At 40.0% G+C, this 225,088-nt stretch overlaps 1 protein-coding gene across 7 annotated transcripts; it reads right to left on the reverse strand.

Annotated features, from left to right (window-relative positions):
* Positions 1-4,781: 4,781 nt before the first annotated feature.
* Positions 4,782-220,487, reverse strand: LOC136875107 (zinc finger protein ZFP2). 7 transcript variants are annotated; one of them, XR_011018341.1, is made up of 6 exons: positions 169,933-169,988; positions 157,631-157,740; positions 130,763-130,845; positions 54,235-54,363; positions 47,188-47,270; positions 4,782-4,919 (listed from the first exon to the last, which is right to left on the reverse strand). XR_011018341.1 is itself a non-coding variant. In XM_068227991.1 (4 exons), exons 2-4 carry the CDS (start codon positions 157,694-157,696, stop codon positions 89,069-89,071), a joined length of 636 nt encoding a protein of 211 aa, XP_068084092.1. In that variant the 5' UTR covers positions 157,697-157,740; positions 220,475-220,487; the 3' UTR covers positions 88,246-89,068. The 7 variants fall into 7 exon arrangements, 4 of the variants coding, with proteins under 4 accessions (XP_068084092.1, XP_068084090.1, XP_068084091.1 ...); XR_011018340.1 differs by lacking the exon at positions 4,782-4,919 and having other exon boundaries at positions 46,760-47,270; XM_068227991.1 differs by lacking the exons at positions 4,782-4,919; positions 47,188-47,270; positions 54,235-54,363; positions 169,933-169,988 and adding exons at positions 88,246-89,555; positions 220,475-220,487.
* Positions 220,488-225,088: the final 4,601 nt, after the last annotated feature.

The following is a 225,088-nucleotide window of genomic DNA, read 5'->3' on the forward strand; positions in this document are numbered from 1 at the left end:
ATTCCAGAGACCGGGTATAAGGATTAGGCAGACATTAGAAGATGTAATTCGAAAGAAGACCTGTCCTCTACTGGGCAGAGAGACACTGTCGACTTAAATATGATGAAGTGGGATTGGTATCGTTACGAGATCCACGGACGTGTTTAATAACAGTGGCCTTACAATAATTTGGACAAATTATCATTATTATTATTATTATTATTATTATTATTATTATTAATAATAATAATAATAATAATAATATTGCGTGTTCCAAAAGCGCTCGCGCTCTCATACTTGTTTACCTTTGCTACGCAATAATAGACATTGGACTCTTAATGAGAGATTGTGTTACTTAATTTTCTTGTCATTGACTTTAGGCAACGTCAAATTCAATTGTTGTTGCGCTCTCTGACGGCGTAAGGCGAAGCTTCGATTCCGACTTGATCTCTCCTTGTTGGTTTATTTTAACTTGAGTGGGTAGTCTCGCCTGCTCTGAGGTAGTGTTCGGTCGCCCCATATACAAACTTTCGGGCTTGTCGTAGGGAAAGGGTGATGAACTCTCAGTGGTGGTGTCGATTCGTCCACCGAGGTGGAGCTATTTTCAGGAGACGTGGCGCTCCAATCGTTCGAACTGAATGCCGTGCTCAGTTATAGCAACCGACCTTCATCCAGGTGTGGTCCGGGAACGGAATGTCGATGTTCATGTGTCGACGTTCTTCTTCGACACACCAGCCAAGTGTTCAGGCTTGTTTTCCGTTATTCTCTCTACGGTCATTGTACGGTGTTCCCCGCTGCACTGAGCGATGGAGGTAAGTATCCAATGCCTTTCCGCTTATGAAAACGCTTATATTTATCGAGTAGTCTCACACTGCGCGACTTATTTCAATGATCCACCTCCCGTCCAGCTCTTCTCAGGAGACACGGCGGCGCGACGCTCCCTTTCATCGAACGCAATGTCGCCTTCAGTTTTAGCAACAGCAACTCAGACAGACGTAGTCCAGGGCTGAAGTACACCGGAACGCAAAGTGCGTTGAAAACGTCATGGGAGACGCAGCCACGCTTATAGTGTGGGGAACAGCGGGCTCGGCAGGAGACTCGTTCCTCGCAGAAGGAAAGAGCCGACCTCCATCTCGAAATGTTTCTGAGGTGATCCTTCCGCAGTTTCGCCTGTGGAAACTTTTGAAAGACATTTATTTCCGTTAAGTAATTAAGTTTGCCCCAGACACATGGGAACTGCACCGCACAACTGTCCGAATAACTCCATGCATCGATGATCGGTGTGTACAAAGGGCAAAGGTGTAATCAACGGGAGCTTATAACTCGCGCTTCCTGGGAATTCCACTTTCACGGGGACAAATTGCAAACCCAAATCCCTAGCACGGAGGTCCATCCCTGTCCTCCACTACTTGACCCCCATCTTAAGGAAGACTGAACAACAAAAAGAGAAAAGTATACTGGAGGTTATTGTATATCTTCTCCTCTGATGGTGACTTCAAGAAGTAAACATGTAAACTTTTTTATTAATGTGTACATTATTGCTTGTGTTTTTATAGGGTGTAATATTTATATTTGAATTGTGTGTTCCACAGACCGGAAAGCTTTCATGTTGCATTTATGTGCAGGTTGTCTTGTGTCCCAACTCCTTTAACACTGTGATTTCAGCATTATTCCTTCCTCGATATTATCCGAATCTGGGTCACAATTATTAATATTAAGCAACACCAAAATTGGACGAAAGTAGGAAGAAGGAAATGTCTCTAGGCTAAAATGATACCATATGAATAGACTTTTCACAAATACATCATATAATTATTCTCCATCACAGTCACAAATGTAAGGTTGCAACAAAATAATTAATATCTTCAATTTGCAAGGATTCATGCTTCCGTACAGAGACTTCGCAATGTGTGAAACAATTATGATCAGTATCGAATGAAGATTTTTTAATGAAATTGGCGACACACCAATTCCAGCACGTTTTTTGTTTCGTGTGGTGAATGAAACAAGGCAAGTAAATCTACATTCACAGTTGCAATGGGAACTGCGGAAGATGAGGAAGAAATAGAGAGTTTGAGGGAGAAAATTAGACTTGTAACAGAGGACAGGAATGAAGTACAGTATTTCTCAATCAATGTACAGGACTCGGTAGGTAGGCAAGAGGGAGGGGAAGGAAGGGCGGAATTTGTCGAAGGGAAGTGGATTATGTTTTACTTTGAAGGAAAACGAGGGCGTGGGCCTAGGAGAGGTATCAGTGAGGAATCAGTAAGAGTCATTGAAGGTAGATCAACAAATGGGAGACGGACATCAGGGAGGTGTTAAAAAGGTGGGGTGGGAGAAGAGGAAAGGCACCGGTAGGAAAGGGAAACGTAGAGTAGTAGATAGGAAGAGCGAGGTGGAACAGGGATAGGGACAGAAGTGTGGGGAACTATGTTCTACAGGCATTAGGGAAGTAAAAGGTGACGAGGAAAAGTGGCATTCAAATGAGGAGGGTGGGGTTGAGGAACTGGTCATCAGTGACTGAATTTGCAGGCATGAGGGGAAAGTGCCAGGAGGAAAGGGAGCCAGAGTAGAGAGTTATCCAGGAAATAGGTTTAGTCATATATTGAGAAAAACAGAAGGGGGCACGAGGGTAAGGAGAAGGTGGTAATCTTCCACGTTGATACCAATAATGTAAGGCAAGCAGGAATAGGTACCGACATAGTTGGAGATGTGTGAGATCTAGTTACTTAAGGAAGCTGAATTTGTTATCATTGGGATAATCTGTAGTAGGAGGGATACTGACTAGAGCGTAATTGGGGATTTAAATGAGACTACGGAATGGGTATGTGGGAAATTACATGCGAAATTTGTGTACCCTAATGGCTAGATAGGAGATAGAGATATACGCTCACATGGCCTTCACTTGAACCGCAATTGTACTTAGTACTTTGTTTAGAAGCGTTAATGGGAGATACATTCAGGGAAACTGGGTGGACCAGGGAGCAGTGATAAGGGTACAGGGATCGGGACGTCAAGTAGGGATGACATAGATATGTTAATATTGAACTGAAGAGTTATTGTAACGAATGGAATAGACTTGAGCAATTTAGTATAATATACTTATCATAAGTTATATCATGGATGCAGACATTGTCTCACGTTACTGGCGTGCTTATCGTAGGTAGGATAGAGATGGTATAAGGGAGAGTATTCATTCTAGTGAGAGAAGAATTTGTAAGCTACTAAAATGCTTAAGGTTACAAACATGACATTCTAAGTGTAAGGCAGATCTCTAAAGGTAATAGGCAACTTGATGTTTTTGGAGTGTACATGCGTACAAAGAATGACCTAGACGCTGATTCGAAACTATTTGATAAGATAATCTGCTAAGTGGGAAACGATATGGAAGGGAACGTGATTGTCGCAGATGTTCTCAATTGGGAAGGTGATGTGAACGACAGGAAGCATGACCAACAAATGGCAAATAGGTGATTATGGGAAGGGGAGCTGGTTCAGAACGTGATGGAACCAACTAGAGGGAGACTCTTCTAGATGTGGAGCTGGAAACCCAGGTGAGGTCTGTAGGGAAACCGAAGTAATAGATGGTATTAATATGAAATGCCGTATGGCCTCCCGAGAGGTCTGGTGTAGGTCGTTTGATTTGACTCACGTGGGCGACCTGCGCGTCGTGATGAGAATTAAATGGTGATGATGACCGCACACACACCCAGCCTCCGTGTCAGGGAAATTAACCGATTATGGTGAGAATTACCGAAACTGCCGGGAATTTAACCCGGCTCCCCTGTGACCAAAGGCCAGCACGCTAACCATTTATCCACAGAGCCGGACGGTGGTATTGGTGGTCACGAAGCTGATCTTCTCGTTGTTAATAATAAAAGTGACAGAAACGACGGTCATAAAAGTAGGACTATTAGGCAGTACAATGTGGCTGATAAGACAGGTATGAGGGAGTTTGATCAGCTTGAAACGGTAAATAACAATATAAAATGTCTGTGAGATGGGTTTAAAGCAATTATCGAGGAATCTGAAAACAGCTATATACTTTAAAGGTGGTAAGGAATGGTAAAGACACGCTACAGTATAAAAGAGAAGTAAAGAGACTAAGGAGAAGGTGCAGGTTATAAAATGTGGAGGTAGACTTGGTTGTGGAGTAAGGAAAAATTGAATGAATTTATTTCAAAAGTGCATCGAGCACAGAAGTGAGCTAAGGATAACATTAACAGAATGTGTACGTGTTTAGATGTTGTAGTAAGCATGCAAAGGAGAGCCTAGATAGACAACAGATAGGGTATCTGCCATCTGGGCAACTGTCCTAAATGCAGATCAGTGGTGATTGTTTGATCGATTGATTGTAATGCAAGCAAAAGGTAAACGGAATTGTACATAATCTTAAAACATAGTGACAAAGATTCTGACGCTATTCTCAGTGAAATAAAGAACACAATATCAAGATTTGCTGGACATTTTGAACGTAACTGCCTATAGAGCAGTAGCGCATCTGTACATTTTTGCATTCACACTTCAGTTTTCCAGGAGTCGACTGCTGAAAGCCAAAATAACTTAGTCATGTAAAATGTTGGTAGAAATGAATGTAAAACATTGCCGTATGACGTAGAACATGTGATGCTGGATTATTGCCGAGTACTCAAATTCAAAAAGGTCACACTTGTGGCTATACTTAACGGGTAGAATGACATACCTCCATGTCGAAGTGATGAAGTTTAATGCGGGTGAAGGAATAGGTAAAATATAATTCAAATTAAGAAATAAAACAGAATATCAGTTAAAATTGTTTTAATGGCACAAAGTCAATCATAGTAAAATATTGTTATTTTTATCACTCATATGGTAATCTAATATAAGTTTACAATTATTTTGATCATCGAATACATCTCAATGCTTCATACTTCCGGTTCTGGTCTCTTTGTCAAGCCCAACTGAAAATACAAAAATAATGATTTATATTCAACCAGCTTATTCTATAATTACACGAACTACAACTTATTTAAACACAGGCTGATGGCCTAATGAACACCATAAAATATCATCACACAATGGCAACACTTTGTAACATATTACATTTAATTACAGATAAAACATGACAAGAAAGTTGTTAAAACATCCAAGCCAGACTGAATCCTGGTAGAAAGTAGGCTTACACATGTTTATTTACCAACTGAAAGGAACACGGAAGCAGATGGCAAAGTCCTACTTCCACTAAAACACAAGCTATCTAATGAAAGACTTCGTTATTACTTGTGGATGCACTAATGGCATTAACTAACAACAACCACAAAGCACAGGACAAATCCCATATGAAATACATCAAAGATTCACACGAATATCACGAGTATCAGTATCATCCATATTAGTACTCTAAATTATTAGTCATTCACTGTCACATTAGTGATTCATTACTGTGATTATATTCACATCAGAAAATTTATCATCATCATCATAAGTTACTTGTGGCTAATTATCATGATTATTATGATAATTATTTATTAAATTTAGGCACAATAATTCATTATTATTATTATTATTAGCATTATGCTGAGGAATCAGAATAATTTAGACTTACTATTAGCGTTGGTTAGGTACCATCCTGCGATAAGCTGACCTAGTTGTGAACGTGGGTATTTCAGCATAACTCAACTCGGGAATTGTGGAGGTCTGAACCGACATTCCGCAGGCTAGAGAGAACACTACCATAAAGATCAATAACACTACTAGTTACATGGAAATATAGCACAATACACGAGCATGGTGAGTAGTCTCGGATAACTTTCACGAAAACATTCAACAGATAGAAACAACAGACTGAGAACTGTGTATCTCACTGAACAGGCATAAGCCATTCCAAGATCTCCAAACACAGTACAACAAGATTTCCAAAGAAATATTAAAAACTACATATGAAAAAGTCAATTGTCAAAATTCTTCTTCAAAGTAATGTAGTATATTTGACACTAAATTAATCAGGGTCAAAAACATTTCCACCCTAGCCACAGATTAATTTAAATTACTGTCAGTAATGACAACTGATGTACCTGGGGTAAAACCTGCAGCACCTGGACAACATGCAGGGACTTATACCTTACATGGAAGTACTGGTCCTCATCACTGGTACCTATAAACCTCATTAGAGTGCCTGCATTGCTTCACCTCATATGTTACATTATTCATTAATTATCATTACTAACTTCAGCAGGGTTCACTACATCATCGCAGATTCATCTTACTAGCCTCACATCAAGGACTCATTAACATCACTGCATAGTCATATCACTAGCCTCACACCAAGGACACACTAACATCTTTACTAACCTCACACCAAGGACTCACTAACGTCATTATCTTATACAGTTCAGTTTATGATGAGTAGACACCGGATTTGTAAGCCAATGCCGATAAACAAAGCACCAAAAGCGACAAGGAAGAGCATTTGAAGACGAAAGTCGACCAATGGTTGAGTTTAATAATGCATGTATATATATTTGTGATTAGTGCGTACAATTCAAATTTCGTAGATATTGTGCATGATTTCGAATTTTACTAAACATATTATAAAATGTTCTGCAAGCAATTCTCAAAAAGGTTAAGTAATTATTGCGTGAATTGAAACAGTTGAAAGGCCACAGGTATCTATCGAGACACACTTCGAAATCATAGCGGGATCAGTCAAGAAGCTAGAAATACGTAGATTGCGTCTAGGAGAACGTGAAATGTGAACTGATCGGTTTCCGAGGAAACATCGGATAATGAGGATCTAACAGAATGTAGTACTCTCCTGTCACATCCGTAGATGGAGACAGATCATTCGCCACTAAAGGTAGTTTTAACAGACAAACGCCACAGAATTGAAACAGAAAATGGAAAAGATCGTTGTATTTCACAGCAAAGCAAAGCAGAAAATGAGGACACGGATATAATCATGCAAATTATGCATCCGTTATCATATGTTAATAATTCTTGTAATAAAGAGCGTACAAAAACCATATCGCCCTTTTTCCTAATAAATGCACCGATGATGTAAACGTGACTTTTTAACATAAAAACGAGAGCGACTTCCACAGGTTTAAATTGACGTTGTAAATGAAATTTTTTCCTCTTAACAAGCAGACTATCTGATCTGCAGCTGTGGCGTAATACATATCCCAAGCGAAGAATTATAATCCGTACTTCATAAATGTTATTGCTATTAGTTGAAACGGAATGGAATGAAACTTGTATTCACCTGAAACAACTTTAAATGGTAAATAAAAACAATTTTAAAATACAATATATTTACATAGTACGTCCAGTTTTGATACAAGCCACTTAAAGCTCATACAAAGCATAATTTCCATCTCCAAGTCAAACAGGAAGCTAAGTTCTTGAGCCTTCACCGAAATTATGGCTATTTTTATGTACCTTATTTGCTATCGTACCTTGTATGTCTGTAGAGCATTCATCATGAAAGTAGGTTGGTTATTTAAAATTACTTGCGAATTTTCAAATCTTTGAGTCTTACAAACTGCCAGAGATTTTTATTTGATCAGTTCTATGCGTACGAATATCTTTAAACAGCGAGCGGGAACGTCTTGCTCAGGAGTATGGCTACTATCCTGTATGCGCCAGTAGATGTCTGGTTAGATCGCCCTTATGACTAAATGCCTTACCACACGTATTGCAAGAAAACGGTTTGTCGCCTATATGCCTTCTCATATGTTGGATTAGATTTGCTTTATCGCTACTGGCCTTGCCACATATATTGCAACAATATGGCTTCTCGCCTGTATGCATCAGCAAATGTTTGGTGAGAATACTTTTCTGGCTATAGGCCTTGCCACAGATATTGCAACAGTACGGTTCCTCGCCAGTATGACTACGCAAATGTATGGATATACCGTCTTTACGACTAAAGGCCTTGTCACAGACATTGCAGCAGTACGGCTTATCACCTGTATGTGTTCGAATGTGTTTGTTTAAATTGGCGCCATCGGTATACGTCTTGCCACAGATATTGCAACAGTACGGATTCGCGCCAGCATGTGTCCGCAAATGTTGGGTTAGATTTCCTCTCTGACTAAAGTATTTTGCACAGATACTGCATCAGTATGGCTTCGAGCCTACATGTATCGGCAAATGTTGAGTTAGACTGCTTTTATGGCCAAACATCTTGCGACAAACATTGCAGCAATACGGCCTCGCCCCTGCATGTGTCCCTGATTGCTGGGTTAGGTTTCCTTTCTGGCTAAAGGGCTTACTGCAGATATTGCAACAAAATGGCATTTCCCTTGTGTGGGTTCGCTGATGTTTGGTTAAATTAGCTTTAACGCGACAGGTCTTGCAACAGATATTGCACTTCTCTCCTGTATGGAAACGCAAGTGTTCCTTCATACAATCACTACGGCTAAAAGCCTTGCCACAGATATTACAACAATACCGCTTATCGCCTGTATGTGTCTGCAAGTGTTTGGTTAGATCGGCCTTCTCGCTACAGGTCTTGTCACAGATATTGCAACTGTACGGACTCTCTCTCCTGTATGTGTCCGTAGGTGTTTTGTTAGATCGACCTTCTCGCTACAGGTCTGGTCACAGATATTGCACCTGTACGGCCTCTCTCCTGTATGTGTCCGCAGGTGTTTTGTTAGACATGCTGTCTGGCTGAAGGACTTACCACATATATTGCATAAGGAGGGCTTCTCACCTGTATGTGTCCGCATGTGGATGATCAATCCTAACGAACTTCTTAACACTTTCTGGCATGAAGAGCACTGTAATTTCCTCTCACCCGTGTGATCCAGCATGTGCTGTCTCAAGGTGCTTCTCTTTGGAAAACATTTCTGGCAAATTTTGCAAACATGGAGCGCCTGGGCCATGTGGATCATGACGTGCTCAGAGAGGCAGCTTCCGCTACTGAACACTTTACCGCAGTGATCGCAGATGAAGTTACGATCCTCTATGTGTTTTTTGAGATCTCGTCCGCCATCCGGAGGTGAAGGATCTGCGTAGCTGCCCTCTGGGCATGATCTACAGTGAGAAATTTAAACCATGCGACCAACAGTTCAACAATCAACCCCTTTAGAAGTCTCAAACAGCGGAATCCCTACAAAACAGTATACTCACTAATATACCATGAGGAGAGTTCGTTACTAACGACCGTCACATCCCTCAGAGTGAACATCATCTCAAGTAAAATTCAGAATACAGTCGTGAATTTCAAAAGCTGTTGAATGCATCGAGAAAATGCTGCGTCTTTTTTCTCGAAGGTCTAACATAACAATATCATGCGCAATAATCTTCAGACAATTTAGTAATATACGAGCTCATCGACTCGCTCATTTAAAGAATGAACCAGAAGTAGTCTAACCGAAAGGAGAAGTATAAGCTCTTATGTCCAGCAAACATTTATCTACTGAAATCCGTAAGGGACTACGCTCCTAAATAAGGGACGACATGTGCTTTGGAGATTTGACCTTGTTCAACCACACTGTGGTTTATGGCACGTCTGTATTTAATTTTTGTAAAAGCGCTTGTTGTCCTTCGAGAGAATCCCAGTGTTGTACATAAAAATATCGTTCAGAATATTGTTTGGCGACAGTAAGATCTGCTCAACCATGGCAAGACACAAACATTCTATAACACTCTCAGCTGGACCGGGAGACAAGTTGACTATCACTACGCAAAGAAGTACGAGGAGTCAGAACGTGCAGCGGAAGTGAGAGTACTCATTTTCTATGAATCTAATGCTGTATGCCAGAGCAAGAAAATTTATGTACTTGTTAATGAAGGAAGATTTACGAATTGTTGTACGTTATTTTGATTAAAATTATTAGTATTATTAGTAGAATTTTTCTTCATGTCGCATCGACATAGACAGGTCTTATGGCGAAAATGCGTTAGGAAAGGCCTAGGAGTGAGAAGGAATCGGCCGTGACTTTAAATAATGCACAGCCCAAGCATTAGCCTGGATGTGATAATAGGAAACCACGTAGAATCGTCTTCAAGGCCGCCTACAGTGGAGCTCGAACCCACTAACTCGAATGCAAGCTCACAGCTGCGCACACATAACCGCATGAACGACTCGTCCGGTGTTCCGTTTTATTGGCAAGTTGTAATGAGATTTACTGTAAAAGGTATTCGTGCGGAAAGAAAATTGACGTACGTTACCGTTACCCACGCATGTAACATTGGACAATTAGTGACCGATAAAAGAACTACGATATAAGGAAGATAATACAAGGAATGGTGGCTTTGATGAAAGTGAGTTTAAACGATTCAAAAGTTTCCGACCTGAAGTGCGAGCAGCAAGAATGTAATGAGAATATTTTTGGAACCAAGGTCTGTTATGGTCACGATTTCGGGCAGTAATAGAAACAGAAGGTAAGGATATATACAGAGAACTTTTTGAAATAGCAGGTGATGCTAACATACTTGCACCAATGTTGGAAGTTGGCAGAAAGTTCTACAAAGAAAAGCCGAAATTTTTAGTTTATTGGAGATAAAGCTAGCGAAATATTCTCAAAAACAGCTGAAAATATAGATAGGTAGAATCTAAGGTAATTGAAATTGTAGAGCTTAAAAAAAATTTGCTATAGAGGACCGTTTTGCATTACTGAAGAAGAAGTCCATAGGATTGAACAGACCTACCGCTGAATTCAGAACAAAATCCGAGAATGTTGCAGGGACGGTGCGTGAGAAACCAGTATCCTTTGTTTTCGAAACACCATGGTCTACGCATCGAAGGGAATTTGATGCCGCAGCTGCCGCCAATGGGTGGATTAGAGAAGAAAAATGCACTGCCTCGGTTATTGCGCAGCGAGGTGATGCGTTAGATATACTCCAAGCGATTGCAGAGAGTGAGCAAACTGAGTTCAATTCTCTGGCGGCCCGATTAGAGATCAGGTACCCTCAACATATTTACCAGTTAACTTCGTAGCAGACACGAGACGCGTGGCTAGACACTACAAGATTGTGAGGCAGATATCGCGCGTCTCTTGTATGGCTTGTACTTCAGCTACAAACGATTACATAGAACAGCTATATGCAGAGTCACGTGTGATGGGTATATCCGGCGCTGAATTCCAACGAGCCCTTCGTCTGGCGCAATTAAAGAGGTTAGATGATGCGCTGGCTCGTGCATTATAATCTGAAGCTGCTACACCGACCTCTACATCCAATGAGGGTGGCCAACCTCGAAATCGGGAGATTCAATTTGTAGTTGTGATGGGCTTGGACAGGTCAGTAACCGCTGCCATAATGTCTCAAATTTCCGGGAGTGTCCATGGAAAGGTGGTACATATCATTTCACTCGTGCGTCAGTTAGATAATATTTCTCTCGACGGATAAGTGAACGGTTTGCCCCGTACTTTGCTTCTGGACACCGGGGCCCCACCAATGTTGTCAAGGACAACTGAAACCTAAGAAAAGTTTACTGAAAAGCACAACCGAAGACCCAGTGAACACGTACGGCGGGAAATAATCCAACATCGGCCTGAGGAGCAAGTTGATAGAACATCGGGTAATACTGGATGATATCAAAGCAAATGTTATTCTTGGAACGGATGTAATGATTAAATCTGAGCTCACTTTGGATCTGAAACCAGGATGTTCGAAATTCGCAAACAAAGAAGTCATTCGTCATGGATGAAGCAGTCCAACCATTCAAATAGTTTTATGTACAGACGAGGTACTCCATCCCAGAAGCGATAATGTGTTCGTTGTTCAAATGGATAACATAGACCGAGAAGTGACGGGAATTGTGGAGCCCGTTGCGGAAGAGGAGGTCTGCCCAGGAGTACTGGGGGGAACAGGTGTTGTAATTGTTAAGGGGCCTACTCCAATCAGAATTATGAACGTAAATGATGTTTCCAGGATCATGGAACAGAGGCACTCAGGTTACATGTAGTAATCGGGTATAATCCATTGTTCGTGGGGAGACCAAGAAAGATACCGAGAAAGTCCATCACCTTTCAAAATTAACTGGGACCTCGGACATATTAAGTTGACGCAGGATCAAAGTGCCAAATTCGAGGAAATGTTGTCCAAATATCAAGATGTCTTCGAAATCGAGAACTGTCCGTACGGCAGGAGGAGTGTCGTGAGATATAAAATGAACACCTGAAATATACAACCGAATAGACCGTCGACGACGCGCGCCACTATCAACAAGAGAGGAGGCTGAGATAAGTTTTGTGACATTATTAGCAGGATGTCACTGAACCGTCTAATAGTCCCTGGACCTCACCGGTGGTTTTAGTGAAGAAAAGGGACGGATCGACGAGATTTTATGTGGATTAGCGATAGCTGAACACCTAGACGGTGAGATACATCCATTACCCATGATAGATGACATTCTACACATATTTTTCTGATCTCAGGTGTTCTCCACTCTGGATTTGAAAAGTGGATATTGGCAAGAAGAAATGGAGGCCTATGGGACTTTGGCAGTTCACGGTTATGAAATTTGGAGTGTGCAATGCACCAGCTACGTTTGGAAGACTGACGGAAACAATACTCCGAAGTCTGACGTAGAAAACCTGCCTCGTTAACTTCGATGACGTCCTAGTAATATGTAAGATTTTCGATGATCACCTAGCGAACAAGGAGGAAGCCTTTAAGCGACTGCAGGGAGCCAACCTGAAGCTGAATACAAGAAAATTCCAGCTCTTCCGAAAAAAGTTATGTTATTTGGGACATGCCGTTTCCAAAAATGGTGTAGCCGCAGATCCAGGAATATAGTGCAGTAAAAGAATGGCCTGTGAGCAGAGATGTACATGAAATCCAGAGTTACTTAGGACTATGCTCCTACTACCGATGTTGCGTGATGGATTTGCCGTCAAAGCTAAACAGATGAACAGGACGACTGGAAGACACATTTCTAAAGTTGTGGCCGACAACCTACGTGACAGCGATGAACATGTGCCATTATTTTCAATGGCATGTCGATCTTCGGTCCGTCAGGCGACAGGACAGACTCAGGCCTGTGTTCTTTTCGGCGAGGAGCTGCGTTTTCCCTGCGATGTGAAGTTCGGCAGTAGACCCAGCGAGCACCAGATGACTACGTGAGGTGTTGGAGAGAAGGATGGGTCAGATCCCCGCCCTCGATCGAAGAAACACGAAAGTTGCTAGTGGTCGAATGAAACATGATTACGAAGAGCGGAGTGAAGAAGGCTGATCCGAAGCCTAGGATTTGGTGTGGCTCTTTAATCCACGGAGGCGGGGAGGTCTGCCAATTAAACCCCAGCGTTCGGTGGAGCAAATTTCTTGACTAACGGGTAATCGAAGAATGGTTGCGACCTGATCAGGGACGGAACTGTCTTAAGGAGGGGGCAGTCGTCAAGGAGTAGTAATAACTCTGTCAGCTGGGCTAGGAGACAAGTGACGAACGCTAAGCGAAAAAGAATGCGCAGCGGAAGTGAGAATAACCCTCGTGAATGCCATGCTGTATGCCGGGCCAAGGAAATTTATGTACTCGTGAATGAAAGAGAATTTGGAGTTCTATGTTATTTTGATTAAAATTATTAGGAACAGCGTGTATGTGTGTGTACAGTTCACTTTGTAGTTTGGTAATAAGATTTATGAGATATGGTGCCATAGAGATTCATACGGAAAGGAATGTGACGTACGTTACCGGTTTCCATGAATGTAACAATAAGTATTGTTCATTGTTATCATAACAGTGTAGCATTCTATTATGTCACAATTTGGTCATATCTAGTTACATAGCTTACATGTGCAATCAAACAGAGTCGCTTTATATGTAGAACAGTAGGATTATACATAGAAGTTCATACTCACTACCATGTATTACATCATCCCGTCTTAATAGCTTTATTCAACAGAGGCCGTATGCAACATGGAAACCACTCATGTTCTTCCCTGCCTCCCCAGAAAGTCTATTCTTCTTATTAAATGCTCTCGACTGCACCTTATACCCTCTCTTATTAAACTTCCCAAGTATGTGAAAGCATCCCCTGTTCTATTATTTCCTACCCTAACTTAATTGTAGTATACACTTTTTTGTGCTTTTCACCATACCTTTTGTCATTTTCTTATTAATTCTCATTCCAAATTCTTCACAGACAGCATTTAGATCTGTTAGCATCGCCATCTTAGCTCATTCTCTCTCGGCCAGTAGGACCATACCATTAGCAAGTCGAATACATTGTATTCTGCTACCACCAGATTTCTCTCTTTTCCATTCATACATTTCTGGATAATCTCTCCAAATAGACGTTACAGAGTATGCGGAGAGACAACAGCCTTGTCTTACTCCCCTTCCAATTGTGGTTTCCTCTGTCATCTCATTCACTATTTGCACCCTTATCTTCTGCTGAAGATACACATTCTTAATCAGCCTTCTCTCCTTCCAGTCGACTTCGTTCCTGCTTAGAACGCCCATTTAAGTTTTCCACTGTACTCTATCAAAAGCTTTTTCCAGATCAATGAATATTGAATATATTTCTCTTCCTCTTTCAATGTATCTCCCATCTAATGTTCTTAATATTACAATTACAACTCTTGTTTCATTACCTCTCATGAAGCCATACTGTTCCTCAGAGATATAGTTGTCTAGCCTTCGATGAAGTCATCTGCTCAATACCCTCAGTAATACTGTGGCTGCATGTGTGATCAGACTGATGGTTCTAAAACCTTCGCATTTCTTTGAATTCTTTTCTTTTTCAGTCAGTACCATTACTACTGAAAGAAAATCATCTGGCCATTCGCTGCTTTCATGTATTTTGTTACAGATACATGATAGCTCTTTAACTGGTTTATTTCTAAGACTCTACCGGTAATCCATCAATCCCACTTGCTTTGCGATTCTTCATTTTTTCAGAGCTTTTTCTACCTCCCCATCCAAAATGCTGTATCATTTTTCATCTTCTATTACCCGTGTCTCATCTTCTGTTTCTATATCATTTGTTCTTTGATCATACTCATATAGGCATTCTACATATTCCTTCCATCTTTCCCTTAATTCTACATGTTCATACAACAATGTGACATTTTTTCTTTCTATTTCCATACTGGTCCTGCTTTTCCTCCCTGATGATATCTTGAAGAAGCTGTAAGACAACAAGCAGATGACGGCCCTTTCCCTAGCCTTGACGCTTTCATTTCACCTCCAGATAATGCTGCCCAAGACGTTACCATGGCGACAAAGAATATGGCTTAGGTTGTAGTGTTTTATTAAAAATTAATCAAGACCCATTCAAAGGGTACTTTGGTGTACTATGCTCATTAAGTTGTGGCGACCACTCTTCAATAAGAGATTTTCTGAATTTACACATGTTCCAGTCTATTTATATCCTAACCAAACTTGCCCTGTCAGCGGGTAGAAATTGTGAGCCAAATTTGAACTGATTCTGACTTCATTCGTCAATCAAATGAGAACTCTGGCTAAGAAGACAGACGAGACAAATAAGGCTGTAGCAGAAAATGCACAAAATAAAATAAGGCAAGCACTAGACTTCACCGAGAACATGGATGACCTCTTACCGGACTGGGAAAACAATTTAGGTCTAATTAATAGTGATAGTCCCAGTCTTGCAAAGGAGTGCTTGATTAAATATCTAAGAGAATATATAATATGCAATGTATCCAAGTTCACAAAATGTCATAAATGTGTCAGCCTGCTTCACGGTAAGCCTTCAGGAGAAATACTTGCCGCAGCCCTCAAATTTATTAGGGACTACAGAAATAAATACAGTACTGACAGCACTTTCCTTACCCATCCTTCAAGGGCAGTTAGTAATGTGTTCGTGCAAGTTGAAAGTGTAGTGAAACAAGAACTCTCCTGTGTAAATAATATTCTACGAGTGTTCGGACAGTTTGCACAGTGTCACTATTAATTCGAAAAAAATTAGGATGTTGCGATCACCACGTTGGGGATATTATCCCTAAATTTGTGTTATATGAAGTGTCCATTTTATTTTGTAACAAAACAGATGAAAAAGGAGCTGATATATTCTAAGACCACAAAGTCTACCCGGAAGCTAAACTATCTGACAACTGACTTCCGAAACGGTAAGCAAAAGCATAATATTTTGCATGCAATAATTGTCTTTTATTCGTATGCCGACTTGTAAGCTCAAGCTTACTTACTGCTGGAAGAGCGGCCTAGCGGATGAACCGATGAACTAGGGGAGAGATCACGCTTCGCTATGCTACAGCTAAAAGGGGCCTGAAAATTAAAGCTCAAACCAAAATTCGAGACAACATGACATTGAAAGACACCGCAGTGGACACTGCTGCTATCTAAAGGAAGGAAAGAAGTTCCTTTTATTTCGAAAAATCAAAGGACCAAGTGATTATCCTTTAGTGTATACCTGCCAACTTTCAAATACAGAAATCAAGAAGATCCTAAACTGGAAATGTTTTAACAACACGCCCATGCGTCGCAAAGTATTGAGACATAGTGAAAAAGGACGGCAAGGGGGAGACTACAAATAATACTAATACAGTATAAATACATGTTATGATCAGCCCTGAAATTAAATACTTACACAAAGTTACATCTTGATGAGTGCTCGTCTGTTTTCACTTAACACTAGGAACAGAACACAGTACACAAGCAGTGTTTTCTGCATTTTAAACTTGCGGGTCACAATACGAATCTCGCCTCCAAAATTAGACTAAACATGTACACTTATATGGTTCGTGGTGTGGGTTACTGCAGCCACGTCCTAGTTCGTGAACCATGGGCAATGGCTGAGTGGCCTAGTAAGTGATCCTGAGAGTCGACATCTCACAACATTAGTTAAGGTCAAGAGTGTTAGCACGACCAGGGATAAATAAGCAAAAAAAGGAAATACTTACAGTTATCCCAACCAAAAGGCCGTCGCTGATTGAGGAAGCACTGGACACAAGAGGCCAAGCGAATCAACTTAAAATAAGCTTAACTAATTGACTGAAATAATAATTCCTTGATCCATTTAAGAAAACTTTAATAATACCCAAACATTTATAATTTACCGACCTCAAAATTAATTTTTCTTTTTTTTAAAGATTCAATAATACGGTAAACACTGAATTCTATTCTGATCAATTAAAAGAATAACCCAGTAGAAAGTAAAATCCTTACATCAATGATTATTGAATGAAACAGAAGACCTCTTTAGAATAATAAATGAACGAGGTTCAATTGGATATTAAATAATTAAATCCACCATTACAGAATGGATAATGAAAACCTATCTAATAGACTATCTCGGTTTTCGAAGGTTGCGTGAAAACAGTAAGGACCAACCAAACACACTATATTACAAATCGAAGAAATAATTCACGAACCTGCAATAAAATACATAAGTAGGATTAAATAATCCAAAATTCCCCAGAGACGATAACTAAAATCGAAGGAGTAAGTCAAAAACAGCAGAAATGATCCAATGCACGCAACTATTCCCAATACAGAAGAACGTCAAGACCACAATAATAAGCAGACACTCAAATGTCAGATTCAACACAGCAACGCCCCCATTGCGTTTGCATTCTATTACACAGCTGTGTTACACAGGACAACCGCCATGATTAAAATGAGAACACGATGTACCGAGTAAGTCATTAGATCAGCTTTCATTTAAAGCACAAGTTTTCTTTTAAACAGCCCGAAATGGTTTGAAAATATTTTTAATAATAAATATTTGATTATGTTTTAAAACAAGAAAAGAAATAAAACCAGGCTTTTAAGGTTATACAATTAATTCGTACACCATCTTGTCGGAGCTCCTTGAACATAATTATTCGTTTCGTGCACGAAACCTAATATAACTGAATGCAGAAGCAAAAATTAACATATAATTATCATCTTAAATTAAATTGAAACCTCAAATATTTTCACATTACAAGTTAACGACAATGACCTGTTTTCGACTCTAAATTTTTTTTAACCCACAAATAATCCGAACATCACCTTTAGAAATTCTCACATATCGTAGACTTAAGTGCTCAGCGTCTTAGCACCATAAAAACAGGATTAGTTCCTCAGTTAAAACAGTCATGACATCCAATGAAGCTACTTACGAGGTCGGTGTTTACGAGAAATTAAATCGTTTTCAAAAAACAAACCACATCTTTGGCACTTATGCCAGATGGAGAATCCATCACCCGGGATCAAATATCCACACCATCTTCCCTTCTTGTAAGATAATTTGTATCTTTAAGGCACAACCAGCAGAGATTAGCTCAACGCGTCTTCCAGTTTAAAAAGGCAAGAAGTAGAACAACTGCACACGCTGATTGTTAGAGCACGGTTCACGGCCAAGCAAGCTTATCTTCTTGGCGCCCAGATAGCAGCACCAACTACTCACTTCGAATTGTTAGTACTAAATCCACCACTAGATGGCTCACCATCAGCAATTTAATGAAAAGCCCATACAGTTACGATATTCAACACTCGGAGATGCAGACAAATGATGTGAAGGCATGAATGTAATAGAGACAACATAGTACCATGACGAGTAGTTATCCAAACTCCATTACAGCCTCCCCCCCGAAACCATCAACCTGGGGTGGCGTATAACAAGCAGTCATAGTTGGAAACCATCTGTTGTCTCAAGAATATGTGTAATAAAGGTTCCATCTTCGATAATTTAACATAAACACCTCTCAATGTGAACAGAGATATACTTGGGTGATATATAACAGTGATCAGACCACTCGCAGTTGTTTGGTGTTCAATTAAGTCCATGTTTTCACGCGCAATATCATCAGCACGCCAATTTTCCTTGAAATGTTCAGATAATACTAAGATTACTAAGGTAATCGGAGTTTGCTTAATCACAATAAATTTTCAGACACATAACCTACACAAGAAAACAGGTCTTACAATGTTTAAAACATAGCATAATTCTCATTCGAACATAATTCAAGGCTTCAATTATAGGGAATGACAAGACTTCAAGAGTGATAACCATATTACCACATAAATACCCCAAAAGGAAAACACAAGAAGAAGAAAAAGAAGAAGAAGAAAAGGACCAAAATAAATAGGAAAACATAAGCCTCTACAAGAAGTAAGTCAGTGCAACAAACATTAGATAATTCTTTAAGTAACTTATCACACTAATCACTTTATCATCAGTTTCCTCCAATGCGATCAGAATACCACAGCAAAAGCCGAAACCTGAATATCAGATCATTCACGATAATTATCACATCAAGTCTAAGTGTAGCAAATAAATCAATATATCAATTAAGCTAAAATTTTAACAGACATACCTGTGAAATCAAAACCCCCCAATCAATAGATGATAACCTTTTTTAAAACATCTCAAATCATTTCTTGGCTTAAAATAATATTCCATTCACACAGCTTCAACTTCCATAGGCCTACTACACATATACTCATTCCAAGCAGAAGGTGAAAACAAGAAACAATAATAAATAGAAGGATACTGAATAACACGTTTAGAACAGGAAACCAAGCAAGAGTAGAAGATATGAATGTTTAGAGCCAAGGTAAAAGGTTAATTACAGTTGGAGACATATGTATAATTCAGATGTAGGGTACGCGTAAGGTGGGTCATCAACAACCGAACTATCAGTAATTACCAGGCAATCAACACACAATATCAACACTTACACCGGGATAGAAAATGATCAGGAGAAACACGGGAGACAACACTATTCTGAAATCACATACTCCTTCTACAAGCCCCCATATGCAGGTAGAGGATCGATGACTGCAATACCGACTGTACGAGGAGAATAATCCCATACTCATTCTTCTTCATGACAGAACGATAACTTACAATACCAACGACATCATTCAGATGAAACTCCCATAATAAAATGCCTTAGCGAGGCATGTTAATTAAAATGAACGTTTAAGTCTACAAGCATAAGCGAGATGACCACAGGTGAACAAGATATGGCAGAGAATATAAGAAGTTGAACCACAAGTCAGGTGACAGACCCGAAATAACCACATAGTTAAGAATTTTTCCCAAATGAGTTGTAGATACATAAAATGAGTTTTCACCAAATCCACCTTGACACCAAGAGTAAAAAAAATAAAAAGGCAATGTACAACCTCCTCAAGGTGTCCATACTACAACAACCCACCTAATAAGTAACTCAAATAACAACAATACATCACCACTCAAATGACCACCAGTGCCGATGTGTCAGCCACGAAGGTAAAGGACATACAAATCCTCGACAGCATCTCACAAATCACAGAGTGCCCACCCAATATCATTACAACAACCACAATAACACCATCATGACTTCAGAGGAACACAGTCACCTCTCAACGAAACCATAATGCCACCCCAACATAATTCCCAAAATCAAACCCATAATTCAAAACTTCACCGATACACAAGGATCAGAAACCATACCATAAGGTCAAAAGAAGGTACCCTCCTTTGGTCATGAATCCTTTAACTATCTCAACATCACTTCACCATAACGGACGGAAGAAGTAAAACTCTAAGTACATTACATGAATCTACAACTCTAATTAAACAATATACATATAAACAAGTCGCAATTTCCCCCGAAACACCTTAGGAAATGATGATAACAGCGATGAATAGGCAGGGTACCAGATCACCTTACAACGAGAAGTCCACACAGATATACAATACTTCAACAGGATGAAATCACTTTCCTTATACTTCCCCTGTTCAAGATGGCATAAACACCTAAACAGTAGACTATACCACAATTTCAAAACACTAGAACATAATTGACAGACCAGAACATAAAATAATTTTTCAACTAACACAGGTTCAACTTTCCTCCACAACTACATCACCTAGTTGAATAAGAAGAAGGACAAGCAATTAATCCATAATTAATAATTATGTTTCAAGTAACCTAGAACTAGATATCAAACAAGTAAAATCCAAGATAGACATGGTAAACAATTCATAGCGAGGCAAAATAGGCACGATGAGTTGAAGACCACTAGTACTATTAGATGAAGAGAGCTCAATAAGTTTGTCATCACAACAGATCAACAATAAATGCCAAGGTATGAAACATGACATCAAACAGGATAGAATTAGGGATATGAGAAACTCAGGAGGGAACACAATCTGGAATCAGGTAACCAGCCTACTTCACAGAATCACACATTCAATTCATCCCACCATGGAACATCCAACCAATTTAAAAAAAGGCAAATTAAATCCTTCGATTAGAAGAACCAACAGGGAAATAACGAGCAAGGACCCATACTACATATACCACAGTTGTCCTTTGCAGAACCTCGGCGTTACCCGGTCTATAAATAGGTGATGTCAAGATCACACTGTCGCTCCACAGCAAAACAGGTACCTCCCCCAATATTCCCCAGGGGACGAGGTAAATAAAATATAAGTAGCGGAATAGAAGTCGAGTCGATGGAAATGCCCAAGAGTCCTTGAAGAAAACAGTTACACCGCAAATGGCCCCCATAAACCATCATTAGTAGGATTCCAGTACCGGCTAGAGGATTCGTTATTTAGTCCCATACTTAAGTATCAAATCCAATAACACGGCAAGATGACAACAACCATGTCAAGAGACATAATAATAACCACTGAGAGAAAATGCCATTGAGTGGCAGGTAAACATAAAATGGGCTTTACAGAAAAGGTTAAACACAAGAGGACGTGGGATCAACAGGCAATGAATGAAAAGAGGAAGGAAGGAACCAGATCACATGAATCAGATACATAATTACCACGAGGGTGCACAATAACAACAATGCAAGGGACAGTCAGGCATGAGAAACATCAATCACCAAATAAGATTTACCCAGGATGAAAACAAACAGAAATTAAGAAAGGCCAGGTAGATTAATCAATACTCAACCAAGGAGATCACGATTAGAGAAACTTGAAGTGGCCCAGACACCTGATGAATACCTCACAACCAAGGTAAGAGGGCTTCGACACACCAGAATAGCAGAACACATGCCAGCAATAATTAAGACAGGGAAAACCAGTAAAAACACTACGGTTTAGGTACGAGACCAACAAGTCATCCCAATCAGATATTGATCCACATGATGGTAACTGCCCAATAAACAGTTGACATAAGGAGTAAACCAAATCATTAACCAGGTTAGTAACGATAGAGTCATACAAGGTAGATGGCATTCATATCCAATTCCACACGAGGGCGAAAACATATCACTAATTGATTGTGACATAACCCAGACCTAATCACACAAGAGTGGGTGCATATAACGGCACACATCAAGCTCATTAGAAGTGGGTATAAAAAACCAAATTTAAGAAATAACAATAATAAGTCAGATAAGGTTAATTAATTTCAAAACAAGAACACACCAAAGCATAAAACCACATCACTGATTAAATAAATTTTCAAGAAAACATGATGTGCACACCCGATCATCAAATATCAACAATCAAGGTACAGTTACCGACATGAAAATAACAGTGGTTAGTAAAATATAATAAGGCCATAAGCATGCCATTTCTTGGAAACAGAAGAAAGAACAATATGAGTGGAAACATTGTTAGAGCGCAATCAAACACAGGGAGGGGGATACCTAATGTGCCGGGACTCATCTCCATGTTTTACATCCTCGGCATATGTACAGGCTTCCTCAAGTTCAGCAAAATTACTTGGGCACTTAGTCAAAGATAAAAAGGACCGATATTGAGGAGTAATGCCTTTGATTATACAAGCTACCATCTCTTCTTCCTGTACCACGATTTTAAAAACCTCGCAATAAAATTTCAAATCCAAGACATAGGCCAATAGATTTTCATGCAAGAACTGCGTCCTATAACAATGTTTCGGAACCAGACTTTGTAACGCAAGGGACGGAATAAACCTTGCCAAGATTAACTCGTGAAATTCATTTACACTTAAATTACTGCAAATAGCCTTAGAAATTTCTCTTTTAAGTACACCTTGACAGTTGGGAAATAACACTCTAAAAATCCCCAGAGCATCCATGCAATACACATTAGCCGACTCAGATAATTCTACTAGAAACCGCAGGAATCTGATGGTTTCGTCAATGGAATCTACAGAAAAGGTCATTATATTTTTGAAAAGATCCTTAATAGAATTAGGAGCCGAACATGACCTAATCAACAAATTCTCAACCGCAGGACTAAGTCCGCAGCAATGAGATGAGGACGGATTAGTGACGGTCTGAGGAGTAATTAACTCATTAGTGGCACCAAGGTTGTTACCTTCATTAGTTTCAATCTCATCACTTAATGATAACTGACCAACCTTCTTCATGTTAATCATAAAATCGAGTTCAACCGAAACATTAATTACTGAAGTCAACAACGAAGTGCATTGAGGCATCAATTCACCTTCAGGTCCAAGAGAAATCAAATCTTGCACCCTGTTAATAAAGTGATTGGTACGAGCTTTTAATCTTCTCAATTGATAATCTGATGGACTACACTCTTTTAACTGTTTTATAAACACTAATAATTCGTTAATAGAACTGGACATTGCATGCACTGACTTACCCAAGTCGATGCTCATGTTACCTGGATCTACAGGGGAATCAAGGGAGGCCAGAAGCAAGGTAACATCGCCTTCCATAGAACCAGTGGACATCAAACCCCGAATATCGAGCTCGTACAATAGCTCACCCTTCCTCAACATTCTTGGCAAAAACACAGCACGTGCACTCATATTGATATGAAACAGAAAACACCAAGGTTAGCACTCAATATAAGCCTGTCTTTCCCTTCACAAGTTTAATTAACTAGTCTCAATTGACTTATTATTTCAGCCAAGGTGATATCAATGGCCTGACGAAATAGCCAACAGTCACAAGAAACAAGAAAGAAAAATATGCTTTCATAAGATATCAGAACGTAGCTGTACAGAAAACCACGCAATCTGATACCAAACACAAATAATGAGAATAACAGAACGTAGTTGCTATGGCAACCACGCTCTGCGCTACCAAACACACTCTCACAACATAAGGTAAGGTCAAGAGTGTTAGCACGACCACGGATAAATAAGCAAAAAAGGAAATACTTACAGTTATCCCAACCAAAAGGCCGTCGCTGATTGAGGAAGCACTGGACACAAGAGGCCAAGCGAATCAACTTAAAATAAGCTTAACTAATTGACTGAAATAATAATTCCTTGATCCATTTAAGAAAACTTTAATAATACCCAAACATTTATAATTTACCGACCTCAAAATTAATTTTTCTTTTTTTTAAAGATTCAATAATACGGTAAACACTGAATTCTATTCTGATCAATTAAAAGAATAACCCAGTAGAAAGTAAAATCCTTACATCAATGATTATTGAATGAAACAGAAGACCTCTTTAGAATAATAAATGAACGAGGTTCAATTGGATATTAAATAATTAAATCCACCATTACAGAATGGATAATGAAAACCTATCTAATAGACTATCTCGGTTTTCGAAGGTTGCGTGAAAACAGTAAGGACCAACCAAACACACTATATCACAAATCGAAGAAATAATTCACGAACCTGCAATAAAATACATAAGTAGGATTAAATAATCCAAAATTCCCCAGAGACGATAACTAAAATCGAAGGAGTAAGTCAAAAACAGCAGAAATGATCCAATGCACGCAACTATTCCCAATACAGAAGAACGTCAAGACCACAATAATAAGCAGACACTCAAATGTCAGATTCAACACAGCAACGCCCCCATTGCGTTTGCATTCTATTACACAGCTGTGTTACACAGGACAACCGCCATGATTAAAATGAGAACACGATGTACCGAGTAAGTCATTAGATCAGCTTTCATTTAAAGCACAAGTTTTCTTTTAAACAGCCCGAAATGGTTTGAAAATATTTTTAATAATAAATATTTGATTATGTTTTAAAACAAGAAAAGAAATAAAACCAGGCTTTTAAGGTTATACAATTAATTCGTACACCATCTTGTCGGAGCTCCTTGAACATAATTATTCGTTTCGTGCACGAAACCTAATATAACTGAATGCAGAAGCAAAAATTAACATATAATTATCATCTTAAATTAAATTGAAACCTCAAATATTTTCACATTACAAGTTAACGACAATGACCTGTTTTCGACTCTAAATTTTTTTTAACCCACAAATAATCCGAACATCACCTTTAGAAATTCTCACATATCGTAGACTTAAGTGCTCAGCGTCTTAGCACCATAAAAACAGGATTAGTTCCTCAGTTAAAACAGTCATGACATCCAATGAAGCTACTTACGAGGTCGGTGTTTACGAGAAATTAAATCGTTTTCAAAAAACAAACCACATCTTCGCCACTTATGCCAGATGGAGAATCCATCAGCCGGGATCAAATATCCACACCATCTTCCCTTCTTGTAAGATAATTTGTATCTTTAAGGCACAACCAGCAGAGATTAGCTCAACGCGTCTTCCAGTTTAAAAAGGCAAGAAGTAGAACAACTGCACACGCTGATTGTTAGAGCACGGTTCACGGCCAAGCAAGCTTATCTTCTTGGCGCCCAGATAGCAGCACAACTACTCACTTCGAATTGTTAGTACTAAATCCACCACTAGATGGCTCACCATCAGCAATTTAATGAAAAGCCCATACAGTTACGATATTCAACACTCGGAGATGCAGACAAATGATGTGAAGGCATGAATGTAATAGAGACAACATAGTACCATGACGAGTAGTTATCCAAACTCCATTACAGACATAGCAGTTGCTACGGAATGGGAGTGGGCATCTCGGACATATTCTGAGTCCTGGCCCTCCTTGTGCTCAGGCTGCTAGGAATATACAATTCACCGGTAGTGCCTAACCTGCTACAGGAGAGGTGCTCGTTTGGACTATGTTTAAGTAAGGTATCATTCTGCTTCATGAATTTATCGAGCTCAGAACACTTTAAGCAAGCCTCGGACCTATGGGAGTAACGGAATCCCACTCCCATTTGACAGGCGAGGGACTCCTTGAAAACAAATTGGCGAATGAAATGGAATTCGATGGGGAGCTATCAATATTAATGGGGCTTATGGAAAAAAGAAAGTAGAACTGGCTGAATCAGTAAAGAGGACACACAAGGATGTGCTATTAGTAAGTGATATTCGGATAAGGGCAGATAACGAGGAAGAGATAGGAGATTATAAAGTGTACTTGACGGGTGTTAAAAATGGGATGGGCAGTGTGTGGAGTAGAACTGTTTACCAGGAATACTATTTCACATAACATAGTTTCTCTTAGGCACGTAAACGAGCGAATGATGTGAGTAACATCTTGCAGAAACTTTAAAGTCAGCTGGCTTGGGGGAAGAATACATAACCAAGTGATAAATGGTGAACAGACACAAATTAGATATTGATAACATTGTACTACACCCTTCCGGGCTTCGAATGGATGACCCACGCATAAGAATGCCTCCACGTAACGGGGTAAACACCTACGAATGAGATGGATTGAAGAACGGGTCGAATTGCTTCACGAGCTTCGACCCGCTTCCCTTCCTACTCTCTGTGCCGGCCCGGCAGCCTGAGCACTTGGGGGAGTGGTACGTTCGAAAGAAAGAAACAAATACTTAAGATGGAGCCTTATGTCTATAATATGAAAGTAGGATCTCTGGGTTCAAATGCCTAGTGGATACTGCTGAGCACTGCTACAAATGACAAGAATCATAAAATAGGGGTTACGAATACGAATTTATTCAAATATGACATATTAAGAAATTGACACAGCTCTATACAATGACTCTCCACATATGGGAGGAAAAGAAAATAATGATCCCTTTAAAATATGAGTCGCCCATGGGCGTCGTCTGCATAACGGTATGATTGAGGTTTTGCGATTTGCTATCATTCATCTTTCCTCATTAGTTCAGACCGTTCATGAAATTTTTATATTATTCTGTCGATCACACCGTGAGATGATCTGATGTCCCTATTCACAAATTACTTGTTGTTCTTAGCACGAACATAACCGGGGCCTACGCTACATAATGATCATATTAAAAGAAACATCTGCATGATACACAAACAAACACACATACCATTTAGCTAAACCCCGGACTCCTCATCTATCACCAAGACCACACAACGTGCACATAGGTTCTGTTTGAACTCAAAAATATATGCACATAATTACGAAACATACACTGATATATGGATATATACACTTCATACACAAAGGAGAGCCATTCCTAGAAAGAAATAGCATGGTTATCAATGTCTCCGGCCCAAGGCGCACGCCTGGAGCAGCTCGCTCAAGGGCGCCATCATAATCCGGAGTCGAACTGGCCGACTCCCGACCGAGAGGTACTGTGGGTTTCTGTAGATCCCTAGAATAGCTATAGTCTCATATCACCGGATACCTGGGGGAGATCCCTACTCATTTATTAAATACCTTTAAAAAAATCACCGTGATATTATCATTATACAAGTATTCTTAGCTAAGCCATTTAAACCAAACAGAAGAGCGCGAGGTTGACCCAGGGTTCCAAGTCTTAACACAATGGTATAAAGGGATTCCTCTGTCACGAGGGCGAGAGCCAGACATTCACAAAAAAAGGAAGGGCGGCCATTCACTTCGCACGGCCATTTCTCATTCATTGGCCACGCCAGATTCTTCTCTCCCTCACACGTCTACCCTCTCATCTCGGGGACACATATCCATGGCCCACTTCATTTGTTTATTCATATTATCGTGGAATTCCCCTGAAATACTCTTTTATTCTCTCCCTTCTCATGATTAACGCTGAACGTCGACTGGGGGCACGATCACTTCTAACTCATCTCATCGTAAATTCCTCGGGCATTCGGCCCTCTCACTACGTCTCATATCGCGTATCTTTTTCCCTTGGGCATAGGGCTCTCATGACCCCTTCAGTCCACCTCTTCACACTCCTCGCTCCTACCACAGGAAATATACCTATATTTAAATCTTCTGACCAAAGATTAGGGACTCCTGCCTCTGGGCCTCACCCCGGCTATAGATTAAAAAAAACACTCCAAACCATTCTGGCTAATTAATAAAAAATCACGGGAGACTTGCACATGGTTCCTCACACCTACTTAAATAACACAACATATACCTCTCTCGGTCGGGATTTCTTCTTTCTTGCTGTACATGCACTGATTATATGTGTAAGCTAGGCATGCATTGACTGACTGACCCATGAGTTTCCCAGGCATATACGACAGCCACGTGGGACAGTAACTACCAACATTTTGACATGGTTTTCCCTGCTCGCCAGCACTATTGTTCCAACCACCCCTAAGGGAAACTCAAATATTCTCCTAACCTTGTTCCCATATTTGCTAGGACATTCTACATATTACTAGAAATATAACCCTCACGATAAGCTAATCATTAAGAAAAAAATGAGTCGTCCGGGAATTTAGCTCCCCTGAATTTACTTCAACTATCTAAAGATCAATAAAATTTCCATATAGGACATGCATTATCTTACAACATTTTGATATTTACAAAGAAAGCTAATCCTATCCCCCGGTTATGTGACATGCTTAGAAATTAGATTTGGACATCACTCATCTGTTTGGTGGCCGTTGTTTCTCCTTCCACGGGAGACCCATGGTGGAGCTTTAGTGCCTCATGGCTCCGCGGTTGGCGGCGGGCGTGCAGTCCTTCATCCCTGGTCCATACAAGTCCGACATCCTGGGGAACTCGTTCACAGCTGAAATCTTACAGTAATCCAAATGGGTGACACTTTACACTCGTCACACGGCCTCTATTTCCAGAGTTTACACCATGAATAAGACGGTCTTTCAAATCACGGCGGGCGCGTTCACAGCAGGGATCGGGTGGCTCACGAAACTCGAGCCCCCTGATTCAGAGTAACACTTTGGGTGATACCAAATTATGAATTTCACTGACTCATTAAGGCCGGCACTGTCTCAGCCGTATTCTGCTACTTGTTTGTAAATTATGCTCGCGGATTAACTAGTTTGACACGCAGCACAGAGACAATTCACCTAGGCTCGTTTGGCCTCCCGTTACACTTCACAAAGGCTTTGTACTACACAGCACTTTCAGTAAGCGGTCAAGGGTTTCGGACTGTAAACTGGAGCACCGCGGGACACAGTGTCCGTCTCAACGACCCGCAAAGAACAACCGTCTCTGCGATGGCCTGCCCGGCCTATATTATCTTGCCCGCCGGAAGCCTGGGGGCGTAAACGTTCACGGTTCATTAAGAACAAGAGCTCCTTTCATACCAAGAATTGAAGACATTTAAATAGTGCATCTTGCAGCCCTCTGTCTCCTCTTTCATTTGAGCAAGGCGTGCTGGACCTACGATCGGCAGTTTTTATGTAATTTGCTTCCCGCCTTTGATTAATTCATAGCGTCCTTTGGGGGGTGGAGTCATCTTTTGAGCGCGACTCTTAGCTTGGGTGACGCCGTTGTATTCACATGTGTTAGCGATATATTACATCTGGACAGCTGGTGACCTCATTTCTTCCCTTGAATAAGTTATTACATATTTTTAGTCTGGGAAACGCAGAAAATTCCGCTCTATTCAATGGCGTGTCTCACATAATTTTCCTATGTCTGGATCAAAATATCATTCCATTTTTTACGCGCCAAAATCCGACGTTGGCACCCGTGACACGTGCATAAAAAACCGGAAGTTCCTTATGTTAGTTTGGAACTCTGGGAAGCTAAGCCACACCTCGGGGCGTATCTGACTACTCCAGCATCGCGTCCCCTTCTATCTCTCTCTGCAAGTTGAGAGGGTATTTCCGTGGGGGCTTGGCTCTTGCTCTGTCTTCCCTTTGTTTTGCAAGCGCTCTTTCGCGGGTTCCGTTCTGGCCGGACGCCGCTCGATCCCCATCGCCCATACTATCACCAATGACGCGAACTTTAGGAGTAATTTTAATGGAGTAGAAAGGCACATATCATTCCCATGAGCTGTACAAGGACACTGTACGGTTTCAGTACCCATGATATCCCTTCAGGTCGGGGAAGAAAACAATAAGATAAATAATTGTAGGATTCCTGAACCTCTCATAGGGAGACAGCAGATTCATAGATAGCTCTTGTGAATTACTACGGACGATATTATTTTTGGTTATCGGTAAGGGCGGAGTGTAGTTGCCGGAGATAAGCTTGCCTCTCACGGTCAGTCACACCTGTGAAACATCCGGATAGGAAGTAGTTGGGAGGTCTCCGCAAACTGTATTAGTTGAGTTCTCGACACGAAGCGGGCGGTTTAACTGTTGTATACGTGTACATAGTACAGTTTATTGTCAAATGTTATGTATAAAAAAATTCTTAATGTGTGTTGCTTGAAGACAAGTACAGAATCTGTGCATTTATAAGGTAGTGTTTAAGCGAAGAATGTGTCCCGCAATTATGACAGGCTAAATCCCAGGTGGATGGCATAAAATGAAGCCAATATAACGCCATGCCAACGATGAAATTAGAGGTCTGTCTAATTTAAATATCATATTTTACAGTTAGAAATGTAAATGCTTGTACCATTAAATTAATTAATTAATAAATCATAACATAGCGTTGTACATGTGGCGTGTGCAAAGTTAAGTGTTGCCCGACGATGATGTTTCCTTGTTATTCTAGTGTGGAGGCGCGCGAGATTGTAAAATGTGCTAATTTATTTTAAAAATTAAAAGTGAAGTTAAATATTTCAAATGAAAATCAATTAAATAAGCTTCGGGCCGGTAAACTTTACAGTAATGAGTGTGATAAAGTAAACTATCAAAATATAATAATAATACATGTCTTTTCACGAGAGTTTAATCCTGATGTAAACATGGTATGTCCGCGCCTCCGCCAAGAAAGAGTTGTGATTCGCTGAGCGTGTAGTACCGACCTCCACCCCGTCAACGTCTCGTGTTCGGACGTACAGGGCTGAGCATCACATACGACAACAGGTGCGAAGATCTGAACTTCTGAATAAACGATTAAACCTGGATTCTGTTCACTTAGTTTATTGAACTCATTCACAATGCTCTGCCAATGGTCACTTCTGAATGGTTTTCCTCTTTTGTGCTCCTCTTGCTCCATTTCTCCCACTATGAATACTGACACTGAAGCTGCTGAAGGATACAACACCTTATCTCCACACTGCACAGCTTGGGACTTTCCCTCACTTCCTGCATTACACCACGCCTTGTGCCTTCATTTCTCGTTATTTAATCATTATTTTATTAAAAGAGAACCATATAAATACCGGTATATATGAAAACCATTTGATTACGTACTCTTCCAAACTCTCTAAATGTAATAAACTAAAATAAAATAAAATTAATGCGACGTACTAATTTCCTTCGAGCTCACATACAGTCGAGTGTTGCTTCTCCATGTGCTCGTGCATAGGCAAGGATTAAACTCTCGTGAAAAGCTGTATAATAATAAACATGTCAGGATAATAAAGTATGTGTCCAGCAGTAACGTCCAGCGCCATTTGTGGTTTATATCGAAATCCAGTGAAGAAAATCACAAGTCGGCATTTCTGGGAAACTTAAATTTTGTGACACCGTGTATTTGTGGTACAGAAAATCACCGTGTGCTATTTTGCTCTTGAGGTCAGGAAAAATTTCCAGAAGTTAATAGTGAGATCATTATAAAGTTGTGTGATCATATGATCTCATGTATTTAAAAAAGTTTCAAGCAAGAAGGAAATGGATTGTAATGGAAATGAAATATTATGAGAATAGTTAGGAAGATGTTAAAGGCAGAGTAAGCCAATATTTTATGAGTGATGTAGAATAAACAGGATGCAGAGGATAAAAGGTCTTGTATTTCGACGGAAAGGAATTTTTGTGACATGTTGTATAGATTGAGGTGCAATATTTCTGAGACAGGTTGTATAAGAGGAACGATGTCCCGTAGCAATTCGCAACGATAGATGAATACAAAGGTTGTCAAATCCAAGTGAGCGCGTTGTAACGCCTATTTTAAGTAGAAGTTGACGTTCTCCCATGATTACTATTTCATGTAAGACCGTAGGTAACGACAATTAAGTTTAAGTGACGGTTCTACTAGATACCTATGAAGTGCATTTTGCGATAGCCGACATCACGAACAAACTACATTCCGACAAACGGTCAAGATAATAGTTGATTATTGTAAATTGAATTATATTCTGTATCTTTATGAGACGAAAATATCACTGACTGAAAACATTGCGGGTGTGAAAAACAAATTTTATTAGAATGACAGTTTAGCTTGCGTAGATCAATGGGTCGTTACTTCACTCGGCAATTCACGGTGGTACTAGTTGGGAGTGTTGACAATGCAGGTCAGTCGGAGCCTCACACTCGATCTTGCCGATAATATACAGATGGTGGTGATTACTGTTTTCAGTGATATTACGTAATATCAGACGAGAGTCAATTTTATTTTTATTTAGAAAACTTCACTGCATGTATTGGGATTGTGTTGAAAAAGAGATTAAACTCTTTCGACATGTAGTTTAATTTCGATTTCACGCTTTATTGTACGAAATAGACACAGTAATATTTCCAAGTATGAGTTCATTTTTGTAGCGATTTTTACTTCATCTATTAGAGTTTCAACGAGGATCAGACATGAATATGCGGACGTTGTGTTAAAAGTTTCGATTTCGCCTGGCAGTATGAATGATGTGTAAATACCATAACGTTGACTGAACGACAGATTTAGTATGCCGCGTGTATTATATAGCTTATGGATGAGTAGACACTGTAACGTTGGCTCAAAGGCAGGATTAGGTCACCGTCTCTACATAGTCATGTCATAGGTTAGGCATTTTTGCGAATCGGTTTCAACGATGTTCGTGTTTGCAGTAGTGAAAGATATTACCAGGTTTCGGAATTATTCTTACTAGCCAGGAGGTGTTCCCATCAGTAGCGGCATGAATCTAAGGGATGTCCCACGTGAAAACCGGGCTAATGGAGACTGCTTAGCCGCGTATGTTCAAGTTCGATGAACTATCGTTTTCTATTTGCTTGTCTTTAAGATTTATTGCTCGGGTGTCCGGTATATTATGATAGTGCGTGTGTTGACACTTAGTTCATTTGTGCGCGATTTACACTACGAATGCGATTTCGATTCGTCAGCTGTTAGTTTATTTTATTTTCATTTTTCGTTATTCACGTTATGTGTGTGAGACGTTGATCTACCGATCACTTGTACTTTGATTTAATGGGACACTTGTAGGTAGACAGGTGCGTAACTTCAGTCGTAGTTATAGAAAATTGGAGATATTTTGTTTTATATTGTGGGCTTGTATTTAATTAATTTAATGACATAACTGTTTCATAACCTGAAAGCTGGTTTAGTAGGAACTTTTCCTTAACTTCAGTGTTTGGCATTTCTTCTGAATGCAAAATGAATTTATGCTTTCCCTATTCCACAGTTTTGTTCCTTCAGAACGATGTAACGTAAGGTCCATCGGATCAAGTGTTGTTGGTTCCTTCTGATTATCTGTTTGGGGTGATACATATCCAGCATCGGAATTCCTCTGTAACTTACACGACATGACAATACAAGGTGGAATTTCATTTTATTTTTGATTGTGACAATTGCCGTCAACTTGCAATGAACAACATGCTTTCAAGTAATATTTCACAACCTATCCAAAGCAACTAATAGTCAACTTGGTTCGATTAAGGATCCATTCGGAGGGGGAGGTGTTCCAATATCCGACAAGAGAGTGGACTGGTGGATATCTTTAATTAAATGTAAAACTGGAATTCTACTTGTTGAAGGTCAGATTTTCCAAGGATCGCGTGGATTAACTCTCAGTTATCGTTTGGATCAATGGTGCCCGATGTTCAGGTCTTATTCTCGTTTTCTGGTTTTTGTGGTGCACGAATTTTACACTACGTTTACATTTCTTGAAAGACAATAATGAACAATTTCAATAAAACTTTACAACTCATCTTATACATTGTGACTGCGATAAAACATGTTGTGAAAATTTTTCTTCACTTTTCTTGCCCTTTTAAATAAATAATCGTGATTTACATTTAATAAATATATATGCAAGCATAGTTTTGCTCCTCACTTGAAGTAGCTATGCTCTCCTCTGAACCCTATCGTCTGGTCAATGAAGCAGCGGCCAACGATAGAACGGTAAGTTCACGGGTTCAGTATCTCATTGATTAGTATACCAGACACAGTATTCACTGGCATATAGGAAGGGAGGGTGCGATAAGAGTTTGAGAGGAAATAGGATGAAAACCAATGTGGTTTCAACCACACAGGGGCTACCAGGATCAGATTTTCAGTATGCGCCAGGTCACCGAAGAATCTACGAGAGGAATAGACAGTTGTGTTTATGTTCTGTAGATCTAGTGAAAGCTTATTACAGAGTGATGTATCGTACCCCTACCTACGGCCCAGTAAATCTGCATATTATAAGGCAATATAATTTATATTCAGTTTCATTAATTGCCTCAATGGTCCAGTAATTTGAGGGGAGCGCTAAGAGGAAAGTGGACGTGATTTGAGTGCAGCCGCCCAAGCATAAGGAGGATATCGGCTGTGTAGTTTCGATGTCGTTGGTGAACGTGAAGTTCAAACCTTTGAACCAGGCTAGTTAAACAGGTGATGTGACAGAGAGCTTCGACAGCAGTGACGTAGAAGAGAGACTACCAAAGTTGCGCACGGAAATAGCAGAGGCCCAGGACCGACAGACTGTCATTTGTTCTACTCTCTTTGTTAACAGGAGCAATAGTTCATGCCTATCTGACCAGATGCTGCATGGTGGTAATTCAGGATTTTGATATAATATCACCTCGATATCATGCGGAATTCAAACGAAGCTGCGGTTGAAGAGGCAACGGTGATACTACAAAGAAGATTCAAACGAACCTAACGGAATCCATGAGCCAGGATAAAGAGTAGAGAGCCGCGAACCTCACCCCGAGTCTGCTGCAGTTACTTGCCATTGTTGGTTGAAGTTGATCAGTACCTTCCATTGTGTGCCGCGCGAACGGTCTTCATGCTTTCAAGATGAACATAGATATGATCCATTCACGCAGAAATTAGACTGTGATTCGTTAATAGTGACATTAATTAATAGATTGTTAGAAGCTCATCCGAGAAACAATGATAGGTGGAGACATAAGGGAAGCCGTGTTAATGGAATTCAAGTGCGGTTCGCGCATAAATTATTGTCTTAATAGACTAAATTATAATCGAATGTCTCTAATTAATGTGAGTACTACGAGAGATGTGAGACCGCGTATAACAATCTCGTAATGATCAGTGCATAATAGGCAGATTATATCACTGTGTTCGTGTACCTGTTTATCTATGTTCAAGACAAAAGAACTTCCTGTATTAGCGCAAGACCGTCCTGGGGATTGAAGACCAGACGTCTCCAGCAATATGATGGGCTAGGCGAAGCAGGAGTCCCGGCCATCGAGCCGGAAGCGATGAAGCACAAGTTGGTTGAGTTTGATGTACATTTTCTTGCCTGCTAAATAAGATCGTTGGGATTGAGCCCTAACTTATATTAAGTTAATTCATAAATATGCATGTTAGTTTGCTCTACATTCATGCCTTACGCATATATGATTTTTCTTCATCAATTCATTAGTACTTGGGGCTGACAATCCATTTCTATATATTATGCTTAGCTTTGTTTATTACTGGTTAAAGGGAACGGTAGTTTAGTCAGTTATCGTGTCTGTTTACAATATTCCTATGGCAACGCGTTCTGGTGCAAGATTATACCGAAGTCATGATCATTTTAATGTGTGCAGGGTATGAAGCCAGAACAGGAGGCAGTTAAGGATAGGAAGGGTTGTGTTGCATGTCTTTACAGCTGGTACTTGGAGCAGAGTGTATTGAACTATTTACCACCGTTGCAGCAAGATCTTCTATACTATTAAGCGAGGAACCGAACCGTAGCTAGGGATATGAGATGTGATTGGTAGGGACATATTTCGATGGCCAGGATGCGTCATGTTATGTTAGCACTGCCGATGAGATACAGATATTGAGTTGCGAGGCAACGAGGTGAAAAGCCATGATGTGGCCAAGTTATGAACCGGCATACTGTTGTTGTGAAAGCCGAAAGCGCTGTGTTGGCCGCGAGTGCTAATGAGAAAACATGAAATAAGGAGCTGGTATTAGCGAAAAGGATACTTTCCGAGGAAAATGTCTTTAATGTAATTTGCTTCTGCCTGTGACCAGCAAGTCGAGGTTATTCAGCAGCCATGAAAGTCGGATTGTACGGCAATAAAGTGCAAAGTGCGGCCGGGCAGATCCCAAAGCAGAGGGAAGGTTCCGACAGCTGATCACTCACACCTTCGTCATTCATTTGCGCCCGCCAGCTGAGACTTTGTTGTGGTTACTACAGAGACACGCCGAGGGGGTGTGTGTGCGCACAGTCGGATATCCTGGAGGACGACTGAGGAACGTGCCAATTCTTATTTAAGTGTATATTCACATGTATTCCCTTTCAGATATCTGTGATATTGAAGTGTATGTTTGTTTTTGTGATGTTATCGTATTGTGCATTCAGCGTTGAGTTAACTTATGGGAGACAGTACGGGCTGTTTTGCCGGGGTGGAAGTTCTCATTTCACATTTCCACACGGGCCGTCCGTATTTAGCTTCTGTGTTTTTGTGGGTTAGTGCCGTCAGTCCCAAGACTGCATTATGTTTACCGATGTATTCGGGTTTCATTCATGTAAATATTTGGGCGTTACAATGCGAGTGGTGTCTTGTTTACGTGCGTTTTCTTTATATAACTTCCTTAAGGCTTTACGCCACTTGCGGATCGAATTCAACTAATATAAATCTGAACAGGCATATGAGTCAGCTGATTCACCACTTGTAAGGACTGTCACTTTGAGTCACATCGAAGGGTCATGCTTTGTGATGCCGTGTTATATTTGTGCAAATCCTTGTAAAGTTTGTACGTTGACGTAATTTTCTCATGCATTTTCATAATTAAAGTTTTTGTGTGATCTTTAACCCAAGCTTCTCATTTAAATAACATGTATGTCGTAGACCTGTCTTCTTTGGTGTGTATATTTACTTTGGATATAATTTTGAACTCATTTTATCTTTTGCCGGACAAACCAGAAGGTACTCCGTTGAGCTAGGCCTTAGGTACATGGACAGGATCGGGTACAGTACCAAGGGAAGAGATGTTCACTATACTAGGGGTCTATGGGATTAAGTGTTGATTATTGAAATCAATCAAAGGCTTTTATGTTGACAACTGGCTGCAGTGAGAATTTAAGGTAGAATGAGTTCTTGGTTCAGGGTACGCACAGTGGTTACACAAGGCTGTAATCTTTCACCTTTGTTGTTCATAGTTTCCATGGATCATCTACTGAAAGGTATAAAATGGCAGGGAGAGATTCAATTAGGTGGAATATAGTAAGCAGTCTGGCCTATGCAGACGACTTGGTCTTAACAGCAGATTGTGCCTAAAGCCTGCAGTCTAATATCTTGGAAATTGAAAATAGGTGCAATGAGTATGGTATGAAAATTAGCCCTTTGAGGACTAAATTGATGTCAGTAGCTAAGAAATTCTACAGAATTTAATGCCAGCCTTGCAAACTGCAGACTGAATGCTGAAAGGCCTATAATGATTTACAAAATTCTCTCAAGTTCACAGTATGCAGGCTATTATTCATCACAAGTTGGAGAGGACAGATGGAGATGAGTTGCTTTCTTTGCTTTCTTAAGAAATTCTGGAAGAAAACTACTTGAGTAACATGTAACAGTATTTCCGGTTTTCAAAACAGAAATCAAATCCACAATATCAATTGACGTTGAGTACCTAAATTGAGTTTGGTTCTTTTTCAAAAGGCTGATCACACGTTCACACTCAGCATTGCTGTGCAATAGTCAGAAGCCTGGATATCCTATCACACTTAGGAACACCGAAAGTTCATCAAGCATGCACAATAGATGTCATCTATCAGATTCTCACTCTCAAGAGTAGAACAGTCATCAATCTGAAGAGCTACAAGTTGGTTCCAAAGCACATTCACTGCATTCTCAACAGACTCACTCTCCTTCCTCGGCAGCAATGATGGAAATCTTTCTATAAAGAATTGTACAGAAGAAAACTGGGCATCTTCAATTTCTGAAACATCTGCACCCTTTGCATGTTTCAGTATTTCATCATTGAGAGGGAACTTGTTAACAATATACTCACATGCCGTGCAGAAGTGGCCCCTGGTAGATGAAAAGAATGTTGATCTACCTCTATCCATTAAGTTCCTTCAACAAGACCATTCTCTCAACACCAATGACTAGCTCATCACTGTCTCTCTGTTTTTCTACAGAATGGTATGGGACTTTTAATAAAAGGGAGTTTTTGATCAATTTGGTTACAGATTTTTCATTAGTTCTAGTAGTTTATGAATGTGAGGAGAGGCACTCTAAAGTGCAGAATTGAAATTCTCCAATCTTAGAATGCCAGCATAGAGGAAGGCACAGTATGCCTTATATAGGCCTGGTGACAGAACCATAAAATAATTTTTTCATGATTTTGAATAATGTCCTTGCTCTTTAGCAAGGAGCCTCACATTTTGAGACACATGCAAATTTTTGGGAGCGACCAATACTGACGACCCAATAGTTTTCTTCTTTTCATGGTCTTTGGAACTACTAGGCTCAGCTTATGGGATCGTAAATTATTTTAAGCTAGTAGTTCATGCACACTGAGTATTAACAAGCACCTAATCTTGAAGGAAACCAAGTGGTGGATCGCGTTGCTCTAAGAGCCTTTGCAGACACTTTCCTAATGATAGCCATCTTGTTTCAGTCTCTTCTACGTTTCCTTGCTGTGAAGCTCTTGGAATTTCTTAAGGTGTTCCTTCCTCTTACTACTCTTTTCTAAATACTGTAATAGAAGATGTCGACTATGAACTTTAAGAGGCAAACTGCTTGCAACTTTCTTGCAGCCAAGTTAATCAAATGGCATAAGCAACCCAGTACGAAGACAGATGACTGTGCTACCCTTAAAACTATGCAATTTTGATTTGGTGTTTTGTAACACACTAACTGTAAAATAACCAAATTACAAATATTACATCCCCTTCAATCACCCACCAAAGGCTGAGACAGACAACACTGAAGTAACTACCCTTTCCTGCTTTGCCACAAAACAGGTGATGACAATAGAGCAAAGTTATTGTTCCTATCTTAAGCTAAGGGAAATGGATCACGTTGCATGTAACCACCGAGTTCACTTCTTGAATCTTTTGAAATGTGTGTGGATTTTGCACGACCACAGCCATATTTTTCTGCAATTTCTGAACCCGGAGACATTTTCCCAAACAGAGAACCAGCATGATCAGCAGCAGCCAATGGGATATTATGATCAATTAAAAATGAAATGAACAAACATTCTGCTCTTCCTTTATCAAGGTCGGCTCCAAAAGAGGTAAAAAATGAATTAATTTTCTGACTGTCACCTTAAATTTTTTATGAAGATGTGATTAACAGATTTAATGTGATATACGAATTATGTTCTTCCCCTTTAAGACACCTTTAATTCACAGAGGTACTCCTGAAGCCTGTGGTAATGTGATGGGGTGGGCCCAAGTAAAATAAACGATGGTTGCATATTGACGGGGTGGAAGGAGTAACTTTGTTTTGGCATCACTGGTATATGTGTTTAATTGGCTGTACAGTTGAAGGTGTGCCATAAAATCAACTCTGTCCAAAATCTGTATCCATGTATACAGGTGAAAAGTTATATGTTGCCTAATGCCGACAGTATGCAGTAGAGGGTTAAGGGTAGAATCGCTTACAACAAGCAGATGGTAAAAGTCGATCACAAAGGCAAAAATAAATTGTAACATGCAGTGGCGATTGTCAATTGACTCAGCTTTTATATGGCACTGTGGGATGCATGACTTCCTCAGAAGCAAAGTAGTTGTTGCACATTTAGGAGAAGATGTGTGGACAAATATCATTCTAGATTCGAAATGCTAGACCACTTGATCATCACAGAAGATACTGCCACCACAAGACAAAAAGGGGCAAAAAATACTACGGTGGTTTTTATGCCATATGTTTGGTGGCATATCACACCAACGACAATGTGAAATACTTCGCGGCAATTCTTTTTACATAATTAGGTTAGCTCAGTACATTGTGCCTGTCCACAAGTGGAAGCTAACTTCAGCACTAAGCGGTTAGCTCAGTACATTGTGCCTGTCCACAAGTGGAAGCTAACTTTGGCACTAAGCGGTTAGCTCAGTACATTGTGCCTGTCCACAAGTGGAAGCTAACTTCAGCACTAGTTGATTAGCTCAGTACATTGTGCCTGTCCACAAGTGGAAGCTAACTTTGGCACTAAGCGGTTAGCTCAGTACATTGTGCCTGTCCACAAGTGGAAGCTAACTTCAGCACTAGGTGGTTAGCTCAGTACATTGTGCCTGTCCACATGTGGAAGCTAACTTCAGCACCAAGTGGTCAGCTCAGTACATTGTGCCTGTCCACAAGTGGAAGCTAACATTGGCACTAAGCGGTTAGCTCAGTACATTGTGCCTGTCCACAAGTGGAAGCTAACATTGGCACTAAGCGGTTAGCTCAGTACATTGTGCCTGTCCACATGTGGAAGCTAACTTCAGCACCAAGTGGTCAGCTCAGTACATTGTGCCTGTCCACATGTGGAAGCTAACATTGGCACTAAGTGGTTAGCTCAGTACATTGTGCCTGTCCACAAGTGGAAGCTAACTTCAGCACTAGGTGATTAGCTCAGTACATTGTGCCTGTCCACAAGTGGAAGCTAACTTCAGCACTAAGTGGTTAGCTCAGTATATTGTGCCTGTCCACAAGTGGAAGCTAACTTCAGCACTAGGTGATTAGCTCAGTACATTGCGCCTGTCCACAAGTAGAAGCTAACTTTGGCACTAAGCGGGTAGCTCAGTACATTGTGCCTGTCCACAAGTGGAAGCTAACTTCAGGACTACGCAGTTAGCTCAGTACATTGTGCCTGTCCACAAGTGGAAGCTAACTTTGGCACTAAGTGGTCAGCTCAGTACATTGTGCCTGTCCACAAGGGGAACCTAACTTCAGGACTAAGCAGTTAGCTCAGTACATTGTGCCTGTCCACAAGTGGAAGCTAACTTCAGCACTAGTTGATTAGCTCAGTACATTGTGCCTGTCCACAAGTGGAAGCTAACTTCAGCACTAGGTGATTAGCTCAGTACATTGTGCCTGTCCACAAGTAGAAGCTAACTTTGGCACTAAGCGGGTAGCTCAGTACATTGTGCCTGTCCACAAGTGGAAGCTAACTTCAGGACTAAGCAGTTAGCTCAGTACATTGTGCCTGTCCACAAGTGGAAGCTAACTTTGGCACTAAGTGGTCAGCTCAGTACATTGTGCCTGTCCACAAGGGGAACCTGACTTCAGCACTAGGTGGTTAGCTCAGTACATTGTGCCTGTCCACAAGTGGAAGCTAACTTCAGCACTAGTTGATTAGCTCAGTACATTGTGCCTGTCCACAAGTGGAAGCTAACTTCGGTACTAGGTGATTAGCTCAGTACATTGTGCCTGTCCACAAGTGGAAGCTAACTTCAGCACTAGGTGATTAGCTCAGTACATTGTGCCTGTCCACAAGTGGAAGCTAACTTCAGCACTAGGTGATTAGCTCAGTACATTGTGCCTGTCCACAAGTGGAAGCTAACTTCAGCACTAAGCGGTTAGCTCAGTACATTGTGCCTGTCCACAAGTGGAAGCTAACTTCAGCACTAGGTGGTTAGCTCAGTACATTGTGCCTGTCCACAAGTGGAAGCTAACTTCAGCACTAACTAGTTACACCTTTGACCTTGAACGCTCGGAACTGCATGGGACCATGTTTGAATAACAAGCAATCATAAACAAAACAGTGATATGCTTCATTTCCATGCAAAACTCCGCACTTGTCTGCTAGCGGTACCAGACGGTGGCATAGTGTAGCTGCACTAACAAGTGCTCGAGTTGCCTGAGTGGTATAGCTGCAGTACATATTTGTCTCTTGGAGTGTTCGCAGGTGAGTTACTGTGTAAACTGTGTTCTGTGAGGGATATCATGAAGAAAATTAATCGTACGCACATTGTTCAAATATTGGGGATGAAGTTGCTACATGCTGAATATGGAAACGACATCGGGGCCGAGGATATGGAGTTCGCGGATATATAACATAATCATTCAGAAATATAATGGCGATGACACAGAAATACACAACGTTACACTGGATAGATATACGGATTATGAGGGACAGGAGGCACCTGAACCTGAAGATGGCTCTTCAAGCAGTACACGACAGTCATCTCCAGAGCAACAGGGACAGTCATGTCAAAGTGGGTACGAACCCTCTCTACCCAAAAAGACGTAGTACAGTGTATTAAAAGATATTGATGACAGCGTATGAGAGAACATCTATGAGGACTATTACAATCGTGGCTTCAATTCCTATAGCAAACTGATGAAGCGCTATAAGTGCATCAGAAGTAAATCAAATTGCACATTAATTCTGAATTATATGCTTAGGAACCGGGGAGCAGGTGCTCGTTTCAAAGGAAACAGACTGTCGCAATTACTAACTATAAAAGGGTATGTAATATAACAATTTGGTGGTGCAAGGAGGTATGGATCTACAGTTCACTATTGGCAGCTGCAGATGTGGACACTATTTTGGGCTAAAATGGTTGGCTTGGTCAATTTCCAAGCTTCCATTTCCTTTATCGACCATCTCAAGGCGGAATATGGCATTTCACCCAGGCATATCACCACATTTGTCACACGTAAGGACATAGAAGACGATAATATTATACGTCAGAAGGCACAACAGTTTGTGGAAGAAGTGAACATGTTTATAACAGAGGAGGTGTGGAGAAAGGTAATGTTTGGAACACTGACCAGAGTCACTTCCAGTCTACAGCATCAACACTGTCCTACAGAGGAGAGAAAACTACAGGTACATAGCTCTACCCACAATTGATGTGGCTTTATCAGTGGCAGGCAGACTAGCAAACAAGTTGTACATCTGTTTTCAAGAGACACGAGGCACTTCCGCTACAAATATTTTAAAGAGACTTGCAACAACCAGTCCACGAAACATTCATGTGGAGGCAAGCAAAAGCGGAAAAATGACTAAAGAACAGATGAAACATTTTCTAACTTCATTCCTTGGCCTATTGTTGTGTGATCCCTGGGCAGGCCATACCTATCGTACCCTTCTAGATGCAAGTTTTCCAAACAAAGATGTTGCGCTGAAGATGTTACTTCTTTCAGCAATATAAACTCCTGATATTGTAAGACTACAAGGTGAATGTACATGATCATCGTGAAACTTCACACTGCGATATACAAACATCATCAGTGTGGCTTTTGATATCGGACTGCGTGAATGCGAAAGTGATTTGGAATGTGATAATGTGGCTTTAGTACATTGTTCTCTCCCACTTTGTTTTAACCACTTCATCGAAATCCCGCTTCTGCACTTTGAGGACTAATATAAGCACTGTCAGGTGTGTGGTACTGCTGTATGTGTGTGTTTTGCGCTATTAAAAGTACTTTAAGCACAGAGTTTTTGGCGCTGCTGATTGAAAATGTAATGATACACTGACGATATTAAATTATATATAATTTCCTTCCTATGGTATTGATATCTTGTTACGGTACCTTGTTTCTCTCTATTTAAATTTTACTTGAGGTAGATTTCATGGAAATGACACACACCACTGTTTTGTTTATGATTGCTTGTTTTGCTAAACATGGTTTCATGTGGTTCCGAATGTTCGAGGTCAAGGCGGTCTCTTGTAAGTGGTCAGTTCAGGGCCATATGTCTCTCTCCACAACTGGAAGGTAACCTGAGTACTAAATATTAGCTCAGTGCCACGTGTCTTTTCACAAGTCAGTAATTAAGAAATGTATTAATTTTCATAACATGCTCTTATGTAACTTGGTGCCAAATCAAAATGGAAAATATTTTAGACATTTTGAAAGAAGTCATTTAAGTTGCTCCATGATATTTGTAGACTGCTTAAATAAGAGACAGGACAATACAGCAACAAATGTGAGATGTCAAAAAAGCTGTAGGTACTGTAAGAGCCTGTCGACTTGATCCTTCAGAAGCATCTAAGTCTTATGATATTCAACGGACTAAGCTACTTTGACAATGAACTCTCCTCTGCCTTCTATATCAAGAAAAATGATTACATGCAAAAGTCTTGTTGCTTTCCTGGCTCGAGAGTGCCCCTCCACAATACATTATAGGAAGAAGAAAGAAAAATTAAACCCCATCCGAAAATAGAAATATGCAGCGTGGAACAATGATTTATATAAGCAATGTTTATATTGGTGGTCATAACACAAGATAGCTTACTGTGTCCTGTTACACAAGAATTACAAAGAAACAGGAGAATTTTAATCAGGAAGAGTTGATATATTAGAGCCTTCTCCAGTTGTGTGCAGGGCTCTTCTATGACTAATGAGAGAATACTTAATACTATACCATAATTGTAATGCATATGTAGGTGGATTAAAACTTTGTCAATTAAATTATATGTCCTCTTAATTCAATACAGAACCAATAAAAAAATTCATAACCTTGAATGAGAGAAATAAAAGCTGGTACTGGACAGTCCTGAGGACTGAAGAGAATATGCCTTACCATTACTTGTGAATGTACAGTAGAAACAAGTCAATGCACCACACAAGAGATGAGAAGACGCAAAGAAACACAAATAAACCTTGAAAAATTTACCATTTCCATCATGAATGTGGTTTGAAGTCAAACCTTAGGCCATGAATAGCCATAGCAGAACCTGCCGGTACAAGGCCACGGCTGAGAGTACAAGTCTGAGCTTATACAATCAGATCCCAGGGAGCGCAGGAGTGACAATCAAAGACCATTTTATGCAGTAACCAGCAAAGGTGTGACAGCAAAAATGCAAGTAGCAAATAGCCCAATGGCACACCCACAGTTAAGAGGACACTACTGTGTTAAAAGTTTGATAACAGGATATATAGTGGCTCTACTCTGTTACATCACTCTTATAATAACAATTCTGAAATAAAATTATATCATCACATTATGAATTACGAACATTTATGAGATAGTACATTTACTTATGTGAAGAATTGTGGCAATTTTTAGGCCACCTTAACAAATTTAAAACTTTTCTTGTAGCTGCTCATTTGATTACTTAATACTAATTATATAATCATTATAATAATAGTGTAAATGTGTTTGCAATCAACACAGTACAAGCACTTGACTGACAATGAGCACTAAAATGAAAAGTAGGAAATGGCAACAATCTACCAGTAACGTAATAACACTGGAACAAACTTCAAATCAACATTTTACTTCAAAACTATGATATCTAAGATGTGGATCTACTGCACTGAATGTATCATTTCTACAGAGGACACTAGGAAAGTATTGCAATACGCAAAAATGGTTGGCTGGACACCCCTGTTGTGGTGAGGGATGAAGAGGGGTGAAAACCGACAGCAAGGCGCAACCTTCACACCAGATGTTACCCAGCAGTCAGACTGAAAGCATGTTAAGATGTCAGTGTGGTCTAAAGGTGAATATCGCGCAATTATCTGCTACAACTTTGCTCGTGGATTAACTGTTGACCAGTGCCTGGAGGAAATGACTCCTGTGATGGGGAAAGACTGTCCACATCGGACAACAATTTTCCGCTGGTACAAAGAGTTCCAGAGGGGAAAATTTGGGTTGAAGACGATCCTCTTTCTGAGCGACCGTCTGAATCAGTGACTGAGGTAAACATTGAAGCTGTGAGGAAAATGTTGCAGCAAGTGAGGCGGTTGACATATCAGCAGCTAGAAGAGACCCTCCACATGCCGTCACCAGCTATTCATTCAATTCTACATGACCATCTCCATGTTAGAAAGGTTTGTTCCCTTTAGGTGCCCCATCCACTATCAGAAGAACAAAGGGCACATCCAGTGAAATGATGCCGAAAAATGCTAAAACAGTTTGAGAATGGGACTTTGCGTAACGTTATTAGCATTGTTACAAGTGATGAAACTTGGCTTTATTATTACAATGTCCCAACAAAATCCCAGAACAAGGTGTGGCTGTTTGAAGATGACGGTACTACTGTGACTGTGCGAAAGTCAAGGTCAGTGAAGAAAAGGATGATTGCAGTATTCTTCACTAAACAGGGCATCCTGACTCGGGTTGTGCTAGAAACACAAAGGACAGTTACCGCGAAGTGGTACAGTGAGACTTCTCTGCCTCAGGTCATAGAAGCTCTCAAGCAGCTCTGTCCAAAGTCACCGCTCAACACTTGGATCTTCCATCACGAAAATGCTCCAGCACACGTGCTAATGCAACGATGGATTTTCTTGACAGATCAGGGTTGATCACCCTCAACACAGTCCTGATCTTGTCCCATATGACTTCGCAGATTTCCCAGAAGTGAAGATGAAGCTGAAAGGGCGGCGTCTTGCATCCGACGAAGAGCTTCTGGCAGCATGGGATCAAGAGCGTGAAAATGTAACGGAAGAAAAGTGGCAGAGTTGGTTCAGTGACTGGTTACTACGTATGGAGGAGTGTATTGAGTGTGGTGGAAATTATTCTGAAAAAGTCTAAAGCGTTCACTCACACTGCAAAACTTTCCCAGTGCCCTTTGTACAACCCTTCTGCTTTGGCATCCACAAATGGAGGAATACATAATAGAACTGGACAGAACATAAGAAATGAAATCTAACCAAATAAATAGTTTTAAAAAGACAATATTCTTTGTGTTATTATATTAGTGAATGGAGCCATCAAAATGCTTATTAATAGAGCTAAATTATGTAACGTGAAATAAATATATATATTGTTTCCAATGTCCATAAAAATTAAACAATTTTTAATTTGTAAATTTTGTTTATAATCTATAAACATGGCTTCCTCTGTGTGACACTGTTGGTACACAAGTACAAAATTTCTGAGAATATCTCGAGGTAATAGTTGCAGATGACAGTTCAGATGACAAAAATATGATGAAAAAATGATGCAGTGACAGTGAAAGAAAGAATACATTTTTCATTATTGTTCAAATGTATTATAAACAAATACACTTCAGAAATATCTAGATCTACCGGATATATATTCTATAAAATTACATCGAGGAACATTAATATGATCTTCAAGTTCCTGAATATTTTAGATTATTTAACCAATATATTTGTAATATATTAGAGTACAAACGTAACCTTGTAAAGAAAGGATTAAACTGATGACAATGGCAGTTTATGGAGATAAAATATTCACAACTGAACACAACAATGAACAGGTACAAATTATTCCATTTTGAGTAGGGTTTGTGGTGTACGAACTTTGTTTCTTCTTTGATGTAAGGCACGAGCTGGCCAACAGTGTGTTGTTCTATGAATATTTCCTCCTTTGTGTCTTCAGAGGGCTGCAAGTACAAAATAAGAGAAGTAGAATAAAGAAGTGAGGAAAAATATCAACAAGAAACAGCAGAGAAAATAATTTTCATGTAGGCACATTAAGAGTGTAAGTGATTTACCTCCTGATGTAAAAATATAAGAATGGAAAGGAACAGACCAGTGATAAGAGAGATAAGAACATGAAAAGAAACACATGATAGTATAGCACTAGATGACGTAGTAATAGACTAGCAGAAACATGAAAGGACGAAGACTGTCTCCAAAGTCCTTACCCGATACCATTCCTTGCTTCCTTTTCTCTTACATTTGAGTCTTATTTCTACACTGACTAGCTAAATGTTTTATCCTCTTACATTCATATTCTCCTGTTCCCATCATTCTACACGACATGACTTGTTGCTTCATTCTTCCTTTCCATTTTCCTATATACGTTCATTCCCAAAACACCTCACTGTAATATGAAATAATCTCACATTACTCTAATTTTTGTCAGATATCACCCACAAGAACTGGAGCTGATTTCTGTGCATTATTTCTAATTCTCTAATCAAGTAATCCTACTGTAATTGTGGCCTTGCAGAAGATATAAATGCCCTCTCCTTTACAACTGCTAAATAAACTCACATAATCATTACAGGATCAAATAAAGCTTCAACTACTCTAATGCTCTTAATTCTATTTTCTAGAAATATAGCCACCCCTTTAATCACTATTTTATACACCTGAACTGCACTTATTTTTGTCAGTATTCTCCGATGATCTGCCCCATCAAAAGCCCTAGGTAGGTTAATTGTGATACAGTCCATTTGACCTTCTGAATCTAAAATATCTGTTCTATCTTGCTTGAATCCTATAAGTTGAAGTACAGCAGAATAACATTTCCTAAACCTGAACTACCTTCTTTCCAATCAGTTAGTAATTTTGTAAACGTGTATAATATAATCATAAAGAATGATTTCCAATAGTGTTGGCTACTGAATGCATGATTCGAAGCAGTGTATCGATTCACTGAAGTGTTCGAGTGAATCGATTCACAGGAACGGCCAGCTCACGGCACACGATTCAGCTTACTCCCAGTGGACAGTGCCGAGTGGCGCACTCACTGTGTGTTGATGGGGAGCCGAGCTTCCGCTGCAGCGAGACAGTGAATCATGGCGCATCGAAAGAATCGTGAACGAGCGCGGCTCAGTGAGACACAAGATACACACGGCTCCTTATCGGCTCACTGCAGCGAGACATACAGTGACCCATGCTACACTGAAAGAATCGTATGCTATAATGAACTCTCGAGCTCAGCTCATTTGAAAATAATACCCACTTGCATTCACTGTCCTCTTCTTACAGGGAGGTTTAAATAATAGATGGATTTATTTGCAGTGTTAAAAAGTTAGTCACAACATAATTCTGAAGTAGCTAGTAAGTAGGTGGGCTAATAGGTTATACTATTTATTAGTTTAATGAATCTTAGTATTATAACTTAGTTGACATTTGACAATTAAACTCGACTCTAGCCTGCCCTATGACTATGAGTCATGCTCATGACCACTCAAAAGTACCTGTTTTATATTGGGAAGAACGGCTCAGTATTCTCTCAGTTCATATGTCACATCGTTGCACAAGACTTCAATCATATGTGGACAGGCGCAATAACAGTATGTTGAATCAGAAAACCAGCGGGCTACTGGACATCCCGGGTAGCCTATACAAAATATGGGCTACTGTACATCTCAGGTAGACTATACAAAACATGACGATTAAAAAAAATTCTCAGCTGATAGAAAAATACATATTTAAAAAATGACCGAGCGAGTTGTCGTGCGGTTAATATCGCGTGGCTATGCGCTTGCATTCGGAGGATGGTGGGTTCAAATCCCACTGTCGGCAGCCGTTAAGATGGTTTTCCGTAGTTTCCCCATTTTCACACCAGAAAATGCTGGGACTGTACCTTAATTCAGGCCATGGCTGCTAAATTCCTAATCCTAACATTTCCCACCCTGCATCGCCGGAAACCTTCGATATTAGAGTAACTAGCATTTTTTCTAAGAAAGGTTCATGTTTGTGGGTTACTGTAGTCACGTCCTAGTTCGTGAACCATGGGCAACGGCTGAGTGGCCTAGTAAGTGGTCCTGAGAGTCGGGATACCAGTTGCTATGGAATGGGAGTGGGCATCTCGGACATATTCTGAATCCTGGCCCTCCTTGTGCTCAGGCGGCTAGGACTATATAATTCACCGGTGGTCCATAACCCGTTAGAGGAGAGATCCTCACTTGGACTATGTGCAAGTAGGGCAGCATCCTGCTTCATGAATTTACCGAGCTCAGAACACTTTAAGCAAGCCTCGGACCTATGGGAGTAATGGAGTCCCACTCCCATTTGACAGGCGAGGGACTCCTTGGAAACAACTTGGCGAACGAAATGGAATTCGATGGGGAGCTATCAATATTAATGGGGCTTATGGAAGCAAGAAGGTAGAACTGGCTGAGTCAGCAAAGAGGATGCATCTGGATGTGCTAGGAGTAAGTGATATTCGGGTAAGGGGAGATAATGAGGAAGAGATAGGAGATTATAAAGTGTAGTTGACTGGTGTTAGAAAGGGAAGGGCAGAGTCTGGGGTAGGGCTCTTTATCAGGAATACCATTGCACGCAACATAGTCTCTGTTAGGCATGTAAATGAGCGAATGATGTGGGTAGACTTGTCAGTGGGAGGAATTAGGACAAGAATTGTGTCCGTGTATTCACCATGTGAGGGTGCAGATGAGGAAGAAGTTGACAAGTTTTATGAAGCCTTGAGTGACATCGTGGTCAGGGTCAACAGCAAGGATAGAATAGTGCTAATGGGCGATTTCAATGCGAGAGTTGGGAATAGAACTGAAGGATACGAAAGGGTGATTGGTAAATGTGGGGAAGATATGGAAGCTAATGGGAATGGGAAGCGTTTGCCGGACTTCTGCGCTAGTATGGGTTTAGCGGTTACGAATACATTCTTCAAGCATAAGGCTATTCACCGCTACACATGGGAGGCTAGGGGTACCAGATCCATAATAGACTATATCTTAACAGACTTTGAATTCAGGAAATCTGTTAGGAATGTACGAGTTTTTCGCGATTTTTTCGATGATACAGACCACTATCTGATCTGTAGTGAAGTAAGTATCTCTAGGCCTAGGGTAGAGAAAGTGAAATCGGTCTGCAAACGAATAAGGGTAGAAAGTCTCCAGGACGAGGAAATTAGACAGAAGTACATGGATATGATTAGTGAGAAGTTTCGAACAATAGACAGTAAGCAGCTTCAGGATATAGAAAGTGAATGGGTGGCATACAGGGATGCTGTAATAGAAACAGCAAGGGAATGCCTAGGAACAACTGTATGTAAAGATGGGAAAAGGCAAACATCTTGGTGGAATGATGAAGTGAGAGCAGCTCGTAAACGTAAAAAGAAGGCTTATCAGAAATGGCTCCAAACAAGGGCCAAGGCAGACAGGGATTGGTACGTAGATGAAAGAAACAGAGTGAAACAAATAGTTGTTGAATCCAAAAAGAAGTCCTGGGAAGATTTTGGTATTAACCTGGAAAGGCTAGGTCAAGCAGCAGGGAAACCTTTCTGGACAGTAATAAAGAATCTTAGGAAGGGAGGGAAAAAGGAAATGAACAGTGTTTTGAGTAATTCAGGTGAACTCATAATAGATCCCAGGGAATCACTGGAGAGGTGGAGGGAATATTTTGAACATCTTCTCAATGTAAAAGGAAATAATCATGGTGGTGTTGCAAACAGCCCAGCTCATGGGGAGGAGGAAAAGGATGTTGGTGAAATTATGCTTGAGGAAGTGGAGAGGATAGTAAAAAAACTCCATTGTCATAAGGCTGCAGGAATAGATGAAATTAGACCTGAAATTGTGAAGTACAGTGGGAAGGCAGGGATGAAATGGCTTCATAGAGTAGTAAAATTAGTGTGGAGTGTTGGTAAGGTACCTTCAGATTGGACAAAAGCAGTAATTGCACCTATCTATAAGCAAGGGAACAGGAAGGATTGCAACAACTATCGAGGTATCTCATTGATTAGTATACCAGGCAAAGTATTCACTGGCATCCTGGAAGGGAGAGTGCGATCAGTCGTTGAGAGGAAGTTGGATGAAAACCAGTGTGGTTTCAGACCACAGAGAGGCTGTCAGGATCAGATTTTCAGTATGCGCCAGGTAATTGAAAAATGCTACGAGAGGAATAGGCAGTTGTGTTTATGTTTCGTAGATCTAGAGAAAGCATATGACAGGGTACTGAGGGAAAAGATGTTCGCCATACTGGGGGACTATGGAATTAAAGGTAGATTATTAAAATCAATCAAAGGCATTTATGTTGACAATTAGGCTTCAGTGAGAATTGATGGTAGAATGAGTTCTTGGTTCAGGGTACTTACAGTAGTTAGACATGGCTGTAATCATTCACCTTTGCTATTTGTAGTTTACATGGATCATCTGCTGAAAGGTATAAAATGGCAGGGAGGGAGTCAGTTAGGTGGAAATGTAGTAAGCAGTTTGGCCTATGCTGACGACTTGGTCTTAATGGCAGACTGTGCCGAAAGCCTGCAGTCTAATATCTTGGAACTTGAAAATAAGTGCAATGAGTATGGTATGAAAATTAGCCTCTCGAAGACTAAATTGATGTCAGTAGGTAAGAAATTCAACAGAATCGAATGTCAGATTGGTGATACAAAGCTAGAAGAGGTCGATAATTTCAGGTATTTAGGTTGTGTGTTCTCCCAGGATGGTAATATAGTAAGTGAGATTGAATCAAGGTGTAGTAAAATTAATGCAGTGAGCTCGCAGTTGTGATCAGCAGTATTCTGTAAGAAGGAAGTGAGCTCCCGGACGAAACTATCTTTACATCGATCTGTTTTCAGACCAACTTTGCTTTATGGGAGCGAAAGCTGGGTAGACTCAGGATATCTTATTCATAAGTTAGAAGTAACAGACATGAAAGTAGCGAGAATGATTGCTGGTACAAAGAGGTGGGAACAGTGGCAGGAGGGTACTCGGAATGAGGAGATAAAGGCTAATTTAGGAATGAACTCGATGGATGAAGCTGTACGCATAAACCGGCTTCGGTGGTGGGGTCATGTGAGGCGAATGGAGGAGGATAGGTTACTGAGGAGAATAATGGACTCTGTTATGGACGGTAAGAGAAGTAGAGGGAGACCAAGACGACGGTGGTTAGACTCGGTTTCTAACGATTTAAAGATAAGAGGTATAGAACTAAATGAGGCCACAACACTAGTTGCAAATCGAGGATTGTGGCGATGTTTAGTAAATTCTCAGAGGCTTGCAGACTGAACGCTGAAAGGCATAACAGTCTATAATGATAATGTATGTAATGTATGTATGTAAGGAGTTCATAGTATGAGGACCAGATGGCAGCTGCGAGCACTAAATGCTGTTGCTGCTCTCCTACCAGTACATACTACACAGATGCAGTAGGAGCAGTGACCAATGAGCCGTGAATCGGACCACTGTATCGATTCAGTAACGTAAACGGAATCAAATAAATCGATTAAGTAAAATGATTACATAAAATCAGCTTCATGGTCCGTATCGCACTTCAATAGATTCACAATGAAGTATTTATTTATTTTCCACCTAGTCGATACAATGATTGCCTAAGGCAATTTTTATTGGTCAAAAGTGGTACATGTTTCGTATATTAACAACATCTTCAGCCACATAACAATGTTTAGATGAAAAATATAAAATAGACAAAGTAATGCTTTAGAGGAAGTGTCCTTGAAATTAACATAAGATTGACAAGATTGACAAGATCTTGTCAATCTTATGTTAATTTCAAGGACACTTCCTCTAAAGCATTACTTTGTCTATTTTATATTTTTCATCTAAACATTGTTATGTGGCTGAAGATGTTGTTAATATACGAAACATGTACCACTTTTGACCAATAAAAATTGCCTTAGGCAATCATTGTATCGACTAGGTGGAAAATAAATAAATACTTCATTGTGAATCTAAGTAAAATGAATCGAATGTCCATCACTAATTTCCAAGAGCTTGCATGCAACAAAAGTATTTTTTTGCTAGATGTTTTACGTTGCACCAAAACAGTAGACAGTCAATCAATGGGTACTTATTACATGAAAGACCCTGAGGTCTGGATCTTGAGACACTGCCTATCATGACTTTGGCACTAGCTGGACATAACAAAGGCTCCTCCACCATCAAACACAAACATTCCTTCAGCCTTTTACCACTATCAAAAATAAACTGCATTGCTGTGAAAATGAAAACATACAAACTGTTTTCCAGTCAGTGACCAGCTCAGGGATGGAATGAATGAAGCCCCCATCTTGTGGCGCGGATAGGAATTATGCCCACGTTCAAACCTTGTCGCACTCCTCTGGGGCAATGATTAACAAATGACAGATGAAATGATATTGGAGAGTGTTGCTGGAATGAAAGATAACAGGAAAAACCGGAGTACTCAGAGATTAACGTGTCCTGCCTCCGCTTTGTCCAGCACAAATCTCATATGGAGTGAGAGGGATTTGAACAGGGGCACTCAGCAGTGAGAGGCCGACACACTGCTGCCTAAGCCACAGGCACATAGAATGCCCTGCTGTTTCCCTAGTAAATGCTAGAGGGTAAATGGCCACTTTGTGGCCCTAATCTGGGGGCTTATGCCACAAGAATCCTTTTGCTTACCCATAAACAATGATTTATTTTACTAGCCAGGCGCACATATGCACATCAATACTGCTGTTTGTAGTTCCTAAGTGTTGAGTAGTGTGCTGTCACGTATTTCCAGATAAAGAACCATAACAGAGACATACCATGCCTAAATGCTCATGCTGCAAGTGGTGACTGCTGGTGTTAGTATTGAGTAAGCACATAGTAAATTTTGCCCTTGACAAATACATTCATCTACTAGGGGTTAAATTCTGATCTCTATAAAGCTATCTGCAATGAGACTTACAAGTGAAGCATTTCCTGTTACTTCAAGCCAAGCTGGTTCCTCTTTGATCTTTATTTCCAGGTCCATTTCACACTGCAAGAGAAATAGTTAGAAGGTACTGGGATTGTTGATTACTTCCAATGACCTTATCTGAAAAACAAGCCAGGAAAATTTAGTATTATTATTTTGCTGTCATTATTATCTAGATTATTTGTCAACAGACTAAGCAACAAGCCTGTAATTTCACATGACTGTCAATATCATGATCACTTCCATACAATATCTAATTTAACATGACTGACGATATCGTGATTATAGCCAACAACCCCAGTTTTACATGACAGCTGATATAGCAGTCATAGTTTTACACAGAAATAAAACCACAGCAAGATGAGTTTTAGAATTAAAAATTCAAGGTAACTGACTGAAACTCACTGAACAATTCCCAGTGCCTTGAGATTTGTTCTATCAAACTTTTCCTTCTTAGGATCAAATTCTCTCAAACTGTTCTCCTCTAAACATGCTGATTAACTAACACTTTATATGATGCATGTTCTATCCACGTGATCTTCAACAACTTCTGATAACACCACATTTCAAAGACTTCAACTCTATTTTCCTCAGCAACAGTTATTATCCATGTTTCAGATCCATACAGTGCCATACTCCATGATTTTCAATCTGCTAAATCAAAGGAACATAAACGAAAAAAGATTGGAGCCCAGGCGGGATTTAGTGATGACATTAATAGATACTGAGAAGGCAAATGGCAGTGTACTACGCCAACTGGTCTTGGATACATTAAAAAAAATGAAGGCAGGCAGAGTAGACCAAATATTCAAAAGCCATACATGAAAACTGAGCAGTAGTATGACAACTATGATAGGATAAACGAACTGGTTCAATGTAGAACTAGAACTTCAACAAGCACGTGTATTATCCCCACTACTCTTCATTACAGTCACGGATGAAATACACAAGAGAACACAACAAGAAATGGGAAGTAGAAAGACAAAGGCCTTAGTCTTTGCAGATGACATTGTAACATGGGGAGAAGATGAAATGGAAGTACAAGAACAAGTCATTGTATTGAATCAGGAGGCAGAGGAATATGCAATAAAATAAGTGCGGAAAAGTGCATGATAGTAGTGATAAGAGGATATAGAGAAGGTAGAGAGAATAATGAAGTACACTGATTGACAGAGCAAATGCAACACCAAGAAGGAGTGGTCAGAACTTTATGCCAATTGCAGGGTAGACTGACGTCACTGAAGTATGCTCATGATGTGAAATGCGCCGAAGTGCTGCGCACGTAGCGAACGATAAATGGGACACGGCGTTGGCGAATGGCCCACTTCGTACCGTGATTTCTCAGCCGACAGTCATTGTAGAAAGTGTTGTCGTGTGCCACAGGACACGTGTACAGCTAAGAATGCCAGGCCGCCGTCAACGGAGGCATTTCCAGCAGACAGACGACTTTACGAGGAGTATGGTGATCGGGCTTAGAAGGGCAGGTTGGTCGCTTCATCAAATCGCAGCCGATACCCATAGGGATGTGTCCACGGTGCAGCGCCTGTGGCGAAGATGGTTGGCGCAGGGACATGTGGCACGTGCGAGGGGTCCAGGCGCAGCCCGAGTGACAGCACGCGAGGATCAGCGCATCTGCCGCCAAGCGGTGGCAGCCCCGCACGCCACGTCAACCGCCATTCTTCAGCATGTGCAAGACACCCTGGCTGTTTCAATATCGACCAGAACAATTTCCCGTCGATTGGTTGAAGGAGGCCTGCACTCCCGGCGTCCGCTCAGAAGACTACCATTGACTCCACAGCATAGACGTGCACGCATGGCATGGTGCCGGGCTAGAGCGACTTGGATGAGGGAATGGCGGAACGTCGTGTTCTCCGATGAGTCACGCTTCTGTTCTGTCAGTGATAGTCACCGCAGACAAGTGTGGCGTCGGCGTGGAGAAAGGTCAAATCCGGCAGTAACTGGGGAGCGCCCTACCGCTAGACAACACGGCATCATGGTTTGGGGCGCTATTGCGTATGATTCCATGTCACCTCTACTGCGTATTCAAGGCACGTTAAATGCCCACCGCTACGTGCAGCATGTGCTGCGGCCGGTGGCACTCCCGTACCTTCAGGGGCTGCCCAATGCTCTGTTTCAGCAGGATAATGCCCGCCCACACACTGCTCGCATCTCCCAACAGGCTCTACGAGGTGTACAGATGCTTCCGTGGCCAGCGTACTCTCCGGATCTCTCACCAATCGAACACGTGTGGGATCTCATTGGACGCCGTTTGCAAACTCTGCCCCAGCCTTGTACAGACGACCAACTGTGGCAAATGGTTGACAGAGAATGGAGAACCATCCCTCAGGACACCATCTGCACTCTTATTGACTCTGTACCTCGACGTGTTTCTGCGTGCATCGCCGCTCGCGGTGGTCCTACATCCTACTGAGTCGATGCCGTGCGCATTGTGTAACCTGCATATCGGTTTGAAATAAACATCAATTATTCGTCCGTGCTGTCTCTGTTTTTTCCCCGACATTCATCCCTTTCGAACCACTCGTCCTTGGTGTTGCATTGTCACTGTCAGTGTACATGGAAGACCAATAGAAGTTCAAATCAAATCAAAATCTCTTTATTTGCAAATGAGGTGCCTACCTCGGTGGCAAATGGTACACTAAAATACATTATTGTCAAGCACTAAATATTAAATTAACAAGAGAACAAAATTTTCCTATAATACAATATTTTATAATTTATGCTAACAATTTTTTCTATTAAAAACACAGCTCATCCTTAGTAAATTTATATTGTTTAAAAAATTCTACTAATAATATCTACTGTACTACTTAGAAATATAGTCAACTGATATACAGTATGTGGAATTATTTCAAATGATATTGTACAACTGTTGTAAGATTAAAATTTACATTGCATTTATTTACTTTTTTTTTCCTTTACCCATTCTGGAACCTATGTAGCATAACGACCTGCTGCATCTTAACCAGAGCCCTTTTACCACCACATTTCAGAGTTCCTGAAGTGCCTTCACAGCTACCGTAGCGGTCCCAGGGCCCTCGAAGTCCCCACTGTACTTCACCCCTACAGGCAGTCCCCTACTTTGGCTGAAAAACTCCTTAGACCAGGGGATGGAATTAATTTATTCACACACATTTTTTATTTACATTAACCTGCACTGGTCGAATGCCCTCTAACATTTCAGTTATTTTCTCTGTTGCTGTTTATTCTCTGTTTGAATATCTGTACAGATTTTGGAAAAGGATCAACTGTTCCACTCCTTCATACCCATCCCAGTGAATGAAAATTTACCCCAATCGCTTTGGCTAAAATTCCTTCTAATTTTATATTTGTGGTCAGTCCTGCCGATATAATTATTTTCCAACTGAAGCCTCTCACAGATATCTTCCCATGCTTCTTCTCCTGTATAGGCTCTATATAATCCTGTAAGTCTAGTTTTCTCCCTTCTCTTACTTAAAGTTTCCCACCCTAGTTCCTTTAACATTTCTGATACACTACTCTTTCTCCTGAAATCCCCTGTGACAAATCTTGCTGCTTTCCTCTGCACACTATCTGTTTCTTTTATTAGGTATTCTTGGTGAGGATCCCAAACATTGTTTGCATATTCCAATAATGGACGAACCATACTTAAGTAACTTTTCTCTTTTAATTCTTTGTTGCATCCTTTAAGTAGCCTCATTATGACATGTAACGATCTGTATGCTTTCCCAACAATGTCATCCACATGACCCTTCCAGTGCAAATTACTTTCAAATCTTACACCTAAGTATTTGCACTTCTCATCTTTTGGGATAACTACCCCATCCAAAGTATATTCAAATTCAGTTTTAAAACTCCTGTTTGTAAATGTTACAACAGTTGATTTGCCTCCATTAACCTTCATATTATTTTCTTCAACCCATTGTTGGATACTCTCAAGTTCCCTTTGTAATTCTGAACAATCCTCAATGTTGTTTATTTCCCTATAAACAGTTATGTCATCTGCATACAACCTTATTTTTGATGTTATATTATTCCTTAAATCATTTACGTATATTAAGAAAAGTAACGGACCGATTATACTACCCTGTGCAATTCCCTTCTAAACTTTTTCTTCCTGCGATACGTTATTTCCTACTTTGACTTTCTGAACCCTTGAATTTAGAAATGTTTTCACCCAACGTGTAACCCTTACGTCCAGTCCTATTCCCTCCAATTTCTTTAATAATATTCCATGTTCCACCTTATCAAAGGCTTTGGAAAGATCTATGGCTATGCAATCTAATTGGCCTCCTGAATCCAATTGATCTGATATGTCCTGCTGAAATCCCACCAGTTTTGCCTCACAAGAAAATTTATTTCCAAATCCATACTGGCTCCTCATGAACCAATTTTTATCATCACATATCCCTCTGATGTACTTTGATATTAAACTCTCCAGTATTTTACAAACTATACTGGTCAGGCTGATTGGTCAGTAGTTCTCTTGTTTCCTTTTATCACCCTTTCCTTTATAAATTGGTATTATTGTAGATTCCTTCCATTCCTTTGATATTACACTATTATTTATAACATAGTCAAAGAGAGATTTTAAATAAGGCACTATGTACCACCCCATTGTCTTTAACACCTCCCCAGTAATTTGATCACTTCCTGCTGCTTTTCCTTGCTGAAGCAGTTGGATTTCTCTGAAAATATCTTCATTTGTGAATGAGAAGCTTCTTGTTTCCCTCTGTGTCTCTCCCTCTGTATCTTCTGTTTCAGTTTCCAATTCCTGATAGTCATCTACTGAATATCTGAATTCCCTACTAAAGAGGTTTGCTTTCTCAGTATCTGTTAAATAGTGTTCACCCCCTTCTCCCACCATTGTAGGAATTTGGATTCCATTTACTTTTTGATTCCTGATATATGAATACAATATTTTCCATTTCCCTTTGTAGTCATTACGCCCTTGAAGAATGCCATTCATATAATTCTCTTTTGCTTCCTTTTTCACTCTATTCAGTTCCCTCATTAGCTATTTTCTAGTTTCTCTACTCTCCCTACCTTCTTTGATTTTCCTGTTTACTATTCTACATTTTCTTTTTAATTTTATTTCCCTTGCATAATAAACAGGGTCTGAGGTCATTTTACCCTTCTTAACAGGTACAAATTTCTTCTCTCCTTCCCAAATGATTCCTTTGAATTTAGCCCAAAGTGTATCCACGTTACTCCCTTCACTTATCCAACAACTGAATTGTGATTTAAGGTAAGTCCCAAATTAAATCAACTTTAGTTTTTCTTTACAATTTCTTGTCTTGTGTGACCCTCTTATTGCCTTTTTGGTACCAGTCCTACATCCATTATTACAGCCTTATGGTCACCTATTCCTTCAATTACCTCAGTTTTATCAACAATTTCCCATGGTTTAACCAAGAATACATCTAGTAAGTTATTGAGACGAGTTGGTTCTTGTACTACTTGTGTAAATCCTCCCTCCCAAATTAACTTATTTGCCAGTTTCTGTTCATGGGCTTCACTTGCAGCTCCCTTCCATTCAACTTCAGGCAAGTTTAGATCTCCCCCAATTATTACCACATCATTATTATTGTTTTTATGAGTATATCTATTATTTTCTCAAATATTTCCACGTCCCTTTCCTCTCTTCCAGGCCTGTATGTTCCTATAATTCCCATCTCCTTCATATTATCACAAATTAATTTTATCCCTAATATTTCATCCCTTTCATCGGTAAACCATTCATGTGAACAATAAGTTTCCTTCACCAGAATAAACACCCCCCCCTCCCTTTTTATCTCCTCGATCTCTACGATAGACTGTGTACCCTTCTGGAAATACTTCTCTGTTACCCACCCCGTCTCTCAACCACGATTCCACTCCTATCACCACATCAGTCTCATCAGATAAGGTTAATGGAGGCAAATCAACTGTTACAACATTTACAAACAGGAGTTTTCAAACTGAATTTGAATATACTTTGGATGGGGTAGTTATCCCAAAAGACGGCAAGTGCAAATACTTAGGTGTAAAATTTCAAAGTAATTTGCACTGGAAGGGTCATGTGGGTGACACTGTTGGGAAAGCATACAGATCATTACATGTTGTGGAAAGATTCAAGTATTTGTTGAGTATACTTGCACAAGATGAGAAAATAATATATAATAATAATAGTTATTTGCTTTACATCCCAATAAACACATTTTTAATGGATTTCGGAGAAGCCAAGGTGCCGGAATTTAGTTCAACAGGAATTCTTATGTGCCAGTAAATCTACCCACATGAGATTGAAGTATATTTGCACCTTGAAATAACTACAGACTGAGCCATGTTTGAACTTGTCAATTTGGGGTCAGAAGGCGAACGCTTCAACCATCTGAGCCACTAAGCCTGGTGATGATGGGAAAATAAACAGAGAAATTGGAAAGAGAACTGAACAAGTTTTATCAATGTGTGAGATTTATAGTGTGGAACTGGAATGTCCCAAAGAAATACATGAAAATTCTCTACCCAATGTGTTACACTCCAATTTTGATATATGCAACAGCACATGGACGGCAACGAAACATGGTGGAAGCAGAATCCAAGCAGCCAAGGTAAAATTCCTTAGAGGAATAACTGGGAAGACATGAAGGGATAAAAGCAAAACATAGAAATTTGGGACAGAATTGCAATTCCTAAACTGCAGGACAACGTAGAGGCCTGAAATGGTATTGACACATGATGAGAATGGAAGAGGATAGAGTTCCAAAGAGAGTATTTTGAGAGAAAATAATAGGAGAAAGACAACAGGGAATGCCCAGAAAGAGGTGGATTGTTACAGTGAAGGAGAGTACAGAGAAAAGAGAAGTAACAGTAGAAGAAATGTTGGAGGAAGGAAGGGAGTGGTGGACAGATAGAAAACTGAGAAGATCTTTAACAATTCAACCCACAAGACTGGAAACGGAAACGGAGGAAGAAGAATCTGTTCAACGGAAGACAAAAATTTATACAACACTGGTATTAGCTCACTTCATTGAACAATGCTACCAACCTTTCTTTATTTGTCTGTGCATGTCACGTCTAATGACAGAACCGAGAGGTGCTTGGCACAGCGCCCCTTGAATGGGGTTCCGTATCAAACAACTGGTTTAAAAGTTTAGCAGTTTTCATTGTTTCCTTGGTGGTGCCCCACCCAATTCATTTCATTCAATAGCAGTAAATAAAAGTATACAAACTACACTGACAATGAACACCACCATTCCCCACATGTGTAATATGGGCTTCATTCCTGTGGCCAATTGCGTTAATTGCCAGCGAACAGATTCCTGTATAAACATATATCTATTCAGGAAACTATGATCAAATGCATTTTGTATATTGGGGGCTGATTACCTTCGATGTTGAGCCCCTTAAAACAACAAGCATCATCATCATCATCATCATCATCATCACCACTTCCTAAGTGTGCTACATTTACTCGTTCTGGTCATCAATAGTTATTTCATTAATATATTACTGGTTTTACTTGCCCTAGCATTTGCTTAATGAGAAAATGGGAAACCTTGGAAAACGATCTTCACGGCTACCAGTGGTGGCATTTCAACCATGCCAACTCATCCCAACTCGCCCCTAACCACGCAGCCAACTCCCTCGGTCCTGAAGAAGTGCCTCAATATGCCGATAAATATCAGGAAATATCTAACGAAAGAGAGGCAGGCTACTGTTGAGACAAAATGTGACGAATAAATAATGGACGAAGCTGCTGTGGTATAATGATATGACACATAACAACACTGATTTGGCAAGAATTCTACACATTCAGATAATCTTACAGATATCCTAAACGGAACAACTCGCAAGATTCCGAGCCCTCCTACCATCTTCCGCAGCCAACAGTGTAAAAAACACTACAACATTCAAAACGTCACTTTTAGATCGCACACAAAGGTAAATAATACATCAACACAATAAATACCTACAATTATACTCTAAATCTTATTATAAGTTCACCATCCTTAATTCCTCAGGTGCGTAGCACTTCAAAAATATTACCTACACATTAAGTTCAGATAACCGATTCAGTTAAACCAAGATACATACACTGTTAAAAAACAAGGGGATAAGACTTGCTGGAGATTGTGATGCAAAGGCTATGATTGTTCAAAAAGAAAGCTACTTATATAGGTACAACATCAATCAATCACTAATGATCTGCATTTAGGGCAGTTACCCAGGTGGCAGATTCCCTATCTGTTGTTTTCCTAGCCTTTTCTTAAATGATTGCAAAGAAATTCGAAATTTATTGAACATCTCCCTTGGTAAGTTATTCCAATCCCTAACTCCCCTTCCTATAAACGAATATTTGCCCCAATTTGTCCTTTTGAATTCCAAATTTATTTTCGTGTTGTGAACTTTCCTACTTTTAAAGACACCATCCAGACTTATTGGTCCACTGATGTCCTCCCACGCCATCTCTCCACTGACAGCTCAGAACATACCACTTAGTAGAGCAACTCGTCTCCTTTCTCCCAAGTCTTCCCAGCCCAAACTTTGCAACATTTTTGTAACGCTACTCTTTTGTCGGAAATCACCCAGAACAAATCGAGCTGCTTTTCTTTGGATTTTTTCCAGTTCTTGAATCAGGTAATCCTGGTGAGGGTCCCATACACTGGAACCATACTCTAGTTGGGGTCTTAGCAGAGACTTATATGCCCTCTCCTTTACATCCTTACTACAACCCCTAAACACCCTCATAACCATGTGCAGAGATCTGTACCCTTTATTTACAATTCCATTTATGTGATTACCCCAATGAAGATCTTTCGTTATATTAATGCCTAGGTAATTACAATGATCCAAAAAGGGAACTTTCACCCCATCAACACAGTAAATAAAACTGAGAGGACTTTTCCCATTTGGGAAACTCACAACCTGAATTTTATCCCCGTTTATCATAATACCATTGTCTACTGTCCATCTCACAACATTATCGAGGTCATTTTGCAGTTGCTCACATTCTTGTAACTTATTTATTACTCTGTACAGAATAGCATCATCTGCGAAAAGCCTTATCTATGATTCAAAAATTAAATCACTAATTAATTAAATTATTAATGCTTAAGTATAAATAACCTTTAAAGTAGAGGTAGCTCGAAACATGTAGAAATCTGAAACTCAAAAAGATCAGTATTTCATTACTACAGTTCTCAATTGAGATCTATAAGTTTGGCAAAAGTAAATGATTGAGACTTGAACATTGCCAACAATATGTTAGAGCTTGTGCACACAGCGTAAAATGGTAGAAAATCACAATTTCTCAATGAAGAAAGTCTTAGAGAAGTAACACAATTAATGGAATAAGCTGTAAGGTATTACTGGCTTATAACAACAGACCTGTCACTTCGAAACCAAACCACATATTGCGATGTAGCTTAATAGTAGTAAATTATAACCTCGTATCACTTAAAACAAACCCTTGAAGAACAAATTTGGCATCTATCAGGCAGAACAAGCTGGGTCTATAAACTGACAACTCCAGAGTATACGGGCACTTGTTCTTGATCGATATTGGACTTCGCATAAATAGCCTCCGTCCAGCCACTGAACCTCTTTGATGTCAACAATGTTTAAATTAAAGGCCTTACGGAATAAATTATTCAAGTAGGGAAAGGACATAACCACTGAAGTCGGGTCTAGCAGACTGTCTAGATAGTACAACATTAACGCAGGATCACAATGCCAGTGTGATTCATCACGGCATTTAGCTACCAATAAGACAGGCCCGTATCACATACAAAGGAGGGTGTTGGTCATATTAGTTAAATTATACCGTAAGTTTGCTTTCCTGAAGGAAATGGGCTAGTAGTGGTGAGGACGGAGCGAGTAGAACTGTAGAGTAACTCGGTTCTTCAGGTTTACATGACGTCACAGCGGAGCACCGATTCAACTCGAATACACCGTATAGCGCTGCGCAACACCACTGTGTTGTTGTTCGGACTCCGGACTGAGACGTCTGTTCTATTTGTGTTTCCTTATAATATATATATATATATATATATTTGTTTAAAGTTGTTGCGCTATATTGTCTACTGATATATGTAATAGAAATAAGCAATACTGCCATGACAGTCCTCCCAAGCATGGCAGTATTTTACTAGCAATCCAAGTAGAAAATCCGCTACTTGTAAAATTTGCAATCAAATCTATTGTACATGTGGAGGAACGTCAAATTTATGGACTCACATAAAGCGGGCGCATCGTAAGGACATGGTACAAATACAGTTGCACATCGTGAAAGTAATTCCATTCTTACGTTTGGATGAGACAGTCCAGGAAAAAAAATAAGTTTCATAGGAGTTTGGCTACTTTTGTATGCGAAGACATGCAGTCACTGAGAGTTATAATAGGATCCTTTCCAACAGAACAAAAGAGAACTAGGCCACCATAGCTCAATTGGTAGAGCTACCAACGCAACGTCGAGAGGTTGTGGGTTCGGATCCCACTGGTCTCCGGTTGGCCTTTTTTTTCTGTACTTAACATCTCTTCAACACGTACTAAATGTACGTAACACGACCTAATAGGTTGAAAGTCGATTTCGATTACAATGCGGTCGTGAGATTGCAATATTCATTTACCCTTAAGTGAACTTGCTTACCTTAGCGTACCGGCTACATCTGTGCCCGCATAGGAGGTGTTTTCATGTGCTGGACAAATTCTTTCAGGAAACTCTGATATTTCTGAATGGAAATTCCTCCTATATAACACCTGTTCCATGTAATACAGAACACTAATGGTACTTCCCATACTGTCTGTGCACAATGTGTTGTGTCTTGATTTTAATGCTTGTTACAAGATGAAGAATTGGGTTCATTTGTATACTTTACTTACTTCCATTACTGATGTTACCTTAACAAATTTTTCTTTTAACTCCTTACCACATAGTTATAAATGAAATGTTTGACATTATATGAGTTTAGGCACATTTCAAAGCACTAGATTTCGTTTCGTCAATGATCACATTATGGAATACGGTACGTTTATCCATATGCATTAATATTTATTGTATGTATTTATTCATTTGTATGTTTATTTCTTTATTTATGTCTACTTGATATGCCTCATATTAAGCACAGAGTTGTAATTAACTATTTGTTACGTTACCTGTTAAATTTATATTACATTATAACAATTGTGCAAATAACCAATAATAAATAGTACGGAGCATTGTACCACTGATAATAATTGATAATCTTCTTTATGAATTTAAACTGTAGCTTAGAAGGTCAATATAAAGTTTAAATTTACCGCTATAAAGTTGTACTTGGTTTAACCGAGTAATGACGTCAAAATACTTGCTCCGAACCGAAACGCTCCGTCCCCACTACTATGGACTAGTGACTGCCAGTTGAACTGCAGGGCTGTATATAGACCTCGTGCGCATGGATGTTGCTGCGCTCTGGCGGCAAGTGTGACTAGCTCTCGTCAGGGAAGTGAAACAACGCAATTATCAGGCTGCGTTTGTTGAGATACGAAATCAAGTTCGAGATGGAAGAAAGTTCTACAAAGAGTAGAACAAATTGTTCTGTGGTTGGATGTAGCCCATTGAACTATAGGTAATACTGGAATGCTGACTGTAGTGGTAGCTCTCGCAGAAAACTGCTTCCTGTTCCTTGGCTAGTCACGCCCCCTCGTGTACGGCAAAGTTGACTAGATACAGAGCCTGGAAGTTAGCGGTAACTGATATGTTGTGTTTGATGGACTCTTCTGGTAATATCTGACCGTACGTCAAATTTGTGATACAATCAAGATGCCTATTTCTTGTGTAGCATACGGTTGCGGTAACAGGTAGCAGAAGAAACCAGTTGTGAACTCACAAAAGTTTCATTTCCAGAGGTAAGCAGTCTCAGCACTATCTCACTGCAAAGCAATAAATATGGTATTTTAAAACGATAATTACTATTTTCTTCCGGTTTGGCCCTTGTCATTAAGAATTCTATGTTTATGGAGATATGACCATATGACCATACACAAATGACATTTATAATTAAACATGAACACCTTGCTTACACAACACTGTATTGAAAAGTGTCTCGTGATACACTGACGTAAAGCAACCTCTACAAAGCAATAACACAGTTTCTATATAAATGCTGTGGTCGACATGCGCGCATTCTACTGGGATATAACAGTCTCCCACGCTTATTTTGAAGAAGAGAATTTGGTGATCATTTAAGTAATATAGTCCTTAAGGTACTGCGGCGGACGGCGTGCCCTATCTGGTCGGCAGGTTAGGTTTGGGGGTGGAGGTCCGTTTTCTTCTGCTTCAAGTCTTCGATTTTGCATGTCTTCTTCTGCCTCGAGTCCCTGATTACTCCCAGGGATTGGCTCATTCATCCAGTCAGTGAAGATGAAAGGTTGTTTATATTCAGGATGTTGTTCTTGTTGACTTGAGTCTAATTGCTGATCAGCGATTGTACCTGTCTTCTTCGGAACCTCCGTTCTAACTATTTGGTCAATATGTCTTGAGGCTGTAACCATCGTCTAGCTGAATCTGGTAATGTAAACGACCGAACTTTCCAATGACTACTCCATACTTCCATGACATTTTATTCCCTTCATAGAATTTCACTTGGACTCTGTCTCCCACGCTTAGATTGCGATGTCCATGAGTCTCCTCTCGATTGCCTTCCTTTTTGATTGGGCGAATAACGTCTAGTTTGATCCGTAATGGTCTGTTCAGGTACAGTTCAGCTGGTGATTTTCCACATTCTAGAGGGGTGGCACGATATTTCAGAAGGATCTCTTGCACTTTTCTGGATATAGACAAGGGCTCATTCGACATGGCTTTTAGTCGACGTTTTAGCGTCTGGATGTTTCGTTCAGCCATTCCATTAGTTGCAGGATGTCCAGGAGCTGTGAATTTTTGGTATATACCATGTTCCCTACAGAACGATTTGAACAGGTCACTTACAAATATTGTAGCGTTATCAGAGACTATCGCTATTGGGAATCCATGAAATGAAAATATTTCTCTTAATAGCTCAATTGTCTTCACAGATGTCGGAGCTTCTCGAATTACTTTGATTTCTGCCCACCTGGATTTTGCATCAACAATTAGAAGGAAGTAGAAACCTTGAAATGGACCTGCATAATCCATGTGGACGCGGCTCCAGTTGTCTGTAGGGACGTCCCAATGGTGAACCGGTGCTTTCGCTGGAGAGGATCGAATGTCAGCGCAGGCCTGACAAGATTTTACCATTTTCTCGATATCCTTATCAATATTCTTCCAGTAGCAACAACGCCTTGCTAATTGTTTCATTTTCGTAATTCCTATGTGTGTGCTATGTAATTCCTTCAGGACTAATGGCTGGAGTTTGGATGGAATGACGACTCTTTGACCCTTGAATAAGATTCCATCATCTAGCGTGAATTCATTGTCTACGGATTCAGATGACATGAGCTCTGCTTTGATTTTTGATAACAATTCATCGTTTTCTGTTGAAATTCGAATACTGTCAGGATTTAATTCCGTGGTTGCTATTTCTGCGATGGTTGAATAACAGAGTTTATGAACTTCGTCATTGACCACTATATCCTTTGAAATGTGTGATTGAATGATCGCTGCTCTTGACAAGCAGTCAATGTTGGTAAGTTCTGAACCTTTTTTATATACAACTTCATAGTCAAATCCCGAAAGAAATGAAGCATATCTTAATAATCTAGCAGAAGTCATAGCTGGTAATCTTGAATTCTGATGGAAGATTCTGGTAAGTGGGCTATTGTCTGTTATCAACTTAAACTTGCGTCCAAATAGATACATATAAAATAGTTGACAGCGAACATAATTGCTAGAGCTTCACGATCCAGCTGGTTGTAGTTACGTTCGGCTGAAGACAAGGACCTTGAAGCAAATGCGATAGGCTTTTCAACATCATCAACAATGTGTGACAGGACTGCAGCAATACCTGTTGGACTGGCGTCACAAGCTAGAACCAGTGGTAGATCTGCGTTATAAGGTATCAGCACTCGATCACTTGCGATCTCGTCCTTTAGTCTGGCAAATGCTGATTCACAAGAACTAGTCCAATGAAACTTCTTATTCTTGCGGAGAAGTTGCCTCAAGGGGTAGGTCATAGTTGAAGTATTTGGAATGAATCTTGAATAATATGTTATCATTCCAATAAATCTTCGAACATCATCTGTATTGACCGGACGAGGCATTTCAAGTATTGCTTTGACCTTGGCTGGTGACTTCATGATTTTATTATATTCAATGACATGACCCAGATATTCGATGCTGGTTTCAAAGAAAGCACACTTCCTTTGATTTAGATGTAAGTCGAATTCTTTGAGCCTTTGAAGGCAGGCAAATAGGTTTTGTTGACATTCTGTTTTTGTAAAACCATGAATAATAATGTCATCAAAATATGAATGAGTTTTTGATAGTCCAGATAAAACTTGATCTATGATTCTATTAAATTCGGACGGAGCTGTTTTTATACCAAAGGAAAGACGATGCATGCGATATGTGCCTCGATGTGTTGATATGGTTTGGATCTTGCTGCTCTCATCATCAACTTGGAGATGAAGATATCCTTTATATATGTCCAGACGGCAAAAGTACCTCGAGTTCTTCAAGCTATTTAGGATGTCATCCACTTTCCGAATTGGGTAGTTTGCTGCTACTAATTTATCATTAATTCCTATCTTGTAATCAACGCAAAGTCGAACTCCGCCATCGGACTTTGGAATCACTACTAGTGGCGAACCCCAATCACTGTAATTGATTTTTGAGATTATCCCACCTGCTTCTAAATCGTCTAATTCTTTTTCTACTTTCTCCCATGAAGCATATGGAACATCACGTTCTTTATGAAAGACTGGCTTGGCATTCTTTCGGAGCTGAAGAGACACTTTCAAATTTGGCACACACCCTATCTTTTCTTCGAAAATTTCTGGAAATCTCTTGATTATCTCAGTAATACTACCGACTGACTGTATATCGATATGACTAGTATTTGATTCTGCTTCACGGTCAATTTCTTGAAGATTAATACCAAGGTGGCGGATCCAGACACGCCCCAGAAGCGGTTCGAAGTCGTCCGGTACTACATATAACTCTTCAGATGAAGTTCTATTCTGATAAGAAACAGTAACATTAACTTTGCCATCAGGTAAAAACACATTATTAGTATAAGAACGAAATGCAACATCTGCTTTCTGGAGTTGTACACGTAAGTCAAGCGCTTAGAAACTAGAACGTGAGAGCAAGGTAAAACCGGCTCCAGAATCTACTTCAAATCTCTGGGGTATTCCTTCTATTAGAACTGTAGCATACAATTTATTCGCATGTGGATATTCGTGATATTGAAAAATATCTATTATATGGCTAACACCGAATGTTTGAGTAATATCTTCTTCCTGAAGAAAATGAGAGTCGATTTTGGAATTCCTTCTTGTTGCTAACAAAGTACGGATACACACTTTCTTAATGTGGCCGAATTTCCCACATGAACTGCATTTCAGATTGTGAAAATCAGTCCTACAGTCCTCGCTAGATGATTGTCTCTACCACAACGTAAACACATATTTTGAATTCCCAATTCCTTGTAGTCGATTTTTGATCTGGCCTTGTTTATCGGTGTTGCTTGGCTTTGATCATCATGAGACACGTCCTGCCTTGATTTGTGATTGATTTTTTGAACAGAATCATTATAAGTACCCTTGTAAACAGCTGATGGTGATAGTTCCTTGCTGTCTAACTTACATGCTTCAAGAGCGATAGCTTGGTGTAATTGTTCACGAATTGAACTGACATAAATTACCCTAATGAACTGTGCTCTTAGAAATACATCTGCAATGCTTACCTTACATTCACATGTAGAATTGAAGTCGCAGTCAATTGTAGCACGCCTTAATGTAGCAACATAGTCAGCAATAGGTTGATTTTCAAGCTGGTAAGTGGATAAAAACCTATGTTGGGCTACCAGAACATTCTTCTTAGGACAAAGATGTTTTTCTATGGTTTCAATTAAATTGTCGTAATCGAAATCACTAGGTATTTTTGGTGCCACGAATGCAGATAATGTGTAGACTCGTAGATCCAATCGAATTAAGCAGCATCTGAGCGGCGTATTTCTTGTTGGTGAACACATTTTTCAGTCGTAGATAGTTTTTGAAACGTTGCCGGTAATTTCGAAAGTTCTCTGCTTGTGGGTTGAAACATTCGAAGGGTGGAATTAGAAATGTATTGGAATTCATAATAGGTTGAGTAGATTGAACTGGTGCTTGAGTTCTCAGTTGATCTAAGAGTGGCTGTTAATTGGCATGCATTGCTGCCAAAAATTGCTTAAACTGGTCTGCATCCATGGAGAAATGTTTGAGATATGTCTCCCACAAAAATAATTGAATGTTAGGTATATGACATTTACGTAGTTGAGGTTATATAGGTAACACGTATACGTATTCCCGTTCAGTCACTAATCGCAGAACATATTTGTATTCAGACACAATATTATCATTTTCCTCTGACGTTTTGAAAGTTTTCCTCGTCGCCAATTGTTATGACCATACACGAATGACATTTATAATTAAACATGAACACCTTGCTTACACAACACTGTATTGAAAAGTGTCTCGTGATACACTGACGTAAAGCAACCTCTACAAAGCAATAACACAGTGTCTATATAAATGCTGTGGTCGACATGCGCGCATTCTACTGGGATATAACACCTCACATGATATTTGTCATACTAAATGTGGTACGTTACGTTTTATAGATTATAGTCAGAACGATATTGTTTCAGAATTTATAACTTCAATTGCAGATTTCCGTGGAAACGTCCGGAAATATTTTAGAAGTGGGTTATAGCTGTGAGAAGGAAATACTGGACCCGAACAAAATGGGACATGTTTGATACATTTACAACTTCTTTGAAATCATTTCAAAAAAAGTCTAAGGAAACAAGTGATAGGGAATCTGCCACATGTGTTGGTGCCCTAAATGCAGATCAATGGTGATTGATTATTTAGTAACGTGTGTATATTTTGTTTATTAAGTGTATGTTCCAATGTGAAGTTGTATATACGTATATATACACACGCATACGTATGCTGCCCCTGTCCTGATAATAAATATGGTTCTAAACCTGATTACAATGTATTTTCAATTGACCCACATTCGCAGATATTTCCCGTCTAAATTCAATAAGCTATAATTTTTTATGCATATGTTTCGTTTGCATGGAGTCTATTTTATTGCCTTTCTAGTGTAGGTATCGTTCTCGAAAGCCAAGAATAACGGCCGAGAGGATTCGTCGTGCTGACCCCACGAGACCTCCTAATCTGCAGGCCTTAGGGCTGAGCAGTGGTTGCTTCGTAGGCCCGGGCCCTTCGAGGCTGCTGCGCCAGGGTTTTGTCCTTTTTAGTGTAGGTATGCGCATTTACTTTCTTGTTATCTCTTGAAGAAAAAATGTTTGATTATAATCAGGCCTAGAATATATTTTCATTTTATCCAATATTCCAAGGCATTTTCAGTTTCAAATTGCTATCAATCCTCTGATATATATATATATATATATATATATATATATATATATATATATATTTCACCGTAAATCAGGTGAAATTTGCAAGAGACATTCCGCCTAAGTGTTTAAAATTCGCTAAGATACTTGTGTCTCGTCGCATGTACGTATACATCAGTCATGCCCCCTTGCCGTACAGCTAGTGGTCCCGGAAGCCGCAGTTCGCTCCCGTACAGTCAGCGTTCCAGTATTACCTACAGTTCAATGATGTAGCCATTCCTATAGACTAGAAAGTGTCCGCCTAGAACGAAGTTCTTCGCATTCCCAAAGAATAAGCAACACATTTGGTAACTCGTTTAGACAAATTGTTCATCTCATAGGTGTCTTAGTGAACTTCTGTCCTCCGATCATTAAAGCAGATGACTAGTATCTTTTAGGTATGGCCTAAACTTAAACACACCGAGCTTGATAGCTGCAGTCGCTTAATTGCGGCCAGTATACAATAATCGGGAGATCGTGGGTTCGAGCCCCACTCTCGGCAGCCCTGAAGATGGTTTTCCGTGGTTTCCCATTTTCACACCAGGCAAATGCCGAGGCTGCACCTTAATTAAGGCCACGGTCGCTTCCTTCCACTTCCTAGGCCTTTCCTATCCCATCGTCGCCGTAAGACATATCTGTGTCGGTGCGACGTAAAGTAAATAGCAAAAAACAACTTTAACATGATTATATAATTACTAAATTGTACATGATTAGGCTACATCAATTTAGTTCACTGTTTTTATTTTTTTTTTACTTCTAACTCGAGTAGAAATTATATCATGTTTGATATATCTGAATAGTGGTAAATTCTATGCATGAGTATGGTAACAATGTAACACTTTGTATAACGCTTGAAAATTAGCGGAAGGTAATGTTTGAAATAAAACCTCCCTGTCGGAGAATAATATCTGAAAGGAATTCTTCATTTCTGGAGATACCCACTTTCACACTTTTCGTTGGAGAATATACAAAAAAGTCACAGGAGTTGTGGTTCAAAATATATAATGGTGCCTGTACCTGGGTGTAATATATGTGAGTTTCCTTTAACTTGATACCAGCATCAATGTCAATATACAAATATGGAACATTACACATGTTCTCATCAATCATGGGCTTTACCCAGCACTATCCCATCCGGGCTACTAGGGTTGCTCTTCTTTTATTAACAAACCCAGCTGTGACACGCAACATTGGGACGATAAAGAGAACCCCTGAAGTGCCCTCTGCTCATTATCTCTACCATATTGCACTGCAAGACTGTTTATGTCCTTAGAAATAAGGAGCTGAGTTGCCAGTTTTTTTAAACCTCCACTCTTCAGAGTCATGATCTTGTGTATACTCTGGCTGGCAGATATGTGTAATTTTCTTTGATCAAACCAAGCAGGATTTTTAGACTGAGCCCTAGTCTCAATCGCAACAGCAAACGTCTACGATTTTGTGACTTTTACGTTGTCATAATAAAGATTCAGGAGGTCACTTGGTAACGTGCACTCATAATAATTGTTTGGCACTATAGATATCTTGCCACTTGGCAAGTAATTTATTCCATAGCATCTAAACAGTTTATTGACATTTTGAAGGTCTAATTCCTGAAGACACTGAAGTAAAAGTCTTGTTTCGCTCCGTTCTACAGCATCATCAACAATGAAATTGGAGATAATTAAGGATTCACGTTCACATGCGGCCTTCAAGATTCTTATAAAAGCACAGTCTATAATTTTAATTTTCTCATATAGTTCAGTTTCGCTGAATGTTTCAAATCCTTTACTTTCCAATACGCTACAAACTGGTCGCTTACTTAATCTGTCCTGGAACATTTCTCCTAATTGTTCACCCTTAGAATATTCCACGGCAACATTCTTAGGTTTTTCCCATTATTGCAGAAAGAAAAAATCTTCGAAGAATCTCTTTCTGTTTTAATATAAACGCAAAGCGCAGCTATGTGCTTACAGCATTTGGAATGGCCTGCTTTTTATTCACAATCGGCTGTTCCTGTTCAGTCCTGTTGCAGTCGATCTGTTAAATATTAAAACAAGACTAGCATTATTAATGAAAAAATAATTTATAACGGCGATGGACACGGAAAATATGTACCGTATCATAAAGTTATGTTTGAAATTAATAGTCTATTTATACATGTGATTTATGGTGCAAAAATAATAAGGCGGTTGACTAATGCTTGTTTCTCTCAAACAGAAGCTGGATATATCTTCTCCCAATTGTTCTTTCACCTGGAATATGTGATTACTGAAATATGACTTATCCCAATGAATATTTGAAAGCCCACACAAATCTCAACTTTAAATAGCTTCCTTCACTGTCACACTTGACTCTCCCGCACAAGCCACCACACACATTCGTCACATGAATGTTCTGTGCGAGTAGCCGCTAGGAGCGCCAGCTGGTAAAATATCGCCATGCGCACGAGGTCTATAGGCAAACAGCAATCAATCAATCAATCAATCAATCAATCAATCAATCAATCAATCAATCAATCAATCAATCAATCAATCAATCAATAATGATCTGCATTTAGGACAGTCGCCCAAGTGGCCGATTCCCTACCTATCTGTTTTCCTAGCCGTTTCTCAAATGTATTCTTGGATATTTATTGAACATCTCCCTTGGTAAGTTATTCCAATCCCTAACTCCCCATCCTATAAACGAATATTTTCCCCAATTGCTCCTCTTGAATTCCAACTTCTTCATATCGTGGTCTATCGTACTTAAAACTGCTAATGAGGGGACTGAATAGAGTGAAAAAGGAAGCAAAAAGAATTATATGAATGGCATAATTTAAGAGGGTAATGACCACAAAGGGAAATGGAAAAAACTGTATTCATATATCAGGAATCAAAAAGGAAAAAGGAATCCAAATTCCTACAATGGTGGGAGAAGGGGGTGAACACTATTTAACAGATACTGAGAAAGCAAACCTCTTTAGTAGGGAATTCAGAGATTCAGTAGATGATTGTCAGGAGTTGGAAAATGAAACAGAAGATACAGAGGGAGAGACACACAGAGGGAAACAAGAAGCTTCTCATTCACAAATGAAGATATTTTCAGAGAAATCCAACTGCTTCATCAAGGAAAAGCAGCAGGAAGTGATCAAATTACTGGGGAGGTGATACAGACAATGGGGTGGTACATAGTGCCTTATTTAAAATTTCTCTTTGACTATGTCATAAATAATAGTGTTGTACCAAAGGAATGGAAGGAATCTATAATAATACCAATTTATAAAGGAAAGGGTGATAAAAGGAGACCAGAGAACTACAGACCAATCAGCCTGATCAGTATAGTTTGTAAAATACTGGAGAGTTTAATATCAAAGTATATCAGAGGGATTTGTGATGATAAAAATTGGTTCATGAGGAGCCAGTATGGATTTAGAAAGAAATTTTCTTGTGAGGCAAAACTGGTGGGATTTCAGCAGGACATACCAGATCAATTGGATTCAGGAGGCCAATTAGATTGCATAGCCATAGATCTTTCCAAACCGGGCGAGTTAGCCGTGCGCGTAGAGGCGCGCGGCTGTGAGCTTGCATCCGGGAGATAGTGGGTTCGAATCCCACTATCGGCAGTCGTGAAGATGGTTTTCCGTGGTTTCCCATTTTCACACCAGGCAAATGCTGGGGCTGTACCTTAATTAAGGCCACGGCAGCTTCCTTCCAACTCCTAGGCCTTTCCTATCCCATCGTCGCCATAAGACCTATCTGTGTCGGTGCGACGTAAAGCCCCTAGCAAAAAAAAAGATCTTTCCAAATCCTTTGATAGAGTGGAACATGGAATATTATTAAAGAAATAGGAGGGAATAGGATTGGACGTAAGGGTTACACGTTGGGTAAAAACATTTCTAAATTCAAAGATTCAGAAAGACAAAGTAGGAATTAACGTATCGCAGGAGGAGAAAGTTTGGAAGGGAATTGCACAGGGTAGCATAATCGGTCCGTTACTTATCTTAATATACGTAAATGATTTAGGGAACAATATAACATCAAAAATAAGATTGTATGCAGATGACATAATTGTTTATAGGGAAATAAATACCATTGAGGATTGTTCAGAATTACAATGGGACCTTGAGAGTATCCAACAATGGGTTGAAGAGAATAACATGAAGGTTAATGGAGGCAAATCAACTGTTACAACATTTACAAACAGGAGTTTTAAAACTGAATTTGAATATACTTTGAATGGGGTAGTTATCCCAAAAGATGAGAAGTGCAAATACTTAGGTGTAAGATTTGAAAGTAATTTGCACTGGAAGGGTCATGTGGATGACATTGTTGGGAAAGCATACAGATCGTTACATGTCATAATGAGGCTACTTAAAGGATGCAACAAAGAATTAAAAGAGAAAAGTTACTTAAGTATGGTTCGTCCATTATTGGAATATGCAAACAGTGTTTGGGATCCTCACCAAGAATACCTAATAAAAGAAACAGATAGTGTGCAGAGGAAAGCAGCAAGATTTGTCACAGGGGATTTCAGGAGAAAGAGTAGTGTATCAGAAATGTTAAAGGAACTAGGGTGGGAAACTTTAAGTAAGAGAAGGGAGAAAACTAGACTTACAGGATTATATAGAGCCTATACAGGAGAAGAAGCATGGGAAGATATCTGTGAGAGGCTTCAGTTGGAAAATAATTATATCGGCAGGACTGACCACAAATATAAAATTAGAAGGAATTTTAGCCGAAGCCATTGGGGTAAATTTTCATTCACTGGGAAGGGTATGAAGGAGTGGAACAGTTGATCCTTTTCCAAAATCTGTACAGATATTCAAACAGAGAATAAACAGCAACAGAGAAAATAACTGAAATGTTAGAGGGCATTCGACCAGTGCAGGTTAATGTAAATAAAAAATGTGTGTGAATAAATTAATTCCATCCCCTGGTCTAAGGAGTTTTTCAGCCAAAGTAGGGGACTGCCTGTAGGGGTGAAGTACAGTGGGGACTTCGAGGGCCCTGGGACCGCTACGGTAGCTGTGAAGGCACTTCAGGAACTCTGAAATGTGGTGGTAAAAGGGCTCTGGTTAAGACGCAGCAGGTCGTTATGCTACTTAGGTTCCAGAATGGGTAAAGGAAAAAAGTAAATAAATGCAATGTAAATTTTAATCTTATACCAGTTGTACAGTATCATTTGAAGTAATTCCACATACTGTATATCAGTTGACTATATTTGTAAGAAGTACAGGAGATATTATAAGTAGAATATTGTAAACAATGTAAATTTATTAATGATGAGCTGTGTGTTTAATAGAAAAAATTGTTAGCGTAAATTATATAATATTGTATTATAGGGAAATTTTATTATCTTGTTAATTTAATATTTAGTGCTTGACAATAATGTAATTTAGTGTACCATTTGTCACCGAGGTAGACACCTCGTTTGCAAATAAAGAGATTTTAATTTTTGATTTTGAAAACCCTCACGGAGTCGCTCACTCACTTAAACCTAAGTAGGAGCGCGGGGTGTTGACAACATCCCAACTATCATTTCACAGTACTACCTACATAAAGAAATGTTTTCCAAAAATGTATTTTAATATGTCTAATATAGATTTACAAACGAAACTAGCACATGAAAATCATAAAATGCGCAATATTCATCTACAAATATCCAAATATACCGGTACGAAAATATTGAAATTATTACTCAATTTCTGCATTTCAGTACAAAACAAATTAATACAACAATATTTTTAATTACACTCAAAGTTTCTGTTATCAGATTGAAGTAAAGGTATGTAAGAATACATTCAACATAGTACAAAGTCAGAAACTTAGTCTTATCACTTTGTGGTTCACATGAAACTTGGTACCGATAACATATTTCATACACATTCCTCATACATTTCAGATACATCACTCTTCAACAGCGATCACAGTACGATTTAGTCTTTACATCTTTGTTTCTAGGGCATACTGTGCACCGTGATTGTTTCGGAGCTCGTTCTCGGACTTTTGTCGTCTTACTGGGGTCACCAGCACCAGTTAGTTTTGCCGCTTTTTCACGAAGGGATTCACTAATTCCCTTCCAAGTTCATGCAAGAACATTCGGCGTACAAGTTTCTTCCCAGGGTTGTTTGAAGAAAATATGATCTGAACGTTAATTCCAGCAATGTCAAGAATACTGCTAATGGCCAGCGTCGACTGTCTCCACTCCTGTTTTAGTCATATTGTACATTGTTGCAATTGCATCATCAAAATGCATTGATGAAAGGAGAACTACGCTGAGACATAAGAGACAATAGTCATGTCTTCCCGGAATCCAAACTGGCTACGGTCCTTCGCACACGTGAACTCCCTCTTATTTTTAAGAAGAGTACCAACTAGAGTCAGTTTCTTTTCACGAACTTCTCTTGCAAGACGAATGCTGCAAAACCAATATCAGTTGTTATGCCACGCCCAGTCCCTTCAATAGGTCGAACTAATCTCTTTACAACTTCTGTCGGTGAGTTATTTACTACGTTTGGCTCATCCGCATGTTTGCCAACGTAAATTTCCATTGACTGAGTGTACCACGTCTTAGCATCGGACAGTGTCATAATTTTCATACCATATTTAGCTGGTTTGCTTCGGATGTCCACTCGACAACTACATCTACCTCTAAAAGGAACAAGTTGCTCGTCAACAGTTGCATATTCCAAAAGTGTGTAATTATTCTCGCAGTTGGAGAGAAGAAGTTCAAAAATCTCCCTAACTGGGGCTAATTTATCAAGTTCCCTTCTCTGATGTCATCAAACCGAACAGCACGCAATCTGATGATTGTTGCATGAAATATATCTTCTCCGAAAGCAGTCTCATCCCATAAGTCTTTGATGTTCAGGGCGATAAACACCTGCCAGTATAAGAATACCACTTTATTTCGGATTCATCGGTATGCTTTGCATCGCGATCTCTCGAATAATGTCCGGCTATATTGTATATCTAAATGTTTGTGCAATTAGTAAAAGTTCTGATCATTACATCATCCTAGAAGAGCGAAAAACACTCGAGCATTGACTTAGCACTTTCAGCACCGACCTTGACACCAGGAAGATGTAACTTAATACTATGTTTTGTTGACGCGTCCTAACGTTCCTGGGAGTGGATCTTTCTTCCACTCAGTCTGCTTATCTTTACCCAAGTAATGATTTCCTCCTTCGTGCTAACCTGAATCATTATCACTCTGTCTGTCATTATCTACTTCACTATCAACATCTCTATCATTGTCCTGGATAAGTTTCTCACAATTGTCGCTTTCTGGACCTGGCTCATCGAAATCTTCTTCACAACTTTCATCTTCTTCTAGAAGTTCGCGTATTCTAGCCTCCTGTCGTTCATAGCTACACATTTTCACAGAAAATAAGACTTTCACCACTCAAGGGAGAACTGTGGCTCGGGCTAACTCATGGCTTGTGAGGGCACTGACATCACTGAATGAGCTGAGTAAATCAGTGGACCTTTTTCAATGACCCCCGTCTAAAATCAGAAATGCCCTAATGACCTCACGAATGTAAGGCCCTATCTGTAAGACATGTAAATATGTAAATGTTACTAGATGTAGTTTAATAATGTCAATTATTTAAGGAGACTGAGTTTTAATTTATTTAAGGTTTTGTAAATATGCATATAGAATGGTCTCTAGATTTAGTTTGAATTTGGTTTTTATTTTAGGAAATTAGTGTTATTTACTTAAGGTGTATTTGCTGTATATTATCTTTCATTGAATCATCTTTAATTAGGGAAATAACCTGTTGATGATAAATAAATCTATTCTATTCTATTAAACCGAGTGCTGAGCAGAAAATGTTACGATAGTAGTCGCTCAGGGATGTGACGACAGCAAACGTGTGAAGAAAGAGCGCAAAAGCCTGTCACTGTGATTCTAATTATAAGCACTCGCTCAACACTTCGAGATCAAGATCACATAGAGAGGTATAAGAGATTACAGCAAGCTAAATGAACTCGATTGCAATATTTAGCCTAAAAAATGAACATGGGTTGTTGTCAACAACCCGCGCGACTCTTTGAGGGTTAAAGACACCACAACAACTTATTCGTCTACTAATGTCATTCCATGCCATCCCTCCTTTGACAGCTCGGAACATACCACTTAGTTGAGAAGCTCTTCTTCCTTCTCCCTAGTCTTCCCAGCCCAAATTTCGCAATATTTTTGTAACGCTACTCTTTTGTCGTAAATCACCGAGTTCAAATCTAGCTGCTTTTCTTTGGATTATATTTTCCACTTTTTGAAGCAAGTAGGCCTACCGGTATTCCTGCGGGTGAAGCTGATTCCTGCTCGTCGTGCCCCTGCATAGGTAATCGGAAATTGAATTTCCGTTACCTAACTGAACGTCAGCATTCCAGAAACAATACAATTCATACAAGATGAGTAAGATGATTTCCAACAATCGGGAAGGACTCGTATCATAGATAATCATTACAATTAATTCTGTAAACATAAAAGGATTATCAATGTGTAAAGAAAAGCTATTACACAACCTTTGTTACACCCACAAATGTGATTTATTATGTGTTCAGGAAACACATAGGGACATTCATCAACGGCGCCCTAAGATCCGAGGAATGAAATTAGTGGCTGAGAGACCTCACGGCCAGTATGGTGGTGCCATCTTTGCCAAACCCGATCTTAAGATTCTTAAGACTTCCATCACAGAAAACAACGTTGAAATAATTACTGTAGAAGATAGTAACCTTGTAATTTCCTCTGTCTACAAGCCTCCCAATGAGGTATTCTCATTTAATCCTCCTGGTAATTTCAGCAGTCGGAAACCATCTGTTATTGTTTGTGATTTCAATAGTCATAGCATTGTTTGGGGCTATTCTCAAGATGATTCAAATGGAGATGCCGTACTAGAGTGGGCAGAATTGCATCGACTATCCTTAATCCATGATAATAAACTTCCTCCATCTTTTAATAGTGGTAGATGGCAACGTGGATACAACCCTGATCTTATTTTTGTGAGCGAGAAATTAGCTAATCAAAGCGTAAATTCAATTTGTACACCGATTCCTAGCACACAACACCGCCCAATTATGTGTCAGTTGGTACCAGCAATCCGCCCACACACCGTGCACTTCAGGCGAAGTTACAACTTCAAATTTCAAGAAGGCAGACTAGCAGAGGTTTACCACAATGCTTGATGAGCGGATTACAACAATTAAGCCCGTTCCAGAGGCATAAGAAGAGTTCTTGGAAGTCGTCCAGTATTGCTCCAGAAAAGCTATTCGTAGAGGATGTAGGACCAGTTACATTCAATGTCTTACCTGGAAACATCCACTTTGCTGAAAGAATATCAAGTCCTTTTCACAAAAGATCCTTTCAGTGACGAAACTATCCATAGCGGATAGCGTGTTACTTCCTCCATTTCAGAATCCAGACGTAACCAATGGATTAAATTAATAGAAGAGCTGGATATGGGAAGAAACAGTTACAACGCGTGGAGGTTACTTAGGCACCTCAGTAATGAAACAACTGAGACCTTAGTACATAGCAACGTTTCAGCAAATCAAATAAAGCTGGGAGAGGATCAAAACAAAAGGAAGGAAAGCTGACTAATCAGGAAAACAGCATTCTCTCTAACCGGTTTGCTATGGAAGATCTACATAGAGCGCTGAATAAATGCAAAAATGGTAAGACGGCAGGCCTTGAGATGATATTTGTATTGAGCAACTCAAAATATTTGGTCCTGTCAGTAAGCAATGGCTCTTGGACTTATTCAACAACTGCATCAAATATTGCAAAATTCCTAAACTATGGAGAATATCAAGAGTCATAGCAATACTCAAACCTGGCAAGAACGCAGGTGATCCGAAGAACTACCGACCAATCTCTTTGTTGTGCCATTTATACAAAATCTTAGAAAGAATGATTCTGGACAGACCATCTGAAGTGATAGACCCATTACTCATACCAGAACAAGCCGGCTTTCGACCAGGGAAAAGTTGCATCTCACACAATATATAGAAGACGGTATGAAAACAACAAAGTCACTGGAGTAGTTTTTGTTGACTTGACATCAGCCTACCATACAGTTAATCACCATATACTGCTTCGTAAAGTGCACCCAAATAATTGAGTGCTTTCTACAGAACAGAAGGTTTTGTTGAATTCGAAGGCCAGAGGAGTAGATGGAAGAACTTAAAGAATGGCCTTCCACAAGGGAGTGTGCTAGCACTTATACATTTCAACATCTACAACAATGATCAGCCTCGCCCACAAGGGACAAATAGTTTTATTTATGCAGACGATGTCGCTCTGGCAGCTCAAGAGGAAACGTTTGAACTAGTTGAAGAGAATCTCTCCCATGCTCTACAAATTCTAAGTGGTTATTACCAAGAGAACCAACTAAAACCAAACCCATCAAAAACACAAGTCTGTGCCTTCCACCTAAAAAATCGACAGACAGCGAGAAAATTGCAAGTGATTTGGGAAGTAAAATATTAGAACACTGCTTCACTCCCAAATATCTTGGAGTAACTCTTGACCGAGCACTAACCTATAGAACACACTGTCTGAATACCAAAAGGAAGGTATTTGCAAGGAACAACATTATCCGGAAATTATCGGGTTCAACCTGGGAACGCATCCTCACCTTTTAAGAACATCAGCAATAGCCCTCTGTTATTCAGCAACAGAATACGCCTGCCCTGTCTGGTGTAGATCTAGTCATGCTAATCAAGTGGATGTCGCCTTAAATGAAACCTGCAGACTCATTACAGGATGTTTGAGATCTACAACACTTGATAATGTTTATTGTCTAGCAGGTATCCCACCTCCAGATATTCGCCGTGAGTATGCACCCAGACTGGAGAAATCTAAAGCACTGAACCTGACGACCCATACTTTATATGGGTACCATCCAGCAACCCAACGGCTCAAATCAAGGAAAAGCGTTTTCCATACAACTGAAAGCCTCACTGAATCGCCATCGAAGTTCAGAATGAATTCATGGCGTTCCGGATCCAGCCACTTTGCAGGATGGATTACGCCTTCCGAAAGACTTCCTCCAATTCACGAGGATAGCTGGTCAACAGGTTGCATTCAGGAGTTGGGGTTTTGTTTGTGACTCCACTCCATGTGAATGTGGTGAAGAACAGACAATGAGCCACCTTCTTGCTTGTAACTTGCGTCCAACTACTTGCTCTCTCCAGAATGTGATCGACGCTACCACGGAAGCTTATAAATTAGCCGCTTACTGGTCACACCACATTTAATTAATTTTGAACTTATGTAGAGCTTAAATCACATCATTACCTGCCATCATCAGAAATGATTAATGATTATCGTACCAGATTTGTTATTGTCCTGTATAATTGTAAGTATAATGTATGTTTCTGACACGATTAAATAAATAAACCGGTATTCCTGGTGATGGTCCCATACACTAGAACCATACTCTAGTTAAGGTCTTGCCAGAGTCTTACATGTCCTCTCCTTTACATCCTTACTACAACCCCTAAACACTCTCATAACCATCTACAGAGATTTGTAGCCTTCATTTACAATCCCATTCATGTGATTATCCCAATGAAGATGTTAACACCTAGATACTTACAGTGATCCACAAGAGGAACTTTTACCACATCAACACAGTAATTAAAACTGAGAGGACTTTTCCTATTTGTGAAACTCACAACCTGACTTTTAACCCCGTTTATCATCATACAATTGCCTGCGGTCCATCTTACAACATTATTGAGGTCATTTTGCACTTTCTCACAATCTAGTAATATATTTATTACTCTATACAGAATAACATAATCTGACAAAAGCCTTCTCTTTCTGATTCCACATATTTACTCACACCATTTATATCTATAAGAAAAAATAAAGATCCAAATGTCCAATAACACTGCCTTCAGGAATTCCCCTCTTAATTATTACAGTCAGATAAAGCTTCGCCTAGTCTAATAGGGAACATGCATGATCCAGGGTTTTAATTAAAATTATGCTAACCTGATTCAAAATTTCATGCAGAATTCAAAAATGTGATCAGAATGTACAAATAATAACTCCAAACATGATAAAAATCTAAATTAAAGTACGAAAATGTCACATGACGCAAGTACGCGATCTCATTGGTCTGACGTCATCGTACAGGTTGACTGAATTAGCAGACGAAATAATACATAGTGTGCTGTGAGGAGCAGGATACACTTTGCGTATTTCTACTTTATGTTAGTGTCTGGTATGGTTAAATTCGAGGTCATACATTGAATAATAATCTCAGTGGTATATTTTAGACTTAAAATGAATCCTGCGCAGACAGTGAGGTAGAAAACTTATAAATGGTGTATAGTTCCGATGTGTAATAGCACATCACATACCATCCCAAACAAATTGTTTATAAATGTTCCAAAGACGCTAAAACTAGGGAGAAATGGATCTTGGCGAGCCGGAGAAATGCTGGTGAACTCTCGTTACTGCCTGAGGCAATGAGCGGCCGAGTGAAGCCAACTTCACTGGCGTGGGGACGCAGGCAGTCTGAGTTGTGCCGCCATGAAGAGAAGCTGTGTTCTCCTGATCGGCGCTATGGCGTGGTTCTGCAGAATGGACCCTGGATGAGACTAACTTACTACGGCCGTTGGAGCTCCTTACGCTGTGATGTTGAGCTCCGTTTTTATTGTGTACGCTACAAGTTCTCTTAAATGAATGGATCTTCGTGTGAAAGGTAGTATCCTGTGCGCCGGTTGCCTTGTTCGCGATTGGACCAAAAACTGTAAGTCTTTCCACTAATTTTACTCATGCATGAAAATCCACGTGAAGAAACGAAAACGAATTGTTTAAGTTACGCACGTTAAAAATTTCCTACATCTGCGAAGATGATTTCTGTTTCGGATAAGGGCAGTGCGTCCATTACGTTACCACGGGTTCGATTAATGAAGCTACATTTTTGCGTGTGAACTATTCTTCAAAATTTAATTTTAGGTTTTATTTTAAATTTTGACCTGAAAATGTAATATTCTCTCTGAAAAGCAAGGAGGGCCTCGCAAGGTCGTTTTCAAACTTTAGTTTTTTCTCGTATGTTCGTTCCAGTTTTAATTTATTCTTTCCTGTTTGTTCATTTTGCCGTTTTGTTTTGTGCCCGGCAAGTGCTATTCGGCTTTGGGCGGACGCGTTGCTTTTGTTGATTGGTATCCCCTAGCAACGTTGTTGTGAGGGAATGGTATTGTAGCTAAGCTTCGGGGTTTGATTTGGCCCGTGCCTCTTATTTCTGCTTTCCATGGTGTGGATGCTTATTTATTTCCGTGTGTATTAATTGATCTGAATTTTTTTTTTATTTTCTTCGTGCGCGAATCATGTTTATTTTTTAAAGGCGATTTGTTTTCTCGTTTACTTGTGAAGAACATATCCTTGCGGCAGCCCCTTGGTGAGAAACGGGTCTTAATTCTGTGTGATTTTAGGTAATTTTAATGTGATTTCGCCTACTGGAACTAGGGGTATCTAATTTTAATCTAAGAAAACGTTTGATTTAATTAACTTCAAGGTAGGTGACCAGTTACAACTAAGAGTTGTAATTTTTGTGAGATCTTATATTCTATTTCTTTCGCATAGAAGTCAACCACTTTGAATTGTTTTGCTCTCAATCTACATTTTATCTCCGTTAAACCAACTTAAATTGATTCACATTTTGGAGTTTTCAAAACCACTAGGAGCCATTCAACATTTTATTGCAGTTTTAACTAATTTAATTTGATCTACATTGTTCTTAAAACTAACTTTTAACTTTGAATTAAAGTTTTGATGCCTAGAAACTGTTGATTTTCATTTCATTGTATCAATGGAGCACTGTCACCGTTTTTTCTTGATTTTGACCACAGCCTTAAGCTAATTTCCCCCGCTTCCGGTGGTAAGTGTGTTTTTCTCCCATTTGCTGCTTACTGTATTGTGTTGCATTTGTTTGTTTTAACCTTTCTATCTTTTGTCCCTCTCTGGTGTTCGCTTTAACTCCCTTGTGGGACGAACGTGCTACCAACCTTCTCACCGGTTTGACAAATAACCCTACTCTAAGGTAAGAGCCTCCTGAAGCCGCAGTGGTCTCTACGGGCCTGGAACCTTCTGCGGAGCGTGGCCCCATTCAAGAAGGATCCCGAGATTATTGGAGCTTCCCAAACACCTTCATTGTCGGCTGGGTGAACCTGCGATATTCAATGCTGGTCACTGGCCGCTACTTGTTGGTTTCTTTTCCTCCACTTAATAATATGCTAAACTTCAGCGGGTAGTCTCACCTGCTCTGAAGTCGTTTATATTTTGAATGTTCGGTCGCCCCATACACACACTTTCGAGCTTTCTGTAGGGAAAGGGCGGCGAACTGGCGTCAGAAACGCTGCGAGGACTGTCCCACTCTCAGTGGTGGTGTCGACTCGCCAGGATCCACCGAAGTTGAGCTCATTTCAGGAGACGCGGTTTCCCGTCGTTCTAACGCAATGCCGTGATCAGTGTTAGCAACCGACCCTCAGCTAGGCGTGGTCCACGAACGGAATATGCGTTCGAAATATTGATGTTCATGTATCATGCAGTTCTTCATCGACCCACGAGCCGAGCGATCCATCGTTCAGGCTTGTTTTCTGTTATTCTCTCTCCGGTGAGTGGAAAACTCTTTGTACGGATTTTCTCGTCACATAGCAAAGAACTGTTTCGAACATTGGCGTTATGCTCAACGTGTCACCTCATATATTTCCCGATGCAGGTAAGTATCCAATGCCTCTGGGGTTAATAAAAAGCTTATATTTATCGAGTAGTGACACCTTGGGTGATTTATTTCAATGATCCATCGCCACACGCACATTCGAGCTTCCAAGGCAACAGCTCTTCTCAGGAGACGCGGTGACTCCCATCCATCGAACGCAGTGTGTCCTCAATCGGGAAGGTGATGCGAACGACAGGAAGCATGACCAACAAATGGGAAGGGCGGCTGGTTCAGAAAGTGATGGAAGCAACTAGAGGGAAGACTATTCTAGATGTGGAGCTGAAATACCAGATGAGGTCTATAGAGAAACCGAAGTAATAGACGGTATTAGTTTGACTCCCATAGGCGACCTGCGCGTCGTGATGAGAATGAAATTGTGATTATGCCGGCACATATACCCAGTCTCTGTGCAGGGGAATTAACCAATTATTGTTACAATTACCCATCCTGCCGGGAATCTAATCTGGAACTCTGTGACCAAAGACCAGCACGCTAACCATTTATCCACTGAGCCGGACGGTGTTATTAGTGATCACGGAGCTGATCTTCTCGTTGTTAAAAATAAAAGTGACAGAAAGGACGGTCGAAAAATTAGGACTATTAGGCAGTACCATATGGCCGATAAGGCAGGCGTGAGGGAGTTTATGAAAATAAAGTATTATCAGCCGAATGCAGTGAATAAACATGTAAGCAGTCTGTGAGATGGGTTTAAAACTGGCAAGGAATATGAAAACAGCTACACAATTTAAAAGGGGTAAGGAATGCTAATGATCTGCTATAATATAACAGAGAAGTAAAGAGATTAAGAAGAAGGTGCAGGTGGAGTTAGACATGGTTGTGGAGTAAAGAAAAATTGAAGGAATTTATTAGAAAATTGAAACTAGTGAAGAATTCAGCTAAAGATAACATGATGTCAAGCATAACTGACAGTCATAAAAAATTAAGTGAAAAACAGTACACTATATGATATATGCATGAATTTTAAATAAAGGGTGCAGATCTCTGCACATGGGGGTATTTAGGGTTTGTAGCAATGATGAAAAGGAGAGACTAGGTAAAGAACGGATAGGGTATCTTCCACATGTGCGAATGCCATAAATGCAGATCAGTGGTTACTATTTGACTGATTGATTGATTCATTGATATTTAAACACAAACAACGGAATAAATGGAATACATATATATATATATATATTCCTATAAAAACAGTGATGAGAGTTCGGACGCGATTGTTAATAAACAAATAACTCCATGTCAAGATCTGGACTCGTCATTTTGAACATAACTGAGTACAGAGCAGTAGCACATCTGTACATTTTTGCATTCACACTTTGCTTTTCCAGGATTCGACTGGTGAAAACCTGAATACCAGAAAGTAATATGCAATGTTGGTCGAAATGAACGTAAAACATTGCCGTTTGACATAGAAAATATGATGCTGGAGTATTGCCGAGTACTCACATTGCACATTTGGCATACTTCCATGTCCAAGTGATCAAGTTGAAGGAATGGGTAAAAGTAAAAAGTAAATTTAGAAATAAAGAGTATCAGTTAAAATTACAAAGTTAATCATAATATATTGTTATTGTTATCTGATCATCTAATATTAGGTTATAATCATTTTAAGCATTGAACACATCCTAATGCTTCACACTTTCGGCTCTGTTTGCTTTGTCAATCCTAACTGGAAATACGAAAATAATTACTTGTATTCAATCAGTATATTCTATTACTACAAGAACTTATTTAAATCGCGGCTGATGGCATCATGAACACCAAAAAATACCACACAGTGGTAGCACTTATTAACACATTACATTTAATTATAGATAACACAAGGCAAGACAGTTGTTTAAACATCCAAGTCAGAATGAATTCTGGCAAAAAGTAGGCTTATACATACCAACTGAAAGGAACATGGAAGCAGATGGCAAAGTCCTGCTTCTACTATAACACAAGTTATCTAATGAAACACTGTTACTACTTGTGAACGTATTAATGGCATTAATTAACAGCAACCACTATGGCACAGGGCACAGCCACATGTCTGAAACATATCCCATACTAAATGCATCAACAATTCACTTCAATGTCACAAATATCAGTATCATCCATATTATCATTTACTCTACTTATTAGCCAATCACTGTCTTCCATGATGCAACGGCAAGTGTTTCCTGCAAAAGACCTTGCCACACACATTGCAGGAAAATCGCCTATCTCGTGTATGCGTCGCATTTGTTTATGACTAGGGACGTTATCACACACAGCGAAGGTATATGGCCTATCAACTGCATGCGTGCGCAGGTGGTCGGTGAGTTTACCTTTTTGGATAAAGGCCTTATGAGACACATTACAGGGGCATGGTTAGATGCGTGCTCTGTCTAAAGGCCTTGCAATATATAAATCAGGAATATGGCTTGTGGCCTGTAGGCGTCCGCTTTTGGTCGGTTAGATCACCTTTCGGGCTAAAGGCCCTACCACACATACTGCAGGAATAAGGTTAGATAAATTTTCACGACGTGCACAGGTGCTTGGTTAGATCAATTTTCTGGCTAAAGGCCTTACCACACAAATTGCATTAACATTTTTTCTCTCTTGCATGTGTACGCAGGTGCTTCGTTAGATTCCCTTTTTGGCTAAACGAACTGCCACAGATATTACACAAGTATGGTTTTTCTCCTGTATGCGTCCGCATGTGCTGGATTATCTTGCTTTTATATCTACAGCGTTCACCACAAACATTGCAGCAGTACGGCATCTCTTCTATATGAGTCCGGATATGAATGGTAAAATGCGACGCATTTCTAAACATTTTCCGGCAGAATGAACACTCAACGTTCTTGGCTTCTGTGTGCACTGTCAGGTTACTACTCTCTGTAAAGCTTTTCTGGGCAATTCCACACGCCTTGACCATGTGGATCATGACGTGCTCAAGCAGGCTGCTTCGGCTACTAAACATCTTTCCGCAGTGATCGCAGATGAAGTGATGAGACTCTTCGTGTACCTTGAGATGTTGGCTGCCATCCGGAGATGGATGATCTGCATTGCTGTCCTCTGGGCTCAATCTGCAGCGACAAATTGAAACCTTGTAAACAAACGTCCGGAGAGTGTCCATTGCCCTACTGCTCAAGATGGCGTCGGGAATGGCATCTAGCTGTAAAAATGAGGTTAGTCCCTTCCAACATAGCAACTGTTAGCGGCGGGAAGGGCATCTGCCCGTGAAAGTGAGGTTAGGCTCCACCAAAGTGGCGACTGTGAGGTTAGGCACATGCTCTCTTATGCAAAATCCGTGAATTGGCATTGCCCCATTATTATACTAGGGGTCAATGACCTCATACCCTGTATCCCCACTACTAGGGGTCAATGACCTCTTGTGAAAATGCAGCACCCATTGTTTTAGAACATACATTTCCCTCATGAATGCAACAATACAAATTATACTTTTACAGTGTTATCGTACCAGTGTAGCATTCTACTATGTCACAATTGTTTCATACCTAATTACACAGTGCAATGAAACAGAGCCACCTTAAATATACTAAATTAGGATCATACAAAGAATTTCGTACTGACTACCATGTATTGCATCAGTCTATGTCTTAGCTGCTTTCCTTAACAGAGCTCATAACAATATGGAAACCACTAATTCTGATGATAACAAGCAGATGAAGTTCCTTTCCCTAACTTTTTGCACTTCCACATCATCTTCAGGTAATACTGTCCTAGATGTTACGATGGGGACAAAGAGCATGGCTTAAGTTGTAGTGTTTTATTAAAATGTTCTCATAACCTGAAATATCCTTTGAATCGAAATGCAAGATGCCTTATCCTTGAATATCCTTACAAGTGTTCCTATGAAACTGCAGCTAAAATGAGCATGAAAATCAAAGCTTAAACCACAATTCGATACAACAGGACATTGAAAGGCACCACAGCATCGCCTTAGAAAATATCGAAATATGCATACCAAGCAAATTACAGCTGCTATGGACAAGAAAGGTAGGAGCTACGAGCTGCAAATTGTAGACGGTGAGTACACATAAACACAGGAATCCCCGTGCAGGTTAGTCCAAACTCGGCTGAATATTGTAGATTGGCTAGCAAATGCATTCGGTAGCGTTTAAATACTCAAAACAAAACACTCCACGCACCCATGGCAGTTCAAGTGCAGTAAACATGAAGGTCGATAAGTAATCCGTGCTCTAGACTTAAATATCTTTCACAGTGAGCACATCGAATGAGGCTGCCACAAATTTCACTGTAGACGATAACACTATTTTATCTGTGATGAACTGTACCATAATTTTAAATGGGCGGAAAAAGAAAAGCATCCGCTGGTTACACCAATCCAGTACATTTTGCAGGGATCAGTTTCTTGTAAAATTCAGCACCTTCTGGAACTGTCTCATCTTTATTTCCTGTCCATGAATCAACCATAATAAGAATTCTATTTCTATCGTGCAAATCCGGCCATAAGATTTGTTACAGGAATACTTTCAAATCCAGTTTCGTCATGTTGGGTGATTTAATAGCACATGCCTTCACACTGGATAATTCAAGTGCCTTGCTTGGTGGAAATTTCCCACTGGGTTCCCAGAGAACATACACGTGTGGAAAAAGGGTGCCATTCGTTAAAATAGCAGGCATTATCGTGTATGAATGGGTAGTTGCTGCAACTGAACCCACGATACCATACATCGACTTTGCTCCCTTAACGGCAAGAGTTCTCCCAGAACTCAACTCTTTACGTATTTACGTTAAGTATCTGCTCTGGTATAAAATTATACTCATCAAAAAGTGACTTCCTTCCGTAACAAACTCAACAGTTCTCTTCTATATCAGAGGCATCACCAACAGATCTGCTGCCAACTCTATGCGTGACCTTGCAAGAAATAATCTTGTTTCTCTCCTACTGCTGCAGGTATTATTTGGAATCTTTAAAGGTCTTGCTTACATCAATTTATAATTTAAAAGATATCGCCCAGATTCGTAGCGTTCGGTTGTGTATAACTGCACGCTGTTTTCTCACTGCAATGAACTGATCACGAACCTCGTTATTTATTCCTTCTTGTAGCAACTTCCTGCTTCTGCCAAGTTATTTCAGCGTCTTTTCGAATATTTTCAAAACTTTCTTCTTTTTATTTGTCATATTGTGCCATTTCGGTAGTGAATACGACCCGAAGGATACTCCAGGAGGGCAGCACTGTGGAGGATGATATCCTCTTGACGGCTATATCCAAATGTTTTAAGCTTCAGCCAAGTGACCTTAACGAAATGTTGTTACAGTCTTCCTTTCTGGTGATGGAAAATACGAGAAGCAAGTGGCACATAAAGCTGGACAGCTTTGTGGAGTCATCTTATTTTCTAGCTAGATCATCCCCATGACCTCCATCGGTGAATTCTTCATGTATGATAGGAGTTGCATACACTTCAACAAGAACGTCTTCATCAAAGAGCTATTCCGAGTCTACTCCTTTCTTTGCGCTCCAAACTCCCTCCACTTCTCCTTCCAGCGGCCCATCCCATGTCAAATTGCACTGAATATTGTTTCTGATGTTCTGAAACATAAATACACTGGTCTCGTCAGCGACAACAGGAGGGTACTCTTCCTTATTACCTTACGCTGGGATCTGATACTCACACCGGCTAAATATTGTAAGTAGTATAATACAGGGATTCGGCGGCCACCACCACCACCGGCTCCCAGAGGCCTCCTCCACCACCACCACCACCACAGCCAGAGGTTTCCCAGAGGTCTCCTCCACCACCCGCGGGAAATTTGAAATTTGTAAACAAAGCCACGTGCATTTTGAGCATTGTTTGATGTGTTCAGAACAAAAGTACAACTTCAATGATTTACCTAGTGTAAAAATCAAAAACACACTGTGCACATATCGCGTAGCTATCTCGCTTCGTAAACGATACACCTTTAATGATTTGCCTAGTACGAAAATCAAAAACACACTGTGCACATATCGCATAGCTAACTCGGCAACACTTCAAACGATTTGCTTAGTGCGAAAATAAAAAAATCTATACCGCGTAGCTAACTAGTTCACCGCACTGCTAAGACGCTTAGTAATTGCAAATACACTGATATATGTCATGCGAAAATCAAGAAAGCACACTGCGTAGCCAACTCGTTCGGTCACACTGCAAATACATTACGATACGTTACTCTTTTTTCTCTAGAAACACACACACACACACACACACACAAGAATGTTGCGAGATACTACATACTTACATGTTAAAAATAGGGGGCGAAAAATCATAAATTATATGTACACAACATGTTGTCTCCTCCAAGTTGTAAGACGAAATAGACGCAGTACTGCGAGTTTCCGCTATAGCTAGCGAACGGAAGTAGCATGATATCTCAGCAAAAAATACGCGTGAGCTTGCATACACGCAAGTCAGACACAATGATGGATACCGCGATTCAAATCCTGGCAACTTATGCCATCAGGAAGGGCATCCGGCTAGATCATGTAATTACACGTTATGACGATCGCGCAGGTCCCTCGCCTAGCATTTGCTATTTTTACGGCTTCCGACAGTAGGGGTTCGAACCCGCTATCTCCTGAAGTAGCGAGAATGATTGCGGGTACAAGAGTGTTGAGGGTGATTCATCTGTCGGATGGAGGTGATAAGCCTTGTGCAGGCTTCATCGGAAGGAGTAGGCTATGTACCGGCACCGGGACATCTAGTTATAAAACCCGCTACAAGAGATTTGTCGCGTATACTGCGATTTAAAATCCTAGTCCTTTAACGTCAGGAAGGGTAACCGGTCGTAAAACTATGGTGTATGATGTAAGAGGCTAGATACTAATAGTTTATGCTTCAAGAAGGGCATCTAGCTATTAACCAATAGTTTGTGGTGTGGGACACAAGATACTGCAATTTAAAATCTTGTTTCTCTCATCAAAAATAACACCCGGCTGTAAAATTAATTCTTGCGATTTAAAATCTTAGTTCTCGCGTTAGGAAGGGTATCTAGCAGTAAGACAGCTTCTCGCGAGTTAAAATCTTAGTCCTCGCGTCAAGGAGGGTAAATAGCCGTAAAACCATGGTGTATGATGTAAGAGGGTAGATACTGTAATTTAAAATCTTATTTCTTGCATCACGAAGGGTAACTAGTCTTAAAACAAATTCTTGCGATTTAAAATCTTAGTTTTGCGTCAGGAAAGGCAACCGGCTGTAAAACAATAGTTCGTGATGTGAGACACTAGATACTGCGATTTAAATCTTAGTTCCTGCACCAAGAAGAGCATCTAGCTGTAAAACCCCGATTCTCGTGTTAGAAAGGGCAACTAGTTGTAAAACAGATTCCTAATCCCAGTTCTTTGACGTCAGGAAGGGCAACCGACCGTAAAACAATAGTGTATGATGTAAGAGGCTAGATACTGCTAGTTTTGTGTCAGGAAGGGCAACCACTTGTAAAACAATAGTTCGTGAAATGTAACACTAGATACTGTGATTTAAAACCAAAGAAGAGCATCCAGCTGTAAAACCCCGATTCTCGTGTTAGAAAGGGCAACTAGTTGTAAAACAGATTCTTAATCCTAGTTCTTTGACGTCAGGAAGGACAACCGACCGTAAAACAATAGCGTATGATATAAGAGGCTAGATACTGCTATTTAAAATCCTAGAAGGGCATCCAGTTGTAAGACAGACTCTTGTGATTTAAAATCTCGCGTCAGGAAGGGCAACCGGCCGTAAAACAGATTCTTGCAATTTAAAATCTCATGTTAGGGACACTCGGCTGTAAAACATATTTTTAATCCCGGCCCTGTTACTTTAGGAACCACATCTATCTGTAAAAAAGGAGCTCCAAACATTTACAGTGTTAAGCTTTAGTAGCAGGCTATGTGCTCACACCGGGTTACATTTTTGTTCCACCGCATAGAACACTGTCTTTGAAGTTGTATCGGCGCAGTCAGTCAGAGCGAGGTAGAGAATGCATGCGTTGACTGAAATTGTACACTCGTCTTCCGGCTGTAGTAACCTTGAACAAGGTCACTGCGTACATGATAAGCTACTTGTAACTCACAGAACATTTTCTTAATCGTGTTAGTAATTCCTTCTGGTGTAAGTTCCTAAGATAAAATATTATGATTGTACGGAGAGGGTATAACCTAGTGCTAGCACATAGCCTACTCCTATCGAAAGAGCTTGCACGGCGCCGGCACATAGGCTACTCCTGTTGAAGGAGTCTGTACAAGGTTTAACGTCCCCCTCATCAACAGCGTTATATACCCTAACTTAATGCTGGCTTTTTGCACACCCTCTAGTTATTCGAAACTACCTAAGAATGTAATATACAATAGTAGGGAGAGGGTAAAACCCGGTGCCGGCACATAGCCTACTCCTACTGATGAAGCCTGCACACGGCCTAACGCCTCCATCCGACAGATGAATCACCACCAACATCTTGTACCCACAATCAGTTTCGGAGAAGCCTGCACCAGGTTTAACGTCCCCATCAACAGCCCTTACTTAATTCTGGCTTTTTGCACACCCTCTGGTTATTCGAAACTGCCTAAGAATGTAATATACAACAGTAGGGTGAGAGTAAAACCCGGTGCCGGCACATAGCCTACTCCTACCGAAGAAGCCTGCACAAGGCTTATCACCTCCATCCGACAGATGAATCACCATCAACATCTTGTACCCGCAATCAGTTTCGGAGAAGCCTGCACAAGGTTTAACGTCCCCATCAACAGCCCTTACTTAATGCTGGCTTTTTGCACACCCTCTGGTTATTCGAAACTGCCTAAGAATGTAATATACAACAGTAGGGAGAGGGTAAAACCCGGTGCCGGTACATAGCCTACTCCTTCCGATGAACACTGCACAAGGCTTATCACCTCCATCCGACTGATGAATCACCATCAACATCTTGTACCCGCAATCAGTTTCGGAGAAGCCTGCACTAGGTTTAACGTCCTCATCAACAACCCTTACTTAATGCTGGCTTTTGCACACCCTCTGGTTATTCGAAACTGCCTAAGAATGTAATATACAATAGTAGGGAGAGGGTAAAACCCGGTGCCGGCACATAGCCTACTAATACCGATAAAGCCTGCACACAGCTTATCGCCTCCATCCGACAGATGAATCACCATCAACATCTTGTACTCACAATCATTTTCGAAGGAGTCTGCACAAGGTTTAACGCCCCCATCAACAGCGTTATATACCCTTACTTAATGCTGGCTTTTTGCACACCCTCTGGTTATTCGAAACTACCTGAAGATGTAATATACAACAGTAGGGTGACGGTAAAACTCGGTGCCGGTACATAGCCCACTCCTTCTGATGAAGCCTGCACAAGGCTTATCACCTCCATCCGACAGATGAATCACCCTCAACACTCTTGTACCCGCAATCATTCTCGCTACTTCGGGAGATAACGGGTTCGAACCCCTACTGTCGGAAGCCGTAAAAATAGCAAATGCTAGGCGAGGGACCTGCGCGATCGTCATAACGTGTAATTACATGATCTAGCCGGATGCCCTTCCTGACGGCATAAGTTGCCAGCATTTGAATCGCGGTATCCATCATTGTGTCTGACTTGCGTGTATGCAAGCTCACGCGTATTTTTTGCTGAGATATCATGCTACTTCCGTTCGCTAGCTATAGCGGAAACTCGCAGTACTGCGTCTATTTCGTCTTACAACTTGGAGGAGACAACATGTGTACATATAATTTATGATTTTTCACCCCCTATTTTTTACATGTAAGTATGTAGTATCTCGCAACATTCTTATCCGTATGTGTGTGTGTGTTTCGAGAGAAAAAAGAGTAACGTATCGTAATGTATTTGCAGTGTGACCGAACGAGTTGGCTACGCAGTGTGCTTTCTTGATTTTCGCATGACATATATCAGTGTATTTGCAATTACTAAGCGTCTTAGCAGTGCGGTGAACGAGATAGCAACGCGGTATAGATTTTTTATTTTCGCGCTAAGCAAATCATTTGAAGTGTTGCCGAGTTAGCTATGCGATATGTGCACAGTGTGTTTTTGATTTTCTTACTAGGCAAATCATTAAAGTTGTATCGTTTACTAAGCGAGATCGCTACGCGATATGTGCACAGTGTGTTTTTGATTTTTACACTAGGTAAATCATTGAAGTTGTACTTTTGCTCTGAACACATCAAACAATGTTCTAATCACATGTATCGAGTACAGTGTTCGATTCTAAACTTGCTGTTTCAATCTAATGTTCTCAGAACAAAGATATCCCCCAACATGTTGTATCGGATCACATTTTAAGGTTAACGACATCGAGTGTACTGTTCGATTCTAGTCTTGTTATGTTTCAATCTAATTTTCTTAGAACAAAGGTATCCTCTGACATGTTGTATCGAGTACAGTGTTCGGTTCTACTTGTTTAGTGATCTGAACACATCAACCAATGCTCTGATCACATGTTAAGGTTAACGACATCGAGTGCAGTGTTCGATTCTAGTCTTGTTATCTTGTTACGTGTCTTGTTATCCCCTGACGTGTTGTATTGAGTACAGTGTTCAATTCTAGTTGTTTGGTGATCTGAACACATCAGACAATGTTCTGATCACATGTTGAAGTTAACAACATCGAGAACAGTGTTCGATTCTAGTTGTTTAGTGATCTGAACACATCAGGCAATGTTCTGATCACATGTTAAGGTTAACGACATCGAGTGCAGTGTTCGATTCTAGTCTTGTTATGTTTCAATTTGATCTTCTTAGAACGAAGTTATCCCCCTGACGTATTGTATTGAGTACAGTGTTCAATTCTAGTCTTGTTATGTTTCAATCTGATCTTCTTAGAACAAAGGTATCCCCTAACATGTTATATTAAGTACAACGTTCGATTCTACTTATGTAGTGTTCTGAACGCACCAAACAATGTTTTAATCACATGTTGAAGTTAACGACATCGAGTACAGTGTTCGATTCTGGTCTTGTTATGTTTCAATTTGATCTTCTTAGAACAAAGTTATCCCCTGATGTGTTGTATTGAGTACAGTGTTCAATTCTAGTTGTTTAGTGATCTGAACACATCAGACAATGTTCTAATCACATGTTGAAGTTAACAACATCGAGAACAGTGTTCGGTTCTAGTTGTTTAGTGATCTGAACACATCAATCAATGTTCTGAATCACTTATGTAGTATTCTGATCACATGTTAAGGTTAACGACATCGAGTGCAGTGTTCAATTCTAGTCTTGTTTTGTTTCAATCTGATCTTAGAACAAAGGTATCCCCTAACATGTATTAAGTACAGCGTTCGATTCTAGTCTTGATCACTTATGTAGTGTTCTGAACACACCAGACAATGTTTTAATCACCTGTTGAAGTTAACGACATCGAGTACAGTGTTCGATTCAAGTCTTGTTGTTTCTTTCGTAATCCGCAAGTCTAAACATGCATAATAATGTTATCGCTGCACACTCTTGCCTTCGCGATGCGTGTTCGATAAAGCTATGCCTTGACAGAGGAGGTGGAGGAGGCGGAGGTGGTAGGGGAGGAGGAGAAGAGCAGGAGGTAGAGGAGGTGTCGTAGTCTCCTTCCAGATAGTAGATGAGAGGTTAGGTTAGCGAATGCACTAATGTTTAATGATGATAGCTAACGGAATTTCAAATTATCCGTCACCACAATTCAAACGGATAGCAGCACGGTGCTCTGTTAATTAAAGATGGCACCTAGATAGAATTTCAAATTGCCGCCACCACATGTAAAATGTATGTAGCTAGAGATAGCAGCACGATGCTCTGTTGAATAAAGATGGCGGATGATAGCTAACGGAAGTTTTTTTAAAATTATCCGCCACCACATGTTAAATGTATGTAGCTTAAGATAGCAGTACGATGCTTTGTTGATTAAAGATGGCAGATGACAGTAGACGGAATTACCCGCAAGATACCAGCACGGTTCTCTCATGATTAAAGATGGCGGATGTCAGCTGTCAAAAAAGCATATAGATTTTAAATTTCCCACCGCCGCCACCACGATAAGGTTTAGTACCGTAAAGATAGCAGCACTGAGGTAAGCGATGCAAGATGGCAGATAACAGCTGACGGAATTTTTCAAATTATCCACTACTACATGTTAAATGTATGTACCTAAAGAGTGCAGCACGATGCTCTGTTGATTAAAGATGACAACTTGTCAAATAGAATTTTTAAAATTGCCGCCACCACATTTCAAAGGTAAGTAGGTAAAGAGGGCAGCACGATGCTCTGTAGATTAAAGATGGCAGCTTGTCAAATAGAATTGTTCGAGTTGCCCTCCTCAAAGGTATGTAGCTAAAGAGGGCAGCACGGTGCTCTGTAGATTAAAGATGGCTGCTGTTTTCCCGCTACTACGATAAAGATAGCAGCACGGTGATCTGTTGATTAAAGATGGCTGCTGGATACAATTTTAAATTGCCGCCACCACATTTCAAAGGTATCTAGCTAAAGGGTGCAGCACTGTGCTCTCTTCATTGAAGAGGGCAGCACGGTGCTCTCTAGATTAAAGATGGCGGATGACAGCTGCCAAAAAAGCACGTAGGTTTGTTTCCAAACAAGAGAATGTGGAATTTGCCGCCACCACATTTCAAGGGTAAGTAGCTAAAGAGGGCAGCAGTGTGCTCTCTTGATTAAAGATGGCGGATGACAGCTGTCAAAAAGCACATGGGTTTGTTACCAAACAAGAGCACGTGGAATTTGCTGCCACCACATTTCAACTAAAGAGTGCAGCACTGTTCTGTCTTGATTAAAGATGGCGGTTGACAGCTGTCAGAAAAGCACATGGGTTTGTTTCCAAACAAGAGCGCGTAGAATTTGCCACCACCACATTTCAAAGGTAAGTAGCTAAAGAGGGCAGCACGGTGCTCTCTGGATTAAAGATGGTGGATGATAGCTGTCAAAAAAAGCGCGTAGGTTTGTTTCCAAACAAGAGAATGTAGAAAATTCAAATTGCCGCCACCACATTTCAAAGGTATCTAGCTAAAGAGTGCAGCACTGAGGTTTTTGATGCAAGATGGCGGATGACAGCTGTCTGAAAAAAAACGTGAGTTTGTTTCCAAACAAGAGCACGTGGAATTTCCCGCCGCCACAAAGAGGGCAGCACTGTGCTCAAAGATGGCTGCTGTCAAAAAGCATTTTATCAAATTTTCCGCCACCACATTTCAAAGGTAAGTAGCTAAAGAAGGCAGCACTGTGCTCTATAGATTGAAGATGGCGGTTGACAGCTGTCAAAAAAGCACGTGGATTTGTTTATCTCGCGCTAGTTAGGTTAAGTTGGTAGCACTAAGGTTTAGGCCCGCCAAGATGGCAGCACTGCGGATGACAGGTGACGAATTTACAGCTACTGCGATAAAGAGTGCAGCAGGGTGCTCTGTAGTTTAAAGATGGCGGATGACAGCTGTCAAAAAAGCATGTGGCTGTCAAAAAACACGTGGATTTGTTTACAAATTCAAATCTCGCGCTAGTTAGGTTAAGTTGGTACTACTGAGGTTTAGGCCTGTCAAGATGGCAGTACCGAGGTTAGCGATGCGTTGTTGTCTGTCAAAAAGCACGTGGCTCTCAAAAAACACGTGGATTTGTTTACCAATTCAAATCTCGCGCTAGTTAGGTTAACTTGGTACTACTGAGGTTTAGGCCCGTCAAGATGGCAGCAGTGAGGTTAGCGATGCGTTGTTGTCGATGATAGCTGTCAAAAAGCACTTAGCTTTGTTTACAAATTCAAATTTCCCGCGGGTGGTGGAGGAAGCCTCTGGGAGCCGGTGGTGGTGGTGGCCACCGAATCCCTGTATTATACTACTATTGTAAAATGGTAAACTCGTGGTCTCCTCTACCAAAAGTCGTTAAATATCACAAACATCTTTCAAACAAAAGAAACGAAAAGCTAACAGCAGGACTCAAGAGGTATTGAGAACGAAAACGAGCACTATACTGCTAATAAGAAGAGATGGCGTCTGACAGGTAAGGTTGGAGGGAGGAGCACTGCACGTGGCATTTCACGATGTTGCCACATTCCAGCATTCCTTTCTACATGCTCTTAGCCCTCGCTTCCGGCTCACTTGTTCTCTCCGTCATTCTGACCACTGTGATCTGTTGTAGACTGCCTGGCCAGGCGGTGTCGTCCCATTTACGATCACTCTTATACAAACAATCAGGTTCTTATCAGTGACATACAAACAGTCAGGTTGCTGTGAGGGAAATCCTTACTGAAGGATTAGTACAGGAAGACATCCCTCAAGTAACTGGCGAAACTGGGAATCTTTTTTTTTTTTTTTTTTTTTTTGCTGGTTGCTTTACGTCGCACCGACACAGACAGGTCGTATGGCGACGATGGGACAGGAAAGGGCTAGGAGTGGGAAGGAAGCGGCCGTGGCCTTAATTAAGGTACAGCCCCAGCATTTGCCTGGTGTGAAAATGGGGAAACCACGGAAAACCATATTCAGGGCTGCCGACAGTGGGGTTCGAACCTACTATCTCCCGAATACTGGATACTGGCCGCACTTAAGCGATTGCAGCTATCGAGCTCGGTAAACTGGGAATCTTACGAATCGTATGTTGAAAGTCATTAAATTACTTATATTTACCGTTTAAGACTGATGCGTTTATATCGGGATTGACAGGGAATAAACAGGACTCAAATAAACCTTTTATTTACCGAGCTGGATAGCTGAAGTCGCTTAAGTGCGGCCAGTATTCAGTATTCGGGAGATAGTGGGTTCGAACGCCACTGTCGGCAGCCCTGAAGATGGTTTTCCGTGGTTTCCTAATTAATTTACACAGCATGTTTCTACTGCCGGATGCCCTTCCTGGCACCAACCTCAGTTGAGGAGCTAATGAAGACGAAATATGTTATGGTGAATAAAATTGGGTAAGGGGTGCCTATGGATAGGAACTGTACCGGCATTTGCCTGGAAGTGAAGATATTAAGCCACAGAAAGCTATTCTGAGAAGAGCCGACGGTGGGATTGGAACCCACGCAGAGCTTGGCTCCATAGCCACAGAGCGTTAAAACGCGCGGCCACTCGGTCTACTTTCATCTATATAAATAAAATTATAATTTTTGTCTGTGCGCTTCGATTAGATGTACAAGATTCCAGAACTTAATGTTAAGAAAATGTTTAGATTACAATAAGTTGAAAAAATGACGATTCTATAATGATAGCGCGAAGAGAATATATTGCGTTCGGAAAATAGTGGGTTCGAATCCCATTGTCGGTAGCCCTGTAGATGGTTTTCCGTGGTTTCCTATTTTCACAACAAACACAACAAGCCAGGGTCGTTTCCTTCCCACTCCAAGGCCTTTCCTATCCCATTGTCGCCGTAAGACCTATCTGTGTCGCTGCGACGTAAATCCAGCGGTAAACAAACCCTTGTCACCAAACATCCTCACTTTTCCGTAAATTTCTGTAAGAGTATCCATTATATAAAGCTACGCCTTAATTAGCAGTCCCCTTGCTGCGTTAAAGTTGGGAAACCCTGACAGGCTGCTGAAAATTTTACAGTGATCGCAAATGAGACAAGAACTGGTCTTTCTTCACATTCTTGTTTTCCACTGTAATGGAACTGGTCGCAAATAGAACAAATTTTGCTCTGGAATGGAATTAAGGGAACATTCCTTTCCGATAAACTCGTAGCCTCCTCTTCAAAGAATTCTCTTGCAGCACATATCATTTCTCTTCCTTGGTGATGAATTGTCACACCATGGCCGACGGTATTTTTTTCACGAGGTGGACGAGTCCTGGGCCTCCCTCTCCCTCGAGTAGTATTCATCGTACACAAAATATAAATACAATGATTGCACGTGCGTACGTACGTAAATAGTATTTAAAATACAATTAGAAACTTACTAACGGCCACTCACACTAAACTGCTTGCAACAAGATCTAGCTCACAAGTGAAGTGAGAGGTTTGGCAACTCCCAGCAAGACGAGCCTCCCAAAAGTTTTATCTCCATGGCAACCACACAGCCACTCCCTTTATCCCGCCTCGGCAGGCAGTAAACGGACCTCCCTCTAGGAAATGTCACAAACCATCTCTTATTATTAGCAGTATAGTCATAAGCGCTCAATTGAGGGCTTAAATCACTGATAATAGTAATACACTAATATGTTTTTCTCACAAATATAATTAAATCTTATTCCATACACCTCATTACAAAATGACCTTAAAACTAATCAGCAGGCGCACGTTCATTCATACTTCAACCACTCAGTCAGCTGTCCTCAGCAGGTAGTCTCGGCATGCAACTTCACATCTTGAACATGAGCTAGTTTCTGTAACATGAGCTGGCGGGGAATTCCACCATCTCGTGCCGGTCACCACAAACAGTCTGTTATCTTAACTTTTGCGGTACAAAGAAATATCAAGGAAGGAACTAGGTAGAGGTAGAGGGGCTGGATAGTATAGGGTGACATGAACATCATACCTGGCAAGAGTTCAGTGTTCATTGAAGTTTTAAGTGTTTGTCCCTTGTCATATTAACAAAAACGTCACAATAATTAAGAATAGGGAGTACCAGTGTCTGTATTAACTTCGCCCTTAGCTCATATGGAATTATATCTCCATGTCATTTAATTGGGTAAAGCACTTTATAAATCTTTTAATGGTTTTATTTTGCATGACCAGACCAATCAAGTATTTAATCCATTATTATGAAAGATTTCTATACGTTTTCATGTCAGGATTATTGTTACCGTTCAGCAGAAGAGGTGGGATTGTGCGTCATCTCACTGGTCATTATTAATATTTTCTATAGTCTCACAGTGTTGGAGCATGCTGTTTCCCATCATAACCATAAATACCAAAAGTGAGGGGACACTTGCCGTTTACTGTTACCTGCTGTTAAAGGCAACTCAAATAAAAACTAGAACACAGCTGTATTGAAATTTAGTAATTGCACCTTCCCTATCATAGTCTACATTTTTATAGCGTCAATGGCTCTACTGAAGTGAGCAGTTGTTTGTCCATAGCATTTCTGATGTCCTCACTGACATTCAAAAGTGAAGGCACAGAACTGTGACCCTCCTTAAATCCATACTTATTTGGGCCAAAAAGAGCATATTTGTTTAGGTATTCCAGAAACTGGTTATCTACTAAATGTTCAAAGGGTTTAGAAAGTGCAGGGATTATGGAGAGAGGATGATATTCAGAGAGTGGCTGTGGGTCTCAACTTTCAGGAACCAATATGATGTTGGCTGACTTTTTCTAAGCAAGAGGAAACATTGTATTTAGGAAATACTTTACAATGTACATCAATACAGGCAGAACAGCACCCATAATGTTATGCATGAAAATACACTGACTGACAGTGACAATGCAACACCAAGGAGGAGTGGTTCGAAAGGGATGAAAGTTGGGGAAAAAACAGAGACGGCTCGGATGAATAATTAATGTTTATTTCAAACCGATATGCAGGTTACACAATGCGCATGGCATCGACTCAGTAGGATGTAGGACCACCGCGAGCGGCGATGCACGCAGAAACACGTCGAGGTACAGAGTCAATAAGAGTGCGGATGGTGTCCTGAGGGATGGTTCTCCATTCTCTGTCAACCATTTGCCACAGTTGGTCGTCCGTACGAGGCTGGGGCAGAGTTTGCAAACGGCGTCCAATGAGATCCCACACGTGTTCGATTGGTGAGAGATCCGGGGAGTACGCTGGCCACGGAAGCATCTGTACAGCTCGTAGAGCCTGTTGGGACATGCGAGCAGTGTGTGGGCGGGCATTATCCTGCTGAAACAGAGCATTGGGCAGCCCCTGAAGGTACGGGAGTGCCACCGGCCGCAGCACATGCTGCACGTAGCGGTGGGCATTTAACGTGCCTTGAATACGCACTAGAGGTGACGTGGAATCATACGCAATAGCGCCCCAAACCATGATGCCGCGTTGTCTAGCGGTAGGGCGCTCCACAGTTACTGCCGGATTTGACCTTTCTCCACGCCGACGCCACACTCGTCTGCGGTGACTATCACTGACAGAACAGAAGCGTGACTCATCGGAGAACACGACGTTCCGCCATTCCCTCATCCAAGTCGCTCTAGCCCGGCACCATGCCAGGCGTGCACGTCTATGCTGTGGAGTCAATGGTAGTCTTCTGAGCGGACGCCGGGAGTGCAGGCCTCCTTCAACCAATCGACGGGAAATTGTTCTGGTCGATATTGGACCAGCCAGGGTGTCTTGCACATGCTGAAGAATGGCGGTTGACGTGGCGTGCGGGGCTGCCACCGCTTGGCGGCGGATGCGCCGATCCTCGCGTGCTGACGTCACTCGGGCTGCGCCTGGACCCCTCGCACGTGCCACATGTCCCTGCGCCAACCATCTTCGCCACAGGCGCTGCACCGTGGACACATCCCTATGGGTATCGGTTGCGATTTGACGAAGCGACCAACCTGCCCTTCTCAGCCCGATCACCATACCCCTCGTAAAGTCGTCTGTCTGCTGGAAATGCCTCCGTTGACGGCGGCCTGGCATTCTTAGCTATACACGTGTCCTGTGGCACACGACAACACGTTCTACAATGACTGTCGGCTGAGAAATCACGGTACGAAGTGGGCCATTCGCCAACGCCGTGTCCCATTTATCGTTCGCTACGTGCGCAGCACAGCGGCGCATTTCACATCATGAGCATACCTCAGTGACGTCAGTCTACCCTGCAATTGGCATAAAGTTCTGACCACTCCTTCTTGGTGTTGCATTTGCTCTGTCAGTCAGTGTACTAGGAATATCATCTCCATATCAAACATTTAATTTAGTAGAGTACAAGAAATTTTTAACATGACTCTCTATGAGACAGTGATATGTGAATGATGTATGGCAATTAGAGGAAGCAGTGAGTTAGTGCAGTTAAGTGGGGTAGGTTGAATTGTTCAGTCTGGGAAGTGGTACAAGAGGATTCGTCTGTCGCTCTAAATGTTTCCTATTCTCAGGGCATGAAGTTCATACCAAGTGAAGTTAGAATTTAAATTGTTTGCTAAATTATGGAAATATCTATACCTTTTATTTCTGATCAGCTCTTTCGTGCGGTTTTATGATGCAATAAGGTCCAAAGTGTGTGTGTCAAGTCACATTGTCTTGAATTCATCATGGTCAGCGTACTGGCCTTCGGTTCAGAGGGTCACGGGTTCAATTCCAGGCCGGGTCGGGGATTTTAACCTTAATTGGTTAATTCTAATGGCTCGGGGGCTGGGTGTGTGTGGTGTTTTCAACTAGGTAGGGCCCTCATCTTCACAGACATGTAGATCACCTAATAGGCCGTCCACTAGAAAAAGACTTCCACCAGGCCTCTCTGGAGGCCATACACCATTATTATCATCATTTAAACAGGATCAAGAAATGGGAAAACTTTATCCATTGTTTAGGGGCATCTTTGTCATATTAAGTCATTTACAATTGTATTAAACAATATTTCATTTCAACATTGTTGTATGGTGGTTGATAACTGTCATAATTCAAGAAGTCAAAGTTCACGTGCTTCGTATTTTAGTTAAGTTTGTACTTTGGTACTCTCAGAGAACAAGATAAATATATGTCACTGGTCAGAATAGATGGCATACGGATTAGCCCATGGGTTATTACTTTACATGAGTTTATGGTTTACTGAGACTGATAAGTGTGTGATGCATGATTAGTTGGATACATATAATTTGTAAGGTTGTACCATGAGGATAATTATATTATGGGTATTTAACAAAGCTACAAATTGATTACTGCCATGGGTTGTACTGAGCAGGTTAAAGTCATCCACACTAATTATGTGCTCATATGTGGCCTGAAAACATAGTAAATTTGTTTAGAATTCTTACATCAGGCAGTTTATTTATTAGAGAAAACACCACTTTTTGCCTATTAATATTTACTTTAACAAATGTGAATTCCGGATGTGTTGGAATACCCTGGGATGACGTACATAAAATCTGGCTCCTTAGTTCATATCTACAACAAACTGCTGCCCAGCCTCCATGCCTTCCATACAACCAATCAAAATGTTTTAGATCATATCGACTCATTTCAAACATGGATGATTGTGGCTGTACTTCCTCTTAAAACAGTAATCACCACCACCAGCAGCTGCTAGGCGTGAGCAACAGGATGGTTGCAAGGAATTTTTGTTTAGTGCTAGAATTTCAACCTGATGCATGGAAGACAAAGGAAATGTGCATGGCCGCACTGCAGGCTGTGTGGAGAGCACAATAAGTGTCTAGCTCAATAATAAGGTAGGTCATTAGAGTATACAAGGCAACTTCGTTGAGAATGAGACAGTAGATTATCGCTTGCTGGCACTTACACACACATTCACATATTCTTTAGCAACATTTACAATAAAAATGGCTTTTACTATCTCATTTAATATTTAAACTTTTCAAGTTTGCATTTGGGGTAATAATCTAGGAATGTTAATGTTGATGCCATCTAGAAGCAGGTGTCTGTCTGATATCCACACCTTTTTTTATGCCACATCAGATGACTGAACTGACAATCATCTAGAAAAATACTGAGGAAAGTTCCAATTGCTACAATCAATTCTTGAAGCTGGGAGCTGACCAGGGATCTGAACCAGCACTGATCATACAACTGGTGTAAGTTTATCAACAACAAATGCCTACAAATATACGAACTGAGTGAGGTTACATGTACTTCACAGTCCCTTAATCCACAGCATAGCCATGATAGACCCATTTCTTGCTGTCAAGAACAATGTGGTGAATTGTTTGGCATGGAGCTGCACAAGCACAGTCTGGAGTAGGCAGCTTGTACTGCATATTTGCACCTGTTGTGTTCAAGGAAGTCCAGGCCTTGCAAGATAGTTGAAATTTACTTTCAAGTTTAGCACCTGATAAGATGTTAATGCAGAGGAGTGCTCTCTTGCTACTTCCTGTCAAACTTTTCATTCTTCAGATTTAAAATACCTAACAACCACATCAGCAGCATCATGCAGTGGTGGTATTATATACATCAACAGTGAACCAGAGTCATCGGATTCCACATTGTAGTGTTCAGCTCGGTGTCAACAAGCCTTACATAATGACTATTCAACCAAACAAGAGAATAATAATTCTCTGCACTTGACTACACCAAACTCAAGGTTGAAGATTGCAGGATGGTTGCTGAAGATCCACAGGCAGTTCCACATAATTTATGGAAAATGTTGTTTTGAGTCCTGAATTTCTGAAACGGTACTTTGGGTTCCAATTATGACTCTGTTGCTGAAACAGATACTGAGTTTTATGTTTGCCATATTATTATTATTCAAATGAAAGCAAGACTAGGTTGAAGTTGCCAATTTTTGAAGTAAGTATCCAACATAGATAAGTTGCTCGTCAGCAACTTTTCTGCCTATTTCAGTTGCTTTTGTTGTATGGCTAGATTGTTGGTTGAGCAGAATTTTCTGGCTGGAAGGTCAGGAAGGTGAGATATGTACAAGTTGAACAGTGATGGTCAATGAACTGATTCCTAGAGGCAATCCATTGTTAAACTTCCTCTCCTGGCTTATCTTGCTTCCAATAATTAACTGGAAATTCCAACCACTCAGCATGTTATTAAGTCCAAACAATGTCGAAGGCAGGAGTAAAGTGAACAAACACCACAGATGTTTTCAGGATGTAAGAGAGACCACTTGGTCACAGCTATATTCTTGTCTGAAACCAGCCACATCAGTTGGAATATGCTCTAGGAGAGTGCTACCCATTCGGTTATACTGTAGATGAGCCTTTCAAAGAGCTTATAGGAATAGGCAATAAGAGCTATGGGGTGATAGCTTTCTGCCTAGTTGCTTGGTTTGCTAGGTTTCAAAACAGAAATGATCTTCATCTTCTTATGAGTAGTCAACAGGATGTTAGTGAAGAATTTTGCCATTGTTCCGCACAAACTCGGACATGAATTAGAAGTTGAATCCAGGAGCCTTTAGAGTCAACGTCTGAAAATATGGAGCAACGTGCAGAATCGGATGTGGGAGGTAAGAGTCATTTTCAGGTTGTGCAGCTCTTGTTGAATGTACCTGGTATGTTTCTTATCAGGAGATACTCAAGTTATTTTAATGATGTGAGAAGCAATTTGGATTGGTGTCACTTCAAAATATTTCCTGCAAACCGGTGGACTTCTCCCTGCTGATGACCTAGTTGTTTGGACCCTTTAAACAACAGGCAATAAGCTGGAACTTATTCCCAATCTTCTAAGATGACTCCATCTGTCACTGCTGAAGTGCAAAATGCCCCTTTTTGACTGTGTTTGCCCATTTCTGCCTCCGAGACAAGTCAAAAATCGACAAAAGTTTGATTGTTACATCAGGGTCTGCACTTCGATGGAAGTGTTGGTATAGTATATCACTTTCATCATTCCATCCCAGAATATGTTCTTCACAGTGTCCTCATGGTATACACCCTTTAGCTGCTGTTTAGTTACAAAGAAAAGTCCGTCCAGTCATCTTTCTGGATGTTCCAGAATGTTGTGTTAAATGGATGACAAGGACTGTAATACCTACAGGTCTGTATTCGCTGTGAGGATAGGCATCTAAGACTTTTCCCATAACATTCATGGGATAGCACTTTCACTGCAGCTGACAAAGCATAAGTCAGGATTTGGATACTTGAAGCCGCAGCACACCCGAAAGTACCTTGATCTTTGGCATCAAAATCTACATGAAGATTTTCTCCTTAGCCTGTTCTTCAAGCATGCTATTGCTTGCATCTTTGTCAGAGTACAGTCAAGACAAGAGGTAATATTAACACTGGGTGTCGCTCAATGAATTCTTTTCAATTATCAATAGAGAAATATATCATGGTAGTGCATGAAATCAGCAAGTGAACTCCTGAATTTTGGGAATGAAGCCGTTGGCAACTGAGTATTGTAACTGGAGGTTGCAGACTGCTGATATATCAAGGATGGTGGAGTTACATTAACCCAATTGCTTCAGGTTTATTGCTCCCTTGCACTCAGTTAAAAATTAGATTTAAATTACCCTCAAGAAGAGTAAACCATCCCATCAGAAATACTGTGCACCATTGTGAAATAAATATCATAAATTACTCTTATTTATTCTCATCAAATTGTACATGTACAATCTGGGGGTGGTAGATGGAGAATGTACACAGGATCGTCTCCATCCCCACATGTATGTTTATGTAAACTACTGAATATTTATTTATATGTAAACAATAATAAATACACATATTTACAGTCCAAATACTGTACACTTTGAATATTTATAATCTTGATTTATGCTACATATATTAGAGTAAGAATAGCCGGTCTTTTACACCCTCACTCATACCCCTGTGTACACACTCATGCACAAGGAATCCCACACCCGCACACCCACATTCGACTGTATTTGCACGCATCATTCTTGACTCTGATTTATACATGTTATATAAATCACATATGGGATTCTAATGCATGGAGAAGGTGAGGAAGAGGAAGCAGTTTCGAGAGATGAGCTGACCCTGCCTAAAGAGGGGTTCAGGACACAAGAGTAACTTAACAGCTTCCATTAGCAGAGTTAAAATTAAACCACAGGGAGAGACTGTCAGGGATTTCTTAGGAAGGCTAAGTCTATTTGATCACATAACAAGTACCCTGGTGGCAATAACCTGGCTGTGTTTGTTCTGCTCATTGATGAACACCTTCTAATTTCCTCACATTTTCTGTTGTCGTTGGGTGCCAGAAAGGAAAAGCACAGAGTAGATGTGCCGCACCTGGGAAATAAAAGCCTTTCTTAGGGCTTTACTTCTTCCTACAGAGAGACATACATGCCATGCTCCTCATTTTCTACAAGTGCTTATTCCTTTGTAGATTGTAATATGAATACCGAGCAGTTTGATGGAGTTATAATTTGGCAGTCGGATTCCATATTGAGTAGGCAGGTCATGGAGAGGTTGTCTAGCTCTGCCTAGTCTAACATATTTAAATTTCTTAACATTTTTACCACACCACAGAGCTATACTATCCAGATCCGACTGGAACTGTACCAGATCGTTATTAATTTTCATGGCTCTGTACATGACTGTATCTACTATGCCATGGACGAATTTACACAATCCAGTAAGTCGAAAGCATAAATCAGGTGCAGGAGGGGCCCTATCACACAAACCTCAATTGCTCCAGAAGTAATTGTGGTTTGGTCTGATTTGGCTCCTCCGTTCGCAACACAAAGCGATCGACACACCAAAAATGCCAGCAGTTTACCCTGAATGTTGTAGCTGTCAAGTTTTAACAGGAGTCTTTGATGTGACACCTGGTCTACAGCTTTGATCCAGTCCAGAGCCACACAGTCTATATGGAAGACACCTGTCTGCTCCAAAGGGAAATGCCGGTCATCAACAACATTTGTTAAAAGTGTTGTGCAGGATTTTCCAGGAATTAAGCTGTGTTGGTTAGAGGTTTCTCCCGTTGAGAATATTGAACATATATAAAACTACTAGACATCCCATACATTTACAGACAACTGATGTTATGGAAACTGGTCAGTAATCATCTACGTTTTCCTTGTCTCCATCTTTGAAAACTGCAACTACGTTGGCTGCTTTCCATTCCACAGGCACTGTCCTGGTATTAATGGGAAACATCTGAAGGGAGTGCAAAGAGAGGACACCAAGGCAGTTGCACAGTTCTTGAGAATTCTTACTGGCATTCAATCTGGCCCAGTAGCTGCATGTGGTCTGGTTTACAGAGGGCTATCCTTGACCTCGCTTATTGAGAAATACAGATTGGTTAGAGGGAAGAGAGGGATAGTTGCCCTTGAATAGAGTGTGTTCTCTTCCTCAGTAGGGGCTGAGAAGTTATTAAATTTCCTGCTGAAGGTGCCTGCAATTTCTTGTGGTGTAGAGACTGCCATACTATTATGTTTAAATACAGATGGAGCTCTGTTGCAACCTCTACTTCTGAGAAAAGCCCAAAGTACCATGGACTTGGTGTTGAGACCATGAATATGAGAATTGCAGGAATCTCCGATAGACTGTACTTCCTACACTCCCAGCTGCTTGGGTTTCTTTTCCATTTTTAGTACAGGTAGTTCCTCCTTCAAATCTCTCGTGCAGTCTTCTTGGCGATCCATGGGAATTTATGTTTGCTGGTTATACTTACTATTGGTGTGGTCTCGCCATATGATCTTTATGCCTATGTGGTTGGTGATTTTTGAGGTGAGAACTGAGAGGCAATTCGATAGTAAAGTGGACAGATTGGTCCAGTTTGTTCAGAAAAATGTACAAGCTGTGCTAGTATTGGGCTAAGGAGATGGTTTTATGTGGGTCAGTATTATAGGAATTGCCTAAAGGTCACAGAATCCAAGAATAATACACTTAAGAAAATAGAAATTGTAACACCATGAAGGCATTGGTCGCGTGAGTTGATTTTCAAGATATGGAACGATGCCATGTAGGTTTGTAAACGATCAAAGTTTCAGACCCATTGGATTGTTGCTACAGGTCTCCCCACGTGATTGGTCGAGGAGGAATCAACTCCAGTATACGGACTCTGGTGTAGCATACTTGACTTGCAGTCTGTGCAGTGAAGTGTTCCCCATCAAACTTGCCTCGACGACAGAGAAGAGCACGCTATCAACAACTGTCACCGTTCGAGAGGGCTCAGATAATTAGGCTGTCTGAGGCTGGATTATCGCTAAGGACTGTCGCTGCACGTGTTGGCCGACAGGCATCTATGGTACAACGTGTATGGCAGCAGTGGTCAAATGACAATACCCCACACTTGTAGACCTGGCACAGGCCCAGCGCGACAGACAACTGTGAGAGAGAATCGCAGCATCATTCGGATGGCCCCAATGGAACCCCATGCAACAGCAGCGCAAATTCGAGCAGCTGTGGCACACCACGTTACACATCACACAGTTGGTAATTGCCTGCGTGCAGCTTGCTTACGAGCCTGTGTCCCTGCAGAAGATGTTCCATTGACTCCACAACAGCGACGTGTAAGGCTGGCCTGGTGTTGACAAAGATCGACGTTGTTGACGAATGGCATAGGCTCGTCTTTAGTGATGAATCGTGCTTCTGTCTTGCCCGCAGTGATCGCCGGAATCGTGTGCGCTGACGTACTGGGGAGAGGGGCCGCCCAGATCTTATTGTCGAGAGGCACACAGGGCCAACACCAAGCATGGAGAGCTATTGGTTTTATTGTGAAATCACAATTAGTGCTTGTTGCGGGCACTATGACTGCTCGACAATTCGATGATAGGTTATTTAATCCAGTGGTTGTCCCTATAACGGCGAACATTGCTAATGGGATGTTTCAGCAGGACAATGCCCAGGTTCACACTGCTTGCATCTCCAGAGAAGCTCTCCACGACATCACAACCTTACAATTGCCAGCCAGATCCCCGGACCTCAGTTCTATTGAGCATGTGTGGGACATGTTTGGTCGACAACTGACCAACCGTCCTCAGCCACCCACAACTATGGAACAACTGAACCGTGCAGTGCGGCAAGCATGGGCCACAATTCCTCAGGAAGTGATCCAGGGCCTTATTGACTCCATGCCTCGAAGAATTCATCAATGTATTGCAGCTCGTAGTGGGCATATCCTGTATAGATTGTTGTCCAAACTTGTGGTCAGAGGGACCTGAACGTGTAATCATCGAATCACAACCGAACACTCCTCCTGCATGTTCATTTGCAGCAATGTAGCACCACTCTTTTTGGGTGTTGCAATTTCCATTTTCTTTAGTGTATGAAGGGATTGGACACATTGTGATATGTTACTTAGGAAAAGTTCAAGTGTTCAGCGTGCTGTTCGCATAATACGCAAGGCTTGGAGTATCAATTGAGTAAGGAATAAATCAAAGTGAAAGGAATATATTGCCAAGGATGTTATTTGGAACGGGGGCAGAATTTCTGAAACACAATTTCTAGGTTGAAACCAACGACAATAAGAATGTTGGAATAATAACAATAAATTAATAAATTATTATTATTCCAATCAAATATCATCAATACGGATCAAAAATGATATTTATCACATGTAATAAGAATGTTTTCGTGATTTTATTGTACATCTTGTGCAAGCTCTGGAGAGAGGGGATTAGTTCATCGTTTATCTCCGAAAATGACTTAGAAGCGTAATAAATTGTTCCCATAAGGAATTTATGTTTGTTTAATCTCATTTCTACCCACACAGGTATGAAGGATGAGTACTCCACGTAATAAATACTGGTTTCAACCTGTCATGATCAACTGTTGATGAACCTGCCTAATAGCGAATGCATTACATTACTAACATTAAACAAGAATGCCACTATTCCATTAAAATTTATAATGTTAAGATACATACATACGGTACAATTAAAGGGCTTTGACTTGCTGCAATTCCATGAATGACACATATTCCAAAAATTGTATTCCTAAAAGGTTAGAAATAGGGTACAATTCTTAGAGTTCAAAGAGTCACTGAGGTTTTGGTGTCAGAACAAGTACCTATGCTGTATGAAGACATTATGACCAACACTCGTATAGATAGTCTCAAGAAGCATTGTTGGGCCACAAATATGCAGGGAACATTGCATTCACTAGAATGTGAGTTCTGTAGCTTGCTTAACAGGTGTATGCAGGGTAGTCAGCCCGAAGGCTGGTTTGATCCTCTGCAGTTCCACCAAGAGCTGTCATAAATAGTCTAGATGTCACTGAAGAGGCGTACTAGGAAAACGAGGAGTGAGGTCGTTTCCCGTTGCTTTCCTCACTGATCCAGCCGTTGCTATTATATATCAGTCTGCCAAGCCCACTGAAATGCATGCACTAACCGGCACTATGAGCGATATTTTCACACCATTCATAACAGGGACTGGCTGCATAAGGAATGGTATTACTAGCATCATTCATACCTCAGTCACTTTCATACACTCAAAGCCAAGGATGAGACTGAGACAGGGCAATGAAAGTAACAAATTTGATATAGCCCACAACAGAAGACACAGCACACTGTAAACACTACATCTCACCAGCAAAGGCATGCTTAACAGGTACTGTACCATACCCAGGGGTAATAACCCTCCAGGACGATGCCTCCATTCCTGATTAAACATCCGACTAACTCAGGTTTGGGCAGAGAGGTGGGTTAGTTGTCGATGGGCAAGTCTACAAGTCGAAGTTCATCACTAATTATAAGTAAATGACAGGAAATGGAGGTTTAACTAGAACGAGAAACTATAATATAGGGTAGGAAGAGTTTATTCATAAAATAACCCCAATTCATATTAACGCACGTAAAATTCAAATAATGAATGATTATAAAATTCTCCAAGAAATGAAATTGGAAAGGATATGGACATTCAAACATTAATTACTCAAATAATTAAATGCAAAATGAAAGTTCAAACACAACATTAAATACTTGTGAACTTCAAATGACTTCTCATGATTGTCTAAAGTTCGTGTTCATAAAAGTATTTGTATACTTATACGTATCTGATTCACATGGAGTAGCACGATGTTAAGTATCACAATGATGCGGATTAAATTCTGGAGAGTTGTCGCAAAAGTTGACATAAAAAGAAAGTTAAGATGCAATAGGACATGATATTGAAACCATACAGTGCCCTCTACAGCTCATTGAAATCATAGGTGCCTTTCTACCTTATTAAAATCACTTCTAAATGTCGCGTCATTGGTAGGATTGTGGGCGATGGGGATCGAGCAGCATCTGGCTAGAACGGAACCCCTGGAAGATCGCCTGGAAAACAAAGGGAAGGTTGAACAGGAACCAAGCCCCCGCAAAAAAGCCCTCTCAACTCGCAGACAGAGTTGGAGATATGAGGCGACGCGACCGTAGTCAAACACGCCCTGAGGTGTGGCCTATTCTGCCAGGGATCCAAACTAACAGAAGGAACTTCCAGTTTTTTATGCACGTTTCATGAGTGCCAACGTCGAATTTTGGCGCGTAAAGATAATAAGATATTTTGATCCAGACATGGGAAAATTATGAGAGGCCCACCGATGAATAGAGCTGAATTTTCTGCGTATACCGGCCTAAATATTTTTGGAATACTTTATTCAGGGGATGAAAGGATGTCACCAGATGTCCAGCCATGACATATTGCAAACACAAACGAGAAAGCGTCCCCCAAGCTAAGAGTCGCGCTCAAAGTTGACTTCACCCCCCCAGATGACGCTATTGGAATAATTAAAAGCGGGAAGCAAATTACGTGAAAACTGCCGATCGTTAGTAGAGCACGCCTGGTTCAAATAAGAGAAGAATGAGAGGGTCACAATATGCACCATTTAAATGTTTTGAATTCCTGGAATGAAAGGAGCTGCTGTCCTTAATGAATTGTGAATCGTTTACGCCCATTGTCTTCCGGTGTGTAGACCATAAAACCTGAGCTGGCCCTCGCTGGACACAGTTCTTAGCGGGTCGTTGAGAGGGGACAGTTTGTCCCGTTGTGCTCCAGTTTTATAGTCTGAAACCTAGTGACCTCATACTAAGACAGTGTTATTGAGTCTGTCGCGGCCGTGAAGTAGAAGGCCTTTGTGAAGGGTAGACAGGAAGCCAAGCGAGCCTAGGCGAATGTCTCTGTGCTGCATGTCAAATTAATTAAGCTGCGAGCATAAGTTATAAACGAGTAGCGGAAGTCGGCTATGGACAATGCCGGCCTAAATGAGTCCGTGATATTAATAAATTGGTATCATCCAAATCGCTACTCTGAAATCAGGGTGCTCAAGTCTCGTGAGTCACCCGATTCATGCTGTGAACGCGCCTGTGACTAGAATGACCTGCTTATTCATGGTGTAAATTCTGTGTGTCTGTCGCGGTAATCAGAGGACCGTGTGACGAGTTGTGGAGTGTTACCCCTTTGGATTACTCTACGATTTCAGCAGTGGACGAGCTATCCAGCATGTTGGACTTGTGTGGACCAGGGTTGAAGGACAGCACGCCCGTTTCCAGCGCCGAGAACATGCAGCAGTAAGCACCGCCATGGGTCTCCCGTGGAAGGAAAAAACACGGCCACCAAACAGATGAGTGACGTCAATATAATCTCTTAGCACGTTAATGTAGAACCGGTAGTAGGATGAGCTTTCCTTTGTAATAACTAAATGTTGTAAAATAATGCATGTCCTAATATGGAAACTTTATTGTTCTTGATCATGTTAACGTAAAATTCAAGGGAGCTAACTCCCCGGACGACCCATTTGTTTTTCCTTAATGATTAGTTTATCGTGAGGGGTTATTCTTAGTAATATGTAGAATATCCTAGCAAGTATCGGAAACAAGGATAAGAGGATATTTGAGTTCTCCTGGGGGTGGCTGGAACCATAGTGGATGAGCAGGGAAAACCATGTTCAAAGATTGTTAGTTAATGTCGAAGGTGGCTAGCGTATATGCTGGGGAAACTCATGGGTCAATCAGACGATGCATGCGTAACTTACACACATAATAATTGCATGCTGCAAGAGAGAAGAGATCCTGTCCGATAGAGGTACATAAATATGTTATTTAGGTGTAATAGTGAGGGACAGTTCGTGAGTTTCCCGTGATTCTTGATTATTTAACCAGAAATGTATGGAGGTTTTTTGTCTGCAACCGGCTGAGATCCACGGAAGCCAGAGTCATATGTATGGTAGAAATATAAATATATGCATAACTTTGGGCGGTGAGCAAAGAAGATGAGGAGCATGGAATTGAGGAATCATGAGAGTCTTATGCCCAAGGAAAGAAGATACGCGATATGAGACATAATGAGAGGGCCGAATGCCCAGATAGTTTTATGATGAGATGATTCGGAAGCGATGGTGCCCATAGTCGGCGCTCTACGAGGAGAATGTATGGAATAAATGAGTATTTCTTAGGAATTTTGCGGTAAGATGAATAAACAAATGAAGTGGGCCATAGATATGTGTCTCCAAGAAAGGAGGGCTGGACGTTGTGAGTAAGAGAAGAATCCGGCGTGGCCAATGAATGAGGAATGATAGTACGAAACGAATGACCGCCCCCTTTTTTTGTGAGTGTTTGCCCCTCGCGACAGAGCGGTCCCGCTGGGCTATTATAGTTAAGGCTTGAGGTTCTGGATCTCCCCCGTAACTGCTTGTTGTTTTAAATGGTTCAGCTAAGACACTTCTGTCAATGATAATATCACGGTGATTTAGAAGGTAATTAATAAATGAGTAGGGATCTCCCCCATTATCCGGTAATATGAGACCGTAGCTAGCGTAGGGATTTTTCAGGAATGTACCTCTCAATCGGAGTCATCTAGTTCGAGCCCAGGTCAGATGGGCTGGAGCAGAAGATGCTGATAACCACATTTTTCCTTACAGGAATAGCCTCCTTTATGCATGATGTGTATATATCTGTGTGTGTTAATATTTAATGTGCATTTATTTTGAGTTCAAACAGAACCGATATTCAACGTTGTTTGTCTTGGTGACAGATAAGGGACGTCCGGGGGTTTTAGCTAAAAGGTATGTGTGTTTTGTCTCTGTATTATGTAAATATCTCTTTTAATATGGTAATCATGTAGTGCAGGAACCGATTAATTATGTGCTAAGAACAGTAGGTACTATGCGAGGGACATCAACTCATACAAAAACGTTGTGATCGACAGAATATTATAATTCAACAAAAAGGTATGAACTAATGAGGGAAAGATAGACGATAGTGGTCGCAAAACCTCAGTCATACCTTTGTGCAGACGACGCCCTTAGGCGAGTCGAATGTAAAGTGTTCATTATTTTCTCTTCCTCCCGTATGCGGAGAATTCATTGTATAGGGTTGTATCTTTTTTATCATGTCATATTTTGAATAAATTAGTCTTCGTAACCCCCATTATATGATTCTTGTCATTTGTAGTTATGCTAAGCAGTATCCAGCAACAGTTAAACCCAGAGAATCCTAATTTCAGATTACATAAGGCTCCATCTTAAATATTGTTTTTTTTTCTTTTCTTTCGAACGTACCACCCCCCAAATAATCGAGCTGCTGAGGCCAGCACAGAAAGTAGGAAGGGGAGCGGTTCGAAGCTCGTTAGGCAATTCGAGCCGCTCTTCACTCTAGTCTCATCCATGGGTGTTTACCATGTTATGTGGAGGCATTCTTATGCACGAGTCATCCATTCGAGGACCCGAAGGGCGTAATAGGAATTATGAAAAATACTAGTGGCATTTTCCTACACTATATTTACAACAATCACAATATAATTAACGTATCTCACATATTTACATCGGATTAGGAAAGGGAAATCTTACATACTACACTGACTTGACGTGAAACGCGGTTCACCCAAAAGGATCTAGTAAGAACTAGATTGACCACCAAAATTCACTCAGCGCTCGGGCTGTTCCCCGTTAAACAACAAGACAACATATCATAAACAACATGAAACTGCATAAAACACAATCCTCTAAGAGAAAACATATACTATCCTTTATTAAACATGTGAAAAGCAATGGGCAACATTGCGTTCCTCTCCTGCATTTGCGCACCAGGTAGTGCGTTCATCCATCACATATTTCCTGCTTTGCTGTGGGCTGAAAAGAAATGTTAGAACTCAATACTAATCTGAGGGCTTGGTTGTCCGCCTCTGTAGCGTAACGGTTAGTGTGATTAGCTGCCGTCCTCGGGGGCCCGGGTTCGATTCCCGGTACTGCCAGAAATTTAAGAATGGCAGGAGGGCTGGTATGTGATTGAAATGGTACATGCAGCTCACCTCCAATGGGGGTGTACCTGAAAAGAGCTGCATCACCTCGGGATGAGGACACGAGTTTACTTTAGGGCTTGGTTGCTGTTCGACAAGATTGTATTACGGAAATGACATCTCATTCAGGATGTCTATGTAAACACGGCTGATAAGTAAATCTGTAAGGCGAGCTCATGTTTCCCCAACTGCACGTAAACTCACATACAATCATGCTTCTTGATAGCATGCTATATAATTCATCACACACATCAGACTCACTGGCCTGACATTAATTTCCTGTCAATTCTGATTCTCAATATTCTCTGGGAATACAATTGCAGGGGCTCACTGCATAACATTCTTATCGCTTCATTAGGCATGCAATCGACCTGCATAATCAACTTCATAAATCAGCATGCATTAAATCCTCTTATATTTCTTACAATCTCATCAGCATTTCACATTATAAATCCTGGTTCGATCCCCACTCAAATCATTGTACAAAACAGTTTCAAACCCACATTGGAAGACTCCTTTCTCACTCAACGTTGTGATACAGCTCCACACGTGTCGGCTCCTGAAATAACATGCATCATGCAATCTAACTGTTACTAACTATCTAAATGACAAAAAAAAAATCGAATTTACTCTCAACGCAGCAAGTGTTTAACACGGAAAGTTGATGATCTTGTCAATCTAATCCTCCTATCTCTAACATACAAGAATATCGGAATATTACTAAGCTAATTAACATGCATAATGACACAAAAACAAAATGAATCCTAACAACTCCCTCAATATCCCATCTAACTTATCGTAAAGTAAAATTAAAAATACAGAAATCATGCATTCCCCTCCTATCCAAATATACGGCACCACAAATGTAAAATAAACACATGCCATCTGGCAAAAATTACGTTAAAGAAAAATCCGTACACTAAAATTCACTAGTACTTAAACATAATGCATATAACACGCCATCTAATTTAAAAAACTGCGTCTTATCTTTGACGACTCTCTGGACATTGGCAACGGCTCACATCCTTGCCCTGGTGATGTCCTACTCCATGTTCACCACAGCTTTAAAACATGGAAACAATCTTCTTTCTTCCATGGGCGGTGTCATCTTCTTGATGAAAGTTCCTGTACACTGCAACACAGAAGACTTCAAGAAAACACCTCTTCACCGCTCGAATGGCAGGTGCCGAATAAACCCTTGTTAGCTGTTAACTAAGCCAACATTAATCTGACAGAACAAACACACGTAAAATTAATATCACTTAGGGTTTTATACAGTTACTTAGAGCGGCTCACGGTTCGGTACGAAAGTTCTTCACAACACGCCACCGACACAAAAATGCAATACAGCTGAGCATCTCTTCTCACTTACCGGTCTGCGGCTGATATTACCGTCCTTTACTCTGGAGTAAAACTTTGCGTCATAATGAAATTGGCAATTTAGCACTGCACCAGTTAACTGAGCAAACTTCACAACTAAAAGCACTGTTTCTCGGTATCGAAAAGACCATAGACTGTTATATATCTATCCACGTGGCAACATTCACGCACAAGTATCAGAGCAGTACAGAACAACGTTCACACCACGTCGGCTCCCACAATCAGAGTGATGCTCCCAAAGCATAGGACGCATGAGAAGCTTGACTAACACAACTGTAGCTATGGGATCCCCGCATGTTTAAAGAATCAACCAATCAGCATGCTTGCTATTCACAATGACTTTTATGTTAGTTAAAATTAACAGAAAACACACTTCTAATTACTTAAAAATGACTCAGATCATTTCTATAGCATATTCCTTGTTATTTTACACTTTCTGACCTGTGGAAATCCGTCGAAAGAACTGACTCCTTTATAGCGATGTCTTCTTTATGCAGATATCCATGTTGGTGAACCTGGGATTTTAATTCCGCATGATCCAGACTCCATATTGGCCACGCATTCTATTTGGCTGAATGTTCCTCTTGGCCAACGTCTTCTACACGTGCCTAGATATGCTAACTTCTGGTAATGCTGAGCCTTTCCACGGTCCCAGGGAAGCATCGCGCAATATTCAGCGACTTCATGTCTCCATGGACTTCCGGTCTCAACTAGCCTGTGATCTACTACTTTTACCATGCCTGACTGAAATTTATCTCAATAAAATTATTCAATATGGCAAATATAAATCTGATTGTCTCTTATGGGCCGTCAGGGTACGGCTCAGTACTATGTTCATTCTTAGTCTAAATCATTGCTGACACATGCTAGTTTTATAGAAAATTTGTTGGGGCATATTATTCTATGTATGACATATTGAAATCAATGAAAGTAGGTTGAGAGAGCTTCCCTCTTCCTACTTGCATTCCCGCTTAGGAAAATTCAAACAATCTGAAAAAGAAGAAAAGGAAGAAAGGAATTAGGATAATTGATAGAGACTGTCTGCTAATTGGGTTGTGAGCTATAGTGCGTGTGTTACTTATCTGTGGGCTGGAAATGTCTTCGAGCATAGTCAGGAGCATGCTGCACACTGTTGCGTGTATGTCGTCTGGCTGTCATAGCGTTTAGATTGTGAGGTAGCGGGGATGGGGGAAGCAGCTTGTGGAGGTGAAGGGGCGGAGTGGGGTATGTCTTCTGGCTTTGTGTAGGTTTGTGTCTGCTAATTCTTTTGAAATATGTGTCTTTTAGAAATGGAATGGCTGTGTTGAAGAGTATGTTTGTTTTGTCTGTGATTTCATTTTAGTTGAATTTAGGATTAGCACAATGGTCCATACTGATGTAAAAATCTTCCATTCTATTGAGCAATGGGCTTGTGGGGTTTATATATAAAATTTCCATGTCATTCTCGACTTTAGTGAATTTATGCTTGTGATCCTTGACATGCTGCCATATGGACAAAGTGTTATTATATTTAGTGGCATTGATATGTTCATTGTAGCGAATAGAAAAACATCTGCCAATGTAGCTGGCTTCACAATCATTGCATTTCATGTGGTATACTCCTGAGTGGCTGTGTATGTTGTTTTCATTGAAAGATTTAGTGTTATGTTAAATGGAAGCATTATTACGTGTGGTTCTGTAAGTTATTCTTAGATTGTGTCTTTTGAAAGTATTGGTTATGGGGTGGATATGGGTGTTGTAAAAAGTACGTAGTCCTTCCTAGGTTTGTTGTTTCTACTTAATTTGGATTTTGGTTGATTGTTTTATTATGTGAACGATTTTGTTTATCATGTTTCTATTGCATCCAATATGCTCCGCTAATTCGTGAATTACGTTCAGTTCCTTTTTATTTCTTCCTGAGGTAGGGGTGTGTTGAAGGCTCTGTATATCATACTGTAATATGCTGCCTTGCATGTGAATTGGCATGAGTGGATTCTACTTTTATAATATTAGAGGTTTGTGGAGGTTTTGTATAGATTTTGTATGTTAAGAGGTCTTCAGTTTTAGTGTGATATTTCTCAGTTTCCATCATAAATTTTATATGTGGATCTATTTTGTTTAGCTGTTCAAGTATGTTGTTTTTGCTTGTAAACCTGCAGTCTATAACAATGAACATATCGTCTACAAATCTGCACCAGAATGAAATGCTGTTAATTTCGCTTATTTCTTGGTGTTCTAAGTGGTCTGTGTAGATCTCAGCTAATATTCCTGAAGCTGGTGAACCCATGGGAAGGCCTTGCAGTAATTATTGTTGAGGGCAAATTCAAGTAAATTAATTAATTCAACTATTTCAAGGATGCTTAGATTATTGTGATTTCTTCATTTGATTCTATTAGTCTTACAAATGATAGTGAAAAATTGAAGGGGATTTATAGGTATTTTAAGGCAGAAACAGGTTCCAAGAAGGACATTCCAGCAATAATTAATGAACAAGGGGGAGTGTGTATGTGAGGATCTTCAAAAGGCAGAAGTATTCAGTCAGCAGTATGTAAGGATTGTTGGTTACAAGGATAATGTCCAGACAGAGGAGGAGATTAATGCAAAAGAAGTATAAAAATTTACATATGATAACAATGACATTTATGGTGAGATACAAAATTGAAAACCAGAAAAGTGGTTGGAATTTATAAGATTTCTGGGGATATACCAAAGACAATGGGTTGAGATATAGTACCATATCTGAAATACTTATTTAATTGTTTGGTTGAAGGAGCTATACCAGATGATTGGGAAGTTGCTATAGTAGCCCTGTGTATAGAGGAAAGGGTGACAGACATAAAGCTGAAAATTAAACACCAGTAAGTTTGACATGCATTGTATGTAAGCTTTGGGAAGGCATTCTTTCTGATTATATTAGACACGTTTGTGAAATTAATAACTGGTTCGATAGAAGGCAGTTTGGTTCTAGGAAAGGCTATTCCAATCAAGCTCAGCTTGTAGGATTCCAGCAAGATATAGCAGATATCTTGGATTCAGGAGGTCAAATGGACTGTATTGCAATTGGCCTGTCTAAAGCATTTGATAGGGTGGATCATGGGAGACTACTGGCAAAAATGAGTGCAACTGGACTAGACAAAAGACTGACTGAATGGGATGCTATATTTCTAGAAAATAGATCTCAGAGAATTAGAGTAGGCGAAGCTTTATCTGACCCTGTAATAATTAGGAGGGGAATTCCTCAAGGCAGTATTATTGGACCTTTATATTTTCTTATATTATATACATATTAGTAAACAACTGGATTCAGAAGTAAGGCTTATTGTGGATGATGTTGTTCTGTATAGAGTAATAAATAAGTTACAAGGTGGTGAGGAACTGCAACGTGACCTTGATAATGTTGTGAGATGGACAGCAGACAGTGGCATGTTGATAAACGGGTTAAAGGTCAGGTTCTGAGTTTCACAAATAGGAAAAGTCCTCTCAGTTTTAATTACTGCGTTGATGGGGTGAAAGTTCCTTTTGGGGATCAATGTAAGTATCTAGGTGTTAATATATGGAAAGATCTTCATTGGGGTAATCACATAAATGGGACTGCAAATAAAGGGTACAGATCTCTGCACATGGTTTATGAGGGTTTTTAGAGGTTGTAGTAAGGATGTAAAGGAGAGGGCATATAAGTCTCTGGTAAGACCCCAACTAGAGTATGGTTCCAGTGTATGGGTCTCTCACCAGGATTACCTGATTCAAGAACGGAAAAAAAACCAAAGTAAAGCAGCTCGATTTGTTCTGGGTGATTTCCAACAAAAGAGTAGCGTTACAAAAATGTTGCAAAGTTTGGGCTGAGAAGATTTGGGAGAAAGGGAACGAGCTGCTCGACTAAGTGGTATGTATGTCTCAAGTATTATTACAATATTATAAGTCCACCTGTTCAATACAATACAATATGATCCACTATTTCATATGGTCAAATGTTTTTTATACATAATACATAAAAGTCAAAGGTACATGTTTCACCCTCCTTAGGGGCATCATCAGCCTATATCAATCTTAAAAAAAAAATAATAATACATATACTTATAAATTATAGGTTAAAATGTTGAAAAATGGTTTCGTAAAACATTATACAATAACAACTAAAACAACGATAATGCACCAAAGTATGTTAAAAGAGAGTGAAATTAACAGTTTGAAGATTAAAATGTGATTAAACATGAGATTTTGAGAGTCTAAAACTAAAATGGATCCATATTTTTATAATATCATTAAGACTGTGAAAGCCTTGAGTATAAAAACAATCATCAAAGAGGGATGTATCTTCAATTCCCAAGTTGAATCCAAGGTGGTAAAATCACTTTCAGTTATTTAAAACGGAAGTATGAATGTAATAAACAAGTTTAAAATGTATATGATTGGGATATCTGAAAGTCAAGAAGAAAATGGAACTTCTGTAGAGGCGATGCTTGTGATAAAACGTATGTCAAAGCTAGCGGAGTTCGGAAATTATGGTAGTAGAATGGATCTAAAAGATTGTCAAGTTGATATATAATTCCGTTGAAACATGTGTTGGAAGAAATGTTCAGGATTTTCTGAAACAAAATGTAGAAGAAAGTATGTTAATAATACCGTGCTGTACAAGAGACATCCCGTACGTCAAAGATGGCTAATGCGGTACTTACTCGTATGGAGCGTATTAAGTACGTCAGGTTGTTACAGCAACGCTAGCTTGACTGGGTTTTCGACTTCTAGTATTATAACGGTGTGGCTGAGGCAGTGAAGGGCATGGAGGGGGGGTAATGGTGGGTGGATCCTTGCGCGCATGTGTTGTTATTGGCGGGCTGTTAGGAGCAAGATGGGCGGGCCTATCATTTGACGAGGTGGTGGAAGCTTTAGAACAAGAAGTTCTAAAAGTTGGCGGGATTGTATTATGTTTTGAATTCACCATGCCTAATAACTTTGGAGTTAGCTCGTATAAAGGATTTTTTGTTTCCGTGATATCGTTAAGATTATGGTCTTTGTTATAGGCTTGGTCTAAAAAGATGTAAAGATTTTCTAATTCATTCATAAGTTTTCCTTTGCCTATGCATTTTAGAATAGTGAGATCTTTATCAATTGATGTGAACTGATGTCCTGTTTCACTCATGTGTGAGCTCATCGCTGAATATTTGTTGTGCTTTAAGGCATTATAATGCTCCATATATCTCGTATGAAAGCTGCGCCCAGTCTGTCCAACATAACTAAATCCACACTGAGCACAAGTGAGTCTGTAAATACCAGATCTCGAAAAACGGCTGTTTTTATAATTGACTTTATTATGATTGAAAAATATACTTTGATTTGTATTGACTGTTCTGAAAGCAATATTAGTGTCGTATTTCTTCAAACTGTTAATTTCACTCTCTTTTAACATACTTTGGTGCATTATCGTTGTTTTAGTTGTTATTGTATAATGTTTTACGAAACCATTTTTCAACATTTTAACCTATAATTTATAAGTATATGTATTATTATTATTTTTTTAAGATTGATATAGGCTGATGATGCCCCTAAGGAGGGTGAAACATGTACCTTTGACTTTTATGTATTATGTATAAAAAACATTTGACCATATGAAATAGTGGATCATATTGTATTGTATTGAACAGGTGGACTTATAATATTGTAATAATACTTGAGACATACGTCAACTTCAATACGGAACCAAAATGAGAATAGTCACTTGTAAGTGGTATGTTCCGAGCTGTCAGCGGAGAGATGGCGTGGAATGACATTAGTAGACGAATAAGTTTCAGAGGCATTTATAAAAGTAGGAAAGATCACAATATGAAGATAAAGTTGGAATTCAAAAGGACAAACTGGGGCAAATATTCTTTTATAGGAAGGGGAGTTAGGGATTGGAATAACTTACCAAGGGAGATGTTCCATAAATTTCCAATTCCTTTGAAATCATTTAAGAAAAGGCTAGGAAAACAACAAATAGGGAATCTGCCACCTGGGCGACTGCCCTAAATGCAGATCAGTATTGACTGAATTATTGTTTTCTGTGTGGGTATGTTAGGGTACAGGTTAATGATGTCCTGTGATGCTAGATTGTGGTGTTGCTCGATTTTCAGCTCTTTCGCATGTTACATAATTCTACTGAGTTTCGTACTGATTTCTTGGCTAAGATTGTGTAGTGCATTTTGAGAAATGTTTGTATGAAGCCTGATAATTTGTATGTTGGGATTGATCTATAATTTATGACCGGCCTCATGGGTACTTTATCTTTGTGGATTTTATAGTAGGTTTTTGCAGTCGGCAGTTTTCGATTCATTATTGTCAGCGTCGTGGTTTCTTGCTCATTAAGGAGAAAATGGGTAATTTTCAATAATGTTTTGTGATTCTTTTGGATGCTGGCAGCTGGATCTATTCATTTAATTTGAAAGGTGTCGTCCAGGAAACACTGTTTACTTTTAGTGATATATTTATTTCTGTCAATGATGACTGTGGTATTACCTTTATCTGCCTTTGTTATTAATAGATTGTCATGCTTAATCTTGTCTTTGAATTTCCTGAGTTGGATATTATCTATAATTCTTGTTGTTGTTGCTAACCTTGTTTATGTATTGCACTAATTTCTTCTTAACCTCGTGTCTGATCTCATCGCGTAAATCGTGGGAAACATTATTTACAGCCTTTGCAGTTTCACCAATGATGGTTGTGAGGTTATGAAAGTTTGACGTGTTTAGGTCCTTTGCTCAATATATCGGTCTCTATTACATCGAAGTTCGTGTCTGTTAAATTCATGATGGGTGGGTGAAAGGTACGTTCGTATTTTTTTTGTTGCATTTGAAGGAGGTGTTACTGTCTTGTTTGTTTTGGATTTGTGACCATTTGAGAGCATTTAGCTTCTTATCTAATGCGAGCTGTCTCTGGATTGCTAGGTTAGTTATTTTGTCTTGGGTTATGTGTTGAATGTTATCCCAAAAGCTATGTGGTAAAACATGGGATGCTTCTAGGTGTGCTTCATAGAGTTTGATATTAATGTATTGTTTTCTCCTATAAAGGAATTTTATTTCTTCCGTTAGCTATATTTTATTAGTCTTTTTTCTGTGTGTTCCGTGTCTGGATACAACATACTGTGACCGTTCATCACATCATCAAGGGTATTTTATGATATACTGCTATTTGAATATGCCGTTTCCCATGGGATTCTACAACAAATAGCGCCCAAACTAGCACACATTACACATCCCAGAACACGAGAGGTTTGCCGCTAGACTGAGGGATTGAGGTATCCTTGCGCTCCAATAGGAGAAACAGGCCTTACGATAGGTCCTAATTGATAAGCGCTCATTTTCCAAGGGAGAAAGGACGAGGCACGCCACACAAGGCGGAAGATGTAGGTCACGAAGCATTGCTTCAAACCCTGCAAATAGTATAACTCCATAGGTTTCCCTGCATATTCACTAGTGCTCCACACCCTTCAGCTGTTTTTACTACTAATAGTAATAGTTGTGAAGTATGTGATGGACATTTGAGAATTAAGACTCGTAAGAATCAGCGAATTCTATGCAAATTTATAACACTAAGAAGTGTTCTACGTAATTAAAATGGTAATGAACACGCAGTAAACGAGGGTGCAGCCAGATGGGTTCCAGATGATGAATGCGGACAACAAGAGGAAGCCCAAGAAATCCCCGAGCTGAGACTCTGCCTACGTCGAATTACCAGATGGTGCTTTCAAGATTATAGACAGACCCACTAATGATCGCAATGAAAATCGATCAGTGAGAAGATGAGCAAAAAAGCTTTAATTTGATACCTCAATCAATGTCAAGAACCACTTATTAGCGGAGCAAAGTCGAGCAAAGAGGCGTGACTTATCCTTTCGATTCTCGCAGGCAGATCTAGCTATATAAGGGATGAGATTTGAGGCAGTGGTGCATACTTATTCTGATATATATATATATATTAGTACTTGTACTTCCTTGGTAATACATTACATGTTCACGGTTAAAGTTTATAGTACTTATGTGGCAGACAATATTCTTTGTCAGATTGTGATATAGTAGAATGGTGACCCAATAATTATTCGGCAGTGGTTACATGATTCATAACACTTTCCAAAGTTATATATCTTAAAATTATATATTTTATTAGAGTAGTGGCATTCTTGTTTAATTTTAGTAATGTTTTATTCTGTACAGTCACTATTAAGCAGGTTCACCAACAGCTGATGATCACCTATTTACAGGTCAAAACTGTCTTTTAATGTAAATATTTCAGGAAACTTTGTAAAATAAAGTATTCATCAGGTGGAAAACTCATCCTTCATTCTTGTGTGTTCAAATTATAAATACGGACCATGAAGCTGACAGATTATAGTCCACATAATGAACTCAAGTTGGGTTACGCTGCAATTAGAACTCCACCTGCACAGCAGTGGGACAGGGCCTTACGGAACAGGAAACACTTCCGCACCTCCCACGTCTCCCTGACACATACGATGGTCGGGTCAAGGCAATCAAGCGATGCGTGGATATTTTGTAACCATCAAGGTCACATAATACTGTGCACATTGACGGTGGAAAGTGATAGATGTTTGTTTACACATACAGTTATTCACTGAGACACTAGGCGTATCACTGTTAACTGTAAGGAATGAGCCAGATAATGGTAAAATTTCACACGGCCAGCATAACCATGTCCCGGAACTGTTCTTTATTTTTCTGACATCAGACATTGAAAGTTTTGTGCAGCTTCTATGGCCATTTAGTGAGCAGCTATTACAGGACATATAACCAGTTCCTCTTAAAGCTATTTCCAAAAATTATGCACTATTGAGGACCTGTAATCAGTTCCATGTCCTCACTTAGATCAAGCACCAACCACAATAGTGGCTGATCAACTATGGGCGGTCTGACAACACCACTCACATCCCTCCGCTGTGATCGAACCACAGCTGCCAGCTCTAGGTTTTCAGCACTGCACGATTACATAAAGTTCAGAACACATTTTTCACTTACCAATAATTTTTCCAGTAGAAGGGTTATCTAAAGTGATTATAGCACTTTTGGAATATTGCACTGCAATCTTTACCACCAAAAAATATAATAAAACTCTCCCAAGGACCTTCAGGGCTGTAGTGCCATGGGGTTAGGTTTCAAAATTTATGAACCTGGATATCAGAATGCAGAGAGCAAAGCAGGCCTTAATGTCATCCTCACTAGTCTCAAACCACATGACATCATGTATTCTTTTCTTCTCCTATCTGGGTCCAATAATTGTTCTGTAGCGTATATATTTGTTTCCTGTTCAGTGTGGGAAAACAACAGGTCCATAAACTCCAAAATCACAGGCGTTTCCTATAAAGAATTATCTAAATATTTGTCTCTCACTCCTCCCTACACCCCTAGATAGCATGTAAAATGATGAATAATTGGCTGTTTATCACTACTACTAACCCAGAACCCAGACACTATGTATTGCTTTCGCACACGGAATTTTCAATACTATTTCGCAGTAACTTATACAAGGTGAACTGACACCTTCACTTAAAATCTCTTCTTCATTATCATGGTAATTGCCATCACTGTCCCCTATATCATTTTCAATAAGTCAGCATTAGCATTGCTGTAACTGGCCTTCACTAAACCTCGAACCGTGGCTAGGAGACTGACTGACACCTGATGACAGAGGCTACAACTGGGCAATGTATTATGGTGCAGAGCTGCAAATAACCCACATTTCTTTTCTATTTATAGAAGATAACACAAGGGAGAGCCTTCCAGGTGTAATGAAAATAAAAGCTAGTATGCGCGCCATGGTGCGCGAATGTCTCGTCATTTGAGTTGAAGGTCTAGCCAATATTCACATGAATGTCACATCAGATGAGTCGAGTGGCTTGTTAAAATTGGACAGAATTTCCAAATATAAAAAACATTCCCCACAGCACTAGAGCCATAATGGGCCTACCTTGGCCTGTACATTATGGGCTGATTTCTGGTCAGATAGCAATTGTAATCACGTAAGCTGAGTGGCCTATCAACCAGTTCTTGGATTAACGTGAAAATACACGACCAGACAAGAAATCGAAAACAGATTCTTGGGGTGATAAGCAGGCATGCAGGACATCTGGCTGGCTGCTTTTCTCTAAGGTCCACTAGATAGCAACGTACACCAAATCTCTCGAGGATCAACAGCAGAGTATGGTTGTGTAAACTTGCTGACATCGATCAATATAAACTGTACTTACTTATCCTCTTCTTTGAAACATGGTACAACACAGAGTGTTCAATATAAACTGTACTTACTTATCCTCTTCTTTGAAACATGGTACAAGTTGATCAACTGTAGGTTCTTCTATGAGTACTTCATCCTTTATGTCTGCTGAAGGCTGTAACAAATACAGAAAGTAAAATGAGAAAAGATAGTAAAGAGATAACAAGGATGAAAATGCAAAAGGTGTCCTGTATTCCTACAGGAGTCAATATTGGTCAAGGGTAGAATAACCCCATAATTAAATATCCAAAACCAATACCTGTTGAGATATGGATTCTCACAGAAGACAGGAAGGAAGATAAGACTCCCTCAAATAATGTACAGGTTACAGTAGGTGTACAAGAGGGAGGGGAAGGAAAGGGAGGAGTTGTAGAAGACAGGTGGTCTAATGTTCTAAGGGGAAGGAGATTGCAGGCCAAGGGCTCTATTCAGGATCAGAATTCAGGACAGGTGTCTGTGCGAAATCGGTACGAGTCACTCCAGGTAGAACAACACAGGGAAGATGAGGGACAGGGAACTGTTGCTGAGATGCATGGAAGTAAGAGGAAGGGAAAAGGTAGGAAAGGGAAATGTAGAGTAGAGGATAGGAAGAGACAGGTGGAACAGGGTCATGGGAAGGAGAAAAGGGAGGAGGAAGTAGCTTCTGCAGCTATCAGCAAAGATAGGGCTGACCAGGAGGGGAGGGGATCAAATGAGGTAGGTAGGGTTGAGGCTCTGGTCATGCGGGATTCCATCGTTAGACACGTGGGGAAAGTGTGTGGAGGAAAGGGAACCAGGGTAGAATGTTATCCAGGAATTAGGTTGAGGCAGATGTTGAGGAAAGTAGAAGAGAGGGAGGAGGGGAAGGAGAAGGTGGTAGTGTTTCACGTTGGTACCAACAACGTAAGGCAAGCTGATATAAGTACCAACATAGTTGGAGATGTGTGGGATCTGGAAAATGCAGCACGGGTGAAGTTTAAGAAAGCACAGATTGTTATTAGTGGAATACTGTGTAGGAGGGATACTGACTGGAGGGTGATTGGGGATTTAAATGAGACTATGGAGTGGGTATGTGGGAAACTGGGAGTGAAATTTCTAGATCCTAATGGGTGGGTAGGAGATAGGGATCTGCGCTCGGATGGCCTTCATTTAAACCGCAGTGGTACGTATAAGTTAGGAAATTTGTTTGGAAGGGTAATAGGGAGGTACATTCAGGGAAACAGGATGGCCTAGGGAGCGGTGATAAGGGAACAGGGAACTGGAAATCAAGTAGGGATGACATAAAATTGTTAGTGTTGAACTGTAGAAGTATTGTAAAGAAAGGAATAGAATTAAGTAATTTAATAGATATATATTTACCAGATATTGTAATAGGAGTTGAATCATGGCTGAGAAATGATATAATGGATGCAGACATTTTCTCACGGCACTGGAGTGTGTATCGTAGAGATAGGATAGGAAAGGTGGGAGGGGGAGTTTTCATTCTGGTGAAAGAAGAATTTGTAAGCTACGAAAAAGTTAAAGATGAGACACATGAAATTCTAGGTGTAAGGCTCATTTCTAAAGATAATAGGCAACTTGATATATTTGGAGTGTACAGATCGGGAAAGGGTAGCACTGATGCGGATTCGGAATTATTTGATAGGATAGTCAGCTATGTGGGAAACGACATGGAAAGAAATGTGATTGTAGCGGGAGATCTGAATTTGCCAGATGTAAATTGGGAAGGAAATGCGAACGACAGGAAGCATGACCAACAAATGGCAAGTAAGTTAATATGGGAAGGACAGCTGATTCAGAAAGTGATGGAACCAACCAGAGGGAAAAATATCCTGGATGTGGTGCTGATAAAACCATATGAGTTCTATAGGGAGACTGAAGTAATAGATGGTATTAGTGATCATGAAGCTGTTTTTGTGGTAGTTTAAAAAAAATGCGATAGAAAGGAAGGTCTTAAAAGTAGGACTGTTAGGCAGTACCATATGGCTGATAAAGCAGGTATGAGGCAGTTTCTAAAAAGTAACTATGAACGGTGGAAAACGGTAAATAAAAATGTAAACAGACTCTGGAATGGGTTTAAAGAAATTGTTGAGGAATGCGAAAACAGGTTTGTACCTTTAAGGGTAGTAAGGAATGGTAAAGACCCACCTTATTATAATAGAGAGATAAAGAGACTAAGAAGGAGGTGCAGACTGGAAAGAAATAGAGTTAGAAATGGCTGTGGAAGTAAGGAGAAATTCAAGGAACTTACTAGAAAATTGAATCTAGCAAAGAAGGCAGCTAAGGATAACATGATGGCAAGCATAATTGGCAGTCATACAAATTTTAGTGAAAAATTGAAGGGTATGTATAGGTATTTTAAGGCTGAAACAGGTTCCAAGAAGGACATTCCAGGAATAAGGGGAACAAGGGGAGTGCGTATGTGAGGATCTGCAAAAGGCAGAAGTATTCAGTCAGCAGTATGTAAAGATTGTTGGTTACAAGGATAATGTCGAGATAGACGAAGAGACTAAGGCCAAAGAAGTAATAAAATTTACATATGATAACAATGACATTTACAATAAGATACAAAAGTTGAAAACTAGAAAAGCGGCTGGAATTGATCAGATTTCTGGGGATATACTAAAGACAATGGGTTGGAATATAGTACCATAACTGAAGTACTTATTTGATTATTGTTTGGTCGAAGGAGCTATACCAGATGAATGGAGAGTTGCTATAGTAGCCCCTGTGTATAAAGGAAAGGGTGATAGACATAAAAATGAAAATTACAGGCCAGTAAGTTTGACATGCATTCTATGTAAGCTTTGGGAAGGCATTCTTTCTGATTATATTAGACATGTTTGTGAAATTAATAACTGGTTCGATAGAAGGCAATTCGGTTTTAGGAAAGGTTATTCCACTGAAGCTCAACTTGTAGGATTCCAGCAAGATATAGCAGATATCTTGGATTCTGGAGGTCAAATGGACTGTATCGCGATTGACATGTCTAAAGCATTTGATAGGGTGGATCATGGGAGACTACTGGCAAAAATGAGTGCAATTGGACTAGACAAAAGAGTGACTGAATGGGTTGCTATATTTCTAGAAAATAGATCTCAGAGAGTTAAGAGTAGGTGAAGCTTTGTCTGACCCTTTAATAGTTGAGAGGGGAGTTCCTCAGGGCAGTGTTATCGGACCTTTATGTTTTCTTATATATATAAATGATATGAGTAAAGGAGTGGAATTGGAGGTAAGGCTTTTTGCGGATGATGTTATTCTCTATAGAGTGATAAATAAGTTACAAGATTGTGAGCAACTGCAACGTGACCTCGAAAATGTTGTGAGATGGACAGCAGGCAATGGTATGTTGATAAACGGGGCTAAAAGTCAGGTTGTGAGTTTCACAAATAGAAAAAGTCCTCTGAGTTTTAATTACTGCGTTGATGGGGTGAAAGTTCCTTTTGGGGATCATTGTAAGTATCTAGGTGTTAATATAAGGAAAGATCTTCATTGGGGTAATCACATAAATGGGATTGTAAATAAAGGGTACCGATCTCTGCACATGGTTATGAGAGTGTTTAGGGGTTGTAGCAAGGATGTAAAGGAGAGTGCATATAAGTCTCTGGTAAGACCCCAACTAGAGTAATGGTTCCAGTGTATGGGACTCTCACCAGGATTACCTGATTCAAGAACTGGAGAAAATCCAAAGAAAAGCAGCTCGATTTGTTCTGGGTGATTTCCGACAAGAGAGTAGAGTTACAAAAATGTTGCAATGTTTGGGTTGGGAAGAATTGAGAGAAAGAAGAAGAGCTGCTCGACTAAGTGGTATGTTCCGAGCTGTCAGCGGAGAGATGGCGTGGAATGACATTAGTAGACGAATAGGTTTGAATGGCGTTTATAAAAGTAGGAAAGATCACAATATGAAGATAAAGTTGGAATTCAAGAGGACAAACTGGGGCAAATATTCATTTATAGGAAAGGGAGTTAGGGATTGGAATAACTTACCAAGGGAGATGTTCAATTAATTTCCAATTTCTTTGAAATCATTTCGGAAAAGGCTAGGAAAGCAACAGATAGGGAATCTGCCACCTGGGCGACTGCCCTAAATGCAGATCAGTATTGATTGAGTATCTTAACTGTGCCCAGTATGTTGTAACATTCGGTGATATAGACTGTCTTCCTGTTGAAGTTCATTGTTCATTTCTGATGGTTGTAATTGGAGTGCACTGACTGTGGTACCGGTACAGTTGAAGTTGTGCTGCTAGTACAGTAATGTATCAGAGCAAGATGAGATTATGTACAGCGTGAATGATTTAAATAGTGAAACTGAGCTTTACTATTTCTTGAAGGAATTGGTGGACAAGGTATTCCACTATGGGTTAGCTACAGGCCATGTCAGGTACGCTGAACAACACCACAATTCCACATTCCTTCTGCAGTAATATTCAGCAGGCTATTCTGGTGACTTGCAGACATGGGATCATTCGCAGCAAGGAGAACAGATCCAGTAGGAGTCGCACAGTCCGCATGCTGGAAATGGAGAAGCATGGGTTGTGCCTTAAAAAACACGATTCCTCAACAAGTTTGTGAAGAACTGATGCTACTTGTGTGGTCAGTTGTGCACAGTCAGGAACTTTATCCAACATTTGCAAGCTCTTCGGCTACCAGACAACTATGTCGAGATTACAGTTCTGCCACTGGCTCCTAGCTAGGACACTGAAGATCCACAGTTCACAGACAGCATTTTATTTAATGAAGTTGCAGGATTCACAAGAGATGGCATATAAAGTTACCAGAACACATCCGTGCAGGCAGATGTAAATTCTCGAGCGATCATGGAGATATGACATTAGGTTTGCTTTAATATCAATGTGTCAGAAGTTATCGTGGGTGACAGACCTGTAAGACCACAGACATTAACCCTCTACTCAAAAGACCTCTCTAAATAACAATTAGGGGAGACCGGGCTTATTTAACTACTGACACCACGTAAAATCCATGTATGTTTAGTTGATGAATATATATTATTAACCATAAAAAGCACATTTTACAATCAATTAGTACACTCTAAGGTATTAACAAGTAGAGAAAATGGTCAATATTGCAAACTTCAAGCTCAAGATTACTGGAAAAGTACAGTGTTATTTTACAAATTATTTTTAAGGTGATATTATCCTTTCACTCCTACACAATTAGCACTGTAACTGACAACAGTTACCTAGATCTTATAAACAAACAAGATCGGCAGATTTTGAAAGAACATTCCAAACATATTGCTTTTGCACATCTAATGCACTTGTATGCCGTTTTCCTCTTTTTCTGGTATGGACACGTGCTGCAAGTCTTTCTATTCTCAAGTCTGTCAGTTATACTGTGTTCTGCAATAGGAAGGTCATCTTCGAGGTTAAGGATTTCTTGAATACTGTTCCTCAATTTAAGTGGGAAGTTTGGTATGGAAACTCGTTTGGCAAGATGAGGTTTCACCATTTCCATCCCAAGTTCATGAACAAAGTCAAACCTTTTCACAATTTTGTTCCCTGAGTAGTACAAGTATAGAATATAGCTATTGACCATAGCTATATTGAACAAAGAAAAGAATACTGCCATGGGCCATCGCTGGGTTCTTCTGTTAGATGGATAATTTGCGCACTTCATGTCAAGTGTATCCACACCAGATTTAGTTGCATTGTAGTAACTGTTGATTTCTTGCATTCCATTTTCATCTTCACATCTGCTATGATGCATTGATGAAATAAAGATTACAGCTCTATTCTTCTTTGGAACAATAGACAACAGTGTCAAGTCCTTAGTAAATCCATACATAGCGGAGTTAACCTTTCTTGAAGGTGATGGCTGGAATTCCTTAGGAATCTCTCTTCTGTTTTTCCTCACAGTTCTCAAGTATGATAGTCCCCGATTTTTTAAAACGTTTGCCAATTCCACAGCTGAAAACCAATTGTCACCTGTTATATTGCGATTGCTTTTCTGCACAACCTTTGTAACTCTCAAGATGGACTGCGTTGGCTTTCCTAATTTACGTTCTTCACCTGTAAGGCCTATCCCATCAGAATACCTGTATAAATAGAGGCATTATAAAGGTACGAACATTTAGCATCTGTAAAGCACACTACCTTTATTCCGTATTTTCCTGGTTTCTTTGGCATGTATACTTTAAATGGACATCTACCCCTGAAAGGTATAAGCATCTCGTCGACGCAAACGTTTTCTCCCAGGACGAACAACGTTTGGCAGTTGCCCAAAAATTTCTCGAAGAATGTGGAGATTGGAGCCACGCGATCTGTCTTCCTCCTGCTTTCTCTGTCTCTAGAGTCGTCGAAACGCAGAGCGAGTAGAAGGATCTCGAACCTCTTCACTGACATTGTACACCGAAAACTTGGACGTCCTGATGGTCCAGTAGAAAACAAAGAATGCATATTCTCGCGGCCTGTCTTGAAAATGGAGGATAATGCCAGTAATCCAAGAAGAGCTTTAATTTCAACAGAATTGGTGTCCCTGTAATTAGAAAGATTTGATGGATTTTTAATTTTACCCCGTATGTTTGATAGTTTTTGGTTTGTCCATAGAACAATTTCATTAATCATATAATCATCCAAAAGAAGGTTGCAGATATCTGTAGGAGCTGCTTTATTACCCAAGGCTTTAGCAGCGGCAGTAAGACCAGGCAGACCTCGAATAATATTGTGTGCAGGTGTTTTTCTAGATTGAGTTTGCGGCTGGCTGTACCAAACAAATTTATTTTTACCTAGATAGACATCATTGGTTGTAGCAGTGTCAGGTGAAGCGGTTGTGGTTGTTATATTTTCATCTTCATGGCTGGCTTCGTCAGGGTTCAGCATTTCTTCTTCTATCACCTCGGTGTCTGAATCAGATGTTACACTCTCACCTTTATTGCTGATGATGAAATCTGGATCTTGGTCAGAATCATCAATCTCCGAATCTTCCACCTCATCGTTATCGTCTTCCAACCATTCTCCCAATCTTGTGCGAAAATCAACATCAGTTGGCCTCGTTGCCATTGCAATACGGTAAGAGACATTTTCCATCTCTGTGAAATGTAATAAGTACAATTACATAAGAGAAATCTCCCTCAAATAGAACTTACAGCTATGTTGTATTTGATAAATTCTACGTTATACGACATACCGGTCTGTAAGACTGCCAAGATTAGCACGGAACAATGACACACTTGACAAATAACCCCGATAACAATGCACTAAACAGTTTTGAAACAACAAACACGCTGTAGCTTATTAGACGAAAGGTCAAAGAACACATAGCTTGAAGGAAAATGTAAAACATTTACCATTGTTGCCAATATCGTAGAAATAAAATTATCTAGCGGCCTGACAGACCGATCTTTCGGGTTGAGGGTTAATATTAACAGGTACTGAGTAACATTAGTTTCCATAACTACAATGAATTAACAGCTCAATTGGGGAACTTTACCCTTGCAGAAAGATAACAGATGCATGAAAAGGTAATACTTCAATTTCTGTACCTTGTGCAACAGCAACTAAACCAAACATTTCATGGGTAAATGATTAGTTGAGCAGATACCAGTATCACAGTCTCCCCATTCACCTGCCCTGAATCCTTTTGGGCTTTGCGAACAATACATACATGGGTGTAAGCCCAACCTATCCACAACATGCATGTTACAGGGGCATTAGCAATTCACATGACCAAATATGAGTACAGCCAAGTATGACCTCAAGAGCTCATGATTCACTGACAAGAGGGTCCGAATCATGGGTAAGGATTCATGGTGACCACATAGAGCACCTCCTTAGTGTCTACATCTACGTAATACACAGATGGGTATCAGATGAGAGATTGGCCCATATCTCAACAGCTGCCAAATTAAATTTCATTCTTCCACACAAAATTCAGTATTTTACCGTCAATGTTAAACTTAAAAATGGAAATGAACCAACAAGCATTGTATCATGTCATAATTGTTAGCGCTATTAGCTGCCCTACACGTGTCCAGCAATGGAACGAGAAAACAATGAAACACATGTAGAAGTAATCAAAACCGACTTTCAACCTATTAGGTCATCTTACGTACATTTAGTACGTGTGGAAGAGATATTAACGCTCCGTTGGTCGCGCCTCATTTCTTAACACCGCTGGTTGCGGGTGAGCGGAGCGCTCACCATTAATGTAATGTTATTTTTGAGGCCTTTTTTGTTATTATTTTAAATTATATATAATTAATCTTAATTAAAAATATTAATTAAAACAAATTTCGATATTTATTTATTCTTTAATTACTTTTTTGTTGACAGGTTAAGTTAAGTACAATATTCATTGAAACAGAATACACATAATTATGCAAACACCATAGTGATGTACTCTCCTACGGAATAGCAAACTTTACAGCGCTGTACAAAGGCCTCAAATATTTCTCGTATCGCTGCCAATTTATCGACGGATTTCCTTTCATTTCTCGTCTGAGCATCATCAAATCAGAGACATCTCAAAAGTAAGTAAAATCTCCGGTATGACATCACTAGACGAAATATTTCTGGAGCTGTCCCATCCGTCGCCCACAAATCTTCAACATTTTGATGAGAGGACTTCATCACACCGGATTAGTAAAATAATCCTATAAGAGCCCTGATTTCAGCAATGTCGGTATCCACAGCATCCCTCTCCCGAGAATAATTAGCTCTCGTAATGCGTAAGCGAACATTCGTATGAAACACAATTTTCTCCAACACACTGTCTGGGAAGTAGAGAGCCCACGATTCACTTACTATCCTCGCATTTTGTGCATCACGTGTGACACCTGGTGGATGAATCACAATGTTTCTTTTCTTCCCACGTTTGTTGGGGAGAGGGGGATGAATATTCCACAGAGTAATGTTGTTACGACCAACATATTGAGGAGCAGGCTCGACTGGCTGACCAGGAACGGCTTCGTCCCCAGAAACATCTGATGCGCTGTCGTGATCGCTGTTGGCGTGTTGCTCTGTATCTGAGTACTCAGAATCTTCATTATTGCCTTCAGCTAAGAGAGCTGCTTCATCATCCGCCTCCTCTAATAACAATTACAAATCATGAAATCTGGATTCATGACTTATAGGCTAATGTGATAGGAATAATGTGGAAATTGGAAAAAATATAACACCAATGGTCGCGGGTGAGCGACTCGCTCACTTATAGTGCACCGTGGTCATTAACGATTGCCTGGCTGGTAATGAAAGTCGCGCCACACCCTGCAACATTGTTAGACTTGCTCAGAACATTCCAAAAGTCAGCTACTTGGTGATTAAGAAGTATAGTGCTACTTAGCTTCGCATGGCACATCTTTAAAAAGGAAAGTGGGCGCCACGCTCACCCCGCGACTAATGGAGGGTTAAGTACAGAACAAAAATGGCCAACCAGACACCAGTGGGATCCGAACCCACAACCTCCGATTTTGCGTCGGTTGCTCTACCAATTGAGCTATGGTGGCCTAGGCCATCCTTGTTCTGTTGGAAAGGATCTAAGCTACAGGTCTGGTACTACTACTACTACTACTACTACTACTACTACTGCTGCTGCTGCTACCATTACACAGTAGAGTGCGTTTAAGTTGCACATTGAGGGCCAAGTCAATGAATACTGAATTTCACGACCCCGTTGTAATCAAAACCGATTTCAAAATCAAATCAAAACCTCTCAGTGGCAAATGGTACATTAAAATACATTATTGTCAAGCACTAAATTTTAAATTAACAAGAGAAGAAGAAAGTTTTTCTAGAATATAATAATATACAATTTATTCTATTAAACAAACAGCTCATCCTAAATAAATTTACATTGTTTACAAAATTCTACTTATAATGGTTCGTGTTTGTGGGTTACTGTAGTCACGTCCTAGTTCGTGAATCATGGGCAACGGCTGAGTGGCCTAGTAAGTAGTCCTGAGAGTCGGGATACCAGTTGCTATGGAATGGGAGTGGGCATCTCGGACATATTCTGAGTCGTGGCCCTCCTTGTGCTCAGGCGGCCAGGACTACACAATTCACCGGTGGTCCATAACCCGTTAGAGGAGAGATCCTCATTTGGACTATGTGCAAGTAGGGCAGCATCCTGCTTCATGAATTTACCGAGCTCAGAACACTTTAAGCAAGCCTCGGACCTATGGGAGTAATGGAGTCCCACTCCCATTTGACAGGCGAGGGACTCGTTGGAAACAACTTGGCGAACGAAATGGAATTCTATGGGGAGCTATCAATATTAATGGGGCTTATGGAAGAAAGAAGGTAGAACTTGCTGAGTCAGCAAAGAGGATGCATCTGGATGTGCTAGGAGTAAGTGATATTCGGGTAAGGGGAGATAAGGAGGAAGAGATAGGAGATTATAAAGTGTACTTGATGGGCAGAGTCTGGGGTAGGGCTCTTTATCAGGAATACCATTGCACGCAACATAGTTTCTGTTAGGCACGTAAGTGAGCGAATGATGTGTGTAGATTTGTCAGTGGGAGGAATTAGGACAAGAATTGTGTCCGTGTATTCACCATGTGAGGGTGCAGATGAGGATGAAGTTGACAAGTTTTATGAAGCATTGAGTGACATCGTGGTCAGGGTCAACAGCAAGGATAGAATAGTGCTAATGGGTGATTTCAATGCGAGACTTGGGAATAGAACTGAAGGATACGAAAGGGTGATTGGTAAATGTGGGGAAGATATGGGAATGGGAAGCGTTTGCTGGACTTCTCTGCTAGTATGGGTTTAGCTGTTACGAATACATTCTTCAAGCATAAGGCTATTCACCGCTACACATGGGAAGCTAGGGGTACCAGATCCATAATAGACTATATCTTAACAGACTTTGAATTCAGGAAATCTTTTAGGAATGTACGAGTTTTTCGGGGATTTTTCGATGATACAGAACATTATCTGATCTGTAGTGAACTAAGTATCTCTAGGCCTAGGGTAGAGAAAGTGAAATCTATCTGCAAACGAATAAGGGTAGAAAATCTCCAGGATGAGGAAATTAGACAGAAGTACATGGATATGATTAGTGAGAAGTTTCGAACAGTAGACAGTAACCAGGTTCAGGATATAGAAAGTGAATGGGTGGCATACAGGGATGCTGTAGTAGAAACAGCAAGGGAATGCCTAGGAACAACTGTGTGTAAAGATGGGAAAAGGCAAACATCTTGGTGGAATGATGAAGTGAGAGCAGCCTGTAAACGTAAAAAGAAGGCTTATCAGAAATGGCTCCAAACAAGGGCCGAGGCAGACAGGGATTTGTACGTAGATGAAAGAAACAGAGCGAAACAAATAGTTGTTGAATCCAAAAAGAAGTCATGGGAAGATTTTGGTAATAACCTGGAAAGGCTAGGTCAAGCAGCAGGGAAACCTTTCTGGACAGTAATAAAGAATCTTAGGAAGGGAGAGAAAAAGGAAATGAACAGTGTTTTGAGTAATTCAGGTGAACTCATAACAGATCCCAGGGAATCACGGGAGAGGTGGAGGGAATATTTTGAACATCTTCTCAATGTAAAAGGAAATCATCATAGTGGTGTTGCAAACAGTCAAGCTCATGGGGAGGAGGAAAATGATGTTGGTGAAATTATGCTTGAGGAAGTGGAAAGGATAGTAAATAAACTCCATTGTCATAAGGCAGCAGGAATAGATGAAATTAGACCTGAAATGGTGAAGTATAGTGGGAAGGCAGGGATGAAATGGCTTCATAGAGTAGTAAAATTAGCGTGGAGTGTTGGTAAGGTACCTTCAGATTGGACAAAAGCAGTAATTGCACCTATCTATAAGCAAGGGAACAGGAAGGATTGCAACAACTATCGAGGTATCTCATTGATTAGTATACCAGGCAAAGTATTCACAGGCATCTTGGAAGGGAGGGTGTGATTAGTCATTGAGAGGAAGTTGGATGAAAACCAGTGTGGTTTCAGACCACAGAGAGGCTGTCAGGATCAGATTTTCCGTATGCGCCAGGTAATTGAAAAATGCTACGAGAGGAATAGGCAGTTGTGTTTATGTTTCGTAGACCTAGAGAAAGCATATGACAGGGTACCGAGGGAAAAGATGTTCGCTATGCTGGGGGACTATGGAATTAAAGGTAGATTATTAAAATCAATCAAAGGCATTTATGTTGACAATTGGGCTTCAGTGAGAATTGATGGTAGAATGAGTTCTTGGTTCGGGGTACTTACAGGAGTTAGACAAGGCTGTAATCTTTCACCTTTGCTGTTTGTAGTTTACATGGATCATATGCTGAAAGGTATAAAATGGCAGGGAGGGATTCAGTTAGGTGGAAATGTAGTAAGCAGCCTGGCCTATGCTGACGACTTGGTCTTAATGGCAGACTGTGCCGAAAGCCTGCAGTCTAACATCTTGGAATTTGAAAATAGGTGCAATGAGTATGGTATGAAAATTAGCCTCTCGAAGACTAAATTGATGTCAGTAGGTAAGAAATCCAACAGAATTGAATGTCAGATTGGTGATACAAAACTAGAACAGGCCGATAATTTCAAGTATTTAGGTTGTGTGTTTTCCCAGGAAGGTAATATAGTAAGTGAGATTGAATCAAGGTGTAGTAAAGCTAATGCAGTGAGCTCGCAGTTGCGATCAGCAGTATTCTGTAAGAAGGAAGTCAGCTCCCAGACAAAACTATCTTTACATCGGTCTGTTTTCAGACCAACTTTGCTTTATGGGAGCGAAAGCTGGGTGGACTCAGGATATCTTATTCATAAGTTAGAAGTAACAGACATGAAAGTAGCGAGAATGATTGCTGGTACATACAGGTGGGAACAATGGCAGGAGGGAACTCGGAATGAGGAGTTAAGGCTAATTTAGGAATGAACTCGATGGATGAAGCTGTACGCATAAACCGGCTTCGGTGGTGGGGTCATGTTAGGCGAATGGAGGAGGATAGGTTACCTAGGAGAATAATGGACTCTGTTATGGAGGGTAAGAGAAGTAGAGGGAGACCAAGACGACGATGGTTAGACTCTGTTTCTAACGATTTAAAGATAAGAGGTATAGAACTAAATGAGGCCACAACACTAGTTGCAAATCGAGGATTGTGGCGACGTTTAGTAAATTCTCAGAGGCTTGCAGACTGAACGCTGAAAGGCATAACAGTCTATAATGATAATGTATGTAATGTATGTATGTATGTATGTAATATCACCTATACTTACAAACATAGTCAACTCATATACAGTATGTGGAATTATTTCAAATAATACTCTACAACTGGTATAAAATTAAATTTACATTGCATTTATTTACTTTTAAATTTTTCTAGAATATAATAATATACAATTTATTCTATTAAACAAACAGCTCATCCTTAATAAATTTACATTGTTTACAAAATTCTACTTATAATATCACCTATACTTACAAACATAGTCAACTCATATACAGTATGTGGAATTATTTCAAATAATACTCTACAACTGGTATAAAATTAAATTTACATTGCATTTATTTACTTTTTTTTACCCATTTTGGAACCTATTAGGTCGTGTTACGTACATTTAGTATTGTGCCGTTTCACAATTCTTTATAAGATCTAGAGCAACAAAGATGGAGTCTCTGCGGTCAAAATCTCAAATAAAATACATTTAACGTCAGTACGGGCCAAATTATAAGTCTTTTCGTCAGTCGGTTACGGTAATAGCCGCGTTTAGAAGGCGCAGAAAAAAATGACAGATGGACATTATTTGAAACCATTATTCAAGAAAAAAGATGCTCATCTTTTATTATCTAATCTGACTTCGGTGTATTAAGAAGACGTAAAACTCATTTTAAAGGAATTATCCAGCGGAGCGATATATTGGAGATTTGGAAACGAAGATTAATTCCCGACTACACGCTATTTTGCGGAGATCAAGATTTAAACGCCGCGCGGGAGATTTAATACGAGAAACAATAAGAGATAAGATATACTACTGTGGAACTACGTCACGCAGTGACGCAAGCCCTTGATGAAATTTGCCCGACACCGTTTAACATTGAAAGACACTTACGGACCAGTAATTGAATGCATTTAGGCTGATAAAAGACGGCGGAAAGAAATTTAATTTCAAATCAGAATATACCGAATATATGTCTTAGACAATTCTGGACTATTTATTGATTTAACTGTGTCCCAGTAAAAAACTATGCAATCTGAGCAACGCAAGAGCTATAGTACTTGGAAAATGTCAGCAATGAGTCAAATATTCTATCATTGTTCTGTTCCATACGCACGAGTCTTCACCATGGGTCTGTAAGGAAGCAAGGCGATGCTGCTTGGATCCTGACGAGGCGAGACGATGTTGGCTGTCCCGGATGACCAGTGAGCGATGATGAGAAGCCACGATGTACCCGACCACTTGTGGAGGAACCAGATGACCAGTTCCTAGTCTCAGATGACCGGAGACGAGGAAACGCCGAGACCATCTTGAGCAAAGCTAAGTCCAATATCCAAGTCGTTTTCGTAAGTAAGAAGATATTATTTCTTTATTTGCTTGGTAATATTTATTTGTGCGAACACAGTGCGTAAATAAACATCTAGCTAAATTGATTGGAAGTAGGTACTCATCCGTATGAAACGTCATTTCCATTTGTAGGCGTGGTCACCAAGTGATGTCCCGATCGTAATGTTTTCCAGAGATATGCGTGAAGAGATCGCTAAAATTATTATTATTATTATTATTATTATTATTATTATCAGTGATGTGTAAAGAATGAAGTAGGCATTTATATCTGCGTGTCCTAAACTTAAGCAACGTCAAACTGTTCGAGATCATGCATAGGATTTGTGTTATGAAGGAATGGCAGTAGACTACTCCAAGTTACGTTAAATTTGGCACTATGACTGTAGTAAATAAAGTAGGCATTTTAGTAATGTCGCGGCACGTTGATGTGCAAGTCAAGGTAATGAATTACGTGATGAAGTGATAGTGTGGTTATATGAAAATAGAGTAATAATTAACGCGTCATGGATATGATATAGAGTTGTTGATGATGTATGATGGTTGTAGTTATTGTTTCTTCGAGAGAGAGTCATAATTGCATGAAATAAGGTCTCGTGACTTCAAATGTTATAATTGAGAAGGTCACTGATTTCTCGCCAATTCCACGCAATGATTTTAAGTCTACGCATTTTATCTAGCTCAGGACATGATCTCGGGACGTGTAGTGCAATGTTTCTTTTATCCATATTAAGTTACCTGGAGAAGCATATGCTTACTCTGGATAGATTTGAGCCTTCACTGATTTGCTTAGGAAGATCTCGAGAACTCTCACTGAATAATTACATTTCTGTATAAATTTCAATCTATAGGCCGATCACTGGTGACCTAGGTTTTCGAAGGAGAATCATTTTCTTTTAGCTGGAGATAGTGTCATCCGATTAAGGAGATTTTCCATTGGTAGCATGTGTTATTATAACCCTGTATAACCAGTGTGGTGACGTTTCTTGCTACTTCGTACGCACGTAGTCTATGTCAATAAGATAAGGTCATATTACCTTAAATTCATGAATTAAATCTTGCGAAGATGTTACTTATTGGATGATTACGGCTTACAATGGAAGTAGCTTAGCTCATGATGTGTAACACAAGGAAATATGAGTGTCTAAGAAGCGACTTGATAGGCAGAAATCAATATTTAAGACGTAAAACATATATGTGTGTACTCGTCAGAACAACGCAAGAAGAGTTTATAATAGCCTTATTGATAGTCTTAAAACTACAGACAGACTATCAGTCAATGAAAATTTAAGTAATGTGACAGTTTTAGAATAAATATCAGGTGTTAATTACCATAATCTAATGCGATTTCCAAGAATGGTTGACTTAAACAAATGGAACTCCATTTCTTGACTGAACATTAGCTCAGAAATTCCATATGCGATTCTTTATTTCTCAAAGGAATACAACTAGAAAGACTGTAAATAATAGTTGATAGGAGTTTTCTTTTCTTTTCTGTGGATGCATCCTACATTTTTAATGTAAATAATTTTCATGTTTTATTTTCTTGCCAAGAAGGCACTTGTAAATACTATTAGCTGTGTTCAATTTAATTTATTTACTCATCACCCAACTCGCTAGGTGAATTGAAAGAGAAGGATAGGGCAGTTTCTTTTTAAGAATCTTCCCACATGTTACATGTCATTTACACTATTAATTGATGATTTCGGAGATGAATGAGTACTAAGAAAGGAAGCTATTTAAGCCGAGAAGGCATTCAATCATTTGGGGTGAAGTCGAAAGACGTGATTTTTCCAAAGTTATCGACGGACATGGATTACTAGGTCGACAATGAGTCACTCATTACAAAGGCTACTTCATTAGTAAAATTTTGAAATAATTTCTTGAATATCTGATTTAATATTTAAATAAATTTTGAATGGTGAAACCTAAAAACTCTTTCTCTGTGTTCTTAGCATAAGGATTAGTTGTAAGACTGTAGTAGTAACGATCGACGACGATTTCCTTAAGAATTAATGAGAATGGTACCTAACTAAATACGAGTAAGAGACGTCTTTCTGCGTTAGTTAGAGAATACCGTTGATTGACCTGGACGTTTTTCTGTTGCGGAACTCACACCCGTAGAACTCAGTCACCGGATTTATTGAAGTTAGAGCTAGTCTGGATCTCTTGTGTCCTTGCCTGGACGCGGGAACGGCGCAAGTAGAAAATGGCGCCTCAACGTGATGCGAATGGAGGAAAACGCCATGGGAACTGTTGGTTGCAAACCAAATAGAATTTTTTTTTGAGATACTCATATATGTGGAAATTCAAGAGAAAGTCGTCGTGGGAAGTCAAGAGAAAGAATACGACACAGAACTGTGAAGAGGTCGATTCCCATATGTAGCAATAAGAATGAGGAAAACATCGGGAAACCTAGTAAGAAGATGACAGAGATGATAGTCGAATGACGGGTCTTCGGTGCAATATTAGAATAAAATGGGAGAATTTACTCAAGAGAAGTGGGTAAGACGAAGGAGATATTTTAGAAACTAATGGATGAGGAATTATTGATGGTAACAGCAGGATGATTGCATGGAAATGGAGATGTTATACGGTAATTTCTTTACTGGACTGTTAGGCGTTATTATCTTATGGGATCGAAGTGGACACAGCAAGATATTAGACTGTGAGAATGAGTAGATGCCCAGTATAGATAATGGAACAGGAGAAAGAAGAAATGGATGGTTGCTCTGAAGAGGATGACAGAAAATAGCTGGTAGCAGTCAGAACTAGGAAAGAAGGATAAATTACTGCTAATATGTCAATTTATTTAGATGTAACTTAGATATAAGAGATAGATTGTAAGAGGTTATTTGAGTTATTTTCAGTTAAGAATTGGAGTCATAAGTACATGAACAAGTACCTCATATTTCCTAGTGTGATTGGGTCAACATCGTGAGCTGAATCAGATCCAAGTAGTGAAGCCTGCCTGTTTATTTGCTGAATATATATATTGTTGATTGGAGTAGTGGGAGAGACATTGCTGGAGAACTTGAGTTGTGGAGAATTTAGGGAAACCATAGAGTTTATTAGGATTTTTAGAATTTAGAATACTAATTAAATATCGAAATGACGACGTTAAGCCATTTGAAAGCTCAATTTGAGGAGTATCAAAGGGAACAACAAGAAGAACAAGAGCAGTATCGGAAAGACCAAGAAGAGAAACAAGAGAAATATCAAAAAGAACAGGAAGAGAAAGAAAGAAGACAGAAAGAAGAGCATCAGGGATTGTTGCAGGCTATAAAAGAAATGATGGAAGAGAACAGAAAGCGCGATGAAGAAGCTAGAAAGCGCGATGAAGAAGCTAGAATGCGTGATGAAAAACGGGAGGAAGAAGCTAGAAGACGCGACGAGGAAGCTAAGAAAGAGAGGCAGGAAGAGATGAGAAAGCAGGAAGAGACGTTGAAGAAGATGATGGAAGAAATGGCTAAGAAGCAGGAAGAAGAAAGGAAGAGAGAGAAGCAAGAACAAGAGGAACGATACCAAAGATTTATGGAAGAAAAACATAAAGAAATGATGGAGGAAATAAGGAGAGGTCATCAAGAACAAAAGGAAGAAATGAATAAATATCAGGAGAAGATGGAAGAGGTGACTAGGGAACAAGAAGAAAGACATAATATAATGATGGAGGAGATGAAGAACAATATAGATGAATGGAAAGCTGAAATTAGTGGAAGTATGGAAGAGAAGAACCGAGAGATACGAGAAGAAATAAACGAAATTAGGAGAGAAATGGCAGGAAACAATAACTATCTCCAATCTTTAAAGGAGAATGTCATAAAAGATTTATCAGATAATATGGAAAGATTAAGCCTAGATTCCCAAGAAAAGTGGAGATTATGTGAGGAAAGTATAGGAAAACTAGGTGAGGATGTGCTAACCACGAGTACAAGTCTGGAAAAGAAATACGACCAAGCTGCAAACCACATTGGAAGCAGAATAACGGAGATAAGAGACGAAATAGAACAACATAAGGATGAATTAAACCAAAGAATAACGAAATCTGAAGAAGGGCTTAGACAAATGCAAGCTCAGTTACAAGAAATTCGGGAGGAAGGAACAGGAAAGACTGTTATGATGTCTAGTAGCGAGCGGAACAGAGGAGTTGAGTTTCAAATAAATGAAAGAGAAGTGACACCCATACCAGCCACACGTTCTAACCACAGTATGGGGGAGACAAATGTGGATAACGGAAACAGTGGTTATCCTACGATTATTAATGTCATAAAAACCTTCGATGATAGACCGAAGCACTTTAATAATTCCACCAGTATTTCGCCCAAACGTTTCCTTAGGGAAATGGAGGATTACTTCAAGGAACATGGCATCGCTGAGGAGAAGAAATTGAAAATAGTGGAAAAGCATTTAGATGCTAATCCAAGCTTATGGTTCCAAGCATTTAAATATACTTTCCATGAGTATAGTGACTTTAAAACGGCGTTCTTACAGAAATTTTGGAGTCCGGAGGTGCAGCAGAATTTACGCTTAGAGTTGTACTCTCGCAAGTATGCTACGAACGGTCAAACAGGGTTTAGTGATTATTTCGCCTACCAGTTTCATCGTTTTCAAGACCTTGATTCGCCACCCAGTGAGCTTGAAGCGATCAAGACGATACAACGACAATTTCCTTCCGATATACAAAGGTTGCTGGCTACTGCTAACCCAACTACGGCAGTGCAAATGGAAACGACACTTAGACAGATCGATATGACTACAGCACCACACCCTCAAAGAATGATTAGGAACGCTTACAGTGAAGAAACGGTTAATGTGCTCACACAGGAAAACGTCGATGGAAATACCCCTGAAGAAAGAGGAAAAATGAACAGGAAGAGACAATGGGGAAACCAGGAGAATGGAAGGAGAGATGAAGAAAAATGCTATTGCAGGAAAGGGTCCTACAACCAAGAAGCATATAGGGGAAATAGAGCATATAGACCCAACATGCGGTACAGGAACCCGTATAGAGAAAACAGAGGAAGAAATAATTTTAGAGGAAGATATGGTTACGGAAGAAGAAATACGAGAGATGACCAAGGAAGGGAAACTTATAATCGGAGACCTACACGCGATGTAAATGAGGACCGAAACGAAAAGATCAAGTGGGAAAAAGCAATTAGAGAACAGGACGTCAACGCTGATGTAGAGGGAGCGGAGAGTCTTGAGTTGCAAAGGTACAAAAAGAGGAAACAGGAAGAACAGATCCTCGATCCAAACGCGAGAGAATTCGAATGTAGAAGAGAAAGTGAAAAGATAACAAGCAAAAAAAAAAAAACGCCGATTTTGAATTAGAAGGTGAGGTTGAGAATATAAAGAACGCATTGGATTCCAAAATTTATAGTTATTTCATAACACAGGTGGATTCGTGGGAAATCGATTCGGAAGAACTGATGAAGGATTTGACAGTACATCACATGAAGAGAAAGTATGAATTGCCTATTATCGTAGCAAGAGTTGGAGAGATGAAAGTACGTTGTTTAGTTGATTCTGGGGCTAGCATCAGTGTGCTTTCGAAGGAATTATTCCAAGATATGAGTAGAAGAATGAAATTATTAACCATCCCAGTTTCGAAAATTAAAATAAGAGGGATAATTCCAGATAAAACAGTGGAATGCAATATACAAACATATTTGGAAATAAATATTGGAAACCGGCACTTTGAGCATCCATTCATAGTCATGAACAAGATTAAATATAATATTATACTAGGAATAGACTTCATGACGGTAACTGGAATGACGATCGATATGGAGAAACAAGAAATAAGGTTCCCTATATCTGACGAACACACCAGGGAAAACCAAGAACGGATTAAGATCAATGACGACATTATGATCATAGATAACAAGGAGGTATCGGAAGAAGAAAACGTACCATCGGAAGAGCATCCGAACTTTCACTTAGAGGAAGGAGAGATATCTCTGGCGGACGAAAACATTGTTGCGAGCATAGAAAGGGTAATGGCTATGGAGGAGGAAGAAGACATGCCGAACATAGCAGAAGCAGTGGCGAATGCTAAAATTTCCACGATCGAAAAATCAAAACTTCATGGAATCTTACAGGAATACTCGGATTTATTTAAGAATAAACCAGGACAGATTCCAAATTTTAAATATAAATTAATAGTGAACGATTGGACACCCTATAAAGGCAAACTCTATGGAATTCCGGAGAAACACTTCCCAGAAGTGAAGAAGATCATAAAGGAAATGGAAGACGATGGCATTATAATGAAGACATCAAGTCCGTATTTGAATCCCTTGGTAATTGTCGTAAAAAGCAACGGGAAACTCCGTTTGTGCCTTGACGCGCGTTTTTTGAACGGTCGATTGATCCCAGAGTATAATCAAACTCCAAAAATAAAGGATATTATTCAGAAATTCCGTGACAAGAGGTATTTTTCAACCATGGATTTTACATCCTCATATCATCACATCGTTCTGGAGGAAAAATCCCGATTGTTAACCGGATTTATGTTTGATAATCAGACATATATCTACTGTCGTCTCCCATTCGGTTTGAGAAATAGTTGTGCTGTTTTGGTGAGAGCATTAGACAGAAATTTAACGCCGGAAGTAAAGGAGTTTTTAACTTACTATGTGGACGATCTAATTCTGGCAACTAAAACATTTACAGAACATTGTGACAAGCTTGGGAAGTTGTTTCAAAACCTGAGAGCCACTGGATTTAAGATCAACCTTTCAAAATCAAAATTCTGTCAAGAAGAGGTCTTATTCGTCGGTCACATGATAGACGGTACAGGAGTACGGCCTAACCCAGTTAAGATCCAAGCCATATGCGATTTTCCCCGACCAAAGCGTATAAAGCATGTCAGACAATTTCTTGGTATGGCGCAGTTTTTCTCTAACCATTGTCAAGGATATACCCAGACCGCCGCACCTTTACAGGATTTGTTAAAGATCAACAACAGGTGGAAATGGGATGAAAAGGCAGAAAGAGCATTCCAAGAATTAAAGACCTTGTTAACAAAAAGCATCAAATTAGGCTATCCTAACTATGAAAAAGAATTTATAATACAGTCAGACGCATCTAATGTTGGCATCGGAGCTTGTTTATACCAAGAAGAAGAAGGAACACCTCCCAAAAGGATATATCTAGCATTCACTAGCCGAAAATTAAGGAGCCACGAGGTTAACTATACTACGACAGAACAGGAGCTATTAGCAATCATCTACGCATTACAGCAATGGAGAAAAACTATTTACGGATACCCAATAACGGTCAGATCAGACCATAAGGCATTAACATTTGGATTGAAAGCTGCAATGACTAATGAGCGGATAACAAGGTGGATGTTGTTCACGCAGCAGTTCCAGATAAAAATAGAGTATTGTAAGGGAAAGGAAAACATCCTTGCTGACGCCTTAAGTCGTAACCCTGTGGAGAAAGAGGAAGTAATTCATAGAATTGAATTGGTCCCGGACGATGAAGAAACATTAGAGAAACTACAGAACCTAGTACACTTGCAGCGTCAAGACGAAAGGTTGAAACAAATCATAGATAAATTGGAAGATGGAAACTGTGAAAGAGAAACAAAATTGAGAATTACGAAAATCTACAGCTTAGAGCAAGGCATACTAATGGCTAGATCAGGTAAAGGTCATAAGAGGATACGTATAGTACTACCTTCGATGTTATACAAGGAAGTAATCTGGCACATACACAGAATTACAGGTCACGGTGGCGTGGAAAAGGTAACACAAGTCATACTCGAGAAATTTACTTGGAAAGGTATTCGAAGAACGGTGAGGAATACCGTGAGAACATGCGACATATGCCAAAGGGTTAAACATGGCAGTGGTACAGTAAGACACGAACCCAGAGCTATACTGCCTCATAAAGCTCGAGAACTATATGCTATAGATATCTTTGGCAGACTCCCAACTGCCAGAAGGGGACACAAGTACATAGTCGTAGTGATGGATGTGTTCTCTAAATATGTGTCGTTGCAACCAATTCAACGCACCAACACAAAGCAGGTATTACAACGTCTAATCAAAAACACCTTACCTAACATGGGAAAGCCTGAGAAATTACTGTCAGACAGAGGGACACAATTTACGTCGCTTCAATTCAGAGAAACCATGGAAGAGTTAGGAATTAAACACATTCTTTGCTCGGTGAGACATCCAGCGTCCAATCCTGTTGAAAGATGCATGAAAGAAATAGCGAAATTCTGTCGAATCTATTGTCCAAACCAACACTGGAAGTGGTTAGAGGTAATAGGAATAATAGAAGACAGCATGAATAACACAATACATGAATCCAGCGGACAGATACCTAAAATTATTCATCATAGTATTAAACCTGAAAGACCTTGGGACGCAATTGTTCACCTACCTGCTGAACCTAACTTAGATATCGACGAAATTAACAAACTGGTTCGCGAGAGGCTGTACAGACAAGCACAGAGAAGGTTAAGGAGGGTACAGCATAAGAAATTCAAACCTGAGTTGAAGAAAGGTGACCTTGTATTAATAAAGAAACCCGCAATTTCCAGTGTAACGAACAAAATCTTTGCGAAATTCCTGCATTTATTTGAAGGACCATTTAGGATTAGCCGTTCATTCAGAAATAATGCATACGAAATTCACGACTTAAATGGAAACAGTAAAGGAGTACATAACAGTGCAAACATCAAGTTATATTTCAAAGAATAGGAAAGGGGCAAACCATCTCAGGTGATGACGAGTCAAAGAAGTACAGATTGAAGCCACTTACAGCATGAATAAACAAATTGTTCCAAAGAAAGGAGTAATAATGCAAGAAAGAAACTCATAAAGAACAGTGAAAAGTCCCATTATAAAAAGGAAGACGAATATAATAAATATATAGCAAGCCATATATTTCTTTCAACGTAGGGGAAGTTAATGTGCCGTTTCACAATTCTTTATAAGATCTAGAGCAACAAAGATGGAGTCTCTGCGGTCAAAATCTCAAATAAAATACATTTAACGTCAGTACGGGCCAAATTATAAGTCTTTTCGTCAGTCGGTTACGGTAATAGCCGCGTTTAGAAGGCGCAGAAAAAAATGACAGATGGACATTATTTGAAACCATTATTCAAGAAAAAAGATGCTCATCTTTTATTATCTAATCTGACTTCGGTGTATTAAGAAGACGTAAAACTCATTTTAAAGGAATTATCCAGCGGAGCGATATATTGGAGATTTGGAAACGAAGATTAATTCCCGACTACACGCTATTTTGCGGAGATCACGATTTAAACGCCGCGCGGGAGATTTAATACGAGAAACAATAAGAGATAAGATATACTACTGTGGAACTACGTCACGCAGTGACGCAAGCCCTTGATGAAATTTGCCCGACACCGTTTAACATTGAAAGACACTTACGGACCAGTAATTGAATGCATTTAGGCTGATAAAAGACGGCGGAAAGAAATTTAATTTCAAATCAGAATATACCGAATATATGTCTTAGACAATTCTGGACTATTTATTGATTTAACTGTGTCCCAATAAAAACCTATGCAATCTGAGCAACGCAAGAGCTATAGTACTTGGAAAATGTCAGCAATGAGTCAAATATTCTATCATTGTTCTGTTCCATACGCACGAGTCTTCACCATGGGTCTGTAAGGAAGCAAGGCGATGCTGCTTGGATCCTGACGAGGCGAGACGATGTTGGCTGTCCCGGATGACCAGTGAGCGATGATGAGAAGCCACGATGTACCCGACCACTTGTGGAGGAACCAGATGACCAGTTCCTAGTCTCAGATGACCGGAGACGAGGAAACGCCGAGACCATCTTGAGCAAAGCTAAGTCCAATATCCAAGTCGTTTTCGTAAGTAAGAAGATATTATTTCTTTATTTGCTTGGTAATATTTATTTGTGCGAACACAGTGCGTAAATAAACATCTAGCTAAATTGATTGGAAGTAGGTACTCATCCGTATGAAACGTCATTTCCATTTGTAGGCGTGGTCACCAAGTGATGTCCCGATCGTAATGTTTTCCAGAGATATGCGTGAAGAGATCGCTAAAATTATTATTATTATTATTATTATTATTATTATTATTATTATCAGTGATGTGTAAAGAATGAAGTAGGCATTTATATCTGCGTGTCCTAAACTTAAGCAACGTCAAATTGTTCGAGATCATGCATAGGATTTGTGTTATGAAGGAATGGCAGTAGACTACTCCAAGTTACGTTAAATTTGGCACTATGACTGTAGTAAATAAAGTAGGCATTTTAGTAATGTCGCGGCACGTTGATGTGCAAGTCAAGGTAATGAATTACGTGATGAAGTGATAGTGTGGTTATATGAAAATAGAGTAATAATTAACGCGTCATGGATATGATATAGAGTTGTTGATGATGTATGATGGTTGTAGTTATTGTTTCTTCGAGAGAGAGTCATAATTGCATGAAATAAGGTCTCGTGACTTCAAATGTTATAATTGAGAAGGTCACTGATTTCTCGCCAATTCCACGCAATGATTTTAAGCCTACGCATTTTATCTAGCTCAGGACATGATCTCGGGACGTGTAGTGCAATGTTTCTTTTATCCATATTAAGTTACCTGGAGAAGCATATGCTTACTCTGGATAGATTTGAGCCTTCACTGATTCGCTTAGGAAGATCTCGAGAACTCTCACTGAATAATTACATTTCTGTATAAATTTCAATCTATAGGCCGATCACTGGTGACCTAGGTTTTCGAAGGAGAATCATTTTCTTTTAGCTGGAGATAATGTCATCCGATTAAGGAGATTTTCCATTGGTAGCATGTGTTATTATAACCCTGTATAACCAGTGTGGTGACGTTTCTTGCTACTTCGTACGCACGTAGTCTATGTCAATAAGATAAGGTCATATTACCTTAAATTCATGAATTAAATCTTGCGAAGATGTTACTTATTGGATGATTACGGCTTACAATGGACGTAGCTTAGCTCATGATGTGTAACACAAGGAAATATGAGTGTCTAAGAAGCGACTTGATAGGCAGAAATCAATATTTAAGACGTAAAACATATATGTGTGTACTCGTCAGAACAACGCAAGAAGAGTTTATAATAGCCTTATTGATAGTCTTAAAACTACAGACAGACTATCAGTCAATGAAAATTTAAGTAATGTGACAGTTTTAGAATAAATATCAGGTGTTAATTACCATAATCTAATGCGATTTCCAAGAATGGTTGACTTAAACAAATGGAACTCCATTTCTTGACTGAACATTAGCTCAGAAATTCCATATGCGATTCTTTATTTCTCAAAGGAATACAACTAGAAAGACTGTAAATAATAGTTGATAGGAGTTTTCTTTTCTTTTCTGTGGATGCATCCTACATTTTTAATGTAAATAATTTTCATGTTTTATTTTCTTGCCAAGAAGGCACTTGTAAATACTATTAGCTGTGTTCAATTTAATTTATTTACTCATCACCCAACTCGCTAGGTGAATTGAAAGAGAAGGATAGGGCAGTTTCTTTTTAAGAATCTTCCCACATGTTACATGTCATTTACACTATTAATTGATGATTTCGGAGATGAATGAGTACTAAGAAAGGAAGCTATTTAAGCCGAGAAGGCATTCAATCATTTGGGGTGAAGTCGAAAGACGTGATTTTTCCAAAGTTATCGACGGACATGGATTACTAGGTCGACAATGAGTCACTCATTACAAAGGCTACTTCATTAGTAAAATTTTGAAATAATTTCTTGAATATCTGATTTAATATTTAAATAAATTTTGAATGGTGAAACCTAAAAACTCTTTCTCTGTGTTCTTAGCATAAGGATTAGTTGTAAGACTGTAGTAGTAACGATCGACGACGATTTCCTTAAGAATTAATGAGAATGGTACCTAACTAAATACGAGTAAGAGACGTCTTTCTGCGTTAGTTAGAGAATACCGTTGATTGACCTGGACGTTTTTCTGTTGCGGAACTCACACCCGTAGAACTCAGTCACCGGATTTATTGAAGTTAGAGCTAGTCTGGATCTCTTGTGTCCTTGCCTGGACGCGGGAACGGCGCAGTATGTGTGGAAGAGATGTTAAGTACAGAACAAAAATGGCAACTGACACGAAGTCGGGAGGTTGTGGGTTCGGATCCCACTGGTGTCTGGTTGGCCATTTTTGTTCTGTACCTAACATCTCTTCCACGCGTACTAACTGTACGTAACATGACCTAATAGTCTGAAAGTTGGTTTCGATTACAATGCGGTCGTGAAATTCAGTAATCATTGCCATGTAGAAGTACCTTTCAAAAGTAGAGGAATTTGTTTCTTATTCTGATTCACCTAGAATAACCCTGAATGTTCACTAATTAAAAGAGCAGGATACTAAGGATTTCAGTTCCAATATATATTAATACAGAATTGTTGAACAAGAATTAAATTCCAGTCATTATAAAATTAATCTACAAGGACACTTACAAATGATGTACTTGCTTTTACTTCAAGCCAGATCGGTTCTTCCTTGATCTTGATTTCCTGGTCCATATCACACAGCAACTGAAGAATTTATTATTTCCACTAACTTTCTACTGTAACAAGGAACAGAAAATATGTCATCACCATCATCATCATTATTAGGGCCACAAGTTCATAGACTAATCAACCAAGTAAGCAAGCCTGTAGCTTTCCATGACTGTCAATTTCTTCATCACAGCCACACAACCTCTAGTCATGTATGGAATCCAAATCATAGAGGTACGTGGCTTTTATTTCAAACATAATACATGCACAGGTTGAGAATGATTCAGAGGCACATTTGTGAGAAACTGTTGACAATGCTGCTATATAGCCAATGCTCCTCCAAGTCTGAAGACTGTTTTGATACAGGTGCTCATGTCAGCATAAGCATTACGTTCCTCGTTCACTATAATGTGTACCAGTGCCCTACTTAATCCCCACCCCATGTACTTCCCTGAAGTCAGGTGCAAGACTCCTGAGCTTCTCAGCATGCATCCTACAATTATTTTTTTCATTCTATAAGCTGCTTTATGTCGCACCGACACAGATAGGTCTTATGTCGATGATGGGTAGGGAAGGGCTAGGAGGGTGAAGAAAGCCGCTGTGGCCTTAATTAAGGTACAGCCCTGGCATTTGCCATGTGTGAAAATGGGAAACACGGAAAACATCCCCAGGGCTGCCGACAGTGGCGTTCAAACCCACCATCTCGCCAAATGCAAGCTAACAGCTGCGTGCTCCTAACCATGCGGCCAACTTGCTTGGAACTAATCACTTCTTAAGGTATTCTGCTAATTTTTCTCCTCTTGTCAACCTTATTTACTATCTATTTGTCCACGAACTGAATTTTCAATATGACGTTCAACATATTTTGGTAACAACACATTTCAGATTTCACATTTCACATTTTTTGTTCTTTCTGTGTCAGCTGTTATCCATGTTTATTCCCATACAATGAATGCTGTACAGTGATGCATTCAAAACATCCTTATGAGTATCTGGATTTGAGGTGAACAATGGTTTTCTGCTATTACTTTTATTATTTATCACAAGTACGTGATATTAAGGACTTTTTCTTCAGTATCAGCTCTAGGTGTTCTTTATGAACAGTTGGTATGTTTATTTGATCGGAAGGAAGCTCTTGATGTCGCACCCTAGTGCTCTCACTCTCAACGTGATAAAAAGAAGCAACAAAGAAATGCATGAAGTATGTATACCACAGAAACAAAGGAACAGAGTCACTCGACTTATATATTCACTAGTTTTTAATACTATAAGTGTACCATATGGTGGAGCAAAACCATGGACTGTTTGGAGAATGAGTGTTACTGTACAAGTGGTTGTGCGAGGAGGACTGCATAGAGATCCCTTACCTGAGGAAATGCACAGACTTGGTCTATACTTATACAGGTTATCATGTGTAAATATATGGAAAAAGTTATGTCTGCCTGCCAAGTGCAGAAATTATGAGAAATTCCAAGATGTTAGAATGACTGTAAGAAATGAATAGTGTAGATGCTGTGCATCAAGATTATATGCACTTAAGAAAGTGCACAGGAACAGTCACTGGTGCTGAAATAGTTTGATGAACGCTTTAGTAAGTGGAAATACGAGCAATGCATATTTTTCTAAAGAAAAACAAAATTATTTATGTTATGAAGAATATTACCTTTTGTAAATAATTTGAAATATAGCACAGTGCTGAAACAAAATAGAGCCCTTCATCCTGGCCTATTTCTACCCTTTGTGCCACATTGAAATAAGGGAGCTAACAGTTTTGACTTATATTTTCTAGTTACAATATTTACTTCCTGCTAGTAGCATGCTCTCTAGATGGAATTAAAACTGTGGTGGTGAGTTGGTCTGGTTTGGCCACTGTGCACCCGTTGAGCAAAGAGTAGAAAAGACTTACCTTGCTATAACAAAACGAAGTATAATATGAGGATCACCTACAACACACAGAGGATTCCATATTGCAGGAGCAAAAATTAAACCAAATTGTCATGCCTATCACAGAAGAATAAAAAAGGGTCAGTTTACACAATGGATATTAATTACCTCTATAATCACAGGAATTAATTCCTTCAAGAAAACAATTCCTTACAGACAACAAATCAGTGTTACTTTCCCTCAGATAATAGTACTTATGATCTACATTTTATTATGATTCTCTTCTTTTTCTATATTTTGCTTCTTTCAAGTGGCAAAGTAATGGTTCCTTGCCCTGACTTCAGTTATCTACAGATACATGAATGTTTCATTTTATTAACCCTCTCACATGTATAATAAAATGAGAACAGTACATTGCACATTAACCAATATGAAATAATACTCATCAAAAACATACACAAAATAAATACACATACTTCACAACTATCAACTCAGCCTATGCATACAGGAGATACACTCACACACTGAGTTATACAGTGCACAGCTTTCAACAGGTAATCTTGGCATGAATCACTGACTGGTAGGGAATTTCAAATTTGGAACAGTTCACAGTAAACTAATTCTTATACATAGATGCAGGATGAAGATGAATAGCAAGGGTAGGGCAAGCTCGAGTATTATAATTATGAAAGGAGACAAAGTGAAAAATTTAAAGGAAATGTACTCAGATGAGTTGCTATATAGGAGTTTGTATACTAATACATGTGATACTAACAACATTTTTCAGGTTTTAGCCAGTGAAGTTCTTGATACTGTACCATTTCACTCCTAAGGTGATAATTCCATGGAGCTAAAATGGTCGCAATTGCCGTTATCAAAGTTAAACATGACGCCTAAACTCAATCATTTATATCAAGGAGATATGATATAATTCAAGATCGGAATTGTGAAGATCAACATGGCAGTGGCTGAGATAATAAAAAGGACTCAGATTTGTTAAGACACCGTACTACTGCAAAATGATAAATCAATGAGCAAACTTACGGAAAGGAACTGTTAATCTGAAGAGACTGAAAATGCATATATGATCTCAAGTATTAGAATAGAATCATTAGAAGGAGAAGATTTATGAGGTCTAGCCTAATTAGAGGAAGCATAATTAGAAAACCAGTCATTGAAATCATCAAATAAGAAGAGAATTATAGATGAAATCTGTACATCGAAATTTCATCATGACGAAGACAAGACCTTGACTTATTTACAAGTAACAGAATTCGATACTATGCGGCAATAGCTAACTCAACTTCTAAATCACTAACTACGATATATATATATATATATTACTGAGAAAAGGGTAGACATTTTGGTAATCTGCAAACGTTATCACAAATTCAAGGCAAAAGAATTATCGATGAAACTATAATGTTAGAAGGCTTTGAATTCAACATTATGACACAACTAACTTCATATATGTATTCTTGTATTCCATTTGTGCAAGATGATCTGGTTGCCATGTGCTTCTAAGAAGACTATAGTTAGATTGTCCACAGAAGGCTAAACTGAGATGACAGCAATGAAGGTCTACATTCCCCAGAGCATCCTGATGACCAACAGCAGGAAGTGACTGCCAAACCAGAGCTGCAGTTGTCGAGGAGAAACTAATCAAATTCCGGAGGAGCCAAAGGAAAAAGATAAGCTTTTTCAGTAAAGTAAGGTAAACAAGCGTTATAAATTCTAATGTAGTCATCTTAATCCTTTGTGAACAGGTGGTTGATCGTTGCAGTCTTCAAAATATCTCAAACATGTTAGATTATCATGGAATAATTTTACATTTGTGTCAAAATACATGGATGTAAGTAGTCATTTGAAAGACATAACCAATCCCTGTAGGGAGTGTCAAGTGAATTATACATTGGTGCCATTGCTGTGAAGTATGAATATATTGGAAGGTTATTCTATATGAATTTTGAGATGTATATTGGTAAAATATTTAAGGTTCCATGTGAGTGATTATTAATATCATGGAGAACGAATGTTGAACAGTGCCATAGGGAGTCAAAGTAGGATAATATATGGATATGAGCATAATTCGAAGATGTGATGAGAATATTTAAGAAGAGATTGGATTAATAAAGTGTATAATTAAGAATTAAATGATTCCAAGTGTCAAGTTGAGGTATATATGAGAATTACTGGGAAGAAATATATAAGAAGAAAGGCATATTGAAGTATTAAATGAATATTTGGAAGAACAGAATGTTGGAATACATGCTGCTACGTTGGTAAAGAACAAATGGATTAATATTGAAGAAAAAGAGGAGGATATATGCTACAATCCAGGATCATTAATATTCATGACACCATGATGATCATTCACTGACAAGTTATCCATATCCAATCGTGGCGAAAACATATTATGGTGTTTATAATAAGGTATGGCATAGGTAGCTCATCGCTATAAATCATTTTAGGAAGTGTTGAGTAGTAACTTGATAAACTTTAACCTAGATATCTACCATAATGTTAATTTTTCCTCGAAGATACGCACGGCATACACTGAATCATGTGCGTAGGTATTATTTCTTCACAAATAATTCCAGGAGGTTAGATATTCCATAGATTCTTCAAAAATGATACCCTTTACCTATTTTAGTAGATGACACAACGTAAAATGTGAGAGTTCAGACATTCATGCAAGAACATATCTCATTAGTTACAGTTTTATGGTCAATTTAAATTGAAGATTAATGAGATGAATGATATATTTATGTTGACAAATGATATTGCACATGTTATTGCTTACTTCAAATCAAATCAAAATCTCTTTATTTGCAAATGAGGTGTCTACCTCGGTGGCAAATGGTACACTAAAATACATTATTGTCAAGCACTAAATATTAAATTAACAAGAGAAGAAAATTTTTCCTATAATACAATATTATACAATTTACGCTAACAATGTTTTCTATTAACACACAGCTCATCCTTAATAAATTTAAATTGTTTACAAAATTCTAATTATAATATCTCCTGTACTACTTACAAATATAGTCAACTGATATACAGTATGTGGAATTGCTTCAAATGATACTATAAAACTGGTATAACATTAATATTTACATTGCATTTATTTATTTACTATTTTTTTTTTTTTTTACCCGTTCTGGATCCTAAGTAGCATAACGACCTGCTGCGTCTTAACCAGAGCCCCTTTTGCCACCACTTTTCAGAGTTCCTGAAGGGCCTTCACAGCTACCGTAGCGGTCCCAGGGCCCTCGAAGTCCCCACTGTACTTCACCCCTACAGGCAGTCTCCTACTTTGGCTGTCCAAACTCCTTAGACCAGGGGATGGAATTAATTTATTCACACACATTTTTTTATTTACAATAACCTGCACCGGTCGAATGCCCTCTAACACTTCATTTATTTTCTCTGTTGCTGTTTATTCTCTTCTTGAATATCTGTACAGATTTTGGAAAAGGATCAAACACTACCGCTGGTAAACTGTTCCACTCCTTCACACCCTTCCCAATGAATGAAAATTTACCCCAATCGCTTCTGCTAAAATTCCTTCTAATTTTATATTTGTGGTCAGTCCTGCCGATATAATTATTTTCCAACTGAAGCCTCTCACGGATATCTCCCCATGCTTCTTCTCCTGTATAGGCTCTATATAATCCTGTAAGTCTAGTTTTCTCCCTTCTCTTACTTAAAGTTTCCCACCCAAGTTCCTTTCACATTTCTGATACACTACTCTTTCTCCTGAAATCCCCTGTTACAAATCTTGCTGCTTTCCTCTGCACACTATCTATTTCTTTTATTAGGTATTCTTGGTGAGGATCCCAAACACTGTTTGCATATTCCAATAATGGACGAACCATACTCAAGTAACTTTTTTCTTTTAATTCTTTGTTGCATCCTTTAAGTAGCCTCATTATGACATGTAATGATCTGTATGCTTTCCCAACAATGTCATCAATATGACCCTTCCAGTGCAAATTACTTTCAAATCTCACACCTAAGTATTTGCACTTGCCTTCTTTTGGGATAACTACCTCATCCAAAGTATATTCAAATTCAGTTTTAAAGCTCCTGTTTGTAAAAGTTGTAACAGTTGATTTGCCTCCATTAACCTTCATATTATTTTCTTCAACCCATTGTTGGATACTTTCAAGGTCCCTTTGTAATTCTGAACAATCCTCAATGTTGATTATTTCTCTATAAACAATTATGTCATCTGCATACAATCTTATTTTTGATGTTATATTGTTCCCTAAATCATTTGCGTATATTAAGAAAAGTAACGGACCGATTATACTTCCCTGTGCAATTCCCTTCCAAACTTTCTCTTCCTGCGATACATTATTTCCTACTTTGACTTTCTGAACCCTTGAATTTAGAAATGCTTTTATCCAACGTGTAACCCTTACGTCCAATCCTATTCCCTCCAATTTCTTTAATAATATTCCATGTTCCACTCTATCAAAGGCTTTGGAAAGATCTATGGCTATGCAATCTAACTGACCTCCTGAATCCAACTGATCTGATTTGTCCTGCTGAAATCCCACCAGTTGTGCCTCACAAGAAAATTTCTTTCTAAATCCATATTGGCTCCTCATGAACCATTTTTTATCATCACATATCCCTCTGATGTACTTCGATATTAAACTCTCCAGAATTTTACAAACTATACTGGTCAGGCTGATTGGTCTGTAGTTCTCTGGTTTCCTTTTATCACCCTTTCCTTTATAAATTGGTATTATTATAGATTCCTTCCATTCCTTTGGTATTACACTATTATTTATGACATAGTCAAAGAGAAATTTTAAATAAGGCACTATGTACCACCCCATTGTCTTTAATACCTCCCCAGTAATTTGATCACTTCCTGCAGCTTTTCCTTGCTGAAGCAGTTGGATTTCTCTGAAAATATCTTCGTTTGTGAATGAGAAGCTTCTTGTTTCCCTCTGTCTCTCTCCCTCTCTATCTTCTGTTTCGGTTTCCAACTCTTGACAATCATCTACTGAATCTCTAAATTCCCTACTAAATAGGTTTGCTTTCTCAGTATCTGTCAAATAGTGTTCACCCCCTTCTCCCACCATTGTAGGAATTTGGACTCCTTTTCCTTTTTGATTCCTGATATATGAATACAGCTTTTTCCATTTCCCTTTGTGGTCATTATCCTCTTGAAGTATGCCATTCATATAATTCTCTTTTGCTTCCTTTTTCACTCTATTCAGTTCCCTCATTAGCTGTTTTCTAGTTTCCCTACTCTCCCTACCCTCTTTGATTTTCCTGTTTACTATTCTACATTTTCTTTTTAATTTTCTTATTTCCCTTGTATAATAAACAGGGTCTGAGGTCATTTTACCCTTCTTAACAGGTACAAATCTCTTCTCTCCTTCCCAAATAATTCCTTTAAATTTAGCCCAAAGTGTATCCACGTTACTCCCTTCACTTATCCAACAACTGAATTGTGATTTAAGGTAAGTCCCAAATTCATCAACTTTAGTTTTTCTGTACAGTTTCTTGTCTTGTGTAACCCTCTTATTAAGCCTTTTTGGTACGAGTCCTACATCCATTATTACAGCCTTATGGTCTCCTATTCCTTCAATTACCTCAGTTTTATCAACAATTTCCCATGGTTTAACCAAGAATACATCTAGTAAGTTATTGAGACGAGTCGGTTCTTGTACTACTTGTGTAAATCCTCCCTCCCAAATTAACTTATTTGCCAGTTTCTGTTCATGGGCTTCACTTGCAGCTCCTTTCCATTCAACTTCAGGCAAATTTAGATCTCCCCCAATTATTACCATATCATTATTATTGTTTTTATGAGTATAATCTATTATTTTTTCAAAGATTTCCATGTCTCTTTCCTCTCTTCCAGGCCTGTATGTTCCTATAATTCCCACCTCCTTCATATTATCACAAACTAATTTTATCCCTAATATTTCATCCCTTTCATCGGTAAACCATTCATGTGAACAGTAAGTTTCCTTCACCAGATATTCTTATCTTTCCCCGATGCATTTTACATGAATTAAAATTCCTACAACAAACGAAACCTAATGCTCATCCTAAGTAATTACAAGGAGAAAAGTGAAATATGATGCTGACAAGGACTAAAGAAATTAATATTCCCCTGGACTTTCCAAGATGATTTGTAAATAATTTAAAGAAACTTTAATTTTTATTTATGTACATTTTTATAATATTGTTGATAATGTGAAGATGTTATGTGAGTTAATTTCAAATTTAAATAAGTTTTATTGTATATCATTATCATATTTTAGGTCAACTATCTTAATTACCACAATGAAGCAGAATTAATGAATTTAATATCAGATGACAATTTTCCTTCAATTACAGTTTCTTCTCACAATTTTTAGATTTTGAATACATGATTATTATTAAGAGGAATTCCTATTCATCATCTAGCTTAAGCCTTTCATATTTTTAGATTTAAGGTGTAATTTGTATTGTTTCTTTGTGGAAACTAATGATTCGTAGAATATGTCCATTGTTCACTTTGGCAAATGATTCGTTCATCAAGAAGTCTATCACGGTTTTCCCGGAATTCACATTAAAAATTATGACAATCAACAAACCCTGAGAATATGCTAGATTGGATTTCTTCACGACCAATCCTAGATGCAGGCTAAGGCGCAATACTAAGGAGTCACATGCACATCACAGTTCAAGTCAAAATAAGAATTGGGGCAACGGTTCAAAGCTTGCTGCAATTTCATCATTCCTTAGTTGCAACAACAGGGATTCTAGTAAGACAAGGAGGTTTATTTTCAATGGATGAAGCAAAGCACAAATTTTCTGATATATATTTTTGGTATGTTGCATCCAAATTAGAGTTTAAGTCGAAATCTCACCAAGGATCTTCAGTGTTGTATTGTAACAAATGACTTTATTGTTTATTAGCTGAGGTGGAATAGGTGTACTGTTGATCATGCATAACAGCTTCCGAGAACAGACAGTGATTGCTCAGGTTTATGAAAAGCCTCTTTGATCATGCAAATTTCTTTACTTGTTTCACGTCAACAATAGTTTTTGAACTGCATCTGATAATTCATTTATTTTCCAGTGGGTATATATTTTAAAGTCATCTACATATAAGTTGAAAGAACATGACTTTAGTGCAGAGAAGACCTCATTGATGTACAACAAATAATGTAGTGATCCCAAAGCACTTCCCTGTGGGCCCCTACTTTCCTGGGTTCCCATTGTAAATGCTGCTACGACTTGATACCTGCTGCCAAGGTCTTCAAGTATGATGTAAGATCTTCAGTGTTAAAGAGTCAAACCAGAATGACTCCATCTACCTAACTAACTGGTGTAAGTATATCGTGAAAAAAGCACCCCCAGACATGTTTCCATAGTGAGTCTCATGTCTTACGTCACATCACGTGGAACCAGGGCAGTGCTGTACCCCTTCTTGAAACTTGATTTAATGGGGTCAAGGAGAGAATGGTAATTTAAATATTGCAATACACGTTTGAACACAAGTTGCTCCAAAACTTTACGAAGAACTGGGAGAATAGAGTTTGGCAATAATCAGAAGTTAGTTTGGGACCAAGTTTCTTACGTATTGCAATAAAATGTTTACATTTCTGGAATGATGAAAATGTAACAGTTTTAAGACAATAGTTGAAAATGTGTCACAATTAGAAAAATGGCACCCTTAACAGTATGGATGAAATTTTATAAGGTAATCATCCCCAAGGAATGTGTTATTACTTTGCTGGAATGAAAAGGTCACGGTAATTTTGACTACATGTTATGAAGTATAAATATTAGGTAAACAGAGAGGGGTGCTGTATCTTTTACAATGCCAGCAGTGGTAAAGAAGTAGGGGACTGGAAATAATAATAATATTGCATTGAAAATTACTCACTTGTGTTTAGGACTTCATTTTGAATATTATTAGGTCCCAAAATGTTGCTTTATAAGTGATTTTGTGCGTAATATTGGTAATAATTGCACTTAAGGAGTAGGAGGATATATTTATGATAGCCATCTTTGTTTCCAGAGATGTTATGGTATAGACTGGTTACTTTGACTTTACAGCAAAGCATGGAACTTCAGATAGTTGAGGAAAGCATGGAGGTTACAATGCAAAGCATGCATGTTACAACTCCTCCAATTTAGTAGCTGTAACTTATCTTTGCAAATTCAGGCCAAGCTCTGTAATTAGAACAGTGGCCCCCCTTGAGGTCACACTCCCTTCGAGAGGCTCTTAACTATCGTCGCGGCGCATACTGCCCGCATGGCAAGAAAAAAAAAAAATTTAGTAGCTGTAACCTATCTTTGCAAAAACCAGACCAAGCTCTGTCATGAGAACAGTGGCCCCCTTCGGGGGCCACACTCCCTTCGAGAGGCTCTTAACTATTGCCGCGGCGCATACTGCCCGCACAGCAAGAAAAAAAAAATTTAGTAGCTGTAACCTATCTTTGCAAAATCCAGACCAAGCTCTGTCATGAGAATAACATCTTTGCATTGTAACTTCCATGCTTTCCTCACCCATCTGAAGTTCGTTGCTTTGGTGTAAAGTCAAAGTCTATACCATAACATCTCTGGAAACAAAGATGGCTATCATGAATACATCCTCCTACTTCTTATGTGCAATTATTACCAATATTACCCAGAAAATCATTAATAATGCAACATTTCGGGATCTAATAATATTCAAAATGGAGTCCTGAACATCTGTGAGTAATTTTCAATGCAATATTATTAATATTTCCAGTCCCCTACTTCTTTACCAGAGCCGCAATACCATTTCAACTATTTCCTTGATAGTTTCCCATCTCCTTTATTGATTTTTCTCAGCAAAGTTCTATCACACTTGTAGGTTTGCCTTACGTTCAATTTATCAGGGTTTCTAACACACTATTTCTCAGAGAATCAAATCACTGTGAAGTCAGTAGAAATGAGCAGTAAAACAAAGTGCATGGAATAGATGCTCAAAACAAGCATTCTTATTCTATTTGGCAAGGTTCAGTGGTCCTGTCAAGCAGCAGTAAAAGGAAATGTAACACTGTCCTTCATGTTTACCAGAAGACACAGATATATTTCCAGCTTGTGATGATTTATTAGTTAAGAAAACCAAGCTCGAGTTGTGCTCAGGTACCATGTTCAGGGAGTTAAATCTCATTTCAATGTTGATCCTACAATGAACAATACTGATCACTGCCGTAGATCAGTAAGGCCTCATCAGTCAAAATATGAATTGATAAAGTAACATTGAACGGGTGCACTTTGAAAGTTCTGAAGATAACTTCGAAAGCAGCTATTCTGCTCCTTTTGACTTATTATGCATATATGAGTAAAGAGTCTTACTATATCTAGGCAATATACCACTCGCTTTCCCAGGCTAAATACGAGATTGGATCTACGGGATAAGCAGAGATCACACACAACGCATAGCCATGATGACTTGCTAATTAGGTTGTATTGAGTGCATCTAGCATATATAAATTATAGTACAATACCAGACAGCTCATGTCATACGTGCCAGCATTCAGGAAGCCTAAATTGTGACCACTTAGAATTCCAGCACATGGTAACTGAGGTGGTCCGGCTCAGTAGAGGCTATGTTCCTAGGGAAAAATTTAAAGACACCCCAATTCCTTAATAAAGCAAACAATAAAGTAACATATTTAATGGAAGAAAACTGCACAAAGTATGGCGATAAGCCCCAGAAAACAAATCCATGTCAATATTAAACAGGGACCCTGACCTAGATGTTAGACCTCAATCAATGCAATACAACAAACCGACCACTTAAAACATGAACCTTTTATATGATGAACATATTTGTAACTATTTTATTACGGTACTGTTCATCCATACGAATATGCCCTCATTATGAATCGCTTAGTTTAACAATAACAATAATAATAATAACACCCAGCATGAAGTTGGGTTTGGTAAAGAAAACAAAAGTCAATACCGCAGCCCAGAGTTTATAACATTATAGGGAAGCTAAAACAATGCAAATCTTTCTTGGAATACCTTGTAGAGGAGAGATGTGTTCATTGGGATGTCTAGGAACCCACCGCCCTGCCCCTAGAATTACATTTACTTTTATAACCTAATAAGAGCATCAGCCGCCATCGGCCATGGATCGCCTCCATTTATTACCTGGTCGTTATTCATTGTTCCTGCTTTGATTTACTCTTGATGCTTTGCTTTTCATACTCAAATGCGCGGTACATTGCTAATCAATATTCTACACAAACAAACAAATACTGGTGATGCACAGACTGGAAGTTAAGCATACGCTATTTCATTGGAATAATGCAGAACTATACAGTTAATTTAAGAGTGATTTCTGATAGTAATAAATACTATCTACGCACTTTTTAGCGATAGATTTACACCCCAGTGCTAAAGCGGCCGACCTCGGCAATCTTCGAGATTCGTACTGGCAATCTTTGAAACACAAACTATGAATCGCTTTATGCATCGCTGTGCGACATCTGGCGTACACTTCACGTACCGTACTAGTACTATTGCTATTTACACAGCAAAGCCAAACGATAGAATTCACTCTAGGAATAAGATTCGCATCAAGGAATGTTATATAATGTGTGTGTGACACAGTTATTGGCTTAAAATAACAAAGGTTGAGAACATTTATATCGATCGATCATATTATCGATTCAACTGAGATTTCATTTCCATTCAGTTGGCAGTACTAACGAAACCGGAAGAGCTCCTCAAACCCGTACACAAAGTACTTACCGGTATGTTATTTGCTTTGCGTACCACTAACTGCTTTTACGGTTTTTGGAGACACCTAAGTGCTGGACTTTAGTTCCACAATTATTTCACGTGTCAGTAAATAAACCGACAAAGGATCACGTATTTGACCACCTTCAAATACCACCGTTCGCATTGTTAAATAAGTTCGAACATTTATTTCACTTATAATTACCATTCGTTATTTATTTTCAGCTCACCAACATGTGCGAAGAAGTAGTCCCACTGTCTTCTAGATTCAGCTAGAGCTGTTGCTCCTGTGATTGCAATCGGTAGTGCGAGTGCAGCGCTCCCTCCGGTATTCTCCGGTAGTAAACTGTTACTTGGAAACCAATCGGCGAGCGGAGCACGCAGGAACAGTAGTGAGTACTGAATGTGTGCTAGCTTGCAGTTCCAGTAGTGGAGCGCAACGGATGTGGTAGCGACTGCTTTATCAGTATGAAGAAGGCGAATATATGTAACATATACATTCCCATTTATCGTTAGTGGTTAATAATACATATATCCGATAAAAGTCCATGCAAATAGAATACTCCTTTTTCATTACATTACCTTTGAAGTGTAATATATATGATAGACTGTGACAAGTGTTGTCCAGCCCCCCCGGTGTAGGGGGCAACGCGTCCCCCTGTCACCAGTACCTACTAATACTATAGATTAAGAAAGAAAGAAAATGACATAGTCGCCATAAGACCTATTTGTGTCGGTGCGACGTAAAGCAAATAGCAAGAAAAAAAAAAGGACCCGTATTGAAAAACAAAGAGAGAAGAGGAACTCGAACCAGCGATTACGGGGCTTGAACGCTTACCACTCGACCACCGCTGTTTCGTGTTCGTTACCCCAACGCACCGGTACATATTCCACGCGAAAATTTAATAAATTTTTACCGGAATTTGTACCACAATTGCCACGAAGACCGTCTGATGCATGGCATTTCTTTGAAATTACTGATGATAAACATCAGCAAAATGGAAATTTTGCGGCCGCATTTACGCAACGGGGTGGTAGTGCATCAAATTTGTGGGATCATATCAAGAGGCATCACAAGGATGAAATGAGCAGGTCGGCTTCAGCAGCAGAAAACAACATTGCTGTAAAGACATGAAACTGTATAGGCTTTTGGGCTTATGCAGTATCATGTCTTTAAGTACGGGCCGTGAAAGTATTAATGACAACATTGCTGCTGTATGTATGTTGAGTATTCAGCCCGAAGGCTGGTTTGATCCTCTACAGCTCCACCAACAGCTGCCATAGATACCCTAGGTGTCACTGAAGAGGCATACTAGGGAAGTGAGGAGTGAGGTAGTTTCTCGTTGCTTTCCTCACTGAGTCAGAAGTTGCTATTGCATATCAGTCTGCCAAGCCCACTGAAATGCATGCACCAACCGACCCTATGAGCGATATTTTCACACCATTCATAACAGGAACTGGCTGCATAAGGAATGGCATTACTGGCATCGCTCATACCTCAGTCACTTTCATATTGTCAAAGCCAAGGATGAGACTGAGACAGGTCAATGTTCTAGCCCATACCAGAAGACATAGTGCACTGTAAACACTACATGCTGCCAGCAAAGGCATAACATTGCTGTATTAAACGAAACAGTTATGTTGTGAGAAAAGGGCATTGAATAGACGGGTGAATTACCTTTACGTTGTCACACCAGTAACGTGTTTAAACGTGCCGCTACAGTGCATTCACTCGGTAGTTTACTCGGTACAACCAACACCTCCTAGATGATAAGGCCTCACAACTGTTCCGATGTCTACCGTGACGTCAGCACCGGGAGGCAAGCTTGAACCTTCTCAGTGTTCAATCAATCAATACTGATCTGTATTTAGGGCAGTCGCCCAGGTGGCAGATTCCCTATCTGTTGCTTTCCTAGCCTTTTCCTAAATGATTTCAAAGAAATTGGAAATTTATTGAACGTCTCCCTTGGTAAGTCATTCCAATCCCTAACTCCCCTTCCTATAAATGAATATTTGCCCCAGTTTGTCCTCTTGAATTCCAACTTTATCTTCATATTGTGATCTTTCCTATTTTTATACACGCCATTCAGACTTATTCGTCTACCAATGTCATTCCACGCCATCTCTCCGCTGACAGCTCGGAACATACCACTTAGTCGAACAGCTCTTCTTCTTTCTCTCAGTTCTTCCCAACCCAAACATTGCAACATTTTTGTAACGCTACTCTTTTGTCGGAAATCACCCAGAACAAATCAAGCTGCTTTTCTTTGGATTTTTTCCAGTTCTTGAATCAGGTAATCCTGGTGAGGGTCCCATACACTGGAACCATACTCTAGTTGGGGTCTTACCAGAGACTTATATGCCCTCTCCTTTACATCCTTACTACAACCCCTAAACACCCTCATAACCATGTGCAGAGATCTGTACCCTTTATTTACAATCCCATTTATGTGATTACCCCAATGAAGATCTTTACTTATATTAACACCTAGATACTTACAATGATCCCCAAAAGGAACTTTCACCCCATCAACGCAGTAATTAAAACTGAGAGGACTTTTCCTATTTGTGAAACTCACAACCTGACTTTTAACCCCGTTCATCATCATACCATTGCCTGCTGTCCATCTCACAACATTTTCGAGGTCACGCTGCAGTTGCTCACAATCTTGTTACTTATTTATCACTCTATAGAGAATGACATCATCCGATTCCACTCCTTTACTCATATCATTTATATATATAAGAAAACATAAAGGTCCGATAATACTGCCTTGAGGAATTCCCCTCTTAATTATTACAGGGTCAGATAAAGCTTCACCTACCCTAATTCTCTGAGATCTATTTTCTAGAAATATAGCAACCCATTGAGTCACTCTTTTGTCTAGTCCAATTGCACTCATTTTTGCCAGTAGTCTCCCATGATCCACCCTATCAAATGCTTTAGACAGTTCAATCGCGATACAGTCAATTTGACCTCCAGAATCCAAGATATCTGCTATATCTTTTTAAGAAAGCAATGAGTGTGGCCATGTGTCGGTGCAATTATGTAGAAGTGTTTTAATTATTTTAATTGTACCAGTTACGAATTGTTGTATACAATGGTGCTAAAGTGTTGTGTGCCCAACTGCAAGGGAAATTACGATAATGATAACAAAGTGCATGTGTTTAAGTTCCTGAAAGATGAGGTTATGCAGCAGAGGTGGTTACGTGCAATTCCAAGACAAGATTACCGAGTTACCAATTACTCAGTTGTGAGTAACTGTTACTTTTACATTCTCAGATAATCATAATGCACATAGGCCTATTAGGTATGAAACTACACACAGCAACTGGTGATATGTAGGTATGTTAACTCTCGTAAGATATGAGGTTATGTTAGCTTACAGTTAAGGGATACATTATTATTATTACTCGAATTAAATTTATTATATATATTAAACAACATGCCTACATATGTAGGCCTATTCACTCTGTAAATGCATGAAGTGGTATCTTATTTTATAGGCATGCCACAGACATTTCAAAGCCAGTGATGTTTTGTGGGAAGTAACTGCTACTGATTCAAAGACAGGAAAATCTTTAACTGCTCCTCTGCCAAGACCACAACTGTCAGAGAATGCAGTCCCCTGTATCTTTCCCAACTGTCCATCATATTTATCTTCACATTCTGCCGGTTCAAGAGAAGAACTGGACAAAAAGACAAGTAAAATAGAGAGGGAATCAATAAACAGAGCAATTGAAGATAGTATCAACAGTCATGCCTCATACACAGACAGAATTTCAGTCCACAATCCAACACAACTGAAAAGTAAAATAAACATGTTGATGTTACCTGATGGTTGGTGTAACGTTGTGAAGGAAATGCAAGTAATTTTTCTGTACATGGATACATTAAAGCAACCACATTGCATAGCATATATAATAATTGAAGAGGACATGACCTCAAAAGTGTATTCTAAAGGGGTTTTATTGCAGTGTAAATTTTCTAATGTAGAAAAAATTACCAACACAAATGAAGTACATTCTTTAGTTACAAAATTCCATAGCTACCTTACAGGGAATGAGTGTAACAGTGTGCAGAATGATACAACAAATAAGTTAATTCTAGGCCTTGTGGGTGAATTGATCACTGAGGAAGATGACCCCACGTTTAATTTAATAACATCACAGTTAAAACTTTCTTAGTTCCTAAACACAAAAGGGAGTATGATAATGATTTTCTTGTTATTTGTTCAATCTTCCAACTGATTTCTCCTCATGCTTACAAATTTATGAGACATAGAAGTAATTTAATTTTGTTGCATGTTACTACTTTGAAAAGAGTATGTTCCAGTCTGAATGGTAGCCCAATATTAGAACAGAACCCTACATATTTTCTGGAATACATAAAACAGAAAGTTCAAGGTTTTCAACAGAATAACAAATTTGTAACATTGCCAGTAGATGAAATTCACATTAAACCATACATGGACTTCAAGGGAGGCTCATGTGCTAACACTACCAATGTTGCTACATCAGCACATGAGCATTTTATCATCAAAGAAGGAAGTAGTTCATATTCTCCCTGTGTCCAAGTTAACAGGTGATGATTTACACTGTATCATGTCAAAGGTTATTGTTGGTTTGGAATCTATAGGATATAATGTTCTGGCTGTTGTGACTCAACACCAAAGCAATGTCAAAATTTTCAAATCCACCTCAACTTAAAACTGACTATCGTAATCCTGGAAATCCTAACAAGTCTCTTTTGTATCTCGTTGACACTGTGCATTTATTTAAATGCATCAGAAATAATTGGCTCAACCAGAAAACTAATGATTTGGAATTTGTGTTTCCTGATTTTGATGATTTTTCTAAAGTTAAAGTTGTATCTTTCAAAGCTATAAGGGACTTGTTTGAGGCTGAAGGGAATGACCTTGTGAAGCATGGGTATGGTTTGACTGTCAAAGCTCTATGGCCTTCAAGTTTTGAAAGGCAAAATGTGAAATATGTGTGTCAGTTGTTTAATGACCATATAGTAAATGCTTTACTAGTTGTAGGAGAAAAGCACAATTTAACATCATACAAGGGCACAGCTGAATTTGTAAAAGTAGTCACTACCTGGTGGCATATTATTAATGTAAAGACCCCTTTCAAAGGTGTAAGACTTCATGATAAATTTCAACAGCCTCTCGCCAACAAACCTGGTGATGAATGGAAGGGTTCTTTAATGAAGTTTGTTCAGTGGTTAGATCACTGCAATAATCTAGGTGTCAAATGTGGCAAACTGTCTAGTCAAACGCATAGGGCTCTTACTCAAACAACTCGCTGCCTTATACAGCTAACAGAGTTTTGTTCTGAAGTACTGAAATGGTCATATTATCTTCCTGGAAAGTTTCAGGTTTCAGAGAGATGCATTGGAGGCATGATTTGGTGAATACAAGCAACGTGCAGGTGGCCAATAGCATATTTCTTTTAGGCAGCTGTTTGAAATTGAGAAAAACATCAGAATCTTGAATTCAATTGAACTGCCCATTTCTAATGGTAGGAAAATTGTTGTAAATGATATTGTTGATGAAGATATACTGTTAGATCATGATTAATGTGCAGTTCCCTCATTTCAAACATTTACAGGTGAGCTGAATGTAACAGGCTCAGATCTTGACAGTACATCTGGTGTTGCAAGTGTTTTAACATACATAGCAGGTTATTGTTGTCATTCTCTTCTCAAGAAATAACATTGTAACTACTGTGCAGATTTCTTAGTTTTGAAAGATGTTACTGTTAGAAATAGTCATCATAATGTTATTGACAGCCTCAATAGGGGCAATTTGAAATATCCTGCAGAAACAGTTGTACACTTAGTGACATACACATGTCATCATAAAAAAAGATGTTGAGGCCGGAAAGTGAGAGAAAATTTCTTAGCTTAAATAACCATAAGAAGTATGTCAGTGATGTGACCCTGCAAATTGTTCTCTCAGCTGATAAATGTATAGACGACAGGAATGAATGTAGGGAGCACACTTCAGAATATTTGTATTACAACATTATTTGGAAGTGTACAACTTTTCTAATAAATAACTACTGCAGGAACAAAACTAATGAATGCATAAAATATTGTACAAATTCAAGAAAGTCTGTAATTTTCTCAAAATAGGTATGTACAGTACTCATGTAATAGGCAAAAGTATCGAAGTCTTTTTGCATTATTATCATGCTTGATATATGATGTATACCTTATTAACTTCAATGCCAATGTGTTATAATTTGAACCTAGGCCTACCTACAGACCAGGTGAATGTTATGCTCCTCTTCCTTAATATTATTAACTCAGTGTCTTTCCAAATTTACTACTATTATAAACTTACTTTAATTCAAAATAAAAATAGTCATTGCATGCACAAAAGACGATACAAGTTAAGAAAATTTGTTATTTTCGCAAAATAGAAGTCTGTTAATAAATGTTAAGTTAGTGTACAGTATCATATTTTTGTAGTACAGTCTACATGTTAGGCCTAAACTAATTTTATGCTTTCTCTTTTTATTTTAAAATCATTTACTGTATTCAGTGCCTATTTCAATTGAAATATATTTGTGAATTTCAGTTCTGTGTGTTAGCAAGTCAGCCTGGAGTAAGTTAACATTGTAAATGCTGCCGTGATTTAAAACAGTGTGTTGTTTATCTTTAATGACAGAGTCTCTAAGATACGGTAATAACGGCAATAAAATTCAATGTCCTTTAAAATTTAAACTTTATTTGTTGGTAAATAAGTTATTCCACAAGCTAAAAGTATTAAAATCATGTTTGTGTGTGACCGTGCTTTGCGTTTCTTTGGATTGCGATCGCCTCCATAGCGTGACGTCACAACGCTGTTGTGAGGCCTTATTATCTAGGAGGTGTTGGTACACCGGGTGATGACGTCACAACAACTGCTTCGCTCCGCATCGCTCGGTCCCAACTACATGTCCCAACCACTAGCCAGCGCTCTACCGTCTGAACTACTCAGCCCCGGACAGCATATAAACAATTCCAACCAGTTCTTTCTCTTCAGTAATAAATGAGCTACGAGTATAATTTATGTAAGAGCATCGTATATAGCACCTGTTCACAAGCAATGGAATATAATTATTACTTAAATATTTTAACTAAATAATATTGTAAATGCATTTGCAAGGACATAATATATGGCAATATTCAATCTACATTATTCTATCCACCTGCACCTATTGCGAACTAAATTTCTTCTTCTTAGTTTATCTTTTTCCCCTCCAGAGACGGTTTTTCCCTCGGACTGAGTGAGGGATCCCACCATTACCGCCTCAAGGGCAGTGTGTCCTGGAGCTTCAGACTCTGAGTCGGGGATACAACTGGAGAGGATGACCAGTACCTCGCCAGGTGGCCTCACCTGTTATGCTTAATAGGGGCCTTGCGGGGAGGGGGGGGGGAATTGGAACGGAGAGACAAGGAAAAGGGAAGGAAGCGGCCGTGGCCTTAAGTTAGGTACCATCCCGGCATTTGCTAGGAGTAGAACTGGGAAACCACGGAAAACCACGTCCAGGATGGCAGAGCCGGGAGTCGAACCCGGCCCTCCGGGGGTGGCAGATAATCACACTAACCACTACACCACAGAGGCGGACGCAAACTGAATTTCAACAGATGAAAATCTGTTATTCATAGCGTAACAAATAATGAGGCGGTCTTGAAACGACTGCAGCTTTTGAATGACAAACGTAGAAAAACACATGTATCTGTGGAATTAGTACTGAAACTTAAACTGTAATTCCACCTAAGATCACCCTTACTACATTGCCCAAATTAAAGCATTTGAATTTTCCGCCAGTGAATTCAAACGGAGGACTATTGGAGGTCTCCAGAGGGAGAGCGAAAACAATTGCTCCGCTCCTACCGTTCCCAGCTCTAGCCAGTCTGTCTTCGTCTTAGCTATGTCATGTTCGACAGTTTCATTTGAGATTGCATCGGTTCGTCATTGGACGTAGAGCTGGAAACGGAGCAGTTGCTCCTATGATTGCAATCGGTAGTGCGAGTGCAGCGCTCCCTCCGCTAATCTCTGGGAGTAAACTGTTGCTTGGAAACCAATCGGTGTTTGCGGAAGGAGGAACAGTACTGAATGTGTGCTCGCTTGCAGTTCCATCCGTGGTGCGCAACGGATGTGCTAGCGACGTGATAAATACTGCTTTATAAGTATGAATACATTATCGTTCATGTTTCTTTCTTTCTTAATCTGCTTACACTCCAGGGTTGGTTTTTCCCTCGGACTCAGCGAGGGATCCCACCTCTACCGCCTCAAGGGCAGTGTCCAGGAGCGTGAGACATTGGGTCAGGGGATACAATTGGGGAGAATGATCAGTACCTTGCCTAGGCGGCCTCAACTGCAATGCTGAACACGGGCCTTGGTGGGGGATGGGAAGATTGGAAAGGATAGGCAAGAAAGAGGGAATGAAGCGGCCGTGGCCTAAGTTAGGTACCATCCCGGCATTTGCCTGCAGGAGAAGTGGGAAACCACGGAAAACCACTTCCAGGATGGCTGAGGTAGGAATCGAACCCATCTCTACTCAATTGACCACCTGAGGCTGAGTGGACCCTGTTCCAACCCTCTTAGCACGTTCCAAATTTCGTGGCAGAGCCGGGAATCGAACCCGGTCCCCCGTGGGTGGCAGTAACCGCTACACCACAGAGGCGTGTTTTATTTGTAACAATTTGCTTTACGTCACGCCTTCTTTTGGCGACGATGTGATAGGAACGGCTAAGGAGAGCAATTTCTAGGCGTGAAACCATCTTCAGGGCTGCCGACAGTGGGGTTCGAACCCACTTTCATCCGGGAGATAGTAGCGACGTAAAAAATGTATCAAAATGTATCCCCGACCCAAAGTCTGACGCTCCAGGATCCCTCTCTGCGTCCGAGGAAACACCCAACCCTGGAGGGTAAATTCATAGAAAGATTACTATTATTTTTGTACTCCCGTAACCATTTGTGTTAAGGTGTCGCCATTTTGTCCCACAGGAGTTCTTTCATGTGCCGGTACACCTGCCGACATGAGACCACCTTCAAGTACCACCGAGGAAAGACGGAATTGAAACCGCAAGCTTGAGCTCAGAAGGCCAGTGCTCTACCGTCTGAACTACTCAGCCCGGTACAGAACACAACCAGCTGCAATCAGTTCGTACTCTTCAGTAAAAATTGAAATAGCGTATGGCTTTTAGTGCCGGGAGTGTCCGAGGACAAGTTCGGCTCACCGGATGCAGTTATTTTTATTTGACACCCGTATGTGACTTGCACGTTGTGATGAGGATGAAATGGTGATGAAGACGACACATACGCCCAGCTCCAGTGTCAGCGAAATTAACCAATTAAGGTTAACATTCCCGAACCTGCCGGGAATCGAACCCGGGACCCCTGTGACCAAAGGCGAGCATGCTAGCCATGTAGCCATGGAGCCGGACGTACTCTTCCGTAATAAATGAGCTACAAGTGTAATTAATGTAAGAGCATCGTATATAATACATTTTACATGCAATGGAATATGATTATTACTTAAACATTTTTACTATTAACAATATTGTAAATGCATTAGCAATAGTATAACATATGCCAATATTCTATCCACCTGCACCTATTGCAAACTGAACGTCAGCAGATCAAAATCTGTTATTCATAGCGTAACAAATAACGCGGCGATCTTGAAACGACTGCAGCATTTGAACGACAAAATAGGAGAACACATGCATCTGTGGAATTAGTATTGAAATCTAAATTGTAATTCCTCCTAAGATCACCGTTACAACATTGCCCATATTAAAGCATTTGAATTTTCCGCCAGTGAATTCAATCGGAGGTCTCCGGAGGAAGTGCTCCGCTCCTACCGTTCCCAGCATCATCGCCGCCATCTGCGAGAGAAACACATCAGTGTGAATTGGCGACTTTTAAAACTGTGTGGATATACATAATCTTACATGTAAATATTCTCAGATACAACAGTATACTTCCGATGCTTCTCTCCGGTAAGAAAGAAAGCCCAAAGAGCATGAATACAGGACTAAGAGGACGGTGTTCGGGCGCATCAATTTACTGTTCAACAACATACGTTTAGAAGGAGGGCTCGTATATTTCACTATTTTTTGTGTAAACGACCAGAAATTTGGTATAATTCTGCCCAACGACCGAAAATGTCCTGTCTCGTACGAAGCGGATGAGCGAGTTTTTAGGCCTAAAAACGTTGGCGAGATTTTGGGGTGGAGTAGAGAAAACATTATCATCGCCAGCTTAGACCCTAGCTTTCCGAGCCCAAGTTCGCAGGTTCCAACCTGGCTCAGTCCAGTGAAACTTGAAGGTGCTCAAATAAGTCAGCCTCTTGTAATAGATAGATTTTGCGGCACATGAAGGAACACCCGTGGGAAAAAATTCTGACACCTCAGCGTCTCCGAAAACCGTGCAAGTACTTAGTGTGCCATTATTATTGTTTTCTAAACGCGATTACAAGTGAAAATATGACACTCGGTTGAGATTTCGGCCTATTGTGGTGTTTTTATTTAGCTTTTCCTGAAATGTATGATCTGCTTTAATATTTTAACTTGTAAAATGATTTCCGTTAATGGAAAGGGAGAGTGGTAAATTATATGATTGAAGGGAATTGATAAAATACTTACAATATTTTTTACAATTTGATTTATATCGCACCGACACAGACAGGCCTTACGGCGATGATGGCTTAGGAAAGGACTAGGAGTAGGAAGGAAGCGCCCGCCGGCTTAATAAAGGCCCCAGCATTTACCTGGTATGAAAATGGGATCCACGGAGAACCCTTTTCGGGGGTCCTGACAGCGTTGTTCAAACCCACTATCTCCTGAATGCCAGCTGACAACTCTTCAGGGCTCCTGACAGCGTTGTTCAAACCCACTATCTCCTGAACGCCAGCTGACAACTCTTCAGGGCTCCTGACAGTGTTGTTCAAACCCACTATCTCCTGAACGCCAGCTGACAGCTCTTCAGGGCTCCTGATAGTGTTGTTCAAACCCACTATCTCCTGACAGTGTTGTTCAAACCCACTATCTCCTGACAGCGTTGTTCAAACCCACTATCTCCTGACAGCGTTGTTCAAACCCACTATCTCCTGACAGCGTTGTTCAAACCCACTATCTCCTGACAGCGTTGTTCAAACCCACTATCTCCTGAATGCCAGCTGACAACTCTTCAGGGCTCCTGACAGCGTTGTTCAAACCCACTATCTCCTGACAGCGTTGTTCAAACCCACTATCTCCTGACAGCGTTGTTCAAACCCACTATCTCCTGACAGCGTTGTTCAAACCCACTATCTCCTGACAGTGTTGTTCAAACCCACTATCTCCTGAATGCCAGCTGACAGCTCTTCAGGGCTCCTGACAGTGTTGTTCAAACCCACTATCTCCTGATAGTGTTGTTCAAACCCACTATCTCCTGATAGTGTTGTTCAAACCCACTATCTCCTGACAGCGTTGTTCAAACCCACTATCTCCTGACAGCGTTGTTCAAACCCACTATCTCCTGACAGCGTTGTTCAAACCCACTATCTCCTGACAGCTCCACGGAGAACTCTCTTCAGGGCTCCTGATAGTGTTGTTCAAACCCACTATCTCCTGATAGTGTTGTTCAAACCCACTATCTCCTGATAGTGTTGTTCAAACCCACTATCTCCAGATAGTGTTGTTCAAACCCACTATCTCCTGACAGTGTTGTTCAAACCCACTATCTCCTGACAGTGTTGTTCAAACCCACTATCTCCTGAACGCCAGCTGACAGCTCTTCAGGGCTCCTGATAGTGTTGTTCAAACCCACTATCTCCTGACAGTGTTGTTCAAACCCACTATCTCCTGAACGCCAGCTGACAGCTCTTCAGGGCTCCTGATAGTGTTGTTCAAACCCACTATCTCCTGACAGTGTTGTTCAAACCCACTATCTCCTGAACGCCACCTGACAGCTCTTCAGGGCTCCTGACAGCGTTGTTCAAACCCACTATCTCCTGACAGCGTTGTTCAAACCCACTATCTCCTGACAGTGTTGTTCAAACCCACTATCTCCTGACAGTGTTGTTCAAACCCACTATCTCCTGACAGCGTTGTTCAAACCCACTATCTCCTGAATGCCAGCTGACAACTCTTCAGGGCTCCTGACAGCGTTGTTCAAACCCACTATCTCCTGACAGCGTTGTTCAAACCCACTATCTCCTGAATGCCAGCTGACAGCTCTTCAGGGCTCCTGATAGTGTTGTTCAAACCCACTATCTCCTGACAGTGTTGTTCAAACCCACTATCTCCTGACAGTGTTGTTCAAACCCACTATCTCCTGACAGCGTTGTTCAAACCCACTATCTCCTGAATGCCAGCTGACAGCTCTTGAGGGCTCCTGATAGTGTTGTTCAAACCCACTATCTCCTGACAGTGTTGTTCAAACCCACTATCTCCTGACAGTGTTGTTCAAACCCACTATCTCCTGACAGCGTTGTTCAAACCCACTATCTCCTGAATGCCAGCTGACAACTCTTCAGGGCTCCTGACAAACCCACTATCTCCTGACAGTGTTGTTCAAACCCACTATCTCCTGACAGCGTTGTTCAAACCCACTATCTCCTGACAGTGTTGTTCAAACCCACTATCTCCTGATAGTGTTGTTCAAACCCACTATCTCCTGACAGTGTTGTTCAAACCCACTATCTCCTGAACGCCAGCTGACAGCTCTACAGGGCTCCTGACAGTGTTGTTCAAACCCACTATCTCCTGACAGCGTTGTTCAAACCCACTATCTCCTGACAGTGTTGTTCAAACCCACTATCTCCTGACAGCGTTGTTCAAACCCACTATCTCCTGACAGCGTTGTTCAAACCCACTATCTCCTGACAGCGTTGTTCAAACCCACTATCTCCTGAACGCCAGCTGACAGCTCTTCAGGGCTCCTGACAGCGTTGTTCAAACCCACTATCTCCTGACAGTGTTGTTCAAACCCACTATCTCCTGACAGCGTTGTTCAAACCCACTATCTCCTGAACGCCAGCTGACAGCTCTTCAGGGCTCCTGACAGTGTTGTTCAAACCCACTATCTCCTGACAGCGTTGTTCAAACCCACTATCTCCTGAACGCCAGCTGACAGCTCTTCAGGGCTCCTGACAGCGTTGTTCAAACCCACTATCTCCTGACAGTGTTGTTCAAACCCACTATCTCCTGACAGCGTTGTTCAAACCCACTATCTCCTGATAGTGTTGTTCAAACCCACTATCTCCTGATAGTGTTGTTCAAACCCACTATCTCCTGACAGCGTTGTTCAAACTCACTATCTCCTCACAGTGTTGTTCAAACCAACCATCTTCTGACAGCTACGTGACCTAAGGTCTGCAGCCACTCGCTCTGTATCATGCAGTTGATCGCTTTCAAAGGCATGGCCATTCAGTGAAAGGAAAATGCCATCCCTTATATTTCGTCAGTCTTCAAGGTAAGATCCAAAGATTATCATACACGCCGACAGAAGAATCAGTCGCGAATTCAGCCCAAGTACAGTAGGCCAATTCACATGAAATAAGTGTCACTCAAAGTATTAGTATTATACGTACGGAAATTAATTTCAAGGAAAATACCTGAGAAATGATATGCCATGGCCCTTTGTGGACCCCACTATGCAGTCATAAGCTGCACAGGAGACTGGCATTTTCCTTCAGAGAAGTATATACTTCAGTAGTGACAGTGCCAAACAATCCAGCTTTTCGCCAAACAGCGCGCTCGTTCAACTTCGCACGCGACTGCAGCGCCAAAGCTACCTTCATTTTCTAACTCTATGATCGTCGCCAACCTCTCAAGGAGCGAAAACTGTACAAATGTACGCCTCAAAGACGGTGCCTTACAATGGAATAATTTATTTAATCGCTTTAATAGTAGTAGTAGTAATAATAATAATTGTACCTCTACGCCACGCGTTCAAAATGAGCGCCTAAAAGTACTCCTCTATCTACCAAAGGTGAAACCAATAATACAACAAGTTAGAACTTTACTCAAAAGATGTCACCACAGTAATTCGATGTAATTTTGTTATTGTGAAGTTTCCTGAACTGACTGTTTTTCTACTTGTTTTGTTTGCTATTCATCAAGAAGTTTGGACTTTTTTTCAATAGATGTCACTACAAAAATCTATGATCATGCACCGAGGTGCGAAGTGGAAGAACTTTTGATTTGAAGAAGTTTTGTATTCATAAGTTTTTACTAATTGATGTTCCTTTATTTTTGGGTTGGCAATATTTATCTTTTCTTTCCACCAGTTTTGAATTTAGCCATTCACGAATTTCTGTAATTAATTTTCAACCTATCACAACCTTCTTTTTCGATTTGGAGTATAACCTTTCAAATTGACCAATAAATCGAGATGGTGTGGCTGGTTATTCGTGATAAACTGCGGATTCTCTCGTCTCTTGGCCAATTGATCGTCATCTGAACTAGTGTGTGTGTGTCAAGCAGGAGGCGGGAGGCCTTTCCGTCAGCTGCGAGAACTTGTACCAGGTAATGGCCACTTAACATCCCCATTTCTTGCTAGCTCCGCAGTTTAATCCGAGGGAAAGTTTCGAAACTTTAACTATGTAACCAACTTCACTAAAATGTAAATCTCCTTTCGGCTCATGTAAAAATTTCATAAATCTTTAACTGTAAACCGTGGATAGAGAGTGATATACCCTCTCGAGCTCCCCTTCATCTTGGTTTGAGGTGTCACATTTGTTTCTGCAAGTATTAAAGTTATTTCCATCCGCGCTACCTCAGTATTTCGGGATTAGCCCCTGTTTCGTTGGCCAAGTGCCCTATAGGTCTTTAAATTTTTTGAAGCTCAATCTTTGACTCCATTCAAGTTGTACTCGGGCCGTTTATTTAACCTGTTCTTTTTTACTAAGTCCCCGTAGGTTGGGTACTAGATACCTCTGTGTAATACGATTTCTATTTGTAAATAGTGCCTTGTAAGGCCAGTAATCATTAGATTTTCTTGTTGTGTTGCCTTGAGTAGGCTTGGAATACTGAGAGCACCTTAGCTCTTTTTCAAGTGTTGTAAAAGTGCCTATGGGAGGCCTGGTATTGTAGTTTAAGGAGCAAGTGCTCCATGTATCAGGGGATTTCTGCCCTTGTGTAAATTTGTGAGCTTTGTAAATTTGAGCTAGGAGCTCAAGAAATGTAAAGATAGGGGCTTAAAGCCCAAGAGAGTTAAAGTTGTGAAATCTCGGATTTTCCTAAGTCTTGTTTCTAAATTGCTATGTCATTGTTATCTCACTAAAGTTGTTAATTTTGTTGTTTTTCAAAAATATAACCTTCAGTTAAGTTTTTAAATTCTTTTCCTGACATTGTAGTTAGACCCATTCATCCCGGCACCTTCTTTCACCTCTGCGTTCCACGGGTAACCCCGTAATAATAATAATAATAATAATAATGATAATAATAATAATAATAATAATAATAATAATAATAATAATAATAATAATAATAATTGCAGATAGAATGCTGAAAAGAATAACGTTCTATAATGATAATGTAGGCCTATATATGTATAATTTTAGATATTAGCAAAAAAATTCAACGACTCGACTGTGACAAATCAATAAATCTTTATTTGTCAGTAGTGTTGAATATGCTATTGAAACCGGCACATGCATATTATATACAGATATATTACAATTTTGGTTGCAAAATCCTCACTCTAGTTTTGAATATGTTATTAAAATGAAACTGTACCCTTGGCAACCTGTTGATGAGCTACCTTTATTTTCTGTAATCTGCATTGGGGTAAATCCACCTGGTTTCAACCCTTATGATGTGCTTTAGGAAGTCATTTCGGTATTTAATATCTGTATCTGACTTGCTGATAAACGCCTAGCCGAGACCATTAAAGCTAGAGACCGATATATTGCTTTAAGTATGTAAAGGAGACCAAGAAAGGTTTACTATAACGTTTTGGTTGTAAGGCGTTGACTAGGGGTATATTCAATATTAACATGTTTTCAGTTTTCTCCGCCGCGAAGTAAAATATAAGTTCGTTTCTGCACAAAAACGTTCTTCGTACAAATACCTAAAATACTATTTCTGTATTTTATGAGATTCGAGTTCCAGTTGCTGCGGAGGGTTGAACGCCCAGCCGAGAGAGAACGAGACGATCAGTAGTTGTCTCACTACATTCAGCTGCGCGCGGAAAGACTCACATTTGTTGCCTACTTTCGCCTTCGAGCATACAAATGTATAGAGAAGGAAAAATACGGCGCCAAAATCAAAGCAGCTGATGTTGGGCACCAATGGTGAATATGCTCGAGCTGTCGGATAACCGTTAGATTTGAAGTAATCATTGTCGGCGTACGAGGGTTTTTCTATATAATTGTAATATATTACAAACATACAAAAACACGCATTTTTCGTAAAAATGGTAAGTTAAGTACGCCAATTTGAAGGAACATAGCAAAAATAGCCATACCTTGCGCTGCTTACAATTGCAGTCAGAGAATTAAAAAGGGTTCTAAGATATGTTTTCACAGGTAAGGATTAAAATCTGTAAGTGAAAAGACACTGACATGGTCACATAACGTATGTATGACTTGTACCCTTCTCCCCTACATGTTTTCTTGTACCATTAGCGCCAAATGAATTATTGTACATATAGTTAGTTACATACACAAAAGACCGAAATCCCTTCCAGAACTAACATCGTGGACTTATCTTGCATTGAACATTTTCTAAATTTATTTCCTGAACTCACAGCATAGCCTTAACTCACGCACAGTGACTGTGCGGCTGAACCGGATGTCCGGAGATAGAAGGTTCGAATTCCGGTCCTGAAAGAGGCCTCCTGAGAGAGGGTTTTCCCGAGTTTTTCACACTCATCCCAGGAAAATACAATACTTATTATACATTCACCGGCTTCCTTCTCCGGTCATGGTGAAGAACTGTTTCAGAAAATGATGGGGAACAAACAGCAATATTATTTCGAAGGGTTTCGATGCAGTGCCCCTTACGTTGCACTTCTATTTCAGTTAGGCTAACGACAATTCTCACGACACAGTAAAATAAAAGGCAAGACCTGGGATAATAGCAAGCAAAATAAGAAATAATAATTAACCAGTATACATTCAAAATATCCCAAGAAAAGGCCGTCGCAATATGTAGAAGCTAGGGTCTCAAGAGGCCAGGTGAATCAATCAAACTAAGTTTAATTAAGTAATTGGCTGAAATAATAATAACTCAATTAAATTCGAAAGAAAACTTTAATTAACCAAAATCATTTAAAGGAACTTCCGACCCCTCAAGAGACAATAATTCAATTTCTGAAGAATTAATAAATGAAACTCAATTCAAAATTAAAAACTTGAAATCAAGGCAAAATCATTTAAAAGAACTTACACCTCCCAATCTGAAATTCAAATTCTAACCAATTAATAAATGGGGGACCTATTCAAAATTAAAATCTTGAATCAAATATTAGAATATGAACGCTGAAAACTTCTCTAATGGACTATCTCGGTTACCCAAATGGTGCATGAAACAGTCATAACCCACAACACACGTTACTTCAGTAATCAGGCAGAAATACTCTAATGACATGCCAATAAATCCATAAGTAGCACAGACAATTAAATATCCCACTAAGAACAGTAACTTCAATTAAGTGAGTAACTCAACACTGCAGAAAAGTCATCAACACGGACGAACAATCTTTCCAAAAATCAGATGATAGTCAAGACATCAATAATTAGTTGATACTCATATGTTATATTCAACAGAGCAACGCCCCTCACACGTTTGCATTCTATTACACGGCAGTGTAACAGATGACAACCACCAAGATCAAAACAGCCACACGAAAATACCGAGGAATTCATTAGAAAAACTTTCATATAAACCCTTTTTTTACTTGCTCGAAATGGCTTGAAAATACACTGACTGACAGAGCAAATGCAACACCAAGAAGGAGTGGTTCGAAAGGGATGAAAGTTGGGGAAAAAACAGAGACGGCACGGACGAATAATTGATGTTTATTTCAAATCGATATGCAGGTTACACAATGCGCACGGCATCGACTCAGTAGGATGTAGGACCACCGCGAGCGGCGATGCACGCAGAAACACGTCGAGGTACACAGTCAATAAGAGTGCGGATGGTGTCCTGAGGGATGGTTCTCCATTCTCTGTCAACCATTTGCCACAGTTGGTCGTCCGTACGAGGCTGGGGCAGAGTTTGCAAACGGCGTCCAATGAGATCCCACACGTGTTCGATTGGTGAGAGATCCGGAGAGTACGCTGGCCACGGAAGCATCTGTACACCTCGTAGAGCCTGTTGGGAGATGCGAGCAGTGTGTGGGCGGGCATTATCCTGCTGAAACAGAGCATTGGGCAGCCCCTGAAGGTACGGGAGTGCCACCGGCCGCAGCACATGCTGCACGTAGCGGTGGGCATTTAACGTGCCTTGAATACGCACTAGAGGTGACGTCGAATCATACGCAATAGCGCCCCAAACCATGATGCCGCGTTGTCTAGTGGTAGGGCGCTTCACAGTTACTGCCGGATTTGACCTTTCTCCACGCCGACGCCACAATCGTCTGCGGTGACTATCACTGACAGAACAGAAGCGTGACTCATCGGAGAACACGACGTTCTGCCATTCCCTCATCCAAGTCGCTCTAGCCCGGCACTATGCCAGGCGTACACGTTTATGCTGTGGAGTCAATGGTAGTCTTCTGAGCGGACGCCGGGAGTGCAGGCCTCCTTCAACCAATCGACAGGAAATTGTTCTAGTCGATATTGGAACAGCCAGGGTGTCTTGCACATGCTGAAGAATGGCGGTTGACGTGGCGTGCGGGGCTGCCACCGCTTGGCGGCGGATGCGCCGATCCTCGCGTGCTGACGTCACTCGGGCTGCGCCTGGACCCCTCGCACGTGCCACATGTCCCTGCGCCAACCATCTTCGCCACAGGCGCTGCACCGTGGACACATCCCTATGGGTATCGGCTGCGATTTGACGAAGCGACCAACCTGCCCTTCTCAGCCCGATCACCATACCCCTCGTAAAGTCGTCTGTCTGCTGGAAATGCCTCCGTTGACGGCTGCCTCGCATTCTTAGCTATACACGTGTCCTGTGGCACACGACAACACGTTCTACAATGACTGTCGGCTGAGAAATCACGGTACGAAGTGGGCCATTCGCCAACGCCGTGTTCCATTTATCGTTCGCTACGTGCGCAGCACAGCGGCGCATTTCATATCATGAGCATACCTCAGTGACGTCAGTCTATCCTGCAATTGGCATAAAGTTCTGACCACTCCTTTTTGGTGTTGCATTTGCTCTGTCAGTCAGTGTATTTAAATAATAAAATGATTATTATGAAAAATAAGAGAAAATGAATTAAACCACCATCTAGGTTATACAGAGACTTCGTACATAATAGGTTAGTTAGGAGCTCCTCAACATAAACAATCTTTAACCGGCATGAAACTTTAAATAACTGCATCAAAACGAAAAATCAAAATCATCATTACAATTTAAAATTGAAACCCAAAAGGTATGAGCATTACACAGATATGATGAAGACCAGATTTTTTTTAAACCTCGAAATGTCCGAAAAATCAGCTGTAGAATTTCTCACATATCGTAGCCTTTAAGTGTCCATGTCTCTTAACACCATTAAATAGTACCTTTCGTTGGCTATGTTAAGCCAGTACTGAAATGCTTGAAGCTTACTTACGAGGTCAGAGGATAGAAACGATCAAATCATTAAAAAAAAAAAAAAAATTCTTCGGGCCTTTCGCCCAGATGGAGAAACCATCAACCGGGATCAAGTCCCGTCACCATTTTCTCTTCTTGAGTGATAAATTTATCCTTAAAGCACAACCAGGAGCGTAGTTTCCAAAGCGTCTTCTTCAAAGTTAAGAGACAAGAATCAAAACAACTGCAATCTTAGTTGTATTGTCGAGCCACGGTCCACGGCCTAGCAAGCTTATCTTCTCGCGGCCAGATAGCAGCACCACTTAGCCACCTCGTAACTCTAGTACCAAGTCGACCGCTAGATGGCTCACCATCACCAAATCAGAGGAAAATCCATAGAATCTCGAAGTTTGAACTCACGGTGAGGCTGACAATAAAATGAACGCATGAATGACATGCTAAACACATCGTACCATGGCGAGGAGTAATTCTAAATCCATTACACAAGCAAGCAAGGTGTTCAATGTATGCTTGTCGCATACTCGCACTCTTAGCAGATGGTACCAGCATGTTGATTGCTATCACTGCTTTACGAAAGAAGCACTAACAGCTCGAAAGCTTGAAGGAATAGGGTAATTCCAAAGGTAATGCTGTCCTTTGTAGCCTCATTATTGACGAGACAGAATGGGATGGAAAGGCCACAAGTGGTTATGTGGACATGTCGGTGATGGTTCACTCCCAGAAGCAAAGGAGGCGCTTGGATTTCTGGTAAACGCCGTCAATAACTTTTGGAAGCTTCCCATTGTTTAATTTTAATTGAGAGTTTGTCAGGAGAAGTTAAAGCAAATATAGTAACCTCTGCTCGGACCATATTGTATGACACTGGTATACATGTTGTTATTTTACCGTTTGATGAAACAGCCAATGGCGTGTCAATGGTGACATTTCTGGGCCTGGATATTCAAAATGCCAATGAGAAAACGACATTTGAACACCCAGTGACAAGAATGCCAATACTTTATCTCCAGATGTGTGCAGCATGCTCAAAATTGCCTTGATAGTTTGGGCACAATTTTAGCAATGAAGATGATGCAATAAAATGGACATGCATAGAAAACTAGTGGAAATGCAGCTAGAAGGGGACACATATTGCTGGATTTGTGGTGAGGACGATTGAATGTCTTATCACATATGCAGTATGTTTGAGTGCTCTGACAAGTGCCTGAGAAAACTACAGACTATGCCTTAATGAAGGAGAAGATGTACTCTGGATGTGAGGGATTAAACGAGCCCTCCAGAGATGTGATAGTATTGTGTACGTTTCCTGAAAATGCACTTAGAATTAGGAAAGTGCTAATGAGCAAAGAAATTCATCAAGTCCTCGGTAGGGTGTTGAATGGAACCTTGTTTATTGGCATAAAGGACCAATTACTTGATCTAGAATTTGCACAGAGACCTGAAATGGACTTCGTGAAGTTAAATGTGAAGTGTTCCACTAGTTCCAAAAAGTGGACATGAATGTGTTACCTAAGAGGAGAAAGAAGTCATTTGAACAAGTATATATTGTTCAGTCACCAGTCATTTAGGACAATATCTTCAAGACTTGCAGTTCTCAGGTTTTTCCAACATTCCTGATCTTCATCCTGGATAAGAATGGTGTATGATTAACAAGTAAATATTTGTTTCCTGCATTGTATCATAGATTTATGTATTGCCTGGCTGCAGCTGTTTTGGTGAGTTGTAGCCTACATGGCTTCCTGTCATTCTTCATGTTGTAAATTATTTTCCATTTTTACGCACAGCTTTATGAATGGTACATTAGGTTTCATTACGTCAGTTACAGATTGGTATAGCCTTAGCACTTAGACGTGTTGAACAACTTGTGGGGGGGTGTGTTATTATTCAAACGAATAGTGGCTGATAACCTAATTGTTATGTTGTTGTGTGCACGTTCGTGGATGATGATGACTGAGAACTGAGGCCCTTTAAAACAGCAATTATCAACGTATATAATTGTATGGTACATCTACACTGATCAGATAGAACATTACAACCACCTACCTAATAGGCGATATGTCCACATTTGGCTCGGATAACAGAGGAATCGCGCCTTGGAATGGAAGCAGTGAGGCCTTGGTAAGTCACTGGAGGTAGTTGGCAGCACATCTGCACATAAAAGTCACCTAATTCCCGTGGGGATGAGCTCTGATGCCACGTTAAATCGCATCCCAGATGTGTTCGATCGGGTTAAGATCTGGCGAGTTGGAGGCCAGCAAATCAATTGAAAACAGCTACTGTGTTCCTCGAATAACTCCATCACACTACTGTCCTTGTGACATTGCTCATTATCTTGTTGAAAATGCCACTGGCGTTGGGGAATATGATCGTTTTGAAGGGGTGTACGTGGTCTGCCACTAGTATACGATACTTCTCGGCCGTCATGGTGCCTTGCACGAACTTCACTGGACCCATAAATGTTCTCCAGCTTGTCACCGTCCCGAAGTACATGAGTCAAGGAACTGTTCCACTGGAAGGCGTGATGAAGAAGGTATTGGCATTCATCACTCTGCCACTGCACCAACATCCGGTGACGATGGTCACGTGCCCATGTGTCGTCAGCCGCGGAGGTACAGTGTTCGTGCACCGTGCAACCAGTCTGCACAGCCTACGACGTCCGACATCTCTATGTTGCATGTGGTTTCACCTTGGTTTCGCCACCTGTTGAAGACATTAACCACAACACTCCTCGAACACCTGAGAAGTCGTGAAATTTCGGAAACGATCGTGTGGTAGCTCCAGATTATATGAGCTATATATGTTCTAAAACAATGGGTGCTGAGTCAACGTTTTCCCACGAGGTAAATGACCCCTAGTTCAGTAGTAAAGCTACGTAAATTCTAACGCGAGATCATTGACTACTAGTTGAGTAGTAAGGCTGTGTAGTTTCTGAACGAAGAATAACGTCATAACCATGCGTACGAGAGCAAGCCTAACCTCACAGACCGCATTGGTCAGAGAATGATGTGGGATGATTTTGACCCCTAGGTGATGTTATGACGTCATGCACATACGCACTAAGGCAATGCTAACCTCACTGGCAAAACTGCGGTATTTTGACTGCTAGGTGAGGTTATGACGTCTTACTCTTACGTACGAGGGCAATGCTAACCTCACGTTCCACTTTGGAGGAGCCGAATCACACGGGCCCTCCTTGGAGTAACCGTGTCTGAAACGTCGGGAACTCCTTTGGAGGAGCCGAATCGATCGGGCGCCCATGGAGGAGCGACAAATCGGTTAGGTGACCTGCAGATGATGTTAAGTCATCATTATGACGTGTTGACCTAACCTTGAGCACGAACGCTAACCTAACCTCACATACAGGCTCCTCTTAGAGGAGGGGACTGGTACTTGAGGTTGTTACGTGTTAACATAACTTCGTTACGAGGAACACTAACCTAACCTCAGACGGTTTCCCCTTGGAGGAGCCGAACTAGTCAGGTGACTTGTAGGTGTGTTAACCTAGCCTTGGCCTCGAACAGTATCCTAACGCCATACGACTTTTGTCGTCTCCCCATGGGAGTAGTGACGGAGCTGTGGCGTAGTAAAAGCGGGCGATTTAAAAACGCATGTTTATCATTATATAACGGAACGCGCATGCCTCCTCCTGAAAGACCTGTGACGTTACTGAGTGAAAATCTATCATATCCCACTACAGACATATCAGTGCGCTCTCGCTGCGACTTCGTGCGTTACAGTAATCAAAAGACTATCAGACCCCATTAGAGACATAACAGTGCACTCTCGTCACGACTTCGTGAGTTACTGTAAACAAATTATGATTAGATCCCGCTGGAGACATAACAGCGGTGGGGAATAGCTAATGCGCAGGTGCGCTAGTGCATCAGCTTGAGGTACACTCTGCCGGTGAGTTTGCAAGTTACTGTAAAACTGATTACTAACGCGCTCACCGGTTTTTACCAGTCTCCCCCCTTGGAATATTGGCGGATCTGTGACGTAATAAGCGCGGAAGATTTAAAAACGCATGCTTATCTTTAGATAACCGAACGCGCAGGCCTTCTCCTGACAGAGTTGTGACGTCACAGCGTGGCAGATGACTATCAGAAGACTCTGAAGATTTTTTGGAAGATCACCTTGAATACCGTGAAAAAAATTCGGAGTCGGAACCGGACGTGGAGGAGATACAGGATGAGCAAGATATTGATAATTGGACACAACAAAAACTAATCGTAATGTTCCGCACTTCATTGGAAAAGACGGTGTCACGAAATTGAAAATGCATATTCCTCCTCAAAATGTGAGAACTCGATCAGTGATTCTCGTAACTCATTTGCCTGGGTTGAAAGGACCGGCAAGAAATTTGACTTCTATGGAACTGCATCTCTGATGCTAGAATTCTAAACATCCTGGTCGATTGTACAAATGTTTTTAAAACCCATGAACCTTGTGACCAACAATATCGAACTGCAGGACCTACTGACTTAATGGAAATGAAGGCTTTGATAGGTCTCTTGTACCTTTCTGGTGTACGTAAGACAAGACTAACGGTACATCAACTGAGGTGTTTCGGCTCACGACATCACTGGAGAGGTTTGGGTTTCTGCTGAGGCATATTAGATTTGACAAGAAAGAAACGAGATTGCACCTACAAGAAAGAGATAAGTTGGGTTACAATTCGGGGTGTATTTGACGTTTTTGTGGCAAATTTTCAAGTTAATTACACCCCATCTGAATATATAACTGTAAACGAAAAACTTGAGGCTTTCAGGTGAAGATGTGGCTTCCGCCAGTACATCCGAGCAAACCCAATTAATATGCGTTAGTAGGTGGTAAAATGTTTTATACGTCAAACGGTGGTCCATATTCTGCTGATAACAGCGCGAGAGCAGTAGTTGAAAGATTAGTGAAACCTATTGCGAATACAAATAGGAATGTGACCATGGACAATTGGTTCACCAGCATGGAATTATCTGAAAGTTTGTTGAAAACCATAAATTGACTTTACTTGGTACTATAAGAAAAAACAAAAGGCAGTTACCTCGTGAATTTCTGGAAGGGAAAAATAGACCGGTCGGCTCCAGCATGTTTGGGTTCCACGAGAATTACACGCTAGTACCATACATTCCCAGAGAAGGAAAAGTATCCTGCTTTTAACCACAATGCATCGTGACGACAAAATTGACCACAACACCAATAAACGTTAAATGATCCAGTTGTGTAATAACACGGTAGGGGGTGTTGATGTGGTTGATAAGCTTATTTCAGGGTATAACTGTGCCAGGAGACCTTGCCGGTGGTCTATGGTTTTTTTACAGTTTGATGAATATTGCTGCATAATGTTTTTGTGATAATGAACACCAACAATCCTAAAGCTAATATGATGCGAAGAGTTTTCTTAGAAACGCTGGCATTCGATTTAATTGGAGATCATCTGTAAAGAAGATCCACAGTGAAGCAAGTTCCAAGACTGGCTCGAATGAGAATTCAAGAGATCTGTAACATTCCAGCTGAGAACATGCCGGTGCCTGTACAGGAAAAAAAAAAGCATGGTCGGTGTGCATAGTGTGACTCAAAGAAAAATCGTAAAACAAAGTACAAGTGTTATTTGTGTGGGGAGTTCATGTGCTTGGAGCACATTGTGGCTGTTTGTCCAGTCCGTCCTAAATGCTAGTTCTTGACAGACGCCAGGATGTGGGAATTATGTCCCGCAGGAGTTTTTAACGTGCTAGAAGCCAACGACATGGAATTGTTACCTTTAAAACAGTAGATTCACCGACATTACACACTGTTATAAAAATGTACGAGTTTCGACAGAGGGTTATCGCGTTACTCTGCGTTTTGTGTTGTACGTTTTGGTTATTGAATATTGCAGGCTTTTTCTCTGTTATTTCACAGAAATAAGGTTGATTGTGGTAATAAAACCGAATAAATCATGATTTATTTACCGGTTATACTCTATAACGAGCCACCGGATACCACGGGTACCTTCTACCAATATACACAGAAGGTTTCCTTGAACATTTTCCGAAAGTTTGTCTATGGAGTTCGGCTTCATCATGTATATGTGCCTTCAGGTCTGATAATATTGTAGCTGGTCTTGAATGATCCTTTTCATGGAAACGATCTATTTCTTACCATACTTATATAAATGTGTCGATAGTCCAGAAGGAGATTGAACTCGAGAACGAGTCCTTTTTCAGATACATGCACACATATATCAGGATCTTTATGCCATTACCGGCATATTTTCTTCCTTCTTTCTTTCTTAATCTGCTTACCCTCCAGGGTTGGTTTTTTCCTAGGACTCAGCGAAGGATCCCATCTCTACCTCCTCAGGGGCAGTGTCCTGAAGCGTGATACATTAGGTTGGGGGATACAACTGGGGTGAATGACCAGTACGTCGCCCAAGCGGCCTCACCTACTATGCTGAACAAGGGCCTTGGTAGGGGTTGGGGAGATTGGAAGAGTGAAGGAAGCGGCCGTGGCCTTAAGTGAGGTACCATCCCGGCATTTGCCTGGACAAGTGGGAAACCACGGAAAACCACTTACCGGATGGCTGAGGTGGGAATCGAACCCACCTCTACTCATTTGAACTCCCGAGGCTGAGTGGACCCCGTTCCAGCCCTCGTACCACTTTTCAAATTTCATGGCAGAGCCAGGAATCGAACCCGGGCCTCCTGGGAGGCAGCTAATCACACCAACCACTACACCACAGAGGCGGACTAATATTATGTGGGATTGGAACCTCCTACCTCTACCACTGTCCACTATCACATATCTCCCCCCCCCCCCTTGCCATGTGAGCTACTGCGACACTTATATTTTCTTTCTGTTCAAATTATTACATAACTCGATGCGTCGTAAAAGGAATGGTTTCAATAAAATGTTAAAAATGTCACACTCATCATTACTATTTATTTCACATACCCACTCCCGAACCATAGGAACTAATCAATGAAGGATAACATACCTCACCTAGCCGAGAATCGAACCCGGAAGCCCTTAGACCAAACGCCAGCACGCTAACCATTTCACCGTGGAATCGGACAGTGCACAGGTAAAATGCAGGAAGTACAGGTAGGTAAGTTGAGTGCGAGTAGATTATATAGAATTGGGCGTAACGCCATTAGTTGTTATAATGATGTTATTTGCTTTACGTCCCACTAACTACTTATGAAGGTTTTCGGAGTCGTCATTAGTTGATCAGCAGGCGAAGTATAGTCGAGGGATAACATACCGCATGCGCATTATGTCCCGATTCAAACTTCGAGATAAGATTACGAGTCGTGGACTGCATCAGTTGCTCGAAATGCATCGAGAGCTCCCGATGCGTTTCCCAGCATTGCCTCGAGACAAAGAACGCATGCGCCTGACGTCGAGATAGCATTATGAGGCACGTACTGCAACGCCTGTTCAGAATGCATTGAGAGCCTTGCATCACGCGACCCGTCACCCCTTTATGACGTACTTCCTCCGTGAACCTACTGTAGGTGTTGGCGAATTCGTCCGTCGTAGACTGCAAGGGTTTGACAGCCGCATAGGTCCTAGACAGGCGGCAAACTATCGATAGTAATCGCCATCGATATTTTCCGATATTATGAGCTCTACTATCGATAAGTTTTCAAAAAGTGGAACGAATCATATCATTATGCCCGAAAATAGAACATATATTGAACATAATTCACAAAAAAATCAGTAGAAAGCACAACTATTTCATGCTATGTAATTTCTGAAATTCAAATCAGAATCACTCATAATGCTCTTCAGTGCCACGTCCGAGACATTCTCGGGCTGCACGCGCTTGCCCATAACGTGACCGCCCGAGCTGCAGTGTTCATTTTGCGAGCGCCCGACATTTTCTCGGGTACCGGTATTGTATTATCTGCGCACTTTTTAGCGATAGATTTACACCCTAGTACACCTCGGCAATCTTCGAGATTCGTACTGGCAACCTTTGAAACACAAACTATGAATCGCTTATGCATCGCTGTGCGACATCTGGCGTACACTTTACGTACTAGTACTGCTGTTATTTACACAGCAAAGCCAAACTATAGAATTCACTCTAGGAATACGATTCGCATCGAGAAATGTTATATAATGTGTGTGTGACACAGTTGTTGGCTTAAAATAACAAAGGTTTAGAAAATTCATATCGATTCAATTCAGATTTCATTTGGATTCAGATGGCAGTACTAACGGAACCGCGAGAGCGCCCTCCTTACTCCTCAAACCCGTACACATATCTATCGCTAAAAGGTGCGCAGATTATCTTTGGAATTTTTTTTTACAGAATTCTAAACAGACGGCAGGAGAGTTTTCAGTTGCTTTCATGAAGTCTTTGACCTAAAATGTGCCTTATCGTCTCTCGCCTACATACAGTCTCTGACAACATATAAATCTCACTTTTTGTCCCTATTGGCATTAACTCAACTAAGGTTAGGTTGAATGGAGAATCCCACCTTCAAAATGCTAAATAGTCTTTCTGCCGGCACTGAAGTCCCAGGTACACAGAGATACTTACATGCACACCTATGCATTGGAACGAACTCCTTACCAGTTAACGGCAAACACCTGTACAATTTCTGTTGGCGCGGAAAATAAGCCAATGAGGGGAAAAAACTATCGTTGACTATCGATGTATGACGATAGTGGTCGCTATCGATAGTTTTCCGCCTCTAGGTCCTACCCTTTTGAGGTCCCGGCTCAGACTGAATACTTTAGCCCTCCACTGGCGTGGACGAGCTGTTGTACATCACGTCACTCACCCTAAGCCCACGTGACGAATACGGCATCTCCTATTGGTAGAAATATCTCCCGATTGCTATTGGTCGATTTGAGTTTGACAACTTGGACCACGTGGGACGACCACGTTTGTGACACTTGGCTTCACTTTGATTTGTATGCATTTATCTGTTATCTTCGTTTTCGTGTTTGAAGAAAAAGTACAAGATATTTGAGGTAAGCATCCTTATCGTTCTTCTTTTACTAATCTCCTGGGGCCAGAACATGACAATATACCGCACCAAGGCAAATGACTTTCGGATAAATTGAATCATAATCGCCTAGTCCTAAATTTGCTATTTATTTTATTTAACGTTTGAATATTGTTTGCGGGATATTCCATTCTATTTTTTAACAAAATCCTATTAAAAGGATAGTAGGCCGCAGGAGGTTAAGTAAGTTATTAAGATGATAGCTGCTCATGTTCCCAAAAATTTATTTTTGGCTGTCACCTATTTATTACCGTTTTGCAGGGTGGTTGATATGATAGTTACATAAGCCTACTTGAAAGAGACACCTTAAAATTCAGTTGATGTAATGTTATATTATTTATGATAAGCCACTATCGTTTTGAGGGTATTGAAATTAGCAGTAAAAATATAAACTGATACAGTGTCCTTAATTACTTTCTTCTATTTCCTTTCATGTCTCAGACCATGCACGAAAAGTGCCAGATCTGTGGCATTTACACAGATAGTGAAGAAGGCCAGCAACAGGGAATCTTATTTCATCATTTCCCTGTTGGTAGACCTGATATTTGCAGAGAGTGGTTGGACGTTGTGGGGGGTCGAACGCTTGCGGCAGCTTCCTCCGAAGCAGCTGAAGAACCGCACTGTGTGTTCTAGGCACTTTTGCCACTCAAGCTATCCAGGACCGCTATCAAGGTTGCTGTACAAAGATGCTGTCCCGGAAAGAGGTAAGTAGTAGTAGTACCGTAAAGTGGGGTGACTTTGAACATTTTAAAATTATTTTTGTAAATAAAACCAAAACTTCTCAAGATATTGACAGTAGACTTTTTGGGAAGTTGCAAGAGGTGTTACTGAATGTGACAAAGCAAACTATATGTTTTTATCCCCCCCACTTTTTTTATTTTAAAATATTTTTGACTGTTCAATTTCACCCCATGGTTCGGGGTCACTTTGAACATAGAGACATTTGTCTACTCTGTGGAAGTCATACCATGTACTGGTCAATTACACCCCTATCATATGAAAGAGCATAGTATTTTGTATATAAATGTAGTTTTGAAAGTAACTTATTTTAAAAATTTGAGTATTATTTATGAGTTTTCTTTAACGACCTCAAATCTTTTCATACAATTATGGATAAATTTTCCTAATAATGGAAATCAGTGCTAACCTACTTATGAAATAAGAAAATTATATAAAAACAGGCCTTTTGAAAACAAATTGAATGACTTTAATCATAACAAACCATCAGCCATCACTGAACAGCTGATCTGTCAGTGTCAAAGGACATCGGAACTGCTGTTCAAAGCTTGGTTCAAAGTCGCCCCTTAAAAGACAAGTCTTCACATTTTATTTTTTTACATCACCAAAGAATAATTATAAAATGTTTTGCTTTCTGTAAATGTCCATTTAAGATGTTTACCTTGCCCACAAAGACTCGTTTTGAATTCTGAAACATAAAATACTTCTAATATTAGGCAAATGTATTTGAGGTTAGAAAAAAGAACGACATTTCCAGAATGTATTTTATTTTCTGGAGTTGGTATACTACGTTATTTCATATCGACTGTTAAATCATCTGAAAGTATCGATTATTGGCGATTTTTAACGCTTGTAACTACAGTTACTTATCTACACAGTAGAATGCAGCATTAAATTTAGAAAAATGCTAAATTACTGTTCAAAGTCACCTCGCCGTTCAAAGTCACCCCACTTTACGGTAGTAGTACTAGTTGTTGTTATTAATTTCACAGTACTGCGACCTATCAAATTTTCCTGGGTTCCATTTCAAATTGCTCTCCAGAGGTAATGATGATAAATTCATCAGTGCCAGATGAGGGGGAACCTCGCTTCTCATAATGAAATTTACTATAATGCCTGTCACACCTGGTCTTGCCGTACCTGTAAGTTGAAATTGGTACATCTCTTACAGGCCTAACATTTATTATTAACAGAATAGTGCAGAAATGTGCAAATTTTAAAATTTTATAATCCATCAGTGGATTTACGTTAGGTGAATTGTGATGGCGAGGAATTTAAATGAGCTCGCTATCCTAACTCCCTCTTTATCTGAAAACTATTTGTACCGTTTTGTCCAGGTTAATTTTAAGGGAACCTGGGACACATTGTTTTATTTTCCACAATTTTTGAGCAATCACAATGAAACTGTTATGGATTATGTAGGACTATTATAGAAATAACATATCTTATTTTCAGCTTAATATCCTTATTAGTTTACGAGATATGATGAACTTTGTGTTTATGACACTCACAAAACAGGCAACTTTCAAAAAGTTCCCTGCGGGATGGATGTTTACCTGAGAGTTTGAAAACTTCTTCCTTATAACATAAAAAAACTCAAGGATGGAATTTTCAATTCACCCTATGTCGCTTAATTAACTCCTGTTTCAATTTTGTAATTTTATTTTGTGTAATTTCCCACTAATTTTCTGTTCATTTTGCCTCATAAAATGAGTATATTGAAGAAGAATGAAAAATCCATCCTACAATTTCCTTGGTAGGTTACATAGAAGCTACATACCAACTTTGGCAAATATAGGTTTAGATTTGATCTGCATGGAACAGTGCAGGTTACAAAAAATGGTGTTTTGAATTAATGAATTTTAGTTCTAAAACCATTAAAAATTTTCATAATGGCCCTTCGTAATCTCTTAAAATTCACAGCACTATAACTCCTACCCTCTTGCTTCTTCTTGGTTTCCTCCCTGTGTACCTTTAGGAGTTTCAGTTTTTCCTGGCTGTTTTCTTTTTTTGGGTGGCTGACTGCTGATTGTCAAATTTTCTTCTTTCATCTCTTTGTGTGGCAAGTTTGGTGGATGCTGGTGAAAGTTTATAATTCCTTACAGCCATTTTCATTTCTTGTGTTCCACTGCATCCCATATTGTATTCTGCACCTGCATTAGAAACAGGTATTCCAAGTCTTTTTGAGGACAACAAGGTCTCTTTAGGGCACTTTTTCCACTTACATGAAGACCTTCATTGGCATTTTGAGTATCCCCTTTACAACATCTAGACAGAAGTTCTGTTGATGCCAGCCTTTGGTATGCAGGCACAGTTTTCAGCAGCATTGCAATTGTGAACTGAACTGACAATTTTTGTGACTTTGATGGGTTTGTCCAGTTGCAATACTCTTGTTGTAGAAGCACCATGATTCAGGTCCTTGGGGGCATTTCTTATGCTTAGGATCTTCATCTGTGGAGGAGTAATGGTATAGTGTGGCATATATTGCAGATTTCATATTATCTGCAGAGGGTGTAGTTCCTTCATGGTTGACTAAATTGCAGGGTGAAGTAGTTCATAACATAGCTAACAGTTGGCAGTATATATTGCAATATTAAAAACTAGTATAATCTCAATGCTACTGTAAAGAGGGAATTAATGGTAACAGAAGAGACACGAATAGCCCAGCATATAGTGGAGAATTAAATGACCGTGCAGAGCCATTTAAAAACAACCATAACTACGTCAAAAGCAGTCACAGTGGCACAAAACCACTTTTGTTATTTAGAGGAAGGTCAATATAATTTATTTATGCCAGAATTCAAATTTCGACAATTTCATCCATTTACCAAAAAACAAAAAAATTGTGTCCCAGTTCCCCGTAAGTTTGTTGTCTTCAGAATATTTTTCAAGCCTGACCACAGTTGCTTGAAGGTCATCTTTGCTGTTAGAACCTATATCTAGGTCATCAGCATATAAGTTCAATTTGGTTGACGTAATCATTATTTCTGTAACATCTGCTGTGGCAACATTGAATAGAAGTGGACTGATAGATCGCCCTGTAATACTCCACAGCACTGTTTAATAGGATCTGAAGTTGTTTGGCCATCATGAAGTCTTACTTTATTCTGTGACAAAACATTGTTTATTATTTAGCTGAATATTACCGATCATGTTTCCCGGATCGGTGTACATAATATGTTGCTCTAGAATTCTTACAATGGCACCTTTCACAAAGACTAGGTCGGTGGTACTGTAATGTTCAGGGCTATACAAGTCTTTTCCATTGAGTTGTTGATTACTTTGTATCCTTCACCATTTAGTAATTCTAGTATAACCATTGTCTTCTGATCTGGTTTATCAACTCTGCAACTTAAGTCACCTCCCAGAACTACAGGCTCTTCATTTTTCACTATATTGATGGCTTTCATTATGTGCTGAACTGCATTGTCAACTCTTCATTTAGAGGATGGTTTGAGGTCTGGTGGTCAGTGATCTACGTTGACTTGATGTCTGTACAGGTGAGCCTGGGGGAGCTTGGATTGAAAGGTTGGCTAAGAAGAGGTGAACCCGGCCCAGGGGGGAAGATTCCTAACATTTGAATGTACCATTTTTAATTTTTGTCCAACTTCCTCTCAGCATGTAGGGGATCTTTTCTGGAGTCAGTGATATCAAATTTGCAATTACATAAGATTTCCTTCATTAATTTCAACTGAACATGAAGGGAGCAAAACCAGTTTTATGATATCTCTCAATACAGTTACTGTTAATGTATTCAAGTGCTTAATGAATTTAGGTGGACTCCCATTTGTCTTAATTGCATTCCTAATGACTTTTAAGAATGAATGACATAATGAGATTTGAAAAGCAATATCCTGCGTTCACTGTAGTAGAGGGGGAAAAAATTATACCGTTCTTAGTGTGTGTGTGTATTTTGTTTTTTTGCACATAGGTGTGCCTTGACACGAGGCTGGTCCATGGCCAAGTCCTTCCGCTGCTATGACTGCTGCTGCTCTCACAACCTGCACCACCGGCACTCCTACTGCTTCTGCTACTACCTACTACCACTGGTGCTGTTGCTGCCACCACCATCTCCATGCCTGCTGCTGCTACTACTATGACCTCCACTCCTGCTTTCACATATAAATACTGTAAAACTGTGAATTTAAATGATAAATCATTAGCAAAATAGCATCAATTACATTGGAGATCAAATGTTTAGCTTGACCACTACGTAGTCGCAAGCTGGGTTCTGGATTAGCGTGGAATCGCATGCGAGCCCTCTATTCCGCATAACATCACAAACCTGTATAGCAGTCCACGTACCCACAGCAACTGAGTGGGAGGCCTAACTCCACTGTTACATGATTTGGAAGGAACTAAAGAACACTAGAAGATCAAAGTACTCTGTTATATCTTGTTTGTGATGATAACATTCAAATAGTTCAATTGTGCAGTTAATGTTTTCCTGTCTTATATTTCTGTTAACGCCCTGAGGGGGAGGAATTGAAATTTATTTTCATATTGAAGTTTTACGTAGCATTCCCCACCTGCCTACTCATTCTTGCCACCCGACTGTCAAACATTGCTGGGGAGAACACTGTTGCTAATGTTTTTAATGTTCATTTTACATTCAAATTCAACAATTTAAATTTGTGAATGCTAATGATTGTTTATCAATATATTTAATTTTGTATTACAAAACACCCAGCAAGTAGGCTGTGCAGTGGGGTCATGTATCTATGAAATTGCGCTTGGGCAGCGGTGGGTTCGAACCCCACTGTCCGCTATCTTGAAGATGGTTTCCCTTTTTCACAACATGCAGACAGATACTAAGGCCATACCTTAAGGCCACAGTTACTTCCTTCTGAGGCCCATTCCAGCGTTGCCATGAATCGGTGCTATATGAGTCTCATAGGCAAAAAAAATGAGATCATTATGAAGCCCAGAACATCATTATAATTGTTCATAAAGGTGGAAAACAAGTATGTTCAGTTCATGTTCAGTGTTGTAATTCAAAATATGCCATACATCTGCATGTTTCAGACTCCCTTTTGTCTTAATTGCATTCCTAATGACTTTTATAAATTCCTGCCCTACTGTTCTTATATAATCAAACACTTTATTTAAACTTCATGGGACATGTATTATTATCATTAATATTATTATAGGGAGATTAAGTACAGCAGGAAGCATATCTGCTAAATGGGAAATAAAAAACTGTAATGTGGAGTTATTTTCAAGAGGAATGGACCTTTCAAACATGTGGCTTACTGTACTCATAGTCTGTTGCTTTATATGAGCTCATCATTTCTTTATAATTATATGATAATAATCAAATACTGAAGTGGAAGTGTCATGTGATATTGTGTGAATGATTTTTGTAAAGAAGTTATAGTTTTGGTTATCCATATCTACCGAAGGAGGTTTTACTGAAAATCTTGTATTTTGGACAAAATTTCTCATCAGAACACAGGAAATATATTATGCTCTCTCCTCTCTTATTTGCAATTTGTATGCACATCCTCCTATACAAAAGTATGTACTGGTATGTATGCAATGTCCAAGTAACTAAATTAATTTTGTGAATTTTGTGATGTGGGTACCCCATTCATTTGATGTGATGCTAACAGTTGTACAAACTTTCCTTATCATAGTACTGGGCGAGTTGGCCAGCGGTTAGGAGCACACAGCTGTGAGCTCGCATCTGGGAGATAGTGGGTTTGAACCCCACTGTCAGCAGCCCTGAAAATGGCTTTCTGTGGTTTCCCATTTTCACACCAGGAAAATGCTGGGGCTGTACCTTAATTAAGGCCACGGCTGCTTCCTTCCCATTCCTATCCCATCGTCGCCATAAGACCTATCTGTGTCAGTGCGACGTAAAGCAACTAGCCTTATCATAGCTGTCCCCCTGTGAGTACGGGCAGTAGAATAACAGTCGCGGCATCCTCTGCCTGCTGTAAGAGATGACTAAATGGGGTCCCATGTGGGCTCTGCACTTGGGAGCTTGGTTAGGCGACCACGGAGCCCTTAATTGAATTTTGGCATTGCTTCCGCTTACTTGTGCCAGGCTCCCCACTTTCATCTCTATCCCATCTGATCTACATCGATCACTACCTGTTCTTTTCTGCCCCCAATTGTATTATGTATGGAGGCCTAGGGAGTCTTATTTTCCCTCCATGGCCCTGGTCTTCCTTAGCTGATACCATCATTTTTCCTAGTGTTGGCCCCCTTCCATTTCTTCTCTCCGATTACTAATATATACAGGGGATGGTTGCCTAGTTCTACTTTCTCTTAAAACAATGACCTAGATGTTAGGTCCTTTTCATCAACAAGCATCATCATCTTAAGCAAGGAGATTTGTGGTGAGGGTGAAATGTTTGGTGGCCATGACATATACTGTACTAGGAACTGTCCCATCATGCACCTTACTGCAGGCAAAAGGAAAACAATTCTCAGGACAGCCAGTGGTGGGGGAACAGCCTGTTTCTCTATCCCAAATGCAGAGGTGTAGAAACATGGTGGAACCATAGCCACCCCTCCTCTGCTTGGTTGGCCGGTTGGAGTGCATGCTGTCAGACCATAGATCAGCCTACTCTGCAACCACCGACATAGATTTCTGCCTTTGATATACAGTAGGTACAAATGGCACTGTCTGAAGTGAGTTTCCACTGTCTTCAACTGGCATTTTGTCTAAGTCACAGCAAAGTCCCTAGCACACTGTAATGTTGTGGAAGCTAGCAGCATATTGTTCATAATACTGTACTAAATTAGCAAACAATTCCTTGGACGTAGCTCTTAATAGGTGGAGCTATGTTGTGACTTGGCATGGGAATGTTTTGTGCTGGATCAGCTGCCATATTATTATACGTAGATCCTACGTGTTCACGGCTTGGCCGCTAGATGTCAGGTTTCCGTTCTGTTCTTGGAGGACTTTCAACATTGCGATGAGCGGACTAATAGTGATGTTGTGTTGATTTTGTGCAATTTATTGTCAGTATTTTTTCTGTCGGTGTATGTATGTGAGATTGAGAAGGCGGTGAACTGTTGTGTACCTCTTTGTACTTCCGATACTGCTAAAAAGCAAGAAATTGTGACGTTTCATATTTTCACTTCGGAGCGCGGTTAAGAGAGAAGTGGAGGCAAGCTGTTTCCAGGCAAGGTGATAAAGTAGGATCTCTTTGGGTACCTAACATTTCTTCTCGAGTGTGTAGCTTGCATTTTAATACGTCAGATTTTAGTGTAAGCACATCAATCACGCGAATTCTTCCCAACACTGTTCCTTCTGTTTTTAGTGTGTACCCTGTTCATAAACAGAAAAGTAACAAGCGCAGGAAGGATCCAGATCCCAGAAATGACGTACCATCAAAATTTAGTAGAATTTCTGATTCAGATAATGATATATCTTCAACAAATAACGGTTCTACACCAGTCACAAACGAAAAAGGAGTACATGTCTCGTTTCTATGTAAGGGAAAGGTTACGAGTAGCTCTTTTAAATCGAAATATTTATTGACGAGAAAGTCAAATACCAGGTTAAGGGAAACGATATTTAAATTGAGAAGTAGGATACGAGCAATGAAATCAGAAAAACGTTTTAAGATATCTGAACTTCACCAAAAAGTAGACCAACTTGAAAAGAATGGTGAAAATGGTAATTTAAGAGCTTTATTTCTGTTACAACAAATTGAATCTTACGGGAAGAAAAAGTGAAATACGGTGAAACGACCCTAAAATTTTGCGTCCTCTGGCGTAGGAAAGCACCTACCGGATACAGATTTCTGAGATCCTTGCACTGCTTAACACTACCGCATCAGAGAACGCTGAAAAATGACATCGGATTTTCTAATGGCGAAACGGGTATAACTTCACTCACCAAACAACGGCTTCTATACGAATGTCGCAACATCAGATGTGCGGAGGAAAAGCTAGGATCGATCTTAATTGATGAGATGGCGATTAAACCCAAAGTTATTTATGACCGTAATCTCGATCAGTTTATCGGATACTCTGAGGCAGAATTAGAGGAAGCTGGTAGAAGTGACAAACTCGCTAATAGACTTCTCTGCTTCTTAGTCAGGGGACGGTCAACGCCATTCCGCATTCCTGTTGCACTTTATTTCACCCGTCAAATAACGGGTCCTCAGCTGTATACTCTGACACTGAAAGTTATTTCTGAGGTTGAGGAGACAGGCTTTCAGGCGTTAAGAATTGTGACTGATAATTCTTCAGTTAATGTAAACATGATGAAGGAACTGTGCGGTGGGACACTGAAGCCAGAAATTGTGCATCCTAATGACGAAACTAGACCCCTGTTTCTGAGTTTCGACTCCAGCCACTTATTGAAGAACATCCGTTCACGTTTCCTCGAGAAAGACTTCTATCACAATAAGAAACAGATTTCCAGCAGCCATATAAAACAGTATGGTATGCAGAAAGGGTCTACTGTGAAACTTGTCCGAGGTTTAATCCGAAAGGTCATCTTCCCGTCAAACCTTGAAGAAATGAACGTGCAGAGAGCGAAACATTTATTTTCGATTAGCGTTACGGCTGCTTTGAAGACATTACCCATTGTTGCCCCAGAGAAAGTTTCAGACCAGGAAGGTCTTCAGAAAACTATCGAGTTCCTTAAAGTGATACGAAAATGGCACGACATACACGATGTATGCAACATGAAGCAATCTTATGTGTATAGAAATACGAACAAAAGTGTGTTCACTGAATCAGACGACGAAAGACTGGAATGGTTGACAGAAACTTTCCTACCATACATGGAAGTATTCGGAAAGCAGAGAGAAAAGTAAATAGAATCAGCCATACGACGCTCTAGTTATTACGACAGAGTCGACTGTGAAGTGTAAAAAGTATTTGTTTTCAGTTGTTTTCACTACATCTTGAATAGGAACTTGAGTAGCGATGATATTGAACTTCTTTTTAGCCACTTGCGAAGAAGGGGTGGTTTCAATGATATGATGGACGTGATATCGACTATGTACGCAATTGAAACTACTTTAAAAACAGGCATGATAAACCCTTCGGACTCTACGAACGTGGAAAGGCAGACGTTCCATTGTTTGAGTTCCCTCAGGCAACATTCAGTAAAAAAGGATGTCGGATAAATAAACTACACTCCACTTCCCAATGAAGTTTTACTGTTGCTGGATGAACCCTTGGAAGGTAAACCTCTTAATATTAAGTACCGTATCTCTTGTAAATATCATTGTTGATTGGTTTGTCGAAATATACCAATAATGTTAATTTCTTTATACTTTCAGAACTACCCGTTACCATATAACTTGTCTCCCTTGCAATGACAGCTGGCTATTTGGTGAGAGTGGCTGAGAAGCAGACACAGTGTGAAACCTGCCTACAAGGACTATCATCAGCCACCAGTGATAGTCCTCTAGCACACTTAATAAGAATGCAAGATCGGGGTGCCCTACGGTATCCATCAAGAAAGTTCGTGTATTTCCTAAGAAACATTTTAAAGTTCACATGTTCTGCTTTATGTTACTTGGGAAAAACAAATCTCGTAAAGAAACTAATTGTCTATGTTGTGCCAAAGTTCCTGCAACGCTTTAACTGTACTAGTTGTTGTGATCAGGAAAGACTAGGTAAAATAATACTGACAAAGTTTCTAAAACCAATTCTGGACAATCAGGCGAAGGAAATTTCCGATCAGGATGATGCGTTCAAGAATTTCAGAAGGAAAGCCCTGAACCGCAAAGTGCTGAAATTGTGATAACTTCCTGCACCTCAGATAAGCTAATCTTATGTATCGGTACGTCATACATTATAGATAATATTCTGTGAGATTAAATGAATCGTTCCTTGTGATCATTTGAACATTAATGCTGCTGATATGTATTTGTCTTAATTGATCACGAAGTTTTCGTGAATTACTTATTTCGTCTTAACATAGTATGAGACAAAGGCCTACGTTCTAGAAAATAAGTCATACAATTGCTCATAGTCTATTTTTACCTTATATCTGTTTGGTGTCCTCTCAAATTACTAGTTTTAATTAAATTTTATAGTTTTTCGCAAACCAACGTGTTGCAATGAGCGGGAGAGACAGAATAGTAAAGAGAACTCTAGCGGCGCTTGTCGGAAGTATCTCGAGGACAAGTTTAGAGTGCTGTATTTCCAGGCCTTGTGTATCTCGTAGGCAACGACCGCTGCCTACGTTATAATACAAGGCCTAGAAACAGAGCCCGTAAAACGCTATTGAAGTAGTCACACTGAAGTTCAATGCCGGACCGCTAGGATCGCTTTCTTGCCCCCTGTCTACCGGGTTCGCGCCTTAAAACGTGTTTATTAACTGAATTGCTTGTGAATGTATTATATATTCGTCTGATGTTAAGCATTCGCAGTTCCAGTCATGGTTTATTCACGAGAAAGTAAAGCTAGTGGAATATCGTTTCACAAGTTTGCAGTGAATGTTCAATGTTCGAAACATTATACAGAGGAAGTATTACGCATGAGATACGACGTCAAGCTGATGAAATTAGGCCTCTGTTCCTAAGTTTTGATCCGAGTTACCGGCACGTAATAAGAATCGGGCGATCCCAAAATTTATCACTGGACATTTTTTAAAAACAATGCTACCGTGACCGGCGATCATTTGAGAGGTCTCTTCAAACTCAGAGTCCGGCTCCATGGCTTCATGGTTAGCGTGCTGGCCTTTGGCCACCGGGGTCCCGGGTTCGATTCCCGGCAGGGTCGGGAATTTAAACCTTAATTGGTTAATTTCGCTGGCACGGGGGCTGGGTGTATGTGTCGTCTTCATCATTTCATCGTCATCACGACGCGCAGGTCGCCTACGGGTGTCAAATCCAAAAAGCCCTGCATCTGGCGAGCCGAACATGTCCTCGGACACTTCCGGCACTAAAAGCTATACGCCATTTCATTTTTTATTTCAAACTCAGAAATCTTAAATTAGGAAACCAATCAGGAAAAGAATTCGCCAAACAAATTTTGAGAAAATGAATGTAGCAAGAGCCAAAAATATTCTATTTTCCCCTGAAACAATCTCTGGTTTCAATAGCATGGAGGTGGTTGGACCCGAGAGCATTAAATGCAGTTTAAAATAAACCATTCGTTTTATGAAGCATTTTATGAAATTGTTCGATGCGTATGACATCTGCAACACCTCACATGGGACATATTCCAGAAATGAGAACAAACGAGCATCTTTTAGTTCTGAAGATGAAAGCCTCAGTTGGTTAATGAATAATTTCCTGTCACATATTAAGAAAATTGAAATGCATTCAGAGAAAGTAAAGAAGATTCATGGGGGAAATGTATCAGATATACCGGTAGATCTTGACTACCCAATCCACTGTGGCCTGCGTAGAATACCTCATAAGTATACATTTGCATTATGCATTGACGATGAACCTAACAAGCGATGAAATTGAACTCTTCTTCAGCTACCTAAGACGCCAAGTGGAAGAATGTCATTATGGTTCGTGTGGCAAAAGAACAAACAGACTGTAAAGGCTGTTTAGGACATACGTCTTCTCCAGCTACTCAAATTCACTGTGTCTTGTGTCCGACTCGTTGGCTGAACGGTCAGCATACTGACCTTTGGTTCAGAGGGTCTCGGGTTCGATTTCCGGCCGGTCGGATATTTTAACCTCCATTGGTTAATTCCAGTGGCCCGGGGGCTGGGTGTTTGTGCTGTCCCCAACATGCCTGCAGCTCACACACTACACATACCATATCCTCCACCACAACAACTCGCAGTTACCTACAAATGGCAGATGCCGCCCTTCCTCATCGGAGCGTCTGCCTTACAAGGGCTGCACTCGGCTAGAAATAGCACACGAAATTATTATTAGTGTGTGTTATTCGTTTTCAAGATCGAGGAGCCCTCAGATACCGAAAATCATTGTCTGTGGCACTTCTGCAGTGAACGACGGAATTTGTCACCTCCGTTACGCACTACTTGGCCCAAAGAGTTACTAAAAGGTGCATTTTTTCGAAGGACATGTTCAACGGTGAAATTAAGCATAAAAAGTGTAAAGACGAGAAACCACATCCTTCTCTACTATGAAAATTTGTGAGACCTCTGTTGGACAACATTGCTTCAAGCCACTCAAGTAGAAGACAAAAAGTTTTGAAACTTGATAAGAAGCCTCTCAAAAGGAAAGTTTCTAAACTTTAATCACATATCCAAGCCAATGCAGCACCACTGTATAAATAAAGCACTGTCAATACTCGCAAAAACATTCAGTTCTATTTATTTAGGATATAATTTAATTATTGATATACACAGCAATGCGAATACAAGGTGGCAAGAACGCGATCCTAGCGGCTGAATGGTGAACTAGGATGTCACGCGTTTCCATGAGTGCATTTCAAGGCCTTGTGTTGCGTACAGAAGTGAAAAATAACGTTGAGAGTCATCTCTTACTTATTCTCTTTGGTAGACTGTGACCGTGTACTTCAACAGCTGTTATATAGAAATCCACATAACCTAGAAGACAATGGTAGTATTTCTTCACACTTGCCGATCGGTAAGGTGAAAATAAATACACGTTCGGTAATTATAGTGCAATAAATGTTCGAACACTCTCAGCAGTGTGATGATTTAGAGGCTCATTGGTGTTCAATATTCAGTCCCCCACCCCCGATACTGACTGCACAGATCTTCATATCTTAAGTGAAATGGTGCAAGCATTACCTTCAGTCTGTTTCTCATTGTGTAGAATATTTACATCCTCTGCTCGTTACACAATGTTTGTGCTGTGATTTATACTCCAGTGATGCTTTATAATGGTACGCATAGAGGCGGAAAACTATCGAAGGCGACCACTATCGTCTGACATCGATAGTCAGTTGCCTACTATCGATAGCCAACGATAGGTTTATTTTCGTTATTGGCTTATTTTTCGCACTAACAGAAATTGTACAGATGTTTCACTGTTTGGTAGTAACTTTAATATACCGGTTTAAAATTGTGAACTTCATATATAGATGACCAAAAGGAAGATACCTGACGTTTGGAAGTGATTCAGGCGTAGTGAGGATGAAAAAGTTAGCTAAGTGCAATGAGTGTGGAATACTGTAATAGAACCCCTACACCAGAATATCCGCAAATGGAATGATATTAGATCGTTCAGTATTTACAATATTACGCTTTTTCCACACGAATGTATGTGCAACATCACCATTGTTTCCGACAAAATATCTTCCTCACATTCATTAGAAATACCAGGTCATCATGTGAAAAATCATTATTACTACCATCAGAATTACCAGTATCATTTAGAGATTCATCTTTGATGTAGGCGAGTCACTTATTTTGTCATCAGACAAACATTTCTTCCTTTTCGCGCTCGCCATTTCCGTTTACCTTGTCAGCTGGTGCGTCAAGAGATTGTATATACTCATCGGCGAGAGAAGATAAGGTAAATTTTAGGCCATAGGCTTCACGAAAGCAACTGAAAACTCTCCTGCCATCCGTTCAGAATGCTGTAAAACATTTTTCCAAAGATATTACTATACCCGAGAAAATGTCGGGCGATCGCAAATGAACACTGCAGCTGAACGAGAATTTCTCGGGCGGTCTAGTTATGGGCAAGTGCGTGCAGCTCGAGAATGTCTCGAAAGTGCCACTAAATAGATTTATGAGTGATTCCTACTTGAATTTCTGAAATTATATAGCATGAAATAGTTGTAATTTCTACTGATTCTTTTGTGGGTTGTGTTCAGTGAATGGTTCATGTTTATGGGTTACTGTACTCAGGTCCTAGTTCGTGAACCATGGGCAACGGCTGAGTGGCCTAGTAAGTGGTCCTGAGAGTCGGGATACCAGTTGCTATGGGATGGGAGTGGGCATCTCGGACATATTCTGAGTCCTGGCCCTCCTTGTGCTCAGGCGGCTAGGACTATACAAGTCACCGGCGGTTCATAACTCGTTAGAGGAGAGATCCTCACTTGGACTATGTGCAAGTAGGGCAGCATCCTGCTTCATGAATTTACCGAGCTCAGAACATTTTAAGCAAGCCTCGGACCTATGGGAGTAATGGAGTCCCACTCCAATTTGACAGGCGAGGGACACGTTGGAAACAACTTGGCGAACGAAAGGGAATTCGATTGGGAGCAATCAATATTAATGGGGCTTATGGAAGAAAGAAAGTAGAACTGGCTGAGTCAGTAAAGAGATATACATCTGGATGTGCTAGGAGTAAGTGATATTCGGGTAAGGGGAGATAATGAGGAAGAGATAGAGGATTATGAAGTGTACTTGACGGGTGTTAGAAAGGGAAGAGCAGAGACTGGGGTAGGGCTCTTTATCAGGAATACCACTGCACGCAACATAGTTTCTGTTCGGCACGTAAATGAGCGAATGATGTGGGTAGATTTGTCAGTTGGAGGAATTAGGACAAGAATTGTGTCCGTGTATTCACCATGTGAGGGTGCAGACGAGGATGAAGTTGACAAGTTTTATGAAGCATTGAGTGACATCGTGGTCAGGGTCAACAGCAAGGATAGAATAGTGCTAATGGGCGATTTCAATGCGAGAGTTGGGAATAGAACTGAAGGATACGAAAGGGTGATTTGTAAATGTGGGGAAGATATGGAACCTAATGGGAATGGGAAGCGTTTGCTGGACTTATGTGCTAGTATGGGTTTAGCTGTTACGAATACATTCTTCAAGCATAAGGCTATTCACCGCTACACATGGGAGGCTAGGGGTACCAGATCCATAATAGACTATATCTTAACAGACTTTGAATTCAGGAAATCTGTTAGGAATGTACGAGATTTTCGCGGATTTTTCGATGATACAGACCACTATCTGATCTGTAGTGAACTAAGTATCTCTAGGCCTAGGGTAGAGAAAGTGAAATCTGTCTGCAAACGAAAAAGGGTAGAAAATCTCCAGGACGAGGAAATTAGACAGAAGTACATGGATATGATTAGTGAGAAGTTTCGAACAGTAGACAGTAAGCAGGTTCAGGATATAGAAAGTGAATGGGTGGCACACAGGGATGCTGTAGTAGAAACAGCAAGGGAATGCCTAGGAACAAGTGTGTGTAAAGATGGGAAAAGGCGAACATCTTGGTGTAATGATGAAGTGAGAGCAGCTTGTAAACGTAAAAAGAAGGCTTATCAGAAATGGCTCCAAACAAGGGCCGAGGCAGACAGGGATTTGTGCGTAGATGAAAGAAACAGAGCGAAACAAATAGTTGTTGAATCCAAAAAGAAGTCATGGGATGATTTTGGTAATAAGCTGGAAAGGCTAGGTCAAGCAGCAGGGAAACCTTTCTGGACAGTAATAAAGAATCTTAGGAAGGGAGAGAAAAAGGAAATGAACAGTGTTTTGAGTAATTCAGGTGAACTCATAACAGATCCCAGGGAATCACTGGAGAGGTGGAGGGAATATTTTGAACATCTTCTCAATGTAAAAGGAAATCATCCTGGTGGTGTTGCAAACAGCCAAGCTTACGGGGAGGAGGAAAACGATGTTGGTGAAATTATGCTTGAGGAAGTGGAAAGGATGGTAAATAAACTCCATTGTCATAAGGCAGGAGGAATAGATGAAATTAGACCTGAAATGGTGAAGTATAGTTGGAAGGCAGGGATGAAATGGCTTCATAGAGTAGTAAAATTAGCATGGAGTGTTGATAACATAGAGTTAGTAAATAATACACTTGATGTAGCATTGGCGCTGCAGTCGCGTGCGAAGTTAAACGAGCGCGCTGTTTGGCAAAAGCTGGATTGTTTGGCACTGTCACTGCTGGAGTTTCTCGATAAATTAAAGTCTTACACTTCTCTTAAGGAAAATGTCAGTGTCCTGGGCAGCTGATGGCTGCACAGGGAGGTTCATAAAATGCAATGGCGTACCTCTTCACAGGTTTGTTTATCTGAAATTAATTTTCGTGTGAATAAAATAATAATTTGTGTGACACTTATCGTCATGTGGTTTGGCCTGCTTGCGTTGACTTCGCGGTTTCTTTCCCTGTCGGCGTGAATGAGATTCTTTGGGCTTGATCATGGAGTCTGAAATGACTGTTTTAGGAAATATAAGGGAGACATTTTCCTTCCACTGAATGAACATGTCTTTGAAAGCGAATATCCAGAAAATCCTATGTGTTCATCGTGTTAGTAGATCATACATGCGTTAAGTAGTTAAAAAAGATAATTTTGTTCCGTAACCAACACTGTTACTCTTCATTATAATCAGAAAGTAATGTTGATTATATTGACGGGTATAATTGGCTCCTCATTGCCACGATTACTCACTGTTTAGAGGTTAATCTGATCTATTTTTTTCCTTTCTTGTAATGCCACTGATTTGCATGATACCGAGAGAGTGGTTGCGAGTTTTGGGTTGCGTGGCTGTAAACTTGCATTCGGAAGATAGTGGGTTCGAACTCCACTGTCAGTAGCCCTAAGGATGCGTTTCAGTTTTTCCGTGGGTTCCCATTTTTACACCAGGCAAATGTTGGGGCTGTACCTTAACGGCCGCTTCCTTCCCACTACTAGACCTTTCCTATCACATCGTCTCCATAAAATCTATCTGTGTCGGTGTGACGTAAAGAAAATTGTAAACAAACTAAATATTATAGTGAAGCGGTGGTTTTCCATTCTCCTGCACTAAGGCGAATGCCGGGACAGTTCGTAGTATAGGCCACGGCGGCCCACCCCCTCACCTTCTCCGCACATCTCATCTCCCGGCCTGAGAGACGGCGTAACCGTCTAAGACAGGCATCGTCAATCGAGAGCGAAATGCCTTCGGAGCCAGTTTCCTCCCCGCTCTCGAGGAACGAGAGCAGCTTAGCGAGCAAGTAGGGGAAGTGCGTGAAGTAGTATGTATTGAAGGCCAGTGGCGCAAGTAGAGTACGCCCATGGTATGCAACCCGCCTGACTGCTGCTCTCTTGTCACGTGACAAACACCCGTCCCGAGCGGAGCAAGTAACACCGGCTCCCTAGAGCAACTACGTGATGACGTCTGGTCTAAGAGGCCCGCCTCCCCCTTCAGGGGAGCAATGAAAACGTTTCGTATTAGTAGTAGTTTTTCAGTTCTATACAATCATATCACACTCTCTTACTATCACTTTCCATTAAAGGAAGTAATTTTACAACTTAAAATCTTAAATCACCGGACGAGTTGGCCGTGCGCGTAGAGGCGCGCGGCTGTGGGCTTGCGTCCGGGAGATAGTAGGTTCGAATCCCACTATCGGCAGCCCTGAAGATGGTTTTCCGTGGTTTCTCATTTTCACACCAGACAAATGCTGGGGCTGTACCTTAATTAAGGCCACGGCCGCTTCCTTCGAACTCCTAGGCCTTGCCTATCCCATCGTCGCCATAAGACCTATCTGTGTCGGTGCGACGTAAAGCCCCTAGAAAAAAATCTTAAATCAAAACAAACATTTCACAAAAAGCTAAATAAAAACTCCATAATAGGCTGAAATCACAACCATGTGTCATATTTCCATTTGTAATCACGTATAGGAAACAGTTGTGATGATGTTGTTATTTTTTTGCTAAGGGCTTTACGTCGCACCGACACAGATAGGTCTTATGACGACGATGAGATAGGAAAGGCCTACGAGTTGGAAGGAAGCGGCCGTGGCCTTAATTAAGGTACAGCCCCGGCATTTGCCTGGTGTGAAAATGGGAAACCACGGAAAACCATCTTCAGGGCTGTCGACAGTGGGATTCGAACCTACTATCACCCGGATGCAAGCTCACAGCCGCGCGCCTCTACGCGCACGGCCAACTCGCCCGGTATTATTATTATTAAATTACTATTAATTTTGTCCCATGGGAGTTCCTTTACGCACCGGCAAATTTCCGACACGAGATTGACATATTTGAGCACCAAATATCACCGGACTGTGGTGGGATCGAACCTGCCAACTTGGGCTAAGAAAGCCAGCACCTTAACCGGCGATAACATTTATTTTGTCTACTTTGCTCCAAAATCTCGCCAACGATTTTAGGTCGTTGAATAGAATTATGCCGAAGACCTGTCCATTTATTATATTTACACAAACTATAGCGAAATATACGTATCCCCATTCTAAATGTATGCTGTTAACATGAACAGTAAACTGATTTTGCTTACTTAACTGCAATTGAACACCGTCCTCTCTTATCAAGCATTTGTCCCGAATTTCTTCTTTTTGGGCTTTCTTTCTCCTGGAGAGAAAAGTTGCAAGTATACTGCAGTCTCTGAGAATGTATACATATAAGAATTTTAAACCATATATATATCCACACAGTTTTAAAAGTACCCTATTTACATTGGTGAGCACAGCAGAACGAGCTTTTTGCCAAACAGTTGCGATTTCAACATGCTCCGCTCGCAGCACTGATTCTCTCGTAGACGGTGGCGCCAATGCTACCTCTAGTGTATTATTTACTAACTCTATGGTTGGCAAGGTACCTTCAGATTGGACAAAAGCAGTAATTTCACCTATCTATAAGCAAAGGAACAGGAAGGATTGCAACTATCGAGGTACCCCACTGATTAGTATACCAGGCAAAGTATTCACTGGCATCTGGGAAGGGAGGGTGCGATCAGTCGTTGAGAGGAAGTTGGATGAAAACCAGTATGGTTTCAGACCACAGAGAGGCTGTCAGGATCAGATTTTCAGTATGCGCCAGTTAACTGAAAAATGCTACGAGAGGAACAGGCAGTTGTGTTTATGTTTCGTAGATCTAGAGAAAGCATATGACAGGGTACTGAGGGAAAAGATGTTCATTATACTGGGGGACTATGGAATTAAAGGTAGATTATTAAAATCTATCAAAGGCATTTATGTTGACAATTGGGCTTCAGTGAGGATTGATGGTAGAATGAGTTCTTGATTCAGGGTACTAACAGGGGTTAGACAAGGCTGTAATCTTTCACCTTTGCTGTTCCTAGTTTACATAGATCATCTGGTGAAACGTATAAAATGGCAGGGAGGGATTCAGGTAGGTGGAAATGTAGTAAGCAGTTTGGCCTATGCTGACGATTTGATCCTAATGGCAGATTGTGCCGAAAGCCTGCAGTCTAATATCTTGGAACTTGAAAATAGGTGCAATGATTATGGTATGAAATTTAGCCTCTCGAAGACTAAATTGATGTCAGTAGGTAAGAAATTCAACAGGACTGAATGTCGGATTGGTGATACAAAGCTGGATAATTTCAAGTATTTAGGTTGTGTGTTCTCTCAGGATGGTAATATAGTGAGATTGAATCAAGGTGTAGTAAGGCTAATGCAGTGAGCTCGCAGTTGCGATCAACAGTATTCTGTAAGAAGGAAGTCAGCTCCCAGACGAAAATATCTTTACATCGGTCTGTTTTCAGACCAACTTTGCTTTACCGGAGCGAAAGCTGGGTGGACTCAGGATATCTTATTCATAAGCTAGAAGTAACAGACATGAAAATAGCAAGAATGATTGCTGGTAAAACAGGTGGGAACAATGACAGGAGGGTACTCGGAATGAGGAGATAAAGGATAATTTAGAAATGAACTCGATGGATAAAGCTGTACGCATAAACCGGCTTCGGTGGTGGGGTCATGTGAGGCGAATGGAGGAGGATAGGTTACCTAGGAGAATAATGGACTCTGTTATGGAGGGTAAGAGAAGTAGACGGAGACCAAGACGACGATGGTTAGACTCAGTTTCTAACTATTTAAAGATAAGAGGTAGAGAACTAAATGGGGCCACAACACTAGTTGCAAATCGAGGATTGTGGCGACGTTTTTCCCCCTGTGGGTGGGGGCAGTAGAATAACACCCACGGTATCCCCTGCCTGTCGTAAGAGGCGACAAAAAGGGGCCTCAGGGGCTCTGAACTTTGGAGCGTGGGTTGGCGACCACGAGGCCCTTAGCTGAGTCCTGGCATTGCTCCCACTTACTTGTGCCAGGCTCCTCACCTTCACCTATCCTATCCGACCTCCCTTTGTCAACTCTTGTTTTTTCCGACCCCGACGCTATTAGGTTTGCGAGGGCTAGGGAGTCTTTGATTTTCATGCCCTTCGAGGCCCTTGTCTTCCTTTGGCCGATACCTTCATTTTTCGAAGTGTCTTACCCCTTCCATTTTTTCACTCTGATTAGTGTTAAATAGAGGATGGTTGCCTAGTTGTACTTCCTCTTAAAACAATAATCACCACCACTGTGGCGACGTTTACAACATTCTAAGGGGCTTGCACACTGAACGCTTAAATGCATAACAGTCTATAATGATAATGTATGTATGTATGTGTTCAGTGAATGTCCTATTTTCATGCATAATGATTCATTTCACCAAGACCAACTACAATTACATCAGACCGTAACACAGGAAAAACATGGCGGACATCGGTGGGCTACGTGAGAGGTTGAGAAGTAGGTTAGGCGTGTTCATTCCTAGCTAACTAAAGGAAACATCACAAATTGAACATCATGAAATGCAAGTAACTAACTCAAAATATGAATAATTGTACACCAAAAGTAGCATTATTGCGTAATTCTATTGTAAATACAATTGTAATTTCAGTGGGAGAATTACTTTATGAATGTCAGGTTGAAACAGACACATCATAAAATATTTTCACATATGAAACTTTGCACTTCAAATAAGATAAATAGGTCAACAAATAGCATTATTAACCTTACATTAAATACCATGCAACATCACAAGTACCCACAGCCCATTATGTTAAAAAAATAAACATTCAAACAAATGCATTTCTCATACAAAATTTCAATAATAATAATAAGAAGAAGAAAAAACACAGAAAAATAGAGATAACTTAATATTTACCTTATTACTGGAGCATGCTACTACTTGCTGCTTAGTTTCATCTGTTTGCGTATCTGCAGTTTCAGTTCATCAGGGTCATCAACTTTCCTTTTCGATTTTTGGCTTGCTACTTTCCTGGCTATGGCTTTAGAAGCACTGTTTTCTTCTCAGACTTGAATATGATTGTATATAAAAATGTTAGAGATAATTTAGATGCACTTCTTAATAAGATATTTTAATGGGGTACCACATTTGCAGACATCATCCCAGTTACTAATTATGCACTCACTCAGCTGCATGCCTAAGGTTAACAAACCATACTGCTGACTGTCTAATTTTAAAAAGTCCAGTTCATAAACTTCACTAATCAGAACCTGGAACAGTCTGAACATCTGAGTACACAGAAATACAAGAACGGGTGAGGGGCACTTCAGTCCACCACGGTTTACCAGAGTAAAGTAGGAATATAAATCTTCATCACAAAGTTCACTCATTTCTTCTTCTGACTGCAACGCTTGCAAACAACCAGAACATTTACTACCTAATCTTTCAGTAACTTTAAAAGTAGTGTAGCTTGCAAAACAAACCAAAATGTTGTGTGTCTCTTGAGTAATTACAATATTGTCCAAATCTCCTAGGGCTGTTTCCAAAGTTTCTCAGTTTTCAATGTTGTTTTCTACCTTTGCACCTTTATTAATGGCCAATGAGAAATCTTTTAAAGAAAACTCTCCAAGTTGTGCAGACTTAAGTTTCAGTATACCCAGTACTTTAAGGTTCCTCTCAGATTCTAAAATCTGCTCTACTGATACATTGTAGGTACACCCACTTAGCCATCTGTAGGCACTAAACCTTCCTTCCAATCCATCACTTTGCAATTTGACAGTAAGTACGTATGAAAAATCATATTTACTGAAGAGGTACCTACACAACCCAACCATTGCTGCAAGCGTATGGGTCAAGGCAATATAAGTTTCCTGGGTGAGTTTGCAATCGGTGACTGATATGTGCCAGATAGCAAGAAAAAGTTTAAAACTCTCTAGAAACGAAATCTTGGAAGCATCAGGGCCACTGATAGGATGGGCATCATCAATTCGAGTATATGTCCCTTTCATTGGGTGCTGCACATTGCAAATATTCCACCACTTACAAATGACTTTCAAAAACTGTACAGTTCCAATTGAAATCTCCACCCCTTGATATTTTAGCATTTCTAGTGCAGCGATATTCTTTAGATTGAAAATATTAACTGCCAGTGTAACATTCTGCCTCTCAATGGAAGATGGATATAGGGCTTTCCTGCATAAATTTGGTGCCAACTTCAGTAACATACTTTTTTCGGAATGAAATAAGTCCTTTAAATCGGAAAACTTGGCTGCAACAGTGGTGTATTCACAGTTAACTGCACTGTCAGTAATATTCGACATGCCAGCAATCGCATCAAATATTTCTTGAACATTAGGGATGTTAAAGGTCTCATCAGGTCTATTTAACCAATTGTTCCTAATACACTTTAGTAAACGTACATTATCAAACAAAAGAAATATGCTCTTTGATGAATCGAATGGGTTAGGTATATTCACAATTAAGTATTTATTTATTTTTCACCTAGTCGATACAATGATTGCTTAAGGCAATTTTTAATTGTCAAAAGTGGTACATGTTTCGTATATTATCAACATCTTCAGCCACATAACACTGTTTAGATGAAAAATATATAAAATTGACAAAGTAATGCTTTAGAGGAAGTGTCCTTAAAATTAACATAAGATTGACAACATTAAAACAAACAAATAACTCAAGAGAAAATATATAAATTATTTCTACAATAGAAAGCAGTCGTCAAGGAAACACTTGTACAATATTCCATAGAGAAATTGTCCTAATAAATATTCTTTTCTTAATAATTCATGAAAAAAGATCAATTTATAAATTAAAAATTATACAATTTATAAGTAATTATCAAAATGAAGAAATCCTGATATCACAGTGCGGCTCTTATTATTAATGTAGATGAAAATATAACTAATTCCTAGTTGTCAAATCTTATTAAGCCTGCTTTCCTTTGGAGCAGTAACTCCTGTCATTCTTTCACAGTTTTGCGCCGGGTGTAATATTGATGATGCGTTCTTCCTTGCTCTTGCACCTGAGGAGGTGGAGGAGCGGGGGATATAGGTGTGTCAAGAACTTCCTTGCTGTCACCTATAACTTCAACTGAGGAGGAATAAGTTGTAGGGCTATCTGTAGGTGGAGAAATTCCAATTCTTTTTTCTTGATCCTTCTCAAACATTTTCAAATATACTAGAATTTGATAATATAATGGATTCTTATATTCTACAGCCTCATTAAGGTTATCATTTTTCTTTACAAGTTGGTCTAGATGAATGTGCAGGTCTTCATATGTGTTCATTAAGCTGCCCTTTTTTTAACTTTTTTATGATGGTCAGGTCTTGTTCTATGTTGGTAAATTTATGACCTGTGGCAGTAAAGAAAAATGATAACCTTAGTGAGGCTGTAGAATATAAGAATCCATTATATTATCAAATTCTAGTATATTTGAAAATGCTTGAGAAGGATCAAGAAAAAAGAATTGGAATTTCTCCACCTACAGATAGCCCTACAACTTATTCCTCCTCAGTTGAAGCTATAGGTGACAGCAAGGAAGTTCTTGACACACCTATATCCCCCGCTCCTCCACCTCCTCAGGTGCAAGAGCAAGGAAGAACGCATCATCAATATTATACCCGGCGCAAAACTGTGAAAGAATGACAGGAGTTACTGTTCCAAAGGAAAGCAGGCTTAATAAGATTTGACAACTAGGAATTAGTTATATTTCATCTACATTAATAATAAGAGCCGCACTGTGATTTCAGGATTTCTTCATTTCGATAATTACTTATAAATTGTATAATTTTTAATTTATAAATTGATCTTTTTTCATGAATTATTAAGAAAAGAATATTTATTAGGACAATTTCTCTATGGAATATTGTACAAGTGTTTCCTTGATGACTGCTTTCTATTGTAGAAATAATTTATATATTTTCTCTTGAGTTATTTGTTTGTTTTAATGTTGTCAATCTTATGTTAATTTTAAGGACACTTCCTCTAAAGCATTACTTTGTCAATTTTATATATTTTTCATCTAAACAGTGTTATGTGGCTGAAGATGTTGATAATATACGAAACATGTACCACTTTTGACAATTAAAAATTGCCTTAAGCAATCATTGTATCGACTAGGTGGAAAATAAATAAATACTTAATTGTGAATCTATTGAAGTGTGATACGGACCATGAAGCTGATTTTATGTAATGGGTTAGGTATATACGGTTTTAAGGAACCACCACATAAAAGTTCAAACATTTTCCTGTTGGTCCTATGAGTGTCACATGTTAAGCAAACAACATCAAGTCCTACTCTATGCATCACTTTTATAACTTCATTAGTTAGATTTAAAAGGGTGTCAGCATTCATGTTCTTCACAGGGAAAAGACCTATCACATCCTTTACATCAGAAGATAAGGAAGAGTACATGAAAACCTTCATGGTACTTGCTGGGTCTACTTGCGAACAGTTTTCAGCCACTCCATAAATCCTACCTGCCTTTTACGAGAACTTAGAATTTACATAAATCTCATCCGACATCACTGTCACTACTTTGTCATGTTCCTTAAGAAGTTTTACTTTTTCTTGCAAGAATGCTTTCTGTGAAGGCCCAATGCCTGGACAGTTTGGACCTATTTTAGTAAAAAATTTGCTCAAGTACACAGGGCGAGGCAAAGTCATCACATTTGTAAATCTGAGGAAATGATATGCACCAGGGAATGAAAATGAAATGGTTGCAGCCCATACTAACAATTCTGCAAAATAACACCTGATTTGTTTCACATAATTCCAATTGCTCTAGTGCAAATTTTATTTTATTAACCTTCAGTTTCTTGGAGTCACTGTCCACTCTGAGAGCATCGTTTACAAAATTTATTAACATAATTAGTCTTTCACGAACTGTAACACTAGAATCTGAAAAATTTCCAAGGTGACTTACCAAGGAATCAAACTTGCTCCATCTGTTGCATTTCAAGCCTTCCTGTCCTTCACTCTCCAAAATCCATCTGAACTGTTGAGTAGGTATAGTGATGTTCCTATGGTACACTTGAACATCTAAAGAACTCGTCACTTTAAAACTCACCGCAATTGACGGCACATCATCCTCTTGTAATTTATAAAAGAGAACATAATCCTCATTTTCACTTACACGAAATGGGGTTAGGTTTCGTTTACGCACCTCAGTTGTAAAACACTGAAAATTATCAATTATATCATTTTTGCACCACTGTTGAAAATTGTTTTCATCTCTCAATCGTACCTCTTGCTTACGAATTTCCAGATCTTTCCGGAACTGGCTTACTTTTGTAGTCAGGTATGTCGGCTGATTGGGGAAAATACTAGGATAGGCATCAGTAGTTAACTTTGGAACTTTGCGTGGTACTCGAACTGGATCACCACCTTCTATGGGAATAAGGTCTTCCCTAACAATACATTTAGGATCAAAATGATTAATACACACAACACTATTATCATTTGGTTCGAAGTTTTCCCTGCGAATGCACCTAACCCATTTTTGCCTTAATACT

The sequence above is a fragment of the Anabrus simplex genome, chromosome 5, assembly GCF_040414725.1.
Source record: "Anabrus simplex isolate iqAnaSimp1 chromosome 5, ASM4041472v1, whole genome shotgun sequence".
Taxonomy (NCBI): domain Eukaryota; kingdom Metazoa; phylum Arthropoda; class Insecta; order Orthoptera; family Tettigoniidae; genus Anabrus; species Anabrus simplex.

What these genes read in the sequence shown, in the direction of transcription:
- LOC136875107 (XM_068227991.1), bottom strand. Translation starts at nt 157,696, where the DNA reads ATGGACCAGGAAATCAAGATCAAGGAAGAACCGATCTGGCTTGAAGTA. An exon ending in TAAAAGCAAGTACATCATTT is followed by an intron (nt 130,846 to 157,630) that starts GTAAGTGTCCTT and finishes TATTTGTTACAG; the next exon opens with CCTTCAGCAGACATAAAGGA. An exon ending in TGTTTCAAAGAAGAGGATAA is followed by an intron (nt 89,556 to 130,762) that starts GTAAGTACAGTT and finishes TTGTCGCTGCAG; the next exon opens with ATTGAGCCCAGAGGACAGCA.